Raw genomic sequence first — 288,358 nt, forward strand, 5'->3', positions numbered from 1 at the left:
AGAGCTCCCTTCCCCCTTCCTCCAGGTGAGGACACGGTGAAAAGACACATCTGTGAACCAGGAAGTGAGCTCTTATCAAGCACTCAATCTGCCAGTGCCTTGATCTTGGACTTGCCAACTTCTAGAAATGTGAGAAATAGATTTCTGTTGTTTATAAGCCACCCAGTCTATGGTATTCTGTTATAGCTGCCCAAACAGACTAAGATAATAGCCTTAATACTTTTCTCAAGAAGCACTGATGGGAAAAATATTTCCTTAATGATTACATGTTCAACGGGTGAAATACAGATTAGCTGGATAGAAAACATTCCTTCCTTGAGGATCTTATACATGTATCAGTGTTCTCTCATGTTCAGTGTCACTGTGGAGAAATCTGAAACTAGCCTGATTTCCTTTTTAAACAAATGACCTGATTTTTTTTTTCCTGATTGACCAAAGTCTTCATTCTTTTAAATCCAATGTTTCTTTTCTATAGTTCTACATTTAAGTTCATTATCCCTTCTGTATTAGGGCTCTCCAGAGAAACAGAACAGATAGAAGATATGTATATACATGTACATGTATATAAAATATAAGAAGTTGGCTCCCGTGTTTATGCAGGCTGGCAAATCCCAAGATCTGCAGGGTGAGTTGGCAAGCTGGAGACCTAAGAAGAGCCAGTGTTTCAACTCAAGTCCAAAGGCAAGAAAAATAGGCAATGTTCCAGTTCAAAGGTCATCAGACAGGAATAATGATCTCTTCCTTGGGGTAGGGTCAGCCTTTTGGTTCTATCTAGGCCTTCAACGGATTGGATGAGACCCACCCCCATTGGGGAGGGCCATCTGCTTTACTCAGTTTACTGATTTAAATGTTTGTCTCATTAAATACACTCTCCCAGAAGTTCCCAGAATAACTTTTGACCAAATATCTGGGCACCTGGTGGTCCAATCAAGCCAACACATAAAACTAACCATCACACCACCTGAGTTAATTTTTGCAGAAGGTGTAAAGTTGAGGTCGAGTTTCCTTTCTTTGTCGATGGATGTCCAATTGTCCCAGCACCATTCCTTTTTTTTTTTAACATCTTTATTGGAGTATAATTGCTTTACATTGTTGTGTTAGTTACTACTGTATAACAAAGTGAATCAGCCATACATATACGTATAACCCCGTATCCCCTCCCTCTTGCGTCTCCCTCCCACCCTCCCTATCCCACCCCTCTAGGTGGTCACAAAGCACCGAGCTGATCTCCCTGCCAGCACTATTTCTTGAAAAGGCTACCTTTCCTCCATCAAACTGCTTTTGCACCTTTGTCACAAACCAGTTGGGTGTATTAGTGTGGCTTCCATTGACCTCTGTATATCCCCCTCTGCCAATGCCACACTGTCTTTATTACTGTAGCTAAATAATAAGTCTTGAAGTCAGGTAGACTGATTCCTCCCACTTTTTTTTTTTATGCTTTAGCTATTCTAGTCTCTTTGCCTTTTTATATAATTTTAGAATAATCTTGTCTATAGCTACAAAAACAAATCTTGCTGGGATTTTGATAGGAAGTACATTGAGATAGTATATCAGTTTGGGGAGAACTGTCTTCTTCCAAATTTTTTTATGGTGATAAAATACACCTAACATGAAATTTACTACCAATCATTTTTAAGTGAACGGTTTGGTGGTATGAAGTATATTCATATCGCTGTGCAACCATCACCATCTTCATTTCCAGAATTCTTTTAATCTTGCACCACTGACACTCTGTACCCATGAAACCGTGACTCTCCATGACCTCCTCCCCCAGCCCCTGGAAACCAGCATTCTACTGTCTCTCCTTTCTTTTTCTTTTTAAAAAAATTTTAATCTCCCCTTTCCCCCACATCCAGACTCTGGTAACCACCATTTTGCTCTCTATTACTTTGAGTTTGGATTTTTTTTTTTCTTTTAGATTCCATGTATACGTGAGACCATGTAATATTGGTCTTTCTGCGTCGCAAAGTTTCTGTGAAATGTTTTCATATATCACTTGGTGTAATGTCCTCCAGGTTCATTCATGTTATCACAACTGGCAGGATGTCCTTATTTTTTAAGACTGACTAATATTCCATTTTGTACATTTACTGCATTTTCTTCATCCATTCATTCATTGATGGACATTTAGGTGGTTCTAAAACCTGTTGGTGAAGTCCCAACACGGACTACAGTTCTACAGTCCGGGTGAGAGGTGCTGGGGCTACAGAGGTTGACAGAATTAAGGTGAAAGGTTGGATGAAAATTGGAATGTTGGGGCAGACTGTGTGAAGTGGTTGTGTCTCCTTTACGTGAATGTACTCTGGGGATGGATTTTGTGTCTGATTGGGGAAAGCTTCCCCTACCTCGCACTGTAAATCAGAAGGCAGGTGATTCTGCCCTTCAATATTGATAGACCAGGCTAAATGGGAACCAATAACATTGCCTGCGCCCACACAGGCTGTTAATTGTAAACAGTATGGGAAGGAATTCCCTGGCGGTCCAGTGTTTAGGACCCCGTGCTTCTACTGCCGGTGGCCCAGGTTCGATCCCTGGTCTGGGAACTAAGATTCTACAAGTCTCGTGGGGCAACCCCCCAAAAAAAAAAAAAAAAAAAAAAAAAACAACCAGTATGGGATACCTGGTTGACAAAACATGTTATAAGAACGGTGTCTAGTTGGTTTATTTGAATTTTGGAGGTGCATATATTTCCTCATCTGGAAATGTTGCTAGATCTTCTCCATAAAACCGTTTGAAAGAAATCCTGGAATCTTTACTCAGACTGGGGGGCTTATGGCAAAAGGCTGTGAGCGCCACCTGTCAATGGCTGCTGAGATTTTAGACCAGAGAATTGCCATTTAAGGGGCAATTACTAGCTTGCTATTGGACATTAATGGAAACTGCCCCAATGACTGAAGTACATAAAAATAATCTTGAAACCTGAAATACACATGTTGTCTTGGGTGATGTTAAAGAAGCACTCTAATGGAGAAGACAGTGCCCAGAAGGGTTCCATTAGAAAATGGAACCGGTTTTGCAGGCACACGGCCCAGGGAAATGCAGAGAGGTGCACGTGCGTTCACAAGCAGGTAGACTCTTTTGCCCTAGGGCCGACTTTGGAACCACTTGAGGAATTGCTGAACCTGTAGTTACCTGGGCAGTGCCGTCTGAGTAGCTCTGTGTTGACCAAAAAGGAGCTGTTTTGTTTATGGACGGCAGTTTCGAGGTGAGCAGACAGCATCGCGTTGGAAAGGCTACAACTCTGATTGGAAAAGATGAAAACATCAGCTTGGTGGGCTGAGTTACCTGCTGTGAGTCCCTAGATTTGGGTTTTCAAACCAACGCATAGGCAGCGGCTAACGTCCTGTCCATGTGGCTGGGTAGAAGGGCAACAGAAAACTGGCCCATTAAAGAGATGCCTATAGGGGGCACGGCCCTGGGGAAATCACTATGGGAGTTTAAGGAGTATGTTAAAGTAGAGCATGTCACTGTTCATTAGAAGAACCTCCTTCTAGGATCAGAAGGTGATTGGAACCAGCAAGTGGATATCCTGGTGTGCCCACTTGAGGTGGCCACCTGAGTACCTGAAAAGAGTGGGTATGGGGGGCTGCAGCTCAAAGATGGGCTGAATCTAGACCTTGTCCTCGTGTACCCTCTGGGGCAGAAAATGCCAAGAACTTTTTTTTTTATCTGCCAACAAGAATGGCAGGGGCTGCAGATGGCTATGGGGCAGATTCCCCAGGGGGGAAGGCTCAACACAGAGCCGGTGTTTGGACTGATGCTGGTAGCCCTGGAAGGCTACAGATGGGTCTTGACAGGGATAGACATACTCTGGACTGGGCTTTGCATGCCCAGAGGTAGATGCAAATGCTCAAAATACTATGAAAGGACTGGACCAGAAGATATTGCATGAATCTGGACTTCCAAGTTACATTTCTTCAGATCAAAGAACACACTTTATACTAAACCCATAGTGTCCCATAAAATAAAATTAAATTAAAAATGTTTTTAATGGAAAAAAAAGTAAAAATAAGCCCATAATGTCCAACGATGGGCAAGGAGCTATCACATCAGATGGATGTACCAGGTTGTGCACCATCCATAGAGTAAAGGTCTAATAGAGAATTGGAACAGGCAATCGAAACGTTTGTAGTCTCAGATGGGGGCGGAGGGGCAGATTTACATGCCTTCATGAGTGTGTGCTGACACTTGCCATGAGGAAAACCAAGAAAGGGTCCCCAGTAGGTAGATTTCTCCACTTTTCTGGGGGTTCCAGAGGCGAAGGGGTGGGGGAGAATGCTGCTATGCCTCTGCAGTTCTTTCCGTGGAAACAAGATGGTGGTACGACTACACTTTTCTCTCTTTTCTCCACATTGCCTCAACTTTCTTATTTTTGTGCCTGATGCAGTGGTCTCAAGCACCAGGGCTCCAACTTTGCATGCTGGAATCAGGGATGATCCCCAAGCAAGAAATTGTAACTATACTTTTAAACCTTTACACCAGAATTCCTAAGGGGCTGATGAGTGAATTATGCCTTCACTCTACCTGACACAGTTGGGATTGATCATGAATGCAGCCGTATTGCCTAGTGGTTGGCAAAGCCCACTCGCTGTGTGCCTGTGTCACCCTGCCCTATGTGATGGGTAGGAGTGGACTGAGAGGAGGATTTTGCTGGACTAGTGTTCGTGCCAGCAGTCCGGAACAGCAGAGTGCTAGGCTGAACATAATATCCTTTCCAACGGGGAAAAGTTTGAGTAAAAGTAAATCACAAATAGAAGGAGAATTGGTAGCCAAGGGGAAAGGAATGAATAAACAGATTATATGACAAGGAAAATCCGAAGCTACATAAATGCCTTGAGCAAGAGATGATACAGTCTCTGAAGAGAGCTCAATTAGAAGATGTCTGGATGGGTGAAGATCACTCCTGTTTTGGGAAACGCATAGAGTCGGATGGAAACTTGCAAACCTGAGTGGCATTTCTTTGGGAGACATTTTGATTGAATGATATGCTAAGCTTGACCAGTTGTTGATGACTGAGTGAAACTCTAGCAAATGTGCTGCTATCTTTTGACCCTTATTTTTCAGGTTCTGTTTACTACTCACACCTCGATATGATGTAACACTGGCATCGTCTTAGCAGCAAGATTGCAGTACTGATATTGATGGTCAAATCTGTTGGGAAATTGAATTAAGAACCTCCTACTCCACACTGCCTCCTTCAAATGGTAGGCATATATTTGTTTTGTTGTAGAAGAGCTTTGGATGGATGGCCTTGCCTCAGGAGAAGGTCTGGCCTTTGCCGTTGGCTTCTTGGAGGTATTCTATCTCAGACCTGATAGAATTGTCCTTGTTTAGATGAGGGCTGGCCAAACTGGATTTTAGGGTGGTCATGCCAGAAAGACCAGTCATGTGATTTAGGTGGAAGTCTCCTGTCATGCATTATCAGCTGACCTGGACTCTGCCTTTAGCCACATGGGCAATCAATCAATCATGCCTAATAATGAAGCCCCAGTATAAACTCTGAATGCCAGAGGAGCTGCCCTCGTTGACAACACTCCATGGATACTGCCACACTCCGGTGCTGGGAGGGTCACATCTGGAGCTCTCCAGACTTTGCCCTGTGCACTTCGTCCCTTGGCTGACATTCGTAAACCATAACCATGAGTAAAACAGATCTCAGTGAGCTCTCTGAGTCCTTCTAGCAAATTATCAAACCTGAGGGTGGCTTGGGAGACCCTCCTCCAAACTTGCAATTGATGTCAGAAGCCTTGGGGACTGTACCCTCAAATCTTGCAATCTGGCTAATTCTGGGCAATAAGAAAGAAGGAAAACTCAGATCAATTCCTTTGTTCCCTAGCACCTTAGTATTTCTAAAAATAACTTCAAAAAGGAAAAGCAAAAATACGTGCATTATGCAAACCAAAACCGTAATGAAATGTCACTTTACACCCAGTAGGGAGGCTATAATTAAAAAGACAAATGATAGCAACTGTTGGTAGGGATGTGGAGAAACTGGAACCCTTATATACGGTTGGTGGGGACCGTAAAATTGTGCAGCTGCTTTGTTAAAGTCTGGCAGTTCTGGTTAAACAGTTACTAGAAGATCCAGCAATTCCACTCCTAGGTATATACTCAAGAGAAATGAAAAACTTATACATGAATGTTTATGCTCACAGCAGCATTATTCATAGTAGCTAAATAGTGGAAACAGGGCTTCCCTGGTGGCGCAGTGGTTGAAAGTCCGCCTGCCGATGCAGGGAACACGGGTTCGTGCCCCGGTCCGGGAAGATCCCACATGCCGCGGAGCGCCTGGGCCCGTGAGCCATGGCCGCTGAGCCTGCGCGTCCGGAGCCTGTGCTCCGCAACTGGAGAGGCCACAACAGTGAGAGGCCCGCGCACCGCAAAAAAAAAAAAAAAAAAAAAAAAGTGGAAACAACCTAGAGGTCCACCAATTGATGAGTGAATAAATGAAATGTGGTGTGTCCACAGAATGGAATATAATTTGGTTATAAAAAGCATGAAGTACTGATACATTGTACCACATGATGAACCTTGAAAACATTATGCTAAGTGCAAGAAACCAGACACAAAAGGCTACACATTCTATAATTCCATTTATATGAAATATGCAGGATAGGCAAATCTACAGAGACAGATTAGTGAGTGATTAGCTAGGGCCGGGCCAGGATGGGGAGGAACTGGGGAGTGACTGTGAACGGGTAAGGATTTGTGTGCGCCTTTGGGGGTGTAACTAAATGTTCCAAAATTGACAGTGGTGACAGTTGCACAACCCTGACTATACCAAAACCCATTACCTATGCACTTTAAACGGGCGAATTGTCTGGTGTGCAAATTAGATCTCAAAAAGCTTTTTATCTTTTTTAAACCCTGCCTTGGTAAAGGAGATGAACTCTGAGCTCAACGAAACTGAATGATGTGGGCGATTTTTAAAACTCCATGTTAAGGCTTTCCCGGTCCTCTGCAAAGCGAAAGTGGGCTGTTACCATTTTCTAAGTACGCCAAGAAAATACGAAATGGAGCCCGGGATTTCAGAGCTCGATCCCCCTCCTTCCATACACTAACGAGGTGACGAGATCCCGGAACCGGGGCTTAGAAGGCTCCGACCCGCCTCCTCCGGCCTCGGGCGGACGGCACCCGGAGCCACGGCGCGGAGGGGCCCGACCCCGGGAGAGCGGCTCGGGAAGGCCCGGCACCCGCTCTCCGCGGTCCTAAGCAGCACACTCGCCACCAGCCGCGAGCGTCACCCAGGGGCGCGCCGGGGGGCTCCACCCGGGCCCCGTCCGCTGCGCGCTCGAGGCAGCCCATCTCGCCGGCGGAGGGTGCGGGACCCCGTCCTGACGCTGGGAGCTCGGGGACCCCGGGGACCCCAAAGGGCCGTCCGCTCGATTAGGCGGCAGCCGCGACGCTTTAGCCACTGGAAGCCCCACCCCCCGTGGTCGCGCCCTTCGCAGGCTCCGCCTCTTCCCCTCCGGCCGCCGCCCCGCCCCGCGCCGCGAACCCAAACACCGGGCTCGCACTGCGCGCGGCCGCGCGTGATCGCCGGCGCAGCCGAGCCCTGTGCGCCTGTGCCTGCGCCGCCCGCCCCAGGCCCCGGCCTCGGCCGAGCGATGCTGCTGCTGGCGGCCGCCTTCCTCGTGGCGTTCGTGCTGCTGCTCTACATGGTGTCTCCGCTCATCAGCCCCAAGCCCCTCGCCCTGCCCGGGGCGCATGTGGTGGTGAGTGGCCTCCTGTTGCTGCGCCGCCGCCTCCCGGCCCGCTCGGTCGCCCCGAACCCCGGCGCGCCGGTCCGCGACTCAGGCCGGGCCGCCGACGTCCCCTTCTCCAAATGGAGGGTCACTTGCCGCCCTCCGCCCCGGCACTGTCTGTTCGGAGGGCTTCGGGGACCCTCCCTCCGCTGCCTCTGGCTCCTCCCGGGGCCGGAGAGCGGGGCGGCGCGGGCAGCGCCAGCGAGCTGGGTTCCCGCACTGCAGGGGCTCGGGAGGCTCTCGTTAATCCCCGGGGCATCCCTGGGATCTGGATATTTTTGTCCTCGGGTTTCCCGATGAGTCAGCTGAAGAACAGAGAGGCTGAGAAACTTTGCCAAGGACACCGCGGTCGGTGGCGACGCCGGGCAAGGCGCGCGGTCCCGGCGGGGTCGCAAGGAGGCGGGCAGCGGGGAACCGGGTCCCAGCCTCCAGGACCCGCCGAGGCAGCTGGGAACTGGAAGGTGGCCTGTGCGAGTGACAGTTGCCAAAGGAATACAGGAAGTGACTCACCTGGCGGGGGGACGGGATTGCTCTGAACCCGGTGGGCTGGCAGTCCTGGCTAGCGGTGTTGAGTCGCTTCTGTCCAGTCTACACTGCCTGTCTCTTGTGAGCTCAGCCTGGGGTCGACTGACTGCTGTCCCAGTGCAATCCTCTGCCGTCGTTTTGGAGTCAGAGGGATGAGCGGAACGACCTGGCTAGTTAGTGCTTTAGGAATGAAGGGGATGTGGATGGATTTGGTTTGTTTCTTACCAGAAGCTCATGTCTTCAAGGATCCCTTTTCTGCAGGTGGGGCACCTTTCTTAAAACAGAGGGAATGCCTTCTTACCTGCGCCCAGCACGTCACATTTTGCTGTGGCTTTCTGGTCCGTTTTCTTACTTGATTTTCTCACAACCCCGGGGACATTGAGGCGGGAGGTTATGAATAAGCAAAATTTGTTACTAAGCTGGCAGTGCAAATCCTCCTGGTGCCAGAGGTGACATATGGGTGTCTCCGCTAAAATCCGAGCCTCTTCACCGAACTGGGATGGGATGGAATGGTCATTGCTTTTAGTGTGCTTTAAATCGGGACAGAGTTTGTGGATGGGAACATATATTTTCTTTAATTTCTCTCATAAAACTATTAGTGTTTTTCCAAATCCTGCTATTTCTGCTGTGGAAGATAGAGGAGGAGGTGAGTGTAAATTCATTACAGAGGGAGAGAAGAGCAAAATTTTACAGTCATGCTAAAGTCTGAAAGTGTCACATCTGCAAGAAGACTTCTGCCTCAAAAGCGTGGCTTTAAAAGTTGGAATTTTCAGAAGTGGTATTTGCAGAGCATAACTTGTAAAAATGTAAAGTCAAAGCAGTAATGAAAAATTTCATTCAGTGTTTATAAGGGACTTTCAGTTGATGTTGACTCTGGTCCTACCAGCCCCATCATGCTTCTGCAGGCTGTAGATAAGATAATAAACACATCTCCTGGGGTAGATCCCGAAGAATTTCTTATTTTCACTATCCCGTTTTAATATGCCGCTATAAATAATGTGAGGATGACATGAATAATACACATGATGTCACCATCTGTCTTCTTTTTTAATGTCATAAAAAGAGTGAAAGTGTAATTTTTTTTCTTGAGATTTGTTACGACTAGACCCAGTTGTGTTAGAAAAGGGGCCAATGTTCAGAGTGTCTTGCTGATGGGAAAGCGTGAGCAGGCTTAGGTCATAGCTTGTTCTGTTTTTAGAGCAATTCTGATAAACTAGTGTTATCTCTCTAATTACAGTGGTAAACCTATTCAGCAAGTCTTACACAGTATATACTTATTTAAATCAGCTGTTTTTTTTTTTTTTTTTAAAAAAAGCTGTTTAACTGACTTGGTGAGAACTAGAAAATCAAGTCCTCCCTTTTGGAGAGATGGGTGGGAGCAGCTGTCCTTGCAGCAAAGCACCCCTTCTCTTGCCCTCAATAAGAGGTATATGGTGCAAATAAAGAGATAGTAACATTTAAAACAATATTTGCAATGAACAGTAAGAGGGAGTGACAAAGAAAGGAATTAAACTGTTATCTTTAGGGTCTCACATCTCAATTTACCAATGGCCGGGCAACTCAATACATATTTACCATTTTTCTCAGCCATTAGGAAAATCTCTTATGTTTTCTTATACCAATCAAGAGTAACATAGTCTAGATGGACTTATGTATATTCTTAGATACCTTTTATGAAGTAGCTGGCTTAGCCTAGAAGGTCAGTTTCCCATGAACCCTGACCCAAAAGTTGAAGTCTTATTCTTGTTTTTATGGACAAATCTTATAAGGTTACCCCTGTCCTTGGCTGTGCAGTAATTTAACATAGCTTGCTTACCTATTACGGTCTAGAAAAAACGCCAGCAATAATCGGAATAGCTACATGGCACTTTAGAGCATATAAATTTTCTCAATAACCTCATCACTTCAGCTTCTATCAATTCATTGAATAACAAATAGTGAAATCTTACAAGTTTTTTTTGGCATTGTATTTTTTTTCAGGGAAATGGCATCGTACACCATTTTGCAAATTAATGTAGACAAGTATTTAGCAACTGCTTATGCAAAGTGCTGTGCTAGGAATGAGGGAGATAACTTGGACTTGGTGCTTGTTGTCAGGGAACTTAGAGTCTGGTAAGGGAGCTAAGGCAGGTACAGAAGTAACTGCATGAAGTAGAAGGTGACAGGCAAAGGACAGGACAGAGGGACAGAGTCCGGAAAAAATTCTTGGAGGAGGAGACATTGGAACTGGCCTCTGCGAGTTAGATAGGATTTGGAAATGCAGCTGTGTGGGAGATGTTGAGTGGAGGGACCTCTAGGCAGCAGGAACAACATCATGAAACAGCTAAGGACATTTTTAGGGACCTTGCTAATTGCTATGGAATTGGAATATCTGGTGAAAATTCATAAGCCAAAACTACCCATGAAATATTTCAATAGCAAGGAGGTCCTCAGAGGCAACTGTTAGCTGGGGCAGCAGGTATATTTTTACAGTAACCGGTAGATAATTGGTTAATTTTCCCAAAGAAATCCCTTCATTAGTGAGAAGTTGAGGCTCAAGAGAAAGTAGGGGCATCTCACGGACATAGGTACATTGTGTAGGAGGATGTCATGATGATTTTAAAATCGTGAGATCGATTGGTCAGAGATATTCTTTACAGCATGATTTATATCTAACAGTAAAATATTCGAAATAATCTAAATGTCTAACAATAGGGAAATAGTTAAATATTTTTTGATACGGCTGTTTAATGCAATATTGTAAAGCCTTTTAGTTTTTTAACCTCAGACATTACAAAATAATGTTTTTTAGAGTAGGATGCAAAAGCGTGTAAGGACAGATGCCTCTCTGACACTTGCTTTCCCCCCTCACCTGACGACTCCAGGCCCCCCACTCCCCTGGCCCATGTTATAAGATGTGTATAGGGAAAATGACTAGAAAGGTAATGTTACATTCGTATTATTAAGTAAAATATATATTGAGTCCTTCCTGTATGCCAGGCCTTGTACTAAGCGCTAGGGATGCAGTGGGGAGCCAAGATAGAGTTGGTATTCTTATGGAGTTTATGGGGTGGTAATGGAAGAGATGGTTGTGAGTCAAATAATCACACAAGTAAATGCATGGCTGTTTGGTTATGGAGTGATGTAAAGCAAAGAAAACAGAGGATGCAGTGCTGCAAAGTGGGTTGCGGTGGGGTAGAGGGCAGTCCATGAAGGCTTTCCTGAGGTAGTGAGGTAGAGCTGAGATTTAATGGGTGAATCGATGCCAGTTAGATGAAAAGAGGGGAGGAGAGCATTCCTGGAAGGGAAAATAGAATGTGCAAAGGCCCTGTGGTTGGAGAGAGCATAGAACCAAAAGACAGCCAGTATGGCTGAGCTATAGATGGTGAGGGTTAGACTAGTGCAAGAAGAAAAGCTTTACTTTTCAGTATTTCCATGTGATCATGTATTACTTTATAATAAGCAGTCGTTTAAAATATCATAAGTGTATGCAAGTGATTATTCTTTTCATCTCCTGTAGAGCTGGTCATGCATAGGAGATGTGTAGTAAAGAAATGGTTCATTTGGGTTTGGACTCAAAGGCAGACTAGTGTTTTTTATTTTTACTTTTTAATTTATTTTATTGAAGTATAGTTGACTTACGATGTTAATTTCTGCTGTACAGCAAAATTTTTCATATTTTTTTCCATTACGGTTTATCACAGAATATTGAATATAGCTCCCTGTGCCATACAGTAGGGCCTTCTTGTTTATTCATTCTGTATATAATAGTTTGACCTGCTAATCCCAAACTCCCAATCCATTCCTCCCCCACCCCCCTCCCCTTTGGCAACCACAGGTCTGTTCTCTGTGTTTGTGAGTCTGTTTCTGTTTCATAGATAAGTTCATTTGTGTCATATTTTACATTCCACGTATAGCGATATCATAGGATGTTTGTCTTTCTCTGTCTGGCTTACTTCACTCTGTATGATAATCTCTGCATCCATCCATGTTGCTGCAAATGGCATTCTTTCTTTCTTTTTCATGGCTGAGTAGTATTCCATTGTATATACATACCACATCTTCATCCATTCATGGATGTTTAGGTTGTTTCCATGTCTTGGCTATTGTAAATAGTGCTGCTGTGAACATAGGGGTGCATGTGTCTTTTCGAATTATCAGACTAATGTACTGTTTATTAGCTAGATGTACAGGGCACTTCCCCCTCTCGTCCCCGCCCACCCCCCCACCCCCCCTGCCACAGTGAACTCAGAAAAATATCATAGGTGTGCAATTGATAGCTCAGTACTGGAAACAACGCAGGCCCGGCTGACAGTGTAATCTTTCCACGTCTGCACTTAAACTCCATTCATTAGGTCTGGGATGAAGATGCTACAGTAGCTGAAGATCTAGTTCCTGTAGGTTGGGTTTTAGAGCCCATCATAGTTATTTTAAATAAACTTCCCACAGAAGGGAAATTTCAAGTGCTAAGATTTCTTAACTTCTGCTTTTAGGTTACAGGAGGCTCCAGTGGCATTGGAAAGTGCATTGCTATCGAGTGCTATAAACAAGGAGCTTTTATAACTCTGGTTGCACGAAATGAGGTAAGTCTTCTAGGTTCATTACTATTCACCTACTAATTCATCGTTACATTGGTCACAGAGGCTATGCGACCGTCACAGTGTTCACACTGGTGGGGAAATCGCTCACGTCTGTGGTTGGAGGTGTGATTCCTGAACCACTGGTTATTTCTTGTATTTGGGACAAAGACTTCTTGGCTGAAGTCAGGTTAGTTCCACAGATATTTTTTCAGTGCCAGCAACTCTTAGGCAACATCATGGACACTGCAGATCTAGGAGCGGCCAAAACCTAGTTAAGCACACACCTGGCCACAGGAAGCGCGGGGGCCGCCACCTCCTCGGAGGTGCCGACAGCAGCCATTATGGGGCTCATTCCTAAGTCCTGAAGGATGACGTGTAGGTGTTTTTCTATAATTTGCTTATGACATGATCTCCATCTCTAGTGAAACCCAGACCCTGCAGGGGAATCTCACTCTTCCCCAGCAGTTTAGCAAAACATGTGTCTCTCTGTGCCGAGTCAACACAAGGTCTGTTTTTCTTTCTTTCTTTTTGTTTTTCAAGTGTCTGTTATTCTTGCCAGAGCCCAGAGCAGTGACACTGTATTCCCACGAGCAGTCATGGCGTCCCCTTGCTTTATGAGTGGGGGACGGACGGACCATGGCTGTCCTGCCCAGTGCTGTCGTTCTGTGCTTGGCCTAATTGCTTGGGTCACAGTGGGTGCTCCAGACATCTCTGTTGGATGAAGAAATGAAGGGAGGGATGATGGAGAGAGTGGGTGCTCCAGGGCGGCATCGTTGATTGGGGGTTTTGGCTTCACCTGTGAATAAGGAGGGCGGTAGTGTGGTGGCTGCCAGGTAGGGGTGCACAGCTGAGCAGGGCTCAGTGAGGAAGGCAAGTCACGGGGGGCCCGGGGGAGATGCGTAAATAATGACACAGAATTAGGCTCGGGCGTCCATCATTTCTTTTAAAAATGAAGAAAGGCACAATTAGCTACCTTTTATTTATCCCCTGACCCCTCCAACAACGCATCTGCTTTGGCGTTGAAGCCACCTTCCATGACTGAAAACACGACTGTGATAAAATGGCATTTTGTGAGATTTAAACAATGCTGATATCTGACAAAAGGCAGATGAAAAACGAGGCAGGGAGTTCAGCATTTCAGGTGCTCAGAAGCTCTTTCTGTGGTCCTGGCATTGCTGGAGGTGAATGAGCCTTCTGGCACTGATAAAGTCTTTATTTTCTAATGTAATTTTCTATTCTGATTTTGGCAAAGTCAGGTGGTGTACATCTTTATTAATAGAATAATATAATTTTATTATAGGCACATTCTTGTTTAGAAAACCCACGTGTCTTTTAGAAGGATTCCCCCCCTTCTGTTCTTCTCTGCTATGGTGATGTATTTAAATTTCAGCTTTTATAGCAAATGAAGGCACTGTAAACCGACCTCTGTCTTCTTGAAAATGACTACAACAAGCAGAACTGAGACCTTGGAAGAATTACACAATTACGTGGGTTATAGCTTTGCTTGTCCTCAGAGTGTCTTCGAAAGTATCCAAGCATAAGTTTACCTAGTCCGTCTGAAAACTGATTTTGACTATATTTGCTTTTCAGTAGAGGAGGAAAACATTGGACGATCTCGTAGGAAAGCATTCTTGACATGGAATCACATGTACCCTTAAGTTTGGGAAGCACTGCATATCAGCATGGTTGTTCTTGTTTCATATCTAAGTAACATCAAATTAAAACATTTATTAGAATTGGTAGGGTGACCCTTAGCAATTAATACTGATAATAGGGATTTTGAGGTTCATTAATTTTTATTATTCTCTTTCTCTGCAATGAATTTTAAAACTTACTTTCACTTAGCCATAGCTTAGCATACTTTACAGCTATGTGTCCACCATAGCTCTGCAATATGGGTGCTGTCCTGCGTGTTTTTTGGCATTTAATAAATCCTTGTACAACTAATTGCTTTTTCTCTCCTTTTAAACAAACAAGTGGACAAATAGACAATCAGTAGAACTAATTGTTCTCTGTTACTTTCAGGACAAACTGTTGCAGGCAAAGAAAGAAATCGAAAAACACTCTATTAATGATAAACAGGTAAAAATCACTGCCCTCGTGATGCATTTTCTATACTAATCAACACAGGTGTGCAGAGGAAAAGAAGAGGTGCTTCAACTGTGAATAGTTCATTGAAAGCACGTAAGCTTTTCCTAATTAAAATACATATTAGGCTGTCTTTAAAAAGATGAAATTATTTGAATTGTCTAGGATTTCATGTTATTACCGAAAACAATGTATAGACTCTAACACACATACACACACAAATGATCAAATAACAGAGTGCTTTCCTAGAAAATGATTTCGTTGCAATTATTTATTTAAATTAACTTGAGGGGAAGGAAGTATTAAATTTTTTTTTTTGGTTGTGGAAGTTTTTGATGAATAAAATGGTATGTATATATATACAATATGTATTTTAGTATAAAACATAATAATAAATCGATAGCCACACACTCATCACCAGCTTAAGAAATGCCATTTACCAGGGCCCCTGAAGGCTCCTCTGTTCCTCCCATCAGCCTCATCTTCCTGTCTCATTCCTAGAGGCAACCCCCAACTTGATTTTCGTGTTACTTCTTCCATTGCTCTTTAAAAATAATTTGTCCATAAATGCCTGTGACACTAAGAAGAGTATTGTTTACTTCGGCTTCTTTTTGAACTTTATGGCATCCTTCTTATTTTGCTAGCTTTATTGTGATATAATTCACATACCATAAAGTTCACGCATTTAAAGTGTACAATTCAGTGGTTTTTAGCTTATCCACAAAGTTGCACAGTTATCACCAGAATCAATTGTAGAATACTTTCATCATCCCATAAAGAAAGTCCATATTCATTAACAGTCACTCCTTGTTCTCTCCCAACCCCCGCCTAGCCCTAGGCAATCACTAACCTACTTTCTCTCTCTCGGTTTGTATAACATCATTCTTTGTGTACGCTCACGCAACTTTATTTCTTCACCTGATACTATTGTTCACATTCCTCTCTGTTGCTGCATAAAGTAGTAGTTCATTCTTTTTTTTCCTTTTTTTCCTGCTGTCTAGTGTTTTCTTATATGTATAGACAACCTTCCATTCATCAGTTCTACTGTTGGGTGGATACTCAGGTTGTTTCCAGTTTTTTTGTTAGTTTGCTTTGTTTCTTTTTTTTTTTTTTTTTTTTTTTTTTGCGGTATGCGGGCCTCTCACTGCTGTGGCCTCTCCCGTTGCGGAGCACAGGCTCCAGACGCGCAGGCCCAGCGGCCACGGCTCACGGGCCCAGCAGCTCCGCGGCGTGTGGGATCCTCCCGGACCGGGGCACGAACCCGTGTCCCCTGCATCGGCAGGCGGACTCTCAACCACTGCGCCACCAGGGAAGCCCCTTGCTTTGTTTCTTGCCGTTACTAAAGTTTATCCCTTTGTGCACTTGTGCAAGAATGGAATACACCTAGAAGTGGAGTTGCTGAGTTGAGCGTATGCATCACCAAAGTGTTTACACTCTCACCAGTAGTGGTCGTTGACGCTTTGCCAACACTTGGTATTGGCAGACTTTCTAATGTTTGCCTTTCTGATGAGTTTTAAGTGGTGTTTCACTGTAGTTTTAATTGCCTCTTTTCTTTCCACGAGAATATATTAGAGAACTTTGCATGTCAATATAAATGAGTCGGCCTCATCTTTTAGAACTGCTGTGGCATAATATTGAGTACCCCAGAGTTTATTTAATCTGTTGCCTCTTGTTGGCTATTTGTATTTTCTTTTCTTTTGCATTCTGTGCTGCACATAAAAATCCTCATCCACCTCTCTTTGTGCACCTATGTGAGTTTTTCTCTAGTACCGTGGCCTCTGCCAGTATCTCCTTCTCTGAAGCCCACAAACATTAGAAAGCTGCCAGCTCAGCAAATCTCCCCAGTTTTTCGTTTTTTTTTAAATATCCCCGTAACTTCTGATAGAGAATGAAACATCACCCAGAGCCACAGATCTGAAATGTCCTGGCTGAAGGCCAGTCACGCCTGCTGCTATCGCCATCTCTGCTCTGGGCTTCTTCCTCGTTATTCCCACTCCTTCATCTATCAGGAGGCTTCAGGTCATGTGGAAAGTTCTTGACTTGCACATCAAGGAAGGCGAAGATCATCGGGCTGGGCTGGGCAAGTAGGAGCCTGATCCTGCCACTGGGCCCAGAGCTGGCTTGTTACTCCTCTTAGCAAAAGCAGTGCCCTGGGGGCATTCTTTTTCCTGGGAGTTGGTAAACATTTTTTTTGAAATGTTACTGACCTGTGGTACAGGTTTTATTCACAGTAAATGATCTAATACCGTATGAAAAGGCATGTTTAAAATTAATTGTATGATTCCTACTCTCTTTTTTAAAACATGTCTTCTGTATGATGATGGGATAAAATTCAAGGACAAGCCCACTAGTCTGGAATATTCCAGGTTACGTTTGCGAAGGGGCTTGTTTCCTTTTCATAGGAATTTAGGCCATTAGGATGGGATTCCTTCTTGCATTAAATACAGCTTCCTGCCTGATGTTATCAGTCCTAAGGCAACGGGGCTCTTTTTATCCAACCCTTTGGCCTCACTTCTCACATCATGGCTTCTTAGAGCTGGGAGGGATCTTGCTCGTCACTAGCCTGTGACACTGTTACTGTACAGGTGAGACCACTGCAAACGTCTTGGGTTCCGCTCAGCTGGTGAATGAAGGGACAGGATTGGAACCCCGGCTTCCCCAGTGCCGTGCCTGTTCTTCCCACCACAACACACGGCCTTGGACTTGCAACTGCACCTGGGTGCATATCGTGGGTGTGTGCACCCTTCCGTACACACACGCTCTGTCTTCCACTTGGCTTGGCGGCCAGTCTCAACAGGGAGGAAACCATGGAAAGACTGAGAAACTGCCAACACCCTTCTGCTTCTCTCAGTGACCTCCCTGGGAACATAGAACATTTCCTATGTCAGAGGCCTAAGCTCTGATTTGAAAACATTGTCTGAAAAGGAAAGTTAAAACAGTAGCTTGGGCTTCCCTGGTGGCGCAGTGGTTGAGGGTCCGCCTGCCGATGCAGGGAACACGGGTTCGTGCCCCGGTCCGGGAAGATCCCACGTACCATGGAGCGGCTGGGCCCGTGAGCCGTGGCCGCTGGGCCTGCGCGTCCGGAGCCTGTGCTCCGCAACGGGAGAGGCCACAGCAGTGAGAGGCCCGTGTACCGCAAAACAAAACAAAAACAAAACAAAACAAAAACCAGTAGCTCACTGTCCCCATTAGTGTTCTTAATTTCTATGTCATAAATTTCTATCAAAGTAAGCACCAAGGGACTCCCCTGGTGGTCCAGTGGCAGAGATTCCACACTCCCAGTGCAGGGGGTCCGGGTTCAATCCCTGGTGAGGGAACTAGATCCCACATGCATGCCGCGACTAAAAAAGATCCCGCATGCCGCAGCTAAGACCCAGCGCAGCCAAATAACTAGATAGATAGATAGATAAATAAATACATACATTCCCCAAACAAAGTAAGCACCGAGATACATGCTTTTTCCCCCTTTTCCCCTCCCTCCCTCCCTCCCTCCCTCCTTCCCTTCCTTTTCAAAGACTAAATGGCTGACCTCTTCCCATCATCCCTCTGTGCTGTGCATCCCTAAACATGGCCAGGTTTCTACTAGGTGGGCTTGGACTCAGCTTGGTGACCCCTCATCTAGAAAATCTGTAAATGGCAGTTCAGTCCAGAGTCAGGGACCTCAAGCAAACCTCAGAGTGAACCAAATGTGACTTGGTTTCCCCTCGGCTCCCACAGGCCCAGATCTGCCCTTGGCCTAGTAAGATGATTCCACCAGCTTAGCCTCCCAGCTCGGCTGGACTAAGGAGGCTTCTGGGAGTAGATCCTGTTGACTTATCTCTTTATTCCACCTACTGGTATTGAATCCCAAGAGGGCAGTGATAGCTCTGATACTGCTCCAAGAGGAGTATTTTTTTAAACGTATTTATTAAGTTTGCTATTATTTTTTGACCACTTTATTGAGGTAGGATTTGTGTACAATAAACCACACCAATTTAAAGAGTTCAGTTGGATGGCTTTTGACTGATGTATCACTAAATGCTTGTGAAACCACCCCTGAAATCCAGACACAGAGCATTTCCATCACCCCTGGAGTTTGCCCTGCCCCTCTGCACCCTGTTTCTCCCTCTACTCCTGGGTGCACGTGGCTTGTGATGTACTTCCTGTCACTATAGTCTAGTTACGTTTTAAGAGGAGAGTTTTTACATTTCTTTTTCTAGCTTTAGTGAGGCATACATAGACAAAAATTGTATATATTTAAGGTCTGCAACATGACGATTTAATATATGTTTACACTGTGTAAGAATGACCGCAAACAAGTGGATTAACACGGCCAACACCTCACGTAGTTACCGCTTTTGTGTGTGTGGTGAAAACACTTCAGATCTACTCTCTTAGCAGATTACAAGTCTACAGTACAGTATTAATAACAATAGTCACTATGCTGGGCATTTGATCCCCAGAACTTATTCATCTTCCACCTGAAAGTCTGTACCCTCCAACCAGCATTTCTTAGAACATTCTTTTGAGTTTGCTCAAAAGAGTTTTCTTCAAGAAAGTGCACCCCCGACCCCATTTGTCTCTCCAAATTGCATTGTCAGCAGATTTCAAACCCTGCAATCTGTACCTCTAAAACTGGACTCATTCTCTATTGGAAGAAAATTGCCTTTAATTAAAAAAAAAAAGTTCTTTTAAAGGTAGTTTCAGACCCCTGCATAGCTTTGATTATTTTTTTCTCTGTCTAACAGGTGGTGCTTTGTATATCAGTTGATGTATCTCAAGACTACAGCCAAGTAGAGAATGTCATAAAACAAGTAAGAGGTTGGGTTAATTGGAATTAATCCGCTCGCCTTTCGATTGGTTTGCCATTTTGGTGTGTGGCTTGGAGTTGACATATCTTCCTTGTAGATTTAATAGTTTCATAGATTTTATTTATTGGCATTGATTGGCTACTAAGAGATTCCTTTCTTCTCTTTCTTAATGCCCACTCTGATACATTTTTCCAGGCACAGGAGAAACTGGGCCCAGTGGACATGCTTGTAAACTGTGCAGGAATGTCACTTGCAGGAAAATTTGAAGATCTTGAAGTTAGTACTTTTGAAGTAAGTAAAAATTTGTTTTTTCCTCATTGGGGTAGCCCACGCACTAAAAGGGAGGACTCATTCCTGGCTAACGGCTTTATGAATGAAATAGGTGAAATGCGTTCAGATTTAACAGAAGCTTTAGAAAACTAGAGGATGGACAAGATTTTAGTCACAGTGACCATCCAGCCTTAGAAGTTTAGACAAGTCTCTGAACCTTGGTTTCCTCAGCTGTAAAATGGGAATGAAACCTCCAACCTGACACAGATTACTGCGTTGATTCACTGAGGTCATATCATCAAGAGAGCTCTTTGTACGCCAAGAGAGGCTGGATTTTCTTGTCAAGTATCAGTGTTTTTAACAATGAAAACCCAAAAAAGGTGAAGAGCAGACTCTAGAGTTTTGAAACCAAGAGACAAAGATAATGCGTCATATTCATATTTATGTTTTTAAAAAGGTCAGCCAAAGAAACGCACATCAGATCTGAAGGCTTTCTTAGGTGCAAAACATGTTTTTCTTTTGTTGACATTGCATCAACCATCTCTTTCTTGCTGGTCTCTAGAGCCTTCCTGGTAGCCATGGATTTTGAATGATTTGCTCTGTGAAGTTAAAATGCATCCCCCTCTTATGGAAGAGGAGACTCCAAGAGCAGCAGTTTGCATCTTGCTTCTGGCGGACTGTGGGAAAGCACCGTAAACTCTGTGATTGGGCGAGCTAGGCGAGTCCAGATGGAGAGGGAAGCAGAGGGATGCCGTAGCGGGGACTCTAGTGTCTTAAGGCTCCTTTATCAACTCGGCATAAAAGATAGTTGTCTTGACCTGTATGCCATTATCTCTAAGTATTGACAGGGAGATTCTGAAGATTTTCTCAACAGCTGTGTAAAAAATCAGTTGTGGGAAATAGTTGTAGTCTAGGTATGAAGTGATGAGGGGAGAGACTTCAGAGGCAGCCAGCGAAAGAGGAGTATGTGTGCGTGCGTGCGTGCGTGTGTGCGTGAAAGATGATATAAAGGGAGAATCAGCAGACTCGCCTTGACCGGTTGTGGACAGCAAAGAGGATGGAGGTGTAAGTAGTTATGTGGCTGTAATAAATAAATGCATAGTTGTAAAGCTAAGACCTCAGGACGCGGGGTGTGTCCAGGGACAGAAGGGGAGGGATTGTTTCCAATTGTGTGTTTGATGGAAGTCCGAAGGTAATGGAGTGAATGATTTGTGGGGATTTATAACTGAGAAGAATAGAAGGAACTAAGAGTATAAGACCAGGTGACTGTGTGGGACTTCCCTGGCGGTCCAGTAGTTAAGACTCCGCGCTTCCACTGCAGGGGGTGCGGGTTCGATCCCTGGTCAGGGAACTAAGATCCTGTGTGCCACTCAGTATGGCCAAAAAAAAGACCAGGTGACTGTGTGTGGGTATCAATGACAAGGAGAAAACGTGAAGCAGGTGAGATGAAGGAAGAAGTAAAATTCATGTATAGAATATGAAGCATATGCTGAAATATTTAAAAAAACCTCAATTTATTCTCAACCTTCAGTCTCCAGCACACTATCTCCTTCCTTCTGTCTGTCTGTCTCTCATTCTGTCTCACTTTCGTTTAGAAAAACAACTGATTTCTTTCCCACCCACACCAGTACCCACGCACACAGACTGTTGCTCTGTCCCCAGCAGCATGGGACAGTAGGAGAAAAGCTGGCCTTTGGCATCAGTCTAAACCAGTTTTAAATCTTAGCACAGCTGGTTTCAAGTCTAACCACTTACTACCTGTGGTCTCAGGCAAACCGTTCTTCTTCCTTCTGGCCTCAGGTTTTCCTCCATCCTCAGCCTCCATCTCTGTGAATGGGACGTACGGCTCCCAGGGCTATGAGGATGAAGTAGCATAATTGGGTACATAATGCTCGGCTCAGGGTAGCCGTGTGTAAATATTAATGTCCTTTGTCTTTTATTCATTCAACCCACAAATATTCGAGAAAGCCTCTAGTGAATCGAGTGTCGTTCTAGGGCCCGGGGATGCTGTGGTGAGCGAGAGAATAAAGGCTTGGCCCAGCTAAGGTGGGACAGACCAGGCAGGATCCAGCTTATCAGCAGTGTGATTACAGATGCGCTAAGTATTGATACTCGGGGGAGAGGAAATGGGAAAGGAAAAGAGGAGGCTCTTTTACACAGTGTGGAAGGTGACCCGAAGGGCAGGTGCAGAGACACCAAGAAGGAGATCCAGTCCGGAGAGCCAGTGGCTGCAGGGGCCCCGAGGTGGAAAGAGCCGGGCAAACTCCAGGAGCTTGACTAGGAGGCCAGGAGGCCAGAGCTTCCTGAGCCCTGGGCATGTGGGATGGGGCCACTTTAGATTTCAGTTGAAAACCTCTGAAGGGGTTTAAGCCAGGCTAGGGAGTAGTGAGATCTGCATCGCAGCTTTTAGAGGCTCTTTCTGCCTGCTGTGTCAGGAGACTTTTAGGACTGTCAGGGTGATTAAGACAAGGGTTGGTGGTGTTGCGAAGTGGATGGAGGTGCCGGCGTGGGTCACTGTGGAGTGAGGGCGGTGAGAACAGAGGTCAGCACGGCGCAGGGGCTTAAGCAGCTGACAGGGGATGTTGGAATTGGCCTCACCTCCGAAAGGACTGGGCTTTAAAGAGGAAGGCTGGTTAACCCCAAACCTGTTGCTCTATTCCAGTGACAGGGCCTCGTTCCAGGGATGGTTTGCTGTGGGCCCCGCCGTCTCTGGCCATCGCCCCTCTACCCCTGGCTGCCCTGAGAGGAGGCAGGAGGCCACTGTGCTGCAGAGGGCGTCCCCTTCGCAGGCTGTCACGCGCCCCTCTGCTCTCTCCCACCTCGGTCTGGTCACTTGCCTTGTTCTGGTCAAGTCCAGGTGTGGGCTTATCACCGACACCCCCTGTTAGAACAACACTACCACGTTTGATGCATTTTCTGAAGATAAGAGTTCCTTTTTCTTTAAGATGAATTCTATCTCAATTATGTTCTTTGGTTTGTTTGGAATTTTTTTCATTTTAATTTTGCTGAAGTTCACATGCATGTAAATCGCAGGTACACAATAGTTTGTGCTGTCATGACTCATTGCCGGGGGACTTAAATTAAGCATGTCCTGTGTGGCTCCACAGGGAGAGGACTCGTGGAAATGTGCTCCTGGTTTCCTCTGGACTTTGGCCGGTGTGCCTTTTGCCCCGGCTGGTCTCGCTTTGTGTCCTTTCACTGTGATAAGCCTTAGTCGTGAGCACAGCTGTGTGCAGAGTCCCGTGAGACCTTCCAGCAAATCGCCCACACTGGAGGTGGTCTTGGGGAACACCAACACACTTCTCTTAATTTTCCTTTTCAGTGGTTTTCTCTGTGGGTTCTTGGAGCTGTATCTTGTTTTATCTACCTGTAGCTATCAATGAGAGTAGTTTTTGATGGGGATTACTCTGCTGCTGTAGATCCATTTGGGGAGAACAGACATGTTAATAATGTTGAGTCTTCTAACCCTTGTAACATAATATATATCTCCATTTATTTAGCTTAAGTTTTCTTTAATCTCTCTCAGCAGTGTTTTGTAATTTTCAGCGTATGGGTCTCGCACGTTGTTTTTCAGTATTTCATGTCTTTTGATGTTAGTGTAAATGGTTTCTTTCATTTCAATTTCTGAGTGTTCATTGCTAATATAGAAAAATACAATTGATTTTTGTGTACTGATCATGCAGTGTTGCTGAACTCAACTATTAATTCTAGCGCTCACTGGACTTTCTACATGGAAGGTCGTGTCATCTGCAAGTGTTACTTCTTCCATTCCCATCTGCATACCCTTATTCCATGGGCTGGAACTTCCAGTACAGTGTTGAATAGAAGCTGGTGAAAGCAGACATTCTTGTCGTGTTCCTGACCTTAGGGAGAAAGCACTCAGTCTTTTACTATTAAGTATGATGTTAGCTGTAGTTTGTTTTTGTTCTCTTTTTTAATTCTTTTTTTTTTTTTTTGGCTGCACTGCACAGCTTACAGGATCTCAGTACCCTGACCAGGGGTTGAACCCAGGGCCACAGCAGTGAAAGCCCAGAATCCTAACCACTAGGCCACCAGGGAACTCCCTGTTTTTTGTTTTTGGTAGATGCCCTTTATCAAGTTTAGTAGTTTATCCTAGTTCGCAGAGAGTTTTTATAAGGAATGAATGTTGAATTTTGTCAGTTGCTTTTTCTGCATCTATTGGGATGATCATAGAGTTCTTTTTTAGTTTGTTAATATGGTGAATTACATTGACTAGTTTCCAAATGTTTCCAACCTTGCATTCCTGGGATAAACGCTGCTTGGTTGTGATTATTATTATCCTTTCTTTGTTCTTGAGGGATATTAGCTATACTGTTCAGTAATGTTATTTTGTGATTTTTGTATAAGGGTCAGGGTGGCCTCATAGCATGAGGAGGGGAATATTCCCTCCTTTTCAATTATCTGGAAGAGTTTGTGTAGAATTGATTTATTCTTTTTTAAAGGTTTGGTAGAATTCACCAGTGAAGCCTGAGGTTTCCTTTGTGGGAAGGTTTCTAACTTTAGTTTCTTTAACAGTTGAAGGGCTACATCTATATCTTTCTATCTGTTTCTTTTGGAGTGACCTTTGGTAGCTTGTCTCTTTTAAGGAATTTGTCCATTTCATCTACGTCATTGAATTGGCAAAAGTTATTCATCATATTCCCTTATTATTATTTTAACATCCGTAGAGTTTGTAGTGATGTCACCTCTCTCATTTTTGATATTGATAATTTGTGTTCCTTCTCTTTCCTACCAGTATGACTACAGATTTATCAATTTTGTTGATCTTCTCAACAACCAGCTTTTGGCTTTATTGATTTTTCTATTTTTTTTTTCTATTTCATTTATTTCCTTTTATTTTTATTACTTTTTTTTCTGCTTACTTTTGCTTTAAGTTGCTCTTCTTTTTATAGCTTCTTTAGGCAGAAGCTGAGGTCATCCATTTAAGGCTTTTTCCCTTTTCTAACACAGATATTTAGTGCTGTGGATTTCCACCTAAGTTCTGCGTTAGCAGCATCCTACAAATTTTGATAAGTTGTATTTTCATTTTCATTCGGTTAAAAATATTGTATAATTTCCCTTTCCATTTTCACTTTGACCCTTGGATTATTTAGAAGTGTTACTTAGTTTTTAAATATTTGGGGGATTTTCCAGAAATCTTTCTCTTTCTGATTTCCAGTGGAATTCCATTGTGGTCAGCAAACATACTTTGTATGAGTTGAATCCTTTTGAATTTATCGAGACTTGCTTTATAGCCCAGAATATAGTTTGTCTTATAGCCATTCCCTGTGCACTTGAAAAGAATATATAGGATCAACCCCGCATATCCGAGGATACAGACAGCTGACTGTACCGTGCCATTTATATGAGGGACTTGAGCATTTGCAGATTTTGGTATCGGGGGGGCGGGGGTCCTGAAACCAATCGTCCATGGATACCGAGGGTTGGTGGTATTGTGCTGTTTTGGGTGGAGTGTTCGATCAGTGTCGATTAGGTCCAGTTGGCCGATAACATTGTTCAGGGCTCCTGTCTCCTTACTGATTTGTGTCTGCTTGTGTGTCAATTATTGAAAGTGGGGTACTGAAATCTCTGATTATGACGGTGGGTGGGTTTGTCTATGTGACTTTTTTAAACAGACTCAGCCCACATTCCTGTCCTCCAGCCCCCGGCGGTGCCTGGTGTGCTGCATCAGCCTTTTGGGGCTTCTGTGGTTTAATCTTGCTTTTTTAGTTTATCTTCTCCTCACCTCGCATTCAGCTTTCTGCCAGGTTAGTTCTCACTCGTCATTCTTTTCAACGTCCGAAATGTCATTGCTGCGATTTTCTTTGCTCATGTGGATTCTTGCCTTGAAAAAAATCTCTGTTGAGATTTTAGTGGGGTCTCAGAAGGGAGCTAAGGTTTACACATGGGTTCAGTATGCCTTCTTTTTTTGTCAAACCAATATAATAATATTAAAAAACATTTGGGGGGGAAAAATGGGAATCCCAGAATCCTAACATAGTCACTTACAATTTTCTACATTTCTTTGGTTTTGTACCTGTGCACATGTACTTTTATTTAATATTCAAAATAGTTGCAGTCACGGTGTAAATACCGTCTGCCCTCTGCTTTTCTTTTTTTTTTTTTTTTTTTTTTTTGCGGTACGTGGGCCTCTCACTGTTGTGGCCTCTCCCTGGCTCACGGGCCCAGCCGCTCCGCGGCATGTGGGATCTTCCCGGACCGGGGCACGAACCTGTGTCCCCTGCATCGGCAGGCGGGCTCTCAACCACTGCGCCACCAGGGAAGCCCTGCCCTCTGCTTTTTTTAAACTAAGTATTTCCCCCTGGCCTGCTGGTGTTTCTGGTCATTGTTTCTAAAAGTTACTTAATGCTGTTGAGTTAACGTTTCATGATGGACTTAAAGTTTGCCAGTGAAGTGTTTGGTTTCACATGGTGATAGATCTAGTATTTTTACAAGACTTTTAATATAGAAACATTGTAATGCAGTATCCTGAGACTTTCAGGTTGAAAATGTAAGGTTTTTAAGAGTTCCCAGGATGAGGGGAAAGTAGATCTTGGTGCCTCTGTGAGTTCTTACCCATCATAATATAAGAGCCGACATTTATTGAGTAATTGCTGCAGGTCAGGGGCTGTGCCAGGCGCTTGCCTTGTGTTTCCTCTTTCAATCCTTGCTGCAGGCGTGTGAGATCACACCCATATTAACCCTGTTGTCACTGAGGAAATAAATAGAGTGTCTGACTTTTCTGTTCATCATCAAATAGGCAGTAAACGGTAGAGCCCAGGCTTTACACCACAGTCGCTGCTGTCAACCCTGGTCCCCGTCTCTTTGTGGTCTTCCTGTCACTTAGAACTAATAGAGCTGGAAATACTTGAAGCTCTTTCCTCAAAACTGTTTCTCGAAAAGTGTTACCTGTAACATGCAGTGTACTTTTTATAAGGAGAAGACTAATTTTGACCAGTCTTCAGCAAAGATGTAAGTGCTCTCGTTGTGAGAATGTAAGGCTAGATTGAAATAGGCTCCCAGTGGTAGGTCCTGTGTGTCACGGTCACCTACAGGATCATTAGGCCTTCATTTGTTCAGCAGATCGGCTGACTCCCAGTCACTCGGGCTCCACTGACAAGCTCAGACTTGGTGAGAAGGCAGGATGCCCGTGGGATGCAGCCTTGGGGCGTTGACCTTGCTTAGTTCTCGCGGCCTCTTTGTTCCCTGCAGAGATTAATGAGCGTCAACTACCTGGGCAGCGTGTACCCCAGCCGAGCGGTGATCACCACCATGAAGGAACGCCGCGTGGGCAGGATTGTCTTCGTGTCCTCCCAGGCGGGGCAGTTGGGCTTATTTGGTTTCACAGCCTACTCTTCGTCCAAGTTTGCCATCAGGGGATTGGCGGAAGCTTTGCAGATGGAGGTAAGAGCTGTCTTCAGTCAGCCCAGCAATATATGTTCCCCTTTAGTCTGTAACTTCCTTACACGTGTCATTGTATTAAATTAGAGATTTGTAGATTTGGCATTAGTGAAGGAGAATTGATGCAACCCCTGAACTTTGCAGTTAACGTGCTTTTCATTGCATAAAAATTTAATACACAGTTAGCACTACTAACATCTTCGTAGCATTACAGGCATACCTCAGAGATTTTGTGGGTTCGGTTCCGGATGCAATAAAGTGAATATCGCAATAAAGCGAGTCACATGAATTGTTTGGTTTCCCAGTGCATATAAAAGCCACGTTTACACAGTACTGTGGTCCATTAAGAGTGCATAGCATTATGTCTAAAGAAACAATGTACATTCATTCCTTAATTAAAAAATACTTTATTGCTAAAAAACGTTAACCATCATCTGAGCCTTCAGTGGGTCTTGGTAATAACATCGAAGATCACTGATCTCAGATCACCATAACAAATGTAATAATAATGAAAAAGTTTGCAATATTGGGAGAATTACCAAAATGTGTCTTAGAAACACGAAATGAGCAAATGCTGTTGGAAAGATGTTGCCAATAGACTTGCTCAGTGCAGGGTTGTCACAAACCTTCAACTTGTAAAAAATGCAATATCCGTAAAGCGCAGTAAAGCAAAGCATAATGAAGTGAGGTGTGCCTTTACTGGCCTGATGCTGTGTGTGTGTTTGTAAGATATTTTATTCTTTAACTTTTTGTTGTTGCTGTTCTTTAACATTTTTAAAGGTACCCCTTTAACAAAAAAGGTCTGTCCTTTATGACTGACTAATAAAACTAACGTATTTGAAGAAAGAGCTACTGTGTAGCTCTCAGTTTTTAGACAGATTCATTTAGCTTGATCTCAGTTTCCTTGTTTGTAAAAATGAGAAACTAAAAATTGCATTTGGCTTTCCTGATATGTATATTTTAATATCCTAAAGGAATATTGAATGTGAGTGCGTTTTATCTTCACAGCGAATAGAACATCTTGTGGAAGGAGGATGTGGTTAGGATTAGCATAAAATAAGCACTTGTCAGATGTGTATAACCTTCCTCCTCAGCTGCATGAAGTAGACTTCTGCGTTGTTGTCGCATGGGGATGCTTGGAGAGCATCTCACGTATCTTTCCAAAATCACGTACTTTAAGGTAAAATTCTTATTTCTATATACAGTTGACCTTGAACATCACACGTTTGAACTGCGCAGGCCCACTTATTTGTGGATTTCTTTCAATAAAGACTATAGTACCTCATGATCTGAGGTTGGTTGAATCCGTGGATGCAGCTCTGTGGGTACGGAGGGCCTCCTGGAAAGTTATACGTGGAATTCGGTTGTGCAGGGAGTCGGCGCCCCTGACCTCCACGTTGTTCAAGGGTCAGCTGTATACTGAAATATAACACTACATCATGATGTTAAGAAGCCCACAGGAAACTTCACTGTGGCCAATCCTCTTATAGTAAGAGTGTGATTTGAGAATCCCATTTAATGATTAAGATCAAGGGTGGATAAATTTTTTTCCTGTAAAGGGCCAGAGAATAAATATTTTAGCCTTTGAGGGCTAGATGGTGCCTAATGCAGCTACTCACACCTCTTGGGATAGCAGGAAAGCAGCCTTGTGCAAGGTTTAAATGGACGGGTGTGGCTATGTGCCAGTAGAAACACAGGCACAGGGCCATAGCTTGCTGACCCCTGATTCAGAGAGCCCCCAGAAGAGCCCTTGATGGTACATGGCAGAGTGCCACGCTGCCCAGATATTGGATGAGCAATGCAGTGCAGACGTGTTCTCGGGTCAGTGACAGAATCCCGACCTGCCACTTAGGGACTGGTAGACTGTGCTGTTCTCATCCCAAAGGAACCATTTCATTGTCATCAATGTCCTTGATCCTCTTAATCACTGACAGGTCATTGTCATATATGCTTAGCCAATGGGGCACGTATGCCTGTGAAATTTCCAACAAGAACACCGGTATTTCTTTTGTAGTTTTCACTTTGAAAAGTCCCTTTATGAATAACCGTCTTATTTTTATAACACTTTTGTGAAATATACGAGGCAGATGTTGTTACGCCACCTTCTAGATAATAAAACTGAGTCTTCAGTAAAGCCATTGGGTTGCTCAGAGCCACATCATTACCCTGTGACAGAAATAGTAACAAAGTCCATGCCTTCTCGTTCTGCCTTTTGGCTCCCTGTCTGCCTCTGTAACGTGTCTATAATTCAGGTCAGGGGTTGCCTCACCCCTTCACATCGGTCTCAGAAACCCAGTAGGAGAAGGAATAGTTTGGAATTGAAAGGTCTGCGCACGAGGGCTTTTTGTCCCCGAGTCTTGTCTTGCAGAATGACTTCAGGATTCCCTCGTTTAGGGCGAAGTGTATGATCCGGGCAGCCTGGTTTCCTTTCGGGTAGAAAGAAGATGTTAATAAAGCAGAGGGAAAAGACAGGAGCTGCTAGTCCAGACGAGTCCCTGAAGCCTCCTGATGACACGCGTGATTCACAGGCTGCAAGTGGCCGGTCTGGACTTGCTGGTCAGCTTGACTTCGCTCCGTAGTTGGACTCCATTAAAAATGCCCTCACGTAGGGCTTCCATGGTGGCACAGTGGTTAAGAATCTGCCTACCAAGGCAGGGGGCACAGGTTCGAGCCCTGGTCCGGGAAGATCCCACATGCCGCGGAGCAACCAAGCCCGTGTGCCACAGCTACTCAGCCCACGTGCCTAGAGCCCGTGCTCTGCAACAAGAGAAGCCACCGCAATGAGAAGCCCGTGCACCGCAACTAAAGAAAGCCTGCACGCAGCAACGAAAACCCAACGCAGCCAAAAATAAATAAATTAATTAATTAATTAAGAAAAAAAACCAAAAACTAAACACGTACATGGAAAGTAGCTTTGAGGGGAAGTAAATTCAGTAATCAAAATCTAGTTTGTTCATAGCGGAACTTGCATCAAAACAATTGTTTCCTTACAAACATATCCAAACTTATCCTGTTTTTGAAACCTGGATCATTTGGTCTGTTTGGCCAAGGTGATTTTTGTGTTTTTGTGAATGAAACCTTCTAGACTTAGTCAGACTCTAAGTGCTGTTTATCATTCTTTTTTGGTTTAATGAACTCTTAAATCTTCCTCTGCACCCCAGCCCTTGACCCCCAGACTAAAGTTGGACCTAGAAATGTTTTACATACAATGACTAAATTTGAAAGAATGCTTTGTTGGCTTTTTTTTTGGTCGTCCTTTTTTGACTCAGTCTTTTAGGTACAAATACATCATTTAAAGATTTTAGAAGTTGATCTTTTTGGAAAGCAGACTTCTGAGGTGGGGTGTAGCCAAAGATGTGGTAGTAGAGACCAAGTAAAAGAAAACTAGGTGTCCCCCTTTCTATTTCCCTTGGCCTCATGCCCCGCCCCCCAACCCTGTCTTTTCCCGCCATGGCCCACAAGTAAGCCGAAGCTTAAGTTCTGGAGCTTCATGTCAACAGCTGTAATCCTTCCTCCAGCCCCCATGCCTTGGCTTTGATGGAATGAGGAACAGCACACCTTAGGTGAGATAATTTTGGTAATAAGCCAGTTCTTGAGCACGTAGGGCGTCGTCTTTCTGATTGAGAATGAGGCCAGGTAGAAGGGTGGGAATGGTAGCAGGATGGGACTAGGGCAGAGCAGTGGGGGAGACAGAATGGTCAGTGAGCAGAACAAGGAAACGCAGACAGGGGCTACGTAAATGGGAATCAGTGAAGTCCTGGCTATAAATTCTTAGCAGAAGTGGGCTTGAGGAGTCAGCACTTGTCTTAGCAAGAACCAGTGAAGCCAAATTAACCTCATTTCCTTTTCTGCCGGGGTTATGGGATCAGTCGATTAAAGGAAGGTTGTAGATATAGTTTATATAGATTTTAACAAATTATTGAACCAAGGGTTTCAGGGGACTGTAAGCTCCACGAGGGCGCAGTAATAATGCAGTAAGTATTTGTTGGATAAATAAATACAGCGGTTAGGTTACTAGCCACTGGAGGTATCCAGCCATAGGTTGAGAGGGTCATTTGGCTCCATGATTGTAGGGAGGATACCAGTACCCAGAAAGGGATTGGACTGGTTTCTCCCAACCCTGACAATCTGTGCCCACCCCGGGAAAAAGCTGTTCTGGAAAGCTGTTTTAACCATTTGGAAGCTCAGCCATAACCTTGCCTTTGAGAAACACTGCTTTGACATCCTGTCTTCTGTTAGCTTAGTACCACTGCCGGGGAGGGAGCAGTGCAGAAGCGACCGCGTCTGAGCAGTCAGCTTCAGGCTTTGGGTGGGCCGTCTAATTACTGCTTATTGGCTTTTCTTTCTTTGGTGGTGTTTCTCTCTGGTCTGTGCACAGCAAAGGGCAGGGCCGTGGGAGACAGTTTTTAAAGTCAGTATCTCAAAAACAAATGGAAGAGGAATTGCTTGCTCATCAGCCTCACTGCCGGGCCGAATCCCGAGCTATTGACGAGCACGGCCGGGCCTTGAAGCTGCACGCCCCGGCGATGTTGAGTGAATGCACTCTCACGCCCTGGGTGCCTGGAACCGAACCAGCAGGACACCGTCCTCTGCTCTTGCACTACCTGGGCTGGCTGGCCAGGCTGTCCTGCCCGCGTGCTTCTCCTGCCCCTGCGGCTCCTCCGCGGCCCTGAGGACCGTGCTTCACAGAAGGAAGCAGGGAGAAAAAAAGCCAAATGTAACACAGGACCCTGGGATGCTCTCAGAGGCTGTTGCACGAGGAAGCAATATAGTATTGTCACTTGCAGCTTCCTTAAGACGCACAGTGGTCTTCCTCATGACCAGCTGCCTGTCCGCTGCCAACTTCCTTAGGCGTTTCCGTGTGGCTAAACAGTGAGCCAGAAGCAAACAAAAGTCATGGCAGAGATTCTGATGGTTTAATCCATCCTGCTTAGCGTCACTAAGCCTCAGGGCAAGATACGAGCGTGGAGCACGGGGTCAGTGGGAACGGTGTGTCCTGTCCGACCAGCAGGAGAATCTTCTAGAATTGTCGGGGGTGTGTTTATGAGTGAGGACACCCAGCAGTGAGGTAAACAAGCCTAGGATTCTGTTCCAGAGAGAGCCAGGGAGCTGGGAAGAGAAGCTGGGAAGGAGTTTGCACGTATAGATGTGGGATGAGATGGTTCACAGGTGAGGTTGTCCTGGTCTGACCTGGGGGGTCCACGCGGGGGAGCGTCCTGTCTGCTGGCCCTGTGGTGGAGGAAGTGACCCCTGAGCCCCTCATTGGCAGGGGAGTTCCTGAACCAGCACACTTCTCAGGGGATGGATATAATTCTAGACCCGGGTCTGGGGTGGCGCAAGAAGGGCATTGGGGAAGGGATTTGAATGATCTCAATATATTTTGTAGATGAAATCAACATAACGAGGGTTTGAGAAGCAGCCGTAAAGGAAAACAAACTTGTTTTCCTTCCTGATGGCCGAGGAGTAGACCTGTCCCGTGGCCTTGGCCACCGAGCCCAAGTGGTGTGCGGTGGCAGGGAGGACAAGCAGATTTCCCCTTAGCATCATCTGCTCCCCTCATGGGCAGCTCCCAGGCCCCTGGTCAGCGGGAGTGGAAGAAACTTAGAAGGAGGCGAATCTCCCTAGCTCAGGGCCAGCTGTTTTCTGGAATCGAGGTTGGGGTGAGCCTTTTGCCTTTACTTCTAAATGATCTTCAGGACCAGGAGTTTCCTGATTCACCTGGTGGTAGTTCTTCTCTTACAGAATCACCCTGTTGGTCTCACCACCTTTTGAGAAAATCAGGGCCGTATTTAGAATGTCTGCCTGGCAGCCAGTGCAGGTTGATAAGGGAGCATGCGAAATTGTATCTTGTTTACTGAAGGGGTCGATGTTGTCTCTGAAATGCAGGTGAAGCCGTATAATGTTTATGTCACAGTTGCCTACCCACCAGACACAGACACCCCCGGGTTTGCAGAAGAAAACAAAACCAAGGTAAGTATGCCTCTCTGTGCCCTGTTTCGAGTTTTGAACGTAGGAAACCCGTTTTCCCATTTTCTGTCTTTCCACCCTTCGGCCTGGGGGCATTTTCATCAGTCAGAAAATTGAGTTCCTTTCAATTTATGTGCTTGCAAGAGGCCTCCGAACTTTCTGGAACTTTCATTTAGAGTCTTGGAGGATGTAGCCCTATTTCCAAAGGCCATTTTTGCTAAGAATCTTCAAGCTTTAATTAATAAGGTGTTTGCTTTCTGATTGAGAGTACAGCTTGTATTTTAACTAACAAGATAATACTCTTTAAAAATAATATTTTCTCCCCGGCCTTAAATACATTTAAACACCTGAAATGGTTGCCAATCCGTTGTCTCCACACGGGGGTCTAATGGGCGCCTAAGACTTAACATTTACAAAACGAAACTTGCGATTCCCTCTCCTTCCCCCCTTATTATTTTCCATCTCATTACCCGGCGCCTACCATTCCCCCAGCTGCTCAGTCTGGAAACCGCGAGGCCAGCCTTGATTCCTCCTCTCACACCACACATCCAGCTGACATGCACATCCTCTGGGCTCTGTTCTCAGAATTTATCCCAAATCCGACCTTTTTTTTAACTGCACATATCACTACCATCCCAGCAGTGAGAACCGGTGATGTTTTTGCCTGAACTTCTCTCATGGTCTTCAGCCTGGTCTGCCTGCTCCTTTTCTTACCCAGCTGGGGTCTGTTCTTCATAAAGTAGCTAGTGATCCTTTTAAAGCCCAAGTCAGGTCTTGTCACTCCCCTGGTCAAACCCCTCCTGTGTAAAAAAAAAGCCAAAAAACAAAACTGAAAAAAAAAAAAACCCCAAAAGATCAAAACCTCCTGTTCAGCACAGTCCTGTAGAATGTTCTAGAATGGTGGAAATGGTCCTGCACGCTCCTGTATGGAAGTCACATTGTGGCTGTTGAACACTTGCAGTGCAGCTAGTGGGACCAAGACACTGGATTTCTAATTTTATTTCATTTTAAGTCATTTAAAGTTAGAATTAAATAGCACATGTTGGTGTTGGCTGTATATCAAAGAGTGCAGCTCCCCTAGCTCCCAGCGTGCCTGGAATAGAATCCAGAGGCCTCGAGCCTTTTGGGTCCCACACTGTCTGGACCTCGGCCACCTGTCCACAGCATTTTCTCCTCTCCTTGGCCTTAGCCACACCAGAGCCCTGTCTGTTCCTTGAGCTTGCCTGGCCTGTTCGTACCTGCAGGCTTTGCTCTTGCCATCCTCTCTCAGGATATTCAAATGGATCTTCCTCCTGTGTTTCTTTCCATCTCTGTGCAGCCTTCATCTTGGAGAGGACTTCCCTGACCCTCTGTTATCTCAAGTATCCCTCCCGTGAGATGTGAATCCTCTTCCCTGGCCTTATTTTTCTCTAGAGCGTTCATCACCTCTGGACACTAACATTAATACAGCGACTGTCAGTCATCCTGAGCTGAATGCCAGCTCTGCACTTTGTTCAGATGGACCTGCCTTGACACGTGGTGGGCACTCTCTGAGCAAACAAAGTGGGGGAGAAAGGAATCAATCAGAACTTATCCCCTTGAACTGGGTATTGATGTGTTTTCCGCTCTTTTATAGTGATGCTTACTAAGTGTGAATCTGAACAGCATAAAAATGGGCACTTATGCTCCATGGGCTGTATATCTGCAACAAGATGTTTATGATTTAGAAGCTTTTTCTTCTATGCATTTCTCTTTGGCGCTGCCTCTTAAAAATTACTACTATTTCAGAGAAGTAAATTTAAGCCAAATGAGTAAGGGGAATCTGCTAAGCAGATTTGCAACATTTGGTAAGTGGTCTTTTAGGCAGAAGCCAAAGCTGACAAAGGACGGTGATTTCCCTGTGAAGATTTGATTCTGTTGTTAAATTGGGGTTTTTTGTGTTTCCTCCACTAAAATGTCAGGCTGACTTCTTTGGGTAAATAAAATTCTACCTTGATCTGCGGGTCCCGTAGGGGGCGCCGTAGTGCCTTTAAATCTCCTGAGTATCTGGCCATACATGGTTATGTTAGCCTGGGGGTCTGGAAGAATCAATGGTGGCACCTTCAAAAGGGCTTTTCTGTGACAAAGTGAGAGAGTGGCATGGACATATATACACTACCAAACGTAAAATAGATAGCTAGTGGGAAGCAGCCGCATAGCATAGGGAGATCAGCTTGGTGCTTTCTGACCACCTAGAGGGATGGGATAGGGAGGGTGGGAGGGAGGGAGACGCAAGAGAGAAGAGATATGGGCATATATGTTTATGTATAGCTGACTCACTTTGTTATAAAGCAGAAACTAACACACCATTGTAAAGCAATTATACTCCAATAAAGATGTTTTAAAAAAAGGGCTTTTCTGTTAATTTAGGTTCATCAAGAAACACTTGACTTTTATGAGCACTGTGCTATTCTATTTTAAGAAAATATGTTCTGTTTTTTATTTTATTTTATTTTTTCAAGCCTACATGGTAAATAAAATTTATTGTTTCATGCCATTTAAGGCTTAAGTTTTGAAACTTCTAACTGAAACTCCCTTCTAAAGAATTTTTGAGCACATGTGTTGCATGTCGCTCCAAAGAAGAGTTTTTAAAAATGAAAATAAAGACAGGGCAAGGTATTTTTTTTCATTTTTTAAACTTAAGCTCTGATGGTCCTCATTGGAACTGAGACACATCCCACAGAGAGTAGCTGGGGTCTTCTTGTCTTGCTTCAGCTACTGGGCTGAATTTTATACAGTAACCAGTAATCAGTAAACTGATTTGAAATCTAGATAGAGATAATTCTAAAAACAGGAATCAGTTCAAAGGCAGAAAACTGGAATTATGTATAGATTTGGGGAGGAGGGCTGTAAAATTATTTTTTAACTTGGTGGGCAGTAATGGTATGTCTATTTTTTTCACCTTTAGCCTTTGGAGACTCGTCTTATTTCAGAGACCACATCTGTTTGCAAACCAGAACAAGTGGCCAAACAAATTGTTAAAGATGCCATAGTAAGTAAAAACCTTGTTTCCTTTTATTAATAGTTAACAGTACTGTATTTCCAAAAAGATATTTTTCTCAGGGCTTATTTCAAAATATAAATTATTGGGGTTTTGTGGTGAGTTAAATTCATCATATCTAATATTAGATTGTACTTTTCTTCCCTTGTTGATTCCATGTTGATTAGTAGGTTCTGGAAACTAGTACTATATCTTAATCTTAGGAACAGATTGATCAGTCTGAGAACTTCGGTTCTTTGAAAGGAAAATGAGACTTAACCTGTGATGTGTAAATGGTATGTACTATATACTGTATGCGGCATGTTGTCCTCTTCTTTCCTGCAGTATTTTCAGTTTTAGATTATTTTAGGTGTCTTACTGCCAGATGTGTTGATGAAGGATGTTTCTTTCACCTTCCTGCTTCCCAGTATCCTTTTCCCAAATGTTTACTAATAAGAAAGTGCCACAAGCCCACTGGGCCATCATCCTGTCAACTCAGCTAATGCACTTCCAGGCTACCGAGTTTATTCTGAGTCAGAAATGGTATTTTTAGAAACCAGGTGCTATCTGTAGGACACCGTATGTGCCGCAAGCTTTTTGGCAACATTCCCGTTAACCCCCATGCAGAAAAGTATACACGTACAGGGGATGTCTGTAAACCTTAGGACCCATTGAATTTAGGAAATTTGGGGACGATTGAATGAGAAGCGTCAGGAGGCTGGGCCTTGGCCTGGAAGGAACGTCCGTGCCGTTGCATGTTCAGGCTGAGCCGAGCAGAATACAGGAAGCATCGAAGGCTATTAAAATATCTGCAGAAGTGGGGAGAACTTTGCCCTGATTGTGTTCAAAGGCATAGAAAGAGGGCACCAGCGGATTGGGCGGACTTTGTTTTTCCTGCTTATCTCAAGTCAAAGCAAACACACTCCATGTTTTTAATGATCCGAAGCAGCTCTTCGTATTTTGGCAGGATTCATTTAATCTGGTGGTTCTCACGCTTTTTCATTTCTTGACTCTAAAGTTGTCGACAACCCCAGAGAACTTTTGTTTCCATGGGTGATATATTTGCCGTATCACAAATTGAAACTGCGTCATTTAAAAAATATGTATTCATTTAAAATAACAATGGTAAATCCATTATATTTTAATGAGCATTTTTTATAACAAAAATTATTTTTCAAAACAAAATTTAGTGAGAAGGGTGGTGGTGTTTTACATTTCACTGGTTCTTTAATGTCTGTGTTAATAGAGGACAGCTGGATCCTCATAGCTTCTGCATTCGGTCTGCTGTAACGTGTCATTTTGAATGAAGGATATAAAGTAGATCTGGCCTTACGGAGACATATAGTTGGAAGGGGAAGGAATATGTTATAGGCTTCTCAAATAATGGTGCACATTCTTATTTATTTTTGGGGAGGGACATAAAACCTAAACTGGATGAATAGTAGTTTCTTAAAGGTTAGTTGCAATGTGAAATTGAAACTCTATCAATGAACTTCTTGTTCTCTGTTACGTGTTGCATTGGTCTGCCTTGCACTTTGAATGTTTTGTACCCATTCATGGTTTTGTAACATCATGCATTAGTCATTTGGAAAATATGGATTCCTTGAGTTATCAAAAAAATGACATTCATTACTATCACTGCTGATCTTATTATAAAAGTCTTTCTGTATTGGGAAGCTGACAGTCTCAAAATGGCAGATATACATTTTCCCAATTCTTAATTTTTCCTTGAAGTCTCAGATTTGAACATTGATCACAAAAGCTGCCAGTTTTCCTTGAAGCGACAGTCCTTTCATTCATTTTCTGCGAAGTATCTTCCGGATACCCGTGTTTGAATAACCACAGATTGTCCGTCCATGGTTCTTGCATGTAAAAATAGTGTTCTGCAGAAAAAGCAGGACCTTTCCTGACTACGGTTGGAGGAGGGCTCTTCTTCAAGGCATCTGTCCCCTTCCATGTGGATTTGTCACAGAATATTAAGACATGTCCTCAAGTGTTGAGATTTAACGAAACGATTAATTTTACCGCTTTATCAAGGGCATTTTTAAGCAAAACTGACATTTAAAAATTTTTTGGAGATTTAAACAATTTCTGTTTTCTTTGTGTATTTATTTATCACTGCAAGTGTGTGTGGCAGTGGAGAGGCACCACCAGTGTGGTCTGTGCTAATGAGACAGCAGTTTTGCCTGTCAGTGCAAGTGTCACTGGGTGAAAAAGGCATTTAACATCTTAGTATCATCATGACAGTCGTGTTGTCCTCGGGGAAGGGTCTCAGGACACTCAGGGTCCATGGATCCACATTTTGAGAAGTGGCTGTTCAGCCATCCCAGCCCATCTGCTGAGGCCACGTTCGGCTCTGAGCTGCGACATGTGCTTTGTTACCCTCTCCTCCTACCTGAAGTGAACAGACACACGTCATTGTTTCCAACGTGACTGAGTTGATTCCTTCCCATGTCGCTACTATTGCCTCTGTCTTTTCTTTTCCTTCTGTTTTAGCAAGGAAATTTCAACAGTTCCATCGGCTCAGATGGGTACATGCTCTCGTCCCTGACCTGTGGAATGGCTCCGGTAACTTCCATCACTGAAGGGCTCCAGCAGGTGAGCTGAGCTGTGCCTAGGCCTCCGGACAGATGGACACACAGACAGACAACAGGCGCCTCTCAGTGAACCTCAATGAGAAAAGGCTAAAGGAAGACATAGCCACTTTACATGAGGATGTGAAGAATTTTTATTGAAGTATCAACTTTTTTCTTCCTTTACCTGGGAGAAGTAAAAAGGAAGTAGGTTAAAGCTGTAACTTGAGGAATTTAGTCTGGGAAGAAGACTTTCATGCTGGGTACTGTGGATATAGAGAGAAAACACTGTCTCTGCTATTGGGGTGTTAATCTGGGTTCTCCTCTGAGAATCACTCATCTTCTGTGTTTGAAAAATGGAAATCTCTGTCACTAGGGGGATGGGGTGGACTTGCCTGAAAGTCCTGGAATATTAGACTGGAACAATTTCCTGTGGGTCAGGCCACAGAAGCTTAGGGAGATAAGTCAGGGATTCAACGCAATCCCTGCCCTCACGGAAATTATAGTTCATCCAGAACACACACAAAAGTTAACTGCTCCTTGATGAGCCGGGTGCCGTGTTTGCTACTGGAGCATCAGAGGTAAGGCAACCTCTCTGACCTCAGGGGGCTTGCAGTCTAGAGGGAGAGACTGATAAGAATGGTGAGGCCAGTGCAGTACAGTGTGATGAGAGTTACAACAGAGGAATTGCTCTAGAAAGACCAAGCTGAGGCTGATGGAGGGTAGGAGGAGGGCAGGGAGGGGTGGGAAGGCCACTGAGCAGGGGCTGCCCCCACTAGTGGGCAGTTTATGACAAAGCGCTACGCTAAATGTGTAGTCGATGTGCAGTCGACCACATCCAGATGGAAAGTCCCCGGGACTTAGGTGTTGATTTTCCTCCCTCTTCTCTTCTCACTGTGATTCTCTCTTAAGAGTAGATGCTGGGGACTTCCCTGGCTGTCTAGTGGTTAAGACTCTGCTCTTCCGCTGCAAGGGGTGCGGGTTCGATCCCCGGTCGGGGAACTAAGATCCCGCGTGCCGTGCGGCCAGGAAAAGAAAAAAAGAACGAGCCACTACATTTCTTTTAGATGTTTTCCCTGGGCTGTGACTTTACGTCTGAAGTTCAACAAGTCCACAGGAAGACTTTATAGTATTTTCCCCAGCATCCTGCCCCCTGCCTTCTGTCAGCAGTTCTGTATTCCCTGCCCCCGTGATCAGTGTTCACGTTCACTTCCGAGACCAACCAGAAATGGGCGTGTCATTGCCCACCCAGCTTCTCCTGCCCCTCACATCGGGGCAGCTCTTGTCTGCCCGCCCTCTCGTCTGGGTCAGCCCACTTTCCTGGCCCTGTCACTGCTCGTGCAGCTCAGACCAGGACACTCCGTGCCTGAGGCTCTGTGCGCCAGAGGTTGTGAACCGGGGAGCCACGCGCCTGTGAAACGTTCTGTTTGGTCCATCTGGTATGAGCCTGCGTGTGGAAATAGAATAGTTTCAAAATTAGATTTACGTTCAAAGTCAAGATTTTGGACTTTTCTTGGAGACCCAGCAGCCCAGGGTCTGCATTCTCACCTGGCATCACCGGCTGGCACGGATGCACAGGACACAGACTCCCAGCCCCTGTGGCGCGGCCCTCTGACCTCCGGCCCTGTCACCCCCTCTTCCTTCTCCTCTTGCCCCTCCTCTTCTTTCTGCCACTTTGTCATTGTCCCTCCATCCCCACTTTCCTTTGACCAACTTCCAACCTTCCCTTCAAGGCCTCACCTTAAACGTTGCTTTTTCCAGAAATCTCCATGACTGGGTGAAATGCCTTGGACTCACCCCTATTTTAGCCTCTGATTATGCTGTAGTATAATTGCTTTTTTTTGTGTTTTTTTTTTTTTCATTCCCTTAAGTTAAAAAAAAATTTTTGACTTCATTTATTTATTTTGCGGTACGCGGGCCTCTCACTGCTGTGGCCTCTCCCGTTGCGGAGCACAGGCTCCGGACGCGCAGGCTCAGCGGCAATGGCTCACGGGCCCAGCCGCTCCGCGGCATGTGGGATCTTCCCGGACCGGGGCACGAACCCGTGTCCCCTGCATCGGCAGGCGGACTCCCAACCACTGCGCCACCAGGGAAGCCCTGACTTTATTTTTTAGAGCAGTTTTAGGGTTATAGAAAATGTGAGCGGGAATTAGTGAGTTGCTGCAGACCCTCTCTTCCCCTCCCCCCTCCCTATTATTAACATCTTGCCTTAGTGTGGCCGCACTGTTACAATTGATGAGCCAGTATTGATACATTATTACCAACTGAAGTCCATAGTTTGCACTAGGGTTTATTCATGGCGTTATCCATCCATCCTGTGGGTTTTGACAAATGTAGAATGACATGTATCTACCATTGCAGTGTCATACAGACTATTCTCTGCCCTGACGTTCCCCTATGTCCACCTGTTCATCCCCCACCCCCCTTCTGAACCCCTGGCAACCCTTGATCTTTTTACTGTCTCCAGAGTTTTCCTTTTCCAGCTTCCCTTTGGTTTTTACATTTTTCAAAATTATCCTTGCGCACACTTCAGAGAATCAAATTGTTTTTAAGACTCATTATGAGAAACAGCAAACCCTCACCCCATATCCCAAGTTTCACCTTTCTCAGGAGCAGTCAGGCTGTCCTCTTAGCTGGACCTTCTGACCTTCACCTCCTTATCTCTAGGCAGATACTTACGTGGCCGCTTCCACTTGATTTCTCAGTTCTGGATCAGGTACTAGCTCCCCTCTGAAGGATGAGGATGGAGCTCTCCTTTTTCCACCCTGTCCCACCTGCTCACACCCGCCTCTCCTCCGTCCCCACCCTCCCTTTTTAGTGATATTGTGATTTTGGTTAGATCTGTATTGAGATAACCATCCTTAGGGCTATTTAAATGCTCTTCACAGCTGAGCTATGTAATGCACAGAACTAATTTTCCTTTCTTATACAACCTTTTGTTTTCCCTGAAACTATTGTTGGCCTTTTTAATGTATTATTTCTGTGTATTATTCCTAATGACTGTCTTCATCTCCTCTCAGAAATACCAGATACTCTGTCAGCTTCACCACTGGAAGGAATGCCTCCTGGTGCCTTCTGACCTGCCTGTCAGGAGTGGCTGCCCCCAGTCAGGTGCTTAGCTGACCCCGGCCTCCCCTTCACGGTCATCCTGGGGGACCCGTCTGCCTCTCTTGGGTATTGGGTCCCCTGCCTTCTGCGTCACAGGACATTGCCTTTCTTTGTTGACACCGCTCTCTTTGGCTGTTTACCTCTCCTGGTAGCTTCCTAAAAAAAGCGTGCTGGGGAGGCAAATTTTTTGAGGCTTTGTGTATCTGAAACTATTTCTCTTTAAAATTTCCACTTACAGGTGTTGTAGTGAGAGTTCTTTAGTGGAAAGAGTGAAAATTAATGGATATGGTTAATTGCTGTCTTAACCCTGAAATAGTAATTGCCCTTTTTCAGTTGGTTGTCTGCCCTGGTATGGAGTGTGCTGGTGGAGGCTGGCACTGGGCTTTCTCACCACAGTGCTCTCAGCACCTAGTGTAGGGTCTGCCTTTTATGATCAGAACATAAACCTTAAACCAAAAAGCCTTGATTATAGCTTGGATATTTGAGGTGCTGCGCTGGATCTACCCTAGCTCAGAGAACCCCAAGACTACTAAGAATCCCTATTTTGTTCTTTGTATAATTTGCATATATTAACTGGACAGATGTTTTGTCGTTACCTGTCTGGCAGGCCCTGTGCTGTGCAGTGGCTCAGAGCAGACAACTTCTGTTCTCCGTGTTCTGCTGGCACTTACAAATTTTTCATTATACGTACTCATCCTTGGAGCAGATTGGAAGATGCGTCTTAGAAACTATTTATCAGAGACATATCCTAAAATCCCTTGAAATGGATGATTGCGTCGTCTTGTTGCATGAGCTCAAAGGTCTCTTTGTCTTGCAGGTAGTCACCATGGGCCTTTTCCGTACGATTGCTTTGTTTTACCTTGGAAGCTTCGACAGTATAGTTCGTCGCTGCATGGTGCAGAGAGCGAAATCTGAAATTGCAGACAAAACTGCCTAATCCTTATCCCTTGGGAAAAGACTTTCTAAGTAATTTGACCAGCTTGCTGCTAAACGGGACGCAGTTTTTGGCCTGCAGACATTCATGTCTTGCTTTTGAATCTGTGAGATTGGACCAGTGCTCTTCAGAAACCTGGCTGCAAGCAGGGGGATAGACGTTCAACTCCAGAGAATATTATTAATACTATGCAAATTTGGAGCAGGAGACCACTTGATTCTCCGAGGCGGAGAAGTGATGGTAAGGGAATTCATAGCGTGTGAGCAGGGTAAATGACAGGATTCCAGAGTGATCACTGAAAATTTTTTTCTATTTATTCTTTTTTTTCCCTGGTAGAGATCAAGTCCAGAAATGTACTTTCCAAGCACTTTTTTTAAGCTTTCATGAGAGGCAGTTTATGGGTTCCTGGGGCCTTTTTCTTTTCTTTTTTCTTTTTTTTTCTTTTTAACTTGGTGTATTTTATTCCAGATGCATTTTATACATTGCCGCTGTGTCTGAGTGCATAGTAACGTCCCTCACTTACTCTGTTGCTGGTGGACTCTCGTGGCTTCTCTCTCTTTGATCCCATAAAACTACAAGGGGGATGGGAGAGGGCAATGCAGTGGAACAAAGGAGATAAATATTTTCCAGTTGGAAAAAATAATGCTTTCTTGTCTTCTTTAGACTCAAATGCTTAGGGCACTGTTCATTTTTCATTTACTGGGAAAGGCAGGCTCCTAAAATGTTTTCTGAAGAGAAGTCAAATCTTAGAAGCTTAAAAGTTTACAATTTCTTCAATAGCCATGATGACCTGAAGCTCACCCATGCCATTGTAGTGTCTTATTCTTCCCATGTCTTCCTTTCCAATTTTGCTTATACTGCTATAATATTTTTGTAAAAAAAAAGAGAAGACCAGTTTTTTTTGACTTGACTTTTTAAATTAATTAATGAATTTATTAAAGCAAATGAAAAAATCAGAAAGCGTGACCTTTGTCTCCTCGTAGCATATATGTAGCTTTTAAGAAAGGCTGATGATAGCATGTTTCAGTTTTATTCATTAAGAAAAAAAATGTAGGACGACAAGGCCGATGTTGAAGATACTCGTTTTTGAAATAAAATGATCACCCTGTTCTTTCTATGACTCTCCCACTGACCCTGAGAACATCCTCTCTGTACCACATGTTAAGAAAGCCCAGCCATCACTCTCACCGTAGAGACCTGGAAATCCTGTTGGTCCCCTGAGTTTTGTTTCGAGTTGCCAGGCTCCGTTGTCCATTGGTTGGATTTCCACAGCAAGTGCCTCTGTTGAGTTTTAGCCACCGCTACCTGCTTCGCTCTGTCATTGTATATGTTCCTCCGACTTGAGGGCAGTCACCTCCATTGTAACGCTGTGTCCCCTTCCCTGTGCATACACAGTAAGTTTATACCACCTTCCAGTTCCTTTTGGTGAGAAAAGACCACTGCTTTTGAAGAAGAAACTTTTTTTTATTGTTTAAAAAAAACAACACAAAAGGTTGTTTCGGTAACAGTACAAAACAATACAATTCTACAAAAGATTAAAGACCTAAAAATTATTGCCGATCTTTTTTGTTTTGAGTTTTTGAACTCTTGACTTTAAAATGACTTAATTTTTACAAAGTAAGATGTCTAATGGCTTTAATCCATGGTGTCTTTTTGAAAGACATGAGAATGGCACATTTTCAAACACTGACAAAGACAGAAGAAATTATTATTTAATATATAAGGTGCTTGGGATGACTTCATTGCAGTTTATGGGGCTGGTTTGAACCCATAATGGTTTCATGAATCTTTCAGTCTTAGAGAGCCATCATCTGCAAAGTTGAGTCATATCAGGCAGCCTCTGAAAGGGAGTAAAGGCTGTGTTCTCCTAATTCACGGATACAAATTAATGGCTGGGTGCTTCTCAATTTTATTCTTTTCTCATAAATGTTCCTTGAATGTTGGCACCTTCTACTGAAGGTCTATATTAAAATCTAGTCCCAGGTGATGCCTCATTTAATAAAATTAACTATTTTGCAATAGTTATTTCAATATACATTTCTCAAGGTATCCTCAGAGAGAACACTGTGACTCCAGGTCATCTACTGCATTAACAAATTTGCAATCCCCTGTTCCACGGTGGGGAGATATCCCCAACCCAAATGAAGCTCAGGCATGAGAGCAGATTTGTGGAGGTTGTAGTATCAGGGAATGGGCTGCTTTGTCAGAGATGGCAAAGGTCTACATTCTTGTAACCAAAAAGCTTTGAAAACTGAGGTGTTCCTTTTTTTCTCCCTAAATTTGGTGCCATAATTCATTTGATAGCAAAACCTGACTTGAACTGACTTGAGATTATTATAGTTTTTATTTATGCCACTCCATGGGCTGTTCATTAATTTTGTCCGAAGAAATACCAATGAGTTTGACTTACAGGGATTACCCCAGACTCTGTGGAGATGTTTTGTAATATCCAGTATATGCCCCATACTACCTTTTTAAATGCAAAAAAAAAAAATGATGAATTCTGAAACACATCTGGCCTGAAGGGCTTTGGATGAGGGATTGTAGACACTTAAGCAGCATCACATAACGATCTGGCTTCATCCAAAACATGAAAATATTACACGGCAAATTCTATTTTTTATCCTTTTTGGCTCAATTCTTGTACAACCTTTTTTTATACTGACTTGCTTTTTTGCTCAGGGGAAGAAGAGAAAGCCTGAGTAAGATTGTTAGGGAAACTACTGGCTTTTTTTTAAGGATTGCATTGATTCAACACTTTCTGTTGTACCCAGAAGTGGGTATGTCTTACTTGTGGCAGAAGAAGTTCAATGATAATTCTGTTGAAATGTGGGTTCTCTCTGTGTGAGACATAGGTTATTATGTGAGTTTCAGTTCCAAGTGTCTGCCTCTGCTAGGTTGGGGGGTACTGTTTTATTATAATGTATTTGTGAGTATATTTATTTTAAAATGCTTAACGTTACTCAGCCTTAGAAATTCCAAAATATGTTCAAGGACCCTCTATCATTGAAAAAGGTGTAAAAACAATTCTCATTTATTTTTACAAAAACAAAGTCAAGAGAGTTGTTCTTTATGTTTTAAAATTTAATTTTTACACCTGAAAGGAGAAGAAACTAAAAATGCTGTTAGTGATGGTCCCTTTATACGAACACATATATGTTTAATTATGTCTCTATTTGGATCTGTTAAGCCATATATTGTTGATTCTTAGGAGTAAACATTTGAGAGACCATTTCTAATATTTAGATGACAAGAGCATTTTGATCACAGTTACTTAGATGCAAAGAATTGTATGTCTTTGTCTTTCTAGAAGTCAATACCATAATAATTTTTTTTCTTACTGAATTGTATCATCAACAGATTTAATTTTATTACATCATATTCCACTTTAAACGTGTCTTAACTCACTTGAGGACGCTTAAAAGATTCACACTTTTGGACATAAAATGTTTTGAATCTTTCTCATTTCCTTATCTTCTTAGTGACTCAGCTTTGAAAAAATACCTACTAACCATAACCTTCCATATTCTGGACTAAATCTTGTTTAGTTCAGACCAGTGATGGCAGATTTGGTATTTTGAAGAGGAGGTAATAGCTATTATATTTTACACTTGCTTGATGTGACAACTCTAAAGACATTTTTAAACTGTTAAGAGTGCCTATGGCTATTTTGATATATATTAGAACCTGTGTTTGCTACTTTAGAAGCTTTTGTGGCAGAATTGTAACCTGATTTTCATATCTTGTATTTCTGAATCACAACAAGAAATAAATGGGGAACACGCTTTACAGATTCAAAAACTTCTTTTTTAGAAATGTCCATTTTTTTAAAGAGATGTTTAAACAAAACACAAACCTCTTTCATAATGTTATCCTAACCTTGCATCTTAAACACTTGACAAGGCTTGATTTACATCACTTTTTTAGGAAGTAATATTTTCACGGTAAGTATTTCGTATTCTGGGCCCTCGTTTCAAATGTGTTCAGTGTTTGTTTGACTCCAGTGTGGGATATATGAGTCAAAGAGTAAGAAATGTGGAATTTAATAAAATTTCTTAAGTAATTATGTTTCATACACAAATAAATTGATTTCCTGTACTTTAAAGCTTCATATTCCAACAATGAAATATCTCCTAGACTCTTGAAGGGCATAGAAGAGAGATACGGGAAAGGACACGCCTTAATATTTATTTCTCCGTCCTTAAATAGAAAAATTTTGGTCACATTGAGAAGAGATGCTTTGGATGTCTTGATTGGCAAACTTAACCTGTCTTTAAATTTGAGCAACTTATATATGTAAATGGCATAGATATCACTTCTATAATTTTTTATGTTTGGACGTTTAAAAAGAGAAACATTTCCTGACCTCTGTTCCACTCCTGATTTTATACACCCCATTTTTCCTCCTTCAACATGTATTTATTGAGTGCCTGTGACGAGCTCGGTATCCAGGCGCCAGGGATATGACTTTGCATAAACAATCTGTCCCTCCCTCGTGGCAATTACATTTCTTATTTCCCTCCTGCCTTCATCCCTCTGAAGGCTCTTACAAGCCTTACGAGAGGAAGGGGAACCACTCCCCATTCCTTTCTTCAGGCCTCTGAATTTTATGCCACAATTATTTGAATGCCAGGCACTATTCTAGGCTGGGAATGCACAAAGGCAAATATGGTCCCTGCCCTCAAATAGTTTATAATCTAGGGAGAAAGACACACGCCAGAAATTACATGGTGATCCAACAATAGCTATGATTAAGGTATCATAACATTTGAAAACGTAACCCGTGCTAGTCACTGTTGTGAGTGCTTTGCATTTTACTCATTTAAATCATCCACTAACCCTACCAGTGGTACCTTTATATCCCCATGTTATAAATGAGGACACAGGCACAGAGCGGGTGTAAGTAACTAGGTTAGGGTCGCGGCTGCAAAGCCAGGATCCACACCAGTTTTCTGTCTTCGAAGCTCCTAGCCTGCGTACGAAACCTCTTCTAGTGGCATAAGTGGAATCCTAGGACTGCCCAGGATAGTCGGGGATGATCTCACAGGGGAGAAAGTTGTTGAGGTAAACCTTGAGGAATGAGTATGAATTTGCCACAGGAAAGTCGGGTTCCTTTCAGGGAGATGAGCAGATGTGCAAAGGCAAAAGACATGCGAGATCTTGGCGTATTCCAGAAAGCATATAGAGGTGATGTGGCTACAAGAAGGGAAAGTGGAAGGATTGGGTGGGTGTCCAGGGGGTAGGCTTGGGTCACATCATTCCATGCGCAGGAGTTGAGATTTCGGCCTCTGAAGAGCTTTGAGCAGAACTATGAAATGGCAAGATTTAGAAAGATCATGGTTCCCTTTGAAATTCAGGCGTTGCTGAGCCCTTGCGCCTTGGAATAAACATTTCTCATTACTTTGGAAAAAAACATATTAAGATAGAAGATAAACATATTGCTAAGGGTTGAATTGTGTGTCCTCAAAAGATGTTGATGTCCTAATCCCCAGTACCTGTGGATGTGACCTTATTTGGGAATGGGGTCTTCATAGATACAACCAAGTTAAGATGAGGTTATTAGGGTCCTAATCCAATGTGACTGGTGACCTCATAAAAATAGGAGAAAACAGACACACACAGGGAGGATGCCACAGGAGGACAGTGGTACAGATCGGAGTGAAGCAGCTGCAAGCCAAAGATTGCCAGCCCCCAACGAAAGCTAGAAAGAGGTAAGGAAAGATTTTTCCCTAGAGCCTTCAGAGGAGCATGGCCCTACTGACACCTTGATTTTGGACTTTGAGCTTCCAGAACTGTGGGAGAATAAATTTCTGCTTTAAGCCACCCAGCTTGTGGTACTTTGTTACTGCAGCTCTAGATAACAAACATATTAACCTTGATTTTTCTAAATGTGTTCATCAACAGTTAATGTCTGGGAGATACTGTGCTCTGCGCTAAAGAGTATAAGAGAATAAACATTAGTTATTGAACATAAGAATGTATATTCTTTGCCTGTTTCCCCTCAATACTGTGGTGTTTCATGTCAATCCAACAAGAGCAATAAACATTTGAAACGTATAAGACAAGTTCCTAATCTCAGTTGATTCACTTTAAATGCCAAGTCATTAATTTGAAAGGAAAAAATTGCCACGAGTGAGTTTATTGTGCTTTCCTTTGTAAACCACACGTAAACGTTATTTGCTGGCTGTTAAACTTTCGCAACAGAATGACTTCCCTGCACTTCGTTGCTTGGTTTCAAAAGTTGTTGCTTGGGGCTTCCCTGGTGGTGCAGTGGTTGAGAGTCCGCCTGCCGATACAGGGGACACGGGTTCGTTTCCCGGTCCAGGAGGATCCCACATGCCGTGGAGCGGCTGGGCCCGTGAGCCATGGCGGCTGAGCCTGCGCGTCCAGAGCCTGTGCTCCGCAACGGGAGAGGCCACAACAGTGAGAGGCCCGCGTATCGGAAAAAAAAAAAAAAAAAAAAGTTGTTGCTTAATGATTCCAAACATTTTTTTGAGGCTTAGGACCCACCAAAAATTAGCCAGGTGGGTTTTTCAGTTAAACCAAGGCTTGTTGGTTTAGATTTGGTAAAAGAGTTTCCTGATGAGGACAAGGATGGTTTGAGAGCACACAGTGGATTACTTGGATGCGATCACACTTACAGAAGAGGGGCTCTGGAGCAGAAATGAGTCAGGAACAGTACTACTGTTAGTATTACTAGTAACTAATGCTAATAGGGAATTAGTATTATAATAATAACATTATTTTATAATGTTTGCCAACAACATGTGTAAACTGTCTTAAAGCATATGGCCCTATTTAACATAAGAGTTTGTAGTATATAAGATACTTATGTCAATTATATCTCAATAAAGTTGGAAACAATAATGTAGAAGATAACTTGAAATTGGAAATTAGTGTTTTGGATTGCTTATCTAGGCCTGTGGGATGTTATTTTTTAAGCAGTTTCTTTTTCTTTTATGCAGGCTATCTGCTTGTTTTTACTCTCCCTACTCAGTTCATTTTGTTGATGGATTTATTTTCACGTCAGTTTGCCTAAATGGTTTGGGGTCATGTTTTATATTTTTAACTCTTTCATCTGACCTATTAGTTGTCAGTTCCCTCTCAGTAAACACTGTATTTCTATCCTTGTTTTAAATAAAAATTTTAATAGTTGGGAAGATTTGATATATACCTATATTAAATATTAGTATTTATGTTCAGGTTAGAATAATGTCCTTTTTGAATTTCATAAACTTTGGGAAGATTTATATTGGTGATGGATGAAGAGAACCTTCTGAATGATACTGTTAAACATCAACCAGTAGGTGGCAAAAACTGGCAATAAAAAGCTTTTTGTTTGGCAGATTGGAGAATAAAGAAGGGAAACACAGGCCTTTCAGACCCTTGGTACAATCTCCGTTCCCTGCATCTTGTTCTTTTCTCTTCCCGGTGCCACCCTACTGCTAGAAGCCAGCCAGGCAAAACCATGAAAAGGACCATCCATTGGCTCTAAGTGGAAGACATCTTGGGAAGTGAAAAGCCCACAGTGCCTACATTTTGGAGGTTATCGGAAGGTCTCTAGATTCGCACCTAGAACTCCTGACTTAGACCAGTGCTCCCTCCGCTAGCTCACCAATACTCACAGACAAATAGTTAAGTCACACACCTCCAAGGAATACTTGTCCTTACATTTTGGGTGGACTGTAATAAGCATGCAATCTGAATGGAGGAACGGTTTCACTCTTTTGATTGAAAGAGTATCTAGAACATTCCTAGGGAATATATAGCCTTAGTCAAGGAATAATGCAGACCTGTCTGGAGAATGTTTGGTTATGGTCAAGATGCCACTTAAGTGTGGAGGAATCTGTAAAGTGAGGCTCTGTGGAGTAAAGGAGAAAAAAAGGCAGCTTTCCTTTTTCTGGGAATGGGATATCTGTTTCCTTCTGGTCTCCCTCTTTGCAGAAGTACAGTCTTTTTTCCAGCTCTGGCCTCTCATTTCCTCACTGACATGCTAGGTCTCAAGCACTAAGCCTTTCAATTCCTCTTAAGTAATTTTGGGGGGTTAGGACAAGGTTCTGAGGAGATCCCTAAACCATGGTGTGTGGCATTAATACGGGCTTCTGCTATTCTGTGAAAACATATATCCAGGTCATTCTATACCCAGTGTCTCTCTCCAGGCCAGCACACCTCCCTGCCACTGCCATGGATAAAAGGGGACTTTGTTACAGCAGTTGGAAGGTGAGAAGGACCACCTTCCTTCATTCCCTCTTGCCTGGATAAGACATTTGTACCAGGCACCCATTCCTATATGCAAGAGGTTGGCATGTTGGCCGATTGTATTTGATAAAATGAAGAAATGAAAATAATTTGCCGTGCTTATTTTGCCACAGAATGAATGCTTTGATTTTAGACTAGGAAAGAGACAAAATATAGTGTGAGAACATATTTGTACACATGGCAGTACTCACTTGTCATGTTTCTATGACCTCAACAGGCCAGTGTCCCTATATGTTTGTACTTGAGTCCTATTAGGTAAGCCGCCGTGCTAATTTTTTCCTGGCACTTTATTTGTCAGACTCTTAGAGATAAAAATAAACACATGCAACTTGTTTGCCCTATGTGCTTTTCTCCTGGGAGCTATTCATCCTGGTGAATTTTTTATAAAAAATGTGTACATATGTATGTGTAATATATAGGTTTGTGTATGTATAGATAACTCGAGAAGGTGCGAACATCTAAGATTGGCTGCTAGGCGACCGCGGAGGCCTTTAGAAACCCACCCACCCTGGCTGGGGGTCTGCGCGCCTGAAAGTTGCCCTGTAGCCCCCAGTGGCGTCCAGCCCTCACCCAGTACCGAAATTGTTAGGAGCAGAGGAAAAGCATTTACTTTACCACTCGAAAGCCCTTGGTATCCCTCACTAATCCCTCGGCCGCGCCACCGAGAGCTCTGTGTGGCCTCGGTCACGGATGGTGTCTCCGGAGTGTATGTTGTGCGTGGACACCTAGGAAGCAGCTTGCACGTAAACACGATGCTTGGGGCTTCCCTCGCGGATGAACGTGCAGCGTCGCCTCTCTTGATGGGAGGGCAGCGCTGAGGCCCCTGGTAACACGATGTGTGGACACACACACACGCACGCACACACCGCGCGCGCGCACGGCTAGAAACGGTCGAAGTCCTTGGTAACACGATGTGTGGACGCGGACACACACACACACACACACACACACACCCCGCGCGCGCACGGCTAGGAAGGGTCGAAGCGATTCCCGGCGCTCTTCCAGCGCTTTTTTTGTCGGCGTCCCCCCCAGCTCCTGGCCCCGGCAGCCGCCCGACCGGCCGCGTGCGGCTCCCCGGGCGCCCCCGGCCCCTCGCGGGCCCCGGAGACTCCGAGCGCGCGCCGGGCCCGCCGCAGGCCCGACGAGGCCCCTGGCACACCCACCGCGCCGCGGCCGCGCGGGAGGCCTGCGCCGCCCGCGCCACCCACCGGCCGGGCCCAGCGGGCGGGCGCAGCGGGCGGGGGCCGTCCCGGGCGCTCCCGCCCCGGCCGCGGGCCTGCGCGCCATGAGTCCCCGGCGGGGCGCGCCACTCCCGGGCCGGCCGCGGCTCCTTTAACCCGGCAAGGGGAGCGGGGCGGAGGGCGCGGAGGGGGCGGAGGGGGCGGCGGGGCGGCACCGAGGAGGGCTCTTTCTTTCTTCTTTTTTTGAATGAACCGTGTGACGTACGAACAGGAAACCAGTCGGTTCGAGAGGAGAATGAAGAGGCCAGGCCCCCCCGCGCCGCGCCCGCCCCCTTCCTCCTCGCGCCCGCCCCCGCCCCCGCCCGCCGCGCTCCCGCCCGCCGCTCTCGGTTTCCCCGCCGAGCCGCCGCCGCCGCCGCAGCCGCCAGCGAAGGTGCCGGGCGCCGGGCCCTCCCCGCCGGCGCGGCCGTCATCTCCCGGAGCGGGTGCGCGGCGGGAGCGCGGGGGAGGCGGGCGCCGCCAGCGCCGCCGCGCAGGACAGGAGGAGGAGAAAGGGTGCGCAGCCCGGAGGCGGGGTGCGCCGGTGGGGTGCAGCGGAAGAGGGGGTCCAGGGGGGAGAACTTCGTAGCAGTCATCCTTTTTAGGAAAAGAGGGAAAAAATAAAGCCCTCCCCCACCACGTCCTTCTCCCCAGCCCTCGCCGCACCACACACAGCGCGGGCTTCTCGCGCTCGGCACCGGCGGGCCGGGCGCGTCCAGCCTTCATTTATCAAGCAGCTTTTCGGAAAATGCATTCGCTGTTCGGAGTTTAATCAGAGGAGGATTCCTGCCCCCGGCCCCGGCTCGTCCACCGGCCCCCGGTCCCTGTCTCTCTCCTGTGGAGGCGTGAAGCGGTCCCGCGGACAGAGATCCATGTCTGTGCCCGCGCGTGTGTGTGCGCGTGTAAATTGCCGAGAGGGGGAAAATCACAGGACTTCTGCAAATACTGGACTGAAAATTGTAATTCATCTGCCGCCGCCGCTGCCTTTCTTTGCTCGTGCTCTTGAGATCTCCGGTTGGGATTCCTACGGATTGACATTTCTGTGAAGAAGTCTGGGAATCAAACTGGAAATTCTCCTAATTTTTACACCCTCCGCCCCCAACTCCTGATTCATTTGGAAGTTTCACAGCAGCTATCACTGGAGAGTCCTGAAGATTGATGGAATCTTTGCCTTATGCATTTGTTTTCACAGAAAAGGAAACTTGACAGAGGATCATGCTGTCCTGAAAAAATACAAGTAAGTTCTTTGCACAGGAAATGGGTTTCATGTAACTTTCAGTGGAAACAGTTGAGATTTTAACTTTAAGTACATTCGAGTAAGTTTAATTTCCAGGCAGTTTATTATATTATTTTTAGCTGTGTAACTTGTAGTGTGTGTGCCCTGCTTTCACCCACTGTATAAAGGGAAATGCACCTGATTTTGACTGATTAGTTTTTTTAACCTTTCAGCATCACGGAGGAAGTAGACTGATATTAACAATAATTAATAATGTGCCTCATGAAATAAAGATCCGAAAGGAATTTAAATAAAAATTTCCTGCATCTCATGCCAAGAGGGAAACACCAGAATCAAGTGTTCCGCGTGACTGAAGACACCCCCTCATCCAAGAATGCAAAGCACATCCAATAAAATAGCTGGATTATAACTATTCTTCTCTCGTGCGGGGCCGTGGGGCGGGAAGCGGGGGCGAGAGGTGCTGTTGGTACCCGGCTGCTTTTCCGTGGGGGAAGGATGGCGCACGCTGGGAGAACAGGGTATGATAACCGGGAGATAGTGATGAAGTACATCCACTATAAGCTGTCGCAGAGGGGCTACGAGTGGGATGCCGGAGACGCGGGCGCCACGTCCCCGGGGGCCGCCCCCGCGCCGGGCATCTTCTCCTCCCAGCCTGGGAGCACCCCAGCGCCATCCAGGACCTCCCCGCCGCCGCCCCAGACCGCTCCCGCCGCCCCCGCCAGGGGGCCTGCGCTCAGCCCCGTGCCACCTGTGGTCCACCTGACCCTGCGCCAGGCCGGTGATGATTTTTCTCGTCGCTACCGCCGCGACTTCGCCGAGATGTCCAGCCAGCTGCACCTGACGCCCTTCACCGCGAGGGGACGCTTTGCCACGGTGGTGGAGGAGCTCTTCAGGGATGGAGTAAACTGGGGGAGGATCGTGGCCTTCTTTGAGTTCGGTGGGGTCATGTGTGTGGAGAGCGTCAACCGGGAGATGTCCCCCCTGGTGGACAACATCGCCCTGTGGATGACTGAGTACCTGAACCGACACCTGCACACCTGGATCCAGGATAACGGAGGCTGGGTAGGTGCATGTCTGATTGAATGTGAGTCTGGGCTGGACCTCTCGGGTCTGTGATGCGGAGGTTGGAGTCTGGGTGGGCTACTGGGCCAAGGTAGACCGATAAGCCAATGAAATAATATCAGGGTTGTGGCTTCCCTCCCTCTTTCCCTGTACAGAGGTCTCCCTGCCAACCCAACTGTGATCATTGCTTCCCGGCAAAATTGTTTCCCTTGCTTGCCAGACATTGAGGTTCAAAGATCCAGCCTTTGCTGTTCAGTAGGATCTTGGGGTAAATGGCATCCCTTCAGGGTTTCTCAAACTGGGGGTCCAAGGATCCCCCTCATCACGGTACCTGGCCTGAGTAGCCTGTTGAAATGGGACATTTCAGGGACAACTCATAAACTAGATGCCAGGCTGTGTCCTGGCAATCCGCATCAGAAATAAGCTCCCCTGGGGGTTTCTTCTTTGTACTAAAATTTGAGAACCGTCCAGTTGGAAGAGCAGACTCCCCCAGGGGACCAAGGGCATGCCTTTTCTGACTCACTTGGTAAGATCTACCCAAAGAGGAAAACCAGTGTAGCCCCTTTCCCTGGAACACCTGGATGTTTGTAAAGAGGTAGGCTGTGACAGAATTTGCATTGGCTGTGTACCTTGTGTTCTATTTCTATAACTTGTGTGTGATTTTGAGGTTTACTGGAATTTTAGTATCTTCTACTTTTCACCGCCTAGAATCCACGTGATTTGGTGGTCCCCTCTGCTGGCAAAACTTGCACCTAGAGTATCTATATAAAGTGTAGAAGAATTGATTCGTAGCTGTGGATTCTGGCTTTAGCTGAAGTGATTGATGCCTGTATTTTTGAAGAACATCTGTGAACTGTTTTTTTTCTGGTACTGTTGTGCTAGATAGAGCCTCTATCATGTCGCCATAAAGTTCTTTTTGTGTGTGTGGTTCTTTGGGGGAGGGTTACAGATCCTAAGACTGAAGAAGTGTAATTGACATCTACACTTTATATCTGAAGTGATTAATTTGTGAAAAAGTGCAAGAGGAATTAATTCTTGCCTTTTAATCTGAAGAGCTGTCTTTGAAAAAGGATACAATTCAGGGCTTCCTTTCACAGTCTCTAGGGAGAATTACTAATGTTATTATTTTATAGGACCTAACAGGAGCAAACAGCTTAGAAGTCACTACAGGTGTATTCGATTTCAAGAAGCACGTTACATACTTTACTACAGTTTACAAAGTGTGTTAATGGTAAGGGGCCAAAAAGAGAAAAGGCCAAGAAAAGTAGATGACTGACATGAACATCTGATCCTACTTGACCAAAGTTGACAAAATATTGATGCCACTGTTCAGTGTTTAAAAGTAAAACATCCCCATTTAATCTCTAAAATTTAAATGCTTTTGTGAATTGTTTGTTTTTCGAGATCTCATATTATCAGACCTTTAGTAATTCTTGAAGAATTCAGTGAAGTGTGTAAAGAATATTTTTGTTAAATGTTTGGTTAAGTAGGTGGTTTTATTTTTAACCACCATAACCAAAGAGGTAGGGACTTCCAGACGCCAAAAGAATCATTTTAAGACCAAAGTAGAGCTAATATAACAGTTTGACTATTACATATTTTTGTGAAAATAATTTAAAAAATTTTCTTTCTAGTTGAAAGAAATCCATAGTGGTAACTGTCATGTGTCAAGTAATTTAATAAAAAGATGGGAAATGGAGACATATGTTTATGATAGAAATTAAGATATAATCTTGATCTTTATTGTCGAGTTGTGGTATATTAACATCTCATACAGTTGAATTTTCTTTTTAAGTGAAGGCTCACCTTTTCCTCCTTTCAAAATAGAGTTTTCTTAGTAGAGCCTATCTTTGTGGTCAACAGGTATCTGAGGTTGATAAATGTAGAGGCTACATTTTATGATGCCAAACCACAATGACGTACCGTAGCACATGATAAACTTTTTTTGGACAAAACCTCTTATAGTAAAAATAAATCATATAGAAGCACAAATAGCTGATGGTAAAATGTGTAGCTTTCAGGACAACATATAGATGGATGACTAGGAAAGCAGAGGACTTTGGCAAAAAAAAAAAAAAAAAGTATGTATCAGGAAATGCAATCATAAATGTCCACTTTGGAATAATAAAAGTGGTAGTACTCGAGAGCCTGACGTACTTATCCTTTCAAAGGTGCATCACGAACCTACATTTTTATTTTAAGTGTTTGGCATACAGACAGATTTTCCTCCAAATTTGCACCAATCAGTGTTGCGTCTCTAATAATATGTTGCGTCTTGCAGTGTAAAGGACTCAGTAAGGATGGTAAAACTTCAGAAGAGAGCTAGCACATTCTTTTAACGTTGGACAAGGTTGTACTTGTACTGTTTACAGGGCTTGGTGGATCAGCTCATCTACTGAATCTATTCTTACGGGGGCTTTAGATTCTAAGTCACATTTTTCTTCTTTGCTGCTGCTACTTCTGAGGCCGAGGAAAAACAGTTTGCATTCCATGTTCCATAACTTGGAGAAAGCAGGGCCTTGGATGATAGGTGTCTGAGAGATGGTCCTAGAAGTCTACAAATTATATAAAGACTAAAGAAGAAGTTGGCGGTGGGGTGGAGTATGGCTTTATTCCTAAGTCTGAAGAAGGCTTCCAGAGGGAGGCAGTTCTAGATGTCTGAGACCCTGCCACTCCAAGTGTGGCTCAGGGACCAGCAGCCTGGGCGTCACCTGGGAGCTTCTTAGAGATGCAGAGTCTCAGGTCCCGCCCCAGAGCTTCTGAGTCAGAATCTGTGGTTCGCACGTCTACAGGTGTTTGTGTGCACGTGAGAGTTAGAGATGCTGGCCGCCCTCACCGACCATCGATTCTCGTGGACGCCTTTTAGGAAAAACGGCAATCTGGGATGGATCCTACAGTGTACCTTTCCAGTGGCCCCGTGGGTCCATAATATTACCTAGGATGCTGAATATTTCCCATGTGTCCGCTAGAGTGATCTGACCCCTGGAAGAAATAGACTGGAATGCAAGAGAGACAGGAGAGAAATTGTTATAAGCTCCATCCTCTCAAGAATGTTTTGGGTGGTAGCTATACAATTTGTGTTGGCATTACAGACCCCATGAAAGTAAGATAGCTTTTCTACTCCAGTTAAAGACAGGAAATTTAGCTCTTTTAATAGCTCCATTTGGTATTGTTTGATCCCCTTGTTACACAGTTCAAATTCTGTAAATGAGTTTTGGGGCCCTGAGACCGCTTCACGACCAAGGGGCTCTTGCAAGCAGAGGGTTGAGATTTGGGGAAGTTGATGGTGAATGAACATTGATCGCGCCCTCCGAACTGAGAAATGTGACAACATTTCGCCTCATGTCTTAGGAGAGAGTGATATGTTTGACAGCTGCAAGAATGACATGCCATAACTTGGATATTGGGTTCATTCTGTTGACGACATGGTGGTGCGACTTCTTTTGTGTGTTTGTCATTTGGTCTTTGTGGTTTAGGAAGACAGGAACTTACTTCTCCACATCCAGTAGAGGTTGGCTTCCTTTTTATTAGTTGGTCAGCAAGCAGTTTCTCTTTTCTGTACATAGTCCACATCCACCCAAACGTTTGATTAACTGGAAAGCAATACTCTTCTCAGGCCAGTGTACAAAATACATGAAAAAGCATCAGTTTTCTAGTGGCTGAGTTTCAGCTGCTTATAGCTAATTTTGGCAGCAAAATGATAGGATTACAAATAGCCTGAAGATGATCCAGTCTTAAATAATATATTTAATGATGAACTTTCCTTGGGAAAGTGCATCTTCCTGCCTGCTAAGAATCACATGACCCCTTTCAGTAATTTATTTTGTAGAGAAAGATACATTATTGCTCCTAGAGTTTGCAGTTATGTGCTGTTGAGTGATTGCTTTGGGGGACTTTTGTAAAATTTTATAGTTCACTCAGTTCTCTTTTCTGTTTTAGGGCCTTTGTTGCTGTTTAATGTTGGTGGAAAACATGGCTTTCTTCTGTGCATCCTGTTACTTTTAGCTGTGCTTTCTAGTGAGAACTGATTGATCTCTTTAGCAATCCTTGATTGAACCGGTACATTTCAGAATTGCTAAATGTTATTAGACTACACAGCACACCAGGTAACAGAAAGCCACAGATTTTTTTTTCTTTTAAGACAAACTCTTAAATAGTTTTTCTTTATCTCAACTCCCAGTCCTAGTCAGCTCTTTGGAGGATGATAAACCCACTCATAAAGCAGGTGTGTGGGTGCTGTGTGTATTAATGGTGGTCTCTCCCACTCAGCACGTCCCCGCACCCATATCTGAGGTCATCCATCATGTCTTCACCAAGACTTTAGCAAAGCAGTATTTCAGCAGAAGTGCATTTGTGCTGCAAAAACAACACTGTATTTGTAGTGTACAAGTAAAAAGGTTTTTTTTTTCCCACAGAGATATATCGTATTTGAGGTTCAATTCAAACAAAATCAGTGCTTGACGTTGAAACGCGGTTAACGATGAGAGTCAGCCAAGGACGGAGACAGTTATTCAACAAACATGACTGCAAGTCTTCTATGTGCCCGGCCCTGGGTTAGTTTGGGGGTCCAGGGAGGAAGGCTTTTCCCCCTGCCCTGGAGGCCCTCACAGGCCAGGGCTGGAGATGTCGTTGTGAACCCAGTTGCCACACAGCCTGATAAAATGATTCTAAACTCTCAGATTTAGAGGGAAAAAGAAGAAACAAAACAAAACAAAACAAAACCCTAAGGATGTGTTATTTTGCATACACTTCAATCTTTGTCTGAAAAAGTTATTTCTAACCATATGGTTGTTCATGTGTGCATTAGGCGTGATTTAACTAGGAAGAGAAATATAGATGATTTAAAAAATACTATGTTACACGGACGTACGCTTAAGAGAACTGAAAGGCAGGGGGAGTTCCCTCGGTAAATATTTACCCATTAGGTGCTCTTTCTACATATTATGAAGACTTAATAAACACTAGCCTGCAGTTTTTAAAGTATTTCATTAATTTTTTTTTTTGGTAAAAGACACCTGAGACTCTGATGAGGTTGATTAGAATAGATTAATTTGAAGAACTATCTTTCTTAAATCATTCTGGCATGCAGACAAGTCCAAGTCGATTTGAACCAGAACAGGGGAGAGATTAAAACAAAACCTTTTGTTTTGGTTTGGTTTTAGGTTCTAGCACTGTTCTGTTTATTAAGAGGCTTCTCTTCCAAAATGCTGGTTATAGAAATTCCTAGTCCACTGAGACATTTGTGTTCCTGAAGAGCAGGTGTTTACCATCTAACAGCTTTTATGCGTGGTCCTCTTTCTCTAAATGGAGGTTGTTAAACTTTTGAAGTTACGACAAAGCCATTTTCATTTCTAAAAGTATTTTCGTAGATTGCTGCGTGTTCTGATCTGTGCTCGATTTTGTAGTGCCAACACGATTTCTCTGCTCTTTATTTGCCAGACAAAAGATAAACCCAGCTGTCCTTCAGTGAGAATGATGACGGAATGATTGTTTCTCCAAAGCCGTGTGGGCTTTCTCGTCCGGGACCCTCCCCACTCCCGCCAGCCTCCATCACTGACCCCTACCTGCCCATCACCCCACCACAGGGAGACCTTCAAGGGGTAGCTCCTTGTCACCTTCCAACATGTTAAGGGTGGGATTCACCTAAAGGAAAGAGCATTATGTCTAGATAACCAGCAAGAGGGGGCAGAAAAGGGGTCTGCCCAAGCTGGAATATTATAACCCTTACTCCAATCTTGCTACAGGCAACAGGGCAAGGAAAAATTCTGTCATCAGATATGATGCTTTCCCTCCAGAGATCATAAATTCCAACGCTGTGCAGGGAAAACATAAAATCTGCTGGAAGAGTTTGTACTAGCTCTGATCTCTGCAATGTGAGAGTAGAGTGAGGGTTATACTCTAGCCTTAGATAAAGTTTGACTAACTAAACAACTAAAATAGCTTATACTAAAGATTACTTCCCCAAACGCCCTCTTAAACACGTTAGAAAGAGAATCTCCCTGACATGCTGGCATGGCCACTGGTAGCAGTTACAAAAGCACTAAGGGCTACTTGGCTGATTTTCTTAGGCGATGGACCAAATTCTACGAGCAATTTCACTGGCATCAGTATTTCCATTCTGCTCCTTGTTTTGCCTTCAGAATTTCAGGGATGGAGCCGTATTCCATTTTTAGTTAATAATTGGCTAATCAGCTCTCTGGAGCTTCAGCGTAATGAGTCAGAAGCTTATGACTGCCCCCACTCTCCTTCCTACTCTGTCTCCTGAAACTAGCCCAAGGACCCACTGTGTCAAGTGAAGCTTAAATTTTCCAAGGGAGATTTTACCATTGAGACCAATACATCTTACTTGTGACAGTTCCAATGACTGTATTTCTCTATTTTTTAACTGTCTTTTCTTAAGCTGTGAAAGAATATGGAGAGTTTATGACTTCTAAGGCTTGGAGCACCAAACAAGGCATGAGTGTTGCAGGTTGTCTTTTCTTGACTTTTTCTAACTCTTCTACACAAATACTAAGATTTCTTCTGCTTTGCAGTACGATGAATGTCATACCTATGTATTACCTTTGAAATTCAATTGCAGCCGAATATTCTACTGAGATGCATTAGAATTTTCAAAGGGAATATGGGACAAAAACTTAGTCTTCTTAGTTCAGTGCCTTCTTACAATTAGCATAGGAATAAAATTAATTACAAATTATATCATCATCTTTACATATTGATATTTTATCTCTTTGGAAAAAAAGAAAGTCTATAAAGGATACCAGTTGGCACCTGTAAGTCTAAAATTTCAGGACTATCTCCTAGCTATTTTCCCTTTTTTTTTTTTAACATCTTTATTGGAGTATAATTGCTTTACAATGGTGTGTTAGTTTCTGCTTTATAACAAAGTGAATCAGCTATACGTATACATATGTTCCCATATCTCTTCCCTCTTGAGTCTCCCTCCCTCCCACACCCGCATCCCACCCCTCTAGGTTGTCACAAAGCACCGAGCTGATCTCCCTGTGCTATGTGGCTGCTTCCCACTAGCCATCTATTTTACCTTTGGTAGTGTATATACGTCCATGTCGCTCTCTCACTTTGTCATCGCTTACCCTTCCCCCTCCCCACATCCTCAAGTCCATGCTCTAGTCTAGTAGGTCTGTGTCTTTATTCCCGTCTTACCCCTGGGTACTTCATCACCTTTTTTTTTTTTTTTCTTAGATTCCATGTAGATGTGTTAGCATACGGTATTTGTTTTTCTCTTTCTGACTTACTTCACTCTGTATGACAGACTCTAGGTCCATCCACCTCACTACAGATAACTCAATTTCATTTCATTTTACGGCTGAGTAATATTCCATTGTATATATGTGCCACATCTTCTTTATCCATTCATCTGTTGATGGACACTTAGGTTGCATCCATGTCCCGGCTATTGTAAACAGAGCTGCAATGAACATTGTGGTACATGACTCTTTTTGAATTATGGTATTCTCAGGGTATATGCCCAGTAGTGGCATTGCGGGGTCATATGGTAGTTCTATTTTTAGGGTTTTTTTTTTTTTTTTTTTTTTTTGCGGTACACAGGTCTCTCACTGCTGTGGCCTCTCCTGTTGCGGAGCACAGGCTCCGGACGCGCAGGCTCAGGGGCCATGGCTCACGGGCCCAGACGCTCTGCGGCATGTAGGATCTTCCCAGACTGGGGAACGAACCCACATCCCCTGCATCAGCAGGCGGACTCTCAACCACTGCGCCACCAGGGAAGCCCTATTTTTAGTTTTTTAAGGAACCTCCATACTGTTCTCCATAGGGGCTGTATCAATTTACATTCCCACCAACAGTGCAAGAGGGTTCCCTTTTCTCCGCACCCTCTCCAGCATTTATTGTTTGTAGATATTTTTTTTTTTTTTTTTTTTTTTGCGGTATGCGGGCCTCTCACTGCTGTGGCCCCTCCCGTCGTGGAGCACAGGCCCTGGAGCGCAGGCCCAGCCGCTCCACAGCATGTGGGATCCTCCCGGACCGGGGCACGAACCCGTGTCCCCTGCATCGGCAGGCGGACTCTCAACCACTGCGCCACCAGGGAAGCCCTGTAGATATTTTGATGATGGCCATTCTGACTGGTGTGAGGTGATACCTTATTGTAGATTTGATTTGCATTTCTCTAATGATTAGTGATGTTGAGCATCTCTTCATGTGTTTGTTGGCAATCTGGATATCTTCTTTGGAGAAATGTCTACTTAGGTCTTCTGCCCATTTTGGGATTGGGTTGTTTGTTTTTTTGATATTCAGGTACATAAGCTGCTTGTAAATGTTGGAGATTAATCCTTTTTCAGTTGCTTCATTTGCAAATATTTTCTCCCATTCTGAGGGTTGTCTTTTCGTCTTATTTATGGGTTCCTTTGCTGTGCAAAAGGTTTTAAGTTTCATTAGGTCCTATTTGTTTATTTCTGTTTTTATATCCATTTCTTTAGGAGGTGGGTCAAAAAGGATCTTGCTGTGATTTATGTCATAGAGTATTCTGCCTATGTTTTCCTCTAAGAGTTTTATAGTGTCTGGCCTTACATTTAAGTCTTTAATCCATTTTGAGTTTATTTTTGGGTGTGGTGTTAGGGAGTGTTCTAATTTCATTCTTTTACATGTAGCTGTCCAGTTTTCCCAGCACCACTTGTTGAAGAGGCTGTCTTTTCACTATTGTATATTCTTGCATCCATTATCAAAGACAAGGTGACCATATGTGCGTGGGTTTATCTCTGGGCTTTCTATCCTGTTCCATTGATCTATATTTCTGGTTTTGTGCCAGTACCATACTGTTTTGATTACTGTAGCTTTGTAGTATAGTCTGAAGTCAAGGAGCCTGATTCCCCCAGCTCTGTTTTCCTTTCTCAAGCTTGCTTTGGCTATTCGGGGTCTTTTGTGTTTCCATACAAATTGTGAAATTTTTTGTTCTAGTTCTGTGAAAAATGCCACTGGTAGTTTGATAGGGATTGCATTGAACCTGTAGATTGCTTTGGGTAGTATAGTCATTTTCACAATATTGATTCTTCCAATCCAAGAACATGGTTTATCTCTCCGTCTGTTTGTATCATCTTTAATTTCTTTCATCAGTGTCTTATAATTTTTTGCATTCAAGCCTTTTGTGTCCTTAGGTAGGTTTATTCCTGGATATTTTATTCTTTTTGTTGCAGTGGTAAATGGGAGTGTTCCCTTAATTTCTCTTTCAGATTTTTCATCATTAGTGTATAGGAATGCAAGAGATTTCTGTGCATTAATTTTGTCTCCTGCTACTTTACCACAATTATTGATTAGCTCTAGTGCTTTTCTGGTAGCATTGTTAGGATTCTCTATGTATAGTATCATGTCATCTGCAAACAGTGACAGCTTTACTTCTTTTCCAATTTGGATTCCTTTTATTTATTTTTCTTCTCTGATTGCTGTGGCTAAAACTTCCAAAACTGTGTTGAATAATAACAGTGAGAGTGGACAGCCTTGTCTTGTTCCTGATCTTAGAGGGAATGGTATCAGTTTTCACCATTGAGAACGATGTTGGCTGTGGATTTGTCATATATGGCCTTTACTATATTCAGGTAAGTTCCCTCTGTGCCTGCTTTCTGGAGGGTTTCTATCATAAATGGATGTTGAATTTTGTCAAAAGCTTTTTCTGCATCTCTTGAGATGATCATATGGTTTTTCTCCTTTAATTTGTTAATATGGTGTATCATGTTGATTGATTTTCATGTATTGAAGAATCCTTGCATTCCTGGGATAAACCCCACTTGATCATGGTGTATGATCCTTTTAATATGCTGTTGGATTCTGTTTGCTAGTATTTTGTTGAGGATTTTTGCATCTATGTTCATCAGTGATATTGGCCTGTAGCTTTCTTTCTTTGTGACATCTTTGTCTGGTTTTGGTATCAGAGTGATGATGGCCTCGTAGAATGAGTTTGAGAGTGTTCCTCCCTCTGCTATATTTTGAAAGAGTTTGAGAAGGATAGGTGTTAGCTCTTCTCTAAATGTTTGATAGAATTCTCCTGTGAAGCCATCTGGTCCTGGGCTTTTGTTTGTTGGAAGATTTTTAAACACAGTCTCAATTTCAGTGCTTGTTTATTCTGTTTATTCCTTGTTCAGCCTCAGAAGGTTGTGCTTTTCGAAGAATTTGTCCATTTCTTCCACGTTGTCCATTTTATTGGCATAGAGTTGCTTGTAGTAATCTTTCATGATCCTTTGTATTTCTGCAGTGTCAGTTGTTACTTCTCCTTTTTCATTTCTAATTCTGTTGATTTGAGTATTCTCCCTTTTTTTCTTGATGAGTCTGGCTAATAGTTTATAAATTTTGTTTTTCTTCTCAAAGAACCGTCTTTTACTTTTATTGATCTTTGCTATTGTTTCCTTCATTTCTTTTTCATTTATTTCTTATCTGATCTTTATGATTTCTTTCCTTCTGCTAACTTTGGGGCTTTTTTGTTCTTCTTTTTCTGATTGCTTTAGGTATAAGGTTAGGTTGTTTATTTGAGATGTTTCTTGTTTCTTGAGGTAGGATTGTATTACTATAAACTTCCCTCTGAGAACTGTTTTTGCTGCATCCCATAGGTTTTGGGTCGTCGTGTTTTCATTGTCATTTGTTTCTGGGTATTTTTTTATTTTCTCTTATTTCTTTAGTGATCTCTTGATTATTTAGTAGTGTATTGTTTAGCCTCCATGTGTTTGTAATTTTTACAGATTTTTTCCTGTAGTTGATACCTAGTCTCATAGCGTTGTGGTCCGAAAAGATACTTGATGGGATTTCAATTTTCCCAGATTTACCAAGGCTTGATTTGTGACCCAAGATATGATCTATCCTGGAGAATGTTCCATGAGCAATTGAGAAGAAAGTGTATTCTGTTGTTTTTGGATGGAATGTCCTATAAATAGCAATTAAATCCATCTTGTTTAATGTATTGTTTAATGCTTGTGTTTCCTTATCTATTTTCATTTTGGATGATCTGTCCATTGGTGAAAGTGGGGTGTTAAAGATCCCTACTATGATTGTGTTACTGTCGCTTTCCCCTTTTATGGCTGTTAGCATTTGCCTTATGTATTGAGGTGTTCCTATGTTGGGTGCATAAATATTTACAATTGTTATATCTTCTTCTTGGATTGATACCTTGATCATTATGTAGTGTCCTTCTTAGTCTCTTGTAATAGTCTTTATTTTTAACTCTATTTTGTCTGATACAAGAAATGCTACTCCAGCTTTCTTTTGATTTCCATTTGCATGCAATATCTTTTTCCATCCCCTCACTTTCAGTCTGTATGTGTCCCTAGGTCTGATGTGGGTCTCTTGTAGACAGCATATATATGGGTCTTGTTTTTGTATCCATTCAGCCAGTCTATGTCTTTTGGTTGGAACATTTAATCCATTTACATTTAAGGTAGTTATCGATTTGTATGTTCCTATTCCCATTTTCTTAATTGTGTTGGGTTTGTTATTGTAGGTCTTTTCCTTCTCTTGTGTTTCCTGCCTAGAGAAGTTCCTTTAGCATTTGTTGTAAAGCTGGTTTGGTGGTGCTGAATTCCCTTAGCTTTTGCTTGTCTGTAAAGGTTTTAATTTCTCCATTGTATCTGAATGAGATCCTTGCTGGGTAGAGTAATCTTGGTTGTAGGTTTTTCCCTTTCATCACTTTAAATATGTCATGCCACTCCCTTCTGGCTTGCCGAGTTTCTGCTGAAAGATCAGCTGTTAACCTTATGGGGGTTCTCTTGTATTTTATTTGTTGTTTTTCCCTTGCTGCTTTTAATATTTTTTCTTTGTAGGTGATTTTTGATAGTTTGATTAATATGTGTTTTGGCATGTTTCTCCTTGGGTTTATACTGTATTGGACTCTCTGCGCTTCCTGGACTTGATACACTATTTCCTTTCCCATGTTAGGGAAGTTTTCAACTATTATCTCTTCAAATATTTTCTCAGTCCCTTTCTTCTCCTCTTCCTCTTCTGGGACCCCTATAATTCGAATGTTGGTGCGTTTAACGTTGTCCCAGAGATCTCTGAGACTGTCCTCAATTCTTTTCATTCTCTTTTCTTTATTCTGCTCTGTGGTAGTTATTTCCACTATTTTATTTTCCAGGTCACTTATCCGTTCTTATGCCTCAGTTATTCTGTTATTGATTCCTTCTAGAGAATTTTTAATTTCACTTACTGTGTTGTTCATCACTGTTTGTTTGCTCATTAGTTCTTCTTGGTCCTTGTTAAATGTTTCTTGTATTTTCTCCATTCTATTTCCAAGATTTTGGATTATCTTTACTATCATTACTCTGAATTCTTTTTCAGGTAGACTGCCTATTTCCTCTTCATTTGTTAGGTCTGGTGGGTTTTTACCTTGCTCCTTCATCTGCTGTGTGTTTCTCTGTCTTCTCATTTTGCTTAACTTACTGTGTTTGGGGTCTCCTTTTCTCAGGCTGCAGGTTCGTAGTTCCTACTGTTTTTGGTGCCTGCCCCCAGTGGGTAAGGTTGGTTCAGTGGGTTGTGTCGGCTTCCTGGTGGAGGGGACTGGTGCCTGTGTTCTGGTGGATGAGGCTGGATCTTGTCTTTCTGGTGGGCAGGACCGCGTCCAGTGGTGTGTTTTGGGGTGTGTGTGATCTTATTATGATTTTAGGCAGCCTCACTGCTAATGGGTGGGGTTGTATTCCTGTCTTGCTAGTTGTTTGGCATAGGGTGTCTATTAGTGTAGTTTGCTGGTCTTTGAGTGGAGCTGGGTCTCAGCATTGAGATGGAGGTCTCTGGGAGAGCTTTCACCATTTGATATTATGTGGAGCTGGGAGGTCTCTTGTGGACCAGTGTCCTGAACTCGGCTCTCCCACCTCAGAGGTACAGGCCTGACACCCCGCCGGAGCACCAAGACCCTGTCAGCCACACGGCCAGGTATGTGGGGAGTTTCTTGCCTTTGGGAAGTCTGAGGTCTTCTGCCAGCATTTAGTAGGTGTTCTGTAGGAGTTGTTCCACGTGTAGATGTATTTCTGATGTATTTGTTGGGAGGAAGGTGATCGCCACGTCTTATTCCTCCGCCATCTTGAAAGTCTCTCCTAGCTATTTTCTTTATGAATTCCTGCTGGGATATGTGTCTATCTACCTCTCTCTCTCTCTCTCTCTTTTTAAAGCTGAAAACTTTTAGAGGTGGTTTAGAGCTATTTTCTAACAAAATTTTAAGTATAATGATGCACAGCCACTTACTAAATATTTAAGTGACAGTATAGGAAGAAAACAATGTGATAAGAATCTGCCTGCCAGTGCAGGGGCCCAGGTTCAAGCCCTGGTTCGGGAAGATCCCACATGCCACGGAGCAAATAAGCCCGTGTGCCACAACTACTGAGCCTGTGCTCTAGAGCCCATGAGTCACAACTACTGAGCCCGCGTGCCACAAGTACTGAAGCCTGTGCGCTTAGAGCCTGTGCTCCACAACGAGAAGCCACTGCAATGAGAAACCCGCACACCACAACGAAGAGTAGCCCCTGCTCACCTCAACTAGAGAGAGCGTGCATGCAGCAACGAAGACCCAATACAGCCATAAATAAACAAACAAACAAATAAATAATCCCTTCAAAAAAAAAAGGAGAAAACAATAAGAAGTCTTAATCAAGGAAAATGAGCAGTTGTTTGCAAATCTTAACCCCAAGGTGTTCCTAGCAACCAGGACAGTGATGGGAACGGAAAGTATTATAAATATCTTGTTATTTTGTAGAGCATGCACACTACCTTTTTCCCTTGAGAAAATGTTTATTGAGGGCCTACTATGTGCAAAGCTCTATGCCAGATGTTTCACTTGAGTGAAAAATGTGGACTTTAACCTTTGCCTCTAAGGAACTTGCCTAGCAATAGTGAGACTAAGACAAGTACTGTGTAAAGTGCTGTAATCCTTTACACACTTTAGTGGACAGAGCGATCCAGGCCAGCTAGAAGGGGATCTGGAAGAGCTTTATGCAGGAGATAATAGTTGGGAGATATGGGGAGAGGGCATTCCAGGTAGCTGGGCTGGAGAGCAGGCAGGAATGCATGAGGCATTGCTGGGGTCTGAGAGATCTCTGGTGAGATAAGACTGGCCCTAAGTTGAGAGGTTGGTGTTTAACTTGGTAGATGTTAAAAGGATATCGAAAGGATTCTGAGACAAGGTGGGATGTGTGGGCTTGTGGAAGATTGACAATGACTGAGGCTGGACAGTGGGAGGCCAGGCAGGAAGTTGGATCCATGGCAGTGGGGGAATGGGGACAGGTGTGGGGGGCTGGTGGAGAAGTGGACCCAAAGGACTGAGAACAGATTGAACGTGAGAAATGAGGGAGGGAAAGAAGCAGAGGACACAAGTTCAAAACCCAGCTGGCTCAAAAAATGATACTGTCCTTCAGAGAGAAAGGAAAGATAAGAACAATGACTGTTTTGTGGGATACACGTGATGAACTTAATTTGGACATTTTCGGCTTGAGCTCCCAATAGGATATCCAAGTGGAAATGCCCAACAGCAGTTGGTCTTAAGGATCTAGAAGAGAGAAGCTGGGGCAGGAATACCCTATGCCTTTTCCCCAGACCATGTAGATTTCCCATTTTCCTCTTTATTTCCAAAAGTGGTCCTAGCTGCCCCTGCTGATTCTACCTTCTTTTATTACTGCTGTTTCTACACCGCCTTTCCCCCAAAGTCCTCTGAGGACTTCTGTGGATTGAATGAAGGTGAATTAACTTGAAGTTTTACTGTTCAGAGCTTGGTTCCCCACAACCAGTTTGCCTACTTAAAAGATAATTCACCTTGAGTCAGATTCGTGTCGTTTCAACCTCCTAATAGTGTCCTCCCTTTGTAGGGGTCTTAAACAGTCAAGGTTTTCTCTTTCACTGGCACTTCCTTACTTAATAAAATAGTCCTGGGACTTCCCTGGCGGTCCAGTGGTAAAGACTCCGAGGTTCCACTGCAGGGGGCGTGGGTTCGATCCCTGGTTGGGGAACTAAGATCCCACATGCCGAGTGCCGCCGCCAAAAAATAAATTAATTAAAAAAAATAGTCCTCCTATTACATTTAACCTGCACCCAGCATAGTAGATAATAGGTGCACAGAATGATTGTTGATTGAATAAATGGATTATGATCACTTTGGAAACCAAACTCGCCCTAACCAACTAATGTCCCACCCCACTTATTAAATAGAGTATGTGTCCCACTCTATAACATCCCATTATATGGACATATATGTTCCAAATGTCCCATCCCACTGATCCATTAATACTTAGTAGCAATGAACAAAGAAAAATGCCTGAAGTGTTTTGATTTCATCCTTCACCATTGAATTGAAAAAGTTTGTCATTCATACCTGAAAAGGAATCTTCTAGATGTTGTTTTATAATAAACATTCAACTTTCATGAAAGTCCTTAATGCTAATGTTAGAGACTAGCCCATTGATTGTCACATTGTTTCTGTTTATACAAAAAATACGTGCACACAGTCTGCATATATGTGTGCAGTTGCTCTCAATTCTCGTGTTTCTCGTCTCAGGCCCAGTTCAGACAGTCAAAGTCTTGACATCTAAAATTATTCATTATTTTTTTATCTTATCATTAAAAATAGCAGGGCTTGTTCAAAGTGGTTTTTCCTCTCTTATTATTGTTGTAGCTAAAGTATAAAAGAACTATAGCATAAAAGTCACAAGGATAAATGGTCCCCTAGTTATTCTCCCTTAAAAACAAGCAGCCATTACAAGGTGGGAGTCGGTGCAGCTCAGTGTTCCCAGAAGAAAGAGAACCTAGGATTTCATTTCTGCAGACACTGACCAAAAAGAAGACCACCAAGGGTGGCACGGAGCAAACCACTGTCCTGGCAGCTTTGGACTAAGTTCTCTGTTCTGGTTGAAGCAAGCATCACAGCCTTTTTGTGGTTAAGAACTGGTGGAATTTGCATTTTGAGAATCCTCGTTCCTTGGCATGAAGCAAACTCAAAAGCATCGTTGCTCATCATTTGTCATCTGTTGGAGAAAGATTGTATGATTTGTTTACTTGTAATGAAGCTTGACCATACTTCTCCAGAGACTTTTTCAAAAGAGGGATGTGTCAGCTTACAGATCTGTCCCCATGAATGAAACCACAAGCAAATTCTCTTTTCTCCCCCATCTTCCATTCTTCCCTGTCGTTTCTTCCGTGGCCATCTGTGCATTATGTTACCACTGCCAGACCCTCTTCAAGTGGCTTATCTATGAGTGAGTTCAGAAACTTCAGATTATAAAGGACACCCAGATAATTGGCCCGTTCTCCAAAGTATCTGTCCCCTATGCTGCTGCCAGATTCCTTCTTAATGAATCCATCCAGTGACAGTGGGATTCTTGAGCTCCTCCGGATCCGTGAGAAAATGAGCTTCCCTGCTTTGTAACAGCTTGCGGCTCAGGGGAAAAAAAATGACAGCCATTGCACAAGTTTCCTTTGAATGTAGTTTTCTTTCCCATAAATGATACTTTGAGAATACACTTAAGGGGTTATTAGTTTTCTATTTCATGCTTGGCCTGTGTGTGAGAATAACACAAGCTGTCACTGCAAATCAGTAGCTAAACACGCTTTGTCCGGTTAATGTGAGCATTTAATATTTGGCTCAATTAAAAATTAACTGATGAAAGTACATGTCAAATGGAATTTGAAAATACCTTTTGTAGGGCATATTGAAAGGGCATGGCCAATGAGTAAATTAGTGGTTTTCAAATGTGGAACTTTGGGGAAATTTAATACGAGTTGAGACACTTGACTCTTCCTTCAAAGCTCTCTACCTGTTTGGCTCGGAATGAAGTTGAAAAAGATGTCCTCGTTCATATTAGGAAGGGCCCACTTGCATCTCTGTGTTTTCCGGAAAATCGTTGCTCTGTGTGTGTGTGTGTGTGTGTGTGTGTGTGTGTGTGTGTGTGTATGTATGTGTGTTGGATCACACAGTTAAAGCAGACAGAACAGGAGATGGGTTATTCCTTTATCGCGCACATTTTTTCCCCATCGGCTGCATGCTGTAGGCCAGCCTGGGGAGGTGAGAGCTGCAGAGAGCTGGCTTGCAGTCTTGGCGGGGTGGAGTTCATGAAACAGCAGCTGCAGAAGGGTGGGGTTGGGGTGGGGGCTGGGGAGGGGGGAAGCTGGGGGGTGAAGAAGTGCAACCCCAGTCGGGGCATTTATTAGAGTCAGGGAAGTTTTCCCAGGAAAGGGAGCTGAGGCCTGGAGGATGGGCTGGAAGTAACCTAGGGATGTGGGGAGGAGGGGCAGAGACGGCCCGCAGACAGAACACGGAGAACAAAGGCCAGAGGCAAGAGAGCACGTGCGGAGCTGCAGGGACGGGGAGGCCCAGCCTGGCTGGCACAGGGAGTGCCAGCGAGGGGATCAGAAAGGTGAGGCTGGAGTTGTACCACCACGGCGGGCTTTATTCTACAAAGGTCACTCTGGCTCCACGTGCTTAAGGATACTGGTGATGTCAGCGGCAGGTGGGAGGTTAGCTCAGGAAATGAGCAGACACGTGTTCCTGATGAAGAGGCACGGTAGTGAGGAGGGAAGGGCATTGCTGGGTTTGAGCGATGATTAGGACTGGAGTGGAGAGGTTCTTAGGAAGATGCAGTGGTTGACCGAATGCTTCAAAGCGTTGCTCATTTCTTCTTCAGTTACAGCGGTCTTTCTTCTCTCATCGCTTTGAAAAGAATACGGTCAACTTTCTGGTTATAGAAGAGTTTTTTTTTTTTTTTTCTTAATGGAAATGCATTTCTTTTATTTATTTATTTATTTAATTTTACTTTTGGCTGTGTTGAGTCTTCGTTTCTGTGCGAGAGCTTTCTCTAGTTGCGGCGAGCGGGGGCCACTCTTCATCGCGGTGCGCGGGCCTCTCACTATCGTGGCCTCTCTTGTTGGGGAGCAGAGGCTCCAGATGCGCAGGCTCAGTAGTTGTGGCTCACGGGCCCAGTTGCTCTGCGGCACGTGGGATCTTCCCAGACCAGGCCTCAAACCCGTGTCCCCTGCATTGGCAGGCAGATTCTCAACCAGTGAGCCACCAGGGAAGCCCTAGAAGAGTATTTTTTAAATTTGCCATTCTCTTAAATTAATGCTGCCTGGTTGAAAACTTAATTTTATTGGAATTCACATTGCAGTGAATCTTCATTAACGATCAGTTAATAAAGGTGTATTTGAAGAAAGAATTCAGTTATGAAAGGCAGTTTCCATAGAATTATTTTCCAGGTGAAAACATTACAACAGTAGTCTCTTGCCTTGATGGAGGATTTTAAAGTTTCTGAAGGAATTCGGATCTGTTGGCCCATTTGATTTTCACAAAACTCTAGGTAAGGCCGGTATTATTGATACATTCCCACTTCTCTCTGCCTTCCTCTTCCCACATTCTTTTTGTTATTTGTCTATTCACACGTGAAGAGAAAACTTGGACTAACAAAGCTATGTGAGAGCCAGTAAGTCGAGAGAAGCGGGAATTCGGTGCCAGACTCCAGGATATTTCTTTATACTGTGGTGCTTCTCAGGGTGTGTTTTCATAAGGACACTGATTCCTCAATAGAAACCTAATCAAGTATATCTAATTTTTATCTTTATCTCTTTATCTCAAACATTTTCAGGAGAATTAAAATGTAGTCTCGCGTTTCAGGTTATTTTCCTACCTTTGATACAGTTTTGAGATGTGTTTTGTGTTAACGGCAGAGGGACATCTAACTGTTTGCCATGTGATGCCCTTGGATGGGCTCGTGCGCTGGGCGCACTTGACCTTGAAACGCCTTCTAAGGGGACGGTAGTGTGGTGGATGTGAGAATTTGCTAAAACTCGACGTGAGGGTTCTAGAGAACAGCCCCTTTCAGCAGGGGGCAAGTGGAATTATATATAAACGATTGTTTCTGATTATTGGCATCTAACTAGCAATCTATGTTTTTATTTACTTTTAAGATCGGGCTCCTGTCTTTAGGTAACCAACGTAAATTTGGTGAGTGAGGTGGTTTTTGAACTGAAAAAGTGGTGGAGCTTTCATCAGTAGGATTTCCTCAGTTCCTAAAGGGTATGTGGCTTATGCATTTGTTCAGCTTCATTCATTCAACAAATAATTGTAAGAGCGCTGGGGCTATATAACAGAAAACAGAACAGCTGTGGACTGTCTCTCATACCTCGTGTGAATCCAACATTGTGGGGAGGTCAGAACAGTAAACAGGCAAATAATTAACAATGTAATATTGGGGCTACAACATAACAAAAACAGGGGAATTCGATACAAGAGTGTGATGGGGCAATATCAACTTCTTATATTCGTTCTGAGGTTCTTCTAGTAGTATCGCAATTTACCCAGAGGAGGTTGAAGGGCTTTTTAAAAATGAATAGCTGAAAACATAGTGTTCTGCCTTAAAATTAATATATTAGTATGATACAGCCCGTACATCAGTTTAAAATGGGTTACCATGCTCAGTATAGGATTAAAGAAGACCTACTATTTGGGCTCAGATGTTTGGAGCACTTTCCGCATTACCCCTACTGACCCTACCAGATCCCCATTCCTGTTTCCCACAGTGTTGGTCATTGGCTCAGTCACTGACAGTCAGGAGGAAGGAAGGAAACTAACATTAATTGAACCCCCAATATGTGCCAGACTCTGGGTTTAACACTTTTATGGATAGAAGATTATTTGACCCCAGTAACCTCCCCCGAGGGTAGGAAGTGGAATTACGGATGAGGAAACAGAGGTTCTGCAAAATCAAGTCACTCTGCCTAGTAAGAGGCAAAACCAGATGCTTTTTTAGGCCATCCAAGTGGTCACTGATGTCCTCTGAAACTTTGAGAAATTTTTGAAAATTTAAAACAGAAACCTATGAAAAATAACAATTTGATGCATGTGACTTTTGGGTTTCTTTTGTGTCTCTTTAGGAAGCCAATTAGCCGTCTTTACTTTAGTAACTAGGAGGTGAAATCTTTCACTACGTGGACTTTTTAGAGTTCTTTTATAGTTAAAAAGAAAAGAGAGAGACACACACACAGAAACAAAATGATTCTGTCTCTCTCCCCTTTGGCTCCAATAGTCTGTATAAATAGCCTTTGAAAAAATAAGTAGTAATCAGTGCTTCATACCAAGACCAGACACCTGATTCAGAAACTCTCCCCGGGGTCAGTGTGTGTGTGTTGGAATAACAAACCCACAGTGCTTTCCTGGTTCAAGAGAAATGAGCTCACTGTCCAATTGTAACCTGCCTAATGCCTTAATCAAAAGTGGGAAAAGTCTGAGGTTTTACCCTGGTGTGATCCTCGGCCCTTCACTGTTCTTATTTTAGGCATGACCTTCGTGTTTTTTTCCAAGAGTCCAGAGGAGGAATGACATGTTACTCCAGTTTATAAGATGACGATGTATCTGTTTTTATATTTAGCTGTAAATTTTATTCTACTCATAAACAAACCCACCTTCAGCAACCACGGTGCACCAAGGGACCGTTCTTTCCATCCCCCTTGGTTTAATTTGGGTACATTTGGCCTAGAACAGCACAGTGTTTCCATCATAACATTTGAGCAGGGTCTGCAGGGCTCAGGGAGTGTCCTCATGGGCCAGGAAACTATTTTCTTAAAAGAAACTTAAACACCAAATTCTGACAAGATAGGAAACTCTTACCAGGCTCCTTATTAAGCAATCTCTTTTTTCCCCTGCAGTCTCATTAATTTTTATATCTCTTGGTGTTATTAAACACATATAGATGGAATATTTACTTTTAGGCTCATGTGCAGAATAAAGTAACTCAAATTCAGGAGGGAAAAAAAAACTGTTTTAAGAGGTTTGTTTAATAAAGCATATATGAATTTAAAAATTAAACATTTCTCCCAGGCACAACACGTATAACTTTTGGAGTAGAACTTCATGGTGTTTCATAAGAAAGCAAAAAAAGGAAGGGGAATTATTATTCAGGAAGAGGGACAACAGTAACCTTTCATTAAGCGAGACAGAGTTCAACACCAAACTCCCCAAACCCTGGGTTCTGTGTTCACTGAACTGAAACCCCACCAGCTATACCCTCTCTCTTCTATGGACCAGACTGCTTTAAAAATATTGGTCCAATATAACCTAAAATGTTTCATAACCCAACAGTATAATATTGAAAAGGATGCCTTATGTATCTTTTACAAATCCTTAATATTATTAGGATCTTTGCTCTTCTCACAGCTAAGTACGTGACCCTGGGGTTTTCTGGCTTGATCTCAGGACAAGAGAAAGGTTTGGAATCTGTGCCCAGGATGGGCTGGTTGGTATCCGGTGTGAAGAGAAAGCCCTCCTTTCCTCTGTCCCAGTTCTCCAGGGGCTTATTCATAGTGTCCACATGGAAATAAAGAGTGCCCCTTTGTCACCAGCATTGTCATTTGTGAATAAAAGGCCTTTATGACCGCAAAGTCCATTAACGCCTTCAGAGATCTCTGTTTAAGCGATTCTGGTAATCCTCAATCCAGCTAGAAACGAGGAAGTAATTTCAACCTCTGCTATGCAGAAGGATGTCACAAAGTTCACGTGCTAAATTAAAGGTCACATCCATTACTCATAAGAGCGTGGCCATTCTTAACAGGTTTGCTTCAAATATATGTGTGTGTGTGTGTGTGTGTGTGTGTGTGTATCTAGTGACAAAACATATATAACTAAAGTTTCTCAAATAAGTGGAATCATACTTGTCCTTTTGTGTCTGGTTTATTTCACCTAATGTAATGTTTTCAAGGTTTATCCCTGTTATAGCGTGTGTGGGAATTTCATTTCTTTCTAAGGCTGAATAACTTTCCACCCGATTCCAAAAATACACTTTCTCGCGAGATTAGTTATCATTTTTCCGCAGCCAATAGAAAGCGCAAATAGAGTCAATTAGTACTGAGCTGGCAGAGGAGGCCAGCGAATTATTAAATTATTTTAAGAGTCTGATCATAAGAAATAGGATAACAACGCTAGTAAGACTAGCCCACGAACTAAAAAACACAGCCATGTGAGGCCCCTCTGTGTGGGGCAGACGGTAATGAAGATCTCAGCCGCCCTCGAGGTTAGCAGTGGGGTGTAAGCAGGGGACAGTCTTACTTCTTCTTAAGGAGGCTGCTGACTCATCAAGACAGGCTTATTTTCCGTAGGAAGCGTTAGAGAGTTCAGGGAAAGTGGGTAATAAGTTTCAGAAGTGTCTCCATTCCAAATGGTTAAAATTTTTTTAAAAGTTTAGGCTTCAGTCATCCGAAAAATCCACTTAAGTGAAATGATTCATTCCAGAGGATGAAAGAGAGGAAGCAAAGCAATAGTAGTGTGAAAAAAATTAAGTTAAAAATAGACCAAAAGACCTTAAATGATATTTACCTGTTACCTTCCTTTTCTTCTCCTAGCTCACTTTTTTGAGTGGAGAATTAATAGGAACTTGACCCAAGTGGATATGGATACTGTGATTTCTGGGGGAATTTGTGCTGTGTTGCTCTACCTACATTTTCCTCACTGTGCACACATCACACTGTTTGCATATTTAGAGTAGCCGCGTGACATGCAGAGTGGCTCATATGAGGAGCTGCCTTAACTCTGAGCATCGACTCAGGACTTCAATCTGAAACCATCGTACAATAACATGTGGTCCTTTGTTCATTTCACATTCTCTGTGCCTGCTAGGCATCTGGACGTGATCTCTGGCCTTGTGGAGGGCAGTCTCCTGGGGAGGCAGACACACAAGCGAATATGGAAATCCAGTGAGGTTTTTCCTGAGAAAGTTAAGGATGGCTTCACAGAGGAAGAGCCATTGGGTCTGGGATAAGTAAGCACTTGCTCTGTGGACAATGGGAAAGGCTACCACGTGCAAATCAACAGAGTCAGGGAAGGGTGTGACAGGCTAGGCAGTGGTACAGAGGTCAGCGTGACCGGAATAGAGGTGTTATGGGGTGGAGTGAAGGAGGTGAAGCTGAGGGACAGTTGAGGCTGACTCGCCAAGGCGCTGAGTGTCTCCCTAAGGAACTCAGATTTGATCTTTCATGCCGTGGAGAGCCGGTGAAGGTTTCTAGCAGGGTGGTGGTGGTGGTGGTGGTGGTGTGTGTGTGTGTTGTGGGGAGGCAGCAGGGAGGCAGGTGGGAAGATGGGGCGGGTGTCCATCTTGTGATGGAGCTGGGCATCTGCCCCTGCACACGTGCCCCATCTTCCCACTGAGATGGGACAACCGTGCCAGTCATTTCAAAGGTAGAGTCAGCGAGGTTCATAGGAGTTGAGGAGTATGGATGCGACTTGACCATCACTGAATACTCAGGGCTTAGCCCAGGACAAGCACAGAGTAGGTGCCCAGTAATGCCAGCTGACTGACTGCATGGACAGCTGCCCGTGTGGACCTACTACGCAGTACCAGCAGCATTAACGGTGTGCCCCAGCTATACTCGTGATAAAGCAGATGGTCCTAGGATGCCTGCTCCGTGCCAGACACTTGCTAAATGTTCTGTCTACGTTAACGCATTTATTTCTTCTGACAGTCGGAGGAGGCTGGTGCGGTTTTGTCCTTTGTCTCGCAGATGAGGCTTGGAGAGGTGACTAATTACAGTTGCTTTGGTGGTTGAGCTGGGCTGTGAACCCAGGCGTCCATGGAGTACTTGGTGCTCTTCCTCACGACTCTCTGTCACCTCCCTTCTTCTGCAGTTTCCAGAAAGCTGCTTCTATCACAGCCCCAGAAGTGATGATTCGGGCCAAATGTAACCCGCGGCAGGATGCAGAGAAGCCTGTTTAGGAAACCATTTATCTCCCGTAGACGTAGACATACCATCTGAGATGACCTTAGTAGAAGTAACAGTGCAATAATAGCGCCACAGTCTTTTTCCCTGGCATAAGAAACCCCTTTTGTAATGAAAATGGAATTTCTCTGGGAAATCGTCCTAGAAAGAGATAGGCAGCTGAAATAAAATAACAGAAATGTTAAATAGTATCAAATTGTTTTCCGGGTGTTTTCCCCTCGACACTTGCCTGCCCAGTTGTGTCATTTACTTTGTTCACTTGCCACCTGCAGCCTGGGCCCCTCGGTCCCAAAGGAAGAGAGACCAGTGTGTGCGTCCAGAGTCGCTCCTTTACCTCGAGAGTGCCCTCCATACACCTGGCTGAAGCGAGAACGGGGCCATTAGGGTCAACACTGCTTTCAGGGTGGCAGCCTGTGGTTTTCTGGAATGAGGGGTGGTGAGTTTGGTTTCCCCGGTGGCCCACGAGCCAGAATCTGAGCTCCACGACGTTCAGGTGTGTGTGCCTGCCTGGATCAGTACAACCCCAGCAGAGGCTGTGTTTTCAGGCCACAGGTCAGAGTCATAGAATATAAACTCTTGTCATAACAAAGGAGGCAGCAGCCAGATTACATCTCAGAGTTCCTTCACTCGTGTACCCCAGAGGCCACTGATTTCCGTAGCAGTGTGGGGAAGGAGTACATTTTTATGCTGATTCTAACTGGGGGTCTGTCCTGTTCTCCCACCCTCATAAATAGTGATAAAGCATGGTGGCTAGCGCAGCGTGGAGGAAGCACAGCCTGGAAAGCCAGCCAAGCTCTCTTGGCTCCAACTTTATGCAAATTTGCTTAACAGGATGCAAATGATTTCGCAGGAATATGGGACCCAGGGATAAGTGCTCATCTGTTCTCAGCCCTCTCCCTGGGCTTTTAGCAGTGGCCGCTTTAGAGGCAAGGACAAGTCTGCAGTGAGGCTGGTTAAAAACAGTTTGGGAAGCAAGGGCTCACAGCATCGGTAGAGACCTCGCCTGGCATTTCGTCCCGAGTAGCAGCGTTTCCTCTGGCAGCCTGAGAACCAAGACTTCCATGTTGTGAGAACAGGAAAAGGTCAACACAGGCTAATGCCTTTTATTTGTTTATCTTTTGGCCACACCAGTCGGTATGCGGGATCTTAATTCCCCGACCAGGGATCGAACCCGGGTCCCTGGCAATGGAAGCGCGGAGTCCTAACCACTGGACTGCTAGGGGTTTCCCAGACTAATGCCTTTTAAAGACCTTTATTCTTCCTCTCACCCCAAAGATGTTCCGTGATCCCAGTATACATCCCATCATTTACGCATCCCACACATTGACTCACTACAAGACAGTGCTAGGCACTGATCAAAGGCTCACGTGAGCCGTCAAAGTGTGGAACCCAAATACCGTGTCTAAAATCTGCCCCTGTACCGTCCAGTTTGGTAACACTAGCCACAGGTGGCTACGGGGCACGTGAAATGTGCCCAGTCCGAACTGAGATGTGATTGGAGTATAAAGTACACAGCAGGTTCCAAAGACTTAGTATGAAAAGATGAACGCAAACTATTCATTAGTCATTTTTCTGTTAATTGCGTGTTGAAATGATAATATTTTGGATATATTGGTTGGAATAAAATATATTCAGTGTGGCTACTAGTAAATTGAAAATGACGTACGGGGCTCACATTATATTTTTATTGGACGCACTGGTCTAGACTGCTAACTGTTTATTCCACAGTGTGGTCCCTTCTGATCCCCAGATTTGGATGTTATCATAGAAGAGGGTAGAAAGACTTTTTCTTTTCTCACAGATGGAGTGCAGCATAGATAGTTTCGTGGCACGTTGTGTAACTTCACCAAGTACTTTCACACCCAGGTTCTAGTGGATCCCATTGTCGGTCCACTGAGGTAGGGAGGGAAGGCCTGGCCACGCTTATTTTATAGGTGAGTATTTTTCAAGTATAATTTCAATCAAGTATAATTTCAGACTTTTGACTTAAAGTCCAATGCCGGTAAGAAATAAAATTACCCATGGAAATATTTACTTGTGTTTCTATACCAAAGATAATAGAGTGGGGTCCGATTTAGAAGTACATATGTGTGTGTCTGTGTATGTAGATGGACACGGGAATATCCTGCAGCCTAACGTGATGCTTTAATCAGAGGTTGTAGCTGATATTCAATGGAAAGATTTGACTCATGTTGAATTTTTGCATCCGTCAGGTCAGGGTCAGGGGAGGGTTAGGCCATGTTGTCATGACAAGGAGATCTTTTCTTCTGATGGAAGTCAGCTGTTGTCATGGTCAGCTATTGTCCTGTCAAATTCCTGTCGGCACGAAGCAGGGTTGGTGGATCTCACAAGTCAGGAAGGTCTGAAATTGAGTTCAGTCATTCACGGGATGGAAGGACAGTCATCCATGGGGTGGAAGGACAAAGCAGGACCCTGGACTAAAGAGGCAAGGGCTGAGGTCCAGGAAGTCACATCTGAGGTATTTTGCTCTCAACACTTCGAACAGCAAACATGTGGGGTTTTTCCTTACACCAACGAGTAATTCTCAGAATCTCTGGACATCAGCGAGGCATCCTGCACTTGAGTTCAATTTGGACACTGACCACCTGGAGTTAGCATCCGATCCCACACGTTAAGGGCTCAGTCCCGCAAGACTGCCTGACTTTAGATACCAGTTGAAAGTCTGGGCCACCCAAGGGTTCCTATAACTCCTTTCTCATGCTCGATAATTTGTTAGGATGGCTCACAGGACTCAAGAATATACTTTACTTACTGTGACTGGTTGGTTATAAAAGATACAACTCAGGAACAGCCAAATGGAAGAGATGCATAGGGCAAGGTATGGAGGAAGGGCTGTGGACCTTCCATGCCCTCTCTGGCTGTGCCACCTGCCAGCGCCTCAGTACCCTCACCAATCTGGAAATTCTCGGAACCCCGTAGTTTAGGGGTTTTAATGGAGGTTTCATTATGTAGACATGATTGATCAAATCATTGGCCATTGGTGACTAACTCCATCTCCAGCTCCTCTCCTTTCCCTAGGAGGTCGGGGGTTCCAACCCCCTAATCATGCCTTGGCCTTTCTGGTGACCAGCCTCCATCCTGAAGTGATCTAGGGGCCCCAGCCATCTCATTAGCAGACAAAAGACACTCATCACTGGAGACTCTAAGGGTCTTAGAAGCTCTTGTGTCAGGAACTGGGGACTAAGGCCAAATATTATAACAAAAGCTCCTCTCACCCCATCACTCAGGAAATGACAAGGATTTTAGGAGCTCCGTGCCAGGAACTGGAGACAAGACCAAATACCTATTTCTTATTATATCACAATGTCACACACCCAATATGGACAAAGGATGGAGAGGTACACTTCTAGGGAAGAAAAGAGGAGCTGTCAAGGTCAAGAGCAGGAGATGGGTATGGCCAGTGAGATTAGTGCAGTATTGAGGGCACTTAGGGCCAAGGGTCTTGTGTTGTATCCTCCCCGTCTTCCCAGGAACCTGCTGTTTGTGTGAGTCACACACTACTCTGAGTTTCAGTTTCTTCGTCTGCAAACCAGGGAGTTGGGTTAGAGGGTCGTTCACTAAACTTTGGTGATTCTATGAGTTTTGAAGGCCAGAGAATCAGCAGGTATAGTATTAACAAGCTATCCGTCATAGCACAGGGGTTTGGTTTCTACCGCTGTTCTTCCTTTTGTCTAATATACTTGGGGCCACTGAGATCCATGGCAAATACAGTCCTTGGTCTGGACCATTCATTTGGCCCCGAATAAGATGGGTTGAGTCTAGGGTTACCTCACAACAGTGGCCAGTACACACGTTTTGTAGTGGAATAGCTAAAAACATGTATACTTATTTGTCTTTCTTGGCCGTCTGTGTTCTCCTCCTGATACTTTCTGTGATTTATAATTATTTCTCATCTCATATCTTGAGAGTCTAGTATTACACAGGTAGCCGTTTTCCCACATGGATCATAGGCTTTAGTTAATCACTGCTGTTCTCTGTCTGCAACTATTTTCTCTACCCTCTACTTCCTGTGAATTAAAAAGCTTCTGGGCCACAGATGAACACCGTAAGAATTTAACTACATTTTCTTCGCAGAGACGATATTTCAATTGCTTAGTAGGTGTGGGAGACAAAAGCCCTTGGGTCTCGAGATAGCTTTGTATTTTTTGAGCACAGCTCCAGGGGCACATCCTTCCCCCCCCCGCCCCCCCGGAGGGCCCCAGCCGTCTCTCCTACCTCATCTACTCTGTTCAGCACTGAGAAGCCTGGCACGGTTTCTGTTGGAATGAAAAGATTGGCTGAGCCGCCCTAGACAACAGTCCCGCAAAACACTGTGGCAGAAGGTTTGGTCTACATACCAAGGCAGCCAGCGTATTAATTGCATTCTCTGTGATCACAAAAAAGGCGCTGAATTATTCTCTTCATGCTTTAAGAATGACAGGCTTTTGCTCTGCCAGCTCTAAGCATCACGGTATCACATGGAAAGAAGATGTTAGATTTGACTTAAAAAAGTGTAGACCTGACGATCTCTGGTCGGCAGGCAGCTTGTTCTTAAAAAAGACGTAAAGTTGAACTGTTCCATAACTGGTACCTGTAGAAGGTTAGGAGCCAGGTGAGGAAGGGTTTCCATGAATTGACATGAGCTACGAAAGCGTTTCCCATTTTGAAATCTTAAAATTCTGAAGTGGGACTTTTCGGGTTGCCTTGCTACAGTTGAATCCCATTCTCCTTTGTGCTTGTGTGTGAACAGAAGAAAAGTGGTCCAGGTGATTTCCCTGTGTACTTATCTTCCCCCAGGCCCTGTACAAACACACTCGTGCGTGTTCCGAATCTCCAGGGTCCTCCAGACGCCGTGCCTTTACCTGCTGCGGCTCCTTTGAGCCCCGTGTCCCCTCTGCTGGGAGCATCCCCTTGTTCACAGTCCACACTCACGAGGCCTCCGCCACCCCACGCCCACGCGTGTTCTTCCTGGTCACTCTCATCTCTGAACCTGTCGAGGCTTTTTCGCTAAGAGCCGTTTGTGATGATTGAACTCTGTTGGGAGGAGAGTAGAGAAAGCAGGTGTCAGCCCGTGTAGTGGGGATTTTCCTACGCTGAAAATTGTTATTCTGTGCAGCACCCCGCCCTCCCTTCTCAACCCCCAAAAAAGAGAAGTAGAGCGCTGATGTTCGGGGTTTGAGTATGTTTTGGTTTAAAATGTTCAGTGGATCAGAGAATATTTCATTCTGGGCAGTGCGGCCCAGAGAAGTATTTTGATTTCCTCTGATTAAACTTTTTCTTCTCTTCCTTCCTATCTCTGCGGCTCGTGTACTGTCTTGCAGGGCAGAGGGGCGGGGGGAGGGGGATGGCCCCTGAGAGCCTGGCTTGGCCCTGATGGGAGGAGGGGTGGGTCCGACCAGGGGTTGGCGTCAGCTCGTGCGCATGTCACGTGTTCACGGGAGTCTCGGAGTTCAGCATGACTCTTCTTTTCGGAACTTCCCCATCAGAGCATACCTCCAACCAAAGGGAGGCTCCAGCAGCCACCAGGTTGTGGTACGAGAGCCACTGTGGACATTACTCGTTACGTGCAACAGGAGGGAGATGCCCAGGGCCTGAGAGTCTTCTGTCTGGGGGCCCACTTGCCTACTGCATGCGGTAGAGCTTGCTCTTCTCTCCTAGTGCGTGGTGTGAGAGGGCGCTTCACTCGGTAGAGCCTTCTGCAACAGAAACCTTTTCTGACAGTCCTTCCCCCCACCTACCCGCACCTCTTTCACTCACAGAATCACCCAGAACTTTTAAGCCAACCCTCAGTGGTGCGTCTTGTGGCTGAAGAACCATTCATTCAAGACACTGGTGAAAATGGTTCTGTCTTTGCTTTCTTTCAAAGACCATTCTATTTGCTGCCCATGTACCGAGCACCTGCTGGGTGCCACACGTCTATGTGTGAGCCCCGCTCTTTATTATCAGACTGCAAATCCCAGCCTAGAGTTGTATATGTAAGTGCAGTATAGGAAGTCTGGATTCTTTATTACCTATGTTGCACAATCTAGAATTTTCTAAAACTTTTTTGTTTGTTTGTTTCAATGTTCACCTTAACCGATTAGATTGCCATTCTTTCATATCTAGGAAGACCATAAAATTTATTGTCCAAGCTGAGATACTTCTGAGAGTGAAAAGAGGTATTAGGAATTATTACTGTGGGATATCAGGGTAAACTGGGATGGTCCCAGGCAAACTGGCACCTATAGTAATAACACTGGGCATATCCATCTTTTTAAGGATTGGACGTGATTTTTTTTTTTCCTGTTTTGTGCTGAGTCCTTCCAGCATTTTTCCGAAAACCAAATGAACTGTTTTAGAGGTTTCTGCGTCCTTATAAATCACCTTCCAAACTTATTCACTGGAACTACTGTAGCTGATCTGTTCAGTCTTTTACTAGGTCTTATCCGGACACTGCATTTCCACCCTCACGATGCAGCCACCTCGCATTTTCCCACTGCATTGCTCCCCTGTGAGCTCAGCACTGCTTTAAAGTGGCTTCTAGCCTTCTTGGACTGTAATTGAACTTCCTTCCCATGGGATTCTTCTCTTATACAAATCCACTTCTTTGTTTAGGAGTCTAAGAATAGGAGGAAGAGACATAAGCTAGACTCTGTGTCTAACTGTTTCAGTAAGGTTGTCTTCCACCTTTCCTACATGAGAAAGGAATGCATCTGAAAAATCCTTTCAGCAGTTTTTTTTCTGTTTTACTAAGGGGGAAAAAAGAATACTCGTGAGTACCCCAGGACCTTGTTAGTGTGACAAAAAGGATTCCAAACATACTAAGTAGTTCCGAGACTGTTTGTGTGTCTTTGTGCTGTTGAACCTGCCCCTACTTGCCCTTTTACAGGTTGGGATAGATATACTTTGATTTAAATTGCAAACTCCAAGGGGCTCTGTTTGTCTCACTTTCTGTGGATGATGCCCAGCGCAGGGCCGTGAATCCGTATCACTGTTGGTTTCCAGTTCTAATGATGATCTATTGAAGACCGTCAAGCCCTATGTGACAGTAGCTGCCCAGCTAGGTAATGTTCCCATCAACACCGTTCTGTGAGTCTTTGATAAGAATGAGTGAGGACTTTTTGAAAAATGTAGAAATTTTCTTTTGTAACCACAAACTTGCATCTGCCCAGTCAAAATAATAATACATTTGGGGAGCAATTTAGAGATTCTTTCAACAAATAAAGAAGAATGGAAACCAAACCAACATGCCCCAAGAATTTGATATTGGAAGAAAATCAGCTTCATCCTCCTAAGTAACTCTTGTGAAAACCTTATCCATTTTTTTGCTTTTTTGCACTTTTCAATCTGCAGCTCAAGTAGGCCACAGGAAAAGGATGGCGTACCTTCAAAGAGCCAGTTGGGTTGGCTAAGTTCTTTGTATTCGTGGAAAACAGCTGTGGGTGCCGATGGTAGGAGTCGGGCTTTTGTTCCGCGCGAAGGTGGGAAGGTTTGCTCTTGAGACGCTTCGCTATTCTGTGGAGGAGGAGTTGGCAGATGTTGAGCTGCCTTATCAACATCTTCGAGGTGTTTGATATGTGTTGCTAATTACCTGGGAAAGAGAGATGGGCGGGATGACAGTGGGAGGAGGAAAGAAACATTCATCCTACATGCTACTCTCACATCTTCTCTTGCTTTTGTGTCTGTGCTGTGGCAGATTAAATGAATTGGGTTATTTGTTTCCATTGCCTTCCACCAAGTAGAAGTACTGGTATAAGCCCTACGTTACATTTTTCCCTGCCGACTGAAGCGTGAATGAAGTCTGTGAAAGGAGAGCTGTTCAGAGTAATGGGTTATATTTCCCTCCTTCCCTCATGCTCTCTCAAGCGAAATGCCAGCACTGGAGTTCACCTTTTTTTTTTTTTTTTTTTTTTGCGGTACGCGGGCCTCTCACTGTTGTGGCCTCTCCCGTTGCGGAGCACAGGCTCCGGACGCGCAGGCTCAGCGGCCATGGCTCACGGTCCCAGCCGCTCCGCGGCATGTGGGATCCTCCCGGACCGGGGTATGAACCCGTGTCCCCTGCATCGGCAGGCGGACTCTCAACCACTGCGCCACCAGGGAAGCCCAGCAGTGGAGTTTAGCCTGAGCTTTGTCAGAAAGAATTGCAGCTCTCGCCCTTCTTATCAATGAGGTGTTGAGGTGTTTTCTTTATTTCAAGTTAAAAACGAGTTTTAGGAATTCTCTTTTGCTTTGAAAAACGTGTTCTGGAGGAAAATGTTGAGTAAATGGTCTGGAAGGTCCCTTCATACTGCTTACCTTGACACAGCTCTGCGTGTCAGTCTCTCTCTCTTTTTTTGACTCTTGCGAGCGACCTCCATCCCCGCAGCTTGAATATCACCCATATGCAACTGCTTCTCAGATGGGTATTTCCGCAAACTCCAGTTCTGCTTATATAGTATTTCCTGATGCACCTTTCCACCTGGATTTCCTGTCGGCAGCTCACATGTTATGTGTAATCAAAATATTTCATTCAGGACTAAGCTCACCGTTATCCCTTCGACACCTTTCTTGGGCTCAGTGATTTCTCTTCAGTTGACTGCTGTTCTCTTGGTCTCCCAGGCACAAAGCAGAGGCTGCATCTTCCTGCCTCTTCTGCTCACTCACTACGAAGTTCCTCACTCATCTTGCGCCCCTAATTCGTGCCCAGGCAATTCTGTTAACCCGCTTCAGTTTCTCCTTACTGCAGTTTATCTTATGCTTTGTAACAGATTTGATCAAAATTCTTCCCTGGTTAAAAAAAAAAAAAGGCTCCTCCTCTCCTCCAAGATAAAGGATTCTGCTGCTGAAGAACCTTTTAATCGTGACATTTCGGCATTCAGCAGCCCCTGCTGCTCTTGAGCAAGATTTCCTACTCCTTAAACCCATCCTGTCTTCTCGGCTCTGGGCATTATCTTTTCCTGCTATTTTTACATCCCAGAAGGCTCTGCTTCCACCCAAGTTTTCCCGAAAGTCTCTATCCCTTCAGGCTCAGACCTCCTGGAGGAAGGTGACCCCACCGACTTCTGCATCTCTACTACCTCCTTCCAGCCTTTGTTGTGACTCCCTTCAAAGCTTTGTGAGATGTTCTCTGATATGGCTTTGATATACAAACATTCGCTATCTTTTCTTTCTTCCTTGCTGAGGTCGTAGACCTGTTGATGTCTTCTGCGTTTCTGTATCCACAACGTTGCCTAAAACTAGTCTCGTACCTGGAATGATATTTGCTGAACGAATGAATGAACAAATGAAGTACAGTAGCTTTGCCATCTCTTATTTAAGACCTGTTTACTTCTCTCTATGCTTCATTCATTCTTTCAACAATCATAAATTGAGAACCTGAGCAAAACAAAGATCCCTGCCCAGAAGTTGCTTACATTCTAGCTTCTTCCTAGAACAAGCCATCCTTGAATTCACCGTCCTCCTCTCTTGAAGAAACAGGAAGCAGCCATTTTAAATGTGATTAACTTTATAGTTTGTTGTTCTGTGATTAAAGTTGGTTTCCAAGCACATTATGCCTTCTTGGTCGTTTGCAGCTTTGAGGATCTGGTTCTTAAAATTGGTTCCATATCCCAGTGGCTGTAAGGATGTTGAAAACTCTCCTTCTTTTCCCCGCCTTCCTGTGAAATCGAGTCATTTTGCAAATTGCTCTGAAACAGTGACAGTGGTCTCCTAGATTTCAGTCTTGTCTGCAGCACTGAAACTCTTGCTAGGCTGCTGCCGGTTTACTAGTAGCAAGTCAGTGTTCATCTTCCTTTGGTTATTTGCTACATCTTATAAAACAAAAGCAGAAATAAAACAGCAGTGAACTATATCCTGGCATCAATACGATGGAAAGCAACTGGTTGTCAAAGTTTGATCTGTATGTTATAGATGAGGAGGAAAAGACTGTTGTATGGGTCCATGAAAATAGGGTAGTGTTAATGGCAAGTGCATTAGTGCCTAAAATCTGGATTGGATCAGGACAACTCTATTTGTGATTTTCAATGACCGTGGATCACACACTCACAAACTCAGACTACTCTAAAGTGCGTTTTTGTGTAGGACTTTATAGTCATGAGTTCTTTTTTTATTGTAACTGCAGTGAAACTGTATTTGTGGAGAGAGATTGCTTTCAATGCCAAAACCCAACAGTTTGGTTTTCAAATTCCTGAAAACTAAAAAAAGAAATCTTGGTGACATCAATGTTCCAAATTCAAAATATCCACGAGTGGACTCATCAACTTCCTCCTTGAAGCCACTGTTCCGTCTCTGTTCTGTCTGGTGAATGATACCACTGTCCACCCAGACAGAGCCCAAACCCTTAAGTCACTTTCAGCTCAGTTTTCTCATCTGCAAGGTAGAGCTTTCCTGGAGGTAGATCTTTCTCTTAAGATCCTTTCCAGCTCTAAATCCCTGTACATCTGTAGTTCTGTGATTCCTTCTTTATACGTATGCTCCACGCTTTTGAATCCTACCTCTGAAATCTCTCTCGCCTAAGTCTGCCCACCCCCTCTTTTTTTTTTAAATCCTGCTACTGCTGTGACTTAACTTCTCATTACTTCTTGACTATTCTGTAATCTCTCAGCTGGTTTCCCTGTCATTTTTTAAAAAATAATTTTTAAATCGACATACAGTAAAATTCACTTCTGTGTATAGTTGGTGATTTTTGACAGATGGATAGAGACGTGGCCCCCACCATAATCAGGACACAGAACAGTTTCCTCACCCCTAAAAAAACTGTCTCATGCTGCCCCTTACAGTCAAACCCTCCCCCACCCTTAGCCCCTGGCAACCACGGACTCTTCTCCATCCCTTTTCCAAAATGTCATATAAATTGGTCTTTCTCTCTTTGAGCGCCTGTTCCCAGCGCATCCCTTCTTTTCATCAATGCCGTATCTTCCTAAAACACATCTCTGCCCTAGACCTCGAGAAATCCTTAATTTCTCTGAGCTTCCATTTCCTCGTGACAGGGCAAGAGTATAAAATGATTAGCCTGAAGAATTCTAATACTTTCTATGAAGGTTGGCTCCTGACGAAGACCCTTTGTCTTGCTAATTTTTTTTTTTTTTTTGGTGATAAACAGAACAAAAGTTTTATTTTTCTGGACACTCATGGAAAATCATATTGTCCTGCTAATTTGAGTGACTGATGCGGAGGCCAGAAACGCAGTTAAGTTGCTCTGAGTAAGAAATGGTGCCCTGGAGCTACTGGGGTAGAAGAAACAGAGGGACAGATGGAAGCAGCTACCCATAGGCAGCAGACCAGACCGCTGGGGGCAGTGATGTCTGCAGAGGAAGTTGAGGATGAGTGTCATGGAGTGTGCAGGTCATCTCCCGGTGTCCTCAGGACCCCTTTGTTAGAGACCTACATTCCCTCGAGTCCCCCAGAGCTGTCGGGGTGCCTTTTGAATGGGTCTTCATATTGAGAAGGGAGTCAGGGGACCCAGGTCTACAACGGGAGCAGTAATATCCACTACACAGGGTTAGCATGAAGGTGTCAGGGTTTAGTGAGTGGGCGCCGTGCCTGGCCGACTTTGGATGCCAAGGAAATGTTGACCCTCTTCCCACAGTTCTGTGCCATCTCCCACCTGTCCTGCCCCTCTTCCCCAAATTGCCCCAAATCCCAGATAACTCTTTAGCTTGGTGGACAGGGACCTCCTGGACTGACCTCCTGGGCTGGCACCAGGTCTCCTCTCAGCTCACCTCTCTCTCCTCTGCTTCCTGCCCCGATCTCGTGCTCCAACTGCGTTCACCTCCATTTTGATGAATCCTCTCCCCCCTTCAATCCGAATTAATCTCTCCTTTGTCTACATTCTTTGTTTTTATAAAGTACACAGGTTTTGTATCATAGTTATTCATCTATGTCTCTCTCCTCCCTCTTGAGCTGTGTAAAAGGGTCTCAATTCATGGCTGATGAAATGAAGTTAATTCCTGAATAATCACAGCAACTTTGAGAATAGTGAAAGGAAAGTAAGGCATTTTCCCCCCCATTGCGCTCCCATTTTTATGTTCAAGTAGCAGGCCCGTGATGGGGCAGGCTGTACTCTTACAGATTCCCTGCAGTTGTGAGTACGTCAGGCGGTCTGCTTTCAAAGAGCTGTCCTACGGTCAGAGCTCCTCAGGTGACCCTTTAATGTGCCCAAGATTAGGACACAGTCCAGGGAGACCCAGAGAAATAAGGGTATCCTTGCACTGACAAAGCCAGGCAGGCTGCTCTTGCAGAAGGTTGGGGGAGAAGGTCCCCTTAGGGCTTTGGGAACCTGACGCCACGGCCCCTGCCCCTACATCCCCATCCAGTCATGTGTGTGCTGTCAAATTTAAGTTGCCAGCAGAAGGCAGAGAACACAGAGATGTGCTTGCTAAGGAAGTTGAGTGGGTGACCTTCCAGTATCTCCCAAGCCCGTGCTGAGATACAGAGCACCCCCATACACACACACACACTCACCCTCCGTGTAAACTGGTACCACCTTCACTTCACTGTCTCCCCAGACACCATGAGCCTGTCTGTGAAACCCAAGCTCAGGATTGCGTTCCTGGGTAAGAGCCGTAGCACATGGCTGACATATGTTCAGTCTGCGGCCCACACAGGCCTCTAGAATACTTCTCCCCTCCAGTGCCTCAGCATCAATTACCCATCTCGTATTTGCATATGTTCCGTTTCCCAAGATTGTGGGGAGGATACAGTTTGCAGCTGCCTCCCACCCAGATCAGCTCCAGCGAAGACCATGCATCCTCGGGGAAGTGTCAGGGGAATCGCAAGGGCCTCTTCCCACTCTGGGGCTCGATTCCAGAGGTCAGCCAGAGAGAGAAGGCAGCAAGACAGAGACCCCCCTCCCCGACATGTCTCTTCCTACCCCACCCATCTCCAGGGCAATGGTCTCCAGTGGCGAAGAACAACCCTCCTTCCTTGCCAGGGGAGCTGAATACACACGGCTCTTGGATGAATGAGAAGTTCCCCTAGTGATCTTTATTCTTCCATTTAAAAAGAATCCTTGCTCCAGCCTCCTTCCCTCCAGCAGCTCACAGAAGCCCCACCTCAGTCCCTGGGGTGGTATAGCTGCAGGTGAGCTGGCCATGGTGAACTCCGAAAGACAGAGCGGGGCGGGGAGCCTGGGCTGAGAGACCTCTGGAGGTGCCTTCCTTAGGTATGCTCTGCAGCCTCTTGCCAGAAACACCTTCCCCTTTTTTCCTGACATCTACACTCACTGGAGTGGAGTCTGAGGGGAGCCAGCCCCTGTATCCTTCTAGGATTCTCATAGTCTGGAGCCAGAGCTGCTTAAACCTAACTTGGGCCTGGTGGGGGAGGAGGGTAGTTTTGAGTAAATACTCACATTTCTCCCCTCCTTCACCCAGAATACACTGCAACCAAAAATTTAATCAAGATGCCCCCATGCCATTTTGAAATCAGATGCTCAAACTACCAGGGAAGCACAGAGTTCTCTGCTCTGAAGTTTTATGCTATTGAATCATGGATTTGAGGCTAGCTTTTTGGATTTAAAATTTCAAAACGTTAAATACGGTCCCTGTTCATCGTTGGGAGCCCTGCCGGGTAAGCGTTGCAAAGGCTGAGTCTGTTGCAGGCATACAGGGCCCAGGGCCCACCCTAGCAAAGACCACCTTGTTGTGAATGACTCTTGTGAAGAGTCTGAACATTTTTGGTACAACTCAGATCCCAGGAATGTCTACTTCTGGGGCCCCAAATAGGGGAGAGTGATGGGCACAACATTTGGATCCTGCAGGACTATTTGTGACCCCCTCCACCTGCCCCCTCCACCTGCCCCCGCCCCCCACGTTTGGGGGATTCTTGGCCTTCTTATCTGGGAGGAAACCGTGGCTGATCATGGGATCTTCCCCTTCCCAGCAGCATCAGCTCAGCCCTGGTCTCATTCATCTCATAGGGTTTCCATAAGCTCCGTGCCCAGGGGGCACCCCCGCTGGCCCATCCTACAGCTTATTTTTAAATGGCCTGGGACATCTTGACCACATTCTTGGTTGCTACAGACTGAACATTTGTGTCCCCACCCCCGAATTCATATGTTGAAGCCTAACCCCCAATGTGATGGCATTAGGAGGTGGGGTCTTTGGGAGGTGATTAGGCCATGAGGGAGGAGCCCTCGTGAATGGAGTTAGTGCCCTTAGAAGAGAGGCCCCACAGAGCTCCCTCGCCCCTTCCCACACGTGAGACACAGAAGACGTCTGTCTGTGCACCAGGCAGTGGGCTCTCCCCAGATGCTGAATTTGCTGGCTCCTTGTTCTTGGACTTCCAGCCTCCAGAACTGTGAGAAATACATTTCTGTTGTTTATAAGTCACCCAGTCCATGGTATTCTGTAATAGCAGCCCAAATAGAGTAAGACACAGGGGTTCTCAGCCCTGGCTGCACATTAACATCACCCAGGGAACATTTAAAATCCCAGTGTCCAGGCCACTTCTCAGACTAATTTAGTCAGAACACTGAGGGGGCAGAGGAGTGGAGGGTGGGACCCAGGAATCAGCGTATTTTAAAGCTTCAAAGATGCTCCCCCAGGCAAGGCTGACCCATCACCTTCATCAGGGCTCTCAAGTGGACATCGTACCCTTTTTGTTGACCTGCCGCATTTCCTGTGACAACTGGGTTCTGGTTGCCCAGGAAAGTAAGGCTTCTTTTTTGTCACCGCAGAGTCTGAAGTCATATTTTTCCACTGGTCTAGGAAACAAACGCCAAGTTTATTTTCAAAGTACTCTTGATCTACCTAAAACTAGGAAGTATAAAGAATCCTGTGGGAGCAGTTTGTTCTCACATTTGGATGCATCTTTGCCTCCTCTGAACCAAGCCTTGTGGTTTTATCCATCACCAAAGGGGCTGTGACTTCCTAGGTCTATAATTGAACTGAAAATTCCGGGGTCGTGCATTGGGTGACCGGGAAAGTGATTGAAACAGTACTTTTCACCAGACAGTGAACAGTAATTTGGAGAGAGTACGGGTCCCTATAAACCTCATTCTTTTCTGTCGTGTTTCTAGATGGGGGATACGTGTCTCACAAGCAGAGGATTGTTCCTGGTTAATTATGTCCAGTGATGGTTTGTTTAAAACTTTAAAAGAAGAAGAGCAGATACAGTACATTGGCACTCAGTTAAACACACAAACATTTTTAAGCTAAGAAAATAAACAACTAAATTGGTTGTTTGTTTTATTACCAAACTGGTCAAGTTGCAAAGGCAGGAAAGAGTCTAGCTCCCAGACTGGTAAAGGTTAAGTATTCTTGTCAAGGAAGACTGAAAACTCAAAAGGCTTTACTATTGGTTGAATTTCACTGAAATCTGAAAGTGATCCGTTTGATACCTACCGACCAAAGACCTTTACCGGTAACGTGGAATATTTTTAAGTCTGAGAGATGGGCTTTTCAGAACCCTGCAAATGACATTTGTTTTGGCGTTTGGCATTTTTGGTGCCATATTTATGGCCTTTAGGTCCTAGTGGGAGTAGTTATCTGCTCCTAATTACCCAGAAGGCAAGAAAAACAAATCACTCGAATAGAAAAAAGGGGAGGGGAAATATGTCTTGAAAGTTTCATTAATTGCAAAATGAAGTTAAATGGAGCATTCACTAAAAGTACTTCTCAGAACCTGTGGAGGGTTTCTCAGAAAGGACCCATTAAAGCTGGATCCTCTAAAGCAGTGGAAATCCCAGGAACAAAAGCCAAATGCCTGGGAATTGAGTTTCAGAAGAATTTCCAAATTGGTGCAGCTCAATAATTTACAAAATAGAATGGAATCACTGACTGTTCTAAAATCTGTTCAGCTAAAATGAGATAAGACATTTAGCTTACATGGACCATGCACATTCAACTCTTGCTATTATTATATATATATATATTTTTTACTGCCATTTATTAAGCATTTTTCTGTGAGCCAGGGCCTGTGTTTTGACATTCATGATCTTTTCGTGATTACGAAGATTCAGTGCCTTTCATAGAAGTCATCGTGGAAGGGTCCCAATGCCAACTCTTTGGTGTTTGGAGTAAGTATAATCTCTAGTATGATCTGTAAAATCTGCCATCTGAAATATTATTTAGATGTATGTGAAAGCTAACCTTGAAAATCAGATTTCCATTCTATCGACCTGCTTTACAAATTGGACCTCCATTCAGGAGGAAAAAAGAAAAATAAGTGAAGTCCACTTTCTTTTTAGCTTAAACCATGGGTTAAACTGGGTGTTTGGACAGATTATTTTCAAGGCCACTGTAGGCTATCGCATGCAAACGTGGGGTTTTGAAGATTGGAAGCAATTCTGATAAACTTCCAGGGTAAGTTCTGATCCTTTGGCACATGAGAGAAATAATTGCCAGCTGCATCTCATGGATTAGAATTGCAGTTTAAAGATAATCAGAATTGCAGTTAAATATCATCAAAGGGTGACTTGGAGCTTAACTTTCTTAATTAAACACAGCAAGGCCTTGGGATACCAGCCCTTATTGAATTGAGTGATTAAGTCAGGTAATATCAATGCCCTTTTTCTCAACTATCATCTTTGATTTACCTGATCAGCATTGAGCTCACCTTAGCTAATGAAAGCTACAATCAAAGTACAAATAGAATACTTAGTAAATCTGATAGCATTAGTTACTGCTATGGACCAATTTTAGTTCACACTTCACTGTAAGAAACTCCTGTGTTGGTATTTACGTTGAGTATGGGATGGAATTAAAAAAAAAAAAAAAAAAAAGAAACTACTGACAGCCAAATAACGGTGAGCCCCTGTGGATGCGCTGGCTTCTCTCTCTTGGGAATATGTTAAAATTAACTTCTGCTTTGGGGATGTACCTTACAATAACACTTGCTGCCATTTCTTTCTTTCATTTGCCCAAACAGAAACTCCGTACCCATTAAACACTAATTTCCCATCCTCCCCTCTCCCCCACCCCCTGGCAACTGCCGTTCTACTTTCTGTCTCTTGTGAACTGACTACTCTAGGTACTGCATAGAAGTGGGATTATATTTGTGAACTTATATGCGTTCAAGGTCCATCCGTGTTGTAGCTTGTGTCAGAATTTCCTATTTAAGGCTGAATAATATCCCATTGTATTTATAGACCACGTTTCTGTTGGGTACCAATCAAATGGTAGAATTGTTGTAGATGTAATGCCAAACAGTCTTGCAGAATGTTTGAATTAGTTCACACTCCCGCCAGGTGTATGAGAGCTCCTGCTACTTTGCTTACTCTCCAAACTTAGAATTGTCAGTCTCTTTATTTTAGCCTGTCTGCTGTGTTTATAATGGTATCACAGTGTCATTTTGTTTTTGTTTCTGCTCTCTGTGTTTCTCTTACTATCAATCACTGATTACTAATTGTTTTTCATACGTTTCTTGACTGTCCTCTCTTGTGACATGCCTATTCAGGTCTCTTAGCCATTTTTCAGCTGTGTTGCCTTGTCTTTCACTTGTGCATTTGTAAGCGTTTTTTACATCTTCTGGACTGAACCTTTCACTAGTCGTATGGGTTGCAAATATCTTTCCCCCACTCTGTGACTTTTTACGTTCCTAACAGCATCCTCTGATGAAAAGAAGTTCTTAATTTTAATGTAGCCTCATTGATCATCTTTTCCTTTACGGTTAGTGCTGCTTTTGTCCTGCTATCCCAAGGTCACGAAGATTTTTCTCTAATATTAACTTCTAAAAGTTGTATTGTTTTGCCACTTAAGTTTACATTTATACAGCACACCTGGAATTGAGTTACATGAAGGTTTTGAGCTGGGAGAGCGACGTTTTCTGTTTCCCACGTGGTTAGCCAATCAACTCAGCCCCGTTTACTGGGGAAAGCATCTTTTCCTAATGCTCTGTGGTGTTAGATTTTTCAAAAATTCAGTATCTCTGTATGTGTGGGTCTGTTGATGGGCTCTCTGTTCTGTTCCATTGGTCTGTTTGCTTCCACTTGTGCCAATGGCACACTCTCTTACTTGTTATAGCTTTATAAGTCTTGACATCCAGTAGAGTAAGTTCTTTGCCTCATTTTCTTTTTCTTAAGTGTATCGTGGCTGTCTCTGGCCTTTTGGCTTCCATATGATGTTCAAAGTCAGCTCATCAAGTTCCACAAAAATACCTATTGGGATTTTGATTTGAAGAGCATTACTTCCTGATAATTTCTGAATACAATTCATTTCAAAGAACAGGGGGGTCGGAAATGAACAGAAGAGTAAAGGAGGACACACTTTGGCCATCACCAGTCAGGATCTAGCCATCTTAAAATATCTTTTGGTTTGAGTTGCATTTATTGGGTATGGAATTGTAGAAGTTGGTTCTGTTTTGAGGGGCTTTGGGCTCTTCGGGAATCAAACCTTTGCCTCCACAGTGTGTGTCTGTACAATGGGTAGAGAGGATGGGCAGGATGTCCTGAAGATTAGGGGGAGTCCCCTTGTTAGAGTCCATCCCATACAGCTTGTCCTGCAAAGATGGTTATTTAAAGGAATTCACTCTCCTCCTTTTCACTGGCTTCTTTCTCTTTTACTGCTCTTTGGCTAAGAAAAAGGGTGCAGCGTGAGAAACATGGCCAGTGGAAGAAAGAGCACATTTTGCAACACTGGTCATGGGAGGATTTGCTATTTCCCAGGGAATCTGAGCCCCTTAGTAGGACTAAACTTCAGTTTGTCTGTTGTTACTTTATTTGTCAACAGATGTTAATAAGTGCCTTCTCCGTGTCAGGCAGTGTTCTTGGTGCTGGGGAACAAGATAGGTCCTTGGTCTCACAGACTTAATTCTAATAGCAGAGAAAGCCAATAAACGATGAAGGATAAAATTTAATGTCGAGCAATGATAAATTCTATAGAAGAAAAAGGAGAGTAAAGGGATGGCGGAAGGGAATAGAGGAAGGTAGCCTTGAGGATGTCTGAGAGACATGCCTTCCAGGGAGGCCAAGGTGAAGTCCTAGGGCAGGAGCAGGGCACCTGCAGAGCCTAACAGAAGGGCTCAGAATGAGGGGAGAGGTGGTGCGAATTGGCCCCGGCCAGACCCAAACCCTGCTTTTCATAACAGATATTTAGTAACACTCCTTTTACTCTCCTGCAATGAAATTTGTAGAAAATACAACCTGTCCACCCACATAAATTACAAACCATCAATATAATGCCTTAACCGTACTATAAAGAAAATACAAAAGGACAGTCACTTATAATAAGCATCTCAACATGTCAGCGGAGGCATGACTACATACGAAGTCGTAACAGGTGGTCACATTTTTGCACGTCCTTGTAGGATCCCTGGGAACGTGGCAGCAATAAAGGCAGGGGCTGCTGATGTGTTATATCGCGATTCGATGACAGTCAGTGTCGCGATTAGTGATGTGATATTTCTGATACGGTGAATACTTCTTGGTCAAGTTCCCAACAAAACAAGCTATGTTGTTCCCTGTTGCATTCCTAGCATTTGGGTGCTCCTGAAAATCGTGGACAAAACTCTTCACATTGACATGAAGTGTAAAATGGTGCTGGGAATGTCCAGGGGGCATTGGGAGCTCACAGGGGGTGTAGGGCGTTTCTGGGCTGTGTGGGACCATCCCATGCGTTTCAGGTTGTCCACCCCAAAAGCACCACTAATGACCCCGGTTGTCATGTGACGTACGGAACAGCCCCTACGGGTTCCCCCGGTGCCCCCAAGGGCGGTTCTGTTCCCATCGGGAACCACGGCAGGGCCTGGTAGACTCCGGCAGGGATTTGGATTTTGTTTTGTGTGTGATGCGAAGTCAGCGGACAGCTTTGAGCAGGCAAGTGAAGTGATCTGGGTTTTAAAGGAAACTCCTGCAGAAGAGCAGTCGGGGGAGACTGAGGTTTCAGAGTCTCTCCGCAAGAGCTCACGCCCCCTTCACCCCCCAAGAGAGCTACAGGGGTGCGAGCTGACCTTAGTCTTTCCAGCCCAGAGTCTGTCTGTCTGTCCCAGAGCATCTAAATCAACCATGCCAGGGCCTCCGTAAAGCATCTCAGCAGAGCTCTGCTGTCCACTGCAGGGTGGCATCCCTGTGTGGTCCTCTGAGCCCCAAACCCTTTGTAAGTACAGGTGTTGGCTGTCCCCTCAAGCAGCTTTCAACAGCATCACCCTCCCATACACACCCCTATTCCGTTTTCACTCCCCTTCCTACAGTAAAGAGCAGATCCATGCAAAGTGGTTGGAAGTAGCTTTGTAGTTGAACTTCACACTTGGGTTGTTTTGCCAGGCAGCCTCTCCCTCCCAGCCGGACCCCTCTGGCGCATACGCGCCCTCTGGCTGAGCCGCCATCTGCTCCCGGGTTTGCTTTGGGCCTGCGATTGCAGAAGCATTTCCTGTAATTGGAATCCCCTGTGCCAGGCCTACCAGACAATAGGTAGATAATTGGATAAGTCCTAAACTGGAAACTGCAAACAATAACAAAGAAAACTACATGTACTGTAGTGTGTGTGCTTCTCCGAGAGGCGATGTTTGCATGTGAAACTACTTAAAACTTGTCCTTTATTTCTCAACAACAGGGAAACTCGGTTAGTCGTGAAACCCAGGGCACTCTCACAAAGTGTTCTAGAAAAGTCAGGGCTGTATGGTGTTTAGCACCAGAGTGGAGGGCGTGTTCCAAGTTCTCTTCCATCTTGTGGCCCCATGGGTTTTGGGTTGAAGGCCAGTAAGGGTAGTGCCCCTTGGAACTTGCCATGCTTGGGTACAGGTGGGGCGGGGTTTGGGGGTCAAAGGACCCCACTGGGATGCCACCCTGCAGTGGACAGCAGAGTTTTCATGAAATCTAACATTATTGACCACGGCCTCAGTAATTGAATGGTCTTCAGGTCACCCAAACTTTGGCCATCAAAAATTATTTCCCGATTTTTGGATGTAAAAGGATATTGGAGCCAGAGAGTGGATGTGTATACCATAGTAGTTGAATAAATACTTCCTTGAGGACCACACACGAACTTTCGAAGGCAGAACCTATTTCTGTTCTTGAGTATATTGGTGAACAAATGTTTGGGTCCTAGAATGTAACGATAGCAGGGCTACGCTCTTTACAGCTTGCGTGTAGCTGGACTTAGAATTTTCTGTTTTAAAAAATCAAGCACTTATTTAGATGTACCAGTTAGGTTGACAAATACCTGGATTCAGCCGGGAGCCTGGAAGTTTCTTCTTTTGGGGCAAGGTGGGGCTTGTGGCAGAAATCACTGGCGGCTCCGTACACAGGGCCTTCACTTATATATGGCAGCTTGAAGAAAACTTTACTGCTCCAAAAATAAGGGTGGGAAGAATCCAGATATCAGCCTTTGTGGATATCCAGTGTGGGAAATGTGTTGTTTAAAATACCTTTACAGAAGGTCCAGTCCATGGTAGGTGGGCCTAGTCAACGTTTACCAGGAGGTCTCAGAAATCAGTGTATGGAATGATAGTCAAGAAGAAATGATCCCCACTTGGCTAAATCAGAAGATAGTGAGAAAAAAATTCTCTGTCCATCTTTCCTGGTCTTGTGAGGGATGGGAAATAAGAAGAATCAGAGCCTCAAAAATCGGGACTGAGGGAATAGAGTATGAAAACGTCCTCTTAGATCCCTTCTTGAAAAAGAAAAAAAAAAGCCCAGAATTTCCAGAAGTGGCTTTGTCCTCCTCACAAATATGTTTTTCTTCCTTTTGGAGGCATGTCATCTTAATCATCTTAGTTCATCCTTTGGACCCTCTCCTTATTATTCATCTGATCTGAGATGTTTGTAAATCCAAGAAACAGAAAGCATCTTGATTAGGAACGTCTAAGAAAGATCTCGTTTTCGTCTGCTACCATTGCTGCGGGGTCCAGAAAACCATGGAGACCGAGCCTCAGACGAGATGAGTCAGGCGAAAGGCTTGGGATGGGGGGGTCAGAGTGGGTGTGGGCACAGCCTTTGATCACAAACCATGGACGGTTAGAGCTGGAAGGAACCTCAGTCACCTTGCCCAGCTCCCGCACTTCATAGATAAGAAAAATAAGGTCTCAAGAGTTAAGGAGCCTGCCAGGGGTTGAGCCAGCTAATTGGTGGCCAAGCCAGTAATCTAAGGGCAGATTTTTGATGAGGAACTTTCTGAAGATAGGTTCACATAACTGAAACGGAGACAGTAGAATGGACTTGAAGGATTTTTTTTTTTTTAAGCGTAGGCTGATTTAATTCTTTATCATTGACAATTTATTTTGGTTTGCCTTTGACCTTCACTACCCCAGCTGGGCAACGTAAATTGTGGTGGTTAATTTGCTCTCCTTGACAAGTTTGTGAAGGCCTCTCTTTTTAAGGAGTTAGCAGGGTTGAGAAGGGAAAGTGTTTGCTGTACATTGCATACCTCTACTCTGTGATCCAGTCCAGAATGGCCTTGGAAGTTCTTAGTAGGCTGACACAAAGCAAAACCCGGACTCTTGTCTGCAAAAGTTTGCCTGATGCATCTCCAGGTGCACTGGTTGATTGGTTTTTGCAGGAGAATCTCACCAAGACAAAGCATTCTGACACTGGCATTAGCCTCGCTCTTTATGCATCCAATTTATACGCTCTACATTGTCTATAAAATTTACCGCTTAAAAAGAACTATCCTTTCATCGAAAGTGGACTTGATTTTTAAAAAATATATAGCATTATGGAAATGTTGCTGCATTACCAAACCCTCCTAAAAGGTTGGAAAGCTGATTTTTATTTGATCCCTGTCTTTCCTGTGATTTGAGACTGGGTTGTAAACAAGCCATAATGCAAGGGGACCTACCAGGAGACAGACATACAACAGAAGCAGGCTCAGAAATAGAAATTGAATTTATAGGCAGTGAAATAGGATAATTAGTTTTTATATTTAAAAATATCCTCAAACCAGAGGGGTCTGTTGTCTCAGATAGAGAAAGGAACTGAGTTTGAATCCAAATACTTCAAATAATAGCTTAGTGGAAACTGTCTACTTTGTATAAAATAGATACATAAATCTGTGTATGTGTGTATATATGTATGTAATAAATGTATATTCCTCTCAAACACAGGAACTACATTGTCAGTTTAAATCCAAAAATTCAGATTGCACAAATCGTTTATACTTATAATTCCTGGCCTTAAATGTTGTTCATATAGCTGGTTACCCCACTATGTGCATTTTTTCCTCTGAGTAGTTATTTGGAGTTCCAAAATCAAACAAACAAAAACCTTTTCTGCTTTTTGCCTGGAAAGCAGGAACTGTATCTGGTGTTTACTCAAAGTTTTATGTTTTTTATCCAGCTGTTGTTCACTACAGAATGTACATTTAAAACCCTAGATGTAGGTAAAACAATAAAAGACAGGAGAGTATGAAGTGTCGGCTGATGTTAAATATGTATCAATTCAACATACCTTCTGTAAGGACAGTGTCTGAGCCACTGGTCTCTGTCGTTCTGAATTGGCAGAAACCAGATCCTGGTTTTGGATCCTGAACAGATTTTTTTTTCTTCAGGGTTGCATCACGACTTTGGGAGGGCATCCTGTCTGAAATGCGCCGTCTCCCCAGTCTGGGTCAATGGGGACAGAGAGAAATAGCATCTGTCAGCTGGGCTGAAGTCTCCCACATGTGGAGTCGGTCACTGGTTCTTTGCTGAGGGTTCAGCTAATGAAACTGCCACTGCTGTGGCATCCTTGTTTCCACAGAGAAAAGTCTAAGAATGGGATGAACTTGTAAACAAGAGGAAACCGTGCCTCCTTCCTTACTTGGTCTGCCTTTGAGCAAAGAGAAGTCAGGAGCACAAACCCCTTGGTACCTGCTCTGTGCATCACAAGAGGGTTTCATCAACCCTGCGATCTTTGTCTCTTTCTCTGCCTCCTGTCATAAATCTCTGTTTCAAAGGAAAGAAAAGAGAGGGTTGTTAAAGCATAACTCTCTAGGTCAGCTCTTATTACATCAAACTCCAAGATGATGTCTAAAGCCTTTAGTTTAACTGAAATGCTAGACTGATTTGAAATGAACTGAGCCATCCGTTGCCTGGGGGTAGGAAATCTTTCTGTTGTAAAAAGGTGGCTGCCCTGGTTGGTGTGTGGGCGTGGTTGGTGTGTGGGTGTGTTTGCCTATGTAGACAGTGGGATGGGCTTTGGACTAGTATTTGCCTCGTGGGGACTGAACACAGAAAGCAGCAACCCCACCCCCCCCAAATGCACCTAAAAACTAGAGAAAGTTAGATAGGGGAGCTCGTTCATCTTTTTAGAGCAATTTTCATTCAGGTACAATTTCTTTCACTTGCTTGAAGTTTTCAGTGTCAGATCAAGTTTTCTGTCTTGCACCCCAATACCTCATATGCTTGTTTGCCATCTGTTCATTTCCATTGCAAACTGCTCTTTACACAATGTTACTCAGTGTTAATTAGAACATGTGTCTCTTTGTCATTCATCTGGGGAAGGGGTTAATGATGATTTATGTCCCTTTAATTGGTTTTCCTCCAAACTGTTATATGTCATTTATTATCTTATAAAAACTCCAAGAGAATAGAAAGAGGAAGATTGCTTCATTTTTGTTCTTCGTAGCATTGTTTTAAAAACCCAATCTTGGCCCAAATGTTTTGGTGTTTAAAATATATGGTCCTTCATGTTCGTATTAAGTAGTAATACATATGAGTGTGTATTTACTGCTTACCCGCCAACAATTTATTATTATTTATGTTTGTCAAATTATTTTTGAATAGGTAACATGTTCACATGGTTCAAAATTCAAAAGGTCCCAAAAGGGACTAGCAGATACAAACTATTACATATAGAATGGATAAACAACAAGGTCCTACTGTATAGCACAGGGAACTATACTCAGTATCCTGTAATAAACCATAATGGAAAAGAATATGAAAAACATATATGTATATAACTGAATCACTTTGCTGTACACCAGAAACTAATACAACATTGTAAATCAACTATACTTCAATAACAAATGAACAAACAAACAAAACCCCCAAAAGGTCCCTAAAGGTATGCAGGGGAGGGACTTCCACTTATTCCTCTGCCCATGCACCTGGTTGCCTTTCCCAGGATCTGTGTTATCAGAGTCTTGTTATGTGTGTGTATATTTATACTTACGTATACACATATGCGTCCGTATATATGGGTATACATATATGTACACGTATGCATACGTATGTGAATTTACTTATTTTCCCCTTTTTTATACATGGCAAACATAAATGCTGTTCTGCGTATGGGCTTTTCACTTAAATACAGTCTGGAATTCAGTGCATATTAGTAAGTTGAGAGAGCATCCTCTTTCTTTGTTACTATGGCTTGTTCACTAGTCCCTTACTGATAGATATTTAGGCTGTTTCCAATTTTTTCTGGGACAGATAATGATGCAGTGAATAGCTTTGTATTAAATTATTTCGTCTGTCTATAGAAAGAAATCCTAGAAGCAGAATTGCTGCAACCAAAAGTGAGTGTGTTTGGCATTTTGACTGGTTCTGTCAAATCGCCCTCCATAGGAGTTAGCAGTTTACAGCTCCACCAGCTGTCTGACTAGTCGTCACCTTTTTACATTTGTGAAACTAATAGGTGAAATAACTCAGTTTATGGTTTAATTTATCCTGTCCTTTCTCTTATTTTGAGTGATGTTGGGTATAGTGAACAATTTAAAGATAAACACTAGTGTGTGCACATATATATGTATAAATTTCCAAGATGGAAACCTATCTGTGCATCCCGTCAAAACACCAATAAATTATATCTGGTTTCTAGTAAATTAGACAGCTAATTTCTATATTGCTGTGTGATTAACAGCAAATACTCTATGAATGTTGTAAGATACCTAATATTCTCCCTTATGTGATTACCAAAGCCCACTGCTGAAACCAGGTTTCAACTGAAATTATTTTTGAGGATGATGCATTTCAAACTAATCTAATCCAGGCTTTGGTTTAAGAGGGTACATTACCTGATATCTTTTAAGATACAACATTTTAAGTCAATTAAACTCTGACATATTGCTTTTTACTAAAAGTACACAGATTCTAGGGAAATCACATTTTGACAGACATGATGGGAAAAAACCTCTTTTTAGATAAAAAATGACCACTTTCTCCTGGTTGGTTTTCTTTGTGTTGAGCTCTACATGAAACCTCTTGTGGCCGTTTGTGCTGTTGCCTTGCTATAATAACTGAATGCATCTGGACGATCCCATGGCTTCTATGGTAGAGAGAAGGCAGGCAGTCTGTTATCAGGTTAGGTCTCCCCGTTCATATTCCCGGCTTGTTCTCACAAGTCACATAAATCTCTGTAAGTGGGAAAATACATTGTCCATTTCTTGGTAGACTGAACTACCTTGCATTTAAAAAGGCAGGCCTATAATTTACATAGTTAAAGACTGAGTAGTCATCCATGCCTTGCATGGCATTTTTCTCTCCCCTCAGAGTCTCTAGCTGTGGTTTCTTCAGGAAAAGAGATGGTTTCTTTGGCCAAGTATGAATTTGAAAAGTGAGTGGCACTTGCTGGGTTATAACAGTTGGGGTTCCCTTTGGGATAAGTATATGGGCCATTGCAACAGACTTGGTGGATGATAAAATTGGAATATTTCTATTGTCCAGTCAGGAAATCAACTAATCTCTAAAACTGAAGTTGCCTTAAATGTTTACTGGCACGTTTGAATTGCGGAAATAGTCCACACTCTCATGAGGCCAATTTCCATCCTCCCTCCAATCTAGACTTCGCAAAATTTTAGAGCCAGAAGGAGATTTGGAGGTGGTCTAGCAATTGACCCCGATTTTGTAGGTGAGGAGACCAGAGCTGAGGGAAGTTTAGGATCATGTGAACGGGTGAGTGAGTGAGTAACAAAGCTGGAAACTCCTGAATCCTGGCCCCAGGATCCTGCCTAACTTGTTCCAGAAATCTTGCTTAAACATGATTTTACTTTTAGTAGAAAAGTACAAAGAGCCTACTTTTAGTATGCTCTTTCAGAAGTCAGTTCTAACGTCTCTTAGTAAAACCCTTTGGGAGGTGGTCTTTTAGTAAAACCCTTTGGGAGGTGGTCTTTAAGTGGGGTTGGATTCACTGAAGACCCTCAGCAGCAGAGAAAAACCACAGACTGTCCTTTCTAAGAAGCACCTAGACAGTGCAGCCATTGAGACAGACACTGCAGCCGTTGAGACAGACACATGGAAAAATAAGGTCTTCAGGGATGCTCCCCGTCACGCGGAGATGCGTCTACAGGACAGTGACAACTTTCTAGTGACTTCTGTGTGTAAAGAGAGAAACGAGAGCAGGGCAGGAATGTTGGAAAAAATAAAGCCTTCGTCACCAGTTAGCTGGGACTGTCGGAAGTGGGTTGCTTCACGCGAAGCATTTAAGGAAACCTCTTATGAGAACTTTTTTCCATTTTTAGGAAGGAAGGAGGAGGGGGGAAGAGAGAAGAAGAGAAAGGAGGGAGTATAAGAAGGGAGAGAGGGAAGGAGAGCAGAAGAGAGGGATGCAGGGAGGAGCGTGGGTCTTACCTGCATCATAGGTCATGTATCTTCTCAAAAATCTCTCCCTTGGACCAAAGGGACCATTGCCATTTGGTGGCAGCTGCCTTAACCATAGTCCAGAGCCTTTCAGTATTACAGGTTTGTCTGGTACCTCCCAAAGCTGTGTGTGCAGCCAGAGTCCATCATCTGAGGTTTAGATGCCTGTAGCTAACCATGGATTACCCAGGAGACATTTGAACCTCAACAAACCTGGGACCTAACCTACCATCTTACCTCCACCCCCAACCAGCTCCTCTTCCTGAACTCCTTTTCTCACTGAGTTGCATCTTGGGCTTCCACATAAGCCAAGTCAGACCTTTGGGAGTTATCCCTGGTTGCAACTTCTCCACCCTTTCCCCGGCCAGGTCCACAAGCCAGCTGGATTTGGCCTCCTTTGTGTCTCCCGAATCCTTCCTCTCCTACTTCCCCACTGGCACCATTTTGGCTCACAGCCGCCTCATTTTGCTGCAACAATGGTTAAGTGGCCTCTCTGCCACCCAGTTTGTGCCTCTCTCCAACTTGTCTTCCTGACAGTTGCCAGAGAACTCTTTCTAGGAAAGCCTGTCCAATCATGGAATTCCCCTGCCTGAAATGCTCCATTTGCTGCCCATCCCCCGCAGAGAAACTGTCCGGACTGGTCCACGCTCACTCCTTTAGCCCCTTCTCTTTGGTTCCCACTCCCCTCCAGGATGCCCTCTGTACAGCAGTGTGCTTTCCTACCCCCTGATCTTTGCATGTGCTGTTCCTTCTGAGTGGCACAATCTGCTTCCCCCTGCTTCTGTCTTCCTGGTCTAATTCCTGTGGATCTTTCTGATTTCGGCTTACGTGGTGCTTATTTAACAGGCACTTGTGTACGTTTGCTGTGTGCCAGGCACCGGTCTAAGGGCTTTATGTATATTCATTCATTTACTCCTCAAAAGCACAAGAGGAAGGAGGAAGTATCCCATTTTATGGATGAGGGAACTGAGACTTTGGTGAGGCAGCTTTTCTCACTAGCCCACTGGCTGCAAGGCTGGGCCAGAAGCCAGCTTTTTTGCCACTGCTTGGCACTCGATTTTGATTTGTATGCAGTGTATCTCTATACGTGTGTGTGTATAACTTGTTTTTTGAATAGGCATAAGTACATGTTGTTAAATTCAAAAGATACAAAGTATACAATGACAAGGAAGTCTCCCTCCTACCCTTGTATTCCAGCCACCCACCAGCCTTCTGCCTGGAAGAACCTAGTGTAACAAGTCTCTTGTGTGTCTCTCCATGGGTGCACAGAAATACATATGTATACTCTATATAATTGTGTTTTGACATTTGTGATACATATTCTGCTTGCCAGTTTTACTTTGCTTTGTTTGCTTAGCAATATTCCTTGGGGCTTGTTCCATATCAGCACATTAAGAGCTTCCTCTCCTCTTTGGTGGCTAAAGAATAGGCCATTATAGGGAGATGCCATAATTTATTTAATCCTTCTCCTTTGGTTGAATATTTCGGTGGTCCTCAGACTTTGCCTGGTACAAACATTGCTGCAACTATTGGCTTTCTATAGGCATCGCTTTGCGTGTGTATGATTTATCTTCAGGATAAAATCCCGGAATTGGAATTTTGGGTCAGAGGGTAAAGACAGTTATAATTTTGATAGATAGCGCCAGATTGCCTTCCTAACGGATGTATCCATTTAGTCTCTCATTAGTAATTTATGAAAGCGCCTCTTCCCTCATATCCTCACCAGCGCTTGTAGAATAAAACGTTTCAGTGTTCACTAATCCTAATATATTGTTTAGTCTGCATTTCTCTTATGAGTAAAGTTTAGTATCTTTTAATGTGTTTGTGAACTATTTTGATTTTCTTTTCTCTCAGCTGAATGTCCTTTAGGTCTTGTTGGATGTTTTCTTATTGATGTATAGGCATTCCTTATATATTAATAAATTAGCCTTTGCCTATGATTTATGTTCCCAGTAGTTCTCTGGTTTGTCGTTTGTCTTTGTTTACGGTGTATTTTTCCCAGGCAGAAAATTTTTATTTTCATGTAATCAGATTTATCAGTTTTTTTCTTTTATAGACTCTGGGGTTTGAGTCATAGTGAGGCCGGCCTGCCCCACACCTAGATTATAAAATTCTCCTCCATGTTCATGCATGTATGTATAAAGTTCTGATTCTCAGAGAGATTCTCAGAGAGAGAATCAGTTGAGTATAGGAGCTTGGAAAACGAATTCTGGAGTCAGACTGATCTGACTTTTAGCCGTGGTTTCATCTTTAACTAGTTCTGTAATCTTGGGTGACATCTTTAAATGGGTTATTAATATCTACATTCTAGGGTTACTATGACGATCAGATGCAACAACACGGGGAAGTGTCTTGTGTTTGGTTACTGATGGCTGCCTTTATTGTGTTATTGTTTCTCTCCGAATTCCATAACAGTTGCACGAGGACAGAGGCCCTTTCTCCTCTCTCCTTTGCATTCCTCTGGCCCCGTCAAGCCCTGCCCTTACCCGCCCCACTCCCAGCCCGAGTCCCGGGCTCTGCTGGAAGCGCATGAGTGCTTGTTTGATTGCTTCAGTGTTTATTTTGATTCGAGCGGGAGAGGGCTGGAGTTCTGGCTGGAGCCACCTGGAGTGTCACGGGTGCTTCTCCACGGTGTCCCCACTTGTCACACATCTGTTCTCCCAGCCCCGGCGCCTTGCCGGATCTTGAAGCTTTCTTTCTCTCTATGGGTCATCAGTGAGAGTCCTCGCTCTTCCTTTGAACCACCTTGCGGCCCCTGCACTGTAGGTCCCTCGCCTCTGTGCCTTCCCCTCCGTGGACAGTCTTCCCCTGGTCTCGTACGCAGTCGCCTCCTCTCCCTTTGCTGTATCTTGGTGGGCTGGTGCCTCTCCCGTTCTCACTCACAGGCGGAGAGGAGTTGATACAGTGCACTCCACATGCTACGTGCCCAGAAAAGACTGTGACCAAGTGGGTGGGAGAGTTGTAGGTATTGATTGTAAGAGCCGTAAGCCACTTGGTGTGGTCTCCATTCCCACGGACCATATAGAAAGGATAATCCCAAGTAGTAAGGTTTTTAGTGGATGATGGCCCTAAAAATTTCCATCATGTCAGCTTCTGTTAATATTTACTAAAATTTTAGTTAGTTGTCACAGATGCTAGCTCCTAGATGCTAACTCTTTAAACAAAGGCTTGAGATTATTTATGCAAGCTGTTCAAAGACACTAGTACTTTGGAGGCAGAGCTGAGAATTAAGACTTAATTTCCTGACTTGCATCTCTGTCGCTCTCTTTAACTCCTCCTTTGCCTCTTTAAGTATTTCCTTCGTGTACTTACTTTAACATTGTCCCTTTGACATTCCAGTGGCAGGAGATGCAGCAAAGCAGTAAGATCGTCTCCTATTTGATTTTGCCACTATCCTTGCCATTAATAAAATAATGCTTGGAGTACGGTGAGCTGTACCAAATTTTAGTCATGACTAATTGGAAGCGTGCTGGTACACTGCCCGGGAGAGGGTTCAAGGGCAAAGTGCTATGGGGGATAGATACCAAGGTGAGTGAGTCACAGCCCCTGAACTCAAAGGCAGGACCTACTGTGTGTAGGCACTTCACTTATAATTTTACATTTGAGAGTTTCCACAATCCTAAAAGATGGGCATCTTTATTCCCAGTTTATGGGTAAGGAAGTTGAGTTGAAGAGAAGTTGACACTGACCGCGTGGTGGTCGCAGAGCTAGGATTTAGATGGTGAACCTGGTCTCGAAGCCGGGGGTCTTCGTCCATTTTGCATTTCCTTCCAGGAACGTCCAGCCTGGTAAAGCGGACAGAGGGACAAACAGCGATGTGACTGTTTTCAGTGAAAAGTAAAAATAATGACATGAAAATAAGAGAAACCGACCGATACCCTTGCGTTCTCTTTCTGGTTGGCGACTTTGGCTCTAAAATTCCATTGTGCAGCTCATATGGTGAACATGCCAGAGAGAAAGGTCACTCATCCGCTGTCCTGCTCCCCAGCTCCCACCTTGATAAAAGAAGGTTCCTTACCACCTGACTTCCCTGCAGGTCACAAAACAGGTTTTTAAAATATGTACTAAAGAAGCCCTGCTTGTTCCCTCCTGGCAGCAATCCCGGTGGAAGTACAATTACACTGGCACTGCCTGGAACCCCGGGCTCAAGGAGTTAATTTTTTAAAAAAAGCTTGAGGTTCCTGGGTTCCCATGGTATGTTACTAGAATGTTCTGTAGCTTTAAGAACTCTCATTTCCCCCCCATATGTTAGGGGACAGGTCTTCTCACCATCCACACTGGATGCCCCTAAATGCTGACATTGGCTGTGCTTTTTCTTGGAAGGATTTCAGTTCCTCTGTGAAAGATTTCAGTTATCTCCTCTCTTGCTTCCAGAAGTAGCTTCTTTACCCCAACTGGAAAACTTGCTGTAGTCCTAAGTGTTTTGGAAACAAAATGTACAGTGGGAGAATTCCTGCTTTGTGAATACTGGATCACTTTGTTCCCTGGCACAAGAATCTCTCCTTTGTATTAAACATCTGAGAACAGACGTTCTCAATAACATTTTTATATTCCCTGTTGATATGAGCTCTTTGTTTGGGGACAACAGTTGGGTGCTGATTCCTCTGTCAAGTTCTGATGTCCTTTCCCCTTCTTAAGAGACAAGTGTGCTGCAGACCCCCAGCCTGGAATTGCACTTGTGTTGTGGGGATGAGAGGGTGCCTCCCCACCCTGGGACTTTCTTACTGGGTCTCTTCTGTATCCAGTGAGTGGTCTGTGTCGTAGTGGGATGGATGGCTGGTCAGAGCAAAGGCACCTCATCTGCTGGCCTGACCTTGAGCTGAGTGGCTGAGCTAGCCAGATGCAAAGGGACCAGATGGGCAGACAGACCGAAGTAGCCCCTTATCCACCTCCTGCCTGGAAATGCAGAAGGGCTACCCCAGAGGTCCAAGGAGGCCTAATTTGGTCAAAAAAAAAAAAACCGGCAGTTACCCTGAACAGGAGGTTGAGTCGTGACCCTGGCGTGAGTTCCCAACCTATAGCGTTTTATCGTCACCAGCTTCATTCGCACGTTCTCAGGTCCATCAGCCAGATCAGCAACAACTAACTGGTAACAAGTACCCTGAACAGGAAAGCACTTCTGATCATTTCCCTTTATTTTGTACTTGTACAGGGTACTTGTACTTTTACTCCAAAGAAGAGAAGTATGTGCTCTCCCATCTTTAGACAAACCCAACGTTATAAAAATTCAGTTTTGTAAGACAAAGTAGGATGCAGGTTCCTTAAAGAACTAAAAATGGAATTACCATATGACCCAGCAATCCCACTACTGGGCACATACCCAGAGAAAACCATAATTCAAAAAGACACATGCACCCCAGTGTTCATTGCAGCACTATTTACAATAGCCAGGTCATGGAAGCAACCTAAATGCCCATCGACAGACACATGGATGAAGATGTGGTACATATAGACAATGCAATATTACTCAGCCATAAAAAGGAACGAAATTGGGTCATTTGTAGAGATGTGGAGGCATCTAGAGACTGTCATACAGAGTGAAGTAAATCAAAAAGAGAAAAAAAAATATCGTATATTAACGCATATGTGTGGAACCTAGAAAACGGTACAGATGAACCGGTTTGCAGAGCAGAAATTGAGACACAGAAGTAGAGAAAAAACATATGGTCACCAAGGCGGGAAAGCGGCAAGGGGTGGTGGTGGTGGGATGAATTGGGAGATTGGGATTGACATGTATACACTGATGTGGATAAAATGGATGACTAATAAGAAAAAAATAAATAAACATTAAAAAAAAACAGTGTGAAATCTAAGGTATTGTGCATAGATTAAGATATCTGATTACTTGTACATTATAAATAAAAAAAAAGACAAAGTAGGACAGTTTGTTTTTCAGAAAATTTACCACCATGTTCAAAATGGTACAGATAGAATAATAAAAATATGATTTATTCCCCAAGAATGTTTACATTTCTGTGTAAGTGTCAAGGCTATCCCCCTTTTCTTATTTATTGGACTAACACACGTTGAGTCGTCCTATGCAAGGCAGGTCTGCCCTGCGTGGCTGTCCTGTAGCTAATACAAGGAGCTCATTGGCTCTGGTATTTTATCTCTTTGGGTCAGAGATCTCTTTCTTGCCCCTCATTTCTTCAGTAAATATGATTTTTGTGCTTCCTTTGGGCCAAGCACTGCACTGGTTTCCTCCGAGTCTGCCTTGTTCCTGTTGGGAGCGGTTGGAACAGCAGTGCTGTTTTCGCCCTTGGAGGAAGGGGTGATGTCTGGTCTAACCCACACCCTGGCAGCCGGTCCTTGGTACAGCCAGGAGGGCTCCTTGGAAGCTGATACACCCAGAGAGGCCCCATGAGCCTTAAGCACTGGGATAGATTGTATTATCTTCTAAGTGAAAGACATTCTACTCCTATTTAAGCTTTTTCCTTGCAAACTAAAATGGGAAAATCACTCCCTGGACAGACCAACTCAAGTGATAATAAAAACTATCCTTTGCTAGGCAGCCTGACAGTACCTTCATTAGTGTTTGGATAAGAACAAGCCCCTCGAGGGGGAACGGAGCCCTACTCTGGACCTTAATTGATATTTGCGTTTGTTCTGCTTCTTTTAATTCTTGATGGAAAAGTGATTTGCAGTGCAAAGTGGCTTTCCATGTTATAGGCGCTGGATTATGTAATACCGTCCTTATCAAAAGATCATTTCTGCTTGTTTTGCCTTTTTTTTTTGCTCCTGATCCAGCTCATGTTTATTTTTCTTTTTATTTCTTCTCATTTATTCAATTATTGTTCCTCTTACTGCTCCCACTTCGTCAATCCCCATCATCTGCCAGGGGGATGGGAAGAGAGAGGAGGCGCTTGGTCCTTTTTTTTTTTTTTTTTTAATTTTAAAAGTCAATTGGCTGGACATCTTTAAGAAATAATCACCTTTTCCCTAGTGAGTTTGTTACATAATGTGGAGCCTCATTAGTTATAAATCTGACCCCCAAGAAGCTGGGTTATGTTCCTTCCTAGCGATTAAGGAAGCATCCTAGCTGGGTTGTCCCTTTGGGGTCTGTGCCATCATCTACCCCTGCTGACCAAGGTGAGCCTGGCTCATGAAGGGGCAGCTCCTTACAGAGGTACCCTGTAGTGTAAGAATAGGAGCTACCAACTTCTCTTTTCGTAAAATGAGGTTGTGAAGCCCTCCGTTATGTGCCTCTTAAACAGTTTACCTAATAAAGCCAGAACCTGGTGAGCCAAAGGGTATTGGCATATTTTCAGTTACATTGCAAGGGAACTCCACCTGTGTCCTCACGTGGTACGTTGCTGTGTGCGTGCGCGTCTGTGCACACGTGTGTGCGTGTGTATGGATTGAGCAAAAGGAGACAGTCCAGTATTAGGTGCTATAGGGCAAGACTTGTTAGGCTTACATCATAACTAAAATGACAATTTGTTTATGGCAGTATTGATGTGATCAAGAACAAGGCAGATGAGAAGGAGCTAGACGTGATCAAGGCACATCTAATCTCTCAGGTTTCTGGAACATCTGAGTCTCAGGGTTTGGTCTTCATTATGATATGTTGAGAGGTGATGTTTTAAAAGCAAGAAGGGGGGAAAGGCCAGCTGTGGAGAATGTTAACTGAGACAGTGAGAAAGCAGATGTGTGCGCTTGAATGGAGCCCCTTCTAAATGGAGCCACACTTTCTTCTGTCTGTGGGGCTGCAGGGAGAGTTCCCTGGAAGGCCACATAATAAAAATCGAGCTAACCCGTTCCTTCTGCTCAGCATAGATTCACGCATGCAGTGGCTTTGCCAATTGTGACTTGATTTCTCGTGGGCACAATTCACACCTGTCTTGGGAAGTCCACTCGGGGTGACCTTGCCACTTGCAACATGTAAAGAACGGCAGCACTCGCTGAGTCTGGACCTCTGATAGCCAGGAGGGCAGGGCAGGTAACCCCCTGGGCGGCTGGGAGGGGTCACCCGGAAACTGAGTGCTGGGATGGAAATAAAAGCAAACACTTTCTCCCGGAGGCAGGGCACTGACCGCAGTCAGGATCCTCGTCCTGATAAAAGGCCGCCCCTTTGTTCCGCTCCCTGCGTGTTTGTCCATGTGGTGGCTGGTAGGTATTTCATTCAGTGTTCATCCACCTGGCACGGCTTCAGCGCCAGCACATGGCGAGGTGCTCCCCAGTTGCCACGGGAGCTGCGTGCCCATGGACGTGAGTGGAGACCTTTGGGGCACACACGCCGTATTTGTCTTCTGCTTTGTTTCCCTCCCTGGGCGAGCTGGGAACACCGCCCCTTCTGGGACGGGGGCTGGCGCCCTTGCACTGGGTTCCACAGTCATCAATAGGCCTATTCATGTGCGAGGTGACTACACACTTTTCCACAACATCACAGGCTGCTGGGCTCAATGTGACCATTCTTCTTAGAGCGAGCAGAGGGCATGGGACCTCTTCCGTCCTTCTGTCCCTCTGGGAAAGTCATCGCTCCCATCACAGGTCGAAGGGACTTGATCCAGGCCACCGCGGAGCACTCGGCATTTCTTTTTCCGGGTGAAATAAAATTTGATGAGCAAATGATTGTGATTAAGCTCCATTGTGAGGTTTTCCCATACTGTGTAGCGTAATCATGGAAATCTTTGTTAGGCATTGTTTTGCGTGTTAATCTGAGAAGGAAGCCAGTGACAGGCTTTCTGAGGTTCTCCGTTTTCATTGTCGTCGAGTCTTAATCATCCAAGTCAATAGGGAAAATTACTGTCATCGATGATACAAACCCACAGAAAGTCCAACAGTACTTGAGAGGGGGCTGGCAGGCGTGTGAGCGCACGTGCGTGCAGACGTTCAGCCGCTGTGCGTCCCTGAGGACAGACAGGGACGGTGTCCAGGGAGTGTCCACTGCAGGGGTGAGGACGGGGTCGGGTGGAGGGGACGGTCATCAGTCCGCAGAGTACAGCATCGGCTGTGGAGAAAGCTGACCAGGTTTCGCTGGGATGCCATCCCAAGGCTATTTTATTCATACTTTTTAAAGGTCAGAGTAACCCACCTGCATGGTTAAAAAGCCAAATATTGCTCCAAAAGGCATTTGATACAAAATAACGGCCACTGTGCTGCTTCCTCTCCTCCCTTAGACCTGCTTCCCAGAGGCAATACCTTTTAAGCCCTCCCACACTTTTTAAAAGTTCTTAGGGTGATTACCTTCATCTCTTTAAATAATATATGTACACCATTTGGACTAAGGTCCTAGGGCTGCTATAACAAAGTACCACAGAGAGGATGGTTTCAAGCAAGAGTAATTTATTCTCCCACAGTTCTGGAGGCTGGAAGTCCGAAATCAAGGTGTGGGCAGAGACATGTTCCCTCTGAAGGCCTCAGGGGGGATCTTTCCTTGTCCCTTCTGGCTTCTGGTGGCAGCTGGCCATCCTTGGCATCCCTTGGTAGGCACCTGCATCTCTCCAATCTCTGCCTCTGTGGTCACGTGCCTCCTCCCTCTGTCTGTCTTCACGTGGTGTTTCCCGCTTCTTGTGAGGGCACCAGTCATTGGATTAGAGGCCACTCCAGGACCTCATCTTAATTTGATTACATCTGCAGAGGCTCCATTTCCAAAAAAAGGTCACATTGGCAGGTACCAGGGTTAGGACTGGAATGTATCAAAAGGGGACACAATTCAACCCCTAACGCCACTCTTTCGCAGTTTGTAAACATTTGGTTTTGTTAACTTCGTTCCAGGGTAAATGGCTTTTCTCTGCCTTAATCAGCCCCATTTCTCCCACCAGCGTCTTCCCTCCACGGTTATGTCATCCTTCCCAGTCCCTCACCTCAAAGGACAGTGCTTAACATTTCAAACACAGTCTTCATTTCTTATTCCATTAATCATAGAGATTATTGCTTAATGATCCATTAAAAACTGAGAACATTAGCTCTTCTGACTCCCTTGCCCTCTCCCACCTCCCAGCCTCTGTCAACTAGTGCCAAGGTTGGTAAGACCTGGGTTCTTTTGGGTTAACCGAATGGTTAAATCCTTTGCCATCTGTCCACAGATGCAGAATCGGTGTTTGTCTATAGCTTCTATAGAGAGGATCTACAAGTGGAAAACCAGTAAACAGAGTTTTCATTCTTTATTATTATGCCTGTGTCTGTTGGATTATATTGTCTTTGTATGCCCTCTGGGTTTTAACGAAAATGCTTTCTACCTTTTGAAGAATGACAATGTGTGTGTTTTATAGTACTTTAGAATCTACATTTCATTTGATTTTAGATGGCAGCATACTTTTCTAGCTTAGTTTGGAAACTCCATTAGTACACTTGAAATCCTTTTGCATTACAGGTTGAAATGAAGCTTTGTGCCTTATTAGGAAACATTTGATCACATGAAATAATACCCACTCTTTATGGGTCTCTGCTCTTTAAGAGTTTCTAAGAGTAGATAACTCATTCTCAGGCAGAGCTAGCCAAACCTGTGGATTTCAAAAGTCTTTTTATTTTACTTTTTCTATTTAAGGGCCAATACAGAGGTGCTAACTTCTTATTTTGCCAAGTTGGGATATTAAGAAATCAGCTACTATTTACTCTCGCTGGTAAAATAAAGACTATTTAACACCAAAAATAGGAAGGGCATAATCTTAGAATAAATTACACTATTTTAAATGGAATGAATTTAACTTTAAAAACAAATCACTACCTTCCCTATTTTCCCCATTTTGTTTAGACTGGTAAAACCAGACTGGATGGAGGGTATCCTAGATCAACCTTGTTTCACGGACACACGTTTCATTTTAATGGATGTTTGAATGTAACTGTTTTTTTACATACATTTTATTTATTTATTTTTGTCTTCGTTGCTGCGCGCGGGCTTTCTCTAGTTGCGATGAGCGGGCTTCCCATTGCAGTGGCTTCTCTTGTTGCGGAGCACGGGCTCTAGGCACACGGGCTTCTGTAGTTGCTGCGCGCGGGCTCAGTAGCTGTGGCTCGCGGGCTCTAGAGCGCAGGCTCAGTAGTTGTGGTGCACGGACTTAGTTGCTCCGCGGCATGTGGGATCTTCCCGGACCAGGGCTCGAACCTGTGTTGTCCCCTGCATTGGCAGGCGGATTCTTAACCATTGCATCACCAGGGAAGCCCCTGAATATAACTGTTTATTTCTCCACTTATTCTTGGCTGGCTAGGTTGGTTCATTAGCACCTGCTATGAAAAACACTCAGTTCCTAGGGACAGCCTCCATATGGGGTGGTAAGGTTGTGCTCCCTATTCTGTGACCCCAAGCTAGAAATCAATCCCTGTATCCCTAACTGATTAGGTGATCTTTACAACATCCCTGAGAAGCAGTTAGACATTGTCTTCCCACATTTTTTACACAGGGGAAATCCAAGGTAGACCAAGTTAAGACGCGAGTAGGCTAAGTTTACTCAACAAGTCAGTTGCAAAGTGAGAAAAGGAAGTCCAGTCTCCTGAAACCACATTGCCCATCCTGGCTAGCAAGTGGTGTCTCTTTGAGTCCATATTCTCGACTTGCAGGATTCACACTAGACCATTTTGGGTTTTTGAAGAACTGAACAACTGACAGTTGAATGAATGAATCAAGCATGGCTTTCCAAGTAGAAGCACAGAGTTGTGTCCCTGGAGGTTTCGATGCTCCAAGAAATGGAGGGAGAGCTGGCTGTCGTGCTCCTGAGGGCAACCCAGCCCACGTGGAGGGGGAAGGGGCTCTAAACTCACAGCATCACCGAGCTTGGTCTGGTCTGTTTATTAGGAGTAACAGCCTAGATCGAGCAGTCCTCATTACCACCCTGTTTCATTGGTGACCAGTACCAGATACTACGGAAGAGATCTGGCTATAATTTATGGAGCTGAAAAAGGTGACAGGCGCTGGCCTTACACTGCTCTAGCTCTGTGGCAGTTGGCTCTTTTGAACCTCAGCTGTGCCATCAGTAAATTGGGAAAGTGATGAAAACGATGAAAGCAGAGGATCAGACCAGACTTCCCCACTGTATGTACTTTGATTCGTCCAAATGCCCCCAAAAGGAATCAGACTTGCAACCAAATGCTCTTCGGGTCTAAGCACTCAGCAGCCGGGGTCCTCAACCTGAGGACCAGATCCAGGTACAGGTAGGGCAAGCCTCAGTAGCTTCGCATTCTGCTTCTCTGCGTTTCGCCTCTGCCTGAGTTCCACGTGACCTTTGGAAGACCTCATCCCTCGCTGTCTTTTTGTTCCCATCGCATGGCTTTTGCTGAAATCCAGGGAATGTGCCACAGGTGTGCTGTCAGGATGGTGCCTTGTGGCAAGCTACCTGAAGATAACGATCTTCACTGGAGTTGAAGTCAGATTCTTAGCGTGCAGAATGAAGACAGCACGACTCACCTCGTATTGCATCTTTTCCACAGCCCGTATTTGGAATATACGTATTAACTCATAATACAAACATTGGACTATTCAGAAAAACAGACTGGCATTCATTATCCTGATCCCAATTATGAGACGTACTCATCAAAGAAAGACGGAATTCAGTGCAAGCACATTTTAGTTTTCGTCCAGTCATGTTGTACATGGGAATTGTTATAAAGTAGAAAAACCACCAGCCATCACTTCATCTCCGAAGCAAACATTCTAAATAGTCGGGAATTTGCTGCACATAAAAGGAAGCTTTCTCTCACGCCAAAGCTGGCCAAACCAATTGTAACTCCTAAAAGTAAAGCCCAAAGACAGAATAATTTAAACAAGCTTTCAGTGGGTGGAAAATAAACATTAACTTTATACGTATTTCAAAAATGTAAAAGACACAGGTGGGAACTGAATCCTCCTTGATAAGAAAGAAATGCTTAGTAGGGTAGAAAAAAAAAAAGAAAACATTCAGTAGTTTTTGGAACTGTGCAAGTCCAGACAGTTTCTTTCTTTCCATTTTTTTTTTTTTTTCTGGTTAGCTGCTCATAGCCACAAATATGTATATTATTTCCTTCTTGCCCACAATTATACTAAGAATCATCTTTCTAATATACCAGGGAATCCCAGATAAAAATCTCGTTTTCCTAAAAAACAGACAAGTCTTTAACTCTAGCAATTAAATTATTCAATTATTCACATCTAGAAGGTCAAAGAAATAATCAAATCATTATAATAACAGAAGTCTCTAATGTTCACCTCAAATAGTTTTCTCCCCAAATTTCTACTGTAAACGGCTGATGTTCTTAGGGATGTTTGGTTTGCCCCGGTCACTGATGTTTGGAAATAGCACTTAGAAACCTCCTTCTCTCCAGTGATTAGGCTGACCCAGTTATGCGATGTAGTGGTAGAATCACAGAATATTTTAAGCCTTTCTTGTATATATATTTTTATATGGGATGTGATTATTAACTACTTTGAATGTACTTCTTATGCAAGCATGTCAGAATAGGAAACCCAGCTTAAGCTCCGTAGTTGGTGGCAGGTCTTAGCAACATGGACCCAAGACAGCCTGCCTGGATTCAAGCCCTTTTCGACCCAGTTCTTGGTGTTTCCTTTTGCTTATCTGCAAAGTGCCAGTTATAATAATAACACCTCCTCATAAGTGCTGTTGTGAGTTAATGTGAGTCAAGAGCTTAGAACAGTGCCTGGCATGCCCTAAACCCTATGTCAGTGACAGCTATTGTTATTTTCACCATGAGGGAAACAAGGAACTGTGTTTTCCTCCAGGGATGATTCTATTTGCCATTAAAATATGGTTTTGTTTATAGAATTGGTAACTGTTGTCTATGCATTCATGTAAAGAAAAACAGATCTGAAATAGCAGATGCTAGGAAGCTATTTATTTTGCCTATTCTGCTTCCTTCTTAATTTCTACCTGCTGTACCTCTTTTCTTCTAGAACTAGATCTGATAGATTTCCTAAGCAGAACTTCTCTGTGCCGGACCTACACAGAACTGACCCGTTCAAATTTACTTGGATATGGGAGCAAGTAAATACTACTTTATTAAAAAAAATCAATTTATTTATTTGGCTGCACTGGGTCTTAGTTTCAGCACGCAGGATCTTTGACCTTCGTTGCAGCATGCGAGCTCTTAGTTGCGGCATGCATGTAGGATCTAGTTCCCTGACCAGGGATCGAACCCAGTCCCCCTGCATTGGGAGTGCAGAGCCTTAGGCACTGGACCACCAGGGAAGTCCCTAAATACTACTTTTTTTTTTTTTTTAACTTATTTATTTATTTTGGTTGTGCCTGGCCTCCGTTGCGGCAGGCGGGCTCCTTAGTTGCTGCTCATGGGCTCCTTAGTTGCGGCATGTGGTATAGGCGCTTTCCCACTAAGACATGACTTGTCCATAAAATGAATAAATAAAGCGTGTTTGGAATGTTAATGAAGCAAGTGATAGAGTAGGTGTTGTCAATTTGCTTGTAAGTAAATTTTCTGTCGATAAACTATGACATGAATGATCAAGATTTAACAAATTCTGTTTCCTTGTAAATTTTTGCTGCTTATATCTAATAACCTTAGTGAACTAAGATCTCATGGATGACTTTTTAGAGATATAAGAAAAACTAGCATTTTTCATATTTGAAGGATAAAAGATTGGTAGAGGCATAAATTCACTCTTGTAACTCATTTTTGTCTTTTTAAAAAATCTCCAGGTGGTAAACCTAATGAGTGCACTATCTAACACTGACTAAAAAATGTATCTTGACATTCAAGTATAAAATACCCTCCTTAGTCATTCTTTTTCTTAAGGTTACACAGTCATGGTTGACTTTTATGGACTAAAATTAAAAATCTCCCCTTCTACCAATATGGAAACTCCACGTTCTCCATAAGCTGAGCTGCACACGAATTGTTATAAAGAGCAATGTAGATCCTCCCAGGCCAGTCTTTTGCCTAATGTGACTTTTCATGGATTTGTGACTATTATTATTTGTTGTCAGTTTATTGTTGTCATTTTTACTACTTGGACGTATGGACCACATGTAGCTTCAGAACCTCCCCATAGACACTACTTCCACTAGTAAGTGGAAAAATCACTTATTAGTGTTCAAAATACCTCAAAAATGCAAATAAAAAGTTTTTGAATTTTTAAATTTAGATTTCTGAGAAATGAATGTGAGAAAGTACACTCATATTTATCAGTTGATTATATCTGAAAGTCTTCTTTCTTCATTAGAACTATAAGAGTTTTCGAAGAGTGTATGTTTTTGATATAAAATGAAACTATGTCACCACCACCATCATTATCGTAGTAACTGGGCTTGTGCCCGTCGTAGATTTCATGAAGTATAACCAAACAGTTAATGAGAGAAGCCAGTAACTTCTAACGTTAAGTGGTCGTGCAAAACTTTGCAAATATATTATGTGTGATAGTCAATACTAGCAGAATGTAGTTCTCATTACTTGATTCAGTTGGTTCAATTTTCATTAATTAAAAAAATTTTCATTTCGTTAACAGTGAATTCAGAAATTCACTCTCTCCTTCACATTCACAAGTGATAGAGTCTTTTGATGGAACAAAGTCTTGCTGTGTGTTCTTTCTTCCTTGCAGCACTGGCCATAGTCTCTGCCACTAATTTCAGATATGCAAATTCCTGGTTTTGTATGTAATTCCACATGCTTTTCTTGAGGGCCTCTTTGTGGAGGGAGTGTAATACACTAGCAGGAGGATGTGTTTTGGAGTCAGACTGTTCTTGGCTCAAACCCTGGCACAGTTTCTTGCTTACTGTGTGGCCTTGAACTGCCTCGTCTTTCAAATACCTGACCCAGGAGTTGTTGAAACTTTTGAGACAGGACCTGTTTAAGAGTTAAGTGGGAGGATGGCGGTGGAAGTGTATGGCATTCGGAGGGTTCTCTAAGACTTCCCTGCTTCCCTCTCCTCCTCTCCCCCAGTGGGGACCTGCTGCTGTAAGCCCTGACTGCAGTGTACCTAGACGGCAGAGCATAGGTGCCTGAAACCACCCTTGCCTTTAGAGAGCCAAACTGTGTTGTACTGTGACATCTTTGGCCGGCCCCTTCACCGTAGGGGCCTTGGTTAACAGCTCTGTTAAATTCAGGGGTTGACCTTTACTCTGTGATTCTTTTCTACGAGCACTTCCAGATCTGACCTTCTGTGAGTCGATGATATTATGAAGCAATAGGTTAAAGGAGAGGAAACTCACAAGAGGGTGTTAAATGGGCAGGATCGACCACAATAACGTATCGCGAAGGAAGAGTCAATTAGACTTAAGGACAGATGAGTTGTGATTAGACATGAATCAGAAATTGCTCCGAAGTCGAATTCCCCAGTACGTCCTCTACAAAACACTAGTTCCTCAAGACGGTGACATGTATGCATTGAGAAAAGCTTTCGGAAAATCACATGGGAAATGCTGCTCGAATGCTTTCTGACTCTGAAATGGGGGAATGTAGTCTGAAGCTTTTCCAAAATGTATTTCATCATAAAATCAGAATTATTTTGCACCCAGGTAACCTCTTGCTGGACTAGTATTTCATGGGAGGTATTTTGCAAAACGCTGCTCTATGGTCTTAAACCAGGAATGTGGTAGAACACAGGTACCATTGACTCAACCTGCTGAGCTGAGTATATACTGAGTGTTGACCAGCTGCAAGGCCCCGTGGAGGCCAGAGATGAGTAAGATCCCGTCACGGCAGCAAGTCTGGTGACCGGGCTTCAGGTGTGGCATTGGTGGCATGGCTGCTGCAGGAATGGCCTGAAAGACAGTATCCCAGCAGGTTGCTGAGGCAGAATCAGTTGAGGCCGCATCCTGAGGGTGAGGAGTCCTGGTTTATGCCTTGTGTGTATTTTTCTCTGTCTCTACAACTCTTATAATGGTATTTTTTTATTCTGTTCACATTAGAGAAATTCCAAAGGGAAAATGAACGTTCAGTGCCCAACTGGAGTCAAACCAGTTGGAAGTTCATTCAGGAGATTTTACAAAATTGACTCTGAGCTTTTTTGAGGACGGTCATCCCTTGGGGGGATTGGTTTCAGGACCCCTCCACGGAACCAAAATCAGAGGATGTTCAAGTCCCTTTTATAAATTGGCCTAGTGTTTGTATATAACCTGCCACATCCTCCTAAACACTTAAAATCCTCTCTAAATTACTTATAATACCTAATACAGTGTGAAGGCTGTGTAAACAGTTGCCAGCCTACGGCAGATCCATGTTTTGCTTTTCGGAACTCTCTGGATCTTTCTTTCGGAATATTTTCCACGTGCAGTTGGCGGAATCTCGGATGTGGAACGCGCGGACACAGAGGCCACCGGTGCCCGGTTGTTTCACCATCTCATTGACGATCGGCTCTCACATCAAAATATAATCCAAGGAGAGGAGCCTGTAAGAACAAACAACGCACATAGGCAACCAATTCCTTTACGCGAGGCGTGGTGCTTAAACATCGGTTGAACCTGATGGCATCACCTGCCTGTACCTTTCTAATGGATGAAATGCGAACTAGGGCCTCGTAGCAGATTTTACTGAGATGAGCCTTTCAGCCTCTCACAGTCAGATCTGTGGACTGTTTCACTGCTGGATTGTTCCGCCGGCCAGGCCTTAGGAAACATTTTGGCAGGTTGTGCCGTTATTTTGCTCATGTTGTGAGTAGCGTTTCTCTTGACCTTTTGTTATTTACTGAAACAGTCCGGCCTGTTTTCTTTTAAGAGAAGCGTGAAATGAAGGGGAGTCAGCACAGGCTGACTTTGGTATCAGAAGACGCACTTCAGGCTGCTTTGGCTTCAAGGAGACTTTTCAAGTGAAGGGGTCATTGGCCTCCTTGTTTCTTATTCCCACGATTTTGAGGGGTCTTTTGTGGGAAGTTTTTTTTCTCACTGAAGCAGATGCATGTAAAGTTACTCATTTATTTTAAAGATTTCACCAACTCTAAAAACACAACCCTCTAAGAGTTTTCTTCTGACATCTTGGGCATGGTGGGTGTCCATAGCCTCTCCTGCTTTGAACAGGGGTGTGACGTGTTTCAGGGGAGGACAGCTCTGGAGTCACTCCTGACCTCTCCCGACTCTTGTGTCTCACGTGTTTCTCAGTATCTCACAGGGGTTCTTTCTCCCTTCTTTCTGCCCACATGTGCTCTGCACACCTGTCTCACTGGTATTTTTCTGCCCTGCCCCTGGTAGAGGACTCCCCATTCACTTCAGGTATAGGAAGTACCAAGATCCCATTACATCACTGAAGACGAGAAAATGTGTGTGTGTGTGTGTGTGTGTGTGTGTGTGTTTAGATACACGTTTGTTCCTATCTCCCCATCTGTTTACCAACTACTGGTCTCTTTCAGCCTCAGAGAGAAAATTCGACAGGAAATCATGTCTTTTCGTTGGGATCCCCACGGCTCTTGAAACTCAGCTGCTCACTTTAAAAACATCAGTCACATTTTTGTCATGTTTATTCTCTTAGCCAAACAGAATGACCCTGACATCCATAAATCAGCCTGAATGATTTCTGTGTCATTTTATAATGACCTGTGGGTTTGAGAATTGCCACAGTCCAAGAATGGGCCTTTGCTTTGGAGATGTTTCATTCACCCTTCAGTCATTCAGTCAACAAATACCCACTGTACTTTCCTTGCTGTTGGGATTCACCGGTGAACAGAAGCCACAGGCTTCTTATGGAGCTCATGTGTGAAGGCAGAGATACAGATAATACATAAGTAAACCAGAAAGTTAGGAGCCGGTAGACATCAAGAGTAACGCCAGGTAAGTAGGGAGAGGTGGACTGGTTTAGATGGGAGCGTCCCTGGAGATGTTGTTGGACCCCAGCCCTGTAAGTTGAGGAGGAGCCATAAACGTCCTGGGGGAAACTTCTGGAGACAGAAGGAAGAACAAAATCTTGGCCCGGTTCCACCCCTCTCCCCTCCCTCCCTGTTCCTTATCCGGTGACCTCAAGTATATGTTTGCCGCTTGAGGCTACGACCTGATTGCTCTTTAAACCCCTGTGTCATTGGGAATACCCAGGAAACAACAGAAGGACGCTGTCTTATTGGAATCCTGGTCGTAATACACAACCTGCTGGATCCAGTAGGAAGCTTTCAGAAACCTAGTTACCCCTTCCCACGCCCCCAGCTCTCTTATTCAGACAGGCTGCAGATCAGAAGCTAGGTTGACTTCGTTTCTTTTCTGTTGTGGTTATTGTTGAAGTATAGTTGCTTTACAGTGTTCTGTTAGTTTCAGGTGTACAGCAGCATGATTCAGCTATACATACATATATACATATAGATCATATATATGTATTCTCTTTCAGATTCTTTCCCCTTATACGTTATTACAAAATATCGAGTACAGTTCTCTGTGCTATACAGTAGGCTTCTTAGAGAAAAGTCGTAGGAAATCCTTTAAAATCCTCTGAGTAGAAAAAGAAGCAGCCTAGAACTTCAAAAACAATTAGGCGAAGTTGTGCAAGCTACTGCCAGACAAACACGAACTTTCTCATGGCACTTTTTAAACTTTTTATTGTGCAGTAAATATAGACGCAAGAAGTTGCAAAAATAGCACAGAGAGGTCCCATGTACCCTTCACCTTGCTTTCCCCAATGGTAACAGCTTGCATAACCATGGCCTAGAGTATAATGTTTATAGTATATATATTAGCAACACCAGGAAATTGACATTATTATAATCTCCAGGCCTTATTCGGATTTCGCCAGTTTTTACATGTGCTCGTTTGTGTGTGTGCGTATATGGGTACTTTACCCCGTGTCCAGATTCCTGTAGCTACTACCACTGCCATCAGGATACACAACTATTCCATCACCTCTAAGAAACTCCCTTTGTCTCGTGGCACTTTCGTGTATGAGAAATAGCAGATGGTATCCTGCTTCTCGTCTGGATCATATTCTGGATGAATCTGCAGTGAGAGAGGTTGGATAAATCTCTGAAATCTATCGCTTGGTTTGGCTGCCATGGAATCTGCATAATTGACTTACCGATGGGGATCCTTGGTCTGACTTGTAGGAAGAGCATGTAGAAGCCCAGAACAAAAAACCACAGGTTTGAATAAATAAGCCCAACCTTAGCAAGGGAGCCCGTTAGTTGATTTAAAAGGCTAAGACCAGTCATGTGACCTCAACAGTTTACTTCTAAGAATAAAACCCTTTTTGATGCCACATAACTTTGGGGACTTAAGCTATAGGGGACTTCTAGTAAAATATTTCTTGAAGATGGCCGAGTAAGGAAACACACCGGTCGTGGGTATACAGGTTACCTCATGAGCGGATGTATTCCTTATAGAAAAGAGAAGAAATTATAGAAAGATGCCCCTTTGTATGTGGAGGGAAGAAAACTTTAGGACGTGCAGCTAACGAGAACTTGAGGTGCAGGCCGAAAGGGAAACAGCTATAAACAGATTGAGGGAGAGACAACGGATTTAAGGGAAAACATCTGCCTGCATCTGACATCCAAAAGCTGCATCTGTGGCCTAGGATCAATCTTGTAATGCTTAAAAAAGGAATGCGAGGGGGCCCGAAGCGGGCTCTGAAAGTTTCTTTTTTTCCTCGAGATTTTCTGTTTGCTTTGCCCAGAATGCTGCCAGGGTCTGATCTGATGAAATAACTCATATGGTCCTGTTTCTTGATGCTGCAGTAGCATTCCTTGGAAGCTAACTTTAGAATGATAGATTTAAAGGACATTTTACCTGGATTGTTCTAGACACACTAATCAGAGGAGCCCATTTACTTTGCTAAACAAAACCTCTGGAAATCTCCAGACGGACTCTTTAAAGATTTCGTATTTCAAGTAGAATTTTTCAGTATTAAAGAAGCTGGAGACCAAAAGTAAGGAGCAGATAAGTTCTTGTGAAGCCTCAGAAGAGATGAAGAGCATCTGTCTCGATGCTAGATTGAACTTCAAATTTGTCAGATAAGTCCCTGACCTAAGTATTATTTTTTTTCCCTTGAGTCACTTGTTTGTATCCTGTAGGCACAGCCCAAGAGGCTGGTTTAAAGGGAATAGAGACACATGTCGAGAACAAAAGTATGGACACCAAGGGGGGAAAGTGATGGGGGGAGGGGTGGTGGTGGGATGAATTGGGAGATTGGGATTGACATGTATACACTAATATGTATAAACTAGATAACTAATGAGAACCTACTGTGTAAAAAAAAATAAATAAAATTCAAAAAAAAAAAAATGAACAAAGGGAATAGAGATCAAGTGTTCCCTGTAGGTAGGCCCGTTCTCCGTTTCCCTGAGAGGAAGCCAAAGAGGGTTGTGAGTAAAGGGTCCCACTCTCCACTCTCACACGTCACTTTTCCTCCTCACCCAGTCTGCACAGCAGGAGGCCGAGACGTTTATACTTCACGTTCTGAGATTTTTCCCTTGAGGGACGTCAGGGACCTGATCCACGTTACCGGAAGGTTGTCATAACTAAGATGGAGGACGTTGCCCTCCATTATTGTCAACAACCTTTGGGAAATTTCGCAGTAGCTACCTTTCCACTCCCCGCTCAGGGTCTACTCCACGTGTTCCCTCTTTTTAACTCTTGTCTTTATTTTAAAAAATTTTTTTTTGCGGTACGCGGGCCTCTCACTGTTGTGGCCTCTCCCGTTGCGGAGCACAGGCTCCGGACGCGCAGGCCCAGCGGCCATGGCTCACGGCCCAGCCGCTCCGTGGCATGTAGGATCCTCCCGGACCGGGGCACGACCCCGTGTCCCCTGCATCGGCAGGCGGACTCTCAACCACTGCGCCACCAGGCAAGCCCTCTTGTCTTTATTTTTATGCATATTACTCCCAGCCAAGATCGCAATGGGCTTTGCACGTGCCACTGCCACATATGTTGTCAACAATTTGGGATTGTATCAAATAGAAATTAAGTTTGTATAAATGATATCACTTCACGCACGCGATGCTGTTCGCTAGAGCTCCGTTCTGAATGACGATGACAGTGGCCTCAGTGTTTGGCAGCGGCGGGTGGAGGTGGGGATGTTGCAGTCAGAGTGACTGATAACAGGCCTGGTGGCTCTGGAGTGTTGCAGACAAGCAGTAAGTGATGATCACCAGCTCTTTGTGCTCAGAATCTGTGGCATATTCATTTTCCACTCTCCGACGCAAGCACTTGCAGAAATAAATCGGGCCAGAAACAAGGGTATCCCCTGTTTCCTAGCTTTCTCCTCTATAATGTGGATGTCCTAGCCCTGTGTTGAAAGTTAGGGCAAGTTACAGTAACATCAGATCATTTGCCTCAAGCCACGTAGATGACTTGAACTTGGTACGTGGTAGATTTGAACTCAATATTTTGACACCCGCAATGCTACCTTCCATTTGCGAGTCAGAGGGTCTGATTTTCTTAAGGCACAGAGTCTTTCTACTTGTGTGGTCTGGCTGTTGAGGAGACGCTTGGCATAAGGGAAAGGCTCCAATTTCATTTTTCTTTCTTTCAAGAAATCTCTAGAAGGGTACACGACACCCTGGCGATGACTGGTGCAGTCTGGAGATCCCCACCTGAGAGCAGCCCGTCTCACGGATTGTCAGCTGGGGGTGCTCATTGCTATGTTGTTTGCTGTGCGTTTCCTCATACCTCGAAAAGCGCTAGTTGAATTTTTCCAAACCAAGCAATTGACCTTAGCACTTAGCATCCTTTGAGTTTACACCATAATTCAAATCCAAATCCTTTTTAAAAACGCCCTATTGGGACTTACCTGGCGGCCCACTGGTGAGGACTCCGTGCTTCCACTTCAGGGGGCGTGGGTTCGATCCCTGGTTGGGGAACTAAGATCCCACATGCTGTGCGGCCAAATAAATAAATAAATAGATTGCAGATTAAAAAACAAAACAAAACTGTATCACACACAAAAGGTGGACTGATAGTGAGGCAAAGAGTAATGACGGGCAGGGCACTGTCAAATCAGGCCGGGTGACAAGCTGGACATCTTGTTTCCATCAAATGCTCATAGCTGCCCCCTACTACTCTGTGTGTTTGCCGGGCTTTTCAGATTCTGTTGTGCTCTTTGTAGCTGGATGTTTTCCAGAGGGTCATCAAGAGAAAGGCGTATCCTCTGCATTAATAACCTTTGGAAGGATTTTAGCAGTAAAATCAGGGACCAGATGATGTGGTGGAGAACAGGAATGGTGGTTTTGCTGGGTTGCAGGGGGGGCATTTATTCACCCTTCCAGGAAAGTGTCAAGTTCACCATGCCCCAGCACCAGACCCTTCACCCAGTAACTCTGAGATCTCATATCAAGTTTACTCAATACTCGTGATGTAAATGGCAAAACTGCTACCCTCATTTGGGGAATAAGAATTGTTCCTGTTAAAGGCCTACAATACACAAAATAAGTGACTCCAAGCTCTTACTTGGAGTAACAGCTAATTTCTGTATGTGCTTTCCTATTTTTTTGTTTTTTGTTTTTAATGAATTCATTAATGTGGAGTTCCAAAACAACTCTTGAATGTTTACATCTAATTATTGAAAAGTACAGGTGCCATATGAAACTTTAAAGAATATACTGAGATGTATGGCAAAGATAAGCACCATAGATGAGGACTCAGAAAACTATGGCCTGTGGGCCAAATCTGGCTTGCCACTTGTTTTTTTAAATAAAGTTTTATTGGAATACAGCCATACTCATTTGCTTATAGATTATCTGTGGCTGTTTTCCTATTATAACAGCAGAGTTGAATAGTTACAATAGAGACCAGATGCCTTTGCTCTCTGGTCCTTTACTGAAAGTTTTCCAACCCGTCAGAGACATCTCTATGATATTTATTTGCTCACTCATTCATTTATTCATTAGTTCAGTGAACACCAACTTTGTTAAAGAAATGTGAGAAATGTAGAGATGAAGAAAGCAGGGGGAGGCCGGGTGGGGGAGGGATGGATTGGGAGTTTGGGATTAGCGGATGCAAACTAGTATATATAGGACAGATAAACAACAAGATCCTACTGTATAGCACAGGGAACTATATTCAATATCCTGTGATTAGCCGTAATGGAAAAGAATATGGAAATGTATATATGTATAACTGAATCACTTTGCCATGCAGAAGAAATTAACACAGCATTGTAAATCAACTGTATTTGAAGAAAATAGATTAAAAACAAAAAAAACTAATACGCGTTGAACAGCGGTGGGGAGAACAGGCATTTCTTGTCTCTTTCCCAATCTCATATGAAATGGAACTGAACGATTCTCTTATCAGATTCAAGGCGTTCTCTCCTAGTCCTGTTTGGCTAAGAGATTTTATAATAATGGGTGATAGATTTTATATATTTTTTGCATCTCTTGAAATAACCATATAATTTTTCTTTCATTCTGTTAAATAGTAAATTAGAATGATTTTTATATCAGTCACTTGTTTTAAATTAATCTTGCACTTCTGGAATACAAAAACTTCTGAGGAATTAAAAAAAAAGAAAGAAAAGAAAGCAGTCCCTAATGTCCAAGAACTTACCATGTAACGGAGACGAGTCATGGGCCCAAATTGCCACCTCTGGCGACATGTGTGCGCCGAGAAAGAACTGAATCGCTGCGTAGTTCAGAGATGGCGGAGGCCCTGGACAAAGGGAAGGAATTGGGATAAGAAAAAGGATATCGCTTTCATAACTGTGTCTCCCCGTGATTTCCCAGTGGGAACTTCATGAGAAATAAGAGTCATTTCCTTCATGGAATTTTATAAATTGTAGTATCCAAAGGGTGGAAATGATTTAGGATATTACTTAGCGTCCAGATTTCTTTATCTGGAAGCATATTTCCTCTGTAACTGTGAGGATAATCGTATTTCTAGAAAATTTTTAAAGACTTGAAGGAAGGCTTCCTTCTTCAGAGTGGGAAGACAGAGGGAATTCCTTTTTTTACTTTACTGTTCCCTGAAGAAAGTAATATTAAAGGGTATGGGGTCTTAAGGGAGGGATCTTGGCAGGAACCCCCTCAAATATCAGACGGATTCAAAACAAGGTGCAACTGTAGACCCCCAGCCATCAATAAGCGTGACTCAGTGACTCTCAGAAGGCCACAGCCAACAAGTGTGAAGGGAGCTTTGGGTGAAGGTCTGGGTCAAATGCCACCTCACCGGGGAAGATTCCACGCGGGAAGCCTTCCCAAATCCTTCAGTTGGGGTTAATGTCTGCCTCTTCATTTGTGACCTGCTTGAGGGCAGGGTTCCCTTTCTGACTTCTGTATCACCAATAGCGCCCACTCCACTCTTTCTGTTTCCCAAGGATCTATTGAGTTAGCGCGAGTTGGATGCCGACTGACACTACGTATGTAAAATCTAGGTGGCCGATTTGGGCAAAGGACTCAGGAATTGCGGGTTTATCTAAAAATGAAGCAAGTGATTATCTTTCCATTCTGCTGCCATCAGAGGATCCAAAATGTTGGCTAAATTCTGGCCACCCATTCTCTATATTCATAACAATAACGCTGCCACCGAGCGAGTGCAGCTTATCTAGGTTAGAACACAACCCTGGGACGTTTCCCCCACTGAAATCATAATATTTTGACTGATAAAGTGGATAAAGCTTTCGGTGAGGAAGCTACTGAAAGAAAAATGATACTGGAGCCCAACAGGTAATTTTAACCTTAGGAAGCACCGAAGCCGAAATATTTCCTATTTCCTCCTTCTGAGTCACAGGGTCTCTGAAGTTACTCCCCACCCTGACAGCATCCCCTGGGGCTCTGGCCTCCCATCACCAAGGAGCCCAGATCAGCCTTCCATGTCTTCAAGGGTTTCCTCAGTGCCCGGCTTTCACAGTAGCCTGGGTTCCAATTGACAGGGGTGTCCCCAGGTAAGGACTAGAAGAGGGAGACACGTTCTGGAAGCTCATCTTGCTTGTCCCCTCCTCTCCCTCAGCCCGAGGAGGAAAATGCAGCCTTGGTGTATGAGGAACACACTTTAGGGCATTTACTGGCAAATAGATAAAGTCACTGCAGACACAGGCGGGTGCTGTCTTCTATCAAAACCATCTAAAAATACACTGACTCTACTGTCTCCTTCAAGCCCCGCGGTGTATTTATGAATGGGATTGCTTCCTCATTTGCTTTTCGTGTCAGTAGCTGGGAAGTCAGAAGGCATTACCTCTAAAATGGGGAAAGAACACTGAATCCATACACTTGCAGCCAGCTGCGGCAGGAACCAGCACATAGAATCACTTCACCCCGTCCCTACGGGATTTTTTCCTGAGCTTCTGATTTATAACGATCACTTTCGAAGGCCTAGAAATGCTTAGGTGAGATGAAATTACTGATTCTCCTAAAGTTCTGTTTGCACTGGAGGCTTTCTGGACGGCCGCTGGTTCTGTCCTGTTTAAAGCATTCGGTGGCGTGAATCCACGGTTTCTGCCCACATCACCACATTCCTGGGATGCCTTTCACGGGCCTTCGAAAGATCATCTGACAGCCGCCTGTGAGGTCAATGAACTTTATACATAATTAAACCTTCGCAGTTAGGAGAATTAATTTTTTTTCTCCCTGAGAAGCGGAGAAACAGGACATGTTGTGTTGCCTTCTGTTACTGAGTAAAAGTTCTGTGGAGTCATCAGGCTAGTTTCACATGATTTTATGCTGAACCGAATAAGAAAGTGGTTGCATCCTCTACTGGGCCTCACAGAACAGTCACCACCCACACTGTTTATTCAGACTCGGATCTTGGCCATTTGGGGTTTAAGCCAGAAGAAAGGGGGGGATAAATCTAACCCTGGAATGAACGCTTTTGAAACTCTGTATTCTTGATGAAATGCGGCCAAGGATTCTTTAAAAAATCTATTTAAAATCAATTACTGGGATCATATTTTCATTTACAGTGGATTGTTAGCAACAGCTAATTTTCTCCGTTTCCATCCAGCTTTGGAGTCTAGGCTGGAATTGGAATCATCGGTCTGTTTTGCCTGGGTATCTGATGCCACCACCCAACTATGTGTGGGTAACTGGGCAACTCTGAGCTTTGACCAGCTCTCCATAAAATAACAAGGAAAGGTGTGAGGAGGAAGGAATCGAATGAAAACAAGCCTTAAGGGATTGTAGCAAGTGTGCTCCCCCTGGGGCGGGGGGGAGAAAATATACAGGAGGCATCTGTCATATCGAGAGGAAAGAGAAAGCAAAGGGCAGGACTGGGTATGCCTGGGAAGATAGGCACCAGGACTGTCTGGCAGGATTGCCAAAAAATCATCTCAGATATGTCAGATCATCTCGGGTTTTTAAAGATCTCCAGAGGAGATTCTGGAACCTCCTTTGGTTACCCACCCTCCTCTTTGGCAATTTGTACTGTCAGGAAATTCTTTCTTATTTCCAGCCTAAAATGTGCACGTGGTCCTGCTTCAGAGGCTAAGTTGTTGGTGGGGACCACCGCATCTCCCCACAGCTTATGTGACTCCGAGGGTGGGATGGGGCATATGAGTTGCTGCTTAGTTGAAGCCACAATCACTTTGACCTCCATGCCCATCGGTCCCTGGGGCTCAAGAATGGGGCTGGGGCTGGTGGCAGGCAGGAGTAGCGCTACTGAGACGTCCAGATACCAGGTACTGTTACCCAGCATTTTGTGTATGTCACCAGGAAGAGAGGACATTGTCATGACACGTCCAGGAATGAGCCTCACAACCATGTGTAAATATTAATACGAACCTCCTCTTTTGGATTTTAAGAGATCCAATTTTTAAGGAAAAACTCCTTCAGGGAGATAGACTGTAGAATTTCACTGGCCTCAAGATGGTAGCTCAGCTCCTCAGTTTTATAAATAAGAAGAGCTGAAAGCCAGAGAGCATGAGGGACCAATCGTGGACCAGACTTCAGGTCTTATGCCCCCAGCCCAGCCATATCCTGCCCTTCAGAGGCTGGTGCTCTGGGGGCGAAGTGATGCTGGCACTGAGGTCACTTTTCTCACTTCCTCCAGCCCCTTCCTCCTCCTGGGCAGATGCACGGGGGATGGCCTCCACGAGTGAGTTACGGATTCATTGAAAGGCTGTCAGATGACCTGGGCAGCCCGCCTCCTTCCCTTTTTTATCGAGTTATGCCATTGCCCTACCTCAGGCTGCGGTTTTTTCCAGAAGGGAAGAGGTCATCTTCCCCTTCATCCGCCCACCCTCATCTGCACTGAGTTCCAGTTCCCTGTGTGTATAGATTACTGAATGAGTGGCGTGAGCATTGCAATCTGATGAGGAGGGCTTTGAGCCCGCAGACAATAAGCCCTGTACCCACCGCTCCCAGCCCACCCTCACCTCTTCCTCTGTCAAGTGATCATAAGAACACTTGCCCTACCTGCCTTAGGTGCACCTAGGAACAAATGATCATATCTATTGATATCTTTAAAGTATGCAAAACACGGGGTTCTTATATGGTGAAATAGTTCAAGCAAACAGGAAATACAGAGAATAAGATGGCAAGTGCATGTGTATGTACCATCGCTCTGTCATGTCTTTATGCCGTATTTGCTTCAGATCTTCTTACCTACCTTTAAAAAGAGAGAGAGAGAGAAAGCACTTTCCCAGTCCCATTCCCCTTTTCTGTGAGGCATCAATTTAACTTTGATGTACATTATTACCATGCATGATTGCATCTTTTACACACATGTGTATCCATAGACATTTACATTTTTAAATGTTTTCAGACTTTATCTAAATGATATCATTGGCTTTGTGTTCTACATTACGTTGGTAAAATTCATCTGTTGTAAAACACGTACCTCTACTTCATCCATGCTGCATAGTATTCCACCAAAGGAAGGATGCTAAGGTTGTTTCTAACTTTTAAAATGTCTGTTTGAAGAATATTATAGCTGTTTCTAACTTTTTGGCATTACAGACGGTGCTACAACATGTACATGTTCTTTGCCCACATGTGGGAGACTTGAGCTTCTCTTGGAGATGTATCGATAGATAGATAGATACATACATACATACATTCACACACGTACACATATATACACACACACACCCAATAGCAAAGTCATAAAGTTAGCACATCTTAAACTTCCCTACATGTTGCCAAATTGCTCTCCAAAGTGATGGTACCAGTTCACCACCACATGGTCTCTCAGTATGGGTCATCACCATATTCAAAATTATCTTATGCCCATCTGATGGCCGGGTAGGTTTTAGATGTGATTTCCTGATTACTAGCGAGGTTGAGTATCTTTTCACTTGCTTACTGAAGTCAGGTTTCCTCCTTTATGAATTCTCTCTTCTTATCCTTTGCCCATTTTTCTGTTGGTGTGTTTGTTTCCTTACTGATTTATTGGAGTATATAATGTATTCTTTTTTTTTTTTTTTGCGGTACGCGGGCCCCTCACTGCTGTGGCCTCTCCCGTTGAGGAGCACAGGCTCCAGACACGCAGGACCGGCGGCCATGGCTCACAGGCCCAGCTGCTCCACGGCATGTGGGATCTTTCCAGACCGGGGCACGAACCCGTGTGCCCTGCATCGGCAGGCGGACTCTCAACCACTGCGCCAGCAGGGAAGCCCTATAATGTATTCTTGATACCAGTCCCTGGTCTATTATAGGCATGGCATGTGTCTTCTCTTGGTTTTGTAATTTGGTTTTGTTGATGATGTAATAAGGGTTTTTCATTTTGTTTTATTCTTATAACAAGTTTGTGAGCTAAATACTATCTCTGTTCCTATTTTATAGATGAAGATAGCACCTTTTAGAGAGTTTAAGTAAATTGACTGAGGTCTCACAGCCCCAGTGGTGGGGCTGGAACAAGTCCAAATCTAATTCCAGAGTGCTCTTGAAGACATAAGCACTGTGACTATCCCCATTTTACAGATGGGCACACTGAGGCCCAGAGAGGTTCAGTGATTCGCTCAGTGTCACACAGTGTAGTAGTGTTAGAACCAGGACTATTCTTCAGGTCTCCAGACTGCTAGCACAGCTGTATACCTAGATAGAAAGATGGGGGAAACGGGCAAATGAATACCACATCCACACATCCTTTTAAAATGTAACTTTAAAAAATGACGAACTATTTGAAATGCAAAAGAAAAAAGTCACAGAGAATAATGCATCAACCAGTAGTCGCCTTCTACTCACATTTAATAAATGTTGACATTTAGCCACATTTTTAAAAGTTTGGTTTTTTTTGCAGAAAATGTTACAGTTAAAGCCTCTTTTCTAACCCACCCTGATCCCATTCCCCTACAGCTTTCCTAGAGGTAGCCAGTCTTCCAAAGTTGTGTTGTTACATACATGTTGTTGCATTTGGCTCCTGGCTATGTGTCATGAATGATAACTAGTATTATTTTGTGAGTTTAAAACATTTACCATAGTGTTCTTACTCAGTAATCCATCTTTCTCCAACTTGCCTTATCACTCAAAGTTATGTTTTTAGGATTTATCCTAATTAATTGATGTAGAGCAAGTTTCCTTACCTGCTATATTAATTCCTTTTAATGAATATATCATATTATATCCATTCTCTAATTGATGGAAGTTTAGATTGTTTCCACCTTTTCATTTTACAGACGGAGCTGTTGTGTACTTCTTTGGGCTTGTTTCCATGTGGACATGTGAGCTTCTTAAAGGTATAGATGCAGACGTGGATTTCTGAGTCTCAGGGTACAAACATCATCCACTTTGGTAGGTGTTGCTGAATTGCTCTCAATTTACACTCCAGAACCACGTATGAGAGTTCCTTTTGCTCTGCATCTTCTCCAGCTCTTGGCATTATCAGGCTTTTACATTTTGCTAATCTGATAGATTGAAAGGTATCATATTGTGGTATTTATTCATACTTCTCTGATTTCTAGTGATTTATGCTTTTCTTTATCACGATTGTTGGTCATTTGGGTTTCTTTTTCTGTGTATTGCCAGTTTATAGATTTTGCTCATTTATTGTAGTGGGTTATTTGTTTTTTTCCCTTACAGTTACCAAACGTTCACTATATATCCTGGATACTTAAAAAAAACAAAAACAAAAACAAAACTACTGTCTCCATTTCTTGCCTTTATCCTTTGTTTTCTGGTGTCTTCTGTCACATAAGTTTTAAAATCAAATTGGTCAACATTTTTTTCTTTTTTTGCTTCATGGTTTGTGCTATTGTGTCATTGCCTAGTCTGCGATTATAAAAATAGTGTCTGTATTTTTTCCTAAATATTTTAAAGTTAGCTGTAATTCTCTTGGAATTCATTTTTGGATATAGCATGAGTTAGAGATCTATTTTTTTTCCCTGTAAATAACCAATTGTCCCAGGACCATTTAATAAATAGTTCAGTCATTTCCCACAGTTTTATAATGTCACATCCCAAGTTCCTATACGCAGAGGGACTCTCTCTATTACGCTGGTCTAGTAATCTATATCTGCACCAATTCTATTGTATCTTAATAATAAGGCTTTAATAAATGTCTTGATATCCAGTAGGACAAGTGTCCATCTTACACTTTTTCAATATTGTCTTGGCTGTTTATTGACCTTAATTCTTCCATATGAATTTTAAAACCAGCTAAAAATGTTCATGAAAAACCTTTCTGGGACTTTAATATGAATTACATTCAATTTATGTATTAACTTAGGAGGAACTGATGTTGATGTTGAATCTTCTCATCTCTGAGCATGAGCTATATCGCTGTTTATTTACGTCTTAGGACTTTCAGTGAACTTTTGTAGTTTGCTTTCATTTAGCTCTTCACCTCTTTCTTTAGATTGAATCTAGGTTTGTCATAGTTTATTGCTATTGCTGATGGGATCTTTTAAAAATTACATTTTCTAATTGGTTGTTGCTGATAAGGACGCCATGGATATTTGTATATTAATCTTATCTCCAGCATTCTTACCAAACTCTCTTATGACTTGTAATTGTTTGTAGTTTCTCATGGATTCTCAATGTAGACAGTCTTATGGGCACATAATTCTTCTTTTGTTTCTCTATTTCAAATCCTTATTTCTCTTACTCCTTTTCCTTTGTTTATTGTGGCAGCCAGATATCTCACACAATGATGAGTGGAGTGGTGATAGAAGAAAACATATTTGTCTAGTTCCTGACTTTAAAGGAAATAGGTTCCTAAGGTTTATCATAGATTTTTAGTAGAAACTGCTTAGTAAAAACTTCCTTATATTCTGGGTTGGCTAGGTATTTTATTGTACTTTTGAATTGTGAATGGGTACTAAATTTGATAAATGGTTTTTTCTGCATCTATTGTGATGATTAGTTTTTCCTTCTTAATCTGTCAGTGTGGTGAATTACAGTAAGACTTTCTAATGTTGAATCTTCCTTGAGCTTCTGGAATAAACCTTACTGGTCATCACAAACACACACACACACACACACACACACACACACACACACACACCATATATTTACCATGTGATAAATATGATACATGCAATCATGATATTTATGATACCTGAGGTATATCATATCAAAAAACATATTTTAAAATAAATATACATTTATACACACACTACACTGCTGGGTATGTTTGCTAATATATATTTTTTTAATTAATTAATTAATTTATTTTTGGCTGTGTTGGGTCTTCGTTTCTGTGCAAGGGCTTTCTCTAGTTGTGGCAAGCGGGGGCCACTCTTCATCGCGGTGCGCGGGCCTCTCACTGTCGTGGCCTCTCTTGTTGCGGAGCACAGGCTCCAGACGCGCAGGCTCAGTAGTTGTGGCTCACGGGCCTAGTTGCTCCGTGGCATGTGGGATCTTCCCAGACCAGGGCTCGAACCCGTGTCCCCTGCATTAGCAGGCAGATTCTCAACCACTGCGCCACCAGGGAAGCCCTGCTAATATTTTATTTAGGATTTTTGCATTGATGTTTTTAACTGAGATTGACCTATTGCTTTCCTTTTTTGTACTGTCTACTTCTAAAATATAGCTTTAGACTGAACTTATAAAAATACATTCAGGAGCTTTTGTTCTTTTTCTGTTTTTTTGGTGTTAATTTTGGTAACATATTTTTCTAGGAGATTTTCCATTTCATCTGTTTTTAGTTTTACTGCTTTAAAGTAGAGAATCGAATTCTCATGCTTAAAAAAAAAATCTTTAGTTATGGCTCCTTTTCATGCCTAATAGTGTTTATTTGTGCCTTCTTTTGTTTCTCTTCCTCATTCTTGTGGAATATCTACCTATTTTATTAGTCTTTTTAAAGAATCCACATTTGTTTTGTCCCTATGTGTATTGTGTCTTTGTTTTTATTTTATTGATTTGTTATTATCTTTATTATTGCCTTCCTACTACTTTATCTTTATCCATTTGTGGAAAAAGAATTTTCTCCTATTGTCTTTGAGTTTACTTTATTGCTTAATTTTTTATTTTCTTAATCTAAAATTTTTCTTGTTTTCTGATGTTGCATTTAATGCTAAACATTCCTTCTACTGATATCCAGGGTTTTAATTATTGTTCAGTTCCAAGTATTTTGTTACTTTAATTTTGATTTTATTTAATAATTTAACAGCATCTTTTTGAAATTTCAAGATGTACTGGAGTTTGGGGCCTGTGGTTTTGTTATTGATTTCAACTTTTATTGTATTTTGGTTGATGAGTGTGGTCTGAATGTTAGCACTTGTTTGAAATTTGTTGAGACTTGCTCTGTGGCGTAGAACCTGGTTAATTTTTGTAAACATTCATGTTTATTCTTTATTGTGTGGAGGGTTTCTTCATATCCATTCAGTGAAGTTAGTAATATGCATTATTTACATTTGTCCTATTTTTTTAGTTTGGTCTATTGATTTCATAGAGATATGTGCTAAAATCTCTCACTATAATTTTGAATTTGTTACCTTCATATAATTAAATCAGCTTTGCTGTATATATTTGACATGGTGTGATTAGGTATATGGCAGGATTGCTTGTGAATGTGTCTTTTTATTACTAAGCCGTGATCTTCTTTATCCCCCCCAAATGCTTTTGGCTATTTTAAAGTCTATTTTATCCTATTGAGTCATTCAATTAAAATAAATAATTATTGAGCATTTATTATTTGTAGGAACACTTATTATTTGAATACATTTTTTCATGTTTATCCTTCCTGTGACTTGTTTTAGCCTGCTCTCTTATAAACAGCTGGAGTTTTACAAAATTCAGTCTGAGGATTTCTGCCTTTTAATGGATTAGTTTAAGCCATTTACATTTATTATGATAAGTCATATATTTGGAATTCACGAGGAATCCAAATGTTTTCCATCTGCCGTGCTTCTTCTTTACTTATTTTTTCTTCCTGTCCTGTCTTCTGTTAGATTACTTGAGTTTTCCTGTTGATTTTGCTTCCTCTTCCCTATGCCCACTCCTTGCTCCTTGTGTGGCACTAGGCTCCCCAGCCATAGCCACGCCCAGGGCCCAACCCCGGGTGGATATGTTTCACAAAGACCAGGGCAAAAGACAGAACCTACCTAGGAGCTATTTCCCCAGGTAGATTTCTGAATCAGATGAATTTTTGAAGGAAACAGCTCTCAAGAAGCCAACCTGAGCTATCTGAAGGCTCTGTTGGACATCTTGGTGCCTATCCAGTCCAGAAGACGGAGAAGGAGGAATGGAAGAAACAGCAGGAGAAGGAGGATAGGGATGAAAAGACAAAAGGGGAAGATGAAGGCAAAGGTCCTCCCAGTGGCCCACTGAATGGCAAGGAGAGGCTTGAAGTCCTCCTGCAAGGGCCTGAAGCTGGGGACCACGGATGTCACTGAGCAGTCCACAGGGTCACCACCTGGTTGCAGCTGCAGATACCTCAGACTGAAGATGGGAAAAGTTTTGAAGAAGGTGTTTGAGCTGATGAGCACCCTTCACACCAGGCTGGAAGGCTTCCACAGTGAAGTAGAGTACCAGGACCCCACTAATGATCAGTGGAGACCCACAGAGCTTGCACTGTGTTATATGATGTCATCCTGAAGAACTTCAAGAAGCTCAGGAAGCCCAGGGGAGAATCAAAGGAAATGATGTATTGAGACTCTCCTCTCATTCTGTGATAGGCCCAGTAGAGACCTCCCTGCCTCTTACTGGAGACTCCACACCTCCCCCTACCTTTCTCCTGTTGAAGTTTCTCCTTCATCTTGCCTCCCAAACACAAAAATATAGTCATACTGTTAAGACAATGATGACTGTTTCCCTCTTGATTTGTAATGTATATGTTTTGTTCTGCATCTCAGCTGTTACCCTTAAACCTTAAAAATTATATCTGCGTTCACAGAGTCTAAAATTAAAGTGTTATCTGTATCTCTTTGCTTCCCAGACAATGTAATACAGATTACTTAGAACAATTTAACCCAGCTTTTCTCTCTCTCTCATATTCTCTTATGACACTGTCAGCTATTTTATTATCATCTATCATTTTGTTTCTGTTTTGTCCACATACAATTATTTTTTTACAAATCTACTTTTTAAAATTTATCAAAATAGATGTCATTTTATTCACATTGTGGGTAAGACTATGAAATCCAGAACCAGACTGCCTTAATCTGAATCCCAATTTAATTATAAATCACTTAGAATGGTGCCTGGTACACAGTACAGAGTGAGCCCTCAATAAATGTTATTGATGTTGTTTCTTAGATTCCATTCCCCCTTTCTCAGTTCAAATTCCTTCTTATGGAAGTACATCTTTGAGTAGTTATTTCATGGATTTGGGGATATGAAACTATCTCTGTCAGTCTCTATCTGAAAATATCTTTAATTCACCCTTAGTCTTGAACAATAATTTTCTAGGTATAGAATTCTACAGAAATATTTTCCCTCAGCATTTGAAAATATTATTTCATTGTCTTCCGATATCTGTTATTGATGAGGTGCAGTCAGCGTCAGTCTGTCTTTTGTTTAGAAGTTTTTTTGTCTTTTTTAGTGGAAAAAAAAGATATTTGTTTTTCTTTTTGTTCCTGTCTTTGATGATCTGCAGTTTCACCACAGTCCTGTGTGGGACTCAGTATATCTCTTGAATCTAAGGATTCTTGATATTCATTGATTCTGAAAAATACTGTCATAATCTCTGAATATTATTCCTCCCAGCTATCTTTATTATCTTTTTCTCAGTCCTCTGTTATAGGTTATTAGATCTTGTCCTTCTCTTCTTCATGTCTGCTAACCTGTGTTTTCATATTTCCCACATCTCTACTTTTCTGTGGTCTATTTCTTTTCAGTCTCCCCCTACCCTTTCCATTCCTGTCCTCCTAAGGTATATAAGGTTAACATCTGGTCTGCCTCCTTCCACATGTCTCTCCAAGCTCATATATAAACACACAAAAATCCAATAATACCTTGTGCATTACTTTACAACTTACTGTCTCTTTTAATAGTACATTAAGGATATCTTCCAGATAAGTAATACAAATTTAACTAATTTTTAAAAAAAATAGCTAAGTAAGTTCCATGGTATGGCTATACTACAATTTATTCAGCTGTTCCACTATTGATGAACATTTAGGTTATTTTCAGTTTTATGTTGACACAAACATTGTAGATAAAAACATCCTCATACATATTTACTTATGTGCTGGTTCCTTAATTGCTATGGGAACAACTTCTACCCCATCCTACTTCCCCTAACCCCCACTTCCCAAAGAACATCACTGTCTCTATTTTAGCTTTTTCTTCTGGCATTTCTAAATAATGTCTATGCTGTGATCTTTTATCAATTTTACTCACGATGTCTTAACTTCCTATTATAGTAAATACAGATTTAGCTCTCTTACATAACCATATCCGCTGCTTTTCCAACCCCTTTCTCTCAATATAATTATATTGCAATATTGGGTTAAATCAGTTGTTAGTGTTTTCACTCTTTGCCTATGGAAATAGTGTTAACAGTTAAACTTTTTTATTTTTATGACGTTAATACCTGACTTTTAAAAAAAATTTTCATTGGAGTATAGTTGATTTACAATGTTGTGTTAGTTTCAGGTATACAGCAAAGTGAATCAGTTATACATATACAGACATCCACTCTTTTTTTAGACGCTTTTCCCATATAAGCCATTACAGAGTATGGAGTAGAGTTCCCTGTGCTATACAGCAGGTTCGTATTAGTTATCTATTTTATATATAGTAGTGTGTATATGTCACTCCCAATCTCCCAATTTCTCCCTCCCCCCTTATCCCCTGGTAACCACAAGTTTGTTTTCTACATCTGTGACTCTACTTGTGTTTTGTAACTAAGTTCATTTGTACCCTTTTTTAGATCACATATAAGTGATATCATATGTTAATATCTGTCTTGTTTTTTTTTCTTAATTTCCTTAGTGTTCTTCGTCCTTGTAGGGAAAGGTGTTCCCCCTATATCTTTCATAGTCTCCCTGTACACGTTTCCACAAGGCCGATCACATCAGAAATCCATGAGTTCTTCTTTTCTCGGTAACATCCCTTTTTTTCTGGACTTTTCTTCAGGCCTGTTGCACAGCTGTCGTGCTGGGATTTCTCTTCCTTGTTATTCTAGAACTTTCCTTGACCTTTCTTCTGAGCTGGATCCCCTTTCATGATCTGCTCCATTGAGGAAGCACATCCTCCAGCAGGATCGGAATTACAGCCTGGTGCCCTGGTGGTGGCCCTCACTATCTGTCTCTCTTGATCCACTGGTCCAGTCCTCTCCCTTCACTACATCACCCCTCTTCTCTAGTCCTGTGTTGGATCACATAAATTTCCTCCTTTTCCACTTACACATTTTTGTGGCTCCCAATCTATAAGCGGCCTTTCCAAAATGGACCCAAGAGAGATAGATTCACACTTCGAATGTCCAAAATGTCTTTATTTTATCTTCTCACTGGAAGGCTTGTCCGTCTGGTACAAAGGATTCTAGGTCAAAACTAAATTTTCTTCCAAAGGGTGAAGCCATTGCCCTATTGTATGCTGCCTCTCAGTGTTGCTGCTAGAAGGCTAAAACCGCTCTGATTCTTGATGCTTTGTACCTGACCTTCTTTTTCCTTTCTCCTGGGACCTTGTAGAATCTTTTCTTTCCCCCAGTTGTCTAAATTTCACAATGACTTTCCTATGTGGGAGTCTGTTTACATCTATTGTACTGGGCAATCAGTGTGTTCTTTCAGTCTGTTGAATGTGCTTCTGTTAGCGTCTGTCTTTCTTTCCAGACCTCCTATTATGTGGGTGTTGTACTTTCTAGACCAGTCCTCTAATTTCCTCCTATTTTTCTCTCCTGTTTTCCGTCTCTTTATCGTTTGCTCTCTTTTGGGGCAATTTCTTCAACTTCAATTTCCAACCTGTCTATTGGGTTTGCAGTTCTGTTATTGTTTTAAATTTCCTCTTTTCATCTATAAATAGTTGGGTTTTTTTAAGCATTCTGTTCTGTTTTCATGTGTGTGACATTCTCTCAGCATTCTGAAAAAAAATTATTCTCTTTTGAAATTTTCTTCTCCATTCATGGCCTCTATTTCCTCCGTGTTGCCTTTTTCTATTTGTTTTGAACTCTGTCTTCCTTGTAGAGGCTTTCCTTGCATGTCTGGTAATCCTTGAGTGTCTGGTCCTGTTTAAGAGTGAAGAACTAACAAGTTTATTGGAAGCTCTCAGGATGTGCAGGGCTTGTTGACTTTGAGCATTATCATAGAATAACATGATAATGCCATTCTTTGGGGAACTCCTAATGTCAACCCCTAAAGTCTCCTACTGAAGAACCTACAGAGATGGTGAGACTCTCCAGGGAACACCCTTCCAAACTCTCCCCTGGAGGGTGAAGCTCTGCCTGTTCCAGTGCTGAGAGCTGAGGTGAGGAATCAGACTGGAGAGGTCAGCATTCAATATACATATTTTCTGCTTCGTTTGATGCGTGGCGTCTCCCAATCCAGGAATCCTGTCTCCAGAGACCATACCTCCAGTTTTACCCATTGGGGTAGAGGCTGCTGCCCAGAAGGGTGGAGAAGAGGAGGGGATCTGGGGGTCTAGGGATATAACTCGTTCTTAAACGGCTTTCACCGCATCTCCTCATTTTAGTCACTCCTCCCTTCCCCTCCCTTCCCATTTCCAAAGGTAACTAGTGCCTTCTGTTCCTGGACCTTCTGAGCATCTGCTACTTGGTTCCTAACTTTCCTTATTCCTAGTTTAGGATTCTGTCTCTTTTTGTTCTGCTGGTTCTGTTACCTCTTGTCCAGCTGTTTTCCATCTTCCAAAATCTTATTGCTGTTACCCCTTCACTTGTTCTTCTTGTCCTTCTGGGTTTATGTCTTTTAAATGGTCACTTTCTCTAGTTTTAGTGAGGTTTCAGAGAGACCAGTGTTAGGTATGGTGTGTTCAGTTCTCTGTTTTTACTTGGAAGTCTTATGTTACATTTTGGTTGATTTCCTCAAATCTCTTTTTCCAGTTCACTAATTCTATATTTGTGTCACTCTACAGTCTAACTTTTCCATTGAGTTATTTTTAGTTCTATTTTGTTCTTTTTCAGGTCTGCTATTTTCTTTTTTTATTTACTCCTATTATTTCCTTATGGTTTTTAGTCTTTCTTTTATCACTTTAATAATTTTAAGAAATCTTATTTCGTAGTGTTTCAGATTGTAGTATTTTTCCAGTTCTTAGAGTTTACCTTAAAAAAATTCTCTTTATGACTGTCCCTCATGGTAGTTAATTCCCGTGTGTGTGTGTGTGTGTGTGTGTGTCATCAAGTTCATGTTCATAGAGATTTCTCTTCTGTGGGAATCTTGTAAGTCCTGAGTTGTGAAATCGTCCCTATGTAGTGGTCACGTATTTGTTTTTTCTGGCGATCAAAGGCATTTTGATGGTCCTGGAATTGTGTTTATATTCATTGCTTGTCCCACCCCCCCCCCACATGCAGATAATGTAAATTCTGATCCTACAACTGACTGTGGTTCGTGTTTAGGGTTTTGATTTCTCAGAGGCTCCCTAAGCTCTGGATATAAGGCAACTGTCTGCTCTTCATCTTGAGGCCAGCAGGCAGTGGTTTGGTCCCTTTTTCATGGACGGGTGACTTTAAGATTTATGAAAAGGGCTCCATCCTGCCTCCCTCCCTCCACCTTATGCAGGACCAAGGCCACGTCTCTTCATGGGCTTTAGAATCTAATCACTATCCCCAGATCCCCAGGGACATTTGTGGAGGTCTGAAACTCCCTTGGACCCCATGGAGTCAACCGTTTGTGAAAGCTCTGGCTTCAGTTTTTCTTCATTCCTGGAGCCTATGCTTTTCTCCCTTTCTTCTTTCCTTCTAGGTACAGCATTGTGATTTTTCTTGAGAATTTCGTATCTTTGTAGTGGAAAGGAACCCATAGGATCAGCCCAAAGTTTGCCATTTTGCTGGAAATAGCTCAACATCCACTATTGAGCTAAATCTAGAATAAATAAATAGATTCATTAAGCTAAACTAAAACCTGGAATTGACTGTAAAGGGCCAGAGATTGAAAGGTTCTTAGAGATCACTTCATCCAACCCTAGCGTTTTATTTAAGGAAACTGAGGCTCAAAACTGATGAAACCACTTGCCCACAGACACATGGCCAGTTAGTGAAAAAGCTGAGGGTAGAAGTCAAGGTGGCCACTTTTTTCCAGCAGCCAGCGCTCGTCTGCTTGCAAGACGCCCCAGTCTGATGACGGCTGTGCCTTAAATCATGGTGAGACTTTGGGAAGGACGCATAGGCCATTTGTGTTGGTTTTGTCATTTAAAAATTTTCTGGACTGTAAAGTAATAGAGCTTATAGAATCACTGAAGTGATTTATTCCTCTCCCAATTTTGTTTTTTTTTCAAAGAAAAATACCTTTTTCCCTCTCCTTTCTTCCTTTTTTTTTTTTTTCCCCCTTTTAGGACCCAGTTCAGGTTCCACCATCTCCCAGAAACCCTCCCTGCATCCCATCGAGGGTTTTTCCCCTTCTCTGACTCCTTTTGAAATTGTCATTTGAACCATGTCATTGGCACCAGATTACAAATCTGTCTGACCCTGTTTAATTATCGAGTGTGTATGTGCTTTGTCTCCTCAACTAAATCATAAGTGCTAGTTTGCAGAAGCCATGCTTATGCTTATGTATCTTTACCATTTCCCAAAGTGATTTTCGTGATTAATTGATGAGGAAGCAACTTAGAGGAAATATGTTCCCTGAGATAGAGCCTGGGTTTGGTGTCAGGAAGCCTGGATTCTGCCCCTTTTCTTGGCATCAGCTCCCTGGTGAATTTGAGCAAACCGTCTTACCTTGTATGGACAGGCCGCTGTGGTCTGACAGTACACTCGTAGACAGAGTGGTCGTATAATTTATCATTCAAATGGGGACAGTTATGAGAGTGAAGGGGGAGGCACTATTAATAATTTTGCAGGGACAACAGGTGTAAACCGGGACTCTTCCTGACAAGCAGGGACATATGGTCACCTTATGTCATAGATCACCTTGAGCTCTTCAGAAAACTTTGCACAGCTGCTATCAAAATACCAGTCATCAAATAAAAAAATTATCATCCCTTCCAAGAGTTTTCCTCCACCAGCATGACTTCGCAGGTAAGAGAATGTTTAGTTTTCCCAGATGTTCATGTTTTCTCAGCTAATTTCCTGGCCTTAAGTGCTTGTTATAACTGAAGTTAAAGTAAATGATGGGTTTGAGAATTAGTACTGCTAACAGACAAATGCCTTTATTTTCCGTATCAACCCATTCTCTGTCCTGGAAAAAAAGAACAGCCCCGATTTTGAGAGCTCTGAGCCTTGTTTTCTTGGGTACTTTTGAAACATAGGATCTTACCTCTAGTACATCCAGTGATAGAGGGAAGGGTTATGAATGGCTGTTGACCCTCAAGACTGGAAATGTCTTCATATAATGGTGTATTCGGTGGCTTAGCATAATAGGTCTTTAAAAAGACACATTACAAGCACCATGGCTCACTAGCTGGCTTGCTCCTACCAGAGTGCTCTGTATACAGTAGGTACTTCATAAGTGTTTGTTAGCTTGAAATTCCGAGGAACACTTGGAAGACAGTGGTGGCTAGTAAACTCACTTCCCAGCGCTGGTAACTCCATTCCTGCTTGTGCTGAGGGAGTACTGTTGTGGTTGGGCCATGGTGTTGGAATGCAAAGAGAAACAGATACTATCTCTTTCCTCCAGGATTTTATATCTAGAGGCAGCCTTGGAGCTGTAAACAACTAAGTCTAAGAAAGTTCAGGAGAAAGAACAATCAGTTTTGACCTGGGGTAGTCAGGTGGCCTGTGAGCTAGGTTTGAAAAGTAGGATTTTACCCGAGGACAGAGTTGGGTGAAGGCCATTTCACAGAGTGGGAATGGCACAAACAAAAACCTGTAAGAGTCCAATTGCTTGTCATGTATGGAGAATCAGAAGAAGTCCTGTGTGTCTGGAAGATACGTGTTGACAGTTGGGATGTCCTTTAACGTCAAACTAGGGAACTCGGGTTATATCATGCAGACAACGGGAATTACATAAAGGGTTGGATTCGTGCAGTGATATCAAGCAACTCATGTTAGAATGATAACCTGGTTGCAGGGAGACCAGTGATGAAGAGGCTTTGGTGTTCAGGAGAGATATCAAGGCAGGGGAGTAAAAAAAGAGGAGCCAGATAGGAGATAGAGAATTGGCAGCTGGTTGGATGTAGGGTTGACGAGGAAAGAAGAACCAAACAGGACACCAAGGGACTGAGAAGATGGTGACCCGAGGACAAGACTGTGGAAGGCTGGAGAGGAGCAGAGCTGGGCGGGGAGGGCGCTCCTGATTTCTAGGGAGGTTTGTGAGGAGATGACGTGAAATAGTACACGAAGAAACCTTGAAAGGGGCTTTGCATGAAATAAATGTTGGATAAACACTACATTGAAAGAAGGAGGGAAGGAAGGAAAGGAAGGGAGGAAGTTCTTCCTCTCTCCGCTCTGTGGGATATTTAGGGCTTTAGGAGATCCAATGGGAATCACGCACTGGGGCTCTTCCCATTAAAAAAACTTGCCAATTATTTCATGTTAATTGAGCGTACAAACCAGGAGGGCACTCAGATAGAATGAAAGACCCGAATTGGTTGGTATCAGACTGATGAGAGGTGGGCTTTGAGCCAGACTTGGAGGAAGAGAGGGCTGTGGGGTGATGAATAGCCACACTGAGACCCAGGGTGGAGCCGCCGAGAAGGCAGGAAGGCGGCTGCCTTATGGAGAACGGGAAGGATGCCCGTTACTATCAGAGGTGGTCGCAGGTGGAGAAACGCCCTGGCTCGGCGATGGGCAGCAGTGGGTGGCATCTCCCGGGGGCGCAGCTGGGCTCTGGCTTACTTTCTGACGAGCCCACCCCAAAACTCTATCGGGAGGACCCTGGTTCTCTGTGACAACCTGTACAGTCCCTCTCCAGTTTTTTTCTGACCATTTGGAAAAACAGCAGAGCAATCCTCTGTGTGATTAGAAACCAAGTCACATCGACTTCTCCTCTTGAGCCATTTCAGGATAACCCTCCATAAATCCTTTTATGGGAAGTACTGGCCAGTACTTCGTCTTACAAAATGCCTTTTGGTTTCTTTGCCTCGGTCTTTGATATTGGATAAACATTTTAGTTTCGTGATTACGTGGTGATTAGATGGCAGTGCATGAATTGGCATTACTAAAATTGTTTGCCTTCAGTTATATTACGTCTGCTTCAGGAATGCCAGAAAAACATAAACATGGCTTAGTTAGTAAACTACCTCAATTGGAACATCTGAGAGAGAGAAGGCACAAAATCTGGTAGTTGGCGTGATATTTCCTCTTGACTCAGAGACCCTTGAAGCTGGGAAGTCCTTTGGAAGCCTTCTACTACCACCTTCTCAAACACGGTGCCGCCCATCCTCTTCCTGAATACTTCGAATGAAGGGGAGTTCTCAGAATGTGCCAACTTTTAGAAAAAAGCAAACCACAATCGGATAAAAAATTTTAAATTAATTTCTCCTAACACTGGTCAGAAACTTTTTAAGTTGGCTATAGTATAAAATGAATGCAAGCCAGAAGTTACCTGGGAATATTTTTATGTGATCTACAACATTCCAGTGTTTGTTGGATGCAGTGCTTGTCGATGACTTGTCTTCTTTGGGTGGAGGAAAGCTTTTTACATCATCGTATCACATAATTTCTCTTTATCGCCTATGGTTTCTACCACTTTGGTCTTTTCCCTTGGGTATCGTATCTTTCTTTGACATGGCTTGCAAGATGTGGCTGCATTTAGGGACGTGATATTCACAATGGGTTGGTCTCTCTGTACAATTACAGTTCTCTGTAATTTTGGATTAAATCAGCCGACTGACATCTGGCTGTGTTTTTGTGGGCATCCGTATAAACTTGACAAAGGGCCGCTGAGACTAGCGGTTCTTCTTCATCAATGTTTCACTTATTCATCCCTTTATTTAGAAAACATCTGAGGCCCACTATGTACCTTTCCATTTCCACCATTTCCTCTTAATTGGGGGCCATTATCAACTCTCACTGATACTACTCCTTCATAAATGGCTTTTAATCTCTGTCTTTGGGGACCACTGCATAATATCCTAAAACATCACTCATCATTAATCATTAAGTGACTCTTCCCACTTAAAAACTTTCATGGCATAATTTTTTAAATAATACATTTTTTTGGTTCTGATTACAAAAGCAAGATATGGTTTTTTGCAGAAAATCCGGAAAATAGAGAAAAGCAAAAAGAAGAAAAAATATCACTCATAATCTACCACCAAAACAGCAGCCTGTTGTTACTATGTTGGTACACAGCCTATAAGTTGTTCTTTTGTCTTTCCTGTTACAGAGAGCCTTCCCAGTCTGGTCCCAGCTTGACGTTGCAGCCTTCTCTCTCTAGTGGCTTCCTCTCTGGGGACCTGTATTGCCTTGCATGGGACTTTTCCTATTTCTCTCTCAATGAATTCTTCTGATTCTATAAACAATACAGGTGATTGTAAATATTTTTCAAAATATATATAAGGAGTAAAGTAAAAATTATATTTAAAAACATCTCAACACCCTGAAATAAAAACCATTGACATTTTGCAGACTATCTCATCATCTTCTGCTTATAGACGTGTGCCTGAGCACACACACACGATTTCCTATAAATGAGATCGTGGCATCCACGTGGTTTTTATGGTTGCTACCTTCTTTCATTTTCACTTATTTCTTTCCTCCCACTCCCTTCCTTCTTTCCACCCTAATCCCTCTCCCCCCGTTGCCAGTGTTATCAACCTTGTGTGTCATCCTTCTGTGCCTCACTCCACTTCACTCATATAATTATATCAGACATTTAGGTAGATAGATGGATAGGCACAGACACATGTGATTTTGGTCATTACCTTATAAAAATCAGATCATTTCATATGTCCCTCTCTGCATCTTGTTTTCTTCTCACTTCACAGGGTGCCATTGTTGAAATTCCTCCCTTCTTTCTTTTTCATGACTGCATACTATTCCTTAGTTGACCATGGAATAACCTATTGAATGATTTTACTCCAAACAGTGCTGTGGTCATATGGGCATGAGATGACTTTATCAATGATGGTATTTTTGAATTTGGATAGATATTTCCAGATTGCTTGCTAAATGGTATAGCAATTTCTGTTTCCACCAGCAGTGTATGAAGTACCTTTTTTTTGCATCCTTCCATGTGGCTGCGACAGTGTCACCACCAAGGAGCAGTGCCCCTAAATTGCCAGGAAGGATGGGGGGACAGGGTCCCTTTGAAGTCCCAAACTTCAAGACAAACATGGGGCCACAATAAGACCATCACAGTAATATACATAAGAGAATTCATTAAGAGGAGAGTATGGTTTTCTAGAATTGGGTTCTGGGGAAGAAATATTTATGGAAATGAATCTTATGGCCTGAAGTGTTATTTTATGTTTAGGATGATTTTTTTTTTTAACCTGACAGCATTTGGTTAGCAAGGAAGCTAGAAATTTCCCACTTGGTTTTAGTTTTTTCTTTACAGTTTTTGGCAGAATTCAAAAGGTGAAACACATCACACACAACTTCTGAACCTTTGCGTTCAAAATACGCAGATGGGGGACTTCCCCTTCCAGTGCAGGGGGTGCGGGTTCGATCCCTGGTCTGGGAGCTAGGATCCCACATGCCTTGGGGCCAAAAAACCAAAACATAAAACAGAAGCAATATTATAACAAATTCAATAAAGACTTTAAAATGGTCCACATCAAAATAATCTTAAAAAATAAAAAAACGCACATGGATGTATGGCAAGATGGGATCTGAGTAAGAGTTCCCGTAACATGGTTTACATTTCCAGTGCTTTAAAAATAACCGTCCATGTGGTGTTAGAAGTCCGCAAGCGGTGGGTGGGTTGGATCCTACAGGCCATCTCCTGAGCTGGGCTGTTTGCTGTACCTGCTGTCCTCCAAGATGGCAGCTCAAGCCCTCTCTTCCCTCCCCACTGCCTGTCTTCCTCTAAGTCTGGACTGTTTGGTGCTTTCTCCTCTTATCCTGGATGCCAAGGTCTGCCACCACTTCTGTCGTCCTTCTTGCCTTTCTTCTTCTTTTCCCTTCTGTCCCTCTCACTTTCCCGCAAAGAGGCTTGGCATTGGCAGCCAATGCCTGCCGTTGAGATGGCGCTATGAGGCCAGCAAGCCCCCCCCCCATATCATTTTTGATATAACCTCAAGGTCATTGGCCTGTGTTAGCTATCTCCATCCCTAATTTTTCTGTTGATAGGCTCTCCACCTGACAGAAAGGTTTCTCCCAGCACCCCCCCCTTTAATTTTTTATCTAACATCATTTTGGGACCTTGAGTCCCTGAGAGCCTGAGGCTTCCCTGTACTTGGAGGTAGAAATAGATTCTGTCTCCTAGAGAATTCTGACCAGCCTGTTCTGCAAAAGAATGTTGGCTCTTGGTGTCCCTCCAAGAAAAGAACCTCTGGATTAATGTGGGTTATTAGAGTTGCATGGAGAACAAACGAGGTGATCTAGAATCCAGTTCCATCATTCTTCAGTATAGTCTCAATGTCAGGGAAAGTCTTGAGTAGGATTCTGGTTGTAACGTCTTAATTCTGAATTTACTCACCTTTGTGGATTAGACAGAGCCTAAACCTTATTTTGATAGTGTATGTTTGTGTGAGTCTGTGTGTATGTGTGTGTGTGGTTTAATACGTACAGCTTGGCTGAACGCAGTAGGTCTGTGGTTTATCTTTTACTGAGAACTGCTGTCCCCGCCCCCCCCCCCCCGCTTTTCTAAGAAAATGCCAGTTTCCTAAACTAAAGTCTTTCTTTTGAGTTTGTTAGCAGTGAGGGGTGTTGTGTGAGGCCCTGTAGGTGATACTAAGATCAAACAATCCCCCAATTCAGGTGACTTTAACACAAGTCATGTTGACTGAAATAGTATTGAGCATGTGATGCTGGTGTGTGACATTTGAATATTTGTCAAGAAAAGCACCCAAGTCACTACAACTGGCTGCAAGAGTGAGTGATTTGCCTGTTTTACTGTTTTTACGTACATTTTTATTTGAGAATCTGAAACCAACCTTTATCGTTTGGGGAGGGAAAGTAACATATTCAGTCAGCATGAATCTGTTTACCTGCTTTTCCCTTTCACTATGTGTAAGAATTCAGGTCCCTTAGTCTTAATCAAGAGCAGTGTATAAATTAAGGGACATGTATCTTAACAAGTTTGAATTTTCTGTATGCTCTTTCTGTCTCCCACTCCCCCTTCCTGCAATTCCTTTCCACACTTTTTCATCCTTTTTGGAAAGGTAGTGACCTATGTTTGATAAGGCTTGGAATTCAGACCTGACATACCTGGGTCCCATTTGTGGCTTGTGGCTACTTATCACTATGAGACTCACTGTCTAGCCTTGGTTTTCTAATCTCTAAAATGGGACACCCTAATTAATGTGCCCATTGAAAGCATCATAACTTCCTTCCCTTTCCTCCTTTCCACTGGAGAAACTCAGAATTTTCAAAACTATTAAATTCGGTATTTTTAGGGCCACTTAGAAGTTTCCTGTAACAACAGAGAGCAACTAGAAATACAGTGTTCTACTCTCATAGTCATTAAAATCCCCCACCCCCAGAGCAAACTGGTTACATTTCTGATAAAACTTGTGCAAGGACCAGGAGAATCAGAGATGGTCTGTCCCCTGATTTTCATGATGTAAGAGCTTCCCTCTGGTGCCTCGTAGAAGGGCCTTTGCTTGGCGTGGCTCTGCTGTGTTGGCAAGGGCGTCCTTAGCCAGGGAGAGCCAGAGATTGCAGCTAAGTTAGAGTAACGCCAAGTGTCCTGATATTTTACATTCAGGAGAAAAAGACTATGCCTGTCAGCAACATCTCTTATTGTCAGGTGCCGATTTCACTGTATGTGTCTGAAGGACTAAAATCAGGCCCCACTCCCTAAAATGTAGACAGTAAGGGGTTACCAAAACTACAGTGTTCCACCAAAGAGAATTTTAGCGAAGGATTAAGGTGACCACTTAAAAAGCAGAGTTGGCTTAAAACTGGAAATAAAGGATGCCACCCACAGAGACTCCCGTGGGCTCAGAAAACCAGAAGAGGAAGGTTTGGGTGGGGAGAACAGGAGCAGCCACTCAAGAGGAAGTTTTCTGAGGCTCTGGAAGGATGCAGAGGAAGCAGCCCACAGCGGGACGGCAGACACGCTGAGGACAGAGCAACGCTTGAACCTAAGACTTGGTATTTGGGGCGAGGTGTGGAGAGAAGTAAAGAGAAGGGCCGGAGATTCAGAACTGGGTCAAGGAACAATCAGATCACGAGTGAGGATGGAGCTCGTGGGTTACAGGGAGTGACAGGCAAGGGCCCAGCCTTCAAAGTCGGGCTCAGCACGAAGCAACTGGATTGATTCAGAGGAGTCCTGCAGAAGTGAATGGCAAGAAATAAGAACCTGCCCCCCGGTCTGAGTGGCAGGAAAAAAATGAACTGAGGAAAGCAGAAGGCTTCAGGGCAAGACAAGCTCGTTCTGAGACATATGACTGAACTGAAACCCAGATAAAATATTACCTGTTAATCCAGTATCTTTCATTAGTTAGAAGTTCAATTTCTTTGTGTCTCATTCACAAAAGAGCAACATGCATTTAGGGGGACACATTTGCTCCTGGTGCTGCTGGAAAGTCCTTGCTGATGAGAATGTTACAAACTAAGGAAGTTTTAACCAAACACACTAGGAAAGCGTAACACAGGAATGAAGTTTGAAGCCGACGATAAGCTAATAAAGACTCAATGCTAATTTTGCATATTCACTATTTTGTAAAAAATAAAAGACTGTTCTTCCTGGGGCCTGAGTCCACACTGCATCCCTCCCCTGCCACCAAGGTTATAACCAGGGGGTGAGCCCTGAGGCCTCCGTGAAGGACCTTCTGTACACTCACATCTGTCCTCTGTTCAATAGTCCAGGCCCTTGCAGGGCTCCCGAGCCTTCCAGAACCTTCCAGAATCTTCCCCATCTCCCCTTCACTGTCCACAAGTGTACTTAGGGCATCGAAATGGTGGAAAAAATTGCCTTTAACTCTGCTGCTCCTTTAGGACTACAGTCATCTCTCCTCCCCATGTTTTTAAGCTTCTTAAAAGCTGGATCGTCCATCTCTAACCCCAGTCCCCCACCCCCTGCTCCCCCTTCCCAGCACCCCTCCCACCTCTCTGCAGTGGGTCTTCTGTTTCCATCGCTCTCCTGAAGCAGCTGTCTTACAAGGGGATTACCAGTTTCTGAGGACATCCAGAGCCAGGCTGCTTTACTCTTCTGCAGCAGTTGGAACCCCAGGAAACATCCCTCTTGAAACACTAGACTTTCTTGCGTCCTATTGCACAAGCCTCATCCTTCCTCCCGTCTTGCCGAGCAGCCCATCTGACCAGCGCCCCAGCCTTTCTTTCTCCTCCTACTTGGGTAAATCCCGGCGTGGGGCCTGGTGTAGGCCTTCTGCTCTCTCCCTCTCTCAGATCACGTCTCCTCCCGCCCAGCCTTTCTGCTTGTGTGCGGATGGTGCCAACACCCCTACCTCCCGACCTGACAGTCCTCCCGCTTCCGTCCCATATTTCCGACTCTCTGCTGGTCACGTCCACTGGATGATCCATCACCATTTCCAACTCAGCTCTGCCTCTTCCTCCCTGAAACTGCCCCCTCGCCCTGACGTTGCCAGTCTCTGGTCACGGGGGCACCTCGTCCTGGTCCCACGTCTCAGCCAAGTTTGGTTCCACCTTCTCTCTCTCTCCCACACCCAAACCCTCTCACCTCATTTCCTCCACTTCCAACTCTGTCCTCACGGTGTTGCTAGCTGTGAAATCCATGGACAGGCTTCTCATTTCTTACTTGATCTGTATAAGCAGAACAGTTCTAGGTCAAGTGAACGTAAGTCAAACTTGAATCATAAAAACCGAAAGTCATGGCCCCTCAGTCAATTCCCAGACTTGGGCCAGTTTACAGACCCAGGGCCCCTTGAATGAAGGGGAGGCTGGTTCCCCTTGAGGAAACACCCTGCTACACTGCCCCAAATTTATACTCTTAATCTTTCTCCCAGCTTTCCCCAAAGGGACCTATAGCCTTTCACCAGGGTGACGGCATATTGGGGAAAAGGAAACACTAGACCTTTTGAGGACTGCTGGGCATGGGCACTGAACTGACACTAATTCCAGGAGACCCAAAGCCACCCGACTCTGGGCCACCAGTGAGACCAGGGGCTTATGGAATCAGGGGATCCCTGCAGTTTTAGCTCTGATGCCATTCCCACAGCACTTTGTGTCCCCTCCCTCTCCCAGGTGCCCCCCAGGCACCACTGGGACCTTCCTGTTCCCTGGCTCAAATCTTCCGCTGGTGCCCAGTTCTCGGGAAGAGGCCAGCCTTCCTCAGCTTGATCGTTAAAGGCTCTCCATGAAGAATCCCCCTGTCTCCCAGCCTTCGTGGCTGCAAGTCCTCAACCCAATACCCTTCCCTGCATCCCCTCCATCCTGACGTACAGTCCTCCAAACACTGTGCGCCTCCCTTCTTGCTTTGCTCTTACACTGTTCCCTACACCTGCAATTTCTTTTCGGCTCCCATCTCTGGATTTGCGTGGTGCCTGTTTTTAGCACAAATACACCATGCCCCCTTTAAAACCTTTTTGCTCCACTTTCACTCGTAACAACCAGGGAAATGAGCTAAGAAGTGTGGATGGATTAATTCACCAGTGTTGGGGACAGAAGGAGTCCTTCTACGAGTGGGTTGTTGACAACCTTCATAAACAAAAGATTGCCTTGTTTGTACCTGTTCTTCGGAGTCAGCATTTCTTAAATCTGCTCAAGGTGAAAGGGTGTGCTTTGTGTTTAAAAAAAAAAAAAAAAATCATATGGGAAGCACGGAAATAAGAAATGTTCACTTTGTTTAATGCGTGAGTCTATTCCACGACAGGTGGCTTCTCGACTTGCACAAATAAAGCAGAATTGGTCGGTTGAAACCTATCAGCAGAGCAGACAGGATAACGGCCAGGTGGCAGGCCCAGGAGCAGATGGGGAATATTTACTTAGGTCTTCAGTTCTTCTTGTTAAGAGTCCCTCTAATTAAGTACCTTCCCTCGGATGTGAAATCAACTGTCAGCATCTTTGAATACTAGTCTTTTTTTTTTTAAAGGTAATTCCCAGGCCAGTTTTTCTCTTTTCAAAGTCAAGGTTAGAGTAACCAGTGTCAGTGGAATCCATGCAAGCCTGAACATCCCAAGTTTCCTTTCAGACTTTTATTCGATGTTACCGCATCTCATCGTCAAAACTGAAACAGCACAGAAATTAAACTGAAAATATTATAAATCCCAGGAATTTTTTTTTTTTAATTTGATGCCAAGTAAGGCAGCGCCACCCTGGGGAGTCTGTGCAGACTTTATGGTGAAGGCAGGACCTCCCGGTGATGGACTCAACTCACCCAGCGCCCTGGGGGACCAGGCAGCCTGGAACCCTTGGTGTGCCCTTGGGTTTTCGGAAAATCATGTAATTCTCCACGCAGCATTAGCCCTTGACCGTCTTTCAGTTATTCTTCTTGGACTGATGTGACTTGGATCCGTTGCTGGTTTTCTTCCCGCTTCTCTGACCACCGCATTTCCCCTTCCCTCTCCAAACAGTTATGAAGCATTCATAGAGCACCGAAGGGGGCGGGAGCAGAACCACGCCCACTTGCAGGGACGTCTACGAGGATGGATGAGATCGGCCCCGCCTCCGCCTCTGCTTCTCCGTCCTAACGCTGAGCATGCGGAGTGATCCCCGAGCCCGTCCCTTTTTCTCCTTTCCTGTCAAAGGCTTTTTACTCTCATGGCTTCCATCATAAAACTATATCCCCAGTCCGAGTGTCTCATCTGAAGTTGAGTATTCTATTTCCTCTTGTTTTCTCCAAAATTCATTGGGTCCTCAGGACAGCCCACTCCCCACGAGCGCTCTCTGCCTCTGTCAGGAGTGGCATACGTTTCCTTTTTTTTCCAGACCTGAAATCTGGGAAGCATCCTCCGTCATACATTTCTCCTCTGCACCCAGGAATCAGCGTTCAGGCTTCCTCTGACCCGCTCGTTGATTCTTTCCTCTTTTGCCATTTCCACCGCCTCCGTTCTACCTGGTCCTGATGGCCGCACAGCTGCCTGACCCATCAGTGAGCTCTGCGCATCCAAGCCAACATTCCTTTCTTTAAATGCCATCTTATCAGTGTTCCTCTTGCTAGGTGGCAGAGATGATGTCTTACTCTTTTCTGTCTCTGACAGCATCTAACTCACCTCCTCGCACACAGCAGGCACATAAGCAGCCCTTGTTGATCTCATGTGGCAAAAGCACAGCTGCCTTTTCGTTTGTCAGCCTTAGCTTTCCGACCTTCTTTACCTTGTGCAGCCTCCAAAGGATGAGCCCCGCAGTGACAGAGTCCCCACTGTCGTAGCTGTGGGGGAAATGCAACATGGCAGACAACAGTGAAATGGATCCACAAGTTGGGAGATGAAATCAGAGAGAGCAATTCAGGAATTGGAATTATTTGATATGAGAGAAACAGAGATGGTGAGAACTTACAGGGGGAAGATTTTGGTGCCCTGGCTCTCTTGAGACAGTGGTATACACACCAATTATGCATGTCCTTTACTACTCAGCCCTGGACTGTCTGCCTTGTGTTGCCCGTGTTATTCTTATCTTGGCTTGTGTTAGAAGAGCACAGACAGAGTGCCAGGGTCACCACGGGATGCTGTTGGAGGGCGCAGTCCAGGACGTCCGGGGGTTGGGATGGCCGTGACGAGCACATCTGGAGGGGGAGATGTGGACACAGGGATGGAGGTGAGGTGACCCAGACCTCCTCCACCAAGAGGTTAAGCTTTCATCAGGTCAGACCCAGAGACAGCAAACCGTAACAGAAGAGGCAGAGGGGAGGGGACAGGAGGAAAGTTACAGGTTCAAAGTAAGTGCCGATTTCCAGGGAGAATTGTCAAGCCCCGAAACGAGTTACGGAGAAAACCGTGGCCTCCTCTTTGCTGGAAATGCTAGAGTCGGAACAGACAACCTCTTCACAGTGGCCTGAGCACCGACTTCTCCGGAGGCCTGAGGATGGGGAAGAGGACCTTCTGGCTCCACATTCCCACAGCCCGCTTATCTGGATCGCTTGGTTGGCTTTGCAGAGTTGGCTGCAGGCTGCTGCTTACTCAACCACAGAAGTGAAATTTGTTGCTGATGAGAAATAATAAAAGATCTTTCTTTTTCTAGACTTCCTCTATGGGTGTTGTTGTTTTCTTTCTAAATGCGGGAGTTTCTTTTGCTTTTCTTCCTTTCGTGGCATTCAAATTTAGCTTTTGTGTATACCCTGCCCAGTAGTTCAGAGTAAGTTGATGAGAGAAGCCAACCCAAAATATGATGGACGCTCACCATTTTCTTCAGAGATGGTGTGGAGTGTGTGTACGGATGGGAGAAGTTAGGCTGAAGATGACCAGCATTAACAACGGAGACCTTTGGTGATGTCAGAAATGTTAGCTATTTCTTTGACTCAACAACCATTTATGGAGCACTTACTCTGTGCCCTGCACGATGCTTGCCAGTTTCAGAAGAAACAAAAATGCATGAGACCTGACCCCTACTCTCAAGGCACTTACAATGTAGCAGGAAAGATAAACTGTGTTAACAAATCACCTTATGTGTTACAAAGAGAGGATTATTCTGGTTCAAAGGAACGCTGTTGTAAGGGATGACATCATGGTAGAATTATAATAATCAATTTGAAATTCTACTTTTTCAACCTTTGTCATTTCTATCTTGGATTAGTCTGATTTTTTACCTTTTTAAAAAATAAATTTATTTATTTATTTATTTTTGGCTGCGTTGGGTCTTCGTTGCTGCCCGCAGGCTTTCTCTAGTTGGGGCGAGCGGGGGCTACTCTTCATTGCGGTGCGCGGGCTTCCCATTGCGGTGGCTTCTCTTGTTGTGCAGCACGGGCTCTAGGGGCGCGGGCTTCAGTAGTTGTGGCATGCGGGGTCAGTAGTTGTGGCGCACGGGCTTAGTTGCTTTGCGGCATGTGGGATCTTCCCCCACCAGGGCTCGAACCCGTGTCCCCTGCATTGGCAGGCAGATTCTTAACCACTGCACCACCAGGGAAGTCCCTGATTTTTTACTTTTTGAAAAATATTATTTCTGACTAGGTAATAGATTCACATGGTTCGTATACTGAAACAGTTTAGAAACATTTTTATTGATGAGTTTCACTCCCACCGAGTCCCCATCTACCCCAGTTCACTACCTCCTAACTCCCTTGACACAGGTAGTTATGTATGTTAATTTCTTGAGTACATATCCAGTGTCTCTTCATGCAAAATAAGTATATATACATTCGTATTTAAATTTTTCCTTTTTCCTACATAAAAGGCAGCCTTGTTCGTCACTTGGCCTGTTAATTTATCTCTGTATCATGGAGACTGTAGCATGTCAGTGCATCCTTTTTCTTTCTTCATGGGTAGGCTACCACCTTCATAGTATTTCACTGTTTGGGGAATATCACGGTGGTATTCATTATCTATCACTGCATGACAAGCTGCTCCATAACTTAGTGGCTTAAATTAAAACAATGGTTTTATTTATTCACAATTCTTTGGTGGGCTAGTTGGACTGAGTGGTTTTTCATGGATTTACTCACACGGATGAGGTCATCTGGGAGTTTGGCTGGGCCTAGATGCTCCAGGACGGCTTCACCCACATGTCGGTGGTAGATTCCACCACCGGCTGGATTAGGTGTCTCCAGGAGACTAGCCCAGGCTTCTTCCCATGGTGACTGGATTCCAAAAGCAGAGAGGGATCATGCCCCAGTAAAAAAGGGCTTATGAAGACTCTGCTTGCAGCACGTTTGCTAATGTTCCACTACCTAAGCAGGTCACAGGCCCAGCCCAGCATCAGTGTGGAAGGATCTACCCAAGGGAGTGAACACCAGGAAGAGGGATTTGTTGGAGGTCATTATGTAACTATCTTCTCCACATGTTTAATTAACCACCCCTAGTGATGGGCACCTGGTCATTTCCAATCGTTTGGTACTACAGGTAATGCCTTAACAGGTAACGTTGTTCATCGGTCAGTTCACGTGTGAGCAGGATACATTACCAGAGTGTTGCTGTGGCAAAGGGTAAATGCTTTTTTAATCGTCTATCTATTCTATTTCTGTGGTGTTATTTCTCTGGTTATTTTAAACTTGTATTCTTCTGTCACTTGTGTAGGAGCTTTGAAAATGTGAAGAGTTCAGATAGGAAATACGTATAAACTGAATTAAGTAGAAACTCTTTCCTAAAATAAGAAAAAGGACAAAAGCTAGACTACATATCAAATAATTTTGAATAGAGTAACATGTATTTGAATGAATGTGTCTACTATTATAATATCGCTTTACATTTCTGTTGTGTTTACAGTATAGAAACGGCTCGCTTATAGTGTCTCACTTAGTTCAAACAATTCTAGGAGTTGAAAGTATAATTGGCCCCTACATATATATCAATATTATCATGTGTGTGTAGGTATAACATACATATATATTCATCTTTCTTTTCTTTTTTAAGACTCAGAGAAGTTACATGACTTGCCCCAGTAGCGGGTTATAGCCAGGCTATGTATCCAGCCCTGTGACAAGAAACTCGACCTCTTCCCATGACCTACCTCTCTTTCTGTAGGGACTTGTGTCATGTCTTAGCTTAGCCTCAAATGACATTCATTTGCTCCACTTGTTGATTGATTGCCACATTAATACATCCCAGTCACATGCGGTGTCTTCTCAGGAGGCTCTTTTTCTAAAAGTTAGAAATAGGTCATTTCTAAGCTCTGAATACTTGGGAAACATCCCTCAAGTTTTCTCTTGTTTTGCATGTGACATCGTTAAGTTGAGAACTGCGTTTCCTGATCTGAGTCACTAGTAACTCTTGAAAGAGGAATTCTTTTTAAGCTCATGTGCTTGCTTTCAGCCTTCAGGAAAGAGGAGGGAGTTATTTTTAAATAAAACCTTGTCTTGGCCCTCCTGCAGCAGACATGGAAAGTAGACTGTTGAGGTTTTTTTTTTTTTAATTCACACTCAGACGTTTTCATAGGGGCTTGGTCACGGCAAAGTGGGCCCCACGTACAAACCACCCACTTCCCTGCAGCTTGATTGATAAGCAAAGCTGTTCTGCCCAAGGGCAGCCTGTTTGCCAGAGCCTGGATGATGACAGGTCCGACATGCACAGATTTTAACCCAGGTATCTCGTCCCGGGGCTTCAGGCTGCGGGCCAGGACGTTTGTTCTTGAGGCAGGAGAGAGGAGGAAGGATCCACATCGGGGAGCAGGGCAAGCTGATTGGATCAGGAGCCACCCCACCTTCTAGAATTCCCGAAAACATGGCAGCTCAGGCCGAGGTCATCGTTGTCGAGAGAACTCCTGCTGGTGCCAGGTGCCAGGAAAAAACCTGCGGAACTGTGATATGCAGGTGAGTGGAAGGATGCTTAGGCCAAGCCTGTGCAAATAGGAGGGGCCCTGTCTAAGACTCTCTGCACATCAAAGAGAGGCATACACTTAAAGGAAGAAAGAAATTTGATCCCAAGTCAACGGAACCTATGACGGAAGTTTGGAAATACAGCCAAGCAATGACACTGTAAACAGGATGCGTCGGGACCGTGTCTTTGCACGTTTTCCTCCTCGTTGCGTCCACCGGAGTGTCTGTTATAGAGTAGACTCCACATACGTGTGGAATCCCCAAATGCTAAAGTTCAAAGTAACTTTGGAAACCATCTTGCCCAGGCTTCCCATTTTAGAGACAAGTAAACTGAGGAGCACGAAGGCTTAGGTAAACGGCCTGGGGTTGCTTGCCCGGTAGAGCCAGGTCTTCTGAATCTTAGTAAAGTTGCAGATTGTCCTGCCAGCGTTCTAACGAAAGTTAAGGGAAGGAATGAGTAAATCAATTTCCTTTTAAAAGAAACTTACTTAAAAGTTACAGATGCATTCAAGTCACATAGAATGATCCACTTAATTTACTTAAACGTCTGTTGACCGTAGAGATCACTCCAGCAGGTACATCCTGTCGGGGGTGGTGGGAAAAGTGGGGGGGGGGGGGTTATAGGGATGAATTGGTGAGTGTCTTTTTTTTTTTTCTTTTTATATTGGAGCATAGTTGATTAATAATGTTGTGTTAGTTTCAGGTGTACAGCAAAGTGATTCAGTTATACATATACACGTATCTATTCTTTTTCCAATTCTTTTCCCATTTTGGTTATTACAGAATATTGAGCAGAGTTCCCTGTGCTATACACAGGGAAGTAGGTCCTTGCTGGTTATCTATTTTAAATATAGCAGTGTGTACATGTCAATCCCAAACTCCCAATCTATCCCTCCCCGCTACCGTTTCCACCTGGTAACCATAAGTTTGTTCTCTATGTCTGTGAGTCTATTTCTGTTTTGTAAATAAGTTCAGTTGTATTATGTTTTTTAGATTCCACATATAAGTGACATCATATGCTATTTGTCTTTCTCTGTCTGACTTATTTCACTTAGTATGATAATCTATCTCCAGGTCCATCCGTTGCTGCAAATGGCATTATTTCATTCTTTTATTTATTTATTTTTTTTTTTTTAATTTTTTGTGGTACACGGGCCTCTCACTGTTGTGGCCTCTCCTGTTGCGGAGCACAGGCTCCGGACGCGCAGGCTCAGCGGCCATGGCTCACGGGCCCAGCCGCTCCGCGGCATGTGGGATCCTCCCGGTCCGGGGCACGAACCCGCGTCCCCTGCATCGGCAGGCGGACTCTCAACCACTGCGCCACCAGGGAAGCCCTATTTCATTCTTTTAATGGTTGAATAGTATTGCACTGTATATACGCACCACATCTTCTTTATCCATTCATCTGTCAGTGGACAGTTAGGTTGCTCCTATGTCTTCACTATTGTATACAGCACTGCAGTGAACATTGTGGTGTGTGTATCCTTTCGAACCATGTTTTTCTCCAGATCCCACTCCTGGGCATATATCCGGTTAGTGTCTTTTGAAAGATCTTCAGGAATCCGGCTTTCAAGACATTTTGACCATCTTGTAGAAAGTCTTACATGTCAGTGTTAGATGAAAAAAGTGGACTTTTCTTAGAGTGATTTGTTATCCGCTCGAGGTGCAGATAGCCTGGTGGGGAGGATTCAGCCCGAGGCTGAGCATCGTCTTTGTGCCCTGTAGTGAACTGGATATCTGCACAGCGGAGGAGCAGAAGTCTTTAAGGAAGAGGCCCTGATCTTGCACTTGATTCCTCTGCAGTGCGGCAGGCTCACTGCCTGTTTCAAGCAGAAGGTGCCTGACTTGTCCCAAACCCCTGCTCCATGGGGCTTAGGGCTCAGTGGATTCAGACATTCAGGCGAACGCCACCCCTTCCTTCAAAGCTTGGTTTTTCTTCCATCACGTGATGCACTGTCAGTTTTCTATCATCTTTTGCTCTTGACTGTCTGAGACGGCAGGGAGAAACTTTCGCAAGTGCCTTCACAGAGGCATCTGCCCGAATCTGTTGTCATGAATAAATTCTGACACCTGACAAAAGAGTGACTAGACTAACTTTCCTCTACGAGGGGGAAGGGGTAAGTCGTTAGCCCCCTTTTTTGGCTGTAAATCAGGTGTTGTTCTGCCAGCCATTGCGAACATGTTAGAAGCCCATTTATCAATACCTACAGCACTGCCTCATATTTGGTTTCCTGTGTCGTAAAGAAAAACCTGCGGATTACTGAAAGTAGGGATTCCAACGAAATGTGGTTCTACTTCGCTAGATTTGGGGTGAGAGGCTGTGTAACTCTTAAGAATACCGGTAGTGGTATCTATCTACGTTCTAAGAATTAGGGAGGCAAGGTTTGTGCCGAATTAAATCACCCTGTCTTATCTGTGAGGCTTCCTGCAGAACGAAGGCAAAAATAAACCCAAACAAACAAAACAGGAACATGTTTGAAAACAGTGAGATGTGTGCTTCCCGAGCAGTAAAGATCTTGAAACGGTCCTTGAAAATTTCCTTGCAGAGCTGCTTGCTTGCTTGAAAGATGCTTTTTTGTGGCGGGAGGGTGTTGTTTTGTTGTTACTGTTTTGGTTTTGGTTCTTACTACCATATTGACCCCGTGTGTGGTTGCAGATGTCAGGGTTTTCTTGATAAAAAGGGGAGGGGAGATAAGATGCCACCGCCCGCAGCACGGGGTAGGTGGGATGAGCCCAGCTAGCCGTGTGTGTGTGTGTGTGTGTGTGTGTGTGTGTGTGTGTGTGTATGCGTCTATCTGTATGTATGTCTGTGTGTGTCTGTATGTGTCTCTGTCTTGGTGTGTATGCGTGTCCATGTGTCTCTGTGAGTCTCTGTGTATGTCTGTGTTTGTGTGCACATGTATGTCTGTGTGCTTCTCTGTGTGTCTCTGTGTGTTTGTGTGCCCGTGTGCCTGTCTGTGTGTATCTGTGTGTGTCTGTGTATACCTCTGTGTGTCTCTGGGTGTTTGTGTGCCCGTGTGCCTGTCTGTGTGTGTTTGTGTATCCGTGTGCCTGTGTGTCTGAATGTTTGTGTGTCCAACTGTCCGTGTGTGTGTGTCCGTGTGTGTTGGCGCGGACGCAGGTACCTAGGATTTTCAGGCTAAACCTTCCTCAGCATCACTGTTCTCTTTTCCTCTAACGGAAACTACTTCACTTTGTTGTGAAAGCAAACACAGTGACTTTCTTACAAAATAAAGACCAAATAATCTGAAACGCTCAAATAAAATCTACCTTATGACCCAATATTAAAAACATAGAAATTTTCCATGGAGAAATTCCCACCCCAGGCTGAGGAAGACAGGCCAGTTTAGCTTGAGTTTCTTGCTTGTTTGTGTTTCTTTTCCACCCCCTGCCCCCATTTGCCAACGAAAGATGCTGTCTCACCGACTACACATCCCACCTCTCCATATCTGCCCGGTAATGAATGGCTTTCATTTGAACTTAAAATATGTGGTGGTGATGGGAGAAGGGTGAGGATGAGAGCTGAGACATGACATTATCTCGTGGAAGCTTTCCTCCCTGCCTCCCTCTCTCTCCATCGCTGTTCCTGTCGTTACCCTGGCTTCCCAGACGTGAGCTTGCAAAGGCCAACCCTAGCAGTGATTGTCAGCTCCCAGGCAGTGTCCCTCTGAGGCAGCCCCCAACCCCCCGCCCCCTGCTAGGAACTTCACAGAAAGTTTGGCAATAGTTTGGCTTCCCAATGCATCCTGCCCGATTGCCGCAGAAGGTGGTACCACAGGAGCGCCCCGGTCCTGAGTTCTCACCACATGGTAGTCACAGTGCTAGGGGCTTGCCTTGCACTATCTGAGTCCCGAAGACCGCAGGCAGGTACGGGCATTTTCCTCATTTTCAGACGAGGGGACCGAAGCTCAGAGAAAGTGAATGGTCTGTGGCCGATGGCACAGCTCCGAAGGGCCAGCCTGGAGCTTGAGCCCAGGGTGGACTCTGAAGGCCAAGTTCTCGGGCACTGCAGCATTCTTGGAAGAAGCCAAGCCCTTAGGAGCACGTTCAGGTCTATTTCAACCCTTATGAACTTGGCAGCCACGTGTCACCAAGCCATAACTTTCTTACCTGCTTCAGGAAAATGTTACTTTTTCTCACCTGGTTTGATATCATCCTCCTATTTCCTATGCTAAGAAATCAAAACAAGGGAAGGATAGATTTGAAGAATTGTTCTTGGCCACTTCTCATTGTGAGGTGCAGTCTGGGAGATAGAGGTTAGATGCTAAAAAAATGGGATTATATGAATTATATATATTTATATATATATAAATGATTAAGAAGAAAAATTGGTGCAACGTGGACTTAAGAAATCCAGGAAATCCAAGCCAACGGGAAGTCATAGCTATAATGCTTCAGGTTCATCTGTGCCCCAGCCTTCGGGAAGGCCGTTTGTATTTTACCCTGTGTGATAAAGGCCCATGTGATTCTTTCTTGCTGCCTGAGTTAACTAAGCATCTTAACAGTACGAAATGCTCAGCTCTCATTAATTTTCCATAGGCCCACTTGACTTTGATCATTTCATTTGAAGGCCCCAAAAGACCATATAGAGGGAGAAACAATCACATTATATCTCTTCCTCCAGTATATGTATTTCAACCCCTAATAATGCCTTTCAATCAGGAAAAAGGTTTTAGGAACCAAATGACTAAGTTACACAACTAAACTTTCCCCCTCTTCCTTCATTAATAATTATTATTGACTCTTCTCTCGGCTAAAACTCATTTCAAAATCTGCACAAATGAACTTTTTCCATAACTGAACCTTTTAAAGGATATATTTGAAATATCTTGAAGCCTAAGAGAATAGCTTCTAAACAAGTGACACATTGATTTCCTCTTACCCTGAATTATTTCTCGCCTGATTTTCCTGAGGTTGTTCCTGAAACATTCTTTGTGGTTCACTGAACACAAAAAACAAGCCGTGTACCAGGTCTGGTGGGCGGTGGAGTGGAGGTAGTTCTAGGGGTTTTCATGGAGCATAACTTTTGTGGAGGAAATAAGACACTTCGACAAATAGCCGAAAGGTAACGTAGAGAATTGTCAAGTGCTGTAATTTTAAAGCTGATTATTACAGACCTAAAAGCTGGTTAAATTACAGTTTTATTGAATGCTAACGAACTATTACTCCCCTTCTGCACAGAATTTTTTAAACTCTTTACTTTCTCTGGCTTATAATTACGGTGACCACTTTTTCCATACCAATAATTAAGACACATGATCTGACAAAGGATTCTTGTACCACTTCTAGGTGTGAGACCACCCATAGCTAGATCTTTTTTTTAAGCAGGCTTTTTTAGGCCGGCTCTATAAAAAATAGAGGTTTGTTAAATAGGTGTGTTTTTAGACTTTTCATTAAAACCCCACCATACAAACAGTATTTTATTTTGTATCTGAATCACCATGTTATATCCTAAAGCACAATTTTACAGCCTAAGGGTATGTGTTAGCCTATTCATAAAAACATACTGCTGGATGGAGTAATAATACCTGCCATTATCCAGGTATAATAAAAAGGTCCCAAGGGGTCTGCTCCAGGTCTTTAATTTTCCTTTTGAAGATAAAGCTCCTTATTTCACTTTCAAGGTTCAATGTTTTTGAACCTTGCAAATGATTACCGTTGAGGCGTGCCAGATGTGAGCAATTGTGAGCAGTAGTTCTTGAAAAGAGGGTGAAGGAGTGACTTTTTCTTCCTTATTTGCTCCCCTTTATCATCTGTGGTTTCTGTACGTGTAATTTTTCACAACAGCAAGGCCATGTGGATGGATACCGGCCGGGCTGCCCTAGTCCAGGCATTGGGACTTTTGAACTTTCAGAGATAAAATAGGCCAGTGTTGATCATTTGAACTCGTTGAAACCAAGGCCTGCTTGGCCAAATATGAAACAACTTACCCGGAGCCACGCTGCTTGTTGGTGGCAGACCCAGCTCTCTGACCAGGGTAGGTTTCTCTTCCCCAGTATGACATTTTCTTCTGTTCGGGACTCACTCTGGTCAATTCCCAACCACTCTGATGTCGGGGCAGCCCCAGCCCTGGAGAGGCGATGACAGGAGAGGTGGCCTTGTGGGCACCCTCAGGCTGACCCTCAGCTACCTGGAAGTTGAGTTCAAGGCCAGTTATATTATGGTGGTTCCCACTTTCCTGGGGATCATTGACCTGCTGATCCGGGAGCCCTTGGGACCAGACTTTTCCCATTGATTTGAGGTTGGTTGAAGTATCACAACTGCTCTCTTCCATAGATGATTCTGATCACTTATTTTGTAAGAAGGCTGCATTTATAAGTTGATTGTCTGAATGCACTTTCAGAATACATCTCTTCCATCAAAAACATACAAGACAATTCAGCTATTAAGATAATTGACCTTTAAATTTAACCTTGTGTCACTGTAACCTCTCATTCATTCATTCGTTCAGTGACTATTTATTGAGCACCTACTGTAAGGCAAGCCTTCTTCTGGGTGTTGAAGATACAGCTCTGAACAGAGAAAAATTCCAGCCCTTTTGCTTAAATGCCATTGGATGGCGTTAATAAATGTGCCCCCCAAATTAAAACTCTTAGCTTGCTAAAAGTGTGGATGGCCATAGAAGCAGCACACTGAAGGAATAGTGCGCTGACAGTAATTGGGTATCTGCAACTTTGCCGTGTGCTGTGTTGGGTCCTTTATCTCATACTATCATCGTAACAGCCCTGTGAAAGATGGATATGATTATCTTTATTTTTCACAGATGAGGAACCAAGGTTTAGGAATGTAATCTGTCTTGCTCAAGGTCAGGCCAGTAAGGAAATAAATCTACATTGGTCTCACTAACATGCTAGATGTGATCATATCATTTTAGAACCATGTATTTGATGTCTGGCCACCGTACTATCATGGAAAGGTAGGTTGAGAAACCTTAGGGCACATTTTTGCCAGTGTTAATAATATATATCTAGTAATGTTATTTCACCGGCCTCATTTGAAATTTAGTTATTAAGTCCATGTTCCATTTATGTCTATTTACTTACGTTTCTGAATAGCAGTAATCACTGGAATGCCCTCTCCTTTCAGAACAAGCATCTTTCCCTAGAACACCTCACCCCAGATTAGCTGTTTGATGGCCACAATGACATGTGCTTCTCAGATAACACATGACCTTGCATTCGGCTCAGAACTTAGTGGTTGACTGCTAAAAATAAGTCTTTAATGGTTGATTGGGACATTCATCGTGGGGGGCTAATACTTGGGAGTTTGCTTCTTCGTATCATGAAACATGTTTATGTATAGCTGCAGAATTGATGAACCTCGTTTCTTTGATGAAATGCATTAAGGATTTCAGAGATATTTTTGTCCCCAGAAGTAGTTAACAGAAGTATGGGATCTGCTAGTGCTTGGGGACCCAAATCCTTCTGTGTGTCTCAACCCAGAGAGGAGACTGGGGCCGTATTTCTGGGGAGGAGTGAGAGGCGGGATTACGTCTGGAAGTTGGGACAGCGGCGGGGGGAAGGTCTTTTGCTGACTTTGGTCTCGACCAAACAAGGGTTGATATCCTGGCCTGTGCTGTGGCCGTGGTGTCACAGGCTGATGTCATCCCAGGAACCCAGCTGCCCTCAGCGCTTCTCACTGATTGGGGGAGGGGGATCTAGAGACTGGGGCTCTTCAGCTGCCCCCTCTCCCCACTGTCTCTGGTCGTCTCTCTAGTTTGGGATCTTTGCAAAAGAGTTTTTCTTCAGTTCATCTGATCACCCCCAATACTTCCCGTCACGCTTACGGGAATCCCCAAACTCCTCGTCCTGATTTACAAAGTGTTTCATCACCTGACCCCTTCGCAACTCTCAGGTCCGTGGCTCACGAGCCACGTGGGCTGATTCCTGACCCGTAACAGCAAGCTCACCTCATAGGGCCTTTGATACCTGTGTCTTCTGCTGGGATTATAGTCCTCCTAATTGTCCTGGGACTGCTCCTTCTGGCCTTTCAAGTCCCTGTTTAAATGTCACATCCTCAGAGAAGCTCCCCCTGACCACCCGGTCCTCCCCACCCCTATCACCCTACTTTCATATTCTGGATGTTTTCATATTATATAGTCAGTGCTTGGCGTGTTTAGTCTTTCAGCTCCGTGAAAGCAGGGACCATGCGTGTCTTATTCTCTACAACACCTCCCAGCACCCAGGGCAGCAGCACCTAGTAGTTGATTGAACAGCTGTCAGATGAAGGAAGGAGGTCCTCAAACTGTAGGTGACTTAAATATCGCAAGCTATATTTTTAGGAGTTTTTTTTATTGGAGTATAGTTGATTTACAACGTTGTGTTACTTTCTGCTGTACAGCACAGTGAATCAGTTATACATATACATATATCCACTCTTTTTTAGACTCTTTTCCCATATAGGTCATTATGGAGTATTGAGTAGAGTTCCCTGTGCCCTACAGTAGGTCCTTATTAGTCATCTATTTTATATCTAGCAGTGTGTGTATGTCAATCCCAATCTTCCAATGTATCCTTCCCCTCCTTACCCTCCCCGGTAACCATAAGATTGTTTTCTACATCTGTAACTCTATTTCTGTTTTGTAAATAAGTTCATTTGTGCCATTTTTTTAGATTCCACATATAAGCGATATCATACGATATTTGTCCTGCCCTGTCTGACTAACATCACCCAGTATGACAATCTCTAGGTCCATCCATGTTGTGGCAAATGGCATTATTTCATTCTTTTTTTATGGCTGAGTAATATTCCATTGTATATATGTACCACATCTTCTTTATCCATTCATCTGTCGATGGACACTTAGGCTGCTTCCATGTCTTGGCTATCATAAATAGTGCTGCAATGAACACTGGGGTGCATGTATCTTTTCAAATTATGGTTTTCTCCGGATATATGCCCAGGAGTGGGATTGCTGGATCATACGGTAGCTCTATTTTTAGTTTTTTAAGGAACCTCCATGCTGTTCTCCCTAGTGGCTGTTTTAGGTTATTTTTTAAATAATGTGAAAGAAATAAAAGCCAGGTCCTTTCTTTTCAAAACTGTGTACTCACCTCAACATTTAGCTCCTTCTGATTGGTCAGAGATGAATCAGTCATATACAACAGCCTGTCCTAAGGGGGATCCAAACACGCTGCTCATTTACGCTTTGCAAACAAACTATCCTAAAACCGTACTCCCTGGCGCTGATTTCAGAATCTCCACTTAATGCATCAGGAAACTGGAGGGCTCATCCTAGACTTCAGGACTGGTTTCACTTCTTCTGTAAGCAGCTGCTCTGTACGGATACCCACAGTGAGTGATTTCCCTGAAACCTGCCTCAGATGCTCAAATAGAGTTTGATGGATTTGACACACACAAAAGGCACTTGTTCATTTCGAGTAAGTTAGCGTTGACACTATTGAATACAAATGATAAGTTCCTGAATATCCTGGAACCTCATGAAAATTTTTCTGGCTAGAAAGTGGGATACAGTCAAAGATAGGCCTATCATAGACCTACCAAGGGGATTTATAGCTACTAAAAGACAGATTCTTAAAGTGGTTTCATTTGCTGGGACATCCCCATGGTTTCTAGAGCTTGGAAACCATCACCAGGGTCTTGACCTTCAGAAAGGGGGCTGGGAGAAGGCCTTCTTCCCTTGCAGGGGGAAAGGATGGTACAGGGGTTGTGGTCCTGCTTTCTGAAAAATGAGATGTGGTCTCTGGTGAGTAGAGACTTAACTCTCACAATACTGTTGGTGTCTGGCTTCTGATGCTTTATGGAACATGTCTTTGTGCTTGGAGGTGTAACCTTATTAATTTGGGGAGGAAATGTAGATTGAGTTTCAAAAATCTGATTTTGCAAAACTTTTAGAAAATTAAAAGAAAATAAATGAGGGGCTACGTTTATATTAGCAAATCACAGAGAATATATACTGTGGCATAAAATCATTTAGTCAAGCTTTGCATCGAAACCAGTGACTTAATTACTCTAATCTCAGTGGTGTCCTGTTAACTGGGAGATCTTTATCAAGGGTGGATTTAACAAAGCTACTTGGGATATTCTGACTACAGGGAATGATGGGAAATAGCTCTTTTTCAAATTTTTTATCCTGGTTGGCAGGGTGGGTGGGGTGCAGTGGGCATCTGTTCTTTTGCTCAGTTTGATGGTAAAGAAAAGAATGAGAACTTTTGATGGTGAGATCAGGGGTGAGTAATATGGTAAATTCCAGTTTGTCTGAAGTACAGTAAATGCTCGCATTAGCTAGAAGAGTGAGGTATTCTGGTTAATTCAACCCTCTGTTTAACCTAGACCACTTCTTTATGACTGGCTTTTACAGAATTTAATACAACAAAACACACCTAACCCCAAAACTACACCAGACACACGTATATCTCTTTGAATGATTCAGAAGATACTTGAGGGTTTCCCCAAGCCTCGGGGTCATCGAGAAACACATCAGTTATGTTGGACGTGGCCGTTGGTAGGGATTTGGGGCTGAGAGAAGGCTGGCCTGTTACTGCTGGTTGGAAATAGCACTTGCATTTCCTTGGGGGAGGGATGGGGGAGAGGGAGGGACGTGGGGAGCTTTGAATCATCACTGCTGTTGGCCAGAGGTGAAGGACAGTTCTTATTTTCCCAGGTCTCATCAGGCAATCTGTGAGGCTTTTATTGGGCTTATAAATACTCACAAATACACAGACCCTAAAGTGAGATAATGTATGTAAAGTATTTAGTGCTGAGTTGAACACACAGAGAAACCCTCAGTCAATGCAGGGTAAGTTGAACACGTTTATCTGGGATTCGTTTGGTTAATTGTTGCTTTTTTCTTCTGGGTGTCGGAGAGCTCTTCCCACACCTCCTTCTTGGATGGAGGAACTTTATTTGCCTGAGCGAGGACCGCTGGCATTACTTACATTTTCTTAAATGAAGCGTCTGAAGATGAGAACTGCAAGGAACTATCATGAATTTAAGGGTAAATAGTGAAATCAGTTAATATTATGATTTCAGATTGTACCTTCATCTCTGGGACAAGAGAGAGAATTAGGCAAGTGTGAAAAAGTCTAGGTTTCTTGTTGTTGTTGTTGTTTTCATACTGTTAAAGGAAGGGTAGAGTCTTATAAATTTTTTGGAGGGTGATTTGACCTTAATTTTGAAAATACTAAGTTTACGTACACTTGGACTCACCAGTTTCACTTCTAGGAGGTTTTCCTGCATATATGTAAGGACATCCATTGTGGCATTATTTATTTTGTTTTTGCTGCAAAAGCCAAAAAACCAACAAGCAAACTGGGGGAAAAAAGAAAAATATATGTGTAGGGGACTGGCTAAATGATGGTAAATTGTTTATATGAACTAAAATTCAGCTGTTAAAAACGTGATCGAGGGCTTCCCTGGTGGCGCAGTGGTTGAGAGTCCGCCTGCCAATGCAGGGGACGCGGGTTCGTGCCCCGGTCCGGGAAGATCCCACATGCCGCGGAGCGGCTGGGCCCGTGAGCCATGGCCGCTGGGCCTGCGCGTCCGGAGCCTGTGCTCCGCGGCGGGAGAGGCCACAGCATTGAGAGGCCCGCGTAACGCAAAAAAAAAAAAAACGTGATCGATAGAGATGAAGTCACATAGAAAGATGCCCAATTATTGTAGAGCGGAAAAGTTGAAGTCTCTATAGAGCATTTGATCTCATACATGAGGGAAAAAAATAGATACATGTATATTATGCATGTATACCCATAACATTTTCTGGAAGGATATACAGTATGTTGTTCTGTTATTATAGTATAATTTAATAGCTATGAGTACTATGAGTTACAATGAATAATTATGACAAATCAATACAAATTAAGATTAGTTGATATACATCTATTGTTTATTGTAAAATGGGTACTATTAAATTACTTAAAAGTTTGCTCTGGGCTTCCCTGGTGGCGCAGTGGTTGAGAGTCCGCCTGCCGATGCAGGGGACGCGGGTTCGTGCCCCGGTCCGGGAAGATCCCACATGCCGCGGAGCGGCTGGGCCCGTGAGCCATGGCCGCTGAGCCTGCGCATCCGGAGCCTGTGCTCCGCAACGAGAGAGGCCACAACAGTGAGAGGCCCGCGTACCGGAAAAAAAAAAAAAAAAAAAAAATTTGCTCTTCTATGTTCGTTAAGGATTTTCTAGTTTGTCTTCTAATTTGCTTATTCAGACCTTTATGCGTGTCGCATACATAGTTAAACTTCAGTCCAGCTTAGGGTCATTCGTAATTGCCAGAATGATGCTTTGACTATATCTCTGACAGTGGAGGAGGTGGTGGTGACCACGCTGGTCATTACTTATCGGACGCCCACCTATGTGCCAAACACTTGTACTTATATTTTCTCTAGACCTCACAGAATTCTGAAAGATGATGAGGAAACAGAGGCTCTACCAACTTAAGTAACTCGCCAGGAAGTTGGAGCCAGGAGGTTTGGGAACTAGCAGTCAAACTGGGTCTAACTCCAAAGACCGTGCTATTTCCATATGTCCTTCTGTCGGATATGTGGCACTGGTGAATTAATTTTTCAGAGAGTCTGTTTTGCTGTTGAAACAGATAATTTTGAAAAAAAAATGAACAGAAAACATGCTTTGTTTGTTCTTATTCTTGCTTTCTAGCACATTCCACTCATCATTGTTATTAACTATTTCTTCTGCACTTCACATTTGTCTGAACTTGGAACATATGCTCACGAAGCTGTTGGAAACTTCCCAAGCCTATTTGATTCCGCTGATGTTTCCATAGTGTGCACCAACCCGGCGTTTTCGGGGCCCAGTGCAGTGTGCCGTCTGAGAACTGCTCCCGCCTTCAGGATTGGACCCGATTCAGATGAGAATGCCATACCACTGTTTATTTTCTTGAAATAAAGAACAAAGAAAAATACAAGAGCGAAATCTGCTTTTGAAAACATTCAAGTAATGTTAATTTTTATTAGTTGAACTAATTTTAGGCTTGGCCTGGTTTTGCTTCTAGAGATTTCCACAGTTCCGTAGGGTTCACCCAGGGTGGCCATGTAGCAGTAACAATACCAGTCACAGGACTGTCCTTCTTGAGCCCCCATCTCCCTTCTTGCTTTTCTGTTGTCTTTCATCCATTCTTTCCTTCAACTCTTTCCTGAGATCTGGTCTTTATCTGAAGGTGATCCTGGCATTTTCAACCCAGTAAGATAAGTGGGGTTGGTTGGCATAGGGGGCTATGTCCATAAAATGGGAATCTGACCCAGTTTTAGGAAAGGCTTATCATTTAGAGGAAATGATAATGATTCTGAGTCCTGAAAGAGAAATAATAGAGGCGCCCAGTTATCTAGGAAGAGAGATCAGAATGTGTAGAAGCCCAGAGGTTCTCCCAGAGAACTCGGTGTATCTGTGCAGCTGTGTCTCCAAGTGTCTGACCTTCTCTTTTGAATGAGGTTATTGACTACACATTAGGCCCTTGACCTTGTTAAAGGCTCATATCATATCAGTGTGACTAGGGTACAAAAACATTCATGGAATAATTGACTTTTTTTCTGAAAACTCCTACAACATCATTACTGATAGTGTGAGTATTTGTGACTCTTACATCTTCCATATCTGTCCCATCTTCCTAAATTCACATTGGCAGATGACGTACTTGGTCAAGGAGAAAACTTTAGGGACTTGTGTAGAATGAAACGATAGCTGCCGATTCTTGAAAAGGGACTGTTGGTATAATATCCTTCTTGCAAAAACAGGGAAATGCCTAAGGCTGGAGTTCCTGTTTTCAGTAAGGAAGATGGATAGTCACAGGAGGAGAGGACAAAAGAAAACAGAATGCCCCAGCCTTAGGCTATGTGTTTGGGCTTGCTTTGTCACTGATGGAAACATCAAATGACAGTTCTTCCTTCATTCCTCTTCCTGCGTCCAGCACTAAGGCATGCTTCTAAACCTTGAGTCGTGTTCACTCCTGGCAGCATATAAGCCTGGTTTCCCAGTTTATATATGCCATAGTTTGGGCTCTCATCTGCTCTCCAGCAATTCGAGGAAATCTTTCTTTGGAGTTCTTTTCCTTATTCTATTTCAACACCTAAATTTGGTTTTTTGCCCATGAATATGAAAACTGAAAGAGTGAAGATCAAATTTGGAAATGCATGTGTGCCAGTGCACCAGTCAGCCTGAAAAGATAAGGATATATATGCGTATATGTGTGTGTGTGTGTGTGTGTGTGTGTGTGTGTGTGTGTGTGTGTGTATATTCTTCAGAAAGTCAGCTGAGAAAAAGAGGCAATTGTATTACAGCTTTAAACTGACAGATCTATTCTGGTTCAAGGTCAACATAAGTGGAATTGTAAAGAAATGATACAAAAATAATATACAATTAATATTCAGGGACAGAATGGTCATATCATATACAAGATGAATTTAGCTAAAAGAGAAACAGTAAAATGCTATTCTTTTAATAGACAACAAATGTCCACTAATTATAAATTAAAGAGAATCAGTAGTTCCCTTAGATTAAAAAGAAAACCTAGTTGGAAACCGAGAATCCTGTAGTAAATACTAAGCACTAGGGTGCGTTAGTCACATGTGTATAATAAAGACAGTAAACCGACATAAGTATGGCTACGATGAAATGTGTATAAAGCACTTTGAACTCCACAGAAGTAAGCAAAGTATAAATAGATAGCATGCTCAGGCAGGGAGAAAGTCAGTGCTATTTTAGCACTTGGGCTAGTGATAATTTATTGTTTGGGCTCTTCGGTTGAGCCAATGTTTATATGGTGCTGTATATTAACTGAGACAGAAATAGTCTGTACACATCACTGTCCTGGACAGATTCCTGAGTGATCAGCAGAAACTGTTCCAACCGACCACTCCCCTACAAGCAAGGGATTTATAATATTTTAAATATTCATCCTAAAAATCCAAGCTGTTTTGACAATTTGTTTGGTAATATATCTGGTTCAAAGAGAAGCGGTGTGGCAGAAGTAATGGAAAAAGACAAAGTGGTTAACATTACAAACTCAGGGCCCAGAATGCCTGGATTCAAAGCCCAGCTCTGTCACTTACTGGCTGGGTTGACCTTGGGCAAGTTACTTAACCTCTCTGTGCCTTGTTTTGCTCGTCAATAAATGGGGTTACTAATAGTACTGAGCTCACTAGGTTGTTGGGAAAGTGAAATGACCTAATACAATGAAGCGTGTAGAACAGTGCCGGACGCGGAGAGGGTGTAAACTGTCCTCGTGTCTTTTCTTATCCTTTCCCTTCCGCGTGGATCGTTTTCAATGACCATCCCTCGAGCACTTCCCATGTGTCAGGCACTTTGTTCCCACCCCGCTTAGCCTTGCCTGTACCTTATGAAGTCACAAACCGTCAAGCATTTGGACCCAAGTCTATTTGATTCAGGACCCATCCTTTTTATCATGACACTAAGCTGCTTTTCGTTAGAAATACCTCCTTCAGAAAGCCTTCTGAGTTCAACTGCACCCAATTCTGGCTCACCCCTCTATCCGTTTGAGCTATATATTTATTTGTGACATTGCACGCGTTTGATCTTTTTAGTTTATATCTCCCCAACTAAATCCTGTGTTCTTTGAGAGGAAGCATCTCTCATAACTCCTTCTGGGCAACCTTTGTGACTGCCTTTCAGTCTGATTATATCAGAATCAGACACGGCTGAAGGATTAAACAGATCTGAATCTCTATCAGCTGTGAAGTCTTCCACACGCCTAAGAAGGGGAACAGATGCTCACTGCTTCCGTAGAAATCATGCACAGCATCCGAGCCCTGTGAAATGCAGGCAGTTCTGAATCTGCATCCAGTCTTCACTCAAGAAAAAGTGCAGTACTCCAAGAAGTAGCCATGGAAGCCTTTCAGCTGTCTGCCGGGCTGTCACCATGGGAAGACCGCAAGTGTGGCCTCCAGGAGACTCCCAAGGGCGGCGTTACTGGCTGAATTCAGCTCAGTCCAAGGTCTGAACTTGATCCTGGCAACTCGAAGATCTGATTTGTTCATTCCTCAAGGACAGATTCGTCTCTTAGGGACCGACTCCCATGAACAGCCCACTGGACAGGTGTTCAAACCAGAAGGCCAGTGTATTCATTTGTAATGAGACATCGTGTGCTTACCTGCCCCAGCCCATGCTCTCTCTCTGGGCAGGTTTTCTTTGGAAGCCAGATAGGCTTCAGAGGTAGCTTGGTGAGCACAGAATCTGAACAAGGAAAGTTAGGAGACTGGGTTGGTTTCAAGATAATGGCACCGAGGGCTTCCCTGGTGGCACAGTGTTTAAGAGTCCACCTGCCAATGCAGGGGACGTGGGTTCCAGCCCTGGTCTGGGAAGATCCCACATGCCGCGGAGCAACTAAGCCCATGTGTACCACTACTGAGCCTGTGCTCTAGAGCCCGTGAGCCACAACTACTGAGCCCACGTGCCACAACTACTGAAGCCCGTGCGCCTAGAGCCCGTGCTCCGCCACAGGAGAAGCCACCGCAATGAGAAGCCCATGCACCGCAACTAGAGAAAACCCGTGTGCAGCAAAGAAGACCCAACGCAGTCAGAAATAAATAAATAAAATAAATAAATCGAAAAGAAAAAAAGATAATGCCACCGAGATAACGTCGCATGCTTACTCCTAAGATTGCCTCGGTTAGTTGGCCAACGCTGGCATGGAAATGACCAAGGTTGGCCGCCCTGGCTCACTGACCAGCAGCTGACAAGTCTCCGTTCTGAATGGCAGAGTCGTCTCCTACGAACACCTGTAGGGTTGGAGTCAAAGATTTCAGGATCGGATACATTAGGTTTCTTTAAAGTGCCTTTACTTCTCTGTTCTGGCCGCCATGTACGCGTGCCTGTGCGGCCCTGGAGATGGCGCATATCTGCGGGCCAGGGCCCAGGGCAGGCTCTCTTCCCCGTGGAATGGAGTGTTGGTGCCCCTTGGCAAGCCCTTCCAGTGCAGCTCACAGTGGGGCAGGAAGAGAGGGGTACAGTTATTCTTGCTAAAATCGGTCACACCACTTAAAGTACACAAGAGATAGGAAGGAGAAGAGAGCGAAGGGATTCTCTGCAGGCAAGTGTTTGTTCTTCCAACTGTGCGATTACAGATGTCCATATCGAGTCCTCAGACGCGTTTGCTCAAGCCCCCCAACCCTCATAAAAAAGGGTGATGTCACGACTTCCCCTTCCTCTGAACTGCTGCCACACATGTCGCCATTCAGAGGCCAGCCCTCGTCTTCGGTCACCTTTTTCAGAGCTGGTTTAGTTCTTGATGTCTTTGAAACTCCTCTCATGTTAGAAGCATGAGCGCTTCAGCTCTCCGAGGTACCCGCGGGCACAGCTGAGCGGCGGCCACGAGGGGGGCCCCCTCTGCAGCTGTCTCTCACGAGGAACAGCTGTCCCGAGCCCACTGTCCCTAAGCATCTCTGTGCCCCCCGCCCCCCTTGCATCAGTGGCTCAGCTAAAATGCAGTCTCGTGGGGTCGGGGGCAGGTCCCACAACAGCAGGTCCTACAGGAGGCCCGATTTCCTCACCTGGGGGGTGTGGAGGAGCAGACACCCCACCTCTGCTCCTCTCTCCTCGATCTTGGCCCACAGCCAAGGAGAGGGGTGGACAGAGGGGTCTTGTCCTGCTCTCCCTGGTGGCTTGCTCTCAGGGCAGACCCTTGCCCCTTCTGCACTCCGATCTGCCAACTGGTCTTACTACATGTGGAAAGCCTCGTGTTTGTTATCCTTCCCCAGCATGTCCTGGTCTGTGGCAACTAGTGGGTTTGCGCCCGCTATGGATATTCAGTATGACATGGATTTGCCCAGTCACTGGTGACCTGCGTGCACCAGGCTTTGCACCAAGTGCTGGAGATGTGACGTGCTCTCCGCGGCAGCACCGCGACCTCACTGGGTCGCGGGAGCCTCCTGATGCTTTAGTGAGGCTCTATTTCCAGCCCACTCATCCCTAATGGGCTGCAGTCCGTATTAGATGGGGAATCCTTTGCAATGAGTTATCCTTAGACAAATGACCAAAGTGGGAATGTGAGGTTGTGTTGGTCCGAAAGACTTCCTTAAGTAGATTGGTGCGGAGCAGAGCTCCGTGTAAGATTTCCTGTCCTTCTTGTGGGTGTGTGTAATGAAACTGGGGAGCTGGTTTGCAGAATGGGTGATGAAGCCAGATTTATGGGCTGCTTTATGGTGCTGATCTCACCAGGAGAGAGTTGGCACAGCCACTCGTGTTCCAGGTTGTTTGATATGCAGGGAGGCCGTGGTAGCTGTGCTTCTTCCCGTTACCCACCCCATGGCCTCCCCGGTCCCAAGGGAGCAGCGTATGTTCTCCCCGAGCCCCTCTGCGGAGACCAGACAAGGCACACTCTGCCCATCTAGGGGCTGGATCCTCGGCCTGTGTGGTCAGCTGGTGTAGTCGGGTGTTTTCTCAGCGGATGTGGCTGGAGTGTCACCTGAGGCCACCTCACGCTTCTTCATGGTGCTCAGTTTACAACAGTGGCAGGTGGTCAGCCATGAGTGTGTTCAGGTGAGTTTCTGGATTGGGCAGGTTGTGTCTGGCAGCTTTAGATAAGGCTGGGCTCCTCCATCCTAGCCGCATGTTAGAATCACCCGGGAGTATTTAAAAGCCTCATGCCCAGGCTGCATCCTGAACAGATTCCTCCAGACTCCCTACAGGTGGGACCCGGGACTCCCCGAGTGATTGTGTGAGTGATTGTGTTAGCAAGACCTGGGACCCACTGCTGTAAGGAAAGGAGAGAGGATGGAAGGTAAAGCAACATGCAAAGAGGAAAGAAGGGGACCGAGAAGGAGAGAAGAAACAAAGGGCTGCCCAGGTGTGGTGGAGAGAGGTGGTCCCTAGCCAGCAAGTTCCCGGTGCTTGCCACGAAAGGGTAGTGTGCCAGCCGAGACCCCAGCCCCCAGGACGTGAATGTGAGGAACCGAGGCTGTGCTGGAGTCAGGTTGTGGTCGAATGCGTCTGGTCTTGCCATCAGACGAACTATTTACCAGCTGTGTATGCCTAGACATGGGGCTCCCCGAACCTCCCTGAGGTTCCAGGTCCTCTGACCCTCCCTGCGGGGCTGTGGGATGGGTTTGATGGAACGATGGTGAAGTTGGCATATGCCAGGCGTTCTGCAAGTGTAGCTTCGTAATAAGAAGCATTAGAAGAAATGTCTATTAATATTTCAATAAAGCTTTACCAACTCTTCTCATCAGTTATTTCTCTCTGCTCTCCCGAAAGGCAGCGGTTCTGAAATAACTGGTTTAGGAGCATTAATACAAAGTATAGAGGCCAGGCTCACAGAAGAACCTGTATTTTCACCAGCTCCCTGGGTGATTCTGATACAGCCAAAGCCGGGGAGCCTTTCTGAAAGGGAAAGCCGGGTCCTCACCCTCTGTAGTGAGGACACAGAAGGATCACATAGAGGCGCCGGGGATGCTCTGTAACGGAGCCCCACCACCTTCTACTTGGTTTGCTCTTCCTCCTAGTTTCCTGAACTTCCTAATGATTTTGGTGAAGCTCTGCCCCACCCCTACATAGAAAAGAGGGCCAGCAGGCACACAGCAGGGTAATCTTGGCGAGGTTCCACCTTTCATTTACAAGTCAAACTGAGACGGACTCTAAAACTGGCATCCTCCGAATTAGTAACCCCTCGCCAAACAAGGCAAAAGCCTTTTCATTTCTGACTGCAGAGGCAAGAATGAATTGTCTCTCTCCCTTTTTGTACTTGACGGCCCTGAAAGCGTCTCATTCGTAGCCTTGGATCATCAGCTCTGAGAGTGCAAAGTGAAAGAAAGCACGCTCTCAGCATTAATACTTATTTTTAAAGGCATGAGGAGCCCCTTGGACCACGGTGAATCAAAGGGTCAGTGCACTGACAAGTTTCCATGGGTGTTGTGAGAATGTCGGTCCGTGGGAGCCCACAAGGACCCTCGGGATTTATTGCTTATTATTTTTGTTGTAACTGTAATAGGAAAAAGGATGTGTCTGCTCATAGGAGCAGCTACTGTAGGGGCCCTGCACCAAAGACTTGGGAGCTGGAGGGGCGTGGAGTGTTGGTGACGGAGCCCCGTAGCTAGAAGAGGGTCTCTGGAGGATGGATGGCAGACCTACCTCCTCTCCTCTGTGGTCCCTGCTGCTTCTCCGAGGCAGAGTTCTCACCAAGAGCAGCCCGGCCACTTGGCTGGCTGGTAGCAAATCATTCATGTGGCCCTGGTCGGCCTGGGAAAGTGGCAAACACCATGGAGACTAAGCCCAATGGGGTGGGCTGACAGCCCGCCTCCAACCCCGCTCCAGGGGAGTAAACGCTGCACTGTCTCACAGGGGAGTGGCCAGTGGTTCATTTTCCATTTCATGAAATGGGGGGGGGGGCGGGTAGGCATTCCTGCTGCAGTTTTTGCTTAAGGACAAGAATTCTTAGCAGCACCAAGGGTTTCTGCTTTACGGGCGGGATTTTAATCACTCTCTTTCCTGCTCTTCGCGATGTGGCCAGGGTACTGGTGTTTGAAAAGCAACTTTGTAAATGACCTTTATCTTCCTACTACTAAAACTCATTTCCCATAATCTATCAGGGGTTAATAGAATATCTGCTAGGTATCTTTAGAGGATTTGGGAGAGAGAAGACGGGAAAAGAAGGAAGGAATGTTGCAGAAATGTAAGGCTTTAAAAATCATGTCAAAAATTGTGCTTAATTGATAGATAGCATAGATTGCCATATACTTAGTTAACGGGGAGATCCTGGAGTTCTTGCATAAATGAAGGGGGTATTAAACATTCATAAAAATACCTTTTGATATGTGTCAAAATACAGATCTCGTTGAATGAGAAAACAGAAAGCTAAATGAATGAAGAGTCAGAAAAATGGCACTCACGACAGTAATGAAATTTAATATCTACCGAACACCTACTGTGTGCCGAGTTCCATTCAAACCACCGCACATCTTCATAAGCATTCATTTCATCTTCGTAAGGACTCTAACCTCTAAGTTAGATACTTTTATTTTTCTCCTCTTAGAAAGGAGGATGAGCCAACTTGAAAAAAATCTCTGGATTCGAGTAGTCAAGGAATAGTTCTTCAATGTCAATGTCCATGCAAAGACCAATGGTAATATTCAGACCTGGAAAGAATCAGGCCCCTTGCTGAGACGTCCTTCCTTCCTAAGGTGGAGTTGGGGGCTCTCCCTCCCACACCCCAACATGTGGTTCTCTGGGAAACAGAGTTATGGGATTCCAACTTCTCTGGCATCATCCATCTTTCCTCACCTTTACAAATGGCACCAGGAGGGGACGTGTGGAAGGGCTCCTATATAGAGCCGGCGTGGACTCTTGCAAAGATGTGGAACCAGATGAGAGACTCAGGTGCTCTGGAGGCATCCAGGGCCGCCTTCTGGAAAGCTAAGGCGTCCTGTGTGTCTGAGAATCTGGCAAGACTGCCAAAGCAGGCAGCTTTCCTATAGCTGGTTTCAAACCCTCTAGTCTCTTCTGCCCATGCCTTGAAAACTAGAATACCTTTTCTTTCCCCAACTGCAGCAACTTTGCTGAGCACCTCCCTGGCTCTCAGGAAATGTTCTTCGGTGGGTGGACCATTCATTCTCGATCTCCACTGCAGAATCTTTGTGTGTCAAGTGCAGGAAAGTAGGTAGAAACAGCTGCGCGGCACCCATGCTGTGCTTCAGGAAACCTGTTCCAGGTTCCCAAGCTGGCTCAAGAATGAGCAGAGCAAGCCAGATATCCTTGCTGCTTTACTTTAGTATTATTTTTAAATTACGGGCTTGTGCTTTTCCATTCGTTTTAATTGAGTCAAGTCCCATGACTTTTGTGATTCCCAAATCCTCCATAAATCCACATGCAACTGGCTTTTTCCCCCCCGTGAAACCCTCTCCCTTCCCTGCCTGGGAACCTGCCCTTTAAATTGGACATGGCTCGGATTTTAATCTCTCCTCAAAGGCACAGTGACAATTTCACAACAAAGCAGGGAGTTGGGTGGGGGGAGAGTTTTGTTTTCTGCTCCCATTAAGAGAGCAACTGTTCTCTCTTTGTCCCATGGGGCCAGCTCTTGGCAGCAGGCTGGGGAGACCTCGAATTCGGTGTCGCAACATCCATCAGACCCAAGTGAGTCTGGGCTCCTCGAAGGTGAACTGCAGCTGTTTGGATAAAATTCTAAAATCTTGTTTGTGCGATTCTCAGCCCTTGTTTTACAATCGCTCTTCCTGGCAGAGAAACCAGGAAGTTTTACTTTCCCAGGATCCCAGGCAGGTAATTGTTTTCCCAAACCACATTTTAATCTTGGATGGAAATGGACATCCTTCGCCCTGAGAACCTTTGCCCACACCTTTAAACCGTCTGTATTCTCCCTGTGCCTTGGATTAAACCCTGAGACGGGATTCCAGATCATCCCTCCCTCCCCCTAGATGCACTTCCCTCTCTGGGTGTAATTGAAGGCCATTTACATTTCTAAACAATGGTTATGAGCCTTTTCGTCTCTTGGAATCTTGGAGTGCTTTCCGATTAAGCGGCCAGTAGCCAGGTGGCCTGTGATCTCCAGAGAATAAGAATTGACAAAATCTCTTTCGCGGCGGTGCCATTAAGTACCATAATCTGCCACTAGCTGGTGGTTTATACCACAGCCAAGTGTTTTCATGGCCCCTGGTCTCCTGTTGATTTAGCATGAGGTCCCTGGGGGACCCCAGTGTCCCCGATTCTCTTGCCACCCTGCGACACTTGGGGCTCCGAGCTTTGGGAAGCGGCTGATGACCAAACACTGTTTAGGGGTGTGGCCGTCCTACACGGCCACGCCGGTGGGCTTGGTGGTACTGTTCTTTGGAGGAAGAGGAGGGGCGGGTTCATTTTCCAGTGCTGTCTCTTCCCAGCCGGGAGGGCATGCCCCTCCCTGGTAAATGGCCTGCAGACAGGGAGGCCCGGAAGCTCGACCCCTCAGACACGTCTGGTGGCCCTGGTCCTCCAGCCCCTCTGAGAGCACATCACCACTGCTCACCCCAGAGCCCAGGGCTGTGTCCTGAGGGTCACTGAAAATGTAAAAGCCTAAACTCTTTTTTTTGCATTACGTGGGCCTCTCACTGTCGTGGCCTCTCCCGTTGTGGAGCACAGGCTCCGGATGCACGGGCCCAGCCGCTCCGCGGCATGTGGGATCTTCCTGGACCGGGGCACGAACCCGTGTCCCCTGCATCGGCAGGTGGACTCTCAACCACTGCGCCACCAGGGAAGCCCAAAAGCCTAAACTCTTGAAGGGCAACTCTAACTGGCCAGAATGCCTTTGTTATTCGTCAACAAACATCCATTCGTCAAACCTGGCGCTAGTTTCTCCGACACTGGCCAACTCACCGTCCAGTTTAGAAGGTGAGCAAAGTTTCCAGTCCGAGGCCAACGCTCGGGGAGGTGGGCGGTGGGAAGTGTGGCCAGGAGGGCCTCTCGGGCGACGGGGAAGTGGCCCGTGGTCTCCCGAGGTGGGCTGTTTAGGAGAGCAGTGAGGGAGAAGAAAGGGATTTGCAGGCTGAGTGGACAGCGTGATGGGGAAGGTTCAGGGTGGATTCTCAGAGAAACTGCAGGGAACCCTGGGGCATATCGTCCTGGAGGGGACCTGTACCTAGAATCAGAACCCCCCGGGTTAGGTTTTTGTCTTTTAAGGGTTCTGTGTACTATTCTTCATTTTGTGGTAGAGGTGAATGAGATGAGATGTGCAAAGGTGTGGCTGAACAGTTAACCCTTCACCTGCCCTTAGCAAAAGCGTGTTTGGTACATTCTACCTGAGCGGGGGGCTCGGGGGGGCGTCCCAGGAATTGACTGAAGTCTGGGTGTTACTACCCTTGCCCCTTACCGCACACCTACCACTCACTCCCTCCTTCACTCACTTATTCACTAACTCATTCATTCATTATTTCAGTTACTCATTCACTCAATCAACAAACGTTTCCTGAGCAAGCGTTTACTGTGCACTGGACACTGCTAGGCAGACAAACCTCCCATCATGAGCCAACAGTAGGAAGGTTTTCAAATTCCAGTCCTCAGACGCCTGACCACCCGCATTGGCCTCCTCGGCCTCCGTCCACACACTCAGTGGGTCCCTAGAGTCAGAAAGGTGTGGAGAGAAGACCAGAGGCAGAGCCGTCTCTCCGGCCAGGTCTCATCATTATGGAAAATACTGATTAGTCTGCAAGTGATTTTATCACCAGGGTTCTCAGGATACTGGTTTCCATTTCCGCCCCTGCTCCCTGTTTCAGTAGCATGATGTCCTGTTAGTGGACCGTGCAGAATGCTGACGGGCACAAACCGCACGGCTTGTCTGGGGAAGCACACAACCAGACGAGAGTGGCAGAGTGGCGCGAGCTGAGATCATTTTGTTAGACTTCACTTTGCTTGAAAATGCCACAGCTTTCCCCCGCCTTCCCATCATCCCACATCAACTTCATTCCCATCATCCAAGTCAACTTCATTCCCTTTAGCCTAAGTCAAATCTCTGGTGTGAGAACTTCCCTTGGGAGGCTTCAAGGATTCCAGTGAAGTGGGTGCTACTGACACAGCCCCTGGTCACTCTGAGAGGTGCAGGCCCCACAGAAACCTCGAGAACAGAGTTCCCCTGTCCCACATGTTCTAAAAGCATGTCTAAATAGATCATCTCCTGTGTGGTCCCAATAGCTTCATGGTCCCACGTGGCATGGGCTCCAGGAAACCTAGTCTCCCTGGAAATATTTTTGGTCACGTGTCATGGGAAAAGGAGAGAGCAGGGGTCAGAAAATCTGAATCTGAATCTTATCTCTACCATCAACTGGCTGACTGGTCCAGGCCACTTCTTAACATCTCTGAGCTCAGGTTTCCTCACCTTTGAGTTTCTTCTTAAACCCATTGGTAAAACAGTTTAGTACCAACAAGGGACCTCAATTGAACTAAACAGGGCTGGAATTCACCTGGGATGCCCCAGCATAGCTGTGCCAGCTGTGTACAGCCAGCTGAAGTCTATTCTGATTGGCTTGGGTGCACACCATGCTGGTTGTTAAATATTTTGATATGACTCCTGGAAATAATTTATGTGAAAGAACTTGTAGACAGTACAGCACACAAATAGCTAGTTTGGTGATGGTGTTTGGGTAGTCACCACAGCCAAGTTAAACTTTAAATATATATTTTTCTATATATATTTTTCCATCATCTGACAGATTAGTAATCTTCAAATTAGCCTCTACCTTTTAAGGTTCAACAAAGGAGAAGTAACGCGACATTTAGGTTCAAACATTCTTATCTAGTATTTTTTCATGAGTCCTAAGAATTTGGCTTTCTGATTTTCCAAGGGGTGAACCACTTCTGAGCCTCAGAGAGTGACGGAAGGACCACTCATGTTGGCCTTTTGAATGAAGATTATATTTGAGCAAGGTGACTTTTGACAAAATATGATAGACTTCTCTAGAATGTCAGGACACGCCTTCACTTTGATTGGTGGTTCAGCCTGACATCTTAGGTGAAAGGGCAGACAATAAACATTTTAAAAAGGGGGTATGGGGACTTCCACTGCAGGCGGCACGGGTTCAATCCCTGGTCGGGGAACTAAGATCCCACATCTCTCGCGGGGGTGTGCTCTGTAGTTCTTAATGGAATGCCATGAAATTCAGCGTTTTGCTAGAGATGACAAGAGATGTGATTACATTTAAGGAGGGCCACAGAGACCCTCTTTAGGCCACTTATAATGGAAAATGATGTTCCATTTTTCAGTTGGGTCTCAGAAAAGAAATGCACGATTTGGTGCATAATTTTAGACTAGAATGTAATCAACAGGAGACACATCCATGTGCATCAGGAAAAGAAGAGTAGGGAGACAAAAATAAAAAGCAAACACGGCCATCCCCTTACTCCCACCCTCCATCGTGCCGAGGCACCTGCTAGAAATTCTGAGTTCCAGTCTTGTCTCTCAGTGAGTAATGTTTCGGGTTCATAGTCTTGTTGGGTCCCTTAGCTTTTAGTGAAACAACTGCTACCCTAGAAAATAGGTAATCTGGCTTTCAGAATGGACTGTGCTACCATCTGACATATGACTCTGGACAGGTCATTTACCTCTGTTAGGCCTCAATTTATCACCTATAAAATGAGGGTCAAGTAATACTGACTCTATAGGGGTTTTATAAAGAATTAAATGAGTATATGTGAGTGTAAGTGTATGTACATGGTTATATATATATATATATATATATATATATATATATATATATCTCCCTTGAGAATTAAACTAAAGCTACGTACCTTCTCCCCAGAAAAATTCACAAACACAGGAAACTTAGCCAACTATTTTCAGGGAATTTATGGACTCCCTGAAGCCATAGGCATCGTAATAAAGGGTTCTATTATCTAAGGGAAGAAACCCTGGATCGTATGTTCCTTTCTCTGCTAAAATTCTTACTATGTTTTTCTCACTGAAAAGGAAACTGTAAGTCAAATTTGACTGTAGTCCATGTTCTACAATAAATCTTTATGATCACTACCCCCTAAGATTTCTAAGCTCAGTTAAGAATACACCAAATGAGGGAATTCCCTGGAAGTCCAATGGTTAGGACTCCGTGCTCTCATTGCCAAGGGCCCGGGTTCGATCTCTGGTCGGGGAACTAAGATCCCATGCGCCACTCAGCGCAGCCATAAAGAAAAGAATATACCAAGTGATAAAAGGCCTGGTACAAAAAGAGGCTTTATATAATTATTAGAGTTCATAGTAACAGGGTGTGCTATATAATAACAGGAAGAACTTTTATATGGACGTGTATTAATTTATTTCTAAGCTTAAGTCCATATGAGGAATATTTTTTCATTCCTCACTTGCATAGGGTGGAGATGTGCTTTTTTCTTTCCGTTTGTTTTTCCACATCTATTTAGAGCAACCAAAATAGGAAAACCACTACACAGGTCCTAAAATTCACTTCCTCCATCCGTTTTCTGTACTCTGCTCCAGGTCTGATGAATATAACTTTTTAAACATGTCATTTATTTTTATTTTTATTTTAGTCTAAATGTCCCTTCAGAAACACCAGGGGGAAATATTTTTAGCTTAACTAAGAAAACAAACATGTTTAAACAAATAACACCCAAAATGTTCAGGTAGAGTTGGTGTTTCTGGCGTTTGTGCATTTTAACAGTGAGCCCGTAAGGTATACACTAGAATGGAATTTTTCTTCATCTTAGATGTGTTAATTTCTTCCAGGAATAAGACAAAGAGAACAATTGAGCCCAACTTTTATATTGAAGCTAATGTAGCTTTGAAAGGTAATTTCAAGTTAGACAATATACTGCCTTTTTTTCCCCAGTTTTTTTCCCCCCAGTTTTTAAGTGCTATTTATAGACATCCTGTGCAGAGCCAGTGGAAATGCTGATAATGGTGTAAATGAGGAGAAAGATGAGCTAGAAGAGGAATGAATGCTGAGCTGAGCCCCGTTTGTGCAAAGATAGACTTTTCTGCCCTCATGACCTCATAGGAGGCTTTTAAAATTTTCAGGTAGGATTGATGGTTTAGGATTCATCACATTCAATTTTGATCCTTACTCTGAGAGCATGATCCTCGGTTCCCTGCAGATCCTAGGTGGGAAAATGATTATCTTTTGATTAAAAAGCAAGATCCATCTCACCAGCTCTTCAGGGCCAGCAGTCGCAGCATCCTTGATGTCCACATTTTTCCTGCTCCGTTAACAGATAAGTGAGGACTAATAAGAATGAATTAGTAATTACTAGGGAGGTGCTCCCTTGGCTTCAGAACATGTCCATTCACATTGCGTTCATTCGCTGGGTTTTTAACTGCATAGACCTTGAGGAAGCCCAGTGTTCTTCATCTTGGGGGTCAGTGGAAAAATCTGTGCCTTGGATGCCTTAGCCCAACTGCAGGTCAGAGTTGAAGTCTCGGTTCTATTCATTATACATATTATCTCCATCTCCTAGAACTTGAAGCATGTTTTTCATATATAGTTGGCTAGCTTTCTTCCAGAGGTTCTCCAGTTTCATTTTACCCATTGCATCGTGTAGTGCTTTTGCGAATGCACTTAACTAGACTTGTACAAGAATAAATGACGTTATCAATCTGTTGGTTGTTGTCAGTAACATCCCTTCTCATCTCGTGATTATAAGTGCTTTTCTTTTGCAAGTCTTCTGAACCCTACTGGGCCCCCAGTTGCTAAGCATTTTCATTACACTTTAGCGGAATTTATCAGGATCTCCTAACTTCCCTAGAATTGCAAGATGGACACTGTGAAATGTATTGGTGGACTGTTTAAAGCCTTTCACTTCCCAAAAGGTTAAAAGGCCAGATCTTTGAAATTAAAGGGGTTTTTTTTTTTGTTTTGTTTTGTTTTGTAACCCATTAGTCCAACATGGGGACTAAAATTTGAAAAGTACACATTAAACCATTGGCAGGGTGATAGCTCCACATCACACATGGCTATGAATACGTAGGCAAAAACATGGATTTTAGACTTATACAAAAAAGTTCACTTTGAGTTCACAGTAGAAGAAAACATCGATTATAACAGTGAGAAAATCCCACAGAAACTCAGTCTGTAATATTTTATTAACATTATCTCAAAGATAAATTAACCCTTTTCCAATCTTCTCAAGAAAGTCTATTTACCAAGAATACCTAATGAAGGGTTGTCTTCTGGTTCTCAGTGTTTGGAAGAAGACACCTGATTGGTATAATTCTCTTTGTACCAATACCCAGCCAGCTGTCAGCAGCAACAGTGGCCTTCGATGACAAGCCTGATTGATTTCATACACCCTTTTCATGTTATCATTTGTACCTGTGTTTCCTTATGTGCAAAAGAGAAGTACAAGTGGATGAAGGTTTCAGAGGGTGCAGGCGGCCGCATGGTTTGAAGACTCAAGTATAAAGAGAGGATGTGAGGGGAAACTTGTAGAAGGACAATGAAGCAGGGAAAAGAACCCCAAGATGGGACCCAACTTACTGGTCATGTGTCGGACTGTGACTCTGCACCTCACTGTGTTAGTGGAGGACTCCCCCTGACCTGGCGCTGGGGGCTGGGCCTTTTCTGAACACCAGGGATGGCAGAGAGGAAGCAAAATGTGATGCCACAGAGCTCTGCAAGGATGAGACAAGGTCGAAAACAGCAGATCAAAATAGAAGTAGGTCCCGGGGTATAAATGGCTAACACTGCACACTTACTATGCATCAGGCAGTGTTCCAAGCTCTTTGCTGTATTATTGTATCTCATCTAAAATCCAGATTCATGGGAATTCCCTGGCGGTCCAGTGGTTAGGACTCCACGCTTCCACTACCGGGGACCGGGGTTCAACCCCTGGTTGGGGAACTAAAGATCCCACAGGCCTTGTGGTGTGGCCAAAAAATAAAGTAAATTAAAATCCAGATTCCTAGATGTTGCCCTGTCTGCTAGGTGTTGATTAGCTCCATGATTGATTCATTCTTAATATAATACTAGCTAACATACAGCACTTACCATGTGCTGGGCCAGCACCGCTTTAAGCATATTACATACAATGAGTCATTTACTCTTCGCAAGAACTTAGTGAGGCAGGTACTGTCATTATCCCCACTTTACAGGTGAAGTAACTGAGGCCCAGAGATGCATTTAGCACCTTGCCCAAGATCATGCCGTAGGCAGTGGCTGAGCCAGGAGGAAACCCATGTTATGCTCTTGGCCACCACGTCAGGCTTCCTCCCAGGTGCTGATCACTGACGATGCTCATAAGCCGGCTATCGACTATATGAGTTTGGTCACTGTAATCACAAAGAGGACGTCGAAAAATGTAAACGAATGTAAACAGGTCACCTTTGCTGTCCCCAAAAGATCAAATTTTAAATAGGGTTAAAATTACTTTGATGATGTCCGTTGGTATCTATCCCTGAAAGAAAAGGCAACACTCTGTCTGCATTTAATTGAGAAAACAGGCCCGGTTCCTTTTGACAACTCCAAAGAAGTCCCCCATGGAATCAATTGGGGAACTCACGTCACTAGACATTATTGGGTGTCTGTGTTGCCTAGAGACCTGTGGAGTCCTTGTCAGCCTTTAAGGGTCAAGAGCCGGAGTTCCTCCGAGACAGTAAACCAGAGCCTCAGAATCAGACCCGTTGATTCAGTACTGTTAGGCCAATAAGCAGTTCTTATCAAAGATAGTTAAGACCCCAAGATAAAGTCTCAAGCCCACTGAGGCTTCCAGTGTGCAGGATGCCACGTTGTTTATGTTTAGCTGTTGAGGGTGACCAGCCCCTTTGGTTTGGATGCAGTCGAGAAAATGCAGTAACCACTGGCCAACAGTGTCTCTAGATACCACCCTCGGATTTCCTTTCCTCTTCCCATGGATATGCAGACCACCCAAAAAGCCCTGCTATCCCAGGAAGACTCTCTACTTAACAGAAGATGAGGGCACCTGTGGAAATTAATGCTACAGAGGCCAAATTAATTTACCAGCGAATGGAGCAGTCTCCGTTTCCTTCCAGCTGGAAACAGATCAGAAGCTTTAAGGCACTAGAAAATGCAACTGCATGAGAAGGTTCTGAGTCCAAGCATCTCATGGATTTTTGGCTCTAGATGTCAGATAGGAATGATTGTAACCCAGGTGTGACTCTTAATGCAGAGTTGGCAGTCTTTATTAGAACAGCAGCCAGCTGCAACAGTGACCTCGAAGAATATGGGAACAGACCCTCCAGGGCTGCCATTTCTCAGCTCAGCTTTTGGCCTGGGCAGCCGGTCCCAGTGCTGAAAGGGTAAGCAGCTGCTCATGGTTTAAGGACACTTAGAGGCTCTTGGAAACAGAGGAAACAAGGACATAGAGGAGCCCTTGAAATGTCCTCTAGTCAGCCTGGCTGCCTTTAGGCAGGACCATCTAACCATTTCAGACAGATGAGAAGAATCCTCTTTCAAAGACCTCTGGAGAAGGAACTCCAGACTCCCTTTGTCAACTTTCACTTTAGCAAAATGATCTTTGGTGGCTAGGCTGTCCTGGCAGCAAGGATAAGAGCCCATCTTAGAAAGTTACGTGATTTAAAATGTTATAGATGGATGGATGGATGGATGGGTAGGTAGATAGATAGATGATAGATATAGATGATGGGTGGAGAGAGGTAGATAAATAGATGATGGAAGAAGGAAGAGAGAGAGGGAGAGACAGAAGAAGAGAAAGAGTGGGAATAGGTGATTGTGAAAAACAGCTAAACCCCTAGCAATGAGACATAAGAGAAATATTTATTACAGAATTATTTGCCAGGGAGTCCACTGAAACCCATTCAAAGCAGATGCCACTTTCCGTCATGCTCCTGAAGCATTTCCCACATGCCTCTATCATAGCACCTTACGGTGTTGCAACATTAGAACGGGGTAGCTGTTAGTCTCCCTAGCTGGAATGTGAGCCCAATAAGGCAGAGATCATATCTTATTCTTCTCCTTAGTCTCAGCATCTAGCCCAGTGCCTAGCTCCAAGGAAGGAAGGGAGGGAGGGAGGGAGGAAAGAAGGAAGGAAGGAACGAACGAACGAATGAAGAGACGGGGGTAGGTAGGTCAACCAATGTGATACATAAACTTCTGTCCTTTAAGGAGTGCGTCATTCCTGATGCTATAATCGTCGACGTTTTCCTACCCGAACTTAACCTGATGGCCTATTTCCCCTCAGTTAGCGGTCAGCTATCAGACTCAAAGTCAATACGATTATATATATAATCTGCCTGGTGTTGGAAGGGTTTGTTAATACTTAACCCCATTTAACACCTTTCTAAGGAATACCAATTCATTATGATAATGTTTCTCTCCGCAATAATTTTCTCCCAAATGTATTTCATTAGAGCTCATTGTTTATATATGTATACGTTTTCCACAGTTCTGTTGTATGGTCTCAGCCAGTGAGAGCTGGTGTGACAAACGGTAAGGTATCCTCTCGGCCAGTGACTAGGAGAGTACCTTCTACAAATGTCTTCAGCCAGTGAGTTTTGTCTGCGTTTTCTATTGTTGAGTATGTTCTGTTTTCTCTGACACTCTGCCTTTGACACACGACGGCTAACAGAGGCATGGGAGTGAAAGGACCAGCTCCAATGCCATCGTGGGAAGTCGAGGGAGGGAAATGAAGCAAAGGTCAGCTGGAAGTTTAGGTTTGCTGGGAAGTCCTGTGACCTGGCAAGGGACATCATCAGTACCATTGGAACATGAAGGGAACTGAGGAAGAATCAGGGCTGGGGGTGTGGCATGACTTGGGGGGAGGGTCTAGGAGAATGAGAAGTGACAGTGTGATGGTGGGGACATCACTGTGACCCTATATGCCCGAGATCGTGTCGCCGAGCCAGTCAAGGATACGCATGTATGATCCCTCCCCCCCACCCAGGGCTCCTAGCAGCTAATCTGTCTGGGTGACTCTCCTTCCTTTTCCCCAAATCCAAACCCTCTCATTGTTCAAGGGTCAATCCAAAGTTTGGTTGGCCAAGTTTCTCCTTCTCTGCAGAGTATCCTTCTCCTTCCCTTGGAGCCGTCTCTCCTCTCCTTAGCACCCCCTTATGTCCCTCTGTCCCAGTGACTGTCTGTCTGGGGCACCATGCTGGGCAGTCTGTAGAGCCCTGAGTGGCTGTCACCCCCATGGTCCCTTCTGGGGAGGGCAGCCAGCAGCTTTCTCACAGCCGGGGGCCAGGCTTTGTGTCTTGTGGGCCTGCAACCCTGACCATAACTGATACGGGATTAAGGCCCATGGTTTAACAAAAAGGCAACGGGCTTGCTCTAAGGTAGAGAGCGTAGCTTGGCAGGAGACCTGGTACAAGAACTCCGTTCATTTGATAACTGGTCCAATTAGACCTTCCCTGGGAGTCATCTCTATTTTTTAACCTTGTCTTATAGTTTATTTGTTATTTGCACTTTCCCCTGGGCTGAGGTCTTTTTTATTCCTTTATTAGATCCAAAGGTCCTCGAGGACAGAGTCTTACCTAATCTTTCTTTTCTCCCCATCGGTACCAGGCTCTTGGCATTCAGTAAATGTTTGTCGAGCAGGTGAATGTGAAACACCTGGGCCTGATGCCTTCACCCAAGGAGTAAATTATTCCCGTGGTTTCTTTTCAGGCGTACAGCCCACAAGAATGAGAGAGATTTGGGATCAGAAAGGTCTCCCAGCATTACTGGCCAGTGTGAACAGGGCCACTGAGCAGGGCAGTAGAGGCAGGGGTAGCAGGTGGCCGAGGATGTGGTTGGAGGGATAAACACAGATGGTGCCCTATGGGCTACCCAGACCCGGGAGGTCTGAGGCTTGGGGCCTGGGAGATGGGGACAAAACTGTCCCAAAACAATGAATATAGAGCCAGAGACATAAAAAGTGACAGCGGCAAGTCCAGGGAGAGGGACAGACGGAGTTTCACCAAATACATTCATCCCAACGAGACGACGTCTCCCAGTGCTGGTCAGCCTCGAACTCCTGTCTTCTCCCCTGGGTTGTAACTTCCTCATGAGCAGGGCTTAGAGTTTGTTCATCTTGGGATACTCAGGGCCTACAAGGGACCTGGCACATAGTAGGCTCCCAGGAATGGTTTTTTTGTTTGTTTGTTTGTTTTTGTTTTTGCGGTACGCGGGCCTCTCACTGCTGTGGCCTCTCCTGTTGCGGAGCACAGGCTCCGGACGCGCAGGCTCAGCGGCCATGGCTCACGGCTTCCCAGACCGGGGCACGAACCCGTGTCCCCTGCATCGGCAGGCGGACTCTCAACCACTGCGCCACCAGGGAAGCCCCCAGGAATGGTTTTTAGCCTGAACTGAGCTGATAAAAGAGGACTTCACAGCCTGTTTTGACAGCATATCCAGCAGCTACCAAGGTTTCTATCACCTTGAATATTATGAAGTTCTCTCCTTGAATCTAACTGCTTTCCTGACACAGCTTAAGTCTATTTCCTCTCAAGTGGCTTAAAATGCACGGGATGATTCTTCAGCCATTCGGGAAGAAGGAATGCTGTGTATAAAGCCTGGATTCAATAAAACCAGATTTTTAAAAAATAGCTCTTAGCATCTTCTACTACAGACACTGGCCTGGGCAGGGCTTTGGATTTGATTGAATCCAGCTGAATAGCTTGACTACATTAATAATGGGGCTTCATTTCCAACCACTGGCTCACAATCTTCTCCCCTAAAAGCCTTATGGTATTTAAGCAACTGCTAATATACGAATAATTGCTGGTGGCATCATTTCCTGCTATGATTTGACCACCAGGATGAGGTTTTTCTTCTTGTACCTAATCTGATGTTTTCAAGAATGCCATGTGTGGGTCTGCAAGATCATATTTAAGATATAGTAAACAGATCTAACTGCAGCTGTGATTTGGGTTGTATTAGGTTTCTTTATGTTGAGAAATTAAGGATTTGGGAAGATGCTGTTGGGTGTATAGTAACATTGGTCTGAAGGGGATTCTACCTCACGGTTGCCCAGAGGTTTGAACCTGGAATTTCTGCTGAGCATGGTCAGTGCCATTCTGTGGGGTCCCCGGGATAGACTGGCAGATTTTATACCCTTCACTTTAAAGATGCTATTTCTTTAGCTCCCACATAGCCATACTTCTTTTTGAAGTTTCCGTGCGAGATGACATTTAACCATCAGTTCTGTTTACGTTGGACTTGAGTGAGGACAGTTTTTAGTATACCTAACTGGGACAAGACAGCCCTGTAGAAGATGGATACCTAAAACGCACCTGTTAATAGGAGTACAGCATAGCACCTAAGAGCACAGCCTGGAGCCGCGTGAGCTGAGCTTGAATCCAGCACTTTCTAACCATGTGGCTTTGGACAAGTTACCTGTTCTGCCTCAGTCTCCTCCTGTGAGAAGTGGGGTTAATAACAGTACCTACTGCATAAGTATGAGGTTCAGATGAATTGATGTTTGTCAAATGCTTAAACCCATGCTCGAGCATAGTGCGCTGTAAATGCCTGTTACTGCCCATGTTTGTCATTTTGTTGAAAATTCAACAAAATATTTATTCGTCTCCACATAGCCTCCAGCTAGGATGAGTAGTAAAGTTTCTCTTTCAGCTGGCATGCAGTCACATTGAAGAGAGGACTAAAAGTTTGGTTAGACCTTGCATACAACACCTTTTTGGCAAAAATAAAATATTTCTTCTAACTGGGAAGTTCACGTTGCCCCTTGCTGTGGGGCTCGGTACTGTGGGGATAAATGGGAATAAGATACATGATATCCCTCCCCAAAGAATTTGCAGTCCAACTGGAGAAGCATGACTATCGTATATCAAGTAGCAAAATAAAACTGGAGGGCAGACAAAATGAAACATGGGAGGAGTTCAGGAGACGTAGATGCTAAGACAGCTGGAATGGTCCAGCCAGGCTCCGTGGAAGGTTTTCAGGTGGGAGGAGCTGAGGTTGAGGACTGGGTGAAGACTCAGGTGATGGAGGTAACAAGGTGCCATGGGGTGGGAGAGATGGAGGGTGGTGATGAAGGGTGTTGGGAGGTCGGAGGGAGTGGGTAACGCTCTGGGGCGGGACCGATTCAGCTCATTGGAGAAGCAGTGAAGACACTCCCAGGCTGTAGCCGCGGATACGTTGCACAGTTAACATAGCGCCAGAAAATAAAGTGAGAGAGGCCAGACTATGGAGGTCTTCACAAAGCAGGCAAATGAGTTTTTAGATTTGGTTTAATAGAAAAAAGGAAGTGAGAAGGAGGTAGGAACCACTACCTGGTGCGCTTGGCAGCTGTGTCACCCGACGTCCTTCCTGCAGCAGCAGTGTCCCCAAGCTGGGCCCTGCGCATTCTCCAGTGGCAGAGGAGTGAAGACAAGCTGGGGAAATTAAAACATTTTAATATATGTGAGTTATCCAGTCCAACCACAACACATCCCAGGAATGTTTTTCTGTTTTAGGAAATGAAGTGGTGGGCTGTTTGGAGGCGGTGAGGGTGCGAGTTCTACTTCTTTATATCTGAACCTCCACTGGAACAGAAAGAGACGCGGTAGTTTTTGTTTAGATGAGTCCCCATTGTATTAGATTTTTATGAGTTTTTCTCAGAACCCCTTGATCATCCACTCGTACGAAACAAATGTATTAGCTCGTTTGCCTGTCCCTTTCCTCCACTGGTCTTTTATTTTCCCTTGTTGGATGCTGTGCTTTGGTTCCGCCTCATGGGCCCATTCCAGGCTTGAGTAAGGGGCAGGCGGTCCCCGGCAGCTCATCTGCATCATCGCTCGGCCCCTGTGAAGTGGAGGGAAATAAACAGCACGTGGGAGGGGGGAAATCTGTGTTCTAAGAACTGCTTTGGTTTACACATCTATAGATACACTCAACCAGCACTGCGGGTCACATGGACCGGCTGGTGAAGCTAAGCATGAGTCACTTTTAAATTACTCATAGAGAAAGAAATATGTTTCTAAAAGCCAAGCACCGTTGGCTTACACACGAAGCCGGGGGAGTGAGCAGGCAGACTCATAAAGCACTCGGGCCTCCCATGACAGCTGGCGTGCACAGCGCATCTGCTGGGAAGCGTGCGTCCCGGGCCTGAGAGCTCTTTGCCGCGTGTTGTATTTGGAGGTGAGACTCTTCATCAGTGGGAGCCCGTGCATTGGAGCAGTGGGTGCTTGGGATCAATTCCCCATTTAGACAGTCTTTCTCTCACCATCTCACTTTGTAATTGTCACGAGAACTCTTGATTCAGGCCTTCAGTAACACAGTCTAGTGGTGGAGACCAAGCCATGTGAGCCTGAAATGTGGAGAAGTATGTCAGTTCAGCGAAAGGTCAGGTAGAGAAGGGCCAATGAGAGGAGGTCCAGGAGCATCATGGAGCACATGAACTTCAGCTGGGTCTTGAAGGGCTTAGTTCGTCGTGAAGGAGAAGGAATTCCATCCCAAGCAAGATGGAAAAACCATCTGAACAAAAAGAAAGCATAAATGACAAAGGCTACACCTTCATTTTATCCATTGGGAGTCTAAACTTTTTTGACACACGAAAATAGAGAAGACAAGAGAACCGTCACCAAGGGAGGCCAAGGCACTGCTTACTAAATTGGTCCGAAGGAGGGATTTCACCAAATGCAAATTGAGCAAAGAACAATATGTGTGACTCAAAATATCCGTTATGCTCTTAATGTGAGAGGGTGTGCGGCAGGGAGGTGACCTTTGAAAGGTTTTAAAGTTGTAAACTTCTGTGACCACATTGTTTTGATTGCTGGAAGATTTAAGAAAGGATTACCTTGCGGCACCATCTTGGAAAAGTGATTAACAGGAAAAAAAAAAAAAAAGAAACTGCTTCCTACATAATGTTTCGGGACTTTTTTCATTCTGTTTTACCTTTGAAGATGTACAATTCAGACATCCTTGAAGTAGCTCTACCTTTCCTGAGAAAACAGAAGTCTAGAGGTGTAGGCGCCTGCCCCATCTGGTCTTCTGCTCCTGGCCCCTCTGCCAGAAGTTTGGTTCCCTGGACCCAATGGAAGCGCATTTGGCCTCGTTTCTCCCCCCAGCCTTGCCAGGAGGGCGACGTCGTAGCAAAGTGGAGCCACTGTCCCTCACCCTGAATGTGTGCCTCTGGGCCAGACATTCCCTGAAGGTCTCCTCGGAAATTTGGGAAACAGGAAATGTGAAGAAAATTTCTAATTTGCCTGGTCATGTGAACTCCTCTTTCGATGTTGCAATAGAATTTTGGAAAGGAGTGCTCTGAGCTGGGTTGAACCCTCCTCATCAGAGAGCCTTTGCTCCTTTGAGAATTTGGTCGATTTGACTATCCCGCCTCAACTTCCCTCTTTCTAAACATGTAAACCCTGATGCCTAAAGAACAAAATCAGAAAAGAAATCCACTGGGTCTTAGTTGCACGGCCAAGTTGCCAGCTGGGCTGCTGAGAGGGGCCCACGTGCTTGTCCCTGAAAAGCCCCTTGGCATTTACTACAAGCTCCCATCCCTGCAGACGTGTCTGTGCAGGCTCGCGCAGCACCTTCAGAACCTTCACAACCTGTGTTTGCCGATGATTGATGATGAGGCTTTGCTTCCCACACATTTGGCTCTGATAATCTCCACGCTAAAACATTCAGATGCAAATAATCGTAAAACAAAGTGGCTTCGAGGGATCTTTCTGGGAGGATGGAAAAGGCTCCATATCTTGAGGGGGGAGTGGGTTCCAGGGGCTTTTGTCAAAATTCATCACACCATACACACACACAAAGTGTCCATCTTGCTGTCTGTAAATTAAACCCCCATGAACATTTTTAAAATGATAAAGTGGCTTGAGCTTGGAAAAAAAACTAAAAGTGACTCCATTCAAGGGATTTAGAAACATTAAGAGTCAGCCGGTAGAAACTAAGAAATAGTCGTGGGCAGTCCCCCCATCCTCCCTACCGCCGTCCGGGAAATCTTTGCAAGGTGAGCAGATTCAGCCCAGCTTGTAGAAACTACAGCTGGTTCTGTGCCTGCGTCTGTGTTTTCATATGTGGTGTTTTATCTTGATGCCCATTTTTGTTTGGCTTATTTCCCTGTTTAATTGGAGTTTTTTTTCTATTTCCTGATTATGAGTCCCCCATAGTCCCAAATAACCCAGGCCCTATAAAAAGTGAATGCCCAATAATTGTCCACCCATGCCCTGAGATGCAGTGCTTCCCCTTGCTCTGGAACATTCTACTGAAATTAGCCAGTGCATGTTGGCCTTAAATGCATATGTAAAAATGGAAAGTGAAAGGAGAAACATCCCTACTTGCACTAGTTTTCAGAAAATTCCCAGCTATATCTGTTTCTAAAAAAAAAAAAAAAAAAAAAAATCCGTTTCAGAACTTTTACTTTGGAAAAACTGTTTTTGCCCCATTAGAAAAATAAGACATGTGCTCAGTAAGTAGTGCTATTTATTTTAAAGTAAGAAAAGAGGGTTCATGATTCTGTCTGGATGTGGGTGAATGGGGGCAGACCTTTCCTTTGCTTTCTCTCCTTCTTTCCTCCTCTTCATGGCCACTCAGAACAGGTGTGGAAATTCCCGCAAGTGTAAACTGTGACCATTTACACGTTTGTATAGGGAGTTTCATGGTTTTTTTTTTTTTTTTTCTGACAAGTCAGTCTTTCTGTCATCATCTCATCTTGAAACTACAGAGGAAGGGAATGGACGAGCAAATTGCTAATATCAGAGGCTTCTGGAAATTCCCCTTTTATGGTACATGAGTCTTTCTTAAGAATAGTTCTCTTTCAGTTGTGTTTTTGCAATTTTGGTGAAAATCACTTGCTCGGCCCTACCTCTGCTTTGCTTAATAAGCCTGATCCCAGCTCTCTTTAGAGCAGAGGCTGGAGAAGGTGGTAGGGAGGATAACTTGATTTTCACTGCTTGGGAGAAGAAGAGTCCGACTGAGATCCTTTCTTTTAAGTAGATAACGTGAGTATAAATCAATAGTCACATACTTTTAAATAATTTCTCCAGTCTCTTTTATAAACTGATGAATCTCACGTGCACTAATGACTCACCAGTGCCTGAATGGTATAAAATACTCCTGGCATTTTGTGTGTTAATGGATACCCTTCAGTTCCAGTTACACCCTGGCTGAATGGAAGCTGACCGACCTGTTTTCAAGTCAGTACAATACAAGGTGATTCTCAAGCGAAAAAGCTTTTTTCCCACACTGCTTCAGAGGATGCCTTCTTGAAGATGGATGTAGGCCTTGGATCCTGGGGCTGGGACAGGCTTATGTCCGACGTGCCCGCAGGTGGAAGGGCCCCCGGAGGCAGGCAGATCTCACCGCAGCTTTGGGGACCAGCTGGCAGGCTGCCTGGGGAGCTCGGAGGGCCCGGCACAGACTGAGGCCTGGAATGTGGGAGAGCGTGTGACAGCCAGTCCCAAGGCCGGGCTAGAGGGACTATGCTAATTAGCGAGATGCCTGCTAGGGCCGGGTCACTGGGCGGCCAGGTAAACAGTATTGGGTTATCTCTGCGTTGGCAGAGGGGGGCAGTGGCTCAGTGCCTTCGCTGCTGAGTTGCTCTTATTAATCACACCTCAAGGCACCGCTAGGTTAGACAAGAAGAATACTCCTCCAGGAACCCTCTGCCTGTCTCCCTCCCCCAGCATCCTTCCCATCCTCTCCTGCAGCGTGGGAACCAGGGGGGACCTCCTAACTGGGCACTTGTCTGGGGACAACTAGCTTCCCAGGCCTCGGGGGGCCACAGCCTGTCCCCACCCCAATCACAGGAACCTCAGACTCTAGGCCAGGTGAGTTTAGACTCAGTCGGAGCTTTTCTTATGAAATGTCTTGACTTCTGAGTTTCTTTTTCCTGCTACGTTGAGCCCCGAATATGTTTGTTTTCTTTCTAATTTTGGCTTTTGAAAAAAAGAAAAAAGAATGTTTGGTAGAGTGTAAAAGTTTTCTCATATCCAGACTGGAAACTCCCTGGTCACCCTGAAACCGGGCAGGTGCCTCTTTGTCTCTCTGTCAATAAACAGTGCGTACTTGGCCTGGACGACCTCCGATGGCCACGCTGGGCCCCGGCCCGTCTCGGTACCCGAGGAGGGCCGAGCCGCCCTGAGTTAGAAGCCGGACCTGCCGCTTGCGCTTCTTTTTTTTCGATCTTCTGATAGAGACCACATAGTGTTCTCTTCACGGTATTTTGATGACATATGACATATAAGCCCAGGTGTGACCTTTACACCGTGCATGGCCTTACGATTATAATAAGTGAGAGAAGATAAAGCCAGCTGGAGTTCAAGGTTAAAGCCAAAAGCAGCCAATACTAATTTTCACTGAAAACTGGGTCACAGAGCCAGGCATAGGTGCCCCTCTGGGGGACTCTGTTCAGTTGTCACTTGCGTTATTTTATAGACCAACCCCAGGCACGGGGTTTCCATGAGATAAGCCATCTCTCGAGGTACAGACGTCCTGGTGACACACACTCTGAGGACCTCCCTTCCCCGGGGCCACCCTCCACATCGTGAGGTGTCTGGTCCTGGCTTCCAGTTCACTTCTCTGGGACTCAGTTTCCTTACGTAAAAAATAAAGGGACTTGGCCCCTTTTCCTTCATCTTCTTGCACTCTGTTTTCTCCAGATAGAGGACGCCAACCCCCAACTGAGTACTTAGTTCCTCAGGAAAAAAAACTGTCCGACCCACAATTAACGTAATTGTTTATTTGCGTGAAGGCTTTCTTATTTAGCTCCCGGACTCGCTGTCTACATGTGCTGGAGGATGGCCCCGGGCTTGGGCTCACATGAGTCGCTGCCGTGTCTTTTTCTCACAGAGCAGCCAGCTCACAGGGGAGAAAATGGAGGAGATGAGGGAGGGCAGAGTCTCCACTGGTTTACTCCTCCAGCCCGGAGGGAGCTGCCTCTGGGCAAACGCTTTGACCCGCATCTCTGGTCACCCAAGAAATCGAGAGACCAGCACTCTGGGTGCAGAGCCCCTTGGGGTTATGAAGTCCACTGATTTGCAGGTCCTGAGCAGAACAGGAGAGGGGGCTCCCCAAATCAGGACCTGGAAAGGGATTCCCTGGCCTTGTTTCTGTTTCTGAGTGGCAGGTGGACGGGTAGGTGGCCGTGTAGCATCCTTGTAGCACTCAGGTCAGGGCAAGATGCAGGGGGAAGCACAGCTCCGGGCATTTGGGTACAACCTCCCAATGCTCTAAGGCAGGGCTTCGCGAGACAGGGCACAGTGGCAAGGTCTGGAGACGTTTCTGTTGTCCCAACTAGGCAGGGGTTTCCACTGGAATCTAGTGGGTGGAGGCCAGGGGCTCTGCTGAACATCCTACGATGTCCTCTCCCAACAGAGACACATCTGGTCTTAAGTCCCGAAGCCTAGTCATGTTCTATAAATTGAAAACTCTGGGCTGAGGTGAATGGGAAAAGTCATTTGTAATTTTCCCCACAAGGGACAATCCCTCTCTGCCGCCGGAGGGGGCTTGGTGTTAACTCTTACTTCCTTCACCTCTGTGTGGCCCCCCGCCTCCGTCTTCTGCCCCCTCAGCCTTTTTTTTTTTTTCCCCTCAACAAACTTCATGAATATTAACTGGGGAATTCAGGGCCAAAAGGGCTTCTGGTCTTACTTGGGGAATACCCTCAGGCAAGACAAGCAGTGAGACCAGGAGGCCCAGGAATGCTAAGTGCACCTTCCTCGGTCACACCAGTGGTCCACACCAGCGTCCTGGGAGACCCAGGTGACGAACCTCTGACCTGCAGAGAGAAAATGGGGAGGGGGGAGCGAGGGCGGAAGAGAGAGGCTATGACAAGCACTCCAGGGACAGAAAGGAGGAGAGGGCCGCAGTGGACCCTGACGGGCCCTGCTCTCTTCCCCACCTCCACGGCCTGCCCCCGTTTCTTCCCTCCCCTCTCACCGGCTTGCCCTTCTCTGCCTGCCTCTCAGCCACCATCCTCCCCTTCCCTCTCCACACCAACAGGGGGCAGCAGACAGCAGCAGACAGAGCCCACCAGCCACAGCCCCAGTCACTGAGCCAGCAGCCCCTCACCTGGACTCCAGGGCGCCCTGACGCTTCCATCCCAGCAGGTTGGGTCTCTGAGACCCTCCTCTTCCACCGGTGTCTCTCCTCACCCTCAATCCCCCGAGACGTCCCTCCCCACTCCGAGCATCGCGCAGCCCACGCCAACATGGCTAGGGGCTGTTGTTGTCGGCTTCATGACACATCTGGTAGTATCGGCTCGCAGTATGGTTTCTCAGCCTTCCCAGCGAGGGTATTGTGCCTCTTCAAGTTGAGCATCCGCCCCGTGAGCATTGAGGCAGGAGCTATGCTCTGCCCCCGCTGTTTCCCCACAGACCTCAGGGTCTGTGCTCAGTTCTGCTGATGCGCAGAGAGGGCGCTGACGTCTGCCTCCGGCCCACGGCGCCCCCTCCGAGGGACCCTTGGCGAGCGTCACCTCACGGCGTTCTCACCCCAGCCCTTGCAGCCGATGCTGCCACCCCTTCATTTTTTATAGACGAATAAACTGAGGCTCAAAGGGATTAGACCTCTCAGCCAAGGTCTTAAAGCTATGACGTAGCCGACTCGAAAATCCATCTCCAGACTCTAGACTCTACCACACATTACGGGGCTGTTTCAACTCCACAGTCCTGAGATTCTTACAATGTGTCATGAGTCCATCTTCCTTGAGCGTGGCACCATCTTTTTGGATTGTGCTGTTTAAATCATTTTGATTTCAATTTATTTACTTATTCCTCCCACAAATGCTTACTCAGCTTTTATCCGCGGTGCTGGCACCGTTAGAACCTGGAGGACAAAGATGACGATGACACAGGCCCTGCCGTCGAGGGGAGGAAGCAGACGCGTAGTGGAGAGCTCAGGAGCGAGCAGAGATGGGCAGGATGAGAAGTGGGTGTGGTGGGCAGGTGATGGGGCTTGGTCAAGAAAGGCTTCACAGAAGAGGTGGTGTTTCAGCAGAGTCTTGAGAGGCACCAGGATGTAGTGTGAGCAGGGAGTTGAAGGCAGGAGGTGGCAGTGGTGGCGTATGGGTGGGGAGGGAAGAGGGAGAAGCTGAGGATCACGTCCGGGTTTCCAGCTGGGTGGTAGGCTATCAGGGGAGCTGACTGGGCTTTTAGAGACAGATTTGGGGAGAGCTGAATGAGCTCCCTTTGGGGTGTGTTGAGTTTGAAGTACCTGAGTTACATGTGGATATATTTGATTCTAAATTAGGGTTGAAGGCTCATTAAGAGATTTGGGAACCAACAGCCTAAGAGCCCCTTAGCAAGGTTGTAGCTGAAGTCAGGAAGGGTGTGAGGTCTCTGCTCCTTGAGGAGGTATGTAGCCATTTCCATAAATCTCTGTGGAATAGTATTGCATTATCTTTGTTCATAAACTAAACTTTGTCCCTATACTCCAGTAGCCCAGAGTTGGAAGGTTCAGGTATGTGATGAATAAGTGATTTTCATCCTTTCTCTGCACCGTTAAGAGTTCATGAATATCTCCAGTGTCTGCATTCAGGCTTCCCCTTTCCAGGGCCATACCTGATTTTTAAATATTATTGTCTCATGGAAGGTTCTTCTCCCCTTGACTGTGTCAGCTGTCCATCTCCCTCTGGATCTGCCATTGGCTTTTCGAAGTAGCCGGCTCTCATAGAATATTCCAGATGGGGACCTCATGGCTTAGCACAAGGTCAGAGGTTCTTTCTCTTGGGTTGGAAATCCCTTCCTGATGAGGACAGGCTGGCCCTTCTGCACCGAGGTCGTGAAGGAATAGCTTCTGCTGACTCCAGAGCTCTTCCAGGCTTGCATCTGATAGCTCCAAAGCATTGAGTCTGGTTTGAGTTGTTTTTTCCAGAACTTTCCTTGACTAATGATGTAGGTAAGTAAGATCCTCAAATCAAAAACTACAGATCCTGCAAAAAGAACTTTACCAGCTTCAAGCTTTCCACACTGCTATTTTCATATTTGCATTTCCTTTCACCTCCCAGAAAGGAAGGGGAAATTGAGATCTCTGACAGTTAAATGGAAAGATGAGAGGAGTGGAAGGGAATCACAGTGACTGATGCCCATCCCTGCGCTACACGCCTCACGGAAGTCATTTATTCTAATGACAACTCTAGAACTATTTTCTGTATTTTATGAACTAAGACATGGAGGCTCAGAGACATTGAAGACCTCATCTACCGACTTAGATTAAAGCATTCCAGGGGGAAAAAGGAGAACAATGAACTCATCCAACTCATTGACATAGCTGGGAATGTGCAGAGTTGAGGTTCCAGCCCCCGTTCTGTCTTATTCTAATGTTTGTGCTCCATCCTCTCCATCAAGCTGCCTTCTGAAGGGGTGGAAGTGGAATGGCAGAATCAGAGGCCAGGTGAAATCGTTTTTCAGGTGACAGAGAGTGGCAGGCAGTGTGGCTCTTCATGCGAGCAAATTGGATGCCAGTTCTGAGCTGAGGCTATATGGGTATGCTGGCCTCCTGTATCCACTGCTGAAGGAGCCATGGTCAGATACATAGGTAGGAAATACCAAAACTGAAGACATAATGAGGCATTATCACCTGACTGTCCACCATCCTGATACAATGGGTATCCTACAGTTTCACCACACCCACATAATTATATCTTCCAATGAGAAAGCAGGTGCTGACAGTAGGCACGTGAGTTGTTATTATCCTTTTGCCTCCCAGGAACACTTTTTGCACTTTATTATTTAACAGTAAGAACATTTAGGTGTAGCACTTTGTAGATAAGTTGCTCGGTTAGGTTGACAAAAGCTGATATACAAACGCTAGGAGACTAAAGAAGAGATTCGGTCATCATAATCCCTTCTGCCTTCACGTGACTTGACAGTAAAATCTCTGGCTTTTGGACTAACTTTGGGGAAGGTTTGGACAAATTAATGACAAAACCTGTAATGTTAGAATTTCTTGAAATAGGTATGTTTTTACATTTTCAAATACCTAGAACTGGGCACACAAAGTGTTGCCAAGTGGCAGCTCTGTTTAGCAAATAGTGACCACATCAAAACAGCAGGCTCAGCCTGGTTGCTCTGTTTCTGCGCCCATGGCAGTTACATCGCTGTGGTGTCAAATGCGTGTTTTTAAAAATCTTGAACACTGTTTTCTCTTAGTTAGATAAACAAAGTCCTTGATGGCTATTTATAACCATTCGTTAGTGAGTCTCCCCTAAGTTCTACAAAGCAGTTAGAACATGAAGGGGATGTTTTGCAGGTTGGCTGTGGAGTGAAGACCATCTGTTTTGATCAGTCTATCTCCCACCCAAGCCCCTACTTGAAGTTCTGAATTCGTATTTCTCAGATTGTTGTCCGAAGCTGTGCGGCCAGCTGCCCTAGATTACGTCTGCGGGGAGCAGCTACTGAGCCTCCTACTTTCTGTGTAGGAGCCTGGCCTTGAGAATTCACCGATGGGCCCATTTTACGCTGTTTTCCAGCTCGTTCAACCAAGGGCTCAAGGCACCGCTGAAAACCTTCATATCACAGAGAGCCAGTGTTTGAGGGGCGTTTGGTTTCAACTTGCTTGTGTGTGAACATTGATATTTATAATCGTGCTAATGTCTAAGGCACTCATATCACATTAAGGGCTTTAGCTCAGGCTGCCAAGGAAATGAGCACGTATCCACATGGCTGGGAAGGATGAGAAATTGGGTTGGGCCTACAGAAATGGAATAGGCTCCGACGTTCATTTCAGTGATCTTTTCCATGAGGTTTTGTTTGGAAAGCCATGCAGCCAGGCGTTCCTCATGTACACGTGTCCCCTCCCCCTCCAGCTTGTGCTGTCACTCTCACCCTGGGCCCTCACTCACTACCGGCTACCTTGCATGAACTGTGCACCCTGTTCCATCTTTCTGGGAACGCTGCTCAGGGCCCATGTGTCTGTGCCATCCCCTCTGCCACCTAGGACCTTGCTTCTTGTGTCACCCCCTCTTGGCTTCCCACATAAACTGGACTCCAACTAGAGCGAGTGGACTGGTGATTGTCTCTTGAGGCCACCCCAGAATTGAGGTCGTGCTGCTCACAGAGCTGATGCCTAGTAAATAATGCAGGGCAGACGGTCAGTCTGGCAGGGGGTGGCTTGGTGTGGTGGGAGGGGATGAGCCACGGGGGGGAAGTAGCTTAGGGTCACTACAGACACCGTCGCTGTGGGGAAGGGAATTTTGGCGGAAAGTCTGAACAGGTTAATTTGACCCAACTCAGGCTAATTTATAGAAAAAGCACAAGAAGGGGGAAAATTCCCTTTGAGCAATGAGAGAGGTGAAAGCGAAGCAGGGAATGTCCCTTATTGCATTACAGAAGAGGAAACCCAGATGACTTCTCGAGTAGTTTATTGAAGCTACCATGAGAGCTCGGTGTAGTCAGGATGAAAGAGGCCCGTTTGCCTTCTTGGTGGACATATGGCTTAGGACTCTTTGAAGAGTGTTGCCTGTCAAATTGGAAGAATATGACCGGAGTCGCCCAGTGGAAGTTGGAGAATTCATCTCCATTCTCGCAATCTGGGTAACTCCTTCCTAAGCAGTAAATGTTATGCCAGATTCCAACATTCCTAGAACGTTTACTGCCAGAAGTTCTCCAAAACGTTGTTCACTAAGCTTCAGCGTTTTTAGGACTCCCCATCTAAATCCACCTCTTTATCCCTACGTGGAGACGGCTGGTGTATTAGCCTAACACTAGAAGGCTGAGCAGTCTGGTTCTAGAGTTTGTGCCAGGCTGTGGGAGTTCAGGAAAGGCTCAGTAATGATAGTTTCACAGCATAGGGAGACTATGCCTTGAGGGAAGATAGATGGGAGCAGAGACAAATGCCAAGAGAAAGTGGGAGGATGGCAAATTAAGAGGGATAAAGGAAGGAAAAAAAGAGCAGATATACATAGCAATAAAAGAAGAAAAATCATTACAATGTGCAATGGACAGAAAAGTGACTTTTCTGTTTTTCTCTGGGCCCTCCTAGACCCACCACTATTGCTAGAAGGTGAGAGCAGAGGGCTTTCTGTGGAATCCACTCTTGAAAAGGAGAGAACCCTTAGGAATCTTTCTTCCAGCTCTCCATGTCTTCCATTTTCAGGCTGACTCAAGCAAAGTAGGGAAAAATCACATCTGGACAACGGAAACTTATTTCCTCAAATCTAAAAGACTTATTATGTCAAGAGAACCCTTACTGTAGAGAGCCATAGCGTTAAACACTGAATTTGATTCCAACCAATAATTAGATAAAGGGTTAGAAATCAATATGATGTGTGCCATCTCCTTCTTTCCTCACTGCTAACCCTTGGCCAGGCCACTATAATAACAGTGTTATTTTTCATGCCTGAAAGGAAAATCAGCGACTCCATCAAGAAAAGTCTTTTAAAGGAAGGCTGTGTTATTGCAATATTATTTGGACTCTCCCTCTGAATATACGAATGATTCCAATTTCTCTTAATATGGGTTGAGGGTGGTGAATTAAATCTCTCTGGGTTAGAGAAGCAACTTAGAAACAAGTCAAAGGCCCCTAATGTCAGCGAACATTTATGTTATAAATGAGCTTGATTTTTTTCCCTCATACTTTTTACTTTTTCGAAGAGACAGAGCTGTTATAAATAAGCAGGTCGTGGCTGTATTCAACTTATGACATCTTGGCTCTTTGCAAGCGCGTTTAGCTGGGAGTCATAACTTCGTTCAGGGAGGCTGTGTGAGAGAGTGGAAGGGCAAGATGCTTTATGTCAGGATTCTGGGTCTGAGTTCTGGTTCTGCCATCAGTTAACTATGTGTCCTTGGAAAACTTACCTATTCTTGGTCATCTGTAAAGTGAGGGTGACAAGAGTCATGACTTATCTATGGCTTGTTGAGAGGATCAAACCAGTTGATAGATACGGAAGAATTTTATCAACTGCAGTGTGCCCCGTGAATACTCGTTTCCTTTTTTATATATATATAAATTTATTTTATTTTATTTTATTTATTTTTGGCTGCATTGGGTCTTCGTTGCTGTGCACGGGCTTTTTCCAGTTGCGGCGATCGGGGGCTACTCTTTGTTGTGGTGCACGGGCTTCCCATTGCAGTGGCTTCCCCTTGCAGAGCACGGGCTCTAGGCGCGCAGGCTTCAGCAGTTGTGGCTCGCGGGCTCTATAGTGCAGGCTCAGTAGTTGCGGCACATGGGCTCAGTTGCTCCGCGTCATGTGGGACCCCCCAGAGCGGGGCTCGAACCCATGTCCCCTGCGTTGGCAGGTGGATTCTTAACCACTGCGCCACCAGGAAAGCTCTCGTTTCCATTTTTAATAGGTACCGTTATATTAATGGGAAAGAGACAGTTATGGTTTCATCCTCAATATACATTCGCTCTTTATTTAATAACACTTTTTGTGTCCTACTGTGTTTCAGCCAGCAAACCAGAGACTAGGAGGATTCCTTTGCCACTTCCTAGAATCACACTGCAATGGTGTGAGGTTTACTCCTTATCCAGCACCAAATGAAAATTTTTGGCCTTTAAAAATAAAGAGAAAAGGCCAAGAGGCAGAAAGATTAAGGATTAAGTTAATTTTTAAAATAACAAATCTTTCTGCATATTCTCTTCTCCTTTATATGGTGCTGGTAATTTTTAAAATTAGATTTTCCTTTGGGCATTTCATACTAAAAATGATGAAGTTCCCTGTCCCTTGTAATTGCACTTCTTTTGATTTTCTTTTATTATGACTTGCATATCACTGACAATTTTCCCCTGGAATGTTAAAAGTATACATCATCCAGCTAAAAGGAAAAAATACTGTCTTAATAAAAATGGAAAAGACAGAGAAAGTGGAGATTCCTCTCTTTTGGTTCCAAATAAGACAAAGTCTTCATTCCTTATTCTTCATACATGCCAAGGTTGATGTCATGGAACCAAACCAGTTTTGAGTTATCTGAAATGAAAAAAAAAAGAAAGAAAAAAAAGCAGTTCAACAATCTTCTGGATTGAGAAACAAATTTTCTGCCGCCTGATGATAACCCAAAAATGACTTGAAGGCATTTTCTCTGTAACGTCTTGGGTCGGGGGTGGAGGGTGGGAAGACATTCTGGGAAAGACTTAAGGAGGAGAATTTCAGTTCAAGGGTTGCACTGGGAGATCCAAGAAGTGCTGGAGGGGCCACAAAGGAATAACACTGAGTACCATAGGGATCTATAATCCACAGAATGGGATGAAAAAAGCCCGTATGATTCCTTTGGTTGATGTATTAACATATCATTGAAAGTTACCACGAATGAATGTTATTTGTGAGTGATAAGCAGGATACATCCAGGGAAGGTGTCTGTTAGTTTTTCACAAAATCATCTTCATGTTATTGAAACACGGCTTTCATTCCATTTGAACTGTAGTCCTAAATCGCTGTTGCATGGAGTCCTAAGCAGGAATGGATAGTGGGAACTTTAGGAACCCTGCCGGGAGTCTCATTTCTGGTGCCTTGAAGGTCTTGTTTCTGTTGATGCCTAGAATAGCAGGCACATTCCTAGCTTCCCTGTTAGGGCTGTGGCTTCCAGTTTCTTCCACTGTAACCAGCTGTAGGATTCAGGCCTCCATTGCACCCAGAATAGATGGAATGGCAACTCTGGGACTTTTAATGAGAGCCAAGAAGGCCCTGGTGGACTGTGGCCAATTATGTAACCCCTTTCCTCCCTGCTTTTGAGGCACAAACACAAAACGGAGTCCCCGAATCTACAAGTTATGAACTTTAGGACCCAAAAGTGCCTTCAGAGGACAGGTGGGGGCTTTCTCTTCCTGTCACAAATGAGGCCCTTGAAACCTGGAGAGGCGACTCCCTTGGTGGCAAGGAGGAGGGCCTGAGCCTGGGGTAGCTGACACTCAGACCCCATAGCTTGCCCACTGTGCGGGTTGTCATGACAACAAGGATGGTGTGATGGGCTTCTGAGCCAAGGCACAGCTCTGCTCAGACTCTTGTCTTTGAAAGGGTGTGCTCCCTTGTCCAACATTAAAACTTGGAATGTCTTACTTTCTTACCAAAGGCCTTGTGGACTTGATGGCAGTGAAATTACATATTTTTTAACTGACATGATTGATGTAAAACATTATACTTGTTGCAGGTGTACAGCAGTGATTATGTATATATTGCAAAATGATCACCACGATGTCTATTAACAATTCATCCATCACCACACATAGTTATAACTTTTTTCTAGTGATGAGAACTTTTAAGATCTACTCTTTTAGCAACTTTCAAATATACTATACAGTATTATTAACTATAGTCACCATTGCTGTACGTTACATCCCAGGACTTATTTTATATCTGGAAGTTTGTATAAAAGGTCTTGTAGACATGATGGCAGTGACATTATAATTTTTAACATTTAAAATGACCCTTAAGGGCTTCCCTGGTGCCGCAGTGGTTAAGAATCCGCCTGCCAATGCAGGGGACACAGGTTCGAGCCCTGCTCCGGGAAGATCCCACATGCCGTGGAGCAACTAAGCCCGTGCGCCACAACTACTGAGCCTGCGCTCTACAGCCCACAAGCCACAACTACTGAGCCCGCATGCCACAACTACTGAAGCCCGTGCACCTAGAGCCTGTGCTCCACAACAAGAGAAACCACCCAATGAGAAGCCCACGCACCGCAACAAAGAGTAGCCCCCGCTTGCACCACAACTAGAGAAAAGCCCACGTGCAGCAACAAAGACCCAACGCAGCCAAAAATAAATAAATACAAATAAATAAGTTTAAAAATAAAATAAAATGACCCTTAATAAAATGACCTTTTCCAACTGATGTACCAAGTAGTAAAACTTACCTAATCGAATCTGCAAATCATCAACCATGAACTTATGCTCGGGGGTCAGAGATCCTTGAAAAACCCTCCAGGTGTGAGTGGAATAACCTAAACATTTTTTTTTCCAGTTTTGTGGGTTGTTTTAATAGGTGAGGATTACCTCAAAAGACATTTAAGTGATGTTTCAGGTTCAAACGGAAATGAAAAGCACATAAAATTGTAAGACAAGAATTTCAAGAATTTGGCAGAGGTGAAAACTCACAAAGAAAATATGCAATTAGACGTTTTCTTTCTGCCCATTTATCCTACTCAAATCCCTCTCCAGTTGCCCCACCACCACCCCACCGGCATTTAACCCTGCAGGGGTTAAACAGATTCCAGCCAGGATCTCAGGCCCGGCCTCCTATCCAGCTGCCATGGTTGGAGGGCAACAAAGATGCCTCGCCTGACCCTGCACCATCTCCTGCAAGCTTCGGGCCCATTGGTGCCCATGACCAGGGTCGTTCCACCAGGTAATTCCATGGAAGGTCCCCATGTAGCCCTTCCCGTGGCTGCAGTGACCTCACCAAATAGCCCACGTGCAGCCCTCTACACATCCGAGAGGGTGGGGACTCATCGTCTCCCAGGAAACTCGGAGCCGTCATGTCCCAGAGAAGGGCAGACAAAGGGAGACCAGAAACCAAAACATTGGAACTAAGAAATGAACCTCAGCCGATAAAACGCAAGACAAGGAGAGAACAGCAAAGCCACACAAAAGGCCAAGGCAAAGGAAAAAAACAGAAAGGGGACTTTGGGGGAAAGGGCTCTGGGATGGAAGGATGGTGTCCTGCCTGGGTTGGTGGAGCCAGGCAGCCAGGTGGTGAGGCTCCGAGGACGAGCTCAGGCCCAGCATCTCTAGCGCCCGTCCCTCGCGCCACTGGTGGGAAGTCAGGTCCTGTGTGCTCAGGGGGGCTGAGCTCAGAGCCACCGCGTATACAAGCAACTCTTCCTCCACTTGCCCGTCTTTAGTTTGGTGTGTTAGAGGCCTTGCCCTGAACACATGCTCTCTCAGCTGCAACTCCTGAAAGGTTTTTTTTAAAAAAAAAAAAAAAAAAAAAAAGCCATTCTGACTAAGTTTGGCCTGACTGTGGCGATCACAAACTCACCTCGCAAACTTCCAGCTTTCCAGAAACAAACCGAACGTGAAAGGATTAAATACCCAGCGAGCAGGTGGGTTTTGTAAAAAGCTCTGTGGGGAGGCTCCTAGGGATTTAAAGGCCTCTGGCTTTGTTAAGTTCTGAACAATGTCCAAGTTGAAGTCAGCAGAGAAAACTGTTAGTGGTCGTGAGATGGAGTGGGTGATGCCTGGATCACATAAGAGCTCTCGGGCAGGGTTTGGACCACATGGCTGGCTCTCCTTGCCTCTCTCTCCGCCCGAGACCGGGGTCAGGGGGGCGCTGCTGGGGACACTTTGATTCAGCAGGAACCCTTGAGCAGAGCCCTTGGAAGGGTAGAAATCCACTCCCCACCATGGAGGCTCTGGAGTCTCCTATCTTAACATCCTAAATAGGCTTCTAGCTGGATTTGCTTTTGTGATGCAAGGAAACGTTCTCCTTCACCTTCCAGATGTCCTGGTGAAGCAGCCCCATACGTAGGAGGGCTTTACCCGAACACTGTGGAAGGAGTCTCTACTTTGGGGTTCACATCTCTGTCTACATGTCATTTTTAAATACTCTTGAGGTGACATGTGCAGGAGCGGCCACCGAGGCCACACCACACAGCGAGGGATTCCAGAAAGCCGCACACGTTCCTGGGGGATCCAGACTGCAGAGCAGATGGGCTCGTGGGGGGCTTGGGACCTGCATGTGCTCCCTGATCACGGGGGCTTCTTCCCTCCGCTCGGCCGCACCTGCACACACAAGCCTATCCGCCACGGTGTGGCCCCAATCCTGACCTGAATCCCTTGCCCTGAAAATCCAGCACCTCTTTTCTCCCCTTATGCAAGTCCTTCAGGCTGGGCTCCTAACTTTGTCCCCTCCAGCCCATCTTAAAGACTGTTGATGGGTTTATCGAGCCTTCCCTGTCACCCTTCAGGACTTTCTGTTTAACCTGTCTGACTTACTGCTTGTATCCTCAAAGCCTGGACCTCCTACTTCTTTTCTGTCTCCAACAGGAGAAGCAAAGTGAGTTGAAAAAGCTCATAACCAGGAGTTGCACAGTTCAAACTGCAGCTGTGTGACCTTGGGCAAGTCGTGTAACCTCTCTGACCCCAGTCTCTTCTGTGTAATACCGTTTATGAGAGCCGCCTGGTGCACAGTTAGTTCTCTCTTCTCATCCCGGAAGTAGATACTAAAGAAGTACTTGGATAAGTGGTTTGACTGTGGATGGATTGCTTGCTTCAGATGTGTCCGAAGGAGAGAGCAAAGTGAGAGGAACCAGGGCCGTACTCGTGAAAAAGCTCCATGTGGTGCCACCAAGAGCCGCCCAAAGAGTGTGACTGTGCACCGAATTGATTGTGAAAAGCACGCTGCACGTGGACCCGAGGTTCATGCACTTGGCCAAGGGGTTCCCTCGGTGGAAATAACAATTTGTTAGAACTAAAGTCCCACCTGAAGGCTTCACCAGCCCAAACTTGAACTTCTCCTTATGACCTTAGGGGTGAGCAGTGTTTCCAGTAGGACACTGCCATCTCTGGGTCATCCCACTGGGAGAGTGTCTGCTGAGTCCTTGATTTGAGGCGCTGTATTGGGTTGGAGGAAGGCATTGTCATACAGACGCCGCGGTCCCCGCGTTTTCCCTGGGCGCTGAGCGCAGTGCTGGGCACGGAGCAGCTGCCGCCTGCATGCCTGCCTCGTGGAGATCAGCTGCAGCTGCCCTGCTCCGAGGCACCAGTGACTGGAGGAGCTGTGGAGCCCGGCCTGTGAACGGGGCACTGGCCGCTGACCTGCCAGGGCCACCTGGGGGTCCTGGGCTGGCCCCTCGCCAAGGAGGAGTCCAGGGCATGGTTCGGAGCCCATCCTAGGTCCAGCCAGCAGATGCCCAAGCGCCTCTGCAGGTGGGTCCCACGCGCTCCGCGCGGCCAGCTGCACATGTGTCTGAGCACGTGTCTGGAGTGCCGGTGGCCTTGGAAGTGGAGCTCCAGGGGCGTGGCCTCCCCCTCTCAGTGTCCACTGCCAACGACACCGACAGGCCTGTTCAGGGCGCACACGTCATATTGCTACCTTGCTGGTGTCCACAGCAGGCTTGCTTCACTGTGAGGGGCGTCCTTGTGTGGAGTCGGCAGTCCCCCGGAAGCTGCGCTGAGGGAAGATCCAGGGTTGCTTTCAGGACCTCTGTCTCTCTGTCTCTCCCTGTGAGTCTCTCTGTGTCTCTCTCTGTCTCCATCTCCCTCTCTGTCTCTGTCTTGCGGTCTCTGTGACTGTCTCTGTGTGTGTCTCTTTCTCTGTGTATATGTCAGTCTCCTTCTCTGTCTCTGTGTGTCTGTCTCTGTCTCACTCTATCTTTCTCTGTTTCTGTCTCTCTCTTCTGTCTCTTTCTCTGTTTGTCTCTCCTCTCTGTCTCTCCCTACAAGTGTCCCTCTCTCTGTTTGTATATAAGGCCCTGAATCGTTCTGGCAACAGAGAGCACACACTGTCAGATGTCCTTCACCGTGAGCATCTATTTAGACGAGTGGCCGCACCAGCGTATCTGGATCCCTGTAATGAGCCGGAATCCAGAACCGCAGCGCTGACCTTGCCCGGGTTTGTACATCTCATCAGTAACAGCTGCTGCCGTGAACGGAGATTTTGCGTTTTCCTTGTGATGGAGAGGTCTGCTGTCTTCCCTGGACGCAGGAAGACTGTCTGATGTGGGAGGAAGAGGGTTGTCAAAGAGCCAGGCAGTGCACCTTGAAATGCATCTGCTTTTACTCCCATTGAGTCTTTCCAGGTGAACTGAACTCAGTCATAAACTACAAAGTGAAAGCAGATTTCTCGTGCACACCCATATGGAGCCGACTGAGCACGTTCACCGCCGTGCCCACCCCTCTCCCCAGGCGTGGAGGACGGGCTTGCTGTTCTCTTAGTGAGAGGTGGACGGATCCGTGGTGTGCGGGAGAGGCTTCTCTCACGGGCCGCCTGGGGATCCCCTTGTCATTCTCACCACCACACAATGACTCGCGGGGCTGCAGAACCAGGGAGCTGGGAACCAGGGTGCGGCTTATTGTATCCCGAGGTGCTTTGCAGCAGGATGCTAGCTAGCATCCTGGGAGCTTTAAGCAGAGCTGGTGACTCACCTGCTGCAGGCTGAGAACACCAGGACCAGCAGCATCACAGGGGGCAGGCTGGGGGCAGGTGAGATCCTGGACAGATGTCTAAGCCTGTCATCAAGGCAACGGCCAGTGTGGTGTGGAGCTTCCAGAAAAGATGCCCGTGCTGACTTCTTAACCAGTCCTGAAAGCAAGCATCAGAGCAGGCCAAACCACACAGTGAGGGCGGGAGGCTGGCGGAGCCCCGCTCAGGATGGCGCCCTCCCAACTCACTCTGCTTTGCTCTTTTCACTCTGATACACCCCCTTCAGGTCTGAGGCCACTTTCAGCAAGTTCCTATTAGGAAATGCAGGTTCTTTGTACTCTGCCCTACCACCATCCTCAGTCAACACTTGCTGATTTAAACAAGTGAGGATCAGACATTCGGCCCTCGACTCTGGTCCTCCACAACTGATAAATGAAGGACCCTCTTTCACCCCCTGTCCCCCAGCAGCAGTGTCCTGATGACAGCATTTAGGCCAAGCTGCAGGACTCAGCAAGCATCTGCTTTCAGTTCCCATTTTTGGTATATGAATTAACTCTTGCAGTGTGGCAGGGAGAGGGGGAGAGGGATAGGTACCTTGGCCATGCCCTGCGTTCACAGACCACGTGGCAGGCACAGCCCAGACAGTGACCTCCGGGGAGCGCCGGCGCTAACCTGCTGCCAAGCGCACGGGGATGAAGTTCATGCTCACATACAGGTAGGCCTGGACGCTGGCGAGGGGGCCACACCTATGAGCAAGGGTTACAGAACAAGCGAACTCTTCTGTCCAATTCCGCATGGCATAAAAATAGTTTAGTGCCCTTCTTTGTGTACTTGTAAAAAATATAACTTTTTAAGAATAACTGACGTACCTTAAAATTCAGTTCAAAGTGGTTGACTTACTGGTTTTTGGTTTTTCTATTCATAAGGTTGTACAATCATCACTGTTCCCTAATTCCAGAACTTTTTTATCACTCTGGAATAAAAAAGTCCTGTACGCGTTAGCAGTCACTCTCCAGTCTTCTCTCTCCCCAGCCCCAGGCAACCACGAATCTACTGTCACTGTGGATTTGTCTATTTTGGACATTTCCTAGAAATGGCAACATTACAATATGTGACCATTTACGCCTGGTCTCTTTCACTCAGCGCAATGTTTTCAGGGTTCACCCATGTTGTAGCTTGTATCAATGCTTCATTCCTTCCTATGGCTGAATGATATTCCATGGTATGGATGGTCCCACCCTTTGTTTATTTGTTCATTAGCTGATAGACATTTGGGTCATTTCCACTTTGGGCTATTATGAATAATGCCAATGTGAATATTTGTGTACAAGTTTTTGTGTGAACATATATTTTCAGTTACCTTGAGCATATATCTAGGAGTGGAATTGATGAGTCATGGGACAACTGGCCAACTCCTTGAGGAACCACCACCATTTTCCAGAGACTGCGCCGTTTTCTGTTCCCACTGGCAACGTGCGCAGCCTCCAATTTCTCTTCCTGCTCGTCAGCGTTCGTTATTGTCCACTTTTCACTTTAAAGCCACGCCTAGCGGGTGTGAAGTGATATCTCGTTGTGGTTTTCATTTGCATGTCCCTAATGGATGAATGTCTTTTCTTGAGCTTATTGGCCATTTGTATATCTTCTTTGGTGAAATAGCTATTCAAATCTTTGCCCATTCTTTAATCAGGCTACTTGTCTTTATATTGTTGAGTTGTAATAATTACACTTTTTAAAAAAATTATTTATTTATTTACTTTTGGCTGTGTTGGGTCTTCGTTTCTGTGCGAGGGCTTTCTCTAGTTGCGGCGAGTGGGGGGCCGCTCTTCATCGCGGTGCGCAGGCCTCTCACTGTCGAGACCTCCCTTGTTGCGGAGCACAAGCTCCAGACACGCAGGCTCAGTAGTTGTGGCTCACGGGCCCCGTTGCTCGGCGGCATGTGGGATCCTCCCAGACCAGGGCTCGAACCCGTGTCCCCTGCACTGGCAGGCAGATTCTCAACCACTGCGCCACCAGGGAAGCCCTAATTACACTTTTTTTGCTCAACGTACTTTCGTCCTAACAAAATATCATAAGGTGATGTTTCCCCCCAAACAGTGAAAATAGCACAAGCCCAAAGCAAGAAGAGGTCAAGCGCCAGAAAAGGCAGGGCACTCTAGCCAAAAGAAGGTAGTGGAATGAGGAAGGTCAGGAAGAAAAATGAAGTAACTTTGTTTTAAAGCCAAAACACTGCAAGGCGGTTTCCTGTGGCCTCTGTGCCTGTGAGGTCCTGTGGAAGGCACCCTTCAGAGGAGGACAGCAGACTCGGGTCTCCCCCCTCCTCTCCAGAGCCCTGCAGGGTGTACGCACCTACACACACAAAGTGCTTTGAACGTGTTTAGAGAACTCTCATGCTCACCAAAGCTGCTGTGAATGCGTGAGAATATCGAGGAGCAATTCTGACAAGGCAGGCCTGTGTCTTATTTAGCTTTAAGAACCCTCAGCACCTTATAAAAAAATGTTCAGTTCCTGAATGCATCAGCAAGTCAAAGAGGAGATTTCAAGGTCTCGTATAGACATGGCTTTAGTCTCGTTGTGGTTTATTATCCGAATCTGATGAACCAAATGACCCAATCATTTAACATAGTTTTTAGCACATTTTGCTATAGATGCATGACTTTTCCCAATTCCACAGACATCTTTTGAAGCTCTGGACTGGTCTCGCCTCCTGGAAGGAGGGACCTAAGCCCACAGGTGGCCGAGTCCCCACTCCCTGCAGTATTTGCATGGCTAGTGCCGCCGGGAATTTGCCACCGTACTTCTCTCCAGATAGCAGCGTACCCCCAGCCCCAGGGCGATTAGACCAGCAGGTGGACAGGGCCAGCGGCCTTTGACCTGGCCCTGTGGCTGCAGGGTCCCCAGAGCAACAGACTCCTTTGCAGATTAGTTTCAAACTGTGCCCTGCTCTAGAAGGGAAGGAACCCTTGGGGTTCTCGTTTCTTCTGCCCTCCCTCCCTCCTGAGGGCCCCTGCCTGATTTGCATCCTCAGCTCAATTTGCATCACAAAATACACCCAAACTTCCCTGGACCCGCTGTGGTAGGCAGGCAAGTTGTGTTTTTTTGTTTTGTTTGGGTTTTTCATCTCCTGCCATTTCTCTAGCAGGTTTCTGGTTACATCCAGATGACACTTAGATTAGGTTTCATTTTATGTCCTTGGCCTATGATTCAACTAGCCCCTCCCCCTGGGCCAGAGTCCCTCCAAGATCAAGCCCCATTCACTGGAGGGGACTCGGGGGGCAGCCCCTGCAGTCCTTGTGGAAGGGTCATCCTGTTTCTCACGCTCACTGGGCACCTCGGTCTGCAGGCCAGGCAGCTGCGCGTCCTTCGGTTATATGCTCTGGGGTTGTCGGGGGTTTTTTTCTCCTTCCTTTTCCCCCAAACCCGGAATCAATATCTTGGGAGTAAAGGGGATGGGGAGGCCGGAGGAAGAGCCCCAGGGGACAGAAGCCTGCAACCGCCCAAAGCAGCTCTGTTCTCCAGACGGAACCCTCCAGACTCATTCAGCACCAAGTGGCTGCAGAGGAAACCCTGCCGGGCCAATGATAAGGGGGAAATGGAGTCACTTCCTTACCAGCTGCTTTATTCAGGTAGAAACAGTCCTCACTTCCTCGCGTGTGCTGTGCTGGCCACCGCTCCCAGTGGCCTGGCCGCCTGCTTCCCCTTTTGATCTCAGCCACGGTGGGTGTCGGAGCATCACTGCCTCTGGGCTTTAGAGAGAGCCCTCCTCTCTGCTGTGTGTGTGCCTCCCTCTCTCCTGGGCCTTGTATGTCAGTTGGCTCTGGGGATTGGAAAACCATAGATCGTTCTTACTGGGAATGATTCTCAGACCCCTTAGTAGAATCCAAGACTGGTGACCACCGGCGGTCTTTATGTTCCCATGAAGGTCCAGGATCGACTTGGGGCCGCTGATCACCTCCCGTGTCTTGTACAACGGGCACCAATGCTGCCCCTCTTGTGCCCAGGATTGTTTTTTTTCACCTCCAGGCAGCATTTTCAGTCTTCATAACACAGCTGGAATCTCCCTGACAGAGGGATAAATGGTCCAGTGAGTTTGCAAAATGCCCGACAGCTTATCCCTCCCTTGGAGACTCACAGGGCATACGGGTGGGATGATATTCAAAATAGTTAACGACCGACATGGCACAGACACTGACCAGTCAGATCCGACGCTGACCGTTATGAACCGTCTGAGCATCAGTTCCTCACAGGAAGACACTAGAGGCTGCTGCAAAAAAAGGCAGCGGCTTTTGTTTAAGCCCATCATTTATTTGCCCTTTGAACATGCTCCTTTTAAAAAATATCGTCTCTTAAGATACGTTAGGAAAACCTGTTCTCTAGTAAAAGAAATCAGTGTATTTCAGTTCCACAAACATTTGCTGAGTGCCAAATGTGACAGACACATGCTCCAGGGATCCAAAGATAAATAAAACATGGTCCCTGCACCTCCAGGTGCGAATCATTGAATGGGGGAGACAGACATGCAAACAGGGACTAGCTGAGGATTATTCAGCTCAGCCCACGGGCTTGGAGAAAGCAGCCTGCAAAACATGATTGCACTGAATTCCTGAATGAACTAAAATGAACTTACACGTGACAGAGCTGAGCAAGAAACTAGGTTGGGGCAGAGCATTGGGAGCCTTGGATGTCATGTCAAAGAATTTGGAGTTAAGTGTGGAAGTGACAGATTTGATTCTGAATAGATCACTCTGCCTGCAGTAGCAAGAGGAGATTGAAGGGTAGGGCATTAGACTAAAGGCAGAGAGATCAGATGGGAAATCCTAGCAGTAATGCTGGGGAGAGAAATAGTTAGGTGGTGAAATCAGTGGTACATATACCGTCCTGTGGAATCCCCTTGCCCTTACCACTTCAGAGCTCTCTAGCTTGACCTCCAACTACAGGAGATACAGCATCTGAATCTCTTGCCCCAAGGGCCTTCTCTGGCCTCTAGAGCCCACTTTACCTGTGCACGTGACTGGCCAGAAGTGCTGGGATATTGATACCTCCATAGGAGCAACCCTCATCCAATGAATGGAAGGAAGTGGTGTATAAATACCCCAGCTCCCTAGCCGCTTACTGGAATAACGAAATGTGCGTGTTCTGCGCTGACCCCCAGATTTCCCAGCAGGATTCAGTTCCAGTTGCCAGCGGCAGTAACTTGCTTGGCAAGGTAAGTCATGGCCACATTCCCTTTTCTGTCTCACTTCCCCATTCTCCTGCTAGTGTTTCCTGGGATCACCTCCCACAAAAACTGCTTACACTCCAGTCTTTTTCTTAGGGTCTGCTTCTGGGGGAACCCAACCTAAGACTGTGGGATTTACCTGTGAATGAATGGATGGGGGAGAAGAGGAAATATCTATCTAGGAGACTCTCAGGGTGTGGGTTTATCTAGGAGACTCTCAGGGTGAGAGCATGGACACTGTAAAGGTGAGAAGAGAGGCCGGCTTGCTGGAGGGGCTTTGATGGCTCCAGTCTGGACAGGCTGTATTGTAACTTCTGGTGGGTCATCTAAGAAGACGATTGGAATAGGAATCTGGCTGTCAGAGGAGCAAGTGGGGCTGGATATAAAGGTTTCGGAGACATCATCATGGGGGGGGGGGGTGTGTTTAAGACCATGAGAGTGAAGATTAGCCGAAGAGAGAGAAGACAGTCCAGGCTGCTCAGGGAGCATCAAGTACCCATCAGGGCAGACAGAAGAGGAGGTGCCCATGAAGAGATGGAGAAGAAATTCTCCAGGAGGCAAAGGTTTACAGTGATCTCAGCATCCAGTGTGTCAAAATGTTCAGTAAGGTATGATCTGAAAAGTATTCAGTGGATTTAGCCACATGGAGGGTATTGGTAGTCTTGGGAGAGTGGTTTCAGAAGCGTAGTGGAGGACTTCCCTGGTGGCGTAGTGCTTAAGAATCGCCTGCCAGTGCAGGGGACACAGGTTCAAGCCCTGGTCCGGGAAGATCCCACATGCCGCGGAGCAGCTAAGCACGTGCGCCACAACTACTGAGCCTGTGCTCTAGAGCCCACGAGCACAACTGCTGAAGCCCGCGCACCTAGAGCCCACAAGCACAACTGCTGAAGCCCGTGCACCTAGAGCCCACGAGCACAACTGCTGAAGCCCGCGCACCTAGAGCTTCGCAACAAGAGAAGCCACCGCGATGAGAAGCCCGCGCACCACAACAAAAGAGTAGCCCCCGCTCGCCGCAGCTAGGGAAAGCCCGCGTGCAGCAATGAAGACCCAACACAAACGAACAAAAAAATCAGTTAATTAATGAATTTAAAAGAAAAAGTTTCTCTCTTTAAAAAAAAAGAAAAGAAAAGCAGAGTGGAGGAAGCGGCCAGGCTGAATGGATTAAAATGTGGTGGAAAAGCAGCTGATGAGAGTAGGTTAGCAGTTTGTCTTGGGGGGAAAGAAGAGAAAAGGTAATGTTTAGGGTGGAACCCAGCATCAGCGTGGACATTTTGAGGAAATCTGAATGTTTATATGCCAAGGAAATAAGAGACAGAAGGTGGATGAGGTTGACATTGTAGTTGGGAGCTGGGACAATTGATGGAGGAAGGTTCCAGAAGCAACAGGAGATGGTGGAATAAGGGAGCGGAGTGTAAAGAGCAGGGGAGGACAGATAGAGATGTGAGTTAGTGGGTGCTCCCAGATAGGAAACTGGGGTGGTTCTCACCCAATGGCCCGATTTTCTCAGAGAAGAAAGAGGTGACATCAGCTGTTAAACAGTGAGGGGACACATGAGAACAGTGGTGGCTGTTTGGAATAGTCATGGAAAGAAGCAGAGCCAAGCTCTGACCCAGGGGAAGGGAGTGCTCAGTGCTTTCTAGAATTCATTGAGTCTGGAGACCATGAATTTACAGCAGCCCCCATCTGCCTGGCCAGACGACTTTCAGCGACGCTTGGAAGGCCAGAGGTGATTGGGGGGCAGGATGGGGTCAAGGTTGGATGGGAGGCGCAGGGTGAGGGAGGCAGGGGGTAGGGGAGCAGGGGGACAGAGCCAAGTGCCTGCCAGTGTCCTCAGCCACTGAGCACAGGAGGCCGGGGATGCGGGCGCAGCCTCTAGTCCCTTCTCTGCCTCATGGCAGCTTATTAGTACGCACTGTGAATGACTTACTTTCCCAGTCTACATTTCATTTGCCTCATTTATATAAAGGGCATTATCATTACTAGGTATTACCACACAAGCGCAGGAGATCTGAACTTACCTGGAGGTAACTGCCCACTCAGTTTTGAGTTACTGTATTTTGCCTTTTCCATTTTCTTTCTTTTTTATAAATTTTATTTATTTAGGGTCTTCGTCACTGTGCGCAGGCTTTTCTCTAGTTGCAGTGAGCGGGGGCTGCTCTTCGTTGCGGTGCACGGGCTTCTCATTGCGGTGGCTTCTCTTGTTGCGGAGCACGGGCTCTAGGTTCACGGGCTTCAGTAGTTGTGGCACGCAGGCTCAGTAGTTGTGGCTCACGGGCTTAGTTGCTCTGCGGCATGTGGGCTCTTCCCGGACCAGGGCTCGAACCCGTGCCCCCTGCATTGGCAGGCAGATTCTTAACCACTGCGCCACCAGGGAAGTCCACCGTCTTTTCTGTTTTCTAACCCTTGCCCTCAGGTTGTCACGAGGGAGGTGATCCCCATGGAGACAAAATGATAAAGCCATGACAAATAGAAAATATCAAAGGCATTTGATAGCAGTGTTCAGTTTCCTGTTAGCACCATCTGATTTTCTTTTGGTTCTGCCGACAGGACCTTCTGCTCTGTGCAGGGCAGAAAATGGCAGCACGCCTCCATTTAATTTAGTTCACTGTGCACAAAGAGGCATCCCCTCTCTAGATTGGAAGCTCTTTGATAGCGGGATGACTTCCCCCGCTTAGGGTCTCCCATGATGATATAATGTATCCACAGAAGTCAGCTCAAAGATTGTGGAACGTAGCTGAAGTCCTGATTTGTCTATAGCCAACCAAGACCACATTAAATTTCCCCACGGGGCAAGGAGCAATGAGAGCCAGCATGGAGCCAGGGGCCTGGACTTGCGGACGTTGGTTTCGTTGTTACCTGTTTCACTCAGTGTTATGTTGAGAATATCTCTCCTTGCCAATAAATATAGGGTATAATTTTTAGTGACCGACCCATATTCCATTATCATATTTTCAGATATTTTTGTTTTCAGGTTTTATTAATTTTTTCAAGATAAATAACTAGAAGTAGAATTACTAACAAAACGACAATATTTTTAAAGCTTTTACTGCGCATTGCCAAATATGAAAGGTCTCTCCATTTACCTGTACCTGGGAGTCTATCAGTTGGTGTAAGAGTATCTGGGGCTCCCACCCCCATCCCTACCCCATCCTTTTCAGCAGAACTCAGTATTCTTTTTCAGTTTTTGCCAATCTGATTCATTTTTAAGTCTCATTTTATTTGGAATCAGGTTTAAATGAAACTTTTTGAAGGATTCTGAAGGGGAAAGGAAAATTTTGGAGGGTGGGCTGCCTTGAGGGACCTGTATATGTGTGTCTGTGTCGGGGAGGGGGGCAGGAGAGAGAGAGAAATAGAGGAAGAGGGGAAAGGAAGGAAGGAAGGAAGGGAGGGAGGGAGGGAGGGAGGGAGGGAGGAAGAGGGAGAAGCGGGTGAGAGTGGTCCCAATGCAGGAGGGATGATACTTTTACCGCCTCCCCCCAACTTTCCCTGGCTTAGGAGTCTTGAGTCTGGTCTATTCCCATCCGTCTGTCCCGTCCACATCTCCCTGGCTTACTTCCAACCCTGCAGCCAGGGTCCGGGGTTGGGATGTTGGCCGCCCTGCCCCACTGATGCCAGCCCTGGGTGGAACTCAGACTCAGACCATCTGTGGCCTCTGAATTTGTAGTTTGTGGGGAAGCTGTCTGCAAAAGAGCACGCAGAGCTGGGGCACTGCCTGCCTTCTCTATGATGTGAGAGGCCAACAGGAGAAAGGACCCTTCCCTGGGGACTTGCTGTGCCCATCCCTGAGGTCAGGCAGAGCCCTTGCCAGTCCTGACATGAGCAAGGGCTGCCGTGCCTTCTGAATATATAGGCTGGGATTTTGTCTGAATCACATGACGATGGCCCAGGTTTTCTTTTTCCCTCTTTGTTGCTTTTAATACATAAAATGAGCATGTGTTTATTTAAAACAGCTTTCAAACTTAAACAAATAATGACAGACTGTTCAAACAGACTTCGGAAATCACCCTAATCAGGATGTTTGAAAAAGCAAGAAGACTCTCCATGAAAGTAGCTTTAGGATCTTCAGTCCTGAAACAACAGGGTCTGCTCTGCACTTTAGAATCACAGATGGGCAAACCGTAGGAGCCAGATTCCATCTCGGGGGGTTTAAAGAACGCCCCTCAGCCCTACAACCTGACTTAATAATTTACGAGGAAGTAGAGTTGGGCGTGTGTTACCAGCAGAACACATGACAGGTACGTTTGAATTCACAGTTTCTATAGAAATCACCAAACATCTTCAGAACCGAAAGCTGACACTTTAGAGGGAGCTAGGAAATTGTTCCTGGAAGTTAGCAGGCTCGGTAGACCATCTGGAGGGAAGGGCAGTGTTAGCAGGGATGAAGCAGGTTAGCAAGAAGACAGGCCAGAGAACAAGGTACTGTTTCCACGAGTTCACACTCTGGGCCACATTTACAAATGGCTTCAGTCACCTACGTTTATCTTCACAACAACCAATTTTATGGGTGAAATAAATGAAGCTCAGGGTTGGGTAATTTGTTCAAGGTCATAAGCAATAAAATGTCAAACTGGGATTTCACCCAGACCCTGTCCCCCGAGTTCAGAGCTAATTCCCAGATCCCTGGGGCTGCGTCATCGTCTCTGTGCTCATTCTTTGGGTTAAGAGATGCGTCTTTAGCTCATTCCACTTTAGAAATGATTTTTTTCTTTATAGTGTACATCAGAAATGGGCCATGAGGTCCATTAGAAGCATAGTTATTAATGTGAGGGGCTAGGTCTCGGGAGAGGGAATTATTCTGGCCCCAGAGAGTTGGGGGTATTTGGAGAGGCGTTTCTTCTCCTGCTGGTACTGTGCACCAGGCAAAGCAGCCTGAGTTCGTCGCTGCTTCCTCCACTTTCCCAGGATGGTTCCTGGTCTGGAAAGGTCAGATGGCCTAGGCCTTAGCCTGTTTCATATTCTGCCACAGAAAACTCCATTGATAACTAAAGGGATGCTGGGTCCAACCACTGACCCTCTCAACATCAAGCCAAATTGCATACTGCCCAGTGTTGGTACTCTGAGGAATTTGGGGTGCCCTTTGGCTGGGCTCCTGCGGGTTCCGGCCTGCCCATCCCTCAGGGAGAACAGCACAGAGGGGAGGGCTGTTAGACGTTTGCTGCTGTGTCTGTGGGATCCTGAGATGCACTTTGCAAGAGGCAGTTTCTCTAAATAGGTCCTGACCCCTTTCTGCCCCATTTATCCCACTTACATGTAGGGAAGGCAGGAGGTGTCTTGACAAACAGCCGTGAGTGTTAGCTCAGCTTTGCGCTAAGGGCACTAAGCACATATTTCATTTATGTCTACTGCCTTGCTTGCTAAGGCTCAAACTTTGAAAATGTTAACAATAGATTAAGAAAGAAGAAAACCCTTGCGCCCTCTCCTGGTAAAAGTTAATCCAGTACATCTGAAGGTATAGCTCACTCATGGGGAGCAGTTATTTGTCTAGACTAAGTAATCTTGTACTAATTCGACCAAAGCTATTGACACACTAGGTGGACCACTGGGTCTTCCTTGGGCCGTGATTACAGAGTTTCTTCCAAACCTTTCTTCGCAGGGCTCCTCAGCCTCAGCACTGTTGGCGCTTTGGGGTGGATAATTCTTTGTGGTAAGGGCTGTCCGGCGCCTTGTGGATACTGAACAGCATCCCTGGCTTCTACCCATTAGATGCGGACAGCACGCCCATCCCAGACCATGACTACCAAAAATGTTTCTAGGCATTGCCAAATGTCCCCTGGGGGACAAGACCACCGCAGTGAGACCCACTGCCCTAAACCCATGTCTGCCCTTTTTTTTTTTTTTTTTTTTCTTTTTTTGGCTACACCTTGCAGCTTGCAGGATCTTAGTTCCCCGACCAGGGTTTGAACGCACGTCCTCGGCAGTGAAAGTGCCGGGTCCCACCCACTGGACTGCCAGGGAATTCCCTCTTGTTTGCCTTTTGTAAAAGGTGCCACTGGTCACAGGGCAACCAGTGAGGATGGCTCCACACAAACCTTTCGTGACTGTGGGGGGCAATTCTGATGATTGGTCAACTGAGTTCACCTCTGGGAATCTGTCTAAAAAAATCCAAACAAGTAGACAAGAATTTATGTCTAAAGCTGTATCATAATGTTGTTTATGAGAGCAGAAGTTTAAAACAACCCAAATAAAGAACTGGTTAAATAAAGTACAGCATAGATATCGATATATAAACATATATTGTGGAATACTATGCAGTCATGAAAAACAATTGTGTAAGTTTATATTCAATAACATGAGAATATTCCCTAATGACGCCTTAAACTCTAGAGACTACTGCAAGATGTCCAGAGGTTTCTGTATACAAAAGGAATAATTTCAAGAAGGCCGAGTAAGCATCTAGGTGAAGTATCAGGCCAAACACAGAATTCAAACCAATGTTCGACTTCAGAAAACTTCACTCTTTAATTGAACAAACATTTCTCAAACACCTACATGTATGAAGACCACACATAGCCCTGGGGAGACAGATGATACCTGGTCCCTCTACTGCAGTACTTGCCCCAAACAGACAAAAACACAGTAAACATCGTCAGACCCTCCCCAACACAGTGATGCTGGACATCTCCGTGTGCTGCTGTCTCCCATCGTGAAGGCCCTAACTGGAGCTACATCTTGTTTTCCTCTTCATGCCTGATTAATCACACCAAGGGAACATTTCATTTACTGCTTTATATATTCAGATATATTTAGAGTTGTCCAAATACTCATTGGGCCCAAACATGGAATCTAATCCTCCCCAACAAATCTAAGAAATGAGCATTCAACAGTCTCAGCTTTTTTCCTACAGCACAAGAACAAAGAAAATGAATCCATAAGATGGGTATGAAGGATAAACAAAATAATGCATGTCAGGCATCTGTTTATATAGCAAGCACTCAATAAAGGAGTAGTTGGTTTTTTTTTTTAATTATTTTTACAAATGGTCATGCTAGCTAAAATTGCAAAGCCTCCCGTATTTCTAACTGCCTTTGCTGTTTTATCTTTTCCCTTAGCACCTACCACTCTCTAATACACTATATGAAACATGTAGTTGTGTTTACTGTCTATCCTACTCCACTGGGTCAAAGCTTTTGTGCTTTTAGCCTATTTCATTCACTGCTGTATCTCTACAGTGTCTGGTACATAAGTAGGGTCTCAAAAAATATTTCCTGAATGAAAGTGAAAAGAGTGGGTCTGAAATCATTGCCCCCAAAGTGCGTTTGACCTTTCCCCTCACCCTCCTGAAGGTGCCCAGGCACTTCAGATGCCTTTCTCCCTGTCATCTGGCATTCTGTCTGTGCCGCTCTAATATTCTTTTTCTTCCCTCCTCTTCCCACTGCAGGATGCCTTTGTGGAGCTGTACGGTCCCAGCATGCGGCCTCTGTTTGATTTCTCCTGGCTGTCTCTGAAGGCACTGCTCAGTCTGGCCCTGGTGGGAGCTTGCATCACCCTGGGTGCCTATCTGGGCCATAAGTGAAGTCCACAAGCCGGCCACAAACACATATGCAAAAGGTTCACTAAAGCAGTAGAAATAATATGCATTGTCACTGATGTACCATGAAGCGAAGCTGTGATCTCTTAAAAACAAAAACAAACCACCACCACCAACGAAAAAACAGCTTTCAGGCTCAACGTCGAATCAGCTACTTACTGCCAAAGGGAAATACAATTTATTTTTTACATTATTAAGAAAAATAAGATTTATTTATTTAAGACAGTCCCATTGAACATGTCTTTGGAAACCCTACTGCTAATTACTAAGCCCCACCTGGATGGCTCCACCTGGTCTCCTGTGCCTATAAACATGGATTTCTGTTCCATGTTGTTGGCCCAACTGACTCACCATCTGAAAAGCAAACAAATTGACAAAGGACTTGACTGTTCCAGAAGCCGGGTTTCTGGCTGCTGGAGGTTAGGAAGAAGGTGTTCGCTTTCTTTGCCTTTTTTTTTTTTGCCCTGGAGGCTGTGTTCTTAATAGAGGGAAGGTCCTTGGAGGGGAGACCATTCTTCCCTGGCCTGAAGAACAGGCACTCTGCATATGGTACACACCCGGTTGGAAGAAAACCATCGGAAACTTCAGATGGACTTCGTGTTCGCCAAGATCTCCACCCCGAAGGACAGTGACGGGAAAAATGCCCTTAAACCATAGGAAAGTATTTTTTTAAGCTACCAATTGTGCCGAGAAGCATTTTAGCAATTTATACAATATCATCCAGTACCTTAAGCCCCGACGTGTATATTCATATATTTTGGATACGCTCCCCCTCCAAATACTGGCGCTGCCTGTGTATGAAACAGAATCCTCTGGAATGCGAGGAAGCGAACGTTTCGGTGACTTCTTCGGCATCAGGAAGCATCAGGCCGCCACAAGTGCCTGCTTTTCCCAAGAGGCCGCGGTCTGCTCTGCCTTGCCCCAGCTCAGAGACCTCGTCCTGGAACCCAGCCTGGCCACTCGCTGGCCTGCTCGAGGGCTTTTAAACAGAGCAGTGTGGTCTGCGAATGTCTGGAAGCTGACGGAGCTCAGAATCGCGCGGGCAAGGAAAGACGGCAGGAGGCCTGGTCCTGCTACCCTGGGGCCCCCTGGTTAGACGCCTCTCCACGCGGAGCGTGGAACCCGGGAGCCAAGGCTCTTCGGGCGTTGATCACTGTGGAGGGAAGGAAACAGGCACTGCGCCTTTGCTCGCGGAGGGAGGTGGCGATGGCTGAGGAGCCCGCCCCCCAAGGGAAACGCTTGCGTGCGCCTTGGCTGCGCGGCTGCCAGCCTGCCTGTGCAGCTTAAAGCAAGATTTTAAAGACTTTGGGGAGGGTCATAAATCCTAAAGGAAGCGTTAAAATGGATTAACTGACCTATGTCTGTGGAATTACGATGTAAAACATTATCTTGTCATTGTAGTTTGGTTTTATTTGAAAAACCTGACGGAGGGGGGGAAAGTTCCAGGTGTGGAATGTGAGGATTATCTGTACATCCTGGGGCGTTAAAAAAGAAAAAAAAAAATAATAATCAGTGCTGGAAAACGCTAGAGAAGTAGCAAAAGAAGTGAAATCTCCAGCTCATAAACTAGAAATATTTTTTCATGTTTAGAATCAGCCTTGAGACATACGTGGAATAACTGTGGCATTATTGCATTATATACCATTTATCTGTATTAACTTTGGAATGTACTTATGTTCAATGTTTAATGCTGTGGTTGATATTTCGAAAGCTGCTTTAAAAAAAAAGATTACATGCATCTCAGCATCTTTTTAAAAAACTGTATTTAGTTATGGCCTCTACACTATTTGTTAGCAAAAATGATCATTTTTTCCATTTGAGATTTTTGGCTCTTAATTCTTTAAAAGCATTTCTGAGGAGGTGAGATAAGCCCTGGGTCTCAGCTACGTGAGAAAACCTGGAGCATGCTGGCCACCCAGCCACTTTGCTTGAACTGAGTTACGTCCACTTCCATGTCAACAGAATTATTTATTGTGAGGGACGTATCTGTTGTCCCTTTGACCTAGTTGCTTAGGTTTACTTGTCCTTGGCCAAATCAGAATTTAACTCACATCATTTAGGATTGCATACATGTTTGGTTAAACCCATGAGGTTCATTCGGCTGGAAAGCCAGATGGAAGATGACCAGGGGATTAAATTCTGGCTCCGATGGTTTGCCCTTTAGAGATGGTTTCCGTGCCCGTTTCCACGGAGACCTGTCTGGAGCCCTCCCACCCTCCTTCCATAGGGCCTTTCTCCGTGGCCGTCCTCAGGTCCTTCCTGAAATGCAGTGGCACTTACGCCCCAGACGGAGAAAGCAAGAAACCCGTGGTATGAAGCCAGACCTCCCTGGCGGGCCTCAGGGAACAGGACGATCAGACCTTTGAATGATTCTAATTTTTAAGCAAAATATTATCTTATGAAAGGTTTACATTGTCAAAAGTGAGGAATATGGAATATCAAATTCTGTGCTGCTATCCTGCCAAGATCATTCTAATGGAGTCGGTTTGCAGTACACTCCAAGTGGCGAGATCCTCCAAGCTGCTTTAGAAGTAACCATGAAGAACACGGACATTTTTAACATAAAGCCTGTTTGTCTTTTGTAGTTGTTGTTGTTACTGTTCAAGCTGGGATTTGCAGAGTGTTCTAAAAATGTATATATAAAAAAGGTCACAGGGGCTAATTTCTGACTGGTTTCCTTTTGCTGTGGGGTTACATTATCTGGTTTTAATGATAAATGTTCCCGGCCACCTGACCCCAGAACTGTACAGTATTGTGGCTACACTCTCTCTAAGAGTAGCTGAAGTTGCATTTTTCTTGTTGTTAAAAACATGTTAGAAGCAATGAATGTATATAAAAGCCTCAACTAGTCATTTTTTTCTCCTCCTTTTTTGCATTGTCTCAATTACTTTGCAGTTGGACAGCAGAGACCCAGTCCTACCTAACAGGTGTGGAGGAGGGATTCACACCTGAATTACCATCAGCGTGGTGCACATGTTGGCCCAGGTCAGGGTTCAATAGAGCACGTGCACTTTCCAAATGGAGGTCGAGGGCTCTAAAAAAAGCCACAAGGAGAAAAGCACCCAAGAACCTCCTGGGTCCTCCCAGGCCCTCGCCGCACAGACAGCCCGAAAGAGAGATCAAAATGACAGCTCGTATCTTCTGCAGCAAACAGCTCATCTCAGATTTTGCAGGCTTAAGATGTGGCTTAAAGTCACATTTCGAATGAAAGAAGCACTTTGCTATAGTTCAAGCCAAAAACCAACAGCCTCTGCCCCAGCTCACTTATCTCTGTCTATTCAGATATGACCTTCCATTAAGATTTGACTTTATTTCATTAGAAAATGTTTATGCTTATCATTTAAAGACCTAGTCCTGGCCCAATGTGGGAAATTAGGAAGTGATCATAAATCAAGAGGAGTTGTAATAATCAGGATTAGACATAAATATGTAGGACAGTCCCAACACATGTCTGGGTTTTTTGCATCGAGGATCTATGGGATAAACAGAATTGCAAATTGTCTATATTGTAATTAAACTTATGCTAAAATGATGAACTTATACATGTGAACTTAAATTCTAATTTCGACTGTACTTCTAAGGCAGCGGCTGTTTTTATACTTCCTTATCACTTATAGTTAGTAATGGACACCTCCTCTATCAGAAAAAAACAGGAAGGGCTTGAAATATAAGCCATTCTAAGGAAATTAGGGAGGCAGTTGAAATTCTATTCTGATCTTATTCTGTGGTGTCTTTTGCAGCCCAGACAAATGTGGTTACACACTTTTAAGAAATACAATTCTACATTGTTAAGCTTATGAAGGTTCCAATCAGATCTTTATTGTTATTCAATTTGAATCTTCCCAGGGATTTTTTTTTTTTTAATTATTATGGGACAAAGGACATTTGTTGCAGGGTTGGGAGGAAGAATTTTCAAATGAGCAAAACATTCCCAAGATTGGATCAGGGTGCGGAGGCTTTCAGAATAGCCAGGACTGTAGGATGTGAGATGCAAACAAGTGAAAACTTCACTAGGATCAATGTGATGCCTCCGTGAAGGACGTTATGCAACAAACAAGAAACATTTTCAAGTTCTGTGGTATATTTAGCTTCTAGAGACAACAGAACAACTCAAAGTCCAGCTCTGTATGGCAATGCAGATGAACCAAAACTCTTTTAAACATCTGCCATCAATGGTAAGGATTTTAATTTCAAGCCTGGACATGTCTAATGGCTATTTAAACAATAAATTTGTAATTTTAACTAACAGGATATTTAATGAAAACCTTCCGGTTGGTAGGGACATCTATTTCTAAATACTTATTATGCACAATACGGGGAGAAGAAAAGTGAGACTGAACTGGGTAAGTAATAATACAAGTTCCTTATCCTTACCCAAAGATTCATCCTGTTCCATGTCTGTGCTCATCGTAGTGGCCTTAGACAACATGAAATATGCATCCCACGGGGCACAAAGAAAACCAGATGGAGTATGAATGGTATTGCCCCAATTCATCATGACTACCCCAGAAAAATAACTGAAAGGCCATATATATCCTATCGATGACAAGGTTGTTTTGGGTCCCAAGGTAAGCTCAGCAGACAGAAACACTTGTGGAAGATGGAAAGGCTTAATCAAAAAATCCCGGGATTGTTACTAAATATGACTATAGTATATTAGTAACTCCGTGTCCCTAAACCTTTTAGGGAATCTGCAGTGAGCCTTCCAGCCAGCTCATTTCATTAAGTTTTTGCCTCTGGGGTAGCATTTAAAGGAGTGATAGCCGATCACATTTCTTTGGAGGAAGCTTGTGTTTATTATACTATCTTCTTAAGTTTTCAACCAAGTTTTACTTTTGTTTTGAGTTACTGGGATTATTTTTGTTTTCAATAAAAATAAGTGTATAAAAAGTGGTTTTGTATTGAAAGCTTTTGTTATCAAGATGTTCACACTTCTCCCTTCCACGGGCTGTTTTTAAGATGGACACTTCTTAGGGGTGGCTGATATCCTGCAACACTGCACACACACAGAAAGCTATACGATAAGTGTAGATTGTTAAGATAAAGTAAGTCTCTGCTTGGCCAGCATTAAATATAATGGCATTTTCTTTGTATTGTTGGGGAAAGCCACACTGCCATTCAACTTTCTTTGTCCAGTTAATATTGTGAAGAAAAATAAAGTACAGTGTGAGATATCGGTTGTGCCCTGGAATTGTTTGTGATGCGGTGATGTGATTTTGCCCTGTCATTCAAAGACCTTCTTAACAAGCCAGTAGAGCCACCGGGAGCCTGACTGGTTATGAAGCCCTGGGGGGGCCAGGCTATGGGATTGCTCAATGGGTGAAGCCACCTTAGAAGAAGGTTTTGTTTCTTCGTTACTAACCCTTCTGGTTTGGTTCAAGGTGGACCAGCCTTGAGTTCTACTTCCATTGTTGCTGCCGGGTGTACTCCCTCAGACCAAGTGAAGATCCCAACCTCTGTTCCATAAGATGAAAGATGGTATAAAAAGGAGAGACAGAAGCTAAAAATTCTGGTTTGAAGTGCGCGTTTTAAGATAACCAAAGCAGGGGCTTCCCTGGTGGCGCAGTGGTTGAGAATCTGCCTGCCAGTGCAGGGGACACGGGTTCGAGCCCTGGTCTGGGAGGATCCCACATGCCGCAGAGCAACTAGGCCTGTGAGCCACAACTACTGAGCCTGCGCGTCTGGAGCCTGTGCTCCGCAACAAGAGAGCCCGCGATAGTGAGAGGCCCGCGCACTGCGATGAAGAGTGGCCCCCGCTCAACGCAACTAGAGAAAGCCCTCGCACAGAAACGAAGACCCAACACAGCCAAAAATAAATAAATTAATTAAAAAAGAAGATAACCAAAGCAGTCACTTGTTTTGGAGCATAGAAATCCTAAATAGCCGGGCACCTATGTTTCCCTCTTATACTGCTACCCTAGGAAGGCATCAACCCTCCAAGGGTCTTCCCTTCAACTCAATTAAAAGGACTCCGATAGCAGCTGGCTGCCAGCCCTGTACACGTAACACCACCAGTTATTACCTTGGAAGGTGGGTATTGGCTTCTCCTATTTTATAGGCGAAATCTGAGACTCATAAAAGTTAATATGCCCAAGTCCTCAAACCTCGTGAATTGCAGAGGCAGGATTTGAGCTTGTGGTCCGGCTGCCTCCCAGGCCCTTGCTTCTCTTCTCAATCAGTGGTCTTCAAACGGCTGCACATGGAGCCTTGGGGCACCACATTTGCAAGGGGTAAGCAAGCTTGGGGTGTTTAAAGGAATCAATGTTCTTGGCATCCCAGGGATGCTCTGTCCTAAACTGTCCTCCGTGAAACACTCCTGAGGTCAGGCCAGTTCTCATCTCCCACCTTCCCTTTCACAATCATCTGTCACAGCTCACAAAACAGAGGTGCACATAGCTGTCCCTCCCGGAATCTGGCTGTGAGGCACTGTACCCTGTGCTGGGCTCCCTTGCCCTGGCCACGGGGGCCAATCACGCCCATCTCTTCCCAACTCCAGTGAAGTCAAGTTTGGTAGCTTGAAATCAGCCCTGGTGGAAGTATTTACACTATGGAAATGAGCACAAGATACAAAATAGAGCTTTTTTCCCCCCTCTTGTTTCTTTTTCTTTTTTTTTTCCAGAGAGCCAATTTACCTGCACACCTCTGGGCACTGTCCTGGGGATTTAAAATCCTTCAGTTACCAAAAAGTATGATGTGAAATCCTTGGGCTGTATCAGACACTAATGCCTGGGAAACGAATCCTTTTGCAAATCACTTTTCCAATTGGTTGCTTTCAACAAAGGTGGAAGAACACCTAGTCAAGACAGCCACCTGTCAAGCTGGCAGGATATGGGTTTTTTTTATTTTAATATGATTTCAGAATATAACTCAGAAATCCAGAGTTGTGTAACATTACTGTACAAAACTCCTTCCACTCCCTCGTACTTGGTATGTGAACAGCTCTCCTCGAAGCTTACATCCATAAAAACAAAGAACGAGGGCTTCCCTGGTGGCACAGTGGTTGAGAGTCCACCTGCCGATGCAGGAGACGTGGGTTCGTGCCCCAGTCCGGGAAGATCCCACATGCCGCGGTGCGGCTGGGCCCGTGAGCCATGGCCACTGAGCCTATGCGTCCGGAGCCTGCGCTCTGCAACGGGAGAGGCCACAGCGGTGAGAGGCCCGCGTACCGGAAAAAAAAAACAAAGAATGGGTCTGATGGTGAACCTTAGCTCTTTCTAGTAACAGGTCATTTCTATTTATAGATACTTGTCCTTCTTGATGGGGAGGGGGAGGATGATAAACTAGCCCCATTTATCTCATTAACACTTGTATTTCCAATAAAATTTAAAATTTAGATTTAATAATGGTTTATCAAAATGTGTAATATATTTGTACATTTTTATTAGTTGGGTAATAATTGTAATTATTCAACCTAGGAACAAAAAAGTAAAGCCTTATGGTCACAAAAATTCATAGTTTACTTTCGTTGTAGAAAGTTATGACAGGCTAACCAATTTTAAACTTTCAGTTGTAAGACATATCGTATTAGGATAAAATGGAGGGTAGAAATATGAATTTTAGGGAAGAAAAGGGAAAATGTAAAACTTCCTGGGGTCAAAAAATAACTTGTTCCTGTTTTTTTCATGTAATTGATGCTGAGTATTATGCGTGATTATTGTCATGGTATTTAGATTCCACTGTCTATAATGAAAAAGTGATGCAACAAAGTTATCTGTACAATGTCATTTGCTAAAATAACTTCTCAGACAAACGTGTTATTAGTATGTGTCAAAATTCTATTTCAAACTGGCCTCAATTCAGGGATTGTCAGAGACAATCCAGAGGGAAAAAAAAGTGGTCCCACCACCAAAGAATGCCCAGAGCCTGACTGATGTGTCTTAAGATAGTGAACGGGGAAGCCTAACTTCTCAGGATTTCTTAATCCCATTAAAGTCTATCTGGAAGTTACTCAAGCATTTTATCAAGAATCATAATTACTTCACGGAAGGGGTTATAAATTACATCATACAAAGAAAGTTCTGCCACAGATAGTTTCGGGACAATTTTCTTTCCCATACTATTCACAATGCATTGGAAAGAAAATCCTTTGCAACTATTTATATTTAAATTTTAAAAGTTAAATGTCAACTTGAACATGTGGAAGGGTGGTAAATGCCTTTTCAAACTCCTTTTAATGGAACATCAGCAACTGCTGGAAGACTCCTGCCCTGTCTGCCCCTCTAGGCACTCCCCCTGGACTTTACTGGAAGCTCCAAGATGGATGGGGGAGGGGCAGAGGATACATTCCCTCCCCCCAGGACCCAGCAGGTAATTGGGTAATGATAATTGTAATAAATATTCATTCCAGCAACAAAATAAATAAAAACAAAGCCTTAGAGTCACAAAAATTCAATTAAATGCACAGGCTCACTTCTGTCATAGAAAAGCGTGAGAGGCTAGTCAATTTGAAATGTATTATTTTTGTTGCAAATCTGTGTTTTAAAATTCCTTTTTTTTTCTTTCCCATTGAAAAACCACAGAACTGCAGCTCATTGCCCATCTTACCCCACTTGTCATTTGTCTGTCTGTGTGTCCTTGGTTGTATGCTCCTATATCATTCTTAATCTATGCTGCTGAAATATCTGAGCCCACATCTATAAGGAAAGGCAAATCCCAAAGCAATCAGGGCCTGTTCTTTCCTTCTTTCTTTTCTCACCCCTTGGAGAACTCTGACTGGTCTCCTACAAGCTGATGAGTGGATCCAGTGGTCCAACAAATGTCTGTTGAGCTCTACTCCTAGGACAGGTGTGGGACAGAGCTCTAGGATTTAGGAATTATTAAGACCCAGTCCTTAGCCTCAGGAAGTCTCTATCTAGTGTCTTGTCTGTTTGGCTTTTTTTTTTTTTTTTCCTTTTTTTCTTGATAAAATATTTATCAAGCCCAATTGAATAAGCTCCTTGTTTTCTGGGGTCATCTTACATCAATCAGGCTAACTTGCTATTTATATCACTACACATTCTCTTTCAAAGTGGGTTGTTCAGGGGCAGGTTCCCACAGACAAAAAAAAGTAAACATTTCTCTCTTTCTAGCCAAGATTTGGAACTTTCTGTCTGAAACAACTGGCTTAGATGCTACGTAGCTGTGGATTTTTTTCCTGCATTCTCTCTGTTTTTCCAAACGTTTGAGCCCACTTCATCTCAGAGCCCAGCAAGCAGGAGGGGGTAGAAGCTGCAAAGACTGTGAGGAGAATTCAACAGCAAGTAGACCCAGGGAGGCTTTGATCTTCTCTCCCAAGGGGAACATCATCTCCTGTGTCCATGTGGAACTCCTCAGCCAGGGTACAAAAGAAAGAAAAGGAGGAATAAAATATTTATAGGAAAATTATTTCTCACAAGCAAGCATTTGTTCTAAAAGTTTTTAGAAATATAATTATTTGTCTCCTTCTTGGGTTTTTCTGTTTTTAATATGAGACACTTTCAAGTCCCCTAGTTGAGTTTCCAGGAAGCAATAATCCATGTTGCCTTGGGTGGAGTTTAGGAAGAAACTAGGTCTCAGGAGTGAAAATGTTTCCATTGAAATTGCCACATAGAACTCTTGCTGCTTCTTTAATGTTCTTGCATAATAAGGCCCCATTCCCTAGGGCAGGGTGGACCAGCTCTCCCCTGGCCCTCTGCTGTAGGACTCTCTGTCCTCTTTGAGACCCAGCTGGACTCCTGGCCTCACTTACCCTCACCTACCAAGTCTTATCCAAACAGGAAACCTCTGGACCAGTGCCATCCAACAGAAATAAAATGTGAGCCACATTTGTGATTTTTCATCTTCCAGTAATCGCATTAAAAATTAAAAATAGTACATGGAATTAATTTTAATAACATTTTATTTAACCCAATATATCAACATATAATCAATATGAAAATGACTGAGGTCATTTCCATCCTTTTTTATATGAAGCCCTTGAAATTGGTGTGGAATTGACAGTTGGAGCACATCTCAATTCAAATGAGCCAGCTTTCAAGGGCTCCATCTCTGCATGGGGCTGGTGGCTACCACGTTGAATGGCTCCACTCTAGACTCCGTGTACGGATGTTTTAGCGCCCACACACGAACAACATGCCTGTAAAATGCCTTCTTCTGTCTGCCCCCATTTCCCCTACCCCCATGCTAATTAAGTTGGGAAGGCTGAAAAGCATCTTTCTCTCCGACTGCCTCTGTTAGGGGAACCACTGACGGAAACAGTCCCCCCTGGCCAGGCACCATAGTAACCACTTGCATGAGTTATCTTACACCAGGAGCTCCTGGTAAGGAACGCGGAACTAACAAGCTACCACCAACAGAAGAATTTCAGAAAAGTCAAAAGGAGAGAGGACACGCCAGTCCATATGTCCTACCAACTCCCAGAATCTTCCTCTCTGGAATCCATCTTGGCTGAGCGATGTGCACGCCACCAGGAAGGACCCTGAGTCAAACTACGGGCCAAGCAAGATGACTGGCCAGAGACAACCCGGAAACGAACCCCATTACCATAAAACCTGAGACCACGAGCCACGTGGCAGAGCAGTCCTCCTGGGTTCACTCACCCTGCTGCTCTCCGCCCAGGCGCCCCTTCCAAATAAAGTCTCTTGCTTTGTCAGCATGTGTGTCTCCTCGGACAGTTCATTTCTGAGTGTTAGGCAGGGGCCCACTCTCAGGCAGGCCCTGGAAGGGGTCCCCCTTCCTGCAACACCTCAAACCCTCTTTTCCAGACTTTCCCAAAAGAATTCTTACTTTTGAAACATTTGCTGTTAGGTAGAAGGGAAACCAGATTGCAGTATGTTCAATGAAAGTATTTCAAGCCCTAATGGTGGGCTTCGAACACTTGCTATCAGAAGATCTGGATTCAAATTGTGGCTGGCTAGAAGTATGAGCTTGGGTAAAGCATTCCACCTCTTTGAACCTTAGGTTTCTCCTCAATTCAGCAGAACTGCACTGTTTGTCCTGTCCTGTCCTACCAACCTGCTGAGGCAGCGGCATGGAGATCAAAATGGTGAATGTGAAGGGGCTGAGGTGCCACCCAAAATAGAAAATCACATTACTTATTATTCCAAACTATTAAAAGCTGTGCAGCCACAGAAAATAATAGCCCGCAATATTTACAAAGACAGAGTAAGGATTTATATTAGGAAGCTGAATCAAAGTAGCAAATTCCTATAATTACCTACAAGGTCAACCATTTTCTTAATTATTTCCAAACCTTGACTTTTCATTTTTATTTACTGAGAGAGACACAGAAAGGGAGAGAATGATAAATGACCCCCAGAATAATAATCAACTGTGGTCCTTGGAGACAGGTACTCATCATGAGAATCCATCTTGATAATGCCTAGCTATAGACTTAGTAACTATCTTGACAATGACACTGCAGAGAACATTGCACGTGGACCTTATTTTCAAAGACCAACAATTTGAGACGTTTGTGGAGAGTTCCTGCAATATCTCTACCCCATAACCACCTGGATAGTTCCTTGCCCCGATAGCTTTCAGATTAGTAACATTAGCTTCTAACATTTCCTATGACACCACTTAAAATTTACCTTCTCATTGTTTTCCTTAAAATGAGATCTGCATGCAGGGGACTAGGGAAATATGCTGTCTTCATTCCTAAATGGTTCTCTGCCCAGTGTTACTTAAAAACAAAATTCCAGTTTTGGACTTTTCCCATTTGCCTTCACTAATTACTTCCCCTATGTTCCACCCAGTGGTACCACAACTAATTCAAGTTCGAACAGAATTTAGTCATTATGTCATCACACTCATCCCCTACTCGTGGGGAGGCCGTGTACATACATTCCACAAAGACAGAAACCAAGAAGGGTCTTGGGCTTCCCTCAGCCACAGTTGTTGTCACTCTGATCTGTTCACATGTGACCAAATTCATCCATGCCCATGTCCACGAGCACAGAGCATGTTCTTACTCTGGAATCCACACCCGCCAGTTGCCTACTTCACAGCCACACGGCTTGGTGACATTTTTCATTCGCCACTGTCACATTACCTGAGTGCCTTAGGTGCACCTGCAGCCCTTCAAATGCCACCAAGATCGTGGCTGTGCGGAGCTGGAACGCAGGACTTCAGTCACACGTCTGTGGGTCCCCAAAGCCTTCTGGGATAAAGGACTCAGAAGCATCTCCTTGGGTTCCAGCAATCCTAAAATGCTGTACCATAATTTCTAAGAAGAGATGCAGCCACTTCCAACCACGCCAAGTTGGCTTAGTGCAGTGTAGTGGGTGTGCTTTAAGTCAGATGTGGGATCCAGCCCTGGCTCTCATAATATGACTTTATAAAACACATGATAAAACCATCTACGATTTACTTGACATCCACTTTGTTAAGTGCCTTAGATACACTGTCTTATTTAAACTGTCGCAGCAGACCTATGAGGTGGGTACCATTATCATTGCACTTTATAGGTCCCGCTGTGTTAAAATCAAGGTGTCGTCAGAGCCATGTTCCTTCTGGCAGCTCTAGGGGGACTCCACTTCCTTGCCTTCTCCAGCTTCTAGAAGCCTCCCACATCCTTGGCTCATGGCCCCTTCTTTGCATCATTCCAACCTCATCACACCCCTCTCTCACTCTCACTTTCTTGCATTCCTCTCATAAGCACCCTATGATGACACTGGACCCACCCGGACAACCCAGGATTCTCCCCATCTCAAGAGCCTTAATCACACGTGCAAAGTCCGTTTTACCATATAAGGTGACATATTCATACATTCCAGAGATTAGCACGTGGACGTCTCGGGAGGGTGTGGGGGGTGTCATCATTCAGCCTACCACAGTAGAAACCAGGGTTCAGAGAGGTTAATTTATTTTCACAAAGCATCACAGCTCATAGTAGTGGCGCTGAGGTTTGAGTTTTCCAACTACATCAGACTTCCCTTTCTGAGTTCACCAGTAATGCCTTCGAGGCCAAACTCAGCACAGTGTCACATGTGTAAAGTATAATCCTAACCCTGCACTTCCCCAGTCATGTTGGTCCCCAGGACCGCCAGCCCGCACGGTCAGCTCCCAGCCATCCACGCGCCTCGATCCAGAAGCCCCGGCGTTCAGGGAGACCATCATCTGCAGGGTCAAGGTCTGGTGCCAGAGCTGCCCCTCTTCAAAGCTCAGCCTTTACTTCCCAGCCGCAGCGCAGCCGTTTCCTCTGGTTTCATTTCATCTTGCTTCCTGTGCATCTTCCGTGCACGCCTCACTCCCACTCCAGAGCCTTTAAGATTCTTCCCATGCTCTGTCCTCAGAGCACACAGGGATAATGCCTTTTCTGCAGATGGTTCTCTCTCCATCTCCTCATTAAAATACATCAGGAGTTAGGAAGAATATCTGGTTTAACTGATAATCATTTCCAAGGAGCATGGATGCACTAGATCCTGGCTGGTCAGGGTGCTGCGGACTAGAAGACCCATTCCAAAAACCGCAGAGCACGTGTCCAGGCTGAGTGTGGGCAGGAGAAGGGCTCACCTTGAGAGGAGGAAGATGCTCTTGACATTGCCACCAAGGCCTTGCCTTCTGTGCTGCTTTAACCCTCCTTCTTGACTATGAGAGAACTCAGGGAGCCCTTGCTCAGCCATGCCGGGCAGAATTACAAGCGACCAGAATACTACTGTTGGGTCTGCTAATCCTCCAACCTCTGGGCTCCGACCCTTATCTGCCCCGCCCTGTGGTATTTGATGGGTGCTCTGTGCCTCATCTGTTCTTCTTGGACTTGGTCTCCTGTTTTCTGAGTCCTCCCCAGTTGGTTTGCTATTCTGGGATGCACCTTCTTATCATGTAATTCACCCAATACACTGGCCAGACGTTCTTCCACTGTCCCAATACTCAGTGTCTGTTCGATAAAAATCACACCCAAGGGGCACATCAGCCTTTTATGGCATCTTCGTCAACAAGTCTAAGCCCCAGAGTTAGAGAAACACAACTCACTGTGACAAGAGAAGATGCCTTGCTGCTTTCTTTGGTGTCTCCTTTTTGCACGTGGGTAGGCAAGGGCTCGCTGGAACACAAGGAGCGGTATTCATTACAAAGAGGAAGTTAATAAGAGCTACGGTGAGCCCAGATTCTTTCTTTTATCTTCTCTCTATACCATGGTTTGGTTAGCTTTTGAAATAATTGCAGATCAATTTCACTTAATTAATAACTTAAAACAGTGGTCCAGAATCCCCTTTGATCTCCATTGGGATAAATTCCTTGTATCCAAGGGAGCCTAGCAGGAAAGGTGGCTCTCAGAGGAGTTTCTGGGCCCCTCCTCTGGACGGACCTTCTTCAAGAGTCCCCAAGTCCTGAATTCCCCACTTCTAGTGCTCTGTGGCTCTTTGCATTTGGTTTCTGCACCTGAGCAAGGCTTCAGCCCTGCCACCCAAGGTGAATTCTTGTCCGCAGTGAGATCTCACACCAGGCACTGCATAAATCCTGGACACAGTTGAGTGAGAGAGACATTTATTGTCTGTTTTGGCTCTAAGTGAAGCTAAGAGTCTACGAAGAACATTTGGGACACACATGTGTTGTAAGTCTCTAGCACTGTCTTCCCACCCTGAGTCTGACCAATGATGCTAACTGACCGTGGATGTTACAGTGATGGGTCCTGTGACTCCCCGGCCTTCTCATGTAATTGATTCCAGTTTTCCGAGTGTCTTTAGTAGCATAACAATATTACTAACACAATCCAGGATAGGGAATAAATAAAGCAATGTTTCTCCAAAAATTAATCGAGACTTCCTTTTTCTTGTGAAATTCACAGGTCACTAAAAGCAGGAAAAATAATTTAGACATAATTAACTATAACAGATTGATTGAGCATCTCCAAAAAGAATCAGTGTTTTTATACCGCAAGATCATCGTTATATTAGATTCCTTTGCTTGCAAAAATCAAATATGCATTTGATGTAGAAATTTTAAAATTCAAGATCGAAATATAGGATATCCTCAGGATTCCAAAACAGCCAAGAAATATATTTTTTGTAAATTCCTGGGAATCCTTGGAAAAGTCATTTAACCTCTTTGGGTCTCAGTTTCTTAAAATTCAGCAAAGATGAAGTCCCTCTCTGGCTAATGTCTGAGGCAGCGCCATTCAATAGAACTTTCTGTGATGACAGAAATGTCCTATATCTGAACCGTCCGATACAGCAGCCACCTTGAGCACCTGAAATGCATCTAGTGTGACCAAGGAACTAAATTTTAAATTTCATTTAATTTTATTTCATTTAAATTTAAATAGCCACATGTGGCTAGTAGCTATGCGTTGGACAGGGCATCTCTAAGGGGTCCAAACTGACGTAAGGAAAATTACAAGTGAGGTGAAGGCTGACGTTCTGGGACTGAGTGGCCTTGGGCCTACGATCAGCTATTACGACTACAGGGCGCTATGCCTCTGCTCTCAGACACTTCCAGCTGAGCGAGGAAGGGAAGGCTGCGAGGCCCAGTAAACCACACGCTTGCTTTATGACGGCGAGTCCACTTAGCATCCAGTGGAGAAAGGAGAAAGGAACTGGGTGAGCACTTTCCAGTTACCACTCAGTAACTCATGACATCAGATGAGAAAGAACCGAGCAACTTCTTCCACGATCTGTTTGGCCTTCCTGGATGTTCTGGTTTTTGGAGAGAAGGTGGGAACTTAGTCCAGTTAGATAAGAGAGCTGGCTCCCTGCGGCCAATCAATCAGAAATCTTTTAAGACAGAAGTCTATGAAATATGTATTAAATGCAAAAAGAAAAAAAAAATCAAATACAGTAAAGTTTTCAACTTAGAACCACTCCTAAGAGCCAGAGACCTGGTTCTCAAAACATAAAACCTGCATTAAGACCTCATTCCGTGTTAGACTCGAATCCACCTTTCCTAAGGGATCAGTGAGGTCCCTCAAGGTATTTCCCTTTTACAGGGTAGGGGTCTGAAATATGGTACTTTTCTGCCCTCCCCCAGCGCTAATTTCCTTTCTGAAAGAAACAAAAGCAGCAGAAACACTCCTTTGTGCCATTGTGTTTTGCACAATCACTGGCCTTTAAATTGCCACATGAAAAACACTCTCCAGGCCCCACGGAGTTAGGTGATTAAGTTTAATATAACCTTCTGGGTTTTGGCTTCATGCAAATCAACAAAGAATATGGAAACATGTAATTCCATACTGCCCAAAGTACTTCTACAGTTTGAGTCTCAATTAAAATGTTTGTTTACTTATCTGCTAATCGCATTATTTTTTCTCAATTCGCCCTCCCAAGCGCGGGTGTTCAGAATCTGAAATTCAGCCATTTCTGAAATATGACCAAAACGAAACCTGGAGAAAGAGAGTGCTATTCAACGAGGGAAAAGAAATACATAAACCCCAAATGAAAGGCCTGGAGTGTCCTTTAACTTTTTCTAACAGAAAACCATTTTCTATGGAGAAGGTATGTGCACAAAGGGGTAACTTTTTAGAAATTTACCAGTGATTTTATCGTGGTAAGTTGAGCCACGATCCCAAGGAGAATACGTGCTATTATTGCTAGAAACGCATAGAGCCTGTATTTATTTTCAGAGGAGTTTGGTATCATTTTTATTAGTTGCTCTTCGCAAAAAAGCAAAACAGAAACCACCCCGAATCTCTGGGAGGTAGATCAGATTTTATCTCTTTTTTTTTCTTTCCAAATGAGGAAACCACACAAAGTGATTTGCCCTGGGGTCAGCCAGCCCATCGGTGGCTGGACTGGGGTTAGGAGATCTGGTCTCCAGATTCCCGACCTGCTGAATCGTCCCTGGAGCCAATCCTTCTGTCCCCAGTGGGGACTCACCATGGGGCACTGTGCAACCAGTAAGGATGCCGACAGACACGTCCTTCTCCCTAAATACTCCCCGGTTTCACCATCGTCCAGTCCCCGAGGGCTCAGAACTGCCGCACCAGTGAGATCTTCTCTTGCGGTTCTTCTGGCTCCTTTGTAACTAACACCACCTGGATGGAATCCAAGATCCTTCTTATTCTGAACTCTCTTCTATAGCAAAGAATTCAGATGATTATTTTTACTGCGATCTGGCCATAGCCCCCAGGCTGTTCTAAAGTCCCTGTTGGTTATCTCCCCTGAGGCAGAATGATATTTGGACAGAGCAGGGCTCTCCCACATCTACCAGCATACAGATGTGGTGGGGAGCTGGGGAGAGCCCTTCCCAAGGTTGGCACGGGCTTGCCACGCAGGGTAAGGTCACCCCCGTCCTCAGGAAGCCTAGAGAAGGGCCACTGCCCAGGTGGGACCACTCCTGCCTGCTCTCCAGTCACACGGCAAGCAACCCCACGACCCCAAGGCTCCCTGAGCTGCAGACTCCGGGGAAGAGAATCACAGCTTCTAGAAGGGGACAAAGCGCGATTAAGAAAACAGAACAAGAAAACTTAATAGGTCAGCGTAACAAGAGCCTTGGCTCTGCACCCGAATTTCCAGGTTGGTATGTTACCCACGTTTCCCAAAGAGCGTTCTGTGGAACACCAGCTCCTCACTTTGAGAAATAAGTCAAATAAGTTTGAGAAATACCACATTTTACATTCCCCTCTTGTCCAGTCACATTGGTTTATCAAAGGCTATGAGAAGTTCCATGATGAAGATCCTTTACTTTGTTCCACCCAGGGCTCCTGAAGTTCAACCAGGGGTAGGTCCTTCCTTGCAAGGGACACAGAACACACTTTGGGAGATGCGGCCATGGTGTCCCAGCCTGAAGTCATTTCTCACCTCCTGGGGGCCTCCCTTCCAGAAAGCTTCCTTTCTGCCCGTGGTGTCACCTCTCCAGGCACTTTTCTCCGCCCAAGGCCTCTTCTATGGCCGAGTTCTGTTTCCTTCTGAGATGCCTTTTTTTTTTTTTTTTTTTTTTTGCGGTATGTGGGCCTCTCACTGTTGTGGCCTCTCCCATTGCAGAGCACAGGCTCCGGACGCGCAGGCTCATGGACGGCCATGGCTCACGGGCCCAGCCACTCTGCGGCATGCGGGATCTTCCCGGACTGGGTCACGAACTTGTGTCCCCTGCATAGGCAGGCGGACTCTCAACCACTACGCCACCAGGAAAGCCCTGAGATGCCTTTCTGCTCAGCCCTTGCCTCTCTTTTGCTACCCTCTCCACCTCGGTTTGGGGCCACAGTGCCTTCTAAGTGTTCTCTCTGCCCTCTGGCATCTTCCAGCAAATCCCCTCCCCACCCCGCCGTTCACGTGTTCTAAACACACCATTATCCACATCCCTCTGGTGCTCAAAGACTGGCCACAACTTCCTGTGGCCTCCTGAAGTAAGACTGGGCTCTTCTGTTTCTTCTCCTGTCACCAGTGTCCACATGGACCCCTCCTTCCCCCACGTCTTCCCACTCAACTCTACACCCTCCATTTCCAACAGGCAGGTCTCAAGAGCGGTGTGATTAAGAACAAAGGTTTGGAGATAGATGTGAGCTTGCATTCTATTTCTTTCCCTTAGGAACCCCGTGGCCCAAGCCTCTTTGAACTTTGGTTTTCTCATCTGCAAAACGAACACGATAATCAACTCTCAGGGCTGTTGTAACAATGGGGTGGGATAACATGGGTAAACGTGTCACCTGACAGGTGGGAAGCTCAAACAATGTTAACCACTCTTCTTAGCCAATGTCCCCAGTTCACCCTGCTTCCAAACTTGTATTTGTTCTGACACACGTACACACACACTCTCACACACACTGATATATACATACACCTTCTAGAATTCCTTCCCCCTCCTGTCCATTACCTAGACCATCCTCATCCTTCTGGGGCCGAATCACACACACCCCCCGCCTTGTGAATCCTTCCCTGAAGACACCTATGCAGCAGTCCCTCCTCCTGGATTTCTCCTGTGCTCGTGGCCTCAGTTGTCCTCTAATGTTTCCAAACACGCTCACCTGGTTCCCCAGCAGGACTGCAAATTCTTGAATGCCGGGGCCTCATCCTGCCATCTATGTGGTCCCATAGACCCCTGCTCTACAGAGATGGGGGAGCTGACCGGGTCAAACAGTCACACCAGGATGAATCTATTATCTTTTCCTCCAGGCCCTTTGAAAGCCCTGTTAGTTCTCAATTTCCTGTAACTTTTGAAACCTGACCTTGGTGGCATATTCCAGGCAAAAAGAAAAAAACCTCAAAAACCTCTTTTTTTATATCCCAAATACCAGAAGGAAAAGCAGCGAGTTGATCTGGGGGACCATCACCCACACACACTTGGTGAGCACCATCTCTGTGCAGAGCGCTCTCTGGGGCTCTGGTCAAACCTGTGCTAGAAGGAGCCTTAACCACAAGGATCCAGGTTAGGGGACCTGAAATAAGCACCCAGACTTGTTCAACTAGCCTGTTCCCACCCCACCGTGCTCCCAGCATCCCCACCCTCTCCTGCCACACATGGGGAAACAAGCAGAGGGAACATGGTCCAGTAATTCCACCTTAGGGCACACTGGAGGTGCTGGAAAGCAGGGTGTGACCCCCTAGCCCGCTCACTTCTCCCCATCTAAAGGCTTCCTTCACTGGTCTTGACCTCAGGCATCCTCTGTCTTTTTACTGTGTTGATCCACTTAGAAAATGCTTCCCAGCTGATATCAAAGGGAAGTAACCCACTGGAAGATTCTCTTCATTTCAGGGGTCCCCCGGGACCTCTCAACCACCAGCCCTGCCCCTCAGGAGGTGGAGAGACTCCGTTCTTCCCTCGTCAGGAGGCCCTCAAAGCCGCCGCCGTGTCTCTGCTGAAGCGGGCCTGGATTTGCCCCACTCAGAGGACTACCTGATTCTTCTGACCCTTTTCATGCAATAGGGGATTTTCTCCAAATTCTATTTTAAAAAACAAGGTCTTTTCTAACCCCATTGGGGTCCCAAGGAATCCAAAGGAGCCTTCCTGAACCAGGCTCTAGTCCAAGCCGATAGGGTTTCTCCTTTTTTATTCTTAGCCTTGGGGTCCTGCTCAGAAGAACTTTGTCTCCTGTCCCCTCCAGATCACCACCCAGGGTCTTTCGAAATAATTGGCTCCGGCCCTCTCCAGCCACGTGGGGCTGCTCCCTTCTCCTTCTTCCTGGAGTATTCACATGCATGCACGCGCACACCTACATGCACACACATGCACACAGGCACACGCAGTCTCCCGCCACGTCCGCATTCCAATCTGTGACAGTCCTCCTTCCAGCTTTCATCGTGGGCGTAGACCACTTTGCGCAGCATAAACTGCAACGCCCAACAGAAAAGGCTGGGGTTTTCTTATCTGTCAGCGCCTCTTCATTACAGCTGAGCTGATCTGAAATGAGGAGATTCTTTGCCTCCCACCTCCACACCCTAGGAGGATCTGTTTACACAGCAGATGTCCATCCACTCGCCCACCGTGCAGTGACAAGAAGCTGTGGCTTCCCAGGTGGGCACAGGCGAGCAAGCTCTGGGGGTGTCAGGAGCCATGGTGAGGAGTGGAGACGCAGGGCAGGCAAAACACCCCCAGAGGAGCTACGAACGCTGGACAGAAAAAGATGTCATGATGATAGAGGGACCCCAGAACGATGAAGAGGTGCTTGTGCTTCGCTTCCAGTCCCAGGGCTTCCAGGGGACCTTGGACAAGTTATCCGTGAACTTTCATGACCAGCCTCTCTCCCTCGACCTTTCTTTCCCACTTGAATTCTTGGAATCATGCACAGCAGATAAACCGCTGGCACTCAGAGTCTCCGCCACCAAAGACAGTTTCAAATGATTGGTGAGCAACTGGTGGAGGGGGAGAGGCGGTGAGACGAGGAAGGTGGATTGCGGGGTGGTGCTAGGGATTGGATGTGCGCAGCAGAGCCCAGGGGGTCACACTGGGGACGTGCCTTGCTGGACCACATCTGTGTAAATTCGGCAGTGGCAAAACACAGAAGGCTCTCCGTACAGTGTGGGAAGAGGGCGGGTCCCTCTGCTCCCCAGGGCTCCAGGCCCAGGAACGAACGAGAATCAGGTGACCCGTGCAGAGAGGCTGCAGCAGGCAGTCAGGGACACTAGTTGGCTTACCTGTGGCCCCGGGTGAGATGCAGGGACAGCGTGAGTGCAATGTTTAGTTCACACGTGCACGCACCCCGTGGAGGTTTGTTTTAAAGCATCCTCCGTTCCTCAGGGCCTTTATTCCAGTTGGGGCTTCAACGTCCTTGAATGTGCCATGTTAACTGTCGGACCCAGTTTAGTTAGGGATTTGGAGCTTCAGTGAGCCTCCCCCTGATGTCAGGGAGCAGAGGTGAGGGGACCACGGGCTCAGGCTGCAGCGGTCCCCCTGCCCTATGGCACGGAGGCCGGCTGTCAGTCCCTCATAGCTGAGCACAGAGGAGCAAAGAGCAGGGGACTTCGGGTCCTCCGAGCCGGTCATTCCTCTCCACCCAGTGCTGAGGCAACGCCGGCAGTGCCCTCAGCAGACCTAGTGGAGAAGAGGGCCCCGGGGGTCCACGCCCTGGCCGGCCGGCTCTCCTCGGTCTCAGCGTCCCCGGGCTGCTCTGCACCAGGAGCTGCAGCGTCAGACTGAGCAAACCCTGGGCTGCAAACCCAGGGCTCAGGGCTTCACCACCCTGCCCCTGTGCAAACCTCGGTGGCACCTCCGCATGCCCCCCCACTCCGGTTTCCCTCTCCTTTTCCCTCTCCTGTTCTCAGTCCCTTGAGGGTTTTTCTTGACTCTATTCTTTTTCTTTTTTCTTGAGCCCTAGAACTTGTGTGATCACCGCTTTGGCTTATCCTACCCTGGAATTTAGAAAGAAACTGCCGTGGGAATTCCCTGGCGATCCAGGGGTTAGGACTTGGTGTTTTCACTGCCCTGGGCCAGGGTTCCATCCCTGATTGGGGAACTAAGATCCTCACGAGCCGCATGGCGTGGCTGAAGAAAAGAAAAAGAACCTGCCGTGGATGGTCCTTGGGATGTACAGTCCCTCCACAGGTAAGACAGAAGCCCAGGATCGCATGGCTGAATTGGCTTATAATCAGGTCAAAACACATGTTTGATGTCTTCGCTGCTTTCATGACATCTTATACTGGCCGCCCAGTCAGAGGGCTGTGACAGAGAGGAAATAACTGAACAGCAATTGCTCAGGAGCGAGGGGCGCTTGTGGAGTTCACCTGAAGGGAAGGCCAATCACTCTTCCAAGGCGAGAGCTTCAGGGCAGGGTGAGGACCTGACTGGCAAGTTGTTGGGTGGCAGTTTGGGGACACAGCTGTCAGAAAGACTATTCCTTCCTGATGGAGCAAAAGCCTTTGTGAATCTACCAAACACATGGCCGCGCTGAACTCACTGTCAGCCACACGGCCGAGCTCATCCACTCATCCCAAGTGGGACCTGCGGCCTGAGCCCTTCAACGACAGCCCCGGACACATCTTGAACCAGGAAAGGAAGCCAGAGGCCCAGGCCAGACCCCAGGCTGATGCTGAATGAGTAAAAGGGAAATCAGCCACCGTCCTCCCCCCACACAAAAATACAGCCACACCTAATTCAGACCAACTTGGAAACTAAAAATAGGTGATGGAGAGGAGATGGTGGAGAAGACAGCCCTCGAGGAAGTTTGGTTTTGACCAGAGGGGTTGGAAAAGCCTCGTCTCTTCCCTCCGTTGGCAGAGCGGTTGATTGTGCAACGTGTGAGAAGCCTGCACTCTTATCTGGGCCACCAGTTAAACTGGCGGAGGAGCTCTGCTCATAGCGGAGCCGCTCTGAACTGGGCAGCCTGGGACGGGCCCTTCCGGGTGCCGGCTGTTGGCAGCAGTGCCCGCTGCCCTGGTGCTCCTCCAGTCCAGGCTCAGGGCTCCCGCCACTCCCAGAGGCCCGGGAGGCCTCCTGGTACTCACGCCCACCACCCTGCCCCTGTCCCTGCCCCGCGCGCCTGCTAGAGCGCCGTGGAGTCCTCGGCTCCCCAGAGAGAATCAAAAGTCGAGTTAATAAGTTAACCGTTTACAGGCCACCGCGTACCCTTGAAAGATAAGGGAGCCCTCAGCCTGGGGATAAACATTGTCCAAGGTCAGAAGTCAGTGAGGCAGGTGTCTTTGGAAAATGCTGTTTCCTACGGTCAGCGCTGCCTGGACCTTCCAGGCTTCCTGGACAGAAGCATAAAGACTGGCCCTGGGCACCCGCTGGTCAGCATGGGGCCGCGGGGTGCCTGCTGTGGGGATGCTCGCCACTCAGGCTGGTCCTGAATCTGTCTCCTGGCTGGCTTTCTTCTGCAGCCCTGCTCCAGGCCACGGCTCTCCCCTCTCTTGGCCCAGTTTCCCATGAAAACTGGAAAGATCGTGGTATCTGCATTTGTGCGCTTAAAAATAAAAATGATTCCACACCATCAGTTTAAGAACCCCAGGGCTCTGATTTTCTCTAATGATTACTTAAATAATAATGCCGTTGCTTCTTCCTCTTCTTTTTCTCTCCTTCTTCAAGTGTCAAATTCTTTCAAAACATTTGTAACACTTGGTGTCCCTGCTTGGGACACGGCTAAGTTGAGCGTGGGCTTCATCTGCTATTTGGTGCTGGTCCTATCCTGGATTTCAGCAAACAGCTTCCAGCTGTGAGAAGCGCACCTTGGTCACCAGGACCCAAACCAGTCACCAGGACGAATTCACCTATTCTAGTGATGCCAACAGTCCTTAAATTAAAGATATGGGTACAACTGGTCTACTTAGAATGAACTTGAGCCCGGAGCCCTGAGACCCAGGGACCAGTCCAGGCTCTGCCTCTAAAGGGCTCTGTCTCTTTGGTCAAAGCACTGTCTGTCCCTGGACTCAGTTTCCTGAGTGGTAAAATGAAGACGTTTCTTCATCTGTACAGTGACTAGAAGATTGCCCAGGTCCCTTCCACCTACTGAAGACTGTGCCATCAACTGGATTCGGGCCCAAGCCTGGACAGTACACAGCCCTCTCTCGGGGACACCTCTGTCTTTCCTGCCTTGCACTTAGTCTAGAAAGCTGTAAGAGTCGAGACCGTGAGAGAAGGCTGAGTAGCCATTCATTCCCCGAATCAGGGGTTTGGATCAAGTTGAAGGGTGGAGGGTAAACTCAATGCCTAGACCTGACACGTTAACCACTGGATGAATTATTTTCACTTCTGTTAAAAAGTCTTCTGCTATTGCTTCACGGAGAAGCCTGCCGCATCTTAAAACCGCCAGTGTCATGAGCTGTCTTATGGAAAGTGGAAATGGGCAGGATGTGGTTTGAACTGACAAAAAAATGAGGCAGCCCATTCCTCATTGGGGAGCTTGAAGCGACGGTGGGGAGGCGAGAACAAGAGATTGTGTCTTTCTGACTTGGAGCCAACAGTCAAGCTGGATCAGCCAGACCAGCTGCTTAGAGCCAAGATGGTCAGACAGCAACAAAACACATACACACACACCACCACAAAAAACAATCAACTAATAATACTTCTTGTTTTTGGTAGTAAAACTTTGCATCTTTAGAGCAACGTACACACTTCAAGACACGTTCACATACATGTGATGCTTGCAGTCACTTAACAGAGAAACGCACAGCTATGTCGATACTCCTATTTTCCAGATAAGAACACCGAAGTAGGGTCTGGTTATGAAGACCAGTTACAAAGCCGGCTCAGGAATCCAGGACTCCTGACACCTGATCCAAACCTAGTGTCTGGTGCTTCTGAATTTACATAAACAGAGCCCCGTTTCAGAGAGAAAAGCAGTTCCCAAGGCATGTGCCACCACAGCTTATACCAGCAGTCCCCAGCCTTTTTGGCACCAGGGACTGGTTTTGTGGAAGACAATTTTTCACGGACGGAGGCGGGGGTGGGGGGGTTCAGGCGGTAATGCGAGTGATGGAGAGCGATGGGGGCAGCAGATGCAGCCTTGCTTGTTTGCCTGCCTCTCACCTCCTGCTGTGCAGCCCGGTTCCTAGCAGACTGCAGACCAGCAGCGGCCCGCCACCCAGGCGTTGGGGACCTGTGCCTTATACCATATCGCACTGCCCTGACCGGGGGGCCTCATCCCCACTTTACCATGTGCTCATGACACCTGTCACCTTACCAGCCCACTGAGTCACTCAGTGAAAGTCTGCAACTCAACAATTGATTATAAATTATGAAAACACACTCTCAATGGTCACTAATCTCCAAAGACTTAGATACAGAATTTTCTGAGCTACCACAGGATCTTGTGGTAAAAAAGGTCTCTGCTGTGCTCCCCTGAGCCAGTTAGAGAGATGAAAAGCCTTTTTCTTCGCTTTCCCGGAAAGGAGAAGCGTTCATGCGAAAGGAACAGGAGTTCAGTGAGTACCCAGAAATCGATGGCGGTCCACAGTTCCCAGAACCGTACAAGTCACCTGGCTAGATCACTTTCTAACCCAGGACCATTTCCACCAGATAGCACTGCATCCCAGCTGCAGGAACCTTCCTGGTCAAGTGTTTGTGACACTTGACATCTTTGTTGAGAGGAACCGTTTTGAAGAACGTGACAATCCCAGCACCTTTGTTGATTGTCTGGTTTAGCCACATTTTAGACTGTTGTCCTTCCAAATGATTTGGTGGGAAGTGACCTGAGGCCTCTGGGTCTGATTCCTCATCTCTAACATTGGGGTGGATGACAGCACCCATGTCGTGGGTGGTCCTGAGGATGAGCAAGGTCGTCCTGTAGGTGCTCAGAGTGAGCGCCCTGGTGTCAAGTGAGCGCCCAGTATGGGGCAGCTACGGTCCCTCTCACAGGGTTCTTGAAGCAGGTAAGCGTTTTTAAACCATAAAAACCCCGCCTGCTTTTTTTCTTCCAAGACATTATCCAGAGCAACAGACCTTGTTTAATGTTTTCCTGGCTTCCTTCCCTCTGTTTGCAGTCTCTGGGGAGGAAGGGGGGGTGGGCAGAGGGAAAAGGAAGGATGTCCACATCTTGCAAACACCACCTCTGCAAACGCCTCCAATTCATCCACTGCACTCCACCCAAAGGACTTGTTATTTTTAGCACACGTAAGCATTTAATATATGACGAAGGTGACACCATGCATTGGTGGGGAAAGAAAGGACCACACCATAAATGAAGCTGGAACAACCAGCTAATTATTTAGGAAAATGGACAGATCAGAAATTTATGCCCTCCCAAATCCAAAATCAAACAGATGTATATCAGAATGAGGAATGCCTTTCTAAGCATAAAAGAGAAAGACATACAGATTTGACCACATAAAATACAAGCCTGGGAAAGTCACAGAAATAAGGTTAAAGAGTAAATGTCACACCAGATTAGAATATTTATAACGTATGTGAAAGCCCATTATTCCATTGGGTTACTTATTGTTTTATTCACTTTTAAGAGCTCTTTGTATATTAAGGAAATAAGCACTCTGTCTCCTGTGTGTCATATGCCATTATCCATTTGTTTGTGGTATTTCCTGTCTCTCAGAAATGTTAACTCCTATGCAGTTAAATTTGTAAATCTGCAGAAATTAATTATAAGCTGACTTCACTGTATATATATATCTATATAGTCACACTTGATGTCACCTGAGCTCTGTGCCTTGCCAAGAATAGTATAAATAGTGCCAAAGAGCTGTTTGTTATTGTTAGTAGAGAGGGATTATACAGAATTTTGGATCTAGAGTCTCCTGCTGCCTTAAAAAAGAGGGAGGGGGGCAGCTGATAAATATTTTTGTTGGAATTTTGACATGAAGCTGCCATTCTTAGAGCCTTCAAGCCCTGTCTGTTTTCAATCCATGCCCTCATTTTTCTGTCTGAAATACCAACCAAGTTGCCAACTCTCACTGAATGTCTTCAGAGGCAGAAGCCAGAAAAGTTGTCGCATCTGTGAGTGATAATATGTGACAGGCTCCGTGTTGAGTGGCAGACACTGAACGTATAAGGTCTCCCCCATCTGGGTAGGCTAGATAGCAATATACCCAATTCCTTGACTGGTTTCCATTATTTTTCAAAGCTGGGCATGTGGAATTTCCCAGGAACTAGAACAGGTAGGCATGGAATTCAACACTCCTGGTTTCATTAGGTGTCTCTAAATCTCCATGAAGTTTTTATTAGTTCTGGTAACCAAGAAAGAAAGAAAGAAAAAAAACCAGTCATTTGTTAAAGTCATAACGCTGCACTAAATGGATAAGGTCCTCTAACTGACCACAAGGAAGCTCAGGGACACCATAGATCAGCTGCTAAATGACTCGAGATGTTTCGATTTAAAGAAGATGTCTGGCTCCCTAACTAATTTGTCTGCCCATAAATTTCTTGATTAGGCTAAAGGCCTCTGCCAACATAGCCAGATCTTCAATTCAGTACGTCCTTCACTTGAGTTAATACTGTGGCTGAAAGCATGTTCGATCTGGGTGACACAATATTTAAATTTAAAATTATGCTCATAGCTCATTTCCAAGAGATCCATTTATTAGTCTAGGTGGGAGGTGGAAATCACGAAGGTTGGAGCCATGATGCTCTTGGAGGCTTATTAATGGGAACTGTGGGCCAGAGGCAGAAGCTCCTTCTGACTTCATACTGCCTGCCAAGGACGACTTGTCTCAAGTCCATCAGTGCCCCTTGTGGGAAAATACTGTTCAACATTTATTTTTGATGGTCCAATTCAGGCTCCACAAGACACCACTGAAATGCCCAAAGTAAATTAGTATTAATCACTGGCCCTGAAGATAATACAAGAACTTCTCACTGTATCTCAGTTGTCTGTTCAAAGCCAGACAACTGGTTAAGAAGATGTGTGGAATTTGGGGCTTATTTACCAACTTTTCCACTCTTCAGCTGTTGGAAATAGAGATACATGGACAACACAGTCACTTTTGAATTGCTATGTTCCCCTTTCATTTTTTTCTTTTTAACCCTTAATATTCTTTCCATCAAGAAAAACAAGCCAATAGTAGAAATGTGAAAACCCCGCTTAGAAATGCTTTTTTAAAAAAGCAAACAAAAAGACCTCAAAATTTTTTGGTTTTCTAGAACTTTCTTTTCTCAAGAAAATAACCTATTTTCTTCTGGGTAGTTAATTTCCCCTACCAAGTATAACTAAAAGCTCTCTCACCCAGGAAGAGTCAGGACAAAAATAAACAGATATAACCATGGATCCTGCCAAAACAGAATTGTTTGGGGATAAAATTACTTCTGCAGGGGGCTTCCCCAGTGGCGCAGTGGTTGAGTCTGCCTGCCGATGCAGGGGACACGGGTTCGTAACCCAGTCCGGGAAGATCCCACATGCCACGGAGCGGCTGGGCCCGTGAGCCATGGCCGTTGAGCCTGCGCATCCAGAGCCTGTGCTCCGCAACGGGGGAAGCCACAACAGTGAGAGGCCCGCGTACCGCAAAAAAGAAAAAAAAAAAAAATTACTTCAAAACCATTGACACTGGATCAAATATTACGAGTGTCTTAAGTTAATTGAACATGAAAGAAATAAGACCCAGCTACTTGACTTCTACTTTTGTTTCTAAACATGAAATGGTATATTTAGACTCTCTCTTAGATCTTCTTGTGAAACAAAGTTACTCCCCGGGTGGGCTAGTGCTTGGAAGTATTGTTCTCTGGTAGCCTACAATTTGCAAACAAGTTGGTACTTTGATCTTCTTATCATATTATGAATGTCCTTCCTATTCCTTGCCCTCCCATCAGCTTTACAATCCCCTCAATCCCATAGACAAAGGAAAGCCTGGCCCCTCTTGCAGCCAACTCGTAGAAGATCTAGAATTTCACTTCTGTGGGGCAAGCACACCCTATTTCTGCAAAGAACACGCACACCGATCATCTCTCAGGTGATCTTCCCTGGCATAAATGGAGGAAATCCTTCTTTAAATTCCCCTCAGGTATAGATATTGCTTGTGTAGTGTGGACGAGTCTCATTCCACAAACTCAGATATGCAAGAAATAACACATATCTTTACGTTATTAAAATGAAATTAAACAAGACTCTAAAACACCCTTACACCAGGCTGGCAGAAAACTTCATCTCATTCTTAATTGGTAAGAGGAGTTCTCCCTTTCCCTAGAAGAAGCCAGAAGGTTCTTGCCTAAAAATGGAGGATGAGCCAAGATCTCCAGCTCGTTGTGGCTGACACTGATGTCAGTCATTTCTCAGAGCCAAGGTGATCTCTTGAAGGCAAGTTACCCTACTGCTTCTGGGTCAGGCTTGGGCAGGGATCTCTGCCAAGACTGGGAGCCCCAGGGCCCAAGACCGAGCCTCATTTGGTGTCCCACAAGCTGTCTCCCCAGAAGTTCTGTGCTGTCACCAGGCACTGCCAGGGAGACAGAATTGGGTTCTGCTTCTCCCCCTTGAGGGAGACCACCATAATGCCCCCATATGACACAATATGTCTCCTTCCCTGTCTCAGTCTTGTTTTTTGCTTCACTCAGAGCCAAGCTTTAGACAAGTAAGTCTTCTTTTTGTTCTGTCTGGTGGTTTTCTCTAGTTCAAGAGTGGTACTCATCAGAGGACCTAGCTTGTATAGGTATCTCTGGTCTGACATTCCAGCTTGCAGTGGTCCTAGGCTCTATCCACTGCCACCAGGGCCGTAGCCTCTTAAAGTCCAAGATCTAGAACACCATGGATGGTGAATGCCTTGGGGTGAATGGCAGCTTTGATTTTCTCTTATATCCTTTCAGGGCTTTAATCCTTTCCCTTTACCTCAGCCATACATTTGTGAAGTTATAAAAGGGAGGTTTCTCCAGAACCTCAGCCGCCATATTACCCACATGATTTCTTACCATAGACTCTCTTTTTTGTTCCTACTATAGTCTCTCCCCACCCTTTTTTTGTTTTGTTTTTGTTCTCTCAGTCCTTCCGGAACGTCTATAACCAAATTTCTGTATTAAATCCTCTCTGTTTGACATACTTACTATAATTTCTGTTTTCCTGACTGCACCTCTGATACATACAGATGCAATTCCTGAGCCTGACTCAGCTCCTCGGCCCTGACCTCCACCTTCCTTCTCATCTCCCCATTTCAGGGACCAGTAACTGGAGCTGCAAAGCAGGCTGTGGATAAGAAAATACAAAGCTGAAATAAGCCCGAGTAACTTACACACATCAATTGCATAAATTAGTGTACGGGAAAGAAAAGGAGCTTGGGAGTCAGTATGAGGTTCAAATTTTCTCTGCACTTGCAGTGATACCTTAGGCAATATACTTCGCCATTGTGTTCTACGCTGAACTATGTCCTCCAAAACCCCCAGAACCTCAGAATGTTACCTTATTTGGAAATAGGGTCACTGAGATGTAATTAGTTGAGATAAGGTCTTACTGGAGTAGGGTGGGTCCTTAATCCGATATGACTTTTATGAAAGAGGAGATGACACAGACACCAAGATACATATAGGGGGAATGCATGGGATGACAGAGGCAGAGATCAAAGTGATGCAGCTAAAAAACAAAGAACCCAAGGATGGACAGCCACTGGGAGGAGCTAGAAGGAGGCAAGGAAGGGTTCTATCCAGAATCTCCGAGGGAGCACAGCCCTGCTGTCACCTTGATTTCAGACTTCCAGCCTCCAGAACTGTGAGAGAATAAATTTCTGTTGGGTTAAGACACCCAGTTTGTAGTACCTTGTTATAGCAGCCCTAGCAAATGAATATATTATCTGAGTCTAAGTTTCCTCATCTATAACAGTGGCATAGTAACACTTTTATAAGTTGTTTTGAAGATTAAAGTAAGATAATGTATGCAAAGCATCTGGATGGTAGAAGGCAAACAAGACATAGTACCTTTTATCATTATTTTGCAACATGGAATGAGCTAGTTCAGAACCCCTTTCCTGTAAGCAGTGCCTGCTTCCTACACACACACACACACACACTGTTCTGTGCATAGCCCTGTGCTATGTTGTAGCAAAGTCTGATGTGCTTTTGTCCACTTCAAAACCTCTAGGATGTTCCTTTTAGCCAAGCTTGACCTGTATAAAAGGTCTGGCCACGGGTGAAAGGATCTGAATTGGACGATGGCCCTGGATAGAGGTAGGACTGTCGGAGGACATCATATTCTTAGCTTGGCCCCTGCCCCACCTGGAAACATGGCTCGCCACGTTTAACTTACAACCACAAAGAGCTGAGGTTGAATGGAAAGTGTCCTTGCTTGCCAAGGCGTTTGCCCGTGATTGATAAAAATGGCCGTAATTTCCGTTCTTTTGGTGCCTTTCATTTAAAAAAGAAAAAGATTGCTGGCAATACCTCGAACTCAGACGGAGGGAGACAGCACAGCTTGGGTTGGGTCTGAACCTGCATGGGGATCACGCGGGAGAAGAGGAGCCTGCGGCACCCGATTCCCCACACAGTACTCCAGGATGCCGCTTGCCAGTCTTACTGCCACTTAGGGACACTAAAACATGTTATTTTTTAATTTTTTTTTTTGTGGTATGCGGGCCTCTCACTGTTGTGGCCTCTCCCGCTGCGGAGCACAAGCTCTGGACACGCAGGCTCAGCGGCCGTGGCTCACGGGCCCAGCCGCTCCGCGGCATGTGGGATCTTCCCGGACCGGGGCACGAACCCGTGTCCCCTGCATCGTCAGGCGGACTCTCAACCACTGCGCCACCAGGGAAGCCCATAAAAAAGTTTTTAAAGGAAGTAGGTAACTTTCCCAAATGTCCATAGTGTGAATGAGTAACAGGGGTTTCAACCTCACACACATGGGCGAGGAGAGCCCAGCTGCCGAGAGAACGTTATGTGCCCACCTCAGCGTCCTCTCGGTTCTGGCCACCAGCTGCTCAGAGTGGAAAGCGGAGCAGCCACAGGCCAGAGGTGCTGCTGAAAATATGCGCGCGGAACCTCTCGACAGTGCCAGCGCCCCGCCCTTTTCTCCAGATGCTGAGCAAATCAGAACTCCGGGGAAAAAAAGGCCGAACTCAGGACTGACCTGCTCTCTACCTGAGTCATCTCTGAGTCATTGTTGGATGGAGCTTCAGAGCCGTTAACGGCACAGCTCTCCAACAATCACAGGGCCGCCCAGGAGAAGCAGTGCCTGGGAAACGCTGAAGAGCAATTAGGCAAAATCCTAAATTGCAGAGTTCTCACTCCGCAGAGAAATGCAAATTATAATTTTGCCTCCTCCAAAAGCCCGCGGCCTGATTTCGCTCTCCATCTGCAAACTGCTTCCATCCTGGAGCAGCGCTCTGCCCTCCACGCTTCCCCAGGACCCCAGACCTGCAGACGTATGAACATCACCCATCCCTCAGGCCTCAGTCCAAACACTTCCCAGGTGGGTGGGCCACAACTCCCTCTGTGCCTCCCTGTGACGGGCCCGGTGTCCCGGAGATCCTGGGGGCAGGGGCTGTCCTTCCCCCTAACAAAGTGCCTGGGACACAAGGTCAAGGAGCTGAGTAAAGGAGGACAGCATGGACAGAGTGGGCTCCTGGTGGGACATCTGCCCACGTGTCGCCTCGTATTCGGGTCAGCGGGCTCTTGGTGCTGTGACCAGGACCCCAGGGAGTCAGAGAAATGTCAGCTGGGGTGACATTTCTTCTGCGGTGCAGTGGGGTTCCCTGCCTTTATCACATTTGTCAGGCCCCATCCCACTTGTCCCTGCAGATTTTGCTCCAGACCCAGTGAGCTCTCGACCCAGCAGGACATGGCAGGGTTTGGTGACAATCCTGTGATGTGACCACAGAGCCTGAAGGGTAGCAGCAGGGGGCTGGCCCCTCCTCCTGTGGTCCCCCCGCAAGGCCAAGCCCTCGGCCAACCTCCCCTTCTCCTCTGGGCTCTTCGGACTCTGGTTCTCACCTTCTGGGTCGCAGGAATTTCTAGGCTCTGACCTACAGGGACCTGACTCTGCCGCAGGCTGGGCTCTGGAGAGGAGCTCCCCCCGCAGGCAGATCTGCACTGGGCTTACCAAGTGGGAGCCTGGGGCAGCGGAGGAAGGTGGGTGGCGGGATTGGGGGGTGGGGGGAGAGTGGCAGGATTCGCCTGGACCGCGCAGCCTGCCGGGCCTGCTGGGGGAGCTGGGGGAGCCGGGGGAAAGAGTCAGCTCTCGGAGGACCTTGAGCATGACCTTGAGAATTTACCCTGTGGTAAAGGAGAGCCATTAATAAGTTTTCAGCAGAGGAGACACATGGTTAGATCTGTGTTTTGGAAAGATAGCCCCAGCTTTGAAATTTTTTAGCTATAAAGGGTTGCCTAGGTTAATGAATCACTTTTTACAGGCCTTGTTCTGTCTGTCCTCATCCATCAATACCCATCTCTAATCCAATATCCAGACACCCAGGGCACTCAGATTTATGGGGATGTGGGATAGAGTCAAGTGTACAATGGGAATTGGGGGAGAATTCTGAACAGGGAGCCTTTGAGGTCCCCCTGACCTGAGGTGTTCTATCACCCCTGTCCCAGGGTAAAATCTGCTTTCTCCATAAGCCATTTGGATTTTTAAAATCTATTTCATAACCCACCGGAACTAGGTTGCTATATACTTGTTCCAGGAGAGGATGTGTATAAATCATTTGATTATTACTGGGTAAATCAAGAGCATCTGTATGGGTAGAGAGTCTGAGGTCCAGTGTTGGTGATTTGCAGCACTATTAATAGTATCTTCACCTGTGCGGCATCACAGAACCAAGAGGCTCCCACCGACTGCTACCTCACTTGAGCCTTGTGACCACCAAGGCATGAGCTCCAAGGTCAGCCTGCATGGATGGACCCCAGCCCTACCATTTACATGCTGTGCAACCTTGGGCAAAATACTCTATCCATACTCTGTGTCCTCAGTCATCTCCTTTGTAAAATAGAAATTGTAGCAGAATCTACCCCATGGGGGGGCATTGTAAGGACTTAATGAGTCAATACACGCGAAGTGTTTAGAGTAGTATCTGGCACAAAGGGAGCAGATTCTAATAGAATATTAGATTATTCTTATTATAAGAATATAATATTATTATTATTATCATCCCCCCCGGCCATGGAGACACGACCAGAATTGGACCTATGTTTGTTACTTTCCCATAGACTCAATATGGATTCACGGCCCGTCCACGTCCAAGCAAAGAGCCACTGGTTATGGTCCAGCGTCTATGAAGTTCCCACTGGTGCTTTGTTCCAGCTTGATTCCAGATCGCCTGCTTGTCTCCTTGGATTGTGTCAATCCCCATCTAATTAGTAATTAAGATATTTGCAGGGATTTAGGATTGGGTGCCTGGCAGTGAATTACTCTAAGTACCTGTCTGATATGAATTAAACCCGTGGCATTTGTATTCCAAGTTTCCAGAATATTCTAGGCACTCCATAATGTTTGGTGAATGAATAAGTGACATGAAGGGCAACAAGAGAAGGTACCATCTGGGCTAGTGCAGATTCATTATTCCATTGCGTACGTCACACACTGAGTCAGCCCCTACTGTGAGTAGTTATAAAGTGATCTCATTTAATTTACTAAGTGTAAACCTTAAATCATACTGTAAAGCTGAACACAGTCATGAAATCACATCAGTTAATTCTGGTCAACTGAACAGATACTCTGCCACTTGATAAACTTAAAATGTAGTGTTTACTGATGTAGTTAACCATGACTTACGAAAACTAAACTTACAGACTTACACAATTGGCAAATTAGAGGTTATTTGAGTTACAAAGCCATTCTTCAACTTTACAAAAAAACAACAACCCATTGGAAGAATCTATAAATTTCAACTCTCTGTGAGTGGTCAAAATAGAATTCGATTTACTGAAATTCACTTTTTTTCCAGAATGTATCCACTTTACGAATAAATCCAGCTATAGGATATTGCTGCTGAACTTAGTAGAAATGGCCCAAGAGCAAATGTAGCTGCTAATGAGTATATAGAACTTGTAAAAGAATAAAATGTAGAAATGTATTAAAGATGAAAGATGGGAAGAAGAACCAAAGATGACCAGGAAGGAAACATAGGAAGAGGAAGAACGTCAGGAAGGCTAACAGCCAAATGGAATCAAGGCCTGTGTGTGACGGGGCGGGGGCGGGGGGGGGTGTAAGGTATCCTAAGGACAACAGAGGGAGTTTATGTTTTCATGCCTAGCTTAGAAGAACAAAGAAAGACCAGACCTGACGGGGCAGGCAGCAGTGTTAGCAGGTAGACAGAAAGAAGCTTCTTAACCCTCAGGCTGTCAAGTCCAATGTCCGCTCAGGCAGGATCTTGGCCCTAAAGGGTAGACCCAGATGCCACAGGACTTTGACAAAACCCAGCTGCCACCGCTCATGAGCACCACTGACTGTCCTGGCCACCATGCTTGGGCTCTCCTTCTGGATCTTAGCTGGGAATGGGCTCAGCCTTTGATTCAACCTTTGTCTCTCATTCTTCAGCTGAATATTTTGGCCATTTTAAGACCTGAGATCCCATGTCTCTGAAGTCTCCCGGCCAACATGCACCTTGATTACTCTTGCACTCTTGGGCTCAGTTCTTAACTCTCTCCTCCTTGGACAGAGCTGACAGACTGGCAGCACAGAGGCATGCTGTAGACTTTATCTTGATTATAGCAAAGCACTTGATCAAGACTCTCGTCTAATCCCAGTGGAACCAATCGGAAACGCGCGTGCTCACGCTAACAGGATTCAGTTAGTGTTTCCCACGCTAACAGGATTCAGTTAGTGTTTCCCAAGAGTGTGTTATGAGACTCCACCAGACAGTACTCCCCACACAGACACACGTAAAAGGGTATTCCACATTCTTAATGATTCACTGGGCACAATAATAAAAACTCAGAACATTTTCTTTTAAAGTAAACCTTATCAAAAAAAAAAAGTAAACCTTATCAATATTTAAAGAAACAGTTCTTCCATCAGACACACTCTGCAAAACCCTGCATTCGAGCCGATACACAGTTGGTTGAATAACTGTACTCAGAGACCACTGCTCAGGTCGACTTGTGGAGACATTTCCAATCCAGATCGACAGGCTCTGTACTTGGCCCTGGTCAGTTCAACTGTTTTTTTTTTCAAGCAACAACTTGGAGTAAGGGATAAAATCCACGCTTATCAATTGTTGGTGGAAAGACAGTTAATAGAACAGAGGCAAGGACAAAAGTCAAAATAATCTGAGCAATGACTACTCATTGTTCCTTTCTGGCAGCATTTATGTTTAAAGAATTAATTGCACAAGAGAGTAAGAGGGGAGAGCTGATTTAGCAACAGTTCATGCTTGGACCGCAAGCACAACCTGAGTCAACACCATAATGGTAATACAACCCAAAGCCACATGAATAGAAGTTTGTTGTCTGCACCATGTCTGGCGTGTACATTCCATCCTAGATACTACATTCTAAGAGGGCCACTTGAGACTAAATTATGTGTAGAAGAGGTTGGACAGGGGGAAAAATGTGATTATATGATAACTATTTGAAGCCATTAAATATGCTTAGCTAGAATAAGAGAAAAACCAAGAGGCCAGGTATTGATTTGTCTTCAACATATAAACAATTATCTTGTGTACGTTGTGTAAGACTTGATCTGCATGTTCAAAGTCTAGATAGTGAACCAAAGGGTAGAAGTCAAATTTCACTCAATATAAAACATTTTTATATTTCATATGGTCCAATAATGGAACAGGCTGTCCTCATAAGTAGTGTCCCTTCGTGGGAAGTGTTTAAACAGATGCCAAATGCCCAGGTGTCAGGGCTAAAGAAGAAGGGGTGACATTAAAGGATGCTTTCAGCTCAGGTTCTAAGATTTTTTTCTGGTCATTTAAATGTTTACCTACCTCATTTTGGGGGAATGAGAGTTGGGATTACCTAGCCTGTCCCCGACACAGTTCATAAAATTGTATCCCCATGCCAAATCCTCTATGATGTTTCTGCTTTTAGTTCTCAGTTCAATCTGAAAAAGAAACACTAGCAACTGAGACCCCCAGCAGCCCCGGTGCAGCCCCTGCCCTTCTTAAACACTGTGTCCAGATCATTCTTTAATGCCGCAAGACATCTCCATATCTCTCCAACAAATTCCTCTTGCCCAATCTGGCATGACTTGGTTTCTATTCCTGACAAATTAAAGAACTTTAACTATGACCCCTAAAGTCTAGTACCTTTTACAATCTTATCTCACCAGAGGATCGTTCAAGTTTATTGAAGCAGGAATTTTGGTCATAGTTTTATAATATACTTATTTCCCATCCTTACACCTTGGGCACTGAACTCCACAAATATTAAAGCAACGGGACAGGGAATCTGTGATTAGCCTTGTAGTAATTCACCCTCAAGTGTGTATGGTCTCTGGAAGAACCCAAAGAAGGCTGCCGTGAACTGATTTATTTACATTTTCATTATTAAAAAATACTTGTCCTGCAAGGCACATTTTTATTTGGAAGGCAGCCCTTCATTATGCAAATACCAATTTCTCTCTGAAATGTCTTCCTAATGGTGTAAGTTTTATACCAATCATTTCTGGCCTGGAACCAAGAAAATGGCACAGCCACTAAAAGTTCACTCATTACACAGCTGGTCTGACAGTTAATCAACGGGCTTTATTAGGCTGGAGGGCAGCAGGCTTCCCCAAGCCAAGTTTAGGATCCAGTTGGGTCTCAAAGGTTGGGGGCTTCGAATGAAGCTCTGACGTCATGCTGTTAACCCCCAGGCTCTTGGCAGAGAAGAGGTTTCTGTTTTGAAAGTAATGGCCTCATGTCTCTCGTGAACACGTCCTGGTAGAGATCAAAGCAATCTTTCATAACCTCATTTTGATGAGTTCAGGGAAAATGAACCAGAAACATGAGGATTAAATGTCCCTTAAAACTCCTCTTGGGATGTAAATACTGAGAAGAATGTGCTGGACCAAACCATGTATGGGATTTTATCAGACCCCAACCATGTGGGGGAAACAGAGCAAGGCTTCTGACAAATTGAGACACGTCTGGGCTTGTCTCTACCTAATTGGTCTGTATTATGATCCTTAAGGATCCTTAAGGGGGATCCTTAAGGGTCTCATCATGGAAAGGGCATCTGTGCTCTCCTGGGGGCGCTGCTCCCACCTACAAGGCTTGTTCTCTTCAAATGGACTAATTGTAACCATCTAACATTTAGGTTGTTACTTTTGCTTTAAATCACTCATTACATGAAGCAATTCCACCAGTTAAAGATGTCTGGTAGGGCTCCAAGCTTATAAGGAAAAATGATTTTATGTGTTAATTTCTCACTAAAAACACAGCTCTTTCAAAGGGATTTCTATAACATATAACCAAAGAGGAATGCTAATTCGATCTCTTGCTTTGTTTTGTTTTCAAATATCTTTTTATCTAATCTAAACATTTATCCTGAAATTATTAACAACTCCTAGCCTACATTTAATCTGAAGAATACCCTTAAAAGATAAGAAAAAGAGGATGGTAGAGAAAAGAGCATCTGTGAGAGGAAATAAAGGTTGGGAATAATGCCTTGCTTAAATGTGCAATGAATGTAAAACCACAGAGGGTTTTATTTGTTCATTTTTATTGAGGTGAAATTCACGTAACATAAAAGTAACCATTTTAAAGTGAACAACTCAGTAGCATTAGTACAATCACAATGTTGTATAACCACCACCTCCGTCTACTTGCAAAACATTTTCACTCCCTTAGAAGGAAACCCCGTCCCATTAAGCAGTTGCTCTCCAATCCTTCTTCTTCCCAGCCCCTGGCAACCACCAATCTGCTTTCTATTTCTGTGGATTTACTTATTCTGGACATTTCATATCAATGGACTCACACAGTAAGTGACCTTTTGTGTCTGGCTTTCTTTCACTTAACATATTGGGTTGGCCAAAAAGTTCGTTTGGGTTTTCCCATAACCACGTATGAAAAATCTGAACGAACTTTTTGGCCAACCCAATAATATTTTTGAGGTCCACCTGCCTTGTAACATGTATAGATACTTCATTCCTTTTAATAGCTGAATAATATTGCATTATATGTACCACATTTGTTTACTCATTCACCCATTGATGGACATTTGGGCTCTTTCCACCTTTTGGCTATTGTGAATGGTGCGGCTATGAGCATATGTACACGTGTGCACATGTATTTATTTGAGCACCTGTTTTCAATTCTCTTGTGTATATACTAGGAGCGGAATTGCTAGAAGATCACTGATGCTAGAAAGCACTGCAGCTATACTCTGCATGTCTATTTTTTTTCAACACTGTAACACACACAGGTAACAATCCCCACCTCTCCTTTCATCTTCCACCATCACCAGTGGACCCACCGCCCATTCCCCTGAATTGGAACTAAACTGCTCCCTGGCATTTCAATGTCCGAGGCCAGAAAGAGAATAAGAAAGAGGGGAGGTCAGAGTGAGTGTTGGAGGGCTGGTGCTGACTATACAGGGGAGCTAAGAGAGCTACTACACTAAGAAGGAACAGTGTTCAAAGAAGCTAGGGGCTTACCCCTAGGGTGTCTATTTGTACTTCCTGCCCCATGCTCAAGGTTAACAAAGGACTACATCAACTCCATAGGGGCAGAATCACCAAGGAGTCACACTCCTCAAAACGGAAAGTTTGGATCATGTTATCAAGCAAAGAATCAACCAACTGAGGTGCTGGTAAAAGGCAAGGGAAATATGGGGGTAGAATGGGTAGTTATTCGACCAACTTATTCTTATGACTAGCTGCAGAAAAGCAGACTGACATCTTTAATAATTTCCTCCCTTTTTGTGTTTAGATAGAAGTTATACCCCTCAGTATATGCCCTCCAAAATGAAAACCTATGTCTACAAAAACTGGTACACTTATGTTGATAGCAGCATTATTCGTAATAGGCAAAAATGGAAACAACCCAAATAGCCATCAACTGATAATTGAATAGATTGTGGCTCTCCATACAACAGAATATGATTCAGCCACTGAAATAAATGAAGTACACTAGGAATGGAAAAATATATATCCCAGATGCAACAGAAATGAAAAAACTCATAAGGGAATCTGCTGCACAATTTTATGTCAATACATTTGGAAATATAGATAAAACTGCTAAACTTCTAGAAAACTATATAACTTTGTGACACTGAAAAAGAAACAGAAAACTGAAGAAGGCAATTTTAGCATTAAAAAAGTTGATTTGACAAACGTTCCCACCTCCTGACCACCTTCCCCCTACAACACTAGTCTTAGATGATTTTAATAGTGAATTTTACCAAATCTTCTAGGAAAAGATCATCATTATAAGCTCTTACGGACAATAGGAAAGAATAGCAGGTCACTTGATTTGTAAAGCTAGTATAGACTTGACACCAAAATGAAACAAGGGCAGTACAAGAGGAAAAAACCAACAACTATAGGGTAATCTCTCTTATAAATGTAGATTAGAAGTCCTAAATAATTAACATACAATTCCCTCAAAACGGAAACACATTTATAACAAAATATATCGTAAAGTTTGAGATTAGAAAAAGAAGAAGAAACAGGCTTTGAAAGATAGTTGCACGATCTACAACAACGGACCTGATAAATACATATTTTATTTTATGAGAATTTATATTTAATGGAGAAAGAACCTAACTAAATAAACAAATAGGAAAATGAAAGCACTCCAATAGGAAAGTGGGGAAAAAATGAGAACAGGTAATTTTCAAAAGTGGAAATCCAAATACCTTTATTATATTTATATGTATGTGTGTGTGTATATATATTTCTTATTTAAAAGATTACTTAAATAAATTTATGGCATTCATATTTTATAAATTTTTTCACTCAAGGTAGGCATTTATGAGAATTCCACTACATTTTGAGTGAAAGTTTACAGAATATGAACACCATAATTCTATTTATAAAAGTTTTTAAATAGGATAAAGCAACACTATATCACTTATGAAAATATTAAAAATGTGAAAAAAAAGTGAGAAGATTGAAGCTTGCACAGGAAAGCTACGAAGCTTGCACAGGAAAGCTACGACAGTGATGTCCTTCAAGACAAGGCTGAGGGTGTCAAAGAGCACCAAAGATTTAGTTGTATTTTATTCCTGGGAAAAAAGAGATCAAGTGTTGGCAGTTGTTAATGGTTTGGTATGGATTCTTCTACTCCATTTCCCACACTTACATAGGAATTACAATTTTTTTAATGTTCCTCTTTTCTTTCTCTTTTATAAAATGTGAGAAAGACAAACTCACCATCTAATCTATACGTTATAAGATGTTGCAATAACAACATGAGAAAAATAATGGAATTTTCTCTGTACAAAAATCACAGAGGGGAATCCCCATGCTGGATTCCTTCCAAAATAAGCTTTTTAAAAAAATAAGTAAATTCCTGTAGTTTTATTTTCAATTCAATTTTAAATTGCACTTCCCTCTCATGAAATAAAGAGAAAAGACCATGAAGATTCACTTATAATGACTTTAGGTCTTAAAAAATAACTAACGGTTGTTTTTTTCTCCTGGCATCGCCATGTTCTTTGCAATGATTCTATACCTTTGTGTAGCCATGAATCTAAGCCTCCCAAGACCACAACTGTGACACACACTTGTCATTCACAGGCCAAGCCACAGGATGCCACTGTTGGATTTGTGCTACAATGGACTTTTACTTAAGCTGAGCTGAACGAAGAAAAAAAAAAATCTCTTTTTCATAAACAGACACATGACAACCATTTAAGATTTAAGATTCAAATCTTATGAGTTCTAATTTTTTTTTTTTTTTTTTTTTTTTTTGCGTACGCGGGCCTCTCACTGCCGTGGCCTCTGCCGTTGCGGAGCACAGGCTCCGGACGCGCAGGCTCAGCGGCCATGGCGCACGGGCGCAGCCGCTCCGCGGCATGTGGGATCCTCCCGGAACGGGGCACGAACCCGCGTCCCCCGCATCGGCAGGCGGACTCTCAACCACTGCGCCACCAGGGAAGCCCACTGCGCCACCAGGGAAGCCCGAGTTCTAATTTTAAAAATCCCTTTAAGTTGGATTTTGAACATCACATATTGAACTTATATGTCTTTTATTAATTGCATTCCAGAATCAAATCAAAACAAATTATTTTGGAACAGTTTAAAAATGGAGCACCCACTCATGTTTAGAACAAAGCTCTCTGAGTTATATTCTCAAAATCCATTTCTATGCCAGCTATGTGAAGTCGATTGCTCCTTTTATAGACTCAGAAGTTCTATCTCTGTGATATATCACTTGCTAAAACTAACAATATATTCACTAGTATTTAAACCTATCTAAAACTGTTTGTTTTTTAATGGGGCCGATGTATGTTAAAAATCAAAGTGTTGTTGGGCTTCCCTGGTGGCGCAGTGGTTGAGAGTCCACCTGCCGATGCAGGGGACACGGGTTCGTGCCCCGTCCGGGAAGATCCCACATGCCGCGGAGCAGCTGGGCCCATGAGCCATGGCCGCTGAGCCTGCGCGTCCGGAGCCTGTGCTCTGCAACGGGAGAGGCCACAGCAGTGAGAGGCCCGCATACCCCAAAAAAAAAAAAAAAAAAAAAAAAAAATCAAAGTGTTGGGTAAATCAAATTGCAGTTTTCCTCTGACTTACCCGAAGATACTTTATTCGTATTTCTGAATAGAACCACGACTTATAGTTACACCTGGCACTTTAATGTTTCTTTCTGACCCTGTTCCAGACTCTAGCAAGTAATTAAAGGTTTATAAATTAACAATTACAGGTCCCAGAGAAACTGATATTTAAAGGGAAGCATTCCTTTTGTCTTATGAGTAAATAAAATATACAATAAGGCATTCCCAAAGTAGAATACATCCTATTAAAAAGTGACTAGATTTATGAATATCTGGTCTATGCATGTGGGAAATAAACTGTAATCACTAAAAGAGACTGTAGCCTAATGAGGGACACATGACACATCCATATGAAAACACTGTCGTTAGGAAGATGACATGCCAGGATATTTTAAAGGGCCCAGTTCAGAAGAGGAGACTCCCCGAGGACTGCAGTGTCCAGGAAGAGCTTTGGAGGGGACAGCACCTGTGGCGAGACTGCAGGGTCAGTGTCACCTCCTTGCAGAGTTTCACCATCCTGCACTTGGCCCAGCCAAGCCAGTCCCTTTCCTCTGCTGACTCAGTCAGTCCCTGTCTTCTGAAGTTTTCCATAGCTCTTTGAACATGTGTTAAGTTATAACTTTCAAAAATTGTTCATTTATTTAAAATACTAGGCACAAAGCCTACAACCAACATGGTATGGTCCCTGGCCCTGAAGCTTAGGGTCTAATCCATGCATTGCAATTTGCTCACTCATCTCTGTCTTTCATGGGACTAAGAGCTGTGCAGTGCTCCCAGCATGGAGGACAGAGCAGATTGTGAATAAATGTTGGCTTAATGAATGACGTGCCAGGATGGAGTGGAGGTAGGAAGATAGAATTTAGCACAGTTGTCCAGCCAAGGGGTGCTGGGAGCTGGGATTAGAAGGATGCGGTGGTGACGGGAGAGAAGGGACAGTTAAAGAAGAAGATGAAAGAGCAAAGGGACGTGTTCCCCACAAGCAGTAGGGAGAGGGCAAAGCCAACATCCATTGGAAGGCTGGCTTTCCCAAGCGGGTTTGTTTGTGTGCTTGTTTTCTTCACTAACCCTTGGCACTGGCAAACCTTTTAAGTTACAGAATTAACCATGTACCCACCTAGTTTTTGTGCATAAGCTTGCCTCTTCGGCAGTAAACTGTCATCCTGCAATAAAGGCAAGGCTCCTTGAAAGGTCAACATGGAGGTCCCCTGGGTGGGTCCTGGTCAGTGTGCTCAGCCAGGGGAGAGCTGCGCGCTCTGCACACATGAACCACAGTGCATTTGTCCCAGCCCTTCACAGGCACCCGAGCCACAGGTCTCAGTTAATGCAGAGTCAGGGGTGACTCTTAAGGGTCAGAGTGACTCACAGGAGTGGGACATGAGCACCGTGATGGGCTGACTGGTTGTAAGGTAATAAATTTTTAAACTTAACTAAAATACCCTGAGTCTGAATTCAGGATATTGCTTGCCTGAGCACAGAGAGGTTAAAGCAGCAATAAATTATGGCTGGTCTAATCAAATAGAGCTGCTATCGTTTTACAACCGGGCATTAGCGCCCTCGATGTTGGCTGCCAAACACAATTCAGTGTGGAGAAATGACGGGCAAGTTCGAATCAAAGGAAAAGAGAAGACCACGGTCAAGGTCCAAGCTCCGAGCAGACCCTAATCTCAGTTTAGAGAAGACCTAGGTCCTAATGTCCGCCCTTCCTGATCATGCGGCTTGTGGGAGGCTCAGCTCGCCCCTGGGAACCGCAGACTGCCCGCTTCAAGGGAGAGCTGTTGTAAGGCTCCAGGAAACACTTTTTTTGGCCGCACCGCACAGCTTGCAGGATCTTGGTTCCCAACCAGGGACGGAACCCAGGGCCCCTGCAGTAGAAGCGCGGAGTCCTAACCACTGGACCGCCAGGGAAGTCCCCAGGGAACACTCCACAGAAGGAAAACACTCTACAGAAAAGATTCTGCCATCTCTCATATGCCTTCCTCTCTGTCTTCCAGAGCACCACTGGGAGAAGTCAAACCTGTGTTAATCACTCACACGTCTGAATAACCTCATTTACCAACGTTTTTAAAAATTCAGGTATAATAAACACAGAAAAAAGCACAGATCTTAAGTGGTCTATTAAGTTTTGACAATTGTATATACCCTGTAACCACCACTTCGATCGAAATATAGAACATTTCCATCACGCAGGAAAGTTTCCTTGTGCTCCTTTCCAGGCAATTCCCACCCTCACCCCCCAGAGGCAATCACTTTCTGATTTTTATCACTTTCTATTTTTTACATTTCATATAAAAGGAGTCAAAAAATTTGCATTCTTTGGGTTTTTTAGCTCAAACATAATGTTTGCCTATTAATATGTTGTTGCATGAATCAGTAGTTTGTTCTTCTTTATTACTGAGTAGAGTTCCATTGTATGAGGTACCAGAATTTGTTTATCCAACCTCCTGTTGATAAACATTTGAGTTGTTTCCAGTTGTTGTCTTTTTTTAAAAAAGCTGTTGTGAAGAGTCATGCACAAATCTTTACGTACCCACGTTTCCATTTCTCCTGGGGAAAGACATAGGAATGGAACATCTGTATCATTGGGTTATACGTATATGTCTAACTTTATAAGAAACTGTCAATTAAGTTCCCCCAAACTATGATATCATGTTACGTTCCCACCAGCAATAGATGAGTGTTCCAGTTGCTTTACCTTCTTTCCCAAGTTTGGTATTGTCCATTTTTTGGTTTTGTTTTGTTTTCAGCCAGTCTAGCAGATACAAGACACTACCTCATTGTGGTTTTGACTTGCATGGTGACTGATGATAGGGGATGCTGAGCCCCTTTTCACGTCTTATAGCCGTGAGTGCATCCTCTTTTGTGAAGTGACTGCTCATTTTAAAACTGGGTTGTTCACCTTTTTACTGTTGATTTGGAAGTTTTTCTCTATAACCTGGATTCAAGTCCTTTGTCAGATATTTGTGCTGCAAATATTCTTTCCCAGTCTGTCCAGGATTATCTGTTCATTTTCTTAGCAGTGTCTTTTGATGCATAGTAATTTTTAATTTTGATAAAGACTAAGTTATCAAATTTTTCTTTGGTGGTTAATCGTTTGGGGGTTCTGTCCAAGAAATCTTTGCCTACCACAAGATTATGAAGACAGAGTCCTATACTTTCTTCTAGAATTGTATGGTTCTGGATTTTATATTTAGGTTTGTAATTCAGCACAAATTAATTTTTATTCATGGAGTGAGGTAGAGATGGAGGTTCACTTTTTTTCCATATGAGTATACATTTGTTCAGCAACATTTGTTTAAAAGACTTTCCCTATTGGACTGACTTGTTACTTTGGTCAAAAATCAATCGACTATTTATGGGTGGGTCTATATCTGGAGTCACTAGAAATAATTTTTTAAGCAACACAGTCACCTGGAGAGTAGGCCTTTCAAGACTTCCTAAATTTCAGTCTTTCCTTTAAAGGGAGTGATAGAGAATCCTTGGTTTTGAGAAAATAAAAGCACATGCTTGTTAAATTACAGTACTTTGGGGGACAATATTTTCAGACACCAAAAGGAAGCAACATGTCAGGTATAAACCTTCCTCCACAAAAAAAAAAGGACATATTAGTTTTATTTTTCTTGAATTAAAATTCAATCTGGGGCTTTCCTGGTGGTGCAGTGATTAAGAATCCGCCTGCCAGTGCAGGGGACACGGGTTTGATCCCTGGTCCGGGAAGACCCCACATGCCCATGAAGCAACTAAGCCTGTGTGCCACAACTACTGAGCCTGCACTCTACAGTCTGTGAGCCACAACTATTGAAGCCCACGCGAGTAGAGCCCGTGCTCCGCAACAAGAGAAGCCACCGCAGTGAGAAACCCACGCACCGCAACGAAGAGTAGTCCCCGCTCGCCGCAACTAGAGAAAGCCTGCACACAGCAATGAAAACCCAACGCAGCCAAAATAAATAAAATAAAATAAATACATTTGTTAAAAAAAATTCAATCTGCCTTTAAGCCATTATACCTCCGTGCTGGTAGGAAAATCAATCCAAGTCTGTCTTAAGATGTCTCCCTCCCTGTGGTTACAAGAGAATCTTTCTTTCAGCAGGCTGAAAAATTGTGGGGGGAGGGAAGAGCTAGGTGGGAGGTGGGGACTCTACTCTCTGGTCCTTAAAGGGAACAACTGATATCCTTAAGGATCAAGCCTGACCATTTCCTTGAAGGCAAGCTGGAGTGAAACAAGAGGTTGAGGTTCATTTTTTTCCAATATGGGTATCCAATTTCCATGCGGTACCCAGGGGCCATGCCAGGTGGAATACAGGGATACCTGCACAGGCAGGGGGTCTCTGACCTTCCCCAGGCTGCCCCTGTAGCCACTCCCCTCGGATGCGTTTTCAACTCCTTGAGTGTCACCAGCTTCTATGGAATATGGCAGTGGATATTTGATATTTTTGTCTACCCAATACATTTCCCCTTCTTCCAGCAACAGCGCTTCAATTTCTCTTTGGGAAACCATCCTCCCCATAAGTGACTGACTGAGCTCCTGACCCAAATTCTAAGCCAATCCAAAGCAAGGAAGGTCAGCCCCTGGGATTGCTCTCTGGGAAGCTCTGCCTGCTGGGCTTCAGCTCGGGTGCGTGCGGGTGCGCTGAGGACTCCCTGCTTAGTGGGATTATCCTACATGGAGAGAATCTGACTAAGAATGAAGCCAGCCCAGAGGGCAGCCAAGCCATGAGAGAGATCAGAAGAGACCACTCCTCCTAAGCCACAGAATTCAGCCATGCCTGAAGCTAGATCCACAATTACGTGAGCCATTAAATTCTCTTTAACAGTCAGCCTAAGTTGGACTCTGCAACTGCAATGAAAGGAGTCCTAATTGTCCATAACTTGGGCAACCCAACAACCTCTGCCCTTCCCAATCTAGGGATACGTCTCTTCTTTTCCTCACAGCTTCTACATCTACTCCTCACTTCCAGAACAAGTCCCTCAAGAAGAACAGAAGTCAGGAAGAAGGCTGTCTTGAAGGAGCTCCCACTTTCTTACCTGGCATGCTTCCTACCTACTGGGAATAAGGGTAAGGAAAAGTCATAGTGAGGATAAACACAACTTAATGTTTCAAGCCTCTTTCTAGACCTTCCTGTCTCCTGCTTTCTTATCACTGACAAATTTTCTCTCCTTCCTTCCCCATCCATGTAATCCTCCTCCCCAGTACTCTTGCTTTTAAGCTGATAAATGCATGAATCACTTACTTTGGGCCCAATACTGTTTGGAATCATAAAACATGGTCTCGCCCCCTTGGAAAGCTCAGCTGTAATGGAGGAGAATTGGGAGCTAGGAGAGAGTGAGTGAATCCATTTTGAATTTGAAGAAACTGATGACACCATTGAGAGACTCATTCCCGGAAGAGGAGGGGCTGGCAGACACGTGAGGTGGGGCTTAGCCGATGGTGGGACAATCAGAGGAGGAGACTGAAAAGCATGGTACTCTGAAGGAGATTTGAGAGTCCATTATATTAGACAACATTTCTGTCAAACAATACCTGAGAGATTATCTAATCTGACACAGCTCCTTTTATTTCTTTTAAGTAAAATTAAATCCAACCTAAGACTCAATTTCACAGTGTAATCAATGCGATAACAAAGCCAAAAGTTCCCACCATGTGCTAGAGTCAGGGTGCCACCCCCGCCATGTCTACAGGGTCTACCAGACAGAGGAACTCAGCTCTTACCTGCTTTATTAGTTTGATTGCTCATGTGATCTTATAAAACAACCTCTAAATACATTTGAAAACCTAAGAATTAAATTCATTTCCCTTGCAGTGCTAGCATAATTTCTTCCTTCTTTTGAGCCTGATCTGCTTCCCCAGATTTCTGCCTTTTATCCTATGGTCTCCTTTGCTGCCTTTAGGACATCAACTCACATTTCTGGGCAAAAAGCATCCAGGTCTGTCAGTTCAGCTGGACCTGTATTCTGCGCTTACGTCCAGAGTCTCTCGCTGCCAGGACACTGCACCTGGGTGCTCTGCTCACAGATCCCCCACCAGAAGGAGAAGAGAAGAAATTCAAATTACTCCACTAAGTGGCAGTGCTGTGGTGCTAGTGGCTATGACGAGGCTCTTGGCTTATCTGATTTATGTTTTCCACGTTCCCCGATCCCCTGCATGACGGAGTGAGGGCCACTTCAACAGATGCATTAAATGACTGAGCCGCAGCTAGACAGCACTCCACACCTGCTCAGAAGCTGCAGCCATCAGGCTCACAGCTGTGCGCTGAGTGAAGATGGACATCCGCCTCTGCTTCCCAAGACTCGGTAGAAAGTGGAAACAATCACAACATGATTCGCGTGCAAGGACAATACTTTATGGTGGGCCTCAAAACTGGAGCTGCATCACAGTACCCTGGAGGGTTTGCTAAAACAGAGTCCTAGGTTTTGCCTCCAGAACTTGTCCTAGGTTTTGCCTCCAGAACTTCTGATTCAGGAGGTCTGGGGTGCAGCCAAGAATCTGCATTTCTAGTGAATTCCTGGTGATGCGGCTACTGTTGGTCCAGGCATCCCACTTCGAGACCCACTGCTGCAGACGAGGGTAGCATGACCTTTGTACTGGTTTTTCCTTCTGCCTGGGAAAAACCTTAAGAGTTCTGCCTTAACTCTCTTCTCCCAGGAGGCCCATAAATCTCTCTCACTTCCGTTAGGTTTTTATTCAAATATTTCCTTTGCAACGAGACCTTCCCAAGTACAGTTTCAAACCTCCTCCTCTACTGGACATTCTCTCTCCTCCATCCCTACTTTCCCCACAGCCCTTCTCATCTGGATGAGTTCCCTAAGGCTGCTGTGATAAATTCCCACAAACTGGGTGGCTCAGAACAACACATTTATTCTCCCGCAGTTCTGGGGGTCAGAAATCCAAAATCAAGTGCTGGCATGGTGGATTCCTTATGGAAATTCTCAGGGAGAACCCTCCCATTCTCTCTCCCAGCTTCTGGTGGTTGCTGGCAGTCCTTGGTGTTCCTTGGCTTGTAGCTGCATCATTTCAACCTCCACTTCCTGGTTCACATGGCCTTCTTCCCTCTGTGTCTGTCTTCACATGGCCTTCTTATAAGGACACCAATCACTGAATATAGCACCTAATCCAGTATGATCTCTTTCTTCTTCAGTTAACGGCAAATACACTATTTCCAAATAACCTCACATTCTGAAGTTCTGGGTGAGCATGAATTGTGGGGGGACCCTAGTTAATCCAGTACATCACCCTTTAACACAGGATATTTTAAATTTATCTTGCTTATTTTCTAAGCCCTCTTCCCATGCAACTGTTTAAGCACCATGAAGACTGGGGATTTTTTTCCTTTTCTTTAAAAAAAAATCATCAGTGACCAGAAAAATGCCTGGCATTTAATAGATACCTAATAAATATGTACTGAATCAATAAATGAATGCATCATAGAAAATGGTATTTTAAGACAAAGCATGGCATAAGGGCATCAAGACTAAGAATTCCAGGACCAAGCTCTAGAGAGCTCGGCTGTGGAGAATTGAGGGAGATGGGGAGAGGCCACCTGGGGAGGAAGAGGAGAACCAGGACACTGTGCTGTTCTGATAACCAGGTGAGGAAAGTGCTTCAAGGAGGAGAGAGCATCATCCGTGTCTGATGGATCTGTCAAGGGGAATGAGGATTGAGAATTCAGCCACACGTAAGTCATTGTTGACCTTGACAAAAGCCATTTTGGTGGAGCGGTGGAGGAGAAAGATGGATCAATGCATAGAAAATCATCTGGTTGGAATTATACCAAGATAATCGTGGTTGTCACCTGAAGGCTAAAACTACTGCTGCCATTATTATCTTCTTTTTGCTTGACTATACCTCTTAATCTAGTAAATGTCAGCTGATTTTAGAAAAATAAAATAATCTTAAATCATAGATGAGGGCTTCCCTGGTGGCACAGTGGTTGAGAGTCTGCCTGCCGATGCAGGGGACACGGGTTTGTGCCCCGGTCCGGGAAGATCCCACATGCTGCAGAGCGGCTGGGCCTGTGAGCCATGGCCGCTGAGCCTGCGCATCCGGAGCCTGTGCTCCGCAACGGGAGAGGCCACAACAGTGAGAGGCCTGCGTACCGCAAAAAAAAAATCATAGATGATAAAATAGAAAAAAATTATCTGGAATTGTTTAAGGTTTAAATATTTTCTGATTTACTTTTTTTTCTTCCTAAGCATACAAGTACATCCTATATTTAGTTAGTTCATATCTTGGGTATCTAATCAAAGTACTTTAATTTAAGTTCCAATGGAAACATTTTAAATTTACTTTATAGCCTTGCTTACTGTTATTATTTCTTTTTCTTTTCTTTTCTTTTTTTTTTAACATCTTTATTGGAGTATAATTGCTCTACAATGGTGTGTTAGTTTCTGCTTTATAACAAAGTGAATCAGCCATACATATACAGATACCTGATTTACTTTTAACCTGCTTTGCTCATCTGCCAATGTGTTCATGAAATTTTAGAATTGGGCAAAATTGAATATTACCATTTTTAAAGTGTTTTGGCATACTGTAAAACACCTTTTATAATTTATTTAAGCAGTCCACTATTGTTAGCCTCTTGAGTTGTTTCCAACTAAACTCCTATTGTTGGACATTTTGGTTGCTTCCAACTTGGCCCTAACAAACCAACAGAAAGTCAGAAAAACTGGATGAAAATAAATCGCAAATAGAGGAGGGGGTAAAGGAGGAAAACAACTGGAGAAATTCTGGAAAGACAGACCAAATTGCTTAAAGAAATAAAGTGTTTTAAAAATGCCCCTTGGTGCACACAGTTTGCCAATATTTGTTGAAAGAAAGAAAGAAAAAGAGAGAGACAAAAAAGAAAGAAAGAAAAAGGAAAAGAAAGAGGAAAGGAGGAAGGGAGGAAGAGAAGAAGGAAGGAAGAAAACAACCAACAGTGATTAGAAATTATTCATTTTCAACCAAATTATAATTAATACTTTTAGAAATTATTGACTCAACTAAGCTGTTTTCAACAAAATCGTGTGCATGTCTCCTTCGGGTCAATGCTTATGTAGCCACTTGAAGAGCTGATGAGCATCCATGGTGTAAACTGAAAGAGTGCTTGTTATCTTAATATTTGCAGGATTGCCTTCTAAAATCCAGTGTCTTTCTTTCTTTAATAAATCTATTTATTTATTTATTTATTTTTGGCTGCGTTGGATCATCATTGCTGCATGCGGGTTTTCTCCGTTTGCGTCGAGCGGGGGCTACTCTTTTGTTCCGGTGCGCGGGCGTCTCATTGTTATGGCTTCTCTTGTTGCGGAGCACGGGCTCTAGGCACGCGGGCTTCAGTAGTTGTGGCTCGCAGGCTCTAGAGCACAGGCTCAGTCGTTGTGGTGCACGGGCTTAGTTGCTCTGTGGCATGTAGGATCTTCCCGGACCAGGGCTGGAACCCGTGTCCCCTGCATTGGCAGGCGGATTCTTAACCACTGCGCCACCAGGGAAGTCCACAGTGCCATTCTTTCAAATCTCAAATCTGGTAGTGGCCCTGATATAGTCCTAACATAGTCGACTGGCAAAGCAAACAGAGGGCATTACCTCACACTTAGTGCTCAAATCCAATATCTGACTTGGTCTCATTCCCAGTCCCGAGGGATTGAATTCAATCCTTTCTCCTCCACATTGATCACAGGGCCCACGGTGGCCTGTGCAGAAAGGGAAGGAGGGAGAGTTGTCTGGGTTCCAGCATCTAAAGCTTGGCTGGTACATAAGAGAAATGGAGAGCCACTCTCAAAATAAATTGTTTCCTCCTGCTCCAAATCTATCCTCAAAATAGTAAGAGGATGCTTCATATTTTTCAAATGGAAGTGTCTCGAAGCAGTCAGGGGCCACTGTCAAAGCATTCACGACGTTGGTCTTAACTTTGACCAGCCTTAACCTGCCCTCTGAAACAAGGCCGATTCTCAGTTCAGACTGAGAGATAAAAACAAGACTCAGCGGCATATTTGCCCATAAAGCCACAAAACGAATTCTCATTTCTAAGGAAGGTGCATTCACTTCTGGCACCTAAAGTTGCTTATCTGGTTCTTTAGAGTTACAGAATTAAATTCATTCCCTGGTATGAATCAAGCCCAAACCATCAAGCATTTTTTATCTCAATCTACTGCCAGGAACCGAGGCGAGAAACCAGCCCAAGTAAATTCCTTAGGATACACTCTATCCCACAAGAAAACTGCAGCCTACTGTATCTCTTCTCTGGGCAACATATTATTTTTCTTTTATATATGTGTGCTTTAGCTGAACCATCTGATAGTAAGCTTCAGACATCGTGACATTTACCCCTAAATACTTCAGCAAACATCCTGCGACTCAACCACAACCCTATTATCACACTGAAGAAAACTAACTTTAATTTAATAAGATCTAATGTACGGTCCATATACAAATTCCACAAGCGTCTTTAAAATGTCTTTTATGCCTTAAAACGTTTTATCATACCCCTGGGTTCGTAACTTGTTTCTGGTTTTCTTGTCTCTTTTAGTCTCAAGAACTTTTAACTTAGAAGAGTCCCCCCACCTTTTTGTTTTGTCTTATCTGTTTTATATTACTTGGATTTTTTTAAGTTCACACAAACTGTCTTGTAGAATCTTCTACCTCTTGGGTTGTCTAATTTTTCCTTGATGATTAGATTCAGGTTAAACATTTGGGGTCAGAATGTTATACAATTGATGGGTGCACTTACTATATTTCATCAGAAAGCAGGTAACCTCGTGTACATTGTACCAGTGCTGTTTGATTACTCTGTAGCCAACTTATTTTTTTAAAATAAAATGAAAACACCACACAGTGAACAAATCTATATTTTCGAATTGCCTCTATGTGCAATGAAAGCCCAGTGTGTTTTTCAAAACAATCTTCAGGAGCATCAGCTTTTGAGATTTTTTTTAATTCCACCATAAGTAACAAGACTTCTCCATTACTGTAAAGGGGATGTTTAAAAAGCCTGTGAACTAATGCTATGTACCTTTTGCAGAATCTGGCATTTCTTCTATCAAGACCAAAATCAAACCAAACGAAACAACACCTTGCAAAAACAGAAAAATCCAATCTTTACAAGCTGTGAGTTTTCAAGCCAAATTCCAAACTGTGCCAGATCGCTAAGGACAGGAGGCTGGAGGGTTGTAATGCTGCCTCTGCCCTTATTGGGGGATGGTGGTTGGTCACCTTGCCCAGGCCCACCTCACTCGCATAATGGGAGTCCTGCACCCTCTGCCCGTCAAGCCCAACCAGGAGATCCCAGGCTGAGCTGCTGCTTACATTTTGGAAACCACATCGACAAACATCATTGCTGCCAACTGGGAAACAAGGTAACCTCCAGCCCGAAAACAGGCTGGGGGCTTGGGTTGAGTATTCTTTATCCTGGGGTTCCTAGCCCATGGCTAATCACATGGCTCTACACAGCAGCTTGAGATAGATTTGTTGTGACCCCTCCATCACCCCGACATGACCCTTGTATGAGGTGTGATTTCTGGGGTTGGAAATGGCTTTTCTGTGTTCCCCAGATCTTTCCTGTCTGCTAGAACTACAGAAAACCCTGATTTTGTGCTTCACCCATTCTTTTGAGAACAGTGATACAATACTTCTGCTCCTGAGAAGCCATTTACTTGATGAGCTAGGTCATAGCAAAGTGTGTAAGGGCCTTGAGGGAACCTTGGGGACAATAAATTCCATGTTGGGTGCCCTTCCTGAGAGCGGCATTGGGGCTGGTTTATGGCTGCTTGAGCCATCTCCCTGACTATTGCCATCTTGTTAATTGTTTTCTGGCTGTTTTGTACCTCCTTTGTTCCCTTCTTTCCTTTCTTGCTATCTTCCTTTGTAAACTGATGATTTTCCACAGTGGTGTACTTGATTCCCTTCTCTTTATCTTGGGTGTACCTACCTAAGGGAAAGGGTGTTGTTCTGTGGTTACCCTGAGGCTTCCTTGATATATATAAAATATAACAGTCTATGTTAAGCTGTTAATAACTGAACTTCCACTGCACACAAAAACTCTACCCATTCACTGACCCCACAAACATTTTATGTGTTTGATGTCACGATTTCATCCTTTCGTATATGCATTAGCAAATTATTATAACTGTAGCTATTTTAGTCTTTTCTTTTAATCTTTATGCTAGAGTTAAGTGGTTAACACACTACTATATTACAGTATTAGAGTATTCTGAATCTATCTACTTACTTTTACCAGTGTGTTGTATACTTTCAGATGTTTTCATATTACTAATTAGTGTTCTTTCATTTTAGCTTGAAGAGCTCCTTTCAGCCTTTCTTGTAAGGCAGGTCTAGTGGTGATGAACTACCTCAGCTTTTGTTTGTTCAGGAAAGTCTTTATCTCACCTTCATTTCTGAAGGACAACTTGGTTGCGTAAAGTATTCTTGGTTGGCAGTTTTCTTCTTTCAGCACTTTAAATAGATCATCTTCCTCTCTCCTGGCCTGAAGGTTTCCACTGAGAAATCCACCGATAGCCTTATGGAGTTTCTTTGTATAAGAGAATTTTTTTTTTCTTGATGCTTTAAAAATCCCCCTCATCTTTGATTTTAAACAGTTTTATTACAATGTGTCTTGAGAAGATCATTTTGGATTGAAATTATGGGGTGATCTCCTAGTTTCATGAACTTGAATGTCCAACTCTCTCCCCAGGTTTGGGAACTTCTTGGCCATTATTTCTTTAAATAAGTTTTCTGCCTATTTCTCCCTCCCTTCTCATTCTGGGACTCCAGTGATGTGTGCATTGTTTCTTTCAATGTTGCCCCATTAGTCCCGTAGACTTTCTCATTCCTTTTCATTCTTTTCTGTTTGCTCCTCTGACAGGATAATTTCAAATGATTTGTCTTTAAGTTCAGTGATTCTTTCTTCTGTTTGGTTCAATCTACTGTTGAAGCTCTCCATTGAATTCTTCAATTTGGTTATTGTATTCTTCAGTTCCAAAATTTCTGTTTGGTTCTTTTTTGTGTTTTCTATCTCTTAGTTCAACTCCTCACATGGCTCTTGTATTGTTTCCTTGATTTCATTAAATTGTTCATTGAGTTGTTTCTTTTGTAGCACTCTGAGCATCCTTAGAACCATTATTTTGAATTCTTTGTTGGGTAATTCCTGAATCTCCATTTCTTGGGGGTCAGTTACCAGAAGTTTACTGTGTTCCTTTGGTGATGTCATGTTTCCCTGATTTTTTGTGATGCCTGTAGCCTTGTGCAGGTATCTGCTCACTTGAAGAATCAGACACCTCCTCCAGCCTTTATGGACTAACTTTGGTAAGCAAAGACTTTCACCTGCTGCAAGTGAAGGCATACTAGAATATGGTGTGCCCCTGGGTCTAGTGGTAAAGGGCACCAACTGCAAGCCTATGTGGTGGCTTGGGGTCCAGGGAGCATGATGTTTTGTTGGCTCAGGCCAACGGAGTCCACAGCATCAAAAAATGTGTGGTCCTTTGTGAGTACTGCAGCAGGTCCACAGTGGCTACAAGGCCTGTTAGGGTCCTCCGTGGCACCTCCAGGTCCAGCAGGTAAGGACCAGGGCAGGTAACTATGGTGGCCAGAGTCAGTGGTGTGCACCCACTCAGCTGCAGGGGCCTGTGTAGTGGCAGGGGCTGGTTGCAGACACACACACAGTGCTAGGGGTCAGGTTCAGCAGCAAAGGCCAGGGCCAACTGCAGGCACACTGGCAGCTTGAGGGCCCTGGCTGTCAGCATGCACTCCTGTGGCTACAGGGTCTCCCAACAGGTGTGCACAGGGCAGTGGAGGCCAGTGACAGGGATCAGGCCAGTGGGATGCAGGTACACAGCTGGAGGGGCTAGCCCCAAGTATGTACACAATAGTGGGACATAGGGGTCTAAGCTGGTGTCTTGCACTCATGCAGCCACAGAGACCTGGGCTGGCTGCTGGTGCAGATCCAGGGCTCGGACAGGGCAGGGCAGGGCAGGGAGGGATTCAGTCTTCTGGCATCTGCAAATGCAAACACCTGTGGGGTGGAAAAACCTGTGAAATCTGCAAAGGGTTCTTGACAGCTGTGCTGGGCACTGGTTTCTTCAGTGGCAAGTTGCTGGGTCCTCTGTAGAGCCGGTCACTGGGAACTGCAGACACTCCCTGTAGCCCCTGCTCTTCTCCCCGATCCTAACCATCTCTGTAAGTCTCAGCTATGCAGGTTTCTGGGTGGGGTGAAACCAAAGCAGATCATTGGTGCTGTGCCCTGAAAAGCTGGGAAGGCTGCCCACTCACCCACTCTCCTTTCCTGTCGAGGGGAACTCTTTCTAGTGGGGAGTTCCCTCTGGGCACTGAGCAGGACTGGCCTAGAAGATGGATGATGCAAGCAAAATGAAGCTGTTTTTCTTCCCATTTTGCACGGTTATCCTCAGGTGTTTTTCCTACTATGTTGCTGAAGTTTCTTAAGTGGACTCCTGAGCTCTCCCAGAGCTGTTTCTGTCCATGGATAGCTGTCTAATTATTGATCTCTGTGAGGGGACCCAGGCTGGGGTCTCCTCCTTTGTCATCTTGGTCTTGCTGGGGTTTTCATCTTTGTGTTAGGAAGAATTGTGAGGTAAGGAAGGGAAAGGAGATTTTTTTAACGTACTTTGAAATGGTTAGAATCCTTTTCCTGAAGTTTCACGCTTACAAAATGGTTTTCAGAAGAGAAGTAATTTGTCTGAATAAGTTTGAGTGTGTGTCTTAGGATTTTGAATTTGATCAGAGCTTTATTATGATCAACTACATAGAGGAGATGGTTTCTGTTTGGGCGGCCTTTTCCAGACTTATAGCATCTTTCCCTAGATACAGACCGAGTTCTGTCACGCTTGATGGATATTTCAGTCCACACAGCTCCTTCTCACCTCTTCTCATTTGGGGGAGATGCACTGCTGATAAGAAAATGGGCTGAACATTCAATCAATGATCATGTCATAAATATCCTCAAGTTGTATAAATAATATTTCTTTTAAGTGTACTATATTTTCAGCTTCTGGCAGCAGCAACCTTAGCAAATGCTCTTTGGGGAAATGCCCTCAATAAATATTAAATTTGAAGAGTTTTGTTAACTTGGACTCATACATGAAGTAACAGAAGACAGACCTTCTTTAAAATCTATTTGCATATGCCATTTCTGTTTTCAAGGTAGTGAACTGTCGACTCATTGGACTTGAGATTCACCCTTCAGTTATGAATCCAATTGCAGAACCAAAGGATAGGCGGGTAAATGTGAAATGAAGAGCAGTCCTGGTGAAAGTGAGATATCCTTTGTTCTGTCATTTGTGGGCCCAAGAGCTTCATGTCCTTTGTAAAAAGCCCCCTGGCAGTGTCTGAGAACATACAGGCCTCAGAACATCTCAGGACTATGCTTCAGAGAGAAAGAGGAGAGGAAGGGAGGGAGATTCTTTTTACTGCATTTCCCCTTGTTTTCTCTCCACACGAGAAAAATGGTATTCATGTGACAGAATGAATTAAAGAGGCCCATGTTCATTGTCTCCAGTGTTGACTCTGAGGGAGGCTGAACGGAGTGGTGGTAAATAACTACATAACTGAAATCGCCTTACTTTGTATTACCTTAGGAGTGGCTTGTTTTGTAGACGCTTCAGATTTATGGAGACAGATTACACCTCCATGTGTAAATCACTTTGTAAAAGTAAATCAGGCAGTTTTCCATAATTCCTTTTGGCCTCTAGGGTACAATTTAATACACCAAGGCAGCAATTTGCTATTAAGTGGGACCC

At 44.7% G+C, this 288,358-nt stretch overlaps 2 protein-coding genes and 1 pseudogene across 3 annotated transcripts; all 3 read left to right on the forward strand.

Annotated features, from left to right (window-relative positions):
- Positions 1-7,499: 7,499 nt before the first annotated feature.
- On the forward strand, positions 7,500-46,763 carry KDSR (3-ketodihydrosphingosine reductase). Its single transcript, XM_032602983.1, has 10 exons — positions 7,500-7,715; positions 12,743-12,832; positions 14,855-14,911; positions 19,645-19,710; positions 19,903-19,998; positions 27,190-27,381; positions 33,265-33,348; positions 36,272-36,355; positions 38,840-38,941; positions 42,842-46,763. The coding sequence occupies exons 1-10, from the start codon at positions 7,608-7,610 to the stop codon at positions 42,959-42,961; spliced, it is 999 nt and encodes a 332-aa protein (XP_032458874.1). The 5' UTR covers positions 7,500-7,607; the 3' UTR covers positions 42,962-46,763.
- Positions 46,764-52,778: 6,015 nt separating this feature from the next.
- BCL2 (BCL2 apoptosis regulator) lies at positions 52,779-235,557 on the forward strand. 2 transcript variants are annotated; one of them, XM_032602850.1, is made up of 3 exons: positions 52,779-53,674; positions 53,887-54,736; positions 136,130-136,230. In XM_032602850.1, the coding sequence occupies exons 2-3, from the start codon at positions 54,170-54,172 to the stop codon at positions 136,193-136,195; spliced, it is 633 nt and encodes a 210-aa protein (XP_032458741.1). In that variant the 5' UTR covers positions 52,779-53,674; positions 53,887-54,169; the 3' UTR covers positions 136,196-136,230. The 2 variants fall into 2 exon arrangements, with proteins under 2 accessions (XP_032458741.1, XP_032458740.1); XM_032602849.1 differs by lacking the exon at positions 136,130-136,230 and adding an exon at positions 230,234-235,557 and having other exon boundaries at positions 52,794-53,674.
- LOC116765151 lies at positions 139,083-140,545 on the forward strand (annotated as a pseudogene).
- Positions 235,558-288,358: the final 52,801 nt, after the last annotated feature.

Source organism: Phocoena sinus, chromosome 14 (assembly GCF_008692025.1).
Source record: "Phocoena sinus isolate mPhoSin1 chromosome 14, mPhoSin1.pri, whole genome shotgun sequence".
Lineage (NCBI taxonomy): Eukaryota > Metazoa > Chordata > Mammalia > Artiodactyla > Phocoenidae > Phocoena > Phocoena sinus.

Coding starts and splice junctions, on each gene's coding strand:
- KDSR (XM_032602983.1), top strand. CDS start 7,608: ATGCTGCTGCTGGCGGCCGCCTTCCTCGTGGCGTTCGTGCTGCTGCTC. Junction 12,833..14,854: donor CTCTGGTTGCACGAAATGAG/GTAAGTCTTCTA, acceptor TGTTACTTTCAG/GACAAACTGTTGCAGGCAAA. Junction 33,349..36,271: donor CAGAAGAAAACAAAACCAAG/GTAAGTATGCCT, acceptor TTTCACCTTTAG/CCTTTGGAGACTCGTCTTAT.
- BCL2 (XM_032602849.1), top strand. CDS start 54,170: ATGGCGCACGCTGGGAGAACAGGGTATGATAACCGGGAGATAGTGATG. Junction 54,737..230,233: donor TCCAGGATAACGGAGGCTGG/GTAGGTGCATGT, acceptor TTCCCACTGCAG/GATGCCTTTGTGGAGCTGTA.